The 288,358-nt window shown below is 48.2% G+C and overlaps 1 pseudogene; it reads right to left on the bottom strand.

Annotated features, from left to right (window-relative positions):
* Positions 1-81,527: 81,527 nt before the first annotated feature.
* Positions 81,528-85,740, bottom strand: LOC146178031 (uncharacterized; annotated as a pseudogene).
* Between the last annotated feature and the right edge of the window lie 202,618 nt (positions 85,741-288,358).

Genomic DNA, 288,358 nt, shown 5'->3' with positions numbered 1-288,358 from the left:
CGTATGCAACGTCACACATTATTCTTCAGCCACCTGCGCCAGTTCTCCCTCCCTGGAAATTTATACAGTTAGGAGACAACAAGCCAACTGACATCCGCAGACCGACGTCTGCCAGCTCTGCATCATTGCTGCGCCAGAGATTTGAAGAGCAAGATACTAACCTGCCTCAAGATTGCATAGTAGTGTACGTAGATGGAAGCCTGCAAGGCTGTGAAGCCAAAACGGCAACCTACTGTCCACGGAGACCTAGCCTGAATCAGACAACTACGTTTCAGCTTTCGGAACTACTTACATCTTTCTGCGCTGAGCTTGTGGCAGTTCAGGAGGCACTCTGCTCCGTGACTTCTATAACCATGCTCCCTACCGCCCACGCTGTCATCCGCACTGACGCACTACAAGCAGTACGTCTGCTCCGACGTGTCAGCCGCTGCCCTAAAATTTGCCAGGACATCCACCAACTTGCGGCGCGCATCCCACAATCAATACGCATTGAGTGGGTCCCACAGGATCTGCTGCCTTCCCAAATTCAAGCTGATTTTGCAACCCGCCTCGTGAACCAAGACGATCAATCCCACGGCTTCTCGAAGTCGACGACGCTACCCTCCTTTTGTCAAGAAAGGAGCACCTCCGGCGCCGCACACGTGCACTTATCCCTCCGTGTGCGATATCCCTTCCCCGCGGTCTCACCCATGCAGAGGAGGTTGCGCTTAGGAGGATCCGGGTCGGTGTTGCCCTTACACCAGCTGTAACTAGGACGTGGTCATACTTCCAACACTTATATCCTCGCCCAGGATGCCCGATCTGTAACAACGAAGATGTCGAGGCCGACATCCACCACTTGCTGTGGGACTGCCCAGCACTCAAGCCAACACTAATCCGGCACCTGAGCATAGCTGGCCTTTCTGCAACCAATCCTGCCTCATACGTCACTTGAACGTAGGGACCACATCATCGCTCAGTTCTGGACTTCATAAAATCAGCCAACCTTTTTCCATTCATTTAATCATTTATTCATCCTTCAACTGATAACCTACTGATGCCCTGAGGCAATAAATATCGACTAAAAACCGCATGAGCTAAGAGCCTGCACAAAACCATGAGTCGGCTACAGGATGTCATCTACGTCGACGCAGCAGAGGACGCGGAAGACCCTAACAAATATTCGATATGTGGAGTCACAAAGCCCAACACTAACCCCAACACTAACGAAGTTGAGAGAATCGACGCCATAATCAGAGTGGCTTACAAAACAGCAATGGGCCTGGTTTGCTCGACGCCCAACGAAGAGCTTCTCAAACTCGGGGTCCCCAATACCTACGAGGAACTCAAAGATGCACGCTCGCCGGTAGGACAATACTTCCAAGATTAGGTAGTGAGGGCGAACCCCTACAAGCCCTCCCTCAAACTAGTCCACGCGATATCCGAAAGAGCATCACCATCAAACCTCTTCCTCGGAACATAAGCACCCCGCCCATCAAGGCCGAAGAAAAGCATTAGCTAAGGGGCTGCATAAAACCCTGAGCCGGCTACAGGATGTCATCTACGTTGACGCAGCCGAGGGCGCGGAAGACCCTAACAAATATTCGATATGTGGAGTCACACAGCCCAACACTAACCCGGCGAGACTCGTTATGGCGGAGACTGTTTCCACATATCCAGACCCCTAGTGGTGGAGGAGGCCGCCATCGCTGCGGACATCGATTTACTAATGCAACAACCATAGTAAGCGACTCCAAACTGGCAATCAGTAACTTTGATAGAGGTAGGTTCTTCAAACCCGCCTCACAAATACTCAGTGAAATGAGAGAATCTCCTCTCGAGAGAGATATTGAATTAATATGGACCCCAGCTCATGCGGAGAATCCGGGAAATGAGGTTGCCCACCAATAAGCTCGAGGATTAGCCGGCTGAGCGGTGGCGCAAAATGAAGTACCAGAACCCTTCGGTGAGCCAGCCGTATCATACTACGAACTCACTGCACATTACAAGGCAATGAGAAGAACACTCCTTCCACCCCAAAAACACTGACAAGACAACACGTAATATAAAGACAGCTACAGACGGGGACCCTCCCCAATCCAACCTACACATCAAAATTCATTAATAAGGATATGAATCCCTTCTGCCGTTTTTGCCGGGAGAAAGACAACTTCGAGCATATGATCTGGGCGTGCAAAGCCCATAAGCCTCCCTCAGAACTCTTGCCTGATCCCTCTAAAGAAGCTTGAGACAAGCTAAGAAGGTCCAGCGATGACCCTGTCATTCAGCTCAAGGCCGTTGAATGGGCCGGCGTTGCCAAAAGTCTCCACGGCCTGCGGCATGCTAGCTGACCCCTAATTCCTCCCACTTATTATGAGTAAAGTTTTCCTCTTAAGAGACATCTAAGAGATTATTTAATCTTCTTCAATTCCCACCTCTCTTCCCTTAGGTCGCGGGTCAGGTGTCCACAGATAATAGTGACAGATACATGCGCCGTTCCTTTCCTTCAAAGCAGTTTAACAGCTTATCACCTCGACCTCAGGAAGTTACACCCCCGTTGCAGTTTCAGTGACGACAGGTCGTCGGTACGACTCTGTCACGCATCCTAAAGCTCGACTTGATTAGCAATTTTTGTGCATTAACCTAAAGAACTGCTTAAGACCAAAACCTCGGGGTAGCAGCAATTAGACCATAAGTTTGAACCAAATTGACCCCCCCCCCAAGGCCCAACATTTTTAATTTGTTGTCAGAAAAGGAAAAGCGCAGTATGTCACACTTTTTCTGCGGATTCGATTGATTTACAGGAAGGGAAAGGCGAGGGAACTGTCTCACTTGTTTCTGTGGACACCTCAACCAGGCCGTAAGGGAAGGGAGGAAGGTGGGAGTGAAAGTGGAAAGAGAAAGAGGAGGCATAGTGGAGGGCTATGGAGTAATTTCGACCACCTGGGGATCTTTAACGTGTGCTGACATCGCACAGCACACGGATGCCTCTTCGTTTCGCCTCCGTCGCAACGCAGCCGCCGAGGTCGGGTTCGAACCCGGGCACTCCGGCACAGTAGTCTCGCGTCTTACCACTGCACCACCCTGGCGGGTCATTTTTTCTGATTTATTTATAGGAAGGGAAAGGCGCGGTAACTGTTTTGCTTGTTTTCTGTGCACACCGCAACCGCACCGTAAGGGAAGGGAGGAAGGTGGGAGTGAAAGTGGAAAGAGAGAAAGAGGAGCCGTAGTGGAGGTCTGCGGTGTAATTTCGACTACCTGGGGATCTTTAACGTGCGCTGACATCGCACAGCACACGGACACCTGTTTGTTTCGCCTCCATCGAAACGCAGCTGCCGAGGTCGGGTTCAAACCCGGGTACTCCGGCACAGCAGTCGGGCGTCTTACCACTGCACCACCCCGGCGGGCTTTTTTCTGTGTACCTCAAGCGCGCCGTAGGAGAAGAGAGGAAGGCGGGAATGATAATGGGAAGAGAGAAAAGGGTGCCATAGTGGATGGCTGGCGGTCATTTGTACCACCTGGGGATCTGAGCTGTCTGCCTAAAGAACAATTGTGATGAGCTTTTCCTTTCATGTGCACCAGTCATTGTTGCGAAAGCGCCCCGCAGGGTGGTGCAGTGGTTACTGCGCTCGACTACTGTGCCCAAGGACGCGGGATCGAATCCCGGCCACGGCGGCCGCTTTTCGATGCAGGAGAAAAGCAAGGCTCCCATGTGCTGTGCGATATCAGTGCACGTTAAGGAACCCCAGGTGGTCTAAATTTCCGGAGCCCTACACTACGGCATCTCTCATAGCCTGAGTCGCTTTGGGACGCTAAACTCAAAAACCAAACCATTGTTACGGGAAATATTCAGAGTACGGTAGTTGTCCACTCCACTGAGGATGATCACATCACAGCACAGCACTCGTCTGCGTCTTCTTCTTCTGGGAGTCTGTCGGACTTCTTTTTCATCAGCACGGCCAGCGAATACCGCTCAGTAACACAACCCCCCCCCCCTCAGGAAAAGCACAGTCCCGGTGCGTTCTACATTTGTGAAACAGAACGTGCCTAACAAAATTGGGAGGACGCTTAAGCTTCGCCATGAAGAGTGGAACGCGATAGCGTTATTCATACTCGACACTTCTAAGTGCACTGTACAACTTTTCTCTAATTATGGCATTTTTCTATGGCGGTTGAAGCAGGCGGACACGCGTCACTTTGGTTCCGCAAATTTTGACCGATTCCACCGGACCAACGCTTTTTCGCCACCGGATTTCATTTGGAACTGGAAGACATCAAGAGTCCGTGAGTATCGTTAGCGACCGCCCAGCTCTATAGCCCTTCGCCACCGCTAGAGAAATGGCTACGTCCTCGGCCTCTGCTACTGTGGAGTGTCGGATAGAGGCGCCGGTCACTTCGCGTAGAGACGAATTGACCACCGTGGCTACTGCAATTTTGTTGTGTCCTCCTCTCGAGGACGCGTCTGCATACACAGTCGTGTCTTGAGGAGCGTGTGGTTTTTGAATAAAATCGGCCCTTGCTTCTCTTCTACCTTGGTGGAGGTTAGGGTCCATGTTTCTCGGGATTGGAGCTACCTTAAGGGACTTGCGAAGTTCGTCGGGGATCGTTACCGTCCTCGCTATTTCTCGTATTTTCTCACAGTATCCGAGTCTCTGTAAGAGCGCTCTTCCAGTCATTGTCTGCAGCAGCCTGAGTTTTTGCGACTCAAGCTGCGCCTCGCGTAGTTCTTCGAATGTGTTTTGCAATCCAAGCGCCATGATCTTTTCTGTAGACGTGTTGCGCGGTAATCGGAGCGCCGTCTTATACGTTTTGCGTAGCAGGGCATCCGCTTGTTGTATTTCACTCTTGCTGAGGCACTGGTATGGCAGGCTGTACATAATTCGGCTCACTACCAGCTTTCTAACTAGTTTTAGTGCGTCCTCTTCGCGCATGCCATGCCGCCTGTTGGTGATGCGGGTGATGATGCGTGTCACTTGTAGCGTTGTTGTTTTGAGCATGGTAAAAGTGTGACTACTGCGTTGGTTCGCTTGAACCCACATACCTAATATTATTATTGTTGTTTTTTCAGGGATGGGCATTCCTTCCAGGTAGATGTTGAGCTTCAGGTTCTCACTGGTTGGGACGGTCCGGTTTTGTTTTCCTGTCCACACTCGAAGCAGTTCCGATTTCTCGGTCGAGCATGCGAGTCCTCTTCCTCCGAGATATTTCTGTACACAGGAGGCCGCTTCCTGTTGTTTTTCTTCCTTCTCCCCGAGGGAACCGGTGTTCGTCCAGACTGTTAAGTAGTCTCCATACATGGCGTGCCTGATGCCTTCGATCTTCTCTAGTTTTCGTGCTAGACCTATCATAGCTATATTGAAGAGGATAGGTGAGATGACTGATCCTTGCGGTGTTCCTTTGTTTGGCGCGTGAATTTTGTTCGATCGAAGGTTTTCCATGCCGATGGCGGCAGTTCTATCTGACAGGAAGGCTTCGACGTACCCGTGGATTCTGCGTCCGCAGTCCAGGTCGTCTAGGCCTCTAAGGATCGCTTCGTGACTAACGTTATCAAATGCTCCCTTGATGTCAAGGGCCATTATGACATTTTCACCTGTTCGGGGTACATTGCAGAGCACATCTTCTTGTATTTGAAGCAGCACGTCCTGCGTCGAGAGGTTTGCTCTGAAGCCGAACATGGTATGTGGTACATGTTCATTATCTTCCATGAAATTTTGCAATCTGAGCATCACCACCCGCTCGTAAAGCTTGCCGAGGCACGACATGAGCGAGATGGGCCTGAGATTTTCAATTTGGAGCTGTTTGCCAGGTTTAGATATCCTAATTACTTCGGCGTGCTTCCAGTCTTCGGGAACCGTCGCCGCCTCCCAGTGTTTGTTTAGAAAGCTTACGAGCTCTTGTATGAGGTCGTCAATCAGGTTTCGGATCAGGGCATTGTCGATTCTGTCGGCTCCTGCTGCCGTGTTTCTGGTCGTATTCCTTATGACCGCATAAACTTCTTCCACAGTTATTGGGCGGTCGAGTCTCTCGTTTTCGGCTTCGTGATAGGTTCCTTGGTATCGTGAGGGGTTGCGATCACCGAAACATGTTTTTCGTGCCTTCTCTAAAAGGTCGGTGTCCGAACCCTCGAAGGAGTGGATGAATCTGTGGATGCTTTTATTGTTTTCTGATTTTTGTATTGGGATCGTCACGCGCTCCGTATACTCCTCAAAGCGAGCGACAGAATTAAAAACCACGAAGAAAACAAGACCACACAAAATTATATGGGTACCGGGGCACATGGGGGTGGCAGGGAACCAAGAGGCTGACAGAATAGCTCGAGCATACACTACTTTCCGAGCATCCGACGGGTCCGCGGAACTTTTTCCAGCACCCAAGGCATACTCGGCCATACTCGAAAACTATAGAGGAAGAAGAATGCGATATCCCCCACCGCACAGTTCTCTCACCAGAGAGGAAACTGTCATATGGAGACAATTACCACGGCCGCTCGATGGAAGCGCACTGGGTGCGTCCTGCTGCATCGCGCCGCCGTCAATGGGCAAGCGCGTCTTTGGGGAGTTTACATTTGCGCCCGCTGTTTCTGCTGAGGGCGCCACTGTTCGGGGACACGTCGCCGCCGGGGTCGCCGGCTACGAGCGCGCGGTTTGCTTCCTTTTTGGACGCGTTCGCCTCGCGTCTGCGTGGTAAACGCAAACTATTTTGTGTGCGCGTGTGCAAGCACGTTAACGATGAGACGGGATGCATTTGTTTTTTAAGGCGAAAGCCGTTCTAGGCTCATGGAGCGAAAATCTGTGCGCAGAAGCTGAGCCTGTAATCTGTGCGTCGCATCTGTGCACTGGTGTGTCAGACGTAAAAGCGGACGTGCAAGGAGGGAGATTAAGAATGAAAATGATTGATGGTGATAGGTAATCAATAAAAGTTATAAATAGACATTGATAGAGGTAATGACTAATGATGGTTAATAATGAATAAAATGATTTTTAATGACCAGTACGTCAAACTACGATATGTAATGACCACCATTGATTAGAAATTAGTAAAATTGCTTAGCGATGTGTGGTAATGACTATAGTAGCTAGGCATGACTCATCATTACTGCTATTGACTACGAAATGACCAATATGTGAAACGCCGACATTTAATGACCTCTGCTGATTCTAAATGAGTAACCTGCTTAGTTATCAGTTGTAAGGGCTACAATGACTACGCAGGCAGACTCATCATGACTGGGAAACGACACATATATCAAACGACGACTTGAAATGACGAACTGTGGCAAGCGATGAGAGGCAAAATGATAGAAGAAGGGTAGGCTTTCGCCGTCCCCTGCTTGAGACATCTAAGAGACCCTCTAATTTTATCTGCTGAGCACGCTTCAGGCAAAGGCAGTAGCGAGGAGTGGAAATGCACTCGCTTCCTCTGAAATGAAAGTGGCGCTGAGGTTGAAAAGTCCAAAGGCTGAAGCCTAATGCCTTATCAGCTTCCATTGAATTTGCTACAAGGGACAGCAGAGTGGACTTGTTGGTGATTAATTATAGGTTAACAGTGCAAACAACGTGGCGGGAACACAGGAGAAGAGGACGGCACAACCGCGCTAATTGTGTCGTCCTCTTTTCCTGTGTTCCCGTCACGTTGTTTAACCTATTTAGTTACCAAGGAGCTGGCCAGTGAACTAGGATTTTTAACGATGTGTTGTGAGGCAGATGAACGCGATTAGGTAGCACCAGAAGCTTTTCTCGCAGGTTATGTTGCGAGGACTTATCAGAAAAAAGGTACGAAGGTTTATTTTTTTATATAAGTATACAATTTGTTCTAAATTTTGCCGCGCTAGTCTGAGCGGCCTTGCAATCAGAGTCTGTGCATACAATATTTGTTTATGCTCGTGAGACTGCTTGAGCCGATGCGATGAACTGAAAAGTCACGTTCCACAGAAAATCCGGCGCCCGCTCTGTCGGCGAAAAGTCGGAAAAATACCTCTCTGGTAAAAGGCACTTCAGTTGGTGATATGGCCAGACACCTTTGGCGCAATGAGAACACATGACATGTTCAATGTGGCAGGAGCTGCCAAACTAGAGAGAGTCAATAAGATGTAAGGGTGAAATGGGAATTATTGAAAGTGGGACCCTTAGATCCCAAGTCGGACACACTATACTCCTATAGGGCACGTTCGTACGGTTTCGGTAAATTGGGGCTTTATATAGCTATGTGTAGGGTGCTATTAAATATAATGCGGTGGCTTAAGGCTGCATTCTAATGATATGCGACAGAGGCACCAATTACGGGATACGGTGAATAAGCAGGCAGCAAAGTGCGGGTACTCTAACGAGGCTCCTCAAGGAGACTTAAGAACCCCAAGTTTTGTTTATCACTACCAGGTTGTTGCTTAATTTATGCAATATTTGGTAATGGTTTCAAGGCGACATGTCAGTCGTGCAAGAGTCTGTTGCAGGAAATGACTCAACTGGACCAATTACAGGTTAATGAAAACCAAGGACAATGGAGTTTTGATTTACCCCGCAAAGGAAGTAATCAAGCTTTGTCAGCTTACGAGAACCTTAATTGACAGGATGAGGAAGTCTGAAGAGGTCCGGTGAAGTAGCAAGCTGGGTAAACTTTTGATTTCATCATTGTTTTCTCACTGTACACAGTACCTGCAGCTAATCTATAAAAACAATAATCGTGCCCATGCTGAGGCGCTATGCAAGATATCGTTAAGTTGCTGCACCCACTGATAGTCAGCTGGGCTGGAAATGTCAACTCAACAGTGGAGCGACATTTATGGCTATGGCATAAACCTCTCTCAAGAAATGTTTTCCGTCTGTGATTGGTATTTTTCTTCCTTTTTTGTGTGCCCATTTAATCAGCGCACTCGGCTGCTGGCTGAATCTCGGCTGCAGTTGCGCTCTGAAGCGTGAACATTCTTTTGATCGCAACTAAGAGTTTCACAACAGGAGCACTCGATGCGCGTTCTTACATTGAAAATTGCAAACCAGCGAAATTGTATGGGTTTGCGAGCAGCCAATAAAAATAGTAATAAAACTTGCGGCGCATATAATTCACCTTGAGGCAGACCGGCTCTATGAAGCGCGCATAGTTCATCCGGTCATGCAAAATGCGGGAAGCAATGACGGATAGCGTTCCGGTGTACAAAGTTTAAGGTCTCCAACTGAGTCGAAGATCCCAGGTTATCATCTAGATTTAACCTAATAATCATCTTCATATCTCCACCGATTGGTTACATGTCACATTTTCACAGAGGTTGCTCATAGTAGTACATTTTTTTATTTTATATCGCTGACAGCTTAGAACAGGTTGACATCAGTTTGTGTATAAAAGCTGTATGCAGGAATGAGTAAATGGTATGAAAATGACACATGGAATTAGCGACATAGTTAATTAAGTGGTTATGCATTAGGCTACCACCCCGCCGGGGTGGCGCAGTGGTTACGGCGCTCGACTACTGTTCCCAAGGATGCGGGATCGAATCCCGGCCTCGGCGGCCGCTTTTCGATGGAGGCGAAAAGCAAGGCGTCCGTGTGCTGTGCGATGTCAGTGCACGTTAAAGAACCCCAGGTGGTCTAAATTTCCGGAGTCCTCCACTATGGCGTCTCTCATAGCCTGAGTCGCTTTGGGACGTTAAACCCCACAAACCAACCAACCATTAGGCTACCATGGCAGCTCAACAGCTTCGAATTGTTCTTAGCCGTGTGACATTTTCATGTGACAAACAACTTGATCCGAATGCAACATCACGGTAATGCGAGCTCTCCAATCAAGTGGCCTTGAACCACCGCCACATTAGGTTTTTCAATGTACACTCCAGTATATATTCTTGCCGAGCAAGCGCTAAGTTCTGACATGGTCACACTAGACATGACAGTATATACTAATTCATGTTGCCAAATTGTGTGCAGCGGAGCTCTTGTATCCTTAAAATAAAAGGCTTCTACCACGCCGACGCCTCCCTCAAAGCGCAGCCAGGCGCAGCTCTCCGCGCGCGGCTGTCCCCGAACGGTGGCACCGCGGCGGTGGCGACGGGAAGTAGGCGCCTCCCGCCGGTTTCGGGCGACGTAGCAGGCCGCACCTAGTGCGCTTCCATCGAGCGGCCGTGCAATTACAGACGGGTTCATACCCAAACCTACACATACTAAACAAAATGCACCCTACCATATACGCTGACAGATGTCCGTGGTGCGATGAAAAACCAACACTATATCACATTACATGGGCATGTCAAAACATAGATGTGGTCTCCAAAATTCGAAACCCATGTGCGGAGCAATGGGAGACTCTGCTGTACAGCGACCGCTGCGAAGACCAGCAAGGTCTGGTACAGCGAGCCCAACGGGCGGCAGCAGCCAGCGGAGCGCTGGACTGAGGGCAACCGACCATTGTGAAAAAGTGGACGTAGTCGACGGAGAAGACTCTTGTGGATACAAAAAGCAGACATCTCTGAAGACGTCCAAAAAAAATTGCCGACGATTACGTTACTTCCTAATGCGAAATTTGAGCGCAGCCAATAAGCTGTTTCACCTTTTCGATAGATTGAGGCAAATAAATTGAGCAACACATGTATGCGCTATCACAGAATTTTTTCTTTATTTTTCACACGTATTCCTTTAACAAAGACTCCACTAACAGTTCTTGACAGTCATGAAGGAAGCTTTGTGGTCGGAGGAATAGACTGATATATGTTCGACTCGCCGCTGGGTCTCTGGTCTGGCAGTTCGTTTAGCAGCAGCAGCAGATGGAGGACTTCACCGGTCGTCTCGCTCATGGCTCAGAAAGAACTGGCAGATAATTTCGCAGTGGCGAACGGCAGCGGCAATTTCGGCTCGGGCGGTGCACATATACAGATCCGCCGCCACCGATCTGTCTCTCTGATTGCCACAGCACAGGGGTTGCATTGGAGGAGGAGCGAAGAAAGGAATTAAGTTCGAGCCGGCGCTTTGACAACCGGAGACTCGCAGGAAGAGGGGAGAGGGGGGCGGCGTGTACAACCAGCGGCAAACGATGGGGGTAGAAGCGCGCGCAGCAAGCGGACAATGCGATAAAGGGAGGAGGGAAGAGATAGCAGCGACTGACTGATGCTGCTGACGCCGATAGTGAGTCTACCCAAGCTGCGGAGTTGGTTTCAGGGACAACGCCGCCGATGCCGACGCAAACAATATGATACCCTCGCTTCCGCAGCGCCAAGAACCAGGTCTAGCCGTGGGAAGGTGGTCACGTATTCGTCGACGTGAAATAACCGGCGCGTCGGCAACTGAAGAGCACCCTATCCGCCACACAGAAACAGGGGGGGGACCCTCCCCTCCTCTTTCTGCATGGCGACGACGGTGTTCTATGCAGTCACGTTATCTTGACTCTCTAGCGGCGTCAGCGGCATCCAGTGGTATCAGTCGGTCGCTGCTAGCGCTGGGGGAATGAAAGGGGGGCGGAGCTGGTTACGAGGCCGACGACGACGCTGACGCGAAACCCAGGAACGGAGGCCAAAGAGCTGCGCTCTAAAACAGCCAAATAATATAAGGCTAAATAAAGTTTTCCTCCTCCTCCTCCTCTCTAATAATCACGTCAGAGCCGTCCTACATCAGACGCTGCACCTAGCAATCGCGTTGTGAGCGGAAAGAGGAGCCGCGTCGCCTAAGCACCACTGTTCGAGTGACGCACGCTGGATGTTGGAAGGGGAGAGAGCGAGAAAACTTATTAAACACAAGGGTATTGGGGCATCCTCGCACCGGTACCCGCGCGGCCCGAAGGGGAGAAGCGGGTGAGCGAAGATGGTGATCTAAAGAAAGGAAAGACGCTTGATTCTACAACCCGTGAGCGTGCACGGCGAAACGTCAGGGGCGAGTGGCGCGCCACGTGTCGGGGCAGCGCCGCACATTGCGAGGAGGGGTTCTTCTGTGTTTGCCGCAAGATGGCTCTGCATGTGCGCAGAGCGCAGAAGAAATGTTGGAAAAGACCAAAGTGCCGAGTTCCTGAAGTGTGTCCTCAATGAGTGCAGCTTAGAGGACGTATCAGTCCTGGTGAATGGTGAAAAACGTGTGCATTTCACACATTTTCAAGGTAGTAGTCACGCGCGACTTGACGGAATATATGTGTCGCCAGAGTTTTCGCCTACCTGTGAACAGTATGAAGTGAAGCAAGTGTCATTTAGTGACCATTGCTTAGTTACGGTCACGCTGGGCGGAACGAAGCAGTTTAAATAAAAAATGAACTGGGTCTTATGGAAAATAAACTCGAGGCTTACAGAAGACGAACTATTTTTAAGAAAAGTTAAGGAAAGCATGGATATTTTTTATGAGAGCGAAACAGGCTGTATTGAATCCTGGGAACGATTTAAACAGGAGGTTAAAATGAATGCAATTGAGCGCTCTTCCATTATTAAGTATGAGGAAAATAAAGAAGAAAAGCAACTGCAAGAGCTCTTAAAATATTTAGGGCGTGAAGAAGAACGAACGCCGGGTATGTTCATGCATGATATAAAAGGCATCAAAGTTAGGCTAGAAGCTTTGGATGCCCAGAAGTACACAGGCGCTGCGATAAGAGCGCGCACGGAAAAATAGCTCGGTGGCGAGACGCCAACAAAACGCGCCCTCGCTGATGAAAAGCGATATGCGCGCGCGAACGAGATAACGGTTATTGAATACAAGGAGCAGAGGCATGATGAGCAAGACGGAATTACGAGCGCCTTCGTGGAACATTACCGTGAGTTGTTTTCGAGCAAAGCACCAAGTGAAGAAGGGTTTAGAGATAACTTTTTGCCTCTGATGCCAATATTAGGCAAAGAAGTTACTGAAGAGTTAGAGAACGAAATAAGTGTGGAGGAAATAGAAAAGGCCATTGATGAATTGAATGTCGGAAAGTCCCCGGGTCCAGATGGTTTGAGTTCGGCCTTTTACAACAGCCTTAAAAGTGAGTTAGCTATCTTGCTCTATAGGCTTTTCAAGGAGTGCTTTGATGTGGGGTATCTGCCACCGTCGTTTAGCAACGCACATAGGGTCTTGGTTCCCAAGACTGATAAGCCAGCCATGCTTTTAAAAGTTTCAAGCTATAGACCGATCACGTTAACAAATGTTGATTATAAAATTCTGATGAAGGTGTTAGCTAAGAGATTGCAATACATTATAAAAGATATTTTTGGACCTCATCAAACATGTGGAATAAAGACCAGAAGCATATTTAATAATATTCATGTAGCGCGTAGTGTGTTCGAGTGCTGCGATGCTCTAAACAGGAGAGTGGCCATGATTCAAGTGGATTTCGAAAAAGAATTTGATCGTGTGTCTCATGAAATATTGTACTGTTTGTTGGATCATATTGGTGTTGCTGGCGTTGTATTGAAAGGAGTTAAAATGGCTTATGCATGTTGTTCTACACGCCTTATGATTAACAGTGTTATCTGAAAGAATTGATGTAAGAGCATCTGTGCGGCAGGGATGTCCACTGTCGCCTCTCCTCTTTGCTATATATTTGGAACCATTGTGTAGAATGGTAATTGCTAACGAATACATCCGTGGTTTTAAGCTGGGAGTATGTGAAGTGAAAATATTGGCATACGCTGATGATGTGGCGCTTTTTTGTGAAGATCGTGAAAGCGTTCCGGAAGCTTTGAAAGTAACACAAAGGTATTGCAGGCAGACTGGTAGTGCTGTTAATTTAAAGAAAAATCTCGGAGTCTGGCACGGGGAATGGGAAGAGGAACAGGAAATTTTCTGTGGAGTAAGATGGGCTACAAAGCCCGGAGTTTATTGGGAGTCCCATTGGACAAATACGGGGAAAATACGAATTACTGGAATGAAAAAGCGGAAGAAATACGGGAAAGGACGAAAGGATGGATGGGACGTAACCTCTCTATTTTCGCCCGTGCGACTGTATGCAATACCTTTTTGGTGGCAAGAATATTGTATTTACTTCAAGTATTGTATTGTGCTCGAAGCAATATACAAAGGTTCCATCGTGTATTTGCGGTCTTCATTTGGTCGTCCAACTGGGAACGAATTAGCAGAGATAATCTCTTTCGGCGAGTTAAAGACGGAGGGTTGTCTCTAATGCATCTATATGTGCGCAGATGGTTTTAAGGTTTTGTTTCCTACCTGACCAAAAAGATGCATTCCTGAGTACCTTTATGCAAATCATGCTATCCAATGCAATTCCAGAGTTTATAGTCTCATCATGCTCTGCTCGGGGATACACTGTGTCACGCTTCTCTCGAGAAGTGGTGTGGTCGTTCAAGTTTTTGCGCGTGAGGTACTCTGTAGAGTATTTAGCGACGGTACCACCTAAGCGACTGTACAAGGATCTTATTTCACAATTGTTCCCAGCTCCATTGTACAGAACTTTATACTGTGAAGGCCCAGGGAAAGATGTCCTCAAACGAGTTAAAAACATGACTGTTGCACCGGGCGTAAAAACATTCTTTTTTAAATTGCATACAGGAACCCTCCCAGTCAAAACATGGATGGAAGAAAAGGGCCTTTTTGTACCTTGGCGCTCAAACTGTCTAATATGTAGGAAACCTGAAACAGTTGAGCACGTGTTCCTGGATTGTTGGGATGCGGTGTTTTACTGGGATGTGTTACAAATGACACTTAAAAAAGACCTACCATTGACGCCACGTGGAATTCGGTACTTGACAACTATTAATGATGATTTTCAGTATGACCTCATCATGCTACTGGGACTTCACAGTATTTGGAAGAGCAGGATGGCTTATAGACACTGTGATGTCGATGCACGATCTGTATGTGATTATTTTGTTGAACAAGTGTATAAACTAAAAGAAATTTTGAAGCAGCAAGATGCTGCGTAGGAGGTCTTGAGTCTGATGGGCGAACTTGTGGTAATGAAAGTCCATTACACACGGTTGTCAGCCAAGGGGCATCGCAATCACGATCTTTTACTGATGTATTTGTACCAAGTCACGCAATAAAGAAAAAAAAAACTCGTGGCTGAGTGGTAGCGTCTCCGTCTCACACTCCGGAGACCCTGGATCGATTCCCACCCAGCCCATCTTGGAAGTTGCTTTTTATTTATGAAGTGCATGCCGGGATTTATCGCTCACGGCCAACGGCGCTGACGACACCGGCTTTTCTGCGACACGAGCTCCTTAACGCTACTGCGTTAAAAGGGCTTCAGGCGGGACATATGCACTATTTCAGAGGATGGTGCTCTGGACGAGGATTTCGGAGGCACAGATTCAACTTCATATGTGACGTCGGTCACGGGGCGCAAAACCCGGTAAGGGCCTGTGTAACGGGGCAAAAGTTTGCCCCGTTACTCCGAGGTTATAGTGCTCTGGAATAGAGCACTTTACCGAGGTGCCATCGCCGCTGCGCCAGCTGTGTATTTGAGGGTTGAACCCTACTGAACCGAATGTGGAGCAAAAGCTTTGGCTACAGGCGACCGAGCGTTGCCCGAAACATGTGTCCCCTGAATTTCATTCAGATAAATGAGTAGAAAGCGCCAAAGCCCTGCGCAAGCATTACCAGTCCAAACAAGACACGGTCTGTGATGATGCAGCCGAACATGCGGATCCTAATGCCTTCAGGATTGTGACTATATTATCAGGGCCAACAGCTCAAAGCCGGTTCGGTCACTACCACAGGGTAAGATAAGACAGGAGCGCCGACTCTGGCTCGCTGCAATGCATTCGGCGTAGGGCGATTTTGCTACACGAACGTCGAGCCCGCGTCTGGCGCTCAGCTTTGGATTGTGCTCTCTTCCTCCGCTCCCTTTTCTCGCCGACGCGGCTTATGCCCCCGAGCTCGATCCAGGCGGCCGTGCGAGCGTCGTGTAGAGCAGACGGAGCTACTCGCTGTGCTTGTATAATAGGTGAACGTTAGTGCACACTGCAGCGGCCGGTATCTTTTTAGGAATAAACTTCTAAAATATTCACAGTAGCTTTCAGCGATTGATACTTATTACAGTACTTTTGTCCCGGTGAGTGTTTACACGGACTTGGCTACATGGCCAAAAAACTGCTCTCTTATGCTGCAAGACTTATCTTCAGTCATTTCCAGCCATACCAAGTTGTTCGCTCCTCAGTGAACTATGCTTCTGCCACCGATGGTGCATCTACAACGTTGAGGTGCGGGAAGTGATGTCAACATACAATAAACAGGACTTTATGTGGCCGAAATTAATCAAGAGTCATCCACATAGTCCGCTGTTTCCTTATACTGGTTTGATTGGTTTGTGGGGTTTAACGTTCCAAAGCGACTCAGGCTATTGAGACGCCATAATGGAGGACTCCGAAAATTGCGACCACCTGGGGTTCTTTAACGTGCACAGACACCGCACAGCACGTGAGCGCCTTGCTTTTCGCCTCCATCCCGCGGATGCCATCCCGCGTCCTTGGGAACAGTAGTCGAGCGCCGTAACCGCTGCGCCACCCCGGCGGAACCGCTCCCCTATGTGAACACACTTTGTATACTATGTGAACTTGACATCATGTACCGGTTTTCATATTGTAATCCTAGATCTCCCCTGAATGGGCTGGGGCAGGTAGGTCACCGCCGCTTGTGACGGGACTAGCCTGCCACCGAATTTTTACCTGTTGTAGGCCGTCATTGCACCCGCCACCGCTTCGGTGGTGGACGACGGCGGTTGTTGCGGCGCGCGTCTTTCTTTCCCTCTTCGTTTTTCTTTATTCTCTATTTTCTCTTCTGTCTGCACGAGGCAGCGGTGGTGACCCCGCCGCGTATTTGGGTTTGCTCGGTACGGTGGCTCCGCAAGGGACAAAGTAACAGAAGAGACGAAGAAAACGGGCTGTTCCGACTAGTATCTACCGCCCCCAGGAGCCGAGCAGCCTAGCGATTAGCGGCGCATGCATTTTCAATGGGCGTCACGTTGGACGCGGCACAAGCTTGAGAGAGCCTATATATACACTACTACTACTACTACTGCTACTACTACTACTAAATAATAATAATAATAATAATAATAATAATAATAATAATAATAATAATAATAATAATAATAATAATACACAGTAATATTTCTCTGCTAATTATTATTATTAATACTATTATTATTATCATTAGTAGTAGTAGTAGTAGTAGTATAGAGGAAGACTCGTTTCACGAAGTTGGCACTGAATTGTCTAGTTAACGGCCGAATTAACTGGGTAAATATTGTCTTCACAGTTTTAATTAATAATAATAATAATAATTGGTTCAAAGGTTGGGAAAGGCGCAGTGTCTGTCACACATGTGTCTGTGGACACCTTCATCCCTTGGTGTCCACAGACACAAGTATGACAGATACTGCGCCAATTCCCTTCCTGTGAACCAATTAATATTATCATTAATAATTAAAACAGTGAAGATAATATTTAGCCAGTTAATTTGGCCGTTACCTACAGACAATTCAGTGCCAACTTAGTGAAACGGGTCTTCCTCTATACTACTACTACTACTACTACTACTACTACTACTACTACTAATAATAATAATAATAATAATAATAATAATAATAATAATAATAATAATAGTAGTAGTAGTGATAGTAGTAGCATTAGTAGTATAGGCTTTCTCAAGCTAGTGCCGCGTCCAACATGACGCCCATTGAAAAAGCATGCGCCGCTAATCGCTAGGCTGCTCGGCTCCTGGGGGCGGTAGATGCTATACGGAACAGTCCGTTTTCTTCGTCTCTTCTGTTGCTTTGTCCCTTGCGGAGCCACCGTACCGAGCTAACCGAAATACGCGACCCCGCCGGTGTGGTGCAGTGGTAAGACGCCCGACTACTGTGCCGGAGTACCCGGGCTCGAACCCCACCTTGGCGGCTGCGTTTCGATGGAGGCGAAACGAAGAGGCGTCCGTGTGCTGTGCGATGTCAGCGCACGTTAATGATCCCCAGGTGGTCGAAATTACTCCGTAGCCCTTCACTATGGCTCCTCTTTCTCTCTTTCCACTTTCATTCCCACCTTCCTCTCTTCCCTTATGGCGCGGTTAAAGTGTCCACAGAAAACAAGCGAGGCAGTTACCGCGCCTTTCCCTTCCTATAAAGAAATCAGGCAGCGGAGGTGGCTCAGCTACAGAGGCAGTAGCGGGCGCGTGCATTTTCTTTTCCCCTTCCTAGAACACCAACAACATATCGTATTCCTCGCAGCGCTTTCAACCACAGAACGCCAAAGAAAACAGACATTAAACGCGCGGTTTGAATTGGGATCTACGCGTTTAGGAAGGAGTCAGCGGAACGCGGCAAGTGGACTTTATGAAGCAGTGGAGCGTACTACGGTGGCTAGATGGGTAGGTGTGCCGACCGGCAGGGCACAAAGCGTAGTTCCGCGTGCCTCCGCTTCATGACGACGAAACTGGCGCTGCTGTTCTCCGCCCGGTGCTCACCGGCGGATCGTCTGCTACTTGTCGCAATCGCATCACGCGTTTTGTTAAACTCATTTTTGTTTAAAAACATTACTTATTACTTGCGTTATCAGTCAAAATAGTACCTGAAACTGAGACTTTTGCGGTCTGGCATTGAAATAAACAGACGACACTAGCTACCTGTTTTCTCGTCTGTTTGTTGTCTGTCATCGTCCACATGCAAGCGCCGTAGCGGAGCAGGCACTGCGCTTTTTGTGAGAAGTGATCGGAATGAAGACCAAAAAGGACACAACTTGTTTCGCACCCTTCTGCAAATCCGGCTACAAGTCATCGAGAAAAGGACTGAAAGTCTCGCTGTTTTCGGCGCCGCGGGATCCCGAACTGTTCAAAAGGTGGGAGCTTGCTCTTCATCGTGCCGACAAGAGGTTGCAGCCACACTCCGTTGTGTGTGAGCGGCATTTTGACCAAGAGTGTATCGAACGGGATTACAAATATATGATAGAAGGCAACGTTGTTAGCCTCCCACGTTCTCACCCACGATTGACGAAAGATGCCGTGCCTTCTGCCCTGCCCGATGCTCCTGCTTACCTGTCAAGAAAGGTGACCGCGAAACGAAAGACGAAGAATTCCACAGGCTGCCGCCCAACCAAGGCTGCCAGAAATGACAGCCACGACCTTGAGACAGTGCCGGACGATCCAGTACCTTCAAGCTCCAGTGAAGGTATCTCTACGTCTGTAACCGAAGTGTCACCTCGTCCGGTTGACATACCTGCACGGTATCCCACAGCGGCTGGACACATCACTCTATTGAAGATTCTGGCGCCTCTGCGTTTCGACTTGCAGAAAAAGCGGACAGAGCATCGTTCTGGTGAAAGTAATACTCCGGGAGCACTGTGCGTCAAAACTGCGAGCCACGTGTCCGTGCAAGGCGCCGTAACACAGAAGCTGGATTTGGAAACGCGTGAACAGGTTGGGGACCTTTTGGCTGACGTGGATGCCATGATTCCATGTCAGGGCATAAAATGCAATGACCAACTTGACACCGTCCTCGCGAAATCCAAGAATATAAGAATCCACGGAAACACAGCATTCAGCTCCAAATGCGTCGACATCGCCACAAGTCAAGGAGACTCCTGTTTGCATTGCCGATACGAAAAAAACGTTGCTCCTAAATCAGCTGTCGTACAAAAGAACAAAGGACCAGAGGTCGAGGGAGCGCGAAAAGAAGAGAAAGCTTGTAACCGCAAAGTTCAAGAGACTGAAGCGAAATATGTTTACTCTTGAGACAAAACTGGAAGAGATGAGGAGGAAGAACTCAAAACTAGAAAGCTGCGCGCTCACGTCAAGAATAGAAAATTTGCCAGTAAGACAACAGTCACAAGTCATGTCCTGTTTAAATGCTTCAAAGCGGAAAAGCACGTTGGGTTTTAAGTACCAGCGCGAGTGGCTGCTCGAATGCTTGATAATGCGGATGAGGAGCAAACGGCTTTATGAGCACCTGCGCAAGGAGAAGATCATGCTGCTGCCCGGCAGAACGTGTCTCCAAGGGTACCTGCGCGGATTTCGAAGCGGATTCGGCTTCAACAAACGGGTGTTTGCTGCCTTGAAGGAAAAATGCATATGCATGACGGAACAGCAACGTCATGGCGGCATTATGATGGATGAAATTAAACTTGCCGAGAACCTGACGGTCAGTCACTACAGGAAAATGAACGGTTTGGTGGACCTCGAAGAATTTTCATCTAGCTCCAGCTCAGAATTGGCGGATCACGCCCTAGTTGTTCTCTTCCAACCATTCACGGGAAGGTGCTTGGCGTTTTCGCCTCGAAGGGGAACGTGAAAGCTGATGTGCTAGCAAAAATTACGGTGGAGGGTGTGATAATGGCAGAAAACGCCTCACTTTTTGTGGATTTCATAACAACAGACGCTGCTAGCTGGAATCGTTCCATGTGGCGTATTTTTGGAATTTCTGGGAAAGCAGGACAAGTTGTCTGCAAGTCGCCGCACCCTGTGGACAAGAACCGCTCGTTGCACTTCGTCTCCGATTTTCCCCATTTGGTGAAGAATGTAAGAAAAAGCTTGCTCCAGCACCCTTTAACAACTCCTCAGGGCGTGGCAAACATCAGTCACGTTGATGCCGCATGGCAGCTAGATCAACGTAGCCATGTCGGCTTGAAGGCAATGCCCAGGGTGCACAAAGCTGTTGTAAGGCCCGACACATTCGAGAAGATGCGCGTAAATTATGCGTTTCGCTTGTTCTCTGATGATGTCCGGCGTGGTCTTTTCACGTATAGACAGCAGATTGAGCACAACCACGGTTCAGTTCACGCGACCGATGAACTTTTCAAATTGATGCAGGAGATCATCAGCATCATGACTTCAAGATTTCCAGCTGCCGCCCTCCGCCCGAACTCTGCGAAAGCTCGGCGACTTCGTGACTTCCTCACCTATCTTGATGAGTGGCAACGGTGTGCTCAGAAGGAGGGGTTCTTATCAGGGAGCACTGCAGAAGGCCTCCGAGTCACGCTGTCGAGCACTCTTTCCCTCTTGGATTATCTGTCGTCCAAAATAGGCTACAGGCACTTAATGACCGCCAGACTAAGCCAAGACATCTTGGAGCAACTATTTGGGGTTTTGCGACAAATGACAGGAAGTAACGACCATCCAACCCCCGCTCAGTTCTTGATCTCCATAAACACTCTGGAGTTCATGAACTTGGCCAAGTCACCTGATCATGGGAATGTTTCACCCGGTCTACTAAGCAGCTTGCTTGACACCGATGATGTCATATAGCAAAAGCAGAGACCCAGCAGAGGTATGTGGACGACTTACTGGACATAGGGAATGTGCAGGCGGCACACGAAATGCTCAGCGCTTGCCAGCTTGACAACGACCACAGCAGCCTGGCGGTAGGAAAAAGTGATTCGCGGCTGATTTTCTATTTGGCAGGATACGTGGCGCGAAAGTTTCTTTCAAAGACTAAATGTGCCGATTGTGCCACTGTTTAGCTGGCATCGCCAGAAGCTCTCCTTCCGCCTGTGGCCGCTCTCACAGTCCACGTAAGCATGGGGAACTTAATATTCCCATCTGATGCTTTGAACAGTCTCGTGACATCTCTCGAGGAGACATTCAGTCACTGCTTCACAGTCACTGAACTGAGGCGAGAAAGTCTCGCAGACTTCGCCTCTTTTCTGCAGCTCAAACCTCCGCCTATGATCGGTTGTGAGGAGCATAAGATTGAGATCACTAACAGCATCGTCAAGTTTTACTCTATCATGCGCCTCCACTTGTTGGTCAATAGCAAGAACCTGGCCCGTGAAAACGCGCGAAAAAAAAGAAAACACCTGAAATTGAGACGCGTGCTTTGAACGCATAGGCATGATTTTGGGGTGTGTTACTTCACTGACTCAAAAACACTAATGTGTGCATGTCATTTATTGCACTTTCAAAAGTTCAGCTAGAAGATACCGTTTTGCAATACAAGCTTATGCACTCGTTTTATTTTATTTATTCGCAAGGTCTGCTTACGCCCATGCACACGCATAAATCACAGCTGAGCACTGTGTTAATACATATTCGCGTTGCCTTGTGATGGCGTGGAACATTTAATGAAAAAAAAAATTAAGAACGAGGAAGTGACATAACAGTGTTTGGAGTTGCTTGCCTGAAAAATCGGGAACGCAGCAAACACGCTGTACGTAAAAAAACAGCCTTAAACTCGGCTCCCCTGCCTTTGTAATATGTTTACATCCCTTCCCTATTCCCGTAAGACAGCTTGTTTGCAATAAACTTTTTGCATTTGAAAAAAAAGTGAAGCGAGTCGCTTTCTGTCATGCGTGGCGACGGCCGGAGGAAACGGTCATGAACCGGGCTTTCGCTGGTGGCGCCACTGCGGCGTCATGAAGAAAAGGCACGCGTTACCCCCGCCGGTCGGCACACCTACCCATCTAGACACCGTAAGCGTACTGCGACTGAAAGAGATAGTTGCCAGCTTCATATGAAGCCGGCAACAGACGACACCTCAGTGCAGCTTTGAGATGCAGACAACGCGAGTTCAAGACATTCCCTCAGCGAATCAGGCGATACGCAAGTGCAGCGATAGGAAGCAGATGACTGACGCAGCGGCAGCAGAGGCGGCAACAGAGGCGGCGGCACGCTTTAACAGCGTCGGTAATTTAGTCGCTGAAAAATCCTAGCGCCATCTATTGAATCCGCCACTAAGCTTTCTCCGAAGTAGCAAAATGTGGCCCTGATGGTATCGAACGCCTTGCGTAAATCGACAGCTCCGAGTATGTCAGGACGGCCTTTGCACCATCGGCCATCAAGCCATTGTCGACGCGCTCATCCACACTGGAGTTGGAGCCCGCCTCATCAACTTTGTGAAATCCTTCCTGAGTAAGAGAACCTATGAAATTCAAATCGATACTAATCACACGGCACAACATTTTACAAACCGCACGGGTGTGCCTCAGGGCTCAGTCATTTCCCCCACCTTATTTAACATCGTCATGGCGAAAATCGCATGGCAACTAGACAAAATCGATGGCCTATGGTTCACAATATATGCGGACGACATCACGCTCTGGACCACGTACCGTAATACGGCTCGAGAACAAACGGAGACGCTGCAACTAGCACTAGATACAATCGAGATTGAACTTCATTCTACAGGCATGCGTCCATCCCCAGAAAAACTAAATTTCTGGTCATACATCCACCGCCTGGCGGCGTGGACGTCAACCTTCACTTCGGCGGTCAAAACATCGCACAACCACCGGAAGGTTATCTCCGGATAGTTGGCGTTCCCATCAATCAGCATGGTACTGCTAAGGATTGGATCCAGCAGCTAAAATCTCAATGGAGGCCAACGCTCCACTTAATCAAACGGCTCAGCAGCAAGAGTGGGGGCGCAGGGACGGAGGTAGCGCGTCGCCTCACCGTCGCTATTCTGCTCGCTAAGCTCCGCTACGGTGCGCCTTACTTTGACTTGACCGCAGCCAATTAAAAGACACTTGACTTACTTTAAACTCTGCCTTGAGGGTTATAACTGGTCTACCAGTACACACGCGCATCACGGTGCTCCACAGATTCGCTCAGCTCCCACCAGTGGATGCACGTATTGCTCCGCACCGAGCCAATCATGAAACTCGCCTGCGTCGCACACCCAACGGGCATCGCCTCCTCACTTGAATCTTTGACGAAGCTAACCTACACTTGCCCATATTGGACCACCTTACAGCACCATGGACAGAAACATTGGTAAGAGATCGAAAACCCCTTCCAACCAACACCAAAGGGCCAGGAAGAGATCACCGACAACGCCACATAATTGATACACAATACCAGCACATCGGTCTCCGCATTTATACCGACGCCGCCCTATATCATGACGATGACACCAGCATCACGTTTGCAACCACCGCTTACTACGAAGAGGGTTCACAGCTGCATGCTACTAGCCACAGTGGTCGCAGGTACTGGTCCGCAACTGAACTCGAATTAACAGCCATCGACGAGGCCCTTCAACGCTGCACCAAAGGAACAGATCGTTTCATCCACATCTACACCGACAGTCAAGAGGCTATAAAAACCCTGCAAGCTCGCAAGACCTCAGTACAACACAGCTTCAAAGAGCGCTGCCGATACCTGCGAGAGACCTCACAAGTCTCGGTACGAATTCATTGGATACTTGGACATACGCACAAGTAACTGGGAACAGAATGGCCCACGAGGCCGCTGGCGCGCAGCTAGAGGAAGACCGTCGGCATAGCCTTGATGTGGGCCCGTCCAATTCGGACCACCCTTACTGTTCTCCCGTCTCCTTCATCATACCGGACTCTGTCATCACGCGGCTTAAACATGAGCGGAGGGGTTTGTTGAGGGACCTTGTCCCCGGTATTAATCCTCCGATCCCTTCCGGCCTCTCTCGTCCAGCCCAAGTTCTAACTCACAAGGCGCGAGCCGGTGCAGCGTACACACCGGACATCCTGAGTCAATGGCGCCGAGCCAAGATCAGCTGCCCCAACTGCCCTGCTGACTCCGTTGATCTGCAGCACTTGGTCTGGACCTGTCCTGGCACGGCTGGCCTCCGCGCACGCTACACATCTGCTCACCACATTCAGAGTTACGAAGACTGGACAGCCCCCAATACCAATGCCAAGCGCAAGCTTAGTGCCCTGCTAGACTTCACGTCAGAGTCTGGCGCCCTCAACCTCACCTAACCCACCCCCTTCACCTCTAGGCCTCAGGTCATCCTCATGAATTAGGTTTATGAATGCATGAATGAAATGTGGCCATTCCCAAAACCGGAGTCAGCGCTCCTGTCTATCGTACTCCGTGGTCATTACCAATGGCAACGACCCGGAGGCAGCGGAGGCGGCTGCGACCGCCCTCGCGATAAGCGTTACCTCAGCCCTTCATATAATTAGCGACTCGAAAACCGCAATACAAAATTACAGCAAAGGCAGGATATCCCTATAGCACTCAAAATGCAGCTTGCCTCTCAAACGAATCACCAATAAATATAGCTAATTGGAACACCTGGGATCGTGTGGGTTTGTATCAAGAAATTACCCTACACATCCGTCAAGCATGTACCCTACAATTCCGGGATACGAATCTCTCACAAAGGGAGAGGAGGTCACCTGGCGAAAATTACAGATGCATTCCTTTCAAATCCAGGAACCTACGCCCATGCATACCCTGCATTATACACCCCTTACTGTAACTTGTGCCACCAGAAAGCCAAGGTACACCACATAATATGGGGCCTCAGCGACCGCTTTTCCTTGGCAGCGAAAAGCAAGGCGCCCGTGTGCTGTGTGATGTCAGTCCACGTAAAAGAACCCCAGGTGGTCGAAATTTCCGGAGTATTCCACTATGGCGTCTTGCACAGTCTGAGTCGCTTTAGGCCGTTAAACACAACAAACCAAACCAAAGAAATCTCTCACAAAGGCAGAGTAGCTAACCTTGCGAAAGTTAGACGCATTCCGTTTCAAATGCAGTAGCCTACGCCATTAAATACCATGAATTAGACCCGTTACTGTATACTTATGCCACCAGAAGGCCAAGGTACACCACATAATATTGTAACCCGTGCTAACTGTGTCAGTTCTGGAGGGAGAAGAAGACAAAGTTCTGCGGAGTGCGCGTGGTTCTGGGACGCCGCTGCTTTTACCTGGTCAAGCGCCTGCTCTCTGCCTCCTGTGCCTCAACCCCGTCCTTTGACCCTGTCCTTCTGGACCGCCGTCCGGGTAGCGATAGAACCCGCGACATTCTGGTGGAGGTGCGGGGTAAATGCAGCACAGCCCCTCAAAACCCGCTACTCTGAGTTCGCCCCAAGTCTCAGCCGCCGCCCCTTCGACGAGGAGGCCGAGATACGTGCCAGCCGGCGACTTCAAGGGCTTGCTCCTGAATTTGGTCTGTTGCCGAACTCAGGCTCTTCACGACTTACAATGGCCCGGAGTACCACGACCCAATGTCAACAGACGGACTCGTTTTTTGCACCGTCCGTGGTGTACCTACCGATGGCTCCTAGAGCGGCTGCCACGTTCCATGGAGATGCCTCCGAAGATGTGGAGGATTGGCTGGAGCAGTACGAACGTGTCGCCCGCCACAATGGCTGGAATGCCGAAAACTGTCTTCAGAATTTGTATTTCTGCCTGGACAATACGGCTCGGCACTGGTTCGAAAATCACGAGGCCTCCCTTACATCCTGGGGCACCTGTAAGGAAGAGCTGCGACGGACGTTCGCCAATCAGTATCGGCGACAGCGAGCAGAAGCCCTTCTGCAAACAGGAGTACAACGACCCGACGAAACGGTAACGAGTTTTGTTCAAGACGTCCTACGACTTAGCTCCCGTGCCGACCCCCGTGCCACCGAGGAAAAAAAGGTGCGTGCACTCATGCGGGGCATCAAGAGTGACATTTTCGGAGGGCCTATTCATGATCCGCCGACTACAGTGGCACAATTTATAAATGAGGCGACGGACATCGAGCGAGCCTTGGTTACGCGAGCGGACCATTATCGTCGCCTTGCTGGAGGTCCCAGCGTTTCGAACCTTTCAGCTGCTCGCTTTCCTGTTGGTTCCCTCGACACCGCAAACCTACGCGAGATCATCCGCGAAGTTGTACGCGAGGAAATACGGCAGCTGCTTCCACCTGCTGATGGTACGGCATCCTGCGACCTCAGGGATGCTGTCCGCGAAGAAGTACAACGTGCCCTTTATCCACAGTGCTCCGTTGCTTCTTCACATACTCAGTCCATTGAGACGTACGTGTCCGTTGCTAGTCGCCCGCCGCCGCAGCAGCCACCACCGCCTCCTGCTCGCCATCAGTACTTGCCTGCACAACCCCGTATCCCTGTGTACGATCTTCGTCCCCAGCAGCAATGGATGAGCAATGCTGACGCGTGGACGACAACCGACCAACACCCACTATGCTCCCTGTCACGTCCGACCACATTGCTTCTGGCGAAGTTCTGCTGGAAGGAAGTGCTCAGTTGCTTCTTGAATGGGGTCTTAGTGTTGCTCGAGGTATCGCGCAGCTGGATACTGGCTGCGTACAATGTCCTAGTCACCTACTTTTGTGGCACTCCACAGCGCCTTACGAAAGGTGTGGCTCTTGGTATCATGGAGAGCATTACCGCCTCTATTCAAGTTGTTGCCCTGTCCGAAGGTGCTTTCTCCTCCTTCTCGTTGCAGCAGAACGATGCACCTTTGGGTGTAATCATTGCACCTAATCTCTCTGTGAGCGAGAGGGCCAAATTGATAGCGCTGCTTGCACAGTTCGAAGACTGATTCTCTACTTCTTCCGGAGTTCGCCAGACGACCATTGCCAAACACAGAATAATTACCGATGACGCTGCTCACCCTGTTCGTCAGTCGCCTTACCGTGTTTCTTTCAAAGAACGTTAAGTTATTCAGAACCAAGTGCAAGAAATGCTGGGCGACGATATAATCCAACCCTCGCACAGCCCACGGGCAGCGCCAGTGGTACTAGTAAAGAAAAAGGATAGCACTCCTCGATTCTATGTTGACTATCGCCGTCTCAACAACGTCACCAAGAAGGATGTCTATCCTCTTCCTCGCATTGATGACGCGCTTGATCATCTACGACATGCCCGTTACTTTTCACCCATAGATATGAAATGTGGTTACTGGCAAATCGAAGTTGATGAGCGCGACCGAGAGAAGACTGCTTTTGTCACCCCGGATGGTCTATATGAGTTTAAAGTGATGCCGTTCGGCCTCTGTACCACCCCAGCAACCTTTCAGCGCGTAATGGACACCGTCTTGGCCGAACTGAAGTGGCAAACTTGTCTGGTCTACCTTGACGATGTTGTAATCTTCTCAAGCCCGTTCTCCGATCATCCTCTTCGCCTGAGAGCAGTACTACAAGCTATAAGAAGCGCAGGCCTCACTCTGAAGCCAACAAAGTGCAAGTTTGCCTACGATGAATTAAAATTTCTTGGCCACGTCGTCAGTAGCGCGGGTGTTCGTCCAGATCCCGATAAAACAGCCGCCATCGCCTCCTTTCCTACACCAGTGGACAAGAACGCCGTACGGAGGTTTCTGGGCCTCTGTGCTTACTATAGGCGCTTTGTTCCCAATTTTTCTCATATCGCTGCACCACTTACTCATCTCACGAAGGAGAACGTCGCCTTCCAGTGGTCGGATGAACAGCAGCGTGCATTCGACCGCCTTAAACAAAGCTTACAGACCTCCCCTGTACTCGGGCACTTTCACCAGGACGCCGATACTGAAGTTCATACAGACGCCAGCAACTAAGGCCTCGGAGCCGTGCTCATTCAAAAACAGAACGGGACCGAGCGTGTAATCGCTTGCGCAAGTCGAACATTATCGAAGGCGGAGACTAACTACTCGACCACTGAAAAAGAATGCCTCCCGGTAGTTTGGGCGATTAATAAGTTCAGACCCTACTTGTACGGACGCCCATTTCAGGTGGTTACCAATCGTCACTCTCTATGTTGGCTCAGCGCTCTGAGAAACTCTTCAGGGCGACTTGCATGGTGGGCCCTTCGGTTGCAAGAATTCGATGCTACTATAGTTTATAAGTCCGGTCGCAGGCACACAGATGCTGACTGCCTCTCGAGAGCCCCTATAGAATCAGCATATGACGATGTGAAGAACATGTGATAATTTGATAAAAGACGAAGAAAGAAAACCACGTTTGGAGAAAGAAGAAGAGGAAAACGTGGAGGTTGGCTCGAGGAGCGCGAGGCACGAGCAGGGGAAAACAGGCGAGCAGCGGAGCCGATCGGCTGTCCAAGGAGCTCGGAGCGGTGCGTCTTCTGCCAGGCCTGACCCGGGGATCCAGACCTGGGGCCTGCCGGCCGTTTCCTGTCCTGTTCTCCTGTTGTCCACGAAGCTCAGAACGGTGGTCAGGCACTGGAGTGCCCCAGCACCAGCTCTTCACTGGCACGAGCGTTCGGCGCCGTGCTAAGCTCAGGCACGTCGGGGAGGCCTGACGCAGCGGCCGTGGAAAGGCAACCCGAGGCCTCTTGCCTCTACTGGGCCCAGTTCGGTGGCCTAGCTTTCCGCTGGGCTTACCGAGGCCTTACTGCACCGACCCTGCAAAACGCTGACCACCCGGAGCGTCTGCACTGGCCTCTCCACCCAACGAACTGGTGAATAGACAATTTAGTGTTTAGTCTTCGTCCTACTTCGTCCTAGTGTTTAGTCATCATCTTCGATGCATGTCAGAGGACTGTGCCGAAAGGAAACCTGAGGAACGCTCCATTAGGACGCATGTCCATTAACACAAAAAGCTACGAAGAGCGCCATCCACTGAATGCCCTACAAGCTTCATCCTTCGTAGTTCTTAATAACGTCGAGTCGAAAACTCCGTTGTCAACGTTCAGTGAAGAACCTTGGTCCCAGAGTGGACTGGGGAACCGAGACTCGATACAGAATAGTGAACTGGTGAATCGAGAATGGTTGGTTGGTTTGTGGGATTTAACGTCCCAAAGCAACTCAGGCTATGAGAGACGCCGTAGTGGAGGACTCCGGAAATTTCGACCACCTGGGGTTCTTTAACGTGCACTGAAATCGCACAGCACACGGGCGCCTTGCTTTTCGCCTCCACCGAAAAGCTGCCGCCGAGGCCGGGATTCGATCCCGCGTCCTCGGGAACAGTAGTCGAGCGCCGTAACCACTGCGCCACCCCGGCGGGGAATCGAGAATGATACGGGAGACACTGTTAAAGGGCCACTGTCCAGGGAAGGCCCTTTTAAGCAAAAGAGCCCAGTGTTTCGATCAGGTACCGGAGATAGTCTGTGCAAAATGCTACTGTGACACGCGCGCCGCATAGCATCGAAAATACAATTCAAAGCTATCTCATGCTCTCCTCCGGGAAGCCAGATTCCCCGTTTCCTGCGCTGGCTCGACGGGCCACGATAATGACGTACGTACCGGGAACGACGTCAATTGGTCCGTCTCGCTGACTGACGGGAGAAGGGTGGGTGTCTACCGCTCGCAGCGCGCTTTTCCCTCGCCACGTCCAGGCTGAATCCAGCGGCGCGCGCTCCCTCGACCGTTTCTTTTTTTTGGCGCTCGCGGAGAGCCACGCCCCACCTCCCGCCAAACGCGGAGGAGGAAGGGGAATTTGTATTGCGGAGGCTAGACGGCCTCGGGCAGGAGAGTGAAAAACCTTTGCGAGGAAATGGAAGGAGAGAGGCACGACAGAATCGGGTGATTGCGGTGGCTGTAACTGCGTTATTAGTTACTCTTTTCAAAAACATTTTGCGGCCTTGCGTTCTAGGGGCGAAGTCTCACAGTCACCGGGGAAGAAAATATTTTCGACCGGAGGGTGGACAGTGGGCCTTTAATCTCTGTGCTGTCTTCCAACGCCGTTGGAGATATATCGTCTTAGAGCACATTTCATACAAAGCTTCTGGAGGCGTCGTCGTGCTGTTCATAGTATGTTTCTAGGAGTTTATTTCTTCTGACAAGTGTTGAGTGTTAATGTTACTTGTATTAGTGCAATTTTTTTTATTTTGTGTGCGCGAGTGACTCAGTCTCTCAGAAGACAACAGCAATGGTGTGGCCACTCTGTGGGGTGTGCAGTGATGGGTGCAGCAGTGTTGTGGTGTGCGGTCCTCCGAAAGAGTGCATCAGTGTCATGGCCCCAAGTTTTTTTTTCCGAAAAAAAAACTTCTCAAAGGGGGGGTATATTCTTGAAGAACATGTGATAATTTGATAAAACACGAAGAAAGAAAACCACGTTTGGAGAAAGAAGAGGAGGAAAACGTGGAGGTTGGCTCGAGGAGCGCGAGGCACGAGCAGGGGAGAACAGGTGAGCAGCGGAGCCGACCGGCTGTCCAAGTGAAGAACATGTGATAATTTGATAAAAGACGAAGAAAGAAAACCACGTTTGGAGAAAGAAGAGGAAAACGTGGAGGTTGGCTCGAGGAGCGCGAGGCACGATCAGGGGAGAACAGGCGAGCAGCGGGGCTTTTGTTCGGTCGTCCAAGGAGCTCGGAGCGGTGCGTCTTCTGCCAGGCCTGACCCGGGGATCCAGACCTGCGGCCGCCTACTGCATCCTGTCCTGGCCCTCCTCCTGTCCCGGGTGATCAGACCTGGGAGTGCTGCAGCTGCAGCTCATCGCCGTTGCTGTAACTGCGGCTCATCATCGACACGGGCGTTCGGCGTTGTATTGGGCCCCTGGCACGTCGGGGAAGCCTGAAGCATCGGCCGTGGAAAGGCAACCCGAGGCCTCTTGCCCCTACTGGGCCCCGTCCAGTGGCCTAGCCTTCCGCTGGGCTTACCGAGGCCTTACTGCACCGACCCTGCAAAACTCTGACCACCCGGAGCGTCTGCAACGGCTTCTCCACCCAACGAACTGGTGACTGTAGATGATTTAGTGTTTAGTCTTCTTCCTACTTGCTTGTCCTACTCTCGTCCCGCCCATGTGTATACAAAAAATATTCGTCGTTAGATTGGTCGATCTGGTCATCTATTTAGATTGCTGTCTATGAATAAACCACAGAACAAGGTGGCCAGAAGATTTAAAGAAAATAACCGCACAGTCGGTCAAGACGACGAGTATGAAGATGCTTTTATAGGTACCAAAAGCACGGTCAATATGGCAGCGCGGCAGCGACACGACACTGAACTCCGTGAAGTAATCGCCCATCTGGAAGGTCAAGAAGGCACCATTCCACGCGTCTTGCGCGTTCTACCCGCATTACGTCTTCGCAACAATGTGCTATACAAAAAGAGCTTCGCAGCGAGTGCGAGGTCTTGGCTATTGGTTATTCCGGCTGACCTACGTAATGAAATATGGACGCCTGTCATGACAAGCCAACTTCCGGGCACTTGGGATACAGCCGAACACTCGCACGAATTCGTTCCAAGTATTACTGGCCTCAAATTGCTAAGACTGTTCGTCACTATACCAGGACCTGCCGCGAATGTCAAAGACGTAAGACTCTGCCCATAAAACCGGCAGGACATCTTCACCCCATTCCGCCGCCTATGACTCCGTTCCAGCTGTAGGCATGGACCTGCTCGGACCTTTTCCTACGCCCAACTCGGGACACCGCTGGATTGCTGTTGCTACGGATTACCTCACACGGTATGCTGAATCGCGAGCTTTACCTTCTGCAACAGCGGCTGATGTAGCGAAGTTTTTCGCCAAGTCCATCGTCCTCCATCACAGTGCTCCTGAAGTCTTGATCACAGATCGCGGTGCCGTGTTCGTGTCCCAGCGAATGGCAGAGATCTTGCGTTTAAGCAACATGCACCACCGCAAAACTACCGCATGCCACCCTCAAACGAATGGGCTCACTGAGCGCCTTAAGACTATGGCCGACATGATATCTATGTATGTGGACGTCGAGCACCGTACATGGGACGAGATTCTTCCCTACGTAACTTTCGCTTATAAAATCGCAACTCAGGAAACAACAAGGTTTTCGCCATTCCGCCTGGTGCACGGCCGAGAGGTGATTACCATGCTTCCCCATGAGCCGGAGGCCTACTCTTACGACGATGTCCAACTCGTAACCCAGCACGTAGAAGAAGCCCGACAGTTGGCAGGACTACGCATCCAAGACCGCCAGCACGTCGATGCACGCAGGTACAACCTCCGGCATCGTGAAGTTCATTTTTCACCTGGTGATAAAGTGTGGGTGTGGACTCCCGTTCGCCGTCGTGGTCTCAGCGAGAAGCTGCTAAAATGTTACTTTGGCCCAGACGAGGTCGTTCGCAGCATAAGCGACGTGAATTACGAGGTGATCCCGATTGTTCCGAGCGCATCTCGTCGGCCCCCTCATCTTGAAGTGGTGCATGTGGTTCGCCTCAAAACTTACTGTGAACGCTAGAACCACGTACTCTGACTCTGAGCTCTGCTCGATTTAACGTTTCAGTTACGCTGGAGCGCGCATAGGGACGATGCGCCTTTCAGGGGGAGGAGTAGTGTAACCCGCGCTAACCGTGTCAGTTCTGGAGGGAGAAAAAGAAGAAGTTCTGCGAAGTGCGCGTGGTTCTGGGACGCCGCTGCTTTTGCCTGGTCAAGCGCCTGCTCTCTGCCTCCTGTGCCTCAACCCCATCATTTGACCCTGTCCTTCTGGACTGCCGTCCGGGTAGCGATAGAACCCGTGACAATATATGCATGCCCACAAGACCACCCTCCGCGCGGTCTGCAGCTTTCCCACCTGCGGGCAGTGGGAGGCTGCTATGCTTAGCCCGGACTGGCTAATCCAACTGCGGGCTATCGAGCGCGTAATCGAGGTCGTCAGAGCTCAAGGGCTCCTCGCCACCTAGCGCGGAGGAGCCTACCTTCCTGACTTCCTCAGCTATTATAAAGGTATCGTCCTCCTCCTCCTACATTGAACTCAACCAGCATTCAGTTGAACGCATCAAAGTTTAGCGTAGTTATAGGCAGAGTACTTGGGCTCGAACCTAACCGCCGGCGGCTGCGCTTTGATAGAGGCAAAATGGAGAGGCGTCCGTGTGCTGTGCGATGTCTGCGCACGTTAAAGATCCCCAGGTGGTCGAAATTTCACTGTAGTTCTCCACTATGGTAGGGTGGCTAGAAGGCGAGGTGTGATGAACGCGGCTCGCTTTCCATAGAGAGAGGTGGTCCTCCGAGCGGACAGCCGCTGGGACCAAACGGAGCGCTGCAATCTCGGACGCCGTCAGCATTCCCGAGGAGACTTGAACTTATCCAAGGAGCGCAGCGCGACAAGCGCGACGGTGTTCCGTCCAAACACAACTTCCGGAATAATTGTGACAGATACCGCGCCTTTCTTTTCCTGTAAACCAATTATAATTATATGTAGCACGGGAATGGAATGAACCCCGATAGGTATTAAACAATAGAGGCCACCGCCGGCTCCTCCGCTATAGTACCTACACCTCCACTGCACGGAAGACTTGAGAGGTGCCGCCGCAACAGCGATTGCCGCACCGCACATGCGAAATGACGTCATTGCTCTTCCGATGCTCCGGAACGAGCAGTCAGCCATGGAGAAGTGTAGCCGATCAGAGACTGAGCGCCTTAGGCAAGCAAATCATCGAACTTCGTCGGGTCCAGAAGTTACAGTTGACAAAGGGCACTAGATCGGAGAAAGCAAGACAGGAGAAAAGCCGAGGATCCAGCGGAAACACCGAAACAGTGAGAAGAGCGCTTCCACAATTATACCCGCGGGATGGCATTGGTCAAGCCAAAGCCAATTTTTATTATGATCAATGGTACAGAAAAATGACGGGCGCCTTGTATGGAATCTACATGATACATGTATACTTTTGGGTGATTGATTGAGGATGATTAATAGTGTGAATGATTGTTTAGTAGGCGGTGATTAGTGATGACGGAATGGAACTAGCTCGGTTTAGACCAATAAAATAGTTTCAGTGTAGCCTAGTTTGAACACGTGTCGTGGAACCTGTGACTGGTACTACTGCGGCAACGTTGACTGGAATTGAACCAGATGCCTTTAATAGCATGGGTTTCGTTTTAAAATGAGTATTCTCGTGATTGCACCACTCGATTTTGCAGCAGAATTTCTCTCTCCTACAGCGAATGAGAGTGCGTATACCTTCTATGAGTCCGCTTTTAAGTCACAGGAGATTTCGTGCACGATGAGCGAGCTGAAGAAAGTTGAATTTGGGTCATTTCATTCTAAATTAGCCTGGAGTTGCACAGAAGAGGATAACTAATTCTACCTGAAAGCCGCTCACAGGTCACCGCATTTTCTAAATGCGATAAACTGGATTTTATTGCCGCTCTTGGAGTCTCTGCTTGGCTACAGATATGATGCATGAATATTTAAGGGAGAAACCATTTTTGAGCAGTGTGGTTTTCCTAACAATATGCAAGACATCACTGAGCTAAAAGCAGACCATCTGCACGTTTTCAAGGTATGTGTATATTTTTATTGTTGTTGGGGATGAAGGCTATGCCTTTATTTCCCGCACAAGAAAAAAAGAGACATTGAATTTCCGCCTTCATTCTTCAAAAGGACCACGTCGCTCACAAATATTCCTGGTTCAAGTAATATATTTAGCTTAAAAACATTTTCAAGATTGCCAATTTTTAGTGTTTTGGCTCTTCCTAATCTTCAAACTTAGAAAAACTTATTTTGGATTGGTTGTTTAGATTTTTTTTGCAAATTGAGTTAAACTTTTGATGTACGACATGTGCGCAGCCACAGCAGCCTCAGCTGAATTAGAATATACACAACATCATTCCCATCATTCCTAATGTCTTTAGTGAATAACTATTGCATTGAGGTTGAAGACTTCTTTTTGTGGATGTTTGCTTCAATGATATCCATTGTTTTTCTGTGCTGGTAGAGATAGTTGTTTTGGCTAAGAATCGGCGCAATTACCACTAATATGCATGGGATATAATGAAGTTATCATAATCACAGGCCTAAATATTCCAGGGAATTAAGAGCTGAGACTTTGGAGTATAGCGCATCTTGATCTCAATGCATAAAATTTAACAAACGTTGACTGGTTACTTGAATTAGCGGCATGTGATGAAATAAACTTTGCTGATGGGCTGAAGTAGAATAATTCACTACCTTCCGGTAACTGCAATAATTGCAATAAACATCTTTTAATAACCATGACCTCTAGTAGCCGCTTATTGAGTTCCGACTGGCGCCATCTTGTGTCTACGTCTGTCCATCGCAGGAGCTCCGGCCTTCGGGGTCTGATGACGGAATTCGCTCCCCTATCTGCATGTAGACAATGAGAGAGGTTTGGGATCTGTGATAGCTTTTTAGCCATGAGGAAGAGTGTGATGTTAAATAAAAAAGGGGAAAGGACTGATCCCTGCGGGGTGCCTCTATTACCAAGGGTAAAACTGGGGGTTTTGAGAGGACCGAACCGAATTGTCGCTGTGCTATTGCGGAGAAAGGCTGAAATGCAAGCATGTGTTCTGTTTCCCATATTCAGACTAGGTAATGCATCCAAAGTAGTGGAGTGATAGACAGTGTTAAATGCCTTTTTCAAGTCTAGAGCCAGCAATGCTGCTGTGCGTTTGCATTGTCGGGGATAGAGAATTTCTTCGGATATCTGTAGCATGGCATCTTGGGTGCATAAGTGCCTGTGAAAACCTAGTATTGTGTGAGGAAAAAGGTCGCGGGTTTGCATGTGTGTATGTAGCCGATTCAAGAAAACATGTTCAAAATGTTTACTAAGACATGAAGTTAGCGAAATGGGTCTAAGGGTTGATAGAGTGAGGGGTTTACCGGGTTTAGGAATAAAGGCAACCTGAGCATGTGTCCACTCTGAGGGAAGCGTTTCCTTCTGCAAGGGTTTGTTAAAGAGTTCCTTTATTGCCTGGATTGAGGTTTCATCAAATTTTCTAAGTGTTTTCTTCGTGACCTGATCGGCTCCTGGAGGAGACGTAGTGCGGAGTTTGAGCATGGCTGCTCTGATTTCATACTTTGTGATGTCTTCGTCTAGCTCATGGTTTTGGGCTCCAAGGTACTGTGGTAAGGGTGTCCTTGGTGTGGTGGTGAGGTATGTATCTTTTAACGATTGAATATATTTTGTCGTTGTCCATGTTTATGCCGTGGATAAGACGAGTCACATTTTTTCTGCACATTCTTGGCGTGATCGCGTTCAAGAAGGCATTGTAGCAACCGCCACGCACCTTACGTCCTAGGTTTCCAGCAAGGCGGTCGCATACTTTACCCCATTGCTGGTGGTGGTGGTGGTGAATTACATGAAGGTTGCTCTGGGGTCAGGCTTAGTGCCCTTCCCCTCACAAACACTAGGTGGAGTCACTAGTACGGGACCCCAGCGGCTTCCGCTGCCGCCATTGCTCGTTTGACCAAGTGGTTTGGGCTTTCAGGTCGGAGCAGGCGAGTAGGGTCGCCTCCCAGTCCTCCCGGGTGGTGTTTTGGTTAGGTGCAAAGGCAGGGTTGGAGGGGCAGGCCCACACCATGTGGAAAAAGTCCGAGTATATTTCCCCACAGTGCGGGCACTCCCCGGAGAAGGCACTGCCAAAGTGTTTAAGTGATGTCGGGCACATCATGGTATTCGTAAGGAGGCGAAGAAACACGCGTTCCTCCGCTCTTGTTAACCCTTACACGGATGGGGGTAAATATCGTGTCTGTTTTGGTACAGCTGCGTAATTTCTCTGAAAGTCTAGGCTGATGTGAATTCTTCTGAGCAGGAAGGAGACGAGGTTGTCCGGTTAGAAAGCGCGCGGGCGGCGACATCTTTCTTTCTTTCTTTTCTTTCTTTCTATTACAGAAAGCCGGAGCGAAATCTAAAGGCTACAGAGCCTGACAAAGGCTTTCACTCCGGATGACGTTCAGCGTGCAGTTTGAAAAACGTATACAAAACATACAAAAGAGCACTTCGAATCTTAAACACAACGCGCAAATACAGAAATTTGATTGCGTGAAACTGAGTCACTCCGAATAACTATGGATAGGAAAAAGGAAATACAAAAGATTGGCATTTTATTGCGGATTGCTATGTAATAAACCAACTCCAATTAATGAAACAGATGAAACATACCGCTGTAGAAGATATCAATAAAACCGTTTGTTGAACTTAGTGATACAGTATAGAACACTTGCAAAATAATAAAGAAAAGCACATGTAACCTCTGATACAAAACACACGAGACAAAAAATTAAACTATGCAATTGTGTTGTCATGCTTGAGTAATAGGGCTTTAAGAAACTTTAAGGGCTTTAAGAAACTGCTGCCTCATTTCCTCCTAGCCCAGAATGGGCCGGAGCCTAGACGCGTGATTCTGTTCCCTCAAAGGTAGGGTCCTGTGAGCAGCGTCACTTGGCGACAGATAGCGGAAATATTGTAAAAATAACAATGGCCAGAAGGGCGCACAAGAAGAAGAAGCCGTTCTGAGCGTCAGAGCCTTGCTTGCTGGAAACAGCGCATCGGCCGTTGGCCGAGGCCTTTCGACTCCTCAGGACACTACCGAAACGTACAAAGTTCTCCTTCCACGCCTGCGCACCGGTAATGTTGCCCTTAATACCGTTTTCCTGCATGCCGACCTTAAGGGTCGCCCGTACCGACTTTCACCTGACTTTCGAGACGCACTTGCACAGATTTTGGACCTCCGGGAAATTTTGTGCATTGGTCAATACCAAATGAGCCACGTGTGGATGGTTACCTGCGAGAGTAGTTCTTCAAAGCAGAAGCTAATTAACAAAGCAGAGTTCCCTGTGAAAGGACTTCGGATCATGGTGTTCGACCCGGATACAAAGAATGTCAAGGTTAAGCTCCTTTGGCTTCCCCGCTTTATGGAGCACCAGAGGATTGTGGAAGCTTTCGAGCCTTATGGAACGATTCAATCTGTGGAGCGTGAAAAGTGGCGGTGCCCAGGGATGGAGCACATGGAAATGGCGAAAAGTGAAATCTCCCTCACGCTCAAGGACGGAGTGTCAGCAAGTACAATTCGTCACACTCTTAATGTTTGTGGAGGTGCAGGCATTAGTTCTTATCCCAGGGAGACCTCCACTGTGTCTTCGATGCAGCCGGGTAGGACATGTACGGCGTCAGTGCCGAACGCCTCGATGCAACCCATTGCCGGCGCTTTGTCCATACTGTGGAGAACTGTGTATTAAGTTATGCCGATAGACTGCGTCAAGGCCAGTGGTCACGAGAAGATGACGTGGCGTCCAAACATATCATGGATGTGTCAGAGGTTGTTGATATAACTGGTGAGTTAAGTCGTGAACCTCAAATTGATGGGGACCAGAAGCCTTCTGCACCTCACATCAACACAGAAGAATCTGCAGAGACTGGCAATCAAGAACCAGCGTCTCCAGAGCCAAAACCACCGGACGCGGGCCCGCCTGTGAGTGCCACTCAGAGTGTTGTGCTTGCTGCCCAAGAACCACCTGTCATTGAAGGACGTCTGGATATGCCTCCTGTGGAGCCAATGGAGAAGATACTGCCAGTGAATGCTGGCCTATCTTCCTTCGTCATTGATTCTCCTTCGTCGTTGGAACGTAACAGTGAACCGTCTGTGGCGCCGATCTCTGGTGCGTCCGGTTCTCTGTCGGCTGTCAGTGTGGCAGCGAGCGATGTGCTCTAATCAGGTTCGTGGGCCGAAGCCTTGAGTGTCTCAGAGGATGACATGGCCAACACAGTGCCTTTGAAGCGTCCCGCAGATGATGAGGTTTGTATCGATGGTGCTGGCCAGAAGGCACACTGTGTAGAGGCCACAGGAAGGGTGACTTTAAAGAGGAGGGCGATGTCTGCTCGAAAGGCCGCCAATTTGCAGGCGGACCACCCCATTCCAGGAGATGATGTTTAAAAGGACTAATACCAAAAATGGCTAGCGTCGCAGCATATCAAGTCACTACCCTTACCATCAGGGGTATGCGTAATCGTCGGAGACAGTAGCAGTTAAGACATCTGTTAAAGAAATGGAGTGTGTCTGTAGCAGCAATTCAGGAAACAAAGTTGTCCTCCGATGAAGAGACGGAAGCTGCTCTTGAGCCGTTTTTGCCGGAATATAACATTATTGTTAGCCACGCTAGAGGCTTGTCCGGAGGGTGTATGCTATTCCTGGCCAAAACGCTAGAGATGACAGCCATGTCTTATTGCATAGATGACGAGGGGCGACATATATGCTGTTACCTCACAATCTCAGGTGTGCAGTGGCGAATTATTTGTGTTTACGCCCCTGTAAAACAGCGAGATAGAAGGCATTTTTTTTCTTTCATTAGTTAACCATTTGTGCACAGATCGCAAACTTATATTGTTGGGAGATTTTAATCGTGTTTGTAGGGATGAGGACCGATCAGCATTATGTAAGAGATATGACCCTAGTGCTGCATTACTTAACGATTTGGCTTGTGAATATAACCTTGTGGATGTGGGGTAGCAAAAAGGCGACAGTATTCATTTCACTCGTTTTCAGTTCTCCTCTAATGCCCGCCTTGACAGAATTTATGTTTCTGCAGACACATTAGCAAATGTGTTTGGTTACTGAGTGCGGCCCATCTTCTTCAGTGACCATTGTATGGTGTCTCTTCAGGTAGGGAGGTACAGTCGGCAGATACTCCACCCTCGGTGGGAGCTGTCGAAGATGAATAACTGGACTGCACTCCTTCTTTTAACTTTCTATCTCCTGCATCCCATTCCCCCTTTCTCGACTTATGCCTTGTGGCAAACTCTTCGAAAAAAAAAAAAAAAAAACTGTCTGCTCTCAGATGAAATCTTTAGGCGTGCTGTACCTACTTGTTTGAAAGACATATGACCACGCCATGATCTGTCAGTTTTTCAAAAATGGGACTTGTTTAGACAGGAAACCAAAACCTTGGCGATTGAAGCCTCTGCAGGAATCGCGTTCCTGAAGAGACACCACCTTCGTGAGCTTGGGCGCACTCTAACTGAGCTACATGAGGTAGAGAGGGTTAGCCCGGGTGCCTATGTTGAAGAAATTAATAACGTAAAGGCAGAGCTTCAACAATTTGCGACGGAAAGACAAGGGGGCCCTAATAAAATCTAGGGCTCAAAGGTTTCTTGACGAGCAACCTTCACGTCGGGCCCTTAGTGATGAAAGAGAGAATGCTCTTACGAAGGAAATATTGGAAATTCAGTATGGTGATTGCACATATAGTGTTGCTCCTAGTATTCTTGCTGCTTTCTATGATTATTATCGAAAGCTGTTTAGCAGTTGTAATGATCCAAATCAGGGTTTCGATTATAATTCCTTACTTGAGAACTTTCCTCGACTAGACGATGAGAAGTAACCAGTGAGGAGAAAGAAGTGGCGGGACCCAACCGTTGAGGAGACGGAATTACGCAGCCCAGACTATGAAGCGGCGGGATGGACTCTCCACATACGAACTGTTTTGCAGTAGTCGGTAGGCCAGGTCCGAGCTGTTTTTTAGTAGCCGGTAGGACAGGTACGGGACCCAGCACTGTTGAAAGTTCCTACATGCCCCTCACGAGTCCATTATGCTTGTTTTGGAATCATAGTGTGTTGCTGCCAACGCGATGGCGACCTCCTCGGCGCGTGTTACGCTTTGGGCTTTAAATGTGAGCCCGTTTACCGTTTTGCACTCGTGTTTCACTGCCGCCGTGTATCACCCGCCTTGGTGCGGGCCGGACGCGTCCACATAGTACACTCCGGGTTTCCCTTCATAGTGATGAGCTAAGGCCCCTGCCCTGGCCATGCGCCTACCATCGTGGTCGTCCTTGTACATACTAGCGGGGAGTGGTTTTACGTGCAGGGCGTATCGCCACTCCCTGGAAGCCTTACCCTTTCCTCGGTTACAGTCGTGTGTTGTATGTGTAGACGGGTTAATAGGCGTCGCCTCGACGGTGTCTGCGATAGTCGCGTGCATTGGCTCGTGAGGTGGGCTTCTCTCAGCTCCTCGAACGTGTTCATCATACCCAGACCTTGGAGTTTCAGGTTCGACGTGGTTATAGGGAGGTCGCGGGCCTTCTTCGCTAATTTGCGCGTGATCACCTCGATGGTGTTCTCGTCGTGTTTCTTGAGATGAAGATAGGAGGTCCAGTACAGTATTCTGCTTGTTACAAAGGCATTGGCCACTCGTAGAGCATCTTTGCTTCTCAGTCCCCCTTTCTTGTTTGAGACTCTGCTGACCATTCGGCCCACCTGGTCTCCCACATTTTTTAGCTTGTCGAGCGTGGTCGTCGCTAGCTTACGCTGGTGAATGAAAAGGCCCAGTACTCTAATTTCCTCTCTCTCGGTTATTGGTTCTGATCCAAGTCGCAATTCTATCTAGTCTGTGCATTTTTGGAGATACAATTATGGACGAATTCGGATTTTTTTGGTGAGCACTGAAGGCCGCATTTTTTCGCGTACTCATTCACAGCGGTGGCTGCCTCCTGCAAGCTGGCCTCCATTTTTCCGAGAGAGCCCCGCATGGCCCATATGGAGATGTCGTCCGCGTACAGCGCGTACTGCACACCCGAGACTTTCTCCATGTGGACCGGGAGATTTTTCATTGCCATATTGAAAAACAGTGGGGATAGCACCGCTCCCTGTGGTGTACCTCTCGTGCCTAATATAAAAGGACAGTGGTCTGCGTTCTGGGTCCTCACGTAGGCCTGTCTGTCTGAGAGGAAGCGTTTTATATACTCGAATGCGTTCTTTCCACACCCCGTCTCCGAAAGGTTTGTCAGGATGGCCTCGTGCGTCACATTATTAAAGGCTCCCTTCAGATCTAGGGCCAGCACTACCTTATCCCCGTTCGGATGTTCTATCGGATTTAATATTTCTTTGTTAAGCTGTAGCAGGACGTCCTGAGCCGATTTATTTGGCCTGAAGCCATACATGGAGTCGGCGAAGACTCGCTTATTTTCAAATACTCGGAAAGTCTGTCTCTGACCATTGTTTCCATCAATTTGCCCACGCACGGCGTGAGAGAAATGGGCCTGAGGTTGTCCGTATCTATGGCGTTGCCTGCCTTTGGGATGAAAGTTATGAGTGCCATCTCCCATTCGGTGGGAAGAAGAACTTCGCCCGTCCAGATCGAATTGAAGTGTTCTAGGAGGGATTGGTACGCGTGCTCTGGTAGGTTTGCTAGGAGTTTTACCGTGATCCCATCCCTTCCTGGCGCGGTCCCGCGTTTCATTCTCGCTAGGGCTACCTTGAGCTCGTACAGTTTGAAAGGTTCATCTAACTCAACATTTTCGTCTCCACTGTACCTGTAAGCTTCTCTCCTTGGGTCTTGGGTCGTGCTCAAGTCCTGGTCTCGGAGCTTCAGCGCTAACTGGGCAGTATTTCCTTGAAATGCATGTATTGCTCTCTGCAGGTGTTTCTGCGACTCGGTGCGCGTCTGGTTTGGATCTATGAGAGCTTGGAAGAGACGCCATGTGTTTTTGCAAGACATCTACCTAGCTGCCGCGTTGTACCTCTCTACCCAGTTAGCATCCGCGAGTTGCGCCGCGTATTCTGCCGTCTCATTTGTTATCGCCGCGATCCGGGTTTTTTGCTTGCGGTTATGTTTCTGCCTGCGCCATATTTTAACCATGCTGCGTCTGGCTTCCCAGAGGTGGAGGAGGTGAGTGTCCACATCCGTCACCACCTCAGAGAGCTTTACCCGCGTTTCCGTCGAACGCAGACTAGTCAGCCGCTGTTTAGTGCTGGCTTGGTATCCCTGCTCCTTGATAGCACTAACATTATATTCTTTTCTGAATTTCGCCCAGTCTGGCGTCCTAGTCTGCCCCGTCTGACTCGTAAGTCGTTTAGTGCGGATCGTTATGTTGATCAGACAGTGGTCGCTACCGAATGTTTCCTCCGTATTCGTCCACTGCACTCGCCTCGCGTTTTTTGAAAAAGTTAAGTCCTGACAAGTGTCCCTCTGCGCCGAGTTCCCAATTCGCGTGGGGTACGCCTGGTCGGTGTGAAGGGTTAGGCCTAATGTGGACGCTGCCTCCGCTAGCTTCCGTCCTCGTAGTCCTCTCGGTTATAGCCCCATGAGAGGCTCTGCGCATTGAAATCTCCTAACACTAGTAACGGATCTCGTCCCGCTTCCCTGATAGCCCTACTCAAGAAGGTTGCATTTTTTGCTTTATGTGGGAAGTAAACGTTCAGGATGTGGAGCGGCGGATCATCCTTTTTTATGGGCAGGAGAGTCACCATCACGTATGAAAAGCTGGCTTGTAATTCCAGATCTAGCAAATTGTCTGTGAAAGTTTTGTGCACGAGGATGCATGTTAGGGGTTTGAGTTGGAACGTTTTGTAGTTTGTGAGGCTTCGAGTTCCCGTCTGGCTCCTGTACGGCCACCACTGCTGGGGTATGATCGTACGTGGAAAGGTGCATTCTAAGGTCCGCTCTCTTAGTCTTTGATTTAAAGCCTCGACTATTCCACTGTGTTAAAATTATAGGACTCTCCTTAGTTCGTCCCGCCATGTTGTGCCTGGAGATTGTTATTCTGGGGTGGGGGGAGCTGCTGTAGCTTCTCACCCTCACTGATCACCCACGCATCTTGTGAGTTACGGGATTCGTGGGTCTCCTTAAGTTAGCATACTTGCGAATCGTCATCGCTTTCGCTATCTGTCGTGATGCTATGGAGGGAATTGATTCCTGTATCTTCCTCATCATAGCTTCTAGTTTGTTTTCCATGCTAGGCTCTGCGTCGCTTTCCATCGCCTCCTTTTGCTGAGGCGGCTGAAATTTCGGCAGTGCAGTTTGTAGTTTGCTGGTTAGCAGCTGGTGACAGCTGTGCTGCGTACGTCTCAATTTCTTTTATGAGAGCGGAGATGCGTAGCTTCAGGGTGCAATTGTGTTTGTTTTTAAGCCATCGCTTCTGTAAGCTCGAGAGGGCTTCCCACATATGGAGTAATCGGCTGTCAATCACCTCCGACTTTTGTGTGCATGGCATTTCTGATGTGGCCATGTTCACATCCTTGTTGAGGTTAGCCAGCTAATTTGTAAGGTGGTCAATTTACTTCGGCGCGGCGGTACAAAGATCGCGAAAGTGATCCCAGATGATGATTTTGAATTTCCGCTTTGCACGGGGGTTCTGCAGGCTAGCGAGAAAGAGGTCTCAAGTATATAGTGATCACTACCAAGAGAGGCTTCCGTGTTTATCCAATAGCATTGTGCTATGTTTTCCGTGAGTGTAAGATCGGGGGTGGTGTTGCTCTGTACACTGTTGCACTGTTGCCGATGCGCATGTACTGTTGTGCAACATTGACAAGGGGTATGCCCTCATTTTGGAGAAGTGTCCAGAGTCGGGTGCCTTTAGTGGAGGTCGTTTTGTATCCCCATGCGATATGGCGGGTATTAAACTCTCCTGCAACTATCAACGGTTGGTTACCGCTGTTTTGAAGAGCTTTTTTTCATGGCCGCCATTAGAGGAGCAGATTTTTTCTTTCGGGGGGCTGTATATATTCAGAATTATTGGACTCGTTCTTTTCCGCTCTTTGGGAAGCAGCTCTATCAAATGGAAGTCGATACCTACAACGCCCATGTTGTGATCAGTTGCTGTGTAGTTGCGATGAACCAGTGTCTCCAGTCTGTACGGATGACAGTTAGTTGATGTATGAGAAGTGTAACTGAGCCTTTGCACAGGGGAGTTTGTTTCCTGCAATGCGATTACCGTTGGTGTTTCTTCGGATGGAAGGGATTGAATGTAGAGCTGCAGATTACTAAGCTTGGAAAGAAAGCCTATGCAGTTCAATTGCCAAACCTAAATGTCCTGTCGACATCCTGCCATATTAGGGCTAGGATGCGGGTGGGAATATTTGATATACTGGGGTAGAGAGTAGCTTTTCTAGAGCAGCTTGAATCTGGATCTGTAGCTGCTGCATCTGCTGCTCGAGCACCGCTATCCGTGCATCTACTCCAGCTGCCCATTCGTTCTGGCTGGCGGTCATAGGTTAAAATTTTCCCCCAAGCTTGTCTTCGAGTAAAGCTATGGCGGCGACCAGATCAGGCTTTTGGGAGTCGACCCCTGTAGGAATGTCTTGGTGAGGTGCCTTCCGTTTGGCGGGTGTATGAGTTTTAGCGGTAGATGCTGTGTTGTTGTATGTGAGAGGACAAGGTGGAAGTGGGGTAGGATGACCTGGGAGGGGAGTGTAAGAACTTTCAATTCCCTCTGCAGGGGAGAGCATGTGAATTAGCGCTTGCAGTTGATGAGTGAGCGTTGCAATATGGTCATTGAGTTTTTTGTTTGATCATTCTGTTGCTGAATTTACTTGCCCTGAGTTTCTAGCTTTTCTTTAAGGTGCTTATTTTCTTGGACCATGCAGGAAGATCGTTGGCCCCAGCTCACCTTATTTTCCGGCGGAGGCTGGTCAGTCAGGGGCGGGAAGGACGGCGAGCGGTTCTTGGGGTTGGTCGAAGTGGCGGACGCGGTGCACCTGGAGCGGACGCGGTTAATGGGACTCGTCGGGTGCTTGCGCTGGGATTTCCGGGTTGTTTGCTCGAAGTCGGCACTAGCTCTCGAGGTTGTCATTCTCTTGTCGGCTGGTCTTTTGAATTGCTCCGAGCATTCGCGGGAGCCTGTAAAATGGGAGCCGCCGCATAGAATGCACTGGGGTGGACACGTTGGAGGGCCGGTCGGTAAATGGGTATCTCCACGTCTTTGGCATAAGTCCTGTTTGGGTGCTGTGCACACGTCGCTGCGATGTCGCGGACGACGGCGAGGAATAGATGGCAATGGTAGACCGCTCCACAGAAGCGCAGCTGTTTAGCTACCGATTTGGTATTCATGAAGTTGGACAGAACAGATTTGGTGCATCCGAGTTGGCGTGCATCGGTGATGAGATAAGAGGAGCTTTGGTTGAACGTTTGTAACTGCGTAAAAATTTCTTCAGATGTCGGGTCGATGATAGTATTATAAATGATGCCTCGAATGATTTTGTCCAGAGGAGCGATATATGGGTTCATTGGGTAGACTTGGTCGATTATCTTTATATATTCTCCCAGGTAGCACAAAATGGGCTATAACGTGGGGGCCCACGTTGGGCCCGTGGGGGCAGCCCATACGGGCTCGATGCGGGATTTGCAATACGTACCTAGAGGGGGCCCGCGTGGGCTGCCCAATTTTGCCACAATTGGTCCCAATCTGCACCCGTGTGGACAGCCCAAATAGGGCTGCCCGCATTCAGCCCAGATAGCTGAATATGGGCAGCATACAAGAATAGTTAATGGCGCCTACGTTTATGAAGGCAGTGCTGCTCCATTGATCAAAGTTTTCAATTTAATGTCGATTAATCCCTCCAATACCTCAATTGTTCTAGCGCGGGCTTTAAGGAGGCCATTCCGTTTCGGGATCGCCCCCGTGCTTCACTCATGTGTTGAATCTTGTATTTTCGGGGCTGCCCAAGTTCCATTAATCATTAAGTGTGAAACATTGAGCGCTATTTATTTATCTTGTATTCGACACTCAGTAACATAACAGAAATTTATTACCAATTCACTACAATTATGTCGGCTCGCCAACATCACCCCCCAAAGGTTGGTCTGAATATTTATCTCGGTGGTGTATGTAGAATAATAATGGCGCAGGAAACATTTGAGGTAGTTCAGTACATACTCGTAAAGCGGAACAGTTACTGCTGCATATTTGCTGCCAATACTGCAAACTTAACGTAGTTTTTAGAGTAACATTAGATCGCTTTTATTCATGGCACGGATATGTGAAAAATCCAGAAGATGCAATTAGCGGCAGGTAAAAGATGAATTTCATAAATGAAATGGTGCCTGAAATATAGGGTGAAAATGTTTCACAGCGGTAAGCCCGCCTACGGCAAATTTGGGGCCCACTGCGGCCTTTCATGGGCAGCCTCAATTCGGCTGATCTTTTTCTTTACTGCATGGAGTACGAAAATGTATTGCATTTGCCTGCAATTAACCCAAGAAATACCCATGTGGGCGGCGTGGAGGCATGCCCGATTTTCAGCCCGGATACAAACCATGCGGGACCTATTCAGTTTTTAAGTGGGCACCCCATTTGGGCTAGTTCATCTACTATTCCCTTTAGGCCCATATTTTCACCATATGTGCCTAAAGTGTTCCACAAGAGACCGATGCGGGCAGAAGCAGGAAGGAACACTTTCCTGCCCGCTACAGGCCATGCGGATATTATCTAGGTTTTTGATGGACAGGCCCATTTGGGACAGCCCAGGAATTTTCTGCATGAAGCCTACATTCCTGTTTGATGTTCCCCCCAGAACCCCTCAAGGTTCCCGTATAGGAAATGCGTGGGCATACCCGTATTTAGCCCCGCCGCGTCCTATGCGGGACCTGTTGCACTTTTGAGCGGGTAGCCCCAATTAGATTAGCCAAGGCTTTTCCACACAAAGCCCAAATTTTCTTTGCATCGGCCCTAAAATTCTCCTAGCGGGACTCTTGAGGGCCAGATGGGGGAAAATGTACTCAGCCCTTTCCACGCCTATATGATGCCCAGATAGAAAAAAGCAGGGGCAAGTCCAAATTGGACTTGCCCACTTGATCCTTAAAGGGGGCCCTCATGGGTGTTATCGTGGTTGGCAAAGCCCAACTTGCCCATACGGGCCCCAGGTGGGCCACGTAATGTGTGCTACTTGGGCTAGTTGTACATATCGGCGGGCACGGCTTTCGGCTGGCGTGCTGATGGTGAATGAATTGTGCCTGGGGTTGATTCAGATGGCGTCCTGTGTTAGCACAGCGTCTATCGGTCGCTGCAGTGCGTAGGTGTCTAAACACAGTATATATTCCCCATTGTGTTTAATTAGGTCGCGGCCTCCGCGAATTTAATGGCTCGTGTCGGGTGCTTGGGTAAAGGTGGCGGATGCTTTAGAACAGTTGAAGATGACTTGCCTTGCATAGGTTGCGTCGGTGTGGATGTGCCGTTCGGGGGCTCAGGAGTCAAACTCGTGGTGGCTTGCTGGGCAGAGAGGACGTCGTGGGAGCTATGCGTCGAGCCTCCATGGCCTGGTCCCATCTCGATAGAGTATCAGTAGTCCCATCTTCAGTACCCACCATGCCGCCATTGGTGGGCCGTGAAGTCGAGGGAGTGATGGTTAGGCCTAGGCCTAATGTGGCGGTGGCCGGCTCCCAGATCAATTTCAAAATTTCTCCGCAAAATCGGGAAGACGGACCCGAAGAGAGGGTGGTTAGATGCTTAGCACATTTATGCGTCAGTTTCGACAGTCAAGAATTCCGCACTCACGATCGCAAATTTTGTAAGGTCTACAGAGGTTGGCGTGTCTACTGGAATCACTGTTGCGGGTCTGCCTCTCGCATAGGCTTCTCAGAGTCTACAATACAGAGCTCTTCGAGGTAGGCTGAGTATCTGTGTTGTTCACAGTCTTTCTTGATTAGCTCAGGGCCACTGAATACTTTCATCATCCTCTGTTGATGGCTTCTACGGGCGATGTATGAGGTAATCCTCGCTACACCCTATAAGATTCTCCTTGAAAGTCTTGTACCTCCCCAAGCCGACAAAGTACATTCCTTTGAATGATCGCTCCCTAGGTCTCTTATCAGGCGCTCGCTGGCAGTCTTCTATATTTGGCGGTTCGACAACAAGCGTCCTTGTAAACTGCTCAGAATCCTTCATCCGCTTATTGATACATGTAATTGACTACATGTTTTCTTTACTCTGGGATGCCGCTACCTGTATCGGTCCTTTGTTTCAATGTGCTTCTGCCAAAGGTGTTTCCACAATACGGCAGCGACACTCCCCGCTGACTGGCGGCATCACTCTGGTCCTACTTAAATTTATTACTCTTATTCATGACTCTGAGCGGTATCTCATTGTAGTCAGGTCCTTCCGATGATATCTTAGAAGCCACTCGGGAAAATTGATGTGATGCACCGATGCCACCGTGGTAGAACTTTGGACTTGCTTTTCTTTAAGCTCAGTTACAGAGTAAATGGTTCAGTCGAAAGATGATTTGGCGAAAATCTCTGGTAAATCTGCTTTCTTCGTAGAACAATGGCTGTCGGCAGAATGAGCCTGAAGGGTATTGATGTAGAAGCAAAGAAGCATGATTGTCTGCACAGCCCGTTTGTGATACTCTAGGGCAGATACGGCCTTTTCTGCACAAATGTCACCTTTAATTCTCGTTTAGCATGCATAGGCAGTCTTTGTACGTTTTCAGCGTTGCGTGAATATGCTTTAACGTAAGAATATCTTCTCCTTCGGAATTCGAAAGTTCACTTGCCTCATGAAACAGCCGGGTCAGAAAACCGCGTTTAATAACTCGCTTCTTTTCGGTGCAGTCCGTGGTGTCTCGATGAAGCCCTCTTCTCTCTCCGGTCGGGTTCACTGGCAGAGCTCCCGGTATATTCCTGGAGGGTCGTCGGCATTCTCTTGCAACCTCCAGGACTGATCTATGGAATAGTCCACATTGCCTTCCTGGGTATCGGCATCAAACATTACAGAAGGAAGGTGAAAACCAGGACGCCCATGAGTGCGTTTAAGTATTCACCCGAATTATACTGCGCCTTCCTTACTGCACAACACATGAAGAGGCATCCGTGTCCTGTGCGATGCCAGCGCACGTTAAAGATCCTCAGGCGGTCTAAGTTTTACGTAGCCCATCATTATGGCACCTCTTTCTGCTTTCACTGCCGCTTTACTCCCTTCCCTTACGGAGTGGCCCAGGAGTTTGTGAAGCGAAAAGCTTCCCTACGAGGGTCGGAAGCTTCGCGTATGCCGTATGCTGCGTGTCGTGTGCCGTGACGCCACAGCCAAGAGGCCAGCTGCGCAGCCCTCTCGCCAAATTCTGCTGGTGTTGCCTAGCAGCGCTTAAGAGATATGCGCCTCCTATCCATATAAAAAGAAATCAGTCTCCATCGGGGAATCGAACAATCATACCTTGGATCCCAGACCGAGCGCTTCAGCCATGGCCAGCTGCGCAGCATCCTCGCCATATTCTACTGGCGTTGCCTAGCAATCTCCATTCAGAATCAAACCTCCATCCCTTGGATCCCCAGCCGAGCGCTTTACCGCTCTGCCCCAAGGTCTTCATCATCATCATCATCATTTATTAACCCTTAAAGGTCCCGTTCGGGACATTAAATAAGGGAGGGGGTGGTGGAACAGGGTTGTTCAGCAGTCATAAATGATCATAAATATAAAAGTAATATTGAAGTGTAGAAAAAATAAATATAGAAAATAACAAGATAAGATAAAAACACAAAACAGAAACAGCGGGTAAAATAAGGTGAAAAAGACAAGAGTAACAAATTCAGATTAGTCATGGCAGAGTGGCAAAAATATAAAACAACTTCAAATAACAGCTATAGAAGTATAACCGGCTGGTCAGTTTGTAGGGCTTGATTTAAACTGATTAATTTATAGAAAGGGAAAGGCGCGGTAACTGTCTCACTTGTTTTCTGTGGACACCGCAACCGCGTCGTAAGGGAAGGGAGGAAGATGGGAGTGAAAGTGGAAAGAGAGAAAGAGGAGCCGTAGTGGAGGGCTGCTTTGTAGCTGACGTAAGGTAGAGGAGAGAGAGAGAAATAAGATTTATTGCACCCGTCAAAAGGTTGCTGAGGATAGATTATTTTTCATTGAGATAGTCGATTAGGACTTCCCATAATTCCGCTTGTCTACGTGAGAATGATAGCGGGATTCCGCGAGTGACAGATACTGCGATTGGCGCGCAATATGAAAGTACAAAAGACTAAAACAGTTAAGTCAATCAATTAGGCTGACCTCAAGGATATGACGTCACCCATCTGCTGCCAGCTGAGTTCCAAGCGGGAACGAGTGCGCTACAACGACGCCGGGCGGCGCTTTTTGCCTTCCGCGAGTGACGGATGCTCAATTGCGCAATTTGTAAGTACTAAAGACTAAAATAGTTAAGCGAATCAATTAGGGTGATGTCAAGTAGGTGATGCCACCCATCTGCCGTCAGTTATGAGGACTTATCGGGAACGAGTGCGTTGCAACGCCGAAGGGCGGCGCTTTTTGCCTTCCGCGAGTGACGAATGCTCAACTGCGCAATTTGTAAGTACTAAAGACTAAAATAGTTAAGGGACTCAATTAGGGTGATGTCAAGTAGGTGATGCCACCCATCTGCCGTCAGTTATGAGGACTGAGCGGGAACGAGTGCGCTGCAACGCCGAAGGGCGGCGCTTCTTGCCTTCCGCGAGTGACGGATGCTCAGTTGCGCAATTTGTAAGTACTAAAGACTAAAATAGTTAAGCGAATCAATTAGGGTGATGTCAAGTAGGTGATGCCACCCATCTGCCGTCAGTTACGAGGACTAAGCGGGAACGAGTGCGCTTCAACTCCGAAGGGCGGCGCTTTTTGCCTTCCGTGAGTGACAGATGCTGCGCCTTTCCTTTCCTGTAAACGAAATATAGAACGCCAGTGAGCTTAGACGAGCTCGACATAAAAGCCAAGGTGAGTTTATTTGCAGGCGAATGGTGCAGATGACTGGAGAAATTAACTTCTTATTCCAAGGTAGTAACTGCTTTTCGCTGCGTATATCCACGCATAGCAGAGCAAAGAAATATCGATAAAAAAAACAAATCTTTCATTTTTCCTTTCCTTCCTTCTCTATTTTCTTTGCTGTCCGCACGAGGCAGCTGAGATGGGACCGCTACAGAGCCAGTAGCAAGCTCGTGCGTTTTCTTTTTTCTTCTGCCTACAGGCGCCAAACCAAGAAAATGCTCTGTATTGGTCACACTTTCTCCTGCAAACGTGTTTGGACGGTACACCGTCGCTTCTGTCACGTGGTGGTCCTTTGCCCGCGTTAAAATGTGGGATTGCAGATGCCAGCCAGGCTAGAAAAGAACACATCTAGCAGAATCTCGTGAAAAAGTCTCGCGCACGCAAGATTATGACAATGAGCCAATAGACTTTCGCCTTAAAATGTGACAGATACTGTGCCTTTGCTTTCCGATAAACCAACACACTAAGTCACCACGGGACTGTTGCTATGCGGTGCATGTGTCCACAGAAATTCACAGGGAAGGAAATGCGTGCTATTTGTCCCACTTATTTTGCGGTCATCTGAATGGCGCCAGAAGCGCACACCGCCAGAGCAGCAAGCAGCCCATAGCAGTAAAACATTTATTTTAGGAATCAGGGTACTTTACAAGGATTGAGGTGGTTCCTGATCACAGCTGGTACCGTGCCTGGCAGCGACAGCTTCAGCCCAGTCAACCAGCATATTTCGTGCTGCCGGGTACGAGCTGGAGACCGCGATCTTCCGACCCTCTTAGTCCGTGAGGTCCCATTGAAGCGGTGGCTTGAAATCTTTGCATAAAAACATTATGTGATCGAAAGTGCCTCTAGGAGTTGTACCATCCAGGATATGCCAAGGTCAGCCAAGCTGGGGAGGGAAGAGGTTTGGCTTGTAGCTGTCTGCAGATTATTTGATGGAGTTTCGAGAGTGAGGTATGTGGTGGAGCATATAAGAGTCGTTGTCCTCGGTAGTGAAGTGTTATGTCATGATAGATGAGAAGTATGTTCTGCGTGCTTCTCGAGTCTTCGGTATGCGCCGCTCGGTGGACGTGCGCTCGAGCAGTTGAGTGGGCTGCCTCGTCACCAGGGTTGACTGCACGGCCTAGTACCCAAATGATGTGAATTGCTCGGGGAGCTGTGGAGCCAGAGGTTAAAATTTGATGGGCGACTGGGTGTATTTTTCTGTTGCGAAATTTTGAATGGCAGGTTTAGAATAGCTGAAAACGAGTTTGGGAGTGGAAGAGGAGATGGCTAGCGCTATGGCTGCCTCTTCGGCTTCTATCGACGTTTTTGCTTTGACAGAGGCAGAAGAAACTATTGACGTTACAAGGAATCGCACTGATGACATATGCTGTGGGGTGACTGTATTCTGCCGCGTCTACATAGGCTGCTCGTGTCAGTCGCGTGGGCTTTGTGTAACGCCTTGGCTCTAGCTTCTCGTCGTGCCTTCTTGTGAGTAGGGTGCATATTTTTAGGTAGGCGTTGTAGGGGGTGTGGTTTAGGATAAGGTTATCCCTGGTGTGTTGGGGGACCACGTGAATGTTTTCAGTGGGTAGACCAATTGGTTGGAGCTTTAGCACGGCGAGAATGAACCTGCTCGTCTCTGTGGAGGAAACTCTAGATTTGCGCAGTACTGTGAGCTTCCATTAGTTGTTAGATTGTATTGTGCACTCCGATATTCAGGAGCCGCGTGATATAAGTATGCTTCGGGAGGTGGAGTGCTGTTTTGTATGCCTGAAGAATGATTGCGTCCACTTTCTCCGTTTCTGCCTTTGTAAGATAGAGGTACGGGAGTGAATAAACCGTTCGGCTGATGACGAATGCCAGTACAAGGCGCCGGAGATCGTGCTCTTGCATGCCTCTGTCTCTGTACGCTATTCGTTTGATGAGTGTTATAGTTTGGTGGGTGGTGACAGTCAGTTTCAGGATTGTTTCTACCTTGAGTCCATTGTTTTGCAGGAGCATGCCCAGACCTCGAATTGTGCTCACCTCGGGTACTCCATCTATGGTGATGTGTATGGAGGCTAGTGATTGATTGGTAAGGCGGCGGTTTGGGTGGAGCAACAGGAGTTCGGATTTGGTGGGGGAGCACGCTAATCCGATGGGTATTTCTTGCGTTTCCACTACATCCGCTCCTCCTTGAAGAGTGTCCTGTATGTTGCCTACATTTCCCATGGTTGTCCACAGTTTAATGTAATCCGCAAGAGGGTGTGGGAGAGGTTTGGGAGTTGTGTTTGTGGGCAATTGGGATGAGGGTGATGATGATAGTAGGGGGAGATGACTGATCCCTGGAGTGTTCCGCGATTGCCTAAAGAAAAGGTGGGGGATTCTATAGGACCGAGTTTGAGTTCCGCGGTGCGGTCGCGGAGGAAGGCTGCGATATATGAGTGGGTGCGTTCTCCTACCCCCTGGCTGGAGAGGGTGTCAAGGATTGAGTGATGTTGTATATTATGAAATGCTTTGATGAGGACCAGAGCCAGCAAGGCTCTCGTGCGGTTTCGATGCAGCAGATGTGGAATGTCTTCGGAAATTTGAAGCCGCGGAGCTGGTTACGAGAGACAACGGTGATGTGGCAAAATGGAGGAACGCGCTACACAGTGCTGCGTTGTAGACCTTTGAGAACGCTGCATAAAAGCGACGCCTAAACTTTGCTGGTGCACACGGTGCATCACATTTGCTCACATCATCAACTAAATCCACCGCGATTTTTAGTGCTAGTGTCATCCTTGTCATTATCACTAATTGCAGCGTCATTGACATCGCTATCATCCTTACAGTAGACAAGAATTGTGATGTACGTTTCACAATCTCGACCATTGCGCAGTTGGTTAAAGCGCTAGGCTAGGGATACAAGTAATGTAGGTTCAATTCCTGGTGAAGATAGGAAGACAGGCGACACTGCGAATCGTAGAAACAGGCACCAAGGAGCTGCGAGAGTATTTTATTTTCCATAATAATCTACGAAACCGAAGAGTATTTTTCTGGGACACTTATTGATCTAACAAGCGCTGAATCACGCACATACACGCAATATACATCCTACAGGCGCTTTGCTTGTAATAATAACGCTTATGTGTATCGTTGCTCTTTAGAACCATACATCATGACTTTGAGACATTCAAAAACACTTGCCTAGCTTCCTAGTACGGAAGGATAGGCGTGGTCAGTCTACCGTTCACAATAAGGAACCCTGCTTAAAATCGTTGGAGCAATGCTTCGTCTCTCTGTGTGGTTAATTCCTTATTCAAGTGTGTCTAAACCAATGTTCTTAGTTTGTACAGCATTCGAAACATGGCTTCTTGCAGGCTTCCCAGCAAAACAGCCAGACCCCTCCGCTTCCAAAGTATATACATGGTTAAGCACATAACCAGCTCCGTGAAAATATCTCTGGAACGACTCTGCCACTGCATTCAGGCATGAAACATGCTCGTACTAGGCACCAGAACGTTCGCGCCACACAACAGCTGTACAAGACATAATTTAGAGTCTCTCGTAAGAGACTTTTACTTTCCATAATAATTTAAAACGTCAAGTGCATTTCTCTGGGACACATATAGGCCTGACAACCACTCATTCATGTACATAAGCACAATATACATGTCGTACAGAATTTTTGCTATAATAACACTTGTGTAGTCTTACTCTTTGCAAATTAGACACCAATTGCCTACCTGCCAATTGGCTAACTTCCTACTATGGAAGGATTGGAGCAGTCACCTGCTCTGTAGCCATCCCAGAGGTTCAACTTTCACGGCGTGGTATTCATTGCGAACGTGTAGTGCAGCTCGCCTACGCCCCCATCAGTGATATCTCCAAATGATCTAAACAACTACAAACGATGTCCAATCCCTAACTTGTCCCCTACCAGACTACTCCCCAAGCAACACGGTTGACTCCCGTCTCCTACATGTATGAAAGGCTAAAGGCGGCCTAGAACGACGCTGGAAGTGGCGTCGCAACCGGACACATAGACGCCGCCTCGCCTATCTTAACAGAGGGATAGAGACGCACGCAGCGACTACTCTTTCACGCTAGTGGTAGAAAAGTGTGCAGCAGTCACATTTACGGAAAAATATGTCAGCCGCTACCCGATTGCTCCTCATGGAGTTGTAATACCTAACGTCTCCAGGAACATATTCTTGGGAGTAATTACAGAAGTCCGACCATCTTGGTCGAAAAATATTAATATCGTAAAGAAAAGACTAAACAATATTTGCCATGTACTTCGTTTAATAGCTGGAATCAAATGGGGTCCAACCGAGCGCTACTTGATACGGCTTTACGAGACTGTGTGTTGGCTACGTACATCCGGTACAGTCTCCCAGTACTCTCTAATATGAGCATTTCCTGCTGGCTGACTTTAGAGAGCGTGCAAGTGCAGGTACTGAATATATGCCTTGGACTGTCCGGATGCACCTCTAACAAAGGCACAATTGAACAGTCACATGCTCGCCCAGTATGCATATGCTTGTCACACGAACCACTTCGTGTATATTTACGAGCACTTACAAGACCCCGTTTTCACCCACTCAGCAAGATTCTGGATAATCGGCCGGACTGCAGTTTTACAAGTGCACTCCGCTGCCATCAGTCGCAAGTACCGACAGGATATGCCCTCCCGCATCGACCCGCCCAACCATCATGGGTGATGGATACGCCTTACCTTCGGTGCACCTTTTTGTTCCCTGATTGCTAAAAAAATCAACGGTGCTACGTAGTGGTCTCAAACAACTTACTCTGGCGCTCATCTTGCCAGAATATTCTAAATATAGATTTCAAGAAGCGGAGCTTGTTGGACCAGTTGGTGCATAGTTGAAGGTGAAAACCAGCGAAAAGAGGGCGCGTTAACAAGGAAGGAATGCACAAGCGTCGTTCTTGTACACTCCTTCCTTGTTAACGCGTCCTCTTTTCGCTGGTTTCCACCATCCTAATTATATTCACGTATACAGCGACCGATCTGTGGCAGCACTGCTATCCGCTGCAGCTGTGGTCATACCAGCTCAGAAAATGACTCTACATTTCCCTTCGTCACCCTCTCTACATGTACATTTCGCATGCATCACCCGCTGCTGCCCTTGTAGCCATTCGGGAATCCATTCTCTACACATGTGGGGAACCACCTCAAAAATGGTGTATACTCACGGACTAAAAGTAAGCAGTGCAAAATTTTTAAAACTTCTTACGCCACTCGGCCTACCAGTCCCTGGTACTAAACATTATTGAGCTCCTCACATCTGCCGAACTGCAAGGCCACATGAAAATGTTTCAGTGAATTCCTGCCCACTGCGGGCTGTATGGAAATGAGAAATATATTTGTAGAAGCGAAAAGCGCTCTCAGCAATGGCTTCCAAACAGCTGTACCTTTTTCAAGAGTGGATATGGCGTGACTTCGTACGAGCTGTATGAAGAATGCTACGACAACTTACTGGGCCCAGCCAGACGCGCGACACATTCGCCTAAAAATGCTCAATGGAACATTGAAATTGTATTTTCCTCGTGATTATCGGTGACATCATGCATTCGTGGTACATAGATTTCATTTAAATGTGGCTTTCCTGACCAGGTACGTACATTTAAATGAACAAGTTGACTCCCCGGAATGTTCAACTTGTGGCATCCCCGAGATTGTTGACCATATATTATTAGCATGCCCAGTGTATGCGTGTAAAAGAAATATGTTAGCCGCTTTCTTGAAGCGTTTGAACAAGAGGCCTCTGTCAGAGGAACTGCTGTTGGGGCTTGGCAGGTTAAGGTGAAGAGTGTCCAGGCACAGCGGGCTCTTTGCCGCTGTTTGTGCGCCACCGGACTCGATTCACCCTTGTAATGCAAGCTGCGGTGCCTGTATATATTGTTTCGTCGCGTAGCGGCTTACTGAGAAGCAGCAGAAGCAGAAGGTGACGAAGAAGGAGAGGAAGCGAGGCGCGCGCAGACTGATCCGGGTTTTTGAGCCGTGTGCGTCCGTCCTTCATTCGACGTTCACCTGTATTAAAACCATTGCATCCGTTACCTTTGGTGGAGGGGCTGGGTGCGACAGAAGCCTAGATGTCCAGCGTTAATGTCATCGTGCATGACATGCAAAACGTGTGCACGGAGTTATTTTGGACGACCAAAAAGAGGGCAGCACCGTCAACTGAGTAGTTATTCTTGAACAAAACACCGTCTTCGATAGTAAACTGCGTTGACTCTGCTCTTCCTTCTGCCTCTTATATAAGAGGTTGTAGTGACCGGTCGTTGCGTTGTTCTCGCCTAAAGGTCGCTATACTAGGAAACGTCGATGGGATTGAGGCTGAACACCCGTCGAAGCTGTCTTCATCGTTAACGGAAGTCTGCAATGGGTGCCGTGACAAGCAGTCTGAGTCTGTGATGTCTTCCACCCTTGTACGCGGCACCAAAGTTGTATTCTTGTAGGCGTAATGTCCAGCGCGCCAGACTACCATATGGATCGCGAAGTCCGATGAGCCACCATAGCGAATGGTGGTCAGTAACTATGGCGAAGTAGCGTCCACATAGGTGTGGTCGGAACTTGTGCACAGCGAACACAGCTGCGAGGCACTCCAATTCGGTAACTGTGTAGTTCCGTTCAAATTTTGCTAACGTGCGGCTGGCATATGCAACAACGTGTTCAGCCCCACTATGCAGCTGCACAAGCACCGCCCCAAGACCGACGCCACTGGCGTCAGTGTGAACCTCCGTCACAGCAGAAGGGTTAAAATGGCGATGGCGTAGCAGTGGTGCTGAAGTTAGAGAAGACTTGAGCAGATTGAAAGAGAATTCGCACTCTGGGATCCACACAAATTGCGAATCCTAGTGCAGCAGAGAACTAAGGGGGTGGGAAAGTTACGCAAAACCAGCAATGAAGCGACGAAAATAAGAAGAGAGTCCAAGAAAGCTCCGAAGACTTTTCAGGGTACGTGGAGTTTCGAAGTCGCGTATTGCAGCAATCTTCTGCGGATCCGGCCTGATACCATCCTCGTTGACGAGGAAGCCAAGAACTAAAGTTTGCGGGACTCCAAAATGGCACTTCTTCGAATTCAAAATGAGGCCAGCTTTGCCAATGCACTCAAGAACATTGTGGAGGTCTCATTGCGCTCTTGGAAGGTCTTCCAAAAATGATAACATCATCAAGGTTACACATGCATATTTCCCATTTGAGGCCACGGTCCATAAATCGCTTGAACGTCGCGGGAGTGTTGCTTAATCCAAAGGGCTATCTGTTGTACCCTGCACCGAATTCACCAGCGTTTTTATTGGCCAAGACAACCAAGGAGTACTTCGCGATATGTGAACAATGCCAACAACTTAAGGCACGCACAGCCACGCTGCCCGGGCCTTTACAACCCGTCAAGCCACCTACCTCACCTTTTGAAAATATTGGAACTGACCTGCTTGGTCCTTTTCCAAAGACTGTAGAGGGCTGCCGCTGGGTTATCGTCTGCGCTGACTATCTTACCAGATACGCGGAGAGCGCTGCTGTCGCTACCGCAAGGCTGCTGATGTTTCGTCGTTTCTTTTGCATTCTGTTATTATTTGCCATGGCGCACACGGTGTTATTATAAGTGATCGTCGTCGGAAATTCACTGATGATGTCATGGAAGAAATGCTCCGACTTTGTGGTTCACACTACTGACACTCGACACCGTACCATCTGCAGACGAACGGTCTCACCGAGCGCCCCAACCGCACCTTGACAACCATGCTGTCCATGTAGTACGTCTAGTCAGACCATCACAATTTGGATGCAGTGCTACCGTGTGTGACATACGCTCATAACGCTGCAAATCATGAAGTTACTGGCTATTCTTTCTATTTACTCTATGCAAACACTTCCAACGTTTTCTTAGACACCATCTTCCCATTTTCCCCAACGACGATGCGTCTGTTTCCCAGATACTATGCCGTGCCGCAGAACCCCGTCGTATAGCCCGCTTACGCACACTGGCTTCTCAAAGCCGCTCGAAAGAACACTACGATCTGCATCATCGTGCAGTTGCTTACTCCCCTGGAGACTACGTCTGGCTTTGGACGCCTATTCGCAAGCCAGGATTATATGACAAGTTTCTCTGCAAGTTCGGTGGGCCCTTCGTCGTGTTGGACCGACTCAATGATGTGAATTACGTCATCACCAAAGTCACGACGGATAACCGCCGATCGCGCAAGACACAAGTTGTTCACGTGGCTCGCCTGAAGCGCTGCCATCTTCGATCTGCCGAATTTGCTCGAGGACGAGAATCGTTTGCCCGGAGGAATCGCTACGCCACGTAGCGGCTTACTGAGAAGCAGCAGAAGCAGAGGAAGCGATGCGCGCGCAGACTGATCCGGGTTTTTCTGAGCCGTGTGCGTCCGTCCTTCATTGAATGTTCACCTGTATTAAAACCATTTCATTCGTATAATATATTTCAAATGCCTTCACCTACATCGTCAGCTGTCATGATCTTCTTTCTTGTTCCCCTTCTCATTTCCCAGTGCTAAGTAGAAAGCCAGATTAAAATTATTCTGGCCAACCTCTCTGCCTTTCCTTTCAATAAACCCATCAGTCTACTCTTTCACGACAGAATTTAAAATCGTTAGGCAACAAGTTAGATAAATATATGTGTCTGTCTCAGACCTAGAACATCTTTAGGCAATTAATAGACTCTACTAAGACTACCCAAAAAAAAGCTCACTGGACTAGTACATACGTGCGATTTCAGCTCCGCCGGAACCCTTCAAAGAACTACGGGATCAATACTTCCCCATGTACCCTTCTGCAACTCAACCCAATTATTCAGGATCACTTGACTTCATCGACCAACCCATCACAGTATCAGAGGTGAAAAGGCTGAGTTTTAGAGGCTTAACACATGATCAGGCCCCGGTCCAGGTGGTGTATATAATAAGACACTCCGGAATCTCGATGTGCAAACTATTTCCGCCCTTACCAAATACTTTAACGAGTGCTGGCAAAGGTGCCAGGCCGGAATAGAGAGAGGCCAATGTTTATTTTTATAAAAAAAACCTGAGAACCCCCTGCAAACTTCAAAGCTCGGGCTTATTTCTCTCACCTCTTCGGTCGGCGAACCAATGGAGCGTGTACTCCACGCTAGAATATGTCTATATCTACAAGGGAAGAATATCATGCCCACCTGCATGTTTGGATTTCGCTCTGGCCTTTCTACACAGGATGTCTTCTTATGGCAAAAACATCACATTCTCGACTGTTAAACCTATGACACCAAAGCTATTCTAAGTGTAAATCTTACTAAGGCATTCAATAATGTTAGATTCAGCAACCCTTCAGAACCTTACAACCCTTGGAGTCGGCGCCAAGTTGTGTAATTACATCCGAGCCTTCCTCAGCCAGTGCACAACCACTCTTACTTTTGGCGACCACTGCCTTTTAGGAATCACCCTAGGTGCACGAGGTATGCCCCAGAGAGACGTCCTCTCATCTATATACTATTCAACATAGCACATCTTCACTCACGCAGAAAATTAGCTCGAATTTCCAACATTCATTTCAGCCTCTACGCCGATGACATCACTGTCTGGGCTAACTACGGCAGTGATGCTGAAATAGAGAAACAGATGCAATTGCTCTAACCAACGTCAACGCATATGTGTGGTACGTGGCCTAAGTAGTTCCGCTTCAAAACCAGAACTCCTTCTTTACCGTCCCAAGCAATACGATTCAGACAGTCCTCCTTTTTCCGCTAGATACCAATTCGATCCCAATATTATTCAAAATCCGCAGTGCTGGGTGTATTTCTTCACTCCCACGACGCACATGATGTCTAACTGCTGTCCAATCACAAAACCAACACACCACCCGACTGATTCGCCGCATATCTAATCGCCGAGCTGGCTTACAGGAGCGAAACACACTTTGCCTAACCTAAACTTGCATCATAAGCCGCGCCATATATGTCATCCCGTAACGCCCCTAGAAAAGGATAAAGACAGGGTGAACGCGCGTCTACGAAGTTGCACAGAAACGGCTCTACGACTTCCCTCAGCACATCTAACATCCGACGTCTCAAACTCGGTATACACAACACTTTCAGGGAACTTAGAGAGGCTAAATTAACGGCAGAAATATCCTGTCTATCCAACTAGGGAACATCATCCTATTTATGATGTTCCCTTTCCTCTAACTCACCTCACCTCACCTCACCTCATCTTACCTCCAATCCCTAAAAACATGGATCTTGAGCAAGACCCGGGGCACAGAAAAGCTAGGGATCACGCTCTTCACAGAAACTATGTATCGAAGACCATGACTTGGTCTACGTGGACGTCGGTCCCCTGTCGGGCTGTAGCAGACAATATGCAAAGGTGCTTACTTGCAGATCGATAGTCACCAATTCCGCCACAGAGGTGCCCATTGTGCTTGCTCTCATCTCAACATCTTTCACAAAATGTATCTCAGAATCTGATAACGCAGTTATAAAGTGCGCCAACGGATATATATCCCACACTGCTGCATGCTTTTTAGGCTTCTAGCAGCCCCGGCGCTACATGGGCCTCATCTAGACGCCAGCAAATGCCGGCCTCATTGGCAACTAGGAGGTTAATTCCCCAGCCTGACGACTTCATTTCCGGATTAGATGAATGGGGCCCTCTCTGCAGGCCGGGGAGCGGCTGCTCTGCTTCTGGGATATTCTTTCGTACTACCGGGCCAAGCAAAGGGAATAAATGCCCCCAGCACCATCTCTCACCATAGCGCAGGCGAAGCTTACCAACTTGAACTGGTCTATACCCTACACTTCATCATACGAGATTACCAGACCAGGTTGCGTCATCACGCAGACTTTGTGGCAAACCATGACACTTCCTACACATCCTTTTTACATGTCTAACTTTTCCTCATCCCTCATCACCGAACATGGTGGAATGTTACTGGCAGTATCTTATGAAGAGCACTTCAAACTAAGACCAGCGCAGGATCATCTCCAGTGCTATTAGGATTGCTCCTCAAGGAGTTTATTTTGCCTCGTAAGGGTGTCTCCCGTGCTATAAGGGAGAACCCAAGTGCCATACAGGTGGATTCGCACCCACTATTTGTACATGTGGCAATGAAATAGGTTTCTAACATCACCGGTCGCTATGCCGTTCACAACAAATTTAGGCCTCGTACAAAATCGTCGGAATTCCTCCTCTCAGATCAACTAAGGGCTAAGCTTCTACTGAAGATGTTTTTACCACCACAGGTCACTCTGCCGTTCAAAACAAGAATAAAACTTAGAAAATATTCGGAGATCTTCATCGTTTTAGGAGACTTATTTTTCATAATATTCTACAAAACTAAACCACTTTTTTCTGAGACACTTATTGGTCTGACAAGCACTCAGTCATGTATATACACTGAATATATTCGCCACTCATTCGGATTGCGGTACCGATATCGGGGCGAGAAACCGGCGGTGGGTAAGGCAGCTGCAATTACTGGAGGGGCAGGTCCTGAATTCACGGTGTCAGTGCGGCAGGTAGAAGGAAGACTCATATTGGTAACTTCTTGGCGAACAACAGCCTGAATGAGTGATATTGTAGCCAAGGTATTGTCGGGGGTATGCGAGAGTGAAGCTGCAGGAGTCATTGCCTTGAGCTCTTGGCGGACGATGCGGGTCAAAGTAGTGTCATTAGTTGGCGGTCGAGGAGACGGAAGAACGACACAGGAAGAGCTTGCAGCCGCGTTCGGTAGACGGTCGAAACGATGAGATATGCGCCTCTGTTTCGCTTGTTCGAAACTTCGGCACACTTGTGGTACAGAGTCCACGGTAGAACAATCCATGCATAAAAGAAGGTTGAAAGCATCGTCGGCAATGCCTTTTACTATGTGGCCGACTTTATCCTCCTCAGGCATGGCGTGGTCGACTTTGCGGCACAGGGATAGGACGTCCTGTATATAGGTGATGTAAGACTCTGTAGACGTTTGCGCGCGCGAAGCGAGCGCCTTTTTGGCGGCAAGGTGACGCCCATGGGCTTTCCGAAGAGGTCGTGGAGCTTTTGCTTACATATATCCCAAGATATGAGGTCCTCTTCATGGGTCTCAAACCACACCCGCGCTGTCCCAGTCAAGTAAAAGATGATATTAGCAAGCATAAGTGTGGGATCCCACCTGTTGTGCTTGCTGACTCATTCGCATAGGGCCAGCCAGTCGTCGACATCAACGTCGTCGGTCCCACAGAAGGTTCCGGGGTGATGGGGATGGGCCATTCTGACAGCAGGTGCGGCGGCATTAGATGTAGCGTCGTCAGTAGTCATAGTGGTGGTAATGATGCGTCGGCCACTGCGGAGATCCAGCTTGGGACGGGGATCGAAAGATTCACCTCCACCAAGAGATGTTACGGGAAATATTCACAGTACGGCAGTTGTCCACACCACTGAGGATGATCACAGCACAGCACTCGCACAGCAAAAGCACTCGTCTGCGTCTTCTTCTGGGAGCCTGTCGCACTTCTTTTTCGTCAGCACGGCCAGCGAATACCGCTCAGTAGCAATATATCTCATACAGGTTCTTTGCAACAATAACAGTTGTGTAGCCTTCTTGCCTAATGGATTCGGACATAATTAAAGTAAAAAACACTTCCCTCCGTTATTAGTACGGAACAATAGGCTTGGTTACTGCCGTTTAGACAAGGATACACCTTGTAGAAACGTCCCAGTGCTGCCAGTCCTGCGTTTAAATGTGTGGAGCATTGTTCTTATCCTATACAGCATTGGAAAACTAGCTTTTTGCGGACGTCCCCGCAAAACAGCCAGGCCCCTCCTCTTTCAAAGCACTTACATGCATATGCACATATTAAGCTTTATAACGCTGTCACTGTGACGGCTCTGCCAATACATTCTAGCATGCAACATACGAGGCACTAGGTGCAAGAACGTGTGTGCTACACAAAAGTCGTGCGAAACATGATTCAAAATGTGGTCGAAATTGCCGGAGTCCTCCACTACGGCGTCTCTCATAGCCTCAGGTGCTTCTGGACGTTAAACCCAACAAACGAAACAACCCAAACCAAGCAAACCAATCATATTAGACCACACAGCGGGCATGCATCGGATGATGCTACGCCCTACGACGACACAAGGCGGTCGGCCGCTGGTAGAGCCTGCCGGCTTTTAACCAAATAAAAACGCAGGCATCAGCGGCGAGAGAGGCAGTAATTATCGGCTTCCGTTTTCTATTATAAGCCTTTCTGCGCTAATCGTTGCTCAAACAATTAATTTCTACGCATTCACATATGTCTGTGGGGGTCATTTCCTTATAAGCTCAAAGTTTGATAATGTTTTTGCAGTATATACGGCGATTTCATAAGGTATTTGTTTATTTATTGATACTGGAATCCCAGTGTTAGGATTTTAGCAGGGTGGGAATGTAAACTAAGCAGTTTAACAAAACAGGCAAAAATAAACAATAATTACAGTGCAAGTTGAAGCTCTTCTGCACAATTAGGAATAAAACCAAACATATACAACACTACAGTGAAATAACAAAAGCAATAAAAAGAAACTACGTGATATGTTGCGGGAACAACATCAGTGATGGCTGCAGTACTTCATTGTTAGTGAGGTTATTCCAATCGGAAATAGTTCGTGGAAAGAATGAGTATTTAAAGCAGTTATTTCGAACGCGAAAAGGAGTTAAAGTTAGCTGGTGGCGTTGTCGGGTTGCGTATCCGGACGGAAAAACAAGCAAATCGGTGAGTTCTGATCTGTAGTGTCTTTGAATTAATTGGTACAGAATTTTAAGTCGTGCACAACGATTTCGATCAGTTATTGTCGGAAGGCCAGCTTGAATTAAAAGGTGTGTTACTGATGTACGCCGGTAATTGTTATATATGTATCGTGCTGCCCTTTTTTGAACTTTCTCTAATTTATTCATGTTAGTTTGCGTGAACGGGTCCCATATGATTGAAGCATAATCTAAGGTAAGCAGAACAATAGATTTGTAAGCAAGCAGGCGTGCAGATGGGGTAGACAACCGCAATGCCCGTCTCAAGAAAAGAGTTTACGGAAAGCGCTACACGTTATGAGATCAACATGTTTATTCCAACTAAGATTGTTACTGACCCAGAGCACTAGATATTTATATTCTGTCAACTTCAGTTAGTGTCATGCTGTTAATACAATAATCGAAGGGTAAGACTTTATTGTTGTGAGTGATTCTCATTTGTACACTTTTTTCAAAGTTATGTACATTTGCCATGCTTCATACCATGCGAAAACTGTTTGTAATGCACTATTAAGTAGTTGTTGATCAGATACATTTCTCACTTTTGTATAAATAACACAGTCATTATCGTAAAGTCTAAATTTTACAGGAATGTTAACGACAATATCATTAGTATATATTAAAAACAGCAGAGGACCAAGAACAGAGCCCTGAGGGACGCCAGAGTAAACTGTAAGCCTGTCAGAAGAATTGTGGGTAAAGACAATGAATTGTTCTCTATTTGAAAGGTAGGCTGAAATCCATTTTACTAATTGTTTGTTATGAAGTATTGTATCCAGTTTATAAATTAACTTTTCGTGAGAAACCTTATCAAAAGCTTTCGAGAAGTCCACAAATACGGCATCAATCTGCGTTCCATTGTTAATTGACGAGGCGAAATCATGTATAGTTACTGCTAACTGTGTACAAGTTGAGTAACCCCTACTGAATCCATGCTGATATTTAGTAAAAAAATTATTAGCTTCGAGAAAATTTGATATGTGATTGTGAATTATGTGTTCAAGTAGTTTACAAGCAGTTGCTGTGAGTGAAATAGGGCGGTAGTTCTTGATTAATTGCTTGTCTCCACGTTTATGAAGCGGTTTCACTCTAGCAGTCCCCCACTCTCTCGACACTTGGCCCTCATGTAAGGACCGTGTAAATATAACAAATAAGTACTGAGATGTCCATTGTGCGTATCTTTTCAAAAAGGCGTTATGTTGTCTGGTCCAGGTGATTTGTTTATGTCAAGGTTAAGTAACATGTTTAAAATGCCATGCCCACTAACTACAACGTCATCCAGAGGCGGGAGGGAAGCTTCAAATTTCGGAAAAATGTTATTTTCATCATTAAACACGGACTTAAAATGTTCATTGAATTCATTAGATACTGTTTGTGCACCACTGACCAAAACACCTTTGATTTCAAACTCATTTTTACCCTTTGATGTTGGGGAGACCAAACACCAGAATTTCCCGGGAGACTCAGAGATAAATTTGGGTAACGATTTTTCGAAGTAATGCTGTTTGTCGGTGATAGTGTTCTGTTTGAGCTGAGAACTAAGGAAACTGATCTTTTGTTCTAATTCCGGAGAATTACTAGTTGCTTTTTTCTTTTTCATCCGTTTCAGTTTTCTTTTTAACTGCAGTGTCGCCCGAGAAATCGATGGGTTTTTTGTTATCTTTTTAACAATAACAGATGTAAAACATTGGTGGTCTCTCAGTTGCCGGGCCCGTGCATGCCGCCATTCTAAACAAACGGCGAGAGGACCCCATGAGATACTCCGTAAGTGCTTTGCCACGGTAAACTACATCAGCGATGATGCGCCAGGTGGCTTTTAGGGCCGGCGCGCGGCACACAATTTTAAAGTCTCGGGTACTGAAAGCGACTATTTTTGTTGGTAAGCGGACAAGAGCCCTCGAAACTCCCAGTCTTCTCGTTCCAAAGATACGAACCAGAAGCAGTAGTTAACCGCTGCCTAACTGTGCCGGGAGGACTGGCCACTTTGAGTAAGTAAAAAAATTCAAGATGGCTTAGCTCTGCTATGCCTAGATATACAGCGAAAAGCAGTGACTACCTCGGGATCTAAAGAATTTAATTTCTCCAGTGTTCTGCGCCGTTAGCCAGCAGCTAAACTCTTCTTGATTTTCATGTCGAGCGCGTTTAAGCTCACCAGCGTCTTAAATTCGCTTCAAAGCTAAACATTTCGACTGGTTTCCCTGTTTTGTTGTGTTGATAACTAAGTGAACCTTGAAATTTCACCAACCATACTTTTTTGTTGTACAAAACCCTACGTTTCGAAGCCGGCTCGGCACCTTCTTCAAGGGTGCATGACGCAGGGCTTCTTGCAGCTATAAGTAATTGGATCGTCGAGGGGGAGAAGGGGAAGGGAGGAGAAGGGGGAGGGGGTGAGATGGGTATGAAAGAAATGAGAAAAGGTGGGGGCGGGGTTAGGTGGTGGTGGTAGAAACATTTTATTGCCATTGGAACAAATAGTGGGGGGAAGGCCCCTGGATGGCACTTGAATGCTCCCTTACTACGTGGGAGACACCCTTTTAACGCAAAAGAAAGTCCTTGAAGAGTAATCCTCCTCATAGCACTGGAAATGATCTTCCATTGGTCTTGACGTGAGGTGCCCTTCATGAGAGACTCCCAGCAGGACTCTGCGACGTTAGGCGATGGGGGATGAGGGAAGGTGGGGCATGTAAGAAGGATGTGTAGGAAGTGTCCTGGTTTGCCGCAGTCTGCATGATGAGGAAAACTGGTCTGGGTATCGGGCATGTAGTATCATAGGGTATGAAGCAGTAAGAGTCTGCAAGCTTCGCCAGTGTAAGATCTGCGCTATGATGAGAGAGGGGGCTGAAGGTCTATATTCCCTTCGTTTGTCCCAGTAGTACAAGAGAATATCACAGAAGGAGAGAAAGCGCTCCTCTGCCTGTAGAGGGGGCTCCATTCCTTTAGCCCGGAAAGTAAGACCTCGGGCTAGGGAATTTCCCTCATTGTTGCCCGGGAGGCCGGCATGTGCTGGCGTTCAGATGAAGCTTATGGGGTGTCGGAGCTCCAGAAGCATCATATGCGAGCAGCGGTGCGGGATATATAGCCGTTGGCATAATTTAGAATCGCATATTTGGAGTCAGTGATAATTTTTGTGGCATATGTATAGATGAGAGCAAGCGCAGTGGCTGCCTCCTCTACTTCTGTGGTGGAAGTGGTGATTACAAAGCTGGAAGTAAGCAACTTTGCTGGACTATTGGCTACAGTCAGGACATACGGGAGCATGACGTATATTCCGCTGCGTCCTCGTGGTCCACCTCTTGGTCCTCGTTATATATTGTCCGTGAAGGGCGTGAGCCCTGGCTATTCTGCTGCTCTGGTCTCGCTCAGGGTGCACGCTTTTAGGTATGGGAGGTATGATGAGGTCAGAGCGGAGGTTAGGAGAAATGTGGACATTGTGAATGGGGTGTGTAACTGGGTTAATGTTTAAGTGAGATAATAAAATGTGGCCAGCCGCCGAGTTGCATGGGTGGGATAATTGTGCCGTTAATAAGCCTCTCTCAGCTCCTTAAAAGTGGTGTGTACACCGAGTTTAAGGAGTCGGGAATTAGATGTGGGGGTGGGCGGTGCAAGTCGTACGACTTGCCCCCCCTACGAAGTAGGAGCGCGTTCACCCGGTCTCTCTCCTTTTGTTTGCGGGGGAGGTATGGGAGGGCATATGTGGCGTGGCTTATAATGTAAGCCTGGGTGAGGCGAATTGTGTTTCGCTCGCGCAAGTCTGCCCGGCGGATGGTTATGCGGCGAATCAGCCGAGTGGTCTGTTGACATTGTGTATTGACAGTTGTTATGACTTCTTCGTGTTCACCATGGAAGTGAAGAACTGGACCCAGCACACGGATTTTGGGTACTAGTGGGATCGAATGGGTATCTAGCTGGAGGGAAATTGGCAGACTGCCTGTATCGTATTGCGTGGGGCGGTAGAGAAAGAGTTCTGATTTTGAAGGGGAACACGTTAGGCCACATTTCCTTACTTAAGTGTCGATGGGGTTCAGTGCCAGTTGTAAGTATCGTTCTATTTCTACATCGCTGCCGCGGTTAGCCCAGATAGTGATGTCGTTGGCGTAGAGGCTGCAATGAATGCCGGGGATTGGAGCCAATTTTTTTTATAGGTGAAGAAGTAATATGGTGAATAGTACAGGGGAGAGGATGGTGCCCTGGGCCGTACCTCGTGCACATAGTGTGATCTCTGGAAGGCAGTGCTCGCCAAAGGTAAGTGTATCTGTGCGCTTGGTGAGGACATATCGGCCCTAATTATACAACCTGGCTCCGACTCCCAGGGTTGTAAGATTCTGAAGGATTGCTGAATGTGTAACATTATCAAATGCTTTTGTCAGATCCACACCTAGGATGGCTTTGCTGTCATAGGTTTGACTGTCAAGAATGTGATGTTTGAGCTGTTAGACATCCTGTGTAGAAAGGACAGGACGAAATCCAGACATGCAGGTGCGCAAGAGATTTTTGCCTTCTAAATATTGACACATTCTGGTATGGAGTATATGCTCCATTAGTTTGCGCACAGGAGAGGAGAGAGAGGTGGCCCTAAGGTTTGGAATTAGCGGAGGTTTCCCAGGTTTCGGTACAAGCACACCTTTGGCCTCTTTTCATTGCGGTGGGAGACTTCCCCATTGCGAGCACTCGTTAAAGCATTCGGTAAGGGCGGAAATAGGTTGGGAATCGAGATTCCGGATGCCTCATTATGTACTCCATCTGGACCGGGGGCTGACGGTGTGTTAAGGTTCTGTAGCTCAACCTGCACCTCTGGTACTGTGATGGGGTTGTCGAAGAAGTTGTTAGGAGGCCCTGAATAGTCGGGATGTGGTATAAAAGGGTACTTGGGGAAGTAGTGATCTCGTAGTTCTTGGAGAAGGTCCGGTGGAGGTGTATCGCAAGTATGCATTAGTCTAATGAGGTTGTCTCGTTGGGTAGTCCTAGTCCTACTTGAGTATATTAGGCGCCCAAAAAGGTTCCAAGTCTACGACACACTCAGGTATGTATGTATAACTTTATTATGTAGCCGGACAACGACGGGTTAAAGCGTCGTGGCGCTGGCCAAGCGTCGACACGGGGTTATGAAACACCCATATTTCCATCTAACGTGTTGCATAGGGATTCCAAATTCTGTCGTGAAAGAGCCACTGCATGCGCCTCTATCTTTTTGTTAAGACGGATTAGGTGGCGTCTAATGCCCGGTTTCAACGCTGCCGTTTCCAGCGTCGTTCTAGACCGCCTTTAGCCTCCCATAAATGTAGGAGGTGGGAATCAACTGTGCCGCTGGGGCAGTCATCTGGTAGGAGACAAGATACTGATTGTACAATGTTTTGGAGTTGTTTGGACCATTCAGTAATGTCGTTAACAGGGGCGTAGGCGCAGACTGCTCTACATGTTTGTAAAGAATCCCACTTCGCAAAGCTGAACCTTTGGGAGGCCTAAAGGGCAGCTGAATGTTTAAAAGAATTTCTAGGGTGAAATGATCACTTCCTAAATTCTCTTGAGTATTGCGCCAATACGCGTGAGGGAGATGTGCGAAAGTAATGTCTTGTATAGTCTCTCTACAGACACTGGTTCTCGTGCGGGTAGGAAATGTAGAGTCGGTGAGAAGGGAGAGACCAGTTTGTTGCATGTCTAACCTCACGCGACATCCTTTCGGTGGTCATGCGGATAACCCCAGGCTGTATGTGGAGCGTTAAAATCTCCAAGAATGAGTATGGGACACTTGTTAGTTGCGCGCTTCGCAAGCGTAAATAGCCGTTCATAGTTTTCATGGCACTTAAGATGACTGTATACATTTGAAATAAAAACACCTTTCGCTCGAGTGAGTTGTGGCACAAGTTCGATTAAAAGGTTATCAATGTCTGGAATCGCTAGGGGATGTGTAGTGGGGGTGAGAGAGCGACTAACTAAAAAGGCTACTCGAGAGGGAACAGGAGTTCGGCAAAATGGGTGGGTAGCCGGGGAGGGTGAATGGGTTGGAGGGTTCCTGTAGAGCAAGGATGTCAACGCAGGGCAGCAGGTGGTGGACTACATGACGCTTCTGGCCAAAGCCTCGGCAGTTCCACTGACAAACAGTAAGATTATGGTTTCGGTATGCCATCATAAGAACATATCGGAGGGGTAGACGAAACGGAGGGATGGGATTCATGAACTATAGCAGGCAGAGGAGTTTCCTGTCCTCCCCTCCTGCTCTTTTGGGTTTTTTGCGCTTTAGAAGGCGGGTTGCGTAAGTATTAGCCCAGCCTAAACAACTATATAGAAATCAGAATTCTTGCGTTAGGGCATTCAATCTGTGATTAAGAATAGCGTTGTCTTGCGTTATGGGGATTACGGCAGCTTTGAGTGTTGCACATTCCTGATTGATGTGCCTCAAATCGAGCAGCAAAGGACTCAAATAGGGTTGGCAAGCTGTCTAGTGTGTTGGGGGTGTAGGGTGGGATCATTATACATACACGCAGTAGTGTTTTTAATAGTTCCGTGTCAGCTTCCATTCGTAGTAAACAAGGAGTGGAACTAGCGTTTGAGATGTCGACAAGGTATCGGCGGTGGGTAAGTTAGATGGGGAAGGCTGAGATGCAGCAGTTGTGGGGGAAACATTTTAGGGCCAGTGGCAATGGCACTTATATGGGCTTCCCGCCTGGGGATGTGATGACGAAGAGAGGCGGCTTCTGTTCGCGCTGCTGAATATTCCGCTTTTGCCGCCGCTGCCTCCTCCTGCGATTGCGCAAAGGCGTGCTGGTTGTAGAATGGTATTCGCTGTCGTGGATGTTTGCCCTTGTAAAGAGCCAGAAGCGTCCCAGGCTCGTTTTACCGCCTGTCCGCGTATGCCTTCCGTCCTTGTCCAAGTCGCGCTGTTCTTCAGAATGGCATACTAACTCGCCCAAGCATCAGTTGTAACTTCTTTTAGCGGCAATGTCCATACCTGGTTATGCTGGTGGGGCTGGCTGTGTTCGCACAACTGGGGAAAATGGTCCTTGGGTGCATCCGATTCTTGTAGCTGCGTTTGTTGCTGGCTTGATTGCTTGCGTGGCTGGTGAAGCCTGCGTACTTTACACGATTCCGTCAGGACCCTCTCAGAGAATGCACTTGGGCGTACAAGGATAGTCTTGTGGATGCTGCGTTCCACAGTGGTGACATAGATTGTTCTTCGGGCTTGGGAATACGTCATGACGGTGACCCGGCTGTCTACAGTTGGTGCAGGCGTCCGGGCAGCCGCGGTATGGGGTGCAGCGGTGCATTGCTCTCATGTATTTGATGGAACCCGGCACTGTGGTAGCGTCAAAGGTGATTAGAATAGAATGAATCTTGCACATACGCCGGGCGGCTAGTATGGTGTGCTCTGGATTCCTCCGGACCAGACCTTGATATAGTTGCATTGGGCTATCGTCGTCATTTTGTGATGACACCTCTGGTAGCCCGCGGTGGGGGTGCCACGTAGGCCGCGCATGGGTAGGCTCGCCCTCCAATGCTGAGCGAGGTCAACGTCTTGAGCGTCTCGACTGTTGGGATGTGTGTCGTTGCCACGGTGAACGTATTGTTGGTCGTGTGAATGAGCACGCAAAAGTCCTCTGGCAGTGTGATTTTGAGCTCGGTCTGCACTGCTTTCAAGAGTCGAGGTGTTGGAATATCTCGAAGTCGCAGTCCACCGCGCGGTCAAACGACTACTCGAACAGCATTGGGCGGGAGTGGTGGCAGCTGTTTGCTGCGCTGCACTGCGATACGGGCCTCCATGGTCGCAGGCGGAAGGCGGGCCCGCGTCTTGCTGCCTGTTGTGGTTTCACCTCCACGGTACGCTTGCCGAGCATTCAGGTTATATGCTTCTCTGGTAGCGTTGCCGGAGCGGTGAGATAGGCTTGATGACGTGGCTGGTCTTGAGGCATAGGCTTTGTATATAACTGGTTTCCAGTCACCAGACTCAAGCTCTGCTGCGATTACGGTGCGACCTTCAACCGTTACTGCCATTGTGACGGCTAATGTTGCCGTCACTGTCGGCGATGGGTTAGGTTTAGCTCAGCGGCTGAGCGTCTGAGTCCAATATTCGCTTAGAGCGCCGAATGTCGCCCAGAATGGGCGGCTTCCTTGTCTTCCTTGGGCGCTTATGTCTCTTGCCGAGCAGATAAGCGGCCGTAGGAAATGAAGGGTAGGAACAGCCTGTACCGTTAGCAGGAGCTGTCGATGCAGGTATCTGCTCACGATGGGCCCTTAGTGGCAAAATCGGCGGTAGGTTAAGATATAGTGCCTAAAAGTTAAGAGAAGTCACGGTGCCGCAGGTGCAGGAGTGCTGGCTGACGTCTTTTTTCTTTTCTTCTGTGAAGTAGCCAGGACGGAGCGAATACATTGCAACTATACAGCAGAAGGTTGCCTATTGTACAAACAATAGGCAACCTTGATACTGTATACTTGAAAGGTCTTCGCTACCTCCTGACCACTTCAGAGAAGAAAATAAAAAAATGGCGACGATTACGGTACCTCCTAATGCGAAAGTTGAGCGCAGTAAATCAGCTGTTTCAGCTTTTCGGTAGATTGAGGCAAATAATTCGAGCAAGGCATGTATATGCAATTACAGACCACTGGTTACTAGAGAAAACGGCGATAGCGACGACGACGCGAAACCCAGGAACGGGCGCCAAAGAGCTTATTTCTGAAACAATGCCATTCGAGACATTTTTTGAAAAGCGGTATTTTTTTTACCGTGGTGAAGAAGGTGTATATACGCAATCTACATCAAAATATGATGTGTTTCTCTGTGAAAGTGTGAGTTCTCGGTTACTGCACATGGTAAACTGCAGTTCAGTGTGGGCGCTCGCATTATTGATGAATAATATTTGCAGTGTGTATCATGTGTGGTCACGTCAAAGGTTTAGGAATGGTGCGGTGTAACATATGCGGCTAGTGATGTAAGCCTGCATTAGTTTCAGGAGACTTCGTTCCTTATGGCCCTGACCCTTGAGTGCGATTCTCAACAGACCCGTGACTTGCGTGACGTACGCGTTCGGTTTCTTTACCGTTGTATCATTGTACCCATCTGCTTGTAGAAACAGCCCCAGAATCCTAATTTGTTCGAATTTTGGCATTGCTTGGCCGTCTACTGTTACGCTGATGTTTATCTGGCGCTTGCACCTGAGCGCCTTCGGGTTGTAGATAAACAGATTCGATTTTTGTGGAGAGCACGAGAGGCCCCTTTCGGCAGCGTAGGACACCACGCTGTCCGTCACTGCTTGCAAGCGCTCCTCGACGCTCGCGTCACACCCCTGGGTGGCCCACAGATTGACGTCGTCCGCACACATGCTGATTTTCAAGTTTTCCGTTTTTCTGAGTTCTGCCGGGAGGTTTCGCATGGCAACATATAAAGAGGAACGGGGACAGGACCGAACCCTGTGGCGTACCCCTGCTTCCTAGTTTGACGGTGAGGGATTCATTGTCCTGAAACTTTATCGTTCTACCCGACAGGAAGTCTTTTACGTAGTCGTACGTTTTCTTTCCGACCCCCAAATTCTTTGTCAGGTCTAGACCTAGTAGTATCCTCGCGTCCCTGGTTTCGCTTTCTATGATGTCGTGTCTCAAGCGGAGCATTACGTCCTGTGTGCACAGGCCGGGCCGGAACCCAACCATTTCGTGCGGCCACAGGTCGTTAAGCTCCATGAAACGCGTTAGTCGCGTTTGGACTACACGCTCCATCAATGTCCCTATACAGGATGTTAGAGAGATTGGTCGTAAGTTCTCTAGTTTAGGGGGTTTGCCTGACTTCGGTATTAAATATATGTTTGCCGTCTTCCACTGTTGTGGGAGGCGGCCTGTGTCACAAACGATTCTCATGTATTTGGTGAGCGTGCGGATGGAATTATCGTCCAAATTTCGGAGCAAGGACGTCAAGACGCTTCGCTTCTAAAAGCCTAAAATCACCGATTGGGAGAGGTTTAGGCAAATCAGAGAAAACAGTGAATCGGGAGATGAAATTCAAAACATACAGCAGTGGGCAGAGACGCTTAAGAAACAAGTAGGGAAAGCAACCACGACCTTATGGGAGGACGATGCGTCGGTGACGGTTGACAGCAAACTCCTTCATATGTGGTTAGCGAAATGCGGCATGGAGAGGTGTCTCCGGTCGCAAAGATGGAACAGGAACCTTAGGAGAAGGATAGCAAGATAGAACAAAGAGATTGGATTACGCAGTAAAACTTTGCGAACAAAACTGGTGTTGTAGGCGTGACAGCATGGAAGGGAACATGAGGCTTGCTAGTACATGGAGCCTACTCAGACACCTACTTGATCCTGACAATTCGAAAACTCAGTCGGGCATAAGACTGACGAAAGCCAGACACGCGTTCGAGGGAACGGACGGGGAACTCATGGCCAAACTAATTAACATGTACGTAGACGGCACACAAACCTTACCCCTGCCGAATTACGAAGGACCCTTAAACGAGGGCCTAGATGCGCCAATCTCGGAGGCGGAGGTTCGCGCCGAGATATTAGGCCTAAACCAAAATCGGCTCCGGGCCACACTGAATCAGAAGCAAGCTGCGCAGCTGGGCTTGGATGTGACGTCTCGGCCTACGGCATACCCGAAGCTCGGCTCCGACCCTCAAAATTATTGATTGATTCATTCACAGGAAAGGAAAGGCGAAGTAATTGTCTGACTTGTTTACTATGGGCACCTCAACCGCGCCGTAAGGGAAGCAAGGAAGGGAAATGGAAGTGAAAGTGGAAAGAGAGAAAGAGGAGCCGTAGTGGAGGGCTGCAGAGTAATTTTGACCACCTGGGGATCTTACCGTGCGCTGACATCGCACAGCACACGGACGCCCCTTCGTTTCGCCTCCATCGAAACGCAGCCGCCGAGGTCGAGTTGGAACCCTCAAAGTGAAGCTTTTCGCTTTGAAAGGTTAAACGATGGCGAGGAGGCGAGCAGGCCGTAGTAGCTGCGGAGCACATGCGCAGTAGCGCGCGGCTGGGGCGAAAGATCAGGCTACGCAGTCGGCGGCGGCGACGGCGGCCACCTGCGCTGCACGTGACGTTACTTGATTTCCCGCATGTGCAGAATATGGCTTTTGCAGCATAGGGCCGATGCGAGGCTTGACTCGGACCTTTGTTGTGAAGCTTTCCCCTTCAAAAAGGGCTCGCAACAATACTGGTCTCGATTAGGTATGCCCGCTCAGAAAAAGGTGAAATGTCTTGGCTGGCTCGATACGTTTCTCTGCTTTGTGTTTTATATCGTTCCAAGTGGTACGAGCTACTTCGCCAGACATGAAAAACCATGCAGTTCTCTGACTTCATCTTTGTGCTCTCACAGACACGGTAAAAATGCTCATGGGAAACACATTACAGGCTTTCATAAGGGCATCATCCACCACAAGAATACAACACACTGCCTGAACACACTACACACAAAAGCTAGTACCCTCGAAAGGCAATCCTACATAGATACCACACCTTCCAAGAGCCTAAAGTCACAAAAAATGAAATAGCAAGAGATAACAAGGATTTCACAGTGACGATGACGTTGTCAGTGCATACTAGGAACCGTCAAAGAGTGCTTCATGCGCCAATCTTCACCTCGAAGTTCCTAGACGCACTCCTCCTGCGTTGCAGTTCACGGCCGACATGACGGTGTCTGTCAAGTATCGCAGGGAATCCAGCGGCCACTCTGGAACCCGGCGATGGATGCCAAATCAAGCACAAGTTTACAGAGGCAGCATCTCTGCTACTCATCAAGCTGTTTTCCTCGAGTGAGCTCGACATGCGGGGAGGTCCACCTGCTGCATGTCATCCATCGCCGGCATGCGCCAAGCCGGTCGTCCGCACCAAAGCGGGACGCTAGCCTGCCCTTGTTGCTGCAGTGTGCGCACGTTGGCCAGGGTACCGAAACGATGCCTCGCGTTTTCTGATGCGGTACCTGGCCCTTCAATGTGTGCTAAACAGGTCAATATAGAGGGGCCTTCCACAGGTGGCACAGACATGGATGCCTCGGTTTTTGGCATGCGCTATCTGGCTGTGTTGCCCCGCCGGGGTGGTGCAGTGGTAAGACGCCCGACTACTGTGCCGGAGTTCCCGGGTTCGAACCCGACCGCGGCGGCTGCGTTTCGATGGAGGCGAAACGGAGAGGCGTCGTGTGCTGTGCGATGTCAGCGCACGTTAAAGATCCCCAGGTGGTCGAAATTACTCCGTAGCCCCCCACTACGGCTCCTCTTTCTCTCTTTCCACTTTCATTCCCACCTTCCTCCCTTCCCTTACGGCGCGGTACGGGTGTCCACAGAGCAAGTGTGACAGTTACTGCGCCTTTCCCTTCCTGTGAACCAATTTAATTTAACTATCTGGCTGTGACATCATAAAGAGAATTTATTGGGTATGTACATACATAGATACAAAAACGCACATTACTCACAAACCAAAGCTTTACTGTACAGAACACTATAAGTTACATATACATAATGAACTAAAAAAATATGGTTCCTCAGAGAGGGGAAACAGTATAAACGGGGGGGGGGGGGGGGTCAGGTAAAGGACGACAGGCATCTCAAATCTGCTACCCCGTACGACATAGAAGCGCTTGTGCAAGCGCTGCAGAAACCGCGTCTCGCCGTTCGTTTCTAATTGTTACTTCTAGATGACGAGGCGCGGCCTCTGCTAGGCTGGGCACATTGCTCAGGCGGGAGTGCGCCACGCCCTAGCGAGGCACCTGCGACGCTATAACACAAACAGAACCACAGTGAACGCAAGGTGTTCAAAAGGGTTGCGCCGGCGCCTCACGCCGGGGTTCATGCGGACGTTAAAGATCCTATATGTGAGCCGCCACATAGTTCTTGCAACTACATATTCGAAAAAAAAACATGCGCCAGACTCTCGATAGCACCACAATTGGCACACTGGTCATTGGGTGCAATACCCCATCTAACAAGGCGCTGTCTCGTGCGGAGAACGCCCAGCACCTGTCAGCCAAAATCTCGCACTTCATTTGGCAGCCGACAAGCTGCCCACGCTCGCCATTTGGGTACAGCGGTCTCTCGTTGCTCAACAGCTGATGCGAACGGCTACTAATGCGCTGATGCGTATGGCTGGTAGGTCGCCTACACTAACATCTGACAGGTGTGCATCGAGAGTTGACTTTACCTCGGCAACCTCGCGGTAAAAATGTCGAGGTCTGTCCGCCTGTGGACCAAGGTAATTTCGGGTGTAAGCACACGGCGCGCCGTGCTCATCCAGTACAGGATGAGCGAGCGACCAGGGTAAAACTCGTCAGCCAATAGCCTCTCCACCAGCCTTAACGCGAGCACTCGAGCCACTGTCGGGATGCACGGCAGGACAAGGCCTCCCTTGTTCCTCGGAAGGAGTAGGATGTGACGGGCGACTAGCGCTGTCCTGCCATCACAAACGAAAGTCCCTGTAAGGGACACGAGTCTGTTCACCATACGGCGCGATACGCGCCACATAAAGGGTGAAAGCGCACGCTCGTGTCTTGACGACACTAACTTTAGCATTAAGCGTGAGGTTGAAACGCGCTGCGTCAGAAAGGGCGTGCGTGGCTAGCGAGCGAACTACGTCTCATGACCCCGCTTGGCTCAAACAGACCGCCAAGTACGCCCTGCGTCCACAAACGGTACGGCGGCGGCTAAAGGGCCCCTGAACTGACCAAAGCGGAGTGCGTTACTTTTCTTCGTGTTGAGCTGCGCACAAGATACAGCTGCGTATTTTGAAAAGATGTTTAAAAACAATGAAGCTGTCATTGTCACCCACGAAGAGTGAAATGTTATCCACGTATGCAGATACAACGACAGTCTCCTGTCCTACTGATGGAGCACCTCGAATACACCTGTTCGCGGCGATCCTACGCAGCAGCGGGTCGAGCAAAAGTATGAAGAATATCGGCGAGAGCGGGCAACCCTGATGCACTCCCCGCGTAATCGGAAAGCTGCCCCCAATTTGTCCATCCAGTACTAGTTCATTGCTAAGATCTGTGTAGAGGCCGCGTAGGAGCTGAACCAATTCGTCAGGAAAACTAAATGACGGAGCACGGCGAACAAGTAACCATTTGCCTGGTCCAAGGAAACAAAAGCTCCAGTGATCCATTTGGCACAGGCGTATTAGAAGACTTCTCTCGTCAGTGTCAGCGAAGCGAACACCGATCATCCAGGTACCGAAAAGGACAGGTATGGGCTAACCAAATCCTGTAGGTAGATTCGCTCCCTTTGGACCAGAAATGTGGCTACAAGTTTATAGTCGGTGTTAGGGAGGGTAATCAGTCACCACGATGAGGAACTTGACGGCATGATGCCTTCCTTTGTAATTAGAACGATACGGCCAATACTGAAGCAGGGTGGTTTGGCGCAGTTTGCGAGGAAACAATTTACGAGCCTGAGTAAACATGAACCAAGGATGTCAAAGAAAGTGGAATAAAAATCGGTTTCAAGTCCGTCAGGACCGGGAGCGGTCGACTGGTTTATGGCGCCTAAAGCACAGCGCACCTCCTCCAAAGTTGCCGGCTCCTTAAGTGCCGAATATGCGTCTTCTGGAAGTTGTGGAAGAGGCCTACTGAAGGAGCCGACAGCTTCTTGCAAATGCTCCTCCTAGGCGAGGCCTTGCGACAAAAAGAAGGCCGCCAAATTCTCGGTAAACGAATTGCGGACGTCCGCGGTTTCCGAAGACGTCGTACCGTCCACAAGCGTGACGCTCTCCACGCAAGTTCGTCAGTTACTGCGCTGGCCAACGGCTCGAGTGTGTCCGATGACCACGGCGTCTTCAAGCGGTAAATTTGATGTTCCAGCGGAGAGTGATGCACGTGAACGACGTGGACGGTCTTCGAGGATGCGGTGATAACTCTCGCGCAGCGTCTCGAGATATTCGCGCATCACGAACGTAAGGGTTTCGCCGCCACGTACGATGCGCAAACGCCGCAGAACGCCATTCAGCACGGTCGTAATGCGGACACGTCGCGCCTTCCCCGCACGCACAAGGACATCGCGCCAGCGTGCTTTGAGCGCGTCCCAGGTAGCAGGTATTATGTCACTAACTGTGGCCAAAGACATGCACAACTCTCCGCGTATATAAGTGAGGCACTTTTTATCGCGTAGTACTGTTGCATCCATGTGCCACGTCAAGGGGCTGTTTTCATGGCTCGGGGCTGACCGCAGAGTACCCGTGACCGGGAAATAAAAGGCCTGGTGGGAAAGGCAATACCTCACACTGTAGCAAGTCAGGTACGATGGCGGAGAGGATGTAATTACACTCGATCTATTCAGCTCGAGCTCTGGCCCCAGACTCGTGTTGCCTCGAAATGGTCGTGAAGAGTGGCCCTCGCGTCCTCTAGGCGTAATGATTCCAGTAGCTTTCCAAGTTCTTTCGCGTGGTAATTGGAGGCGCGCTCACCAGGCCCACCGATGTCGCGCTTTGTGTCTAAAACACAATTGAAATCTCCGAGAAGAAAGAAGGGTGCGTCGTCGAGAAAGTATGTCGGGATAGACGAAAGGAACAAGTTTGTCAAACTACGCGTGACTGGCGCGTACACGTTTGCAAAACGAGTCCTGCGGCCATCCAGAAAACGTCAACGACAATCACGCGCCCATCTATGCCTAATGTACAATGAGCACATATCCTGTATGCTGGTGAAAGGCAGATCGCGCCTACGCCACAACACCGTGAGTCCGTTAACGAAAAAAAGGCCTCAACATCAAAACGAGAACGAAAGGAAAGGACATCGGCGAGGTGCAGAAGAAAAACAAAACATCCACTCGATGCAAACACGCACAATGAGGCACCTCCCTTTGATTGTCAAAGTGGCGAAAGCCTTGCGCGTTAAAGAATTCAAAAGGAAAAAGAGCCATCATAAAAAGTAGGGGGAACAAAGATGACTATACATATCACAGAAACAAAGGAACAGAGAAGAACATAACAGACTTACGGAAAAGTTCGACGGGCAATGTCTGTAAACTTGTCAATAGCACTTGAGAGGCGCTCGGGGAGTTGATGCTCCGTGTTGAAGCCTCAGCTGATAGCTCTGCAGAGGATGCCAGGATGCGACGAAGTGCTCATTGCTACGGGCCCGGGCGGCCACATGGTCCGTGTGGCGCGCGCGTCTGTGCAATTAAAGCCATAGTCTAACACACACACACACACACTGCACGGAACGCACGCAGTTCACCGTTGGGAGGCCGGGAGCGAGAAGCGGTGGCTGCTGGTCGGCGCCGACTGTGCTTCGTCGAAGCCACCGCCAGACAGGCGAAGAGGAGGAGGTGGGGCAGCCGCGGCCGCAGCGGCTGTTGAGCCTGAGAGGCGGCGCCACGGTGGTTACGACTTGGCGTCCGAGAAGTCCATCTCGGAGCCCTGTGGTGTCTTCCGCAGCTTCTTATGTGGCGCTGATGCATTCGAAGAAGATGCACAGCTCTCTGTGCCGGAAAAGTGACGCCTGCCGTCACTTCCGCCAAAGGCACTTTCATAGCGCGGCCCGCACTCAGGCGCTGCGGCCTCGCGGAGCCAGATCATCTTGCCACCGTAACGCCAGACAGGATAACCTCCTTACTCGGGAGGACATGGGCGGAAGCCACCGAGTGCAGGAGGCGCGGGGCGTGCAGCAGAGACTCTAGATTGGCCGACTTCACATGTGGAGCGGGATTGGTCTGCAGCTTGTCGCGTGCGTGTGCTTGCCCGCCACAGGTTGCGACTCCAATGCTCGGGACTCAAAGCCCAGTACCTCTGTGAAAGTCTCGGAGTCGCTCTGAGAGGTTCTCACCTCCATCACAGGCTCGCTATAGGGGGAGGGCTCCGTGGTTGCCCCGTAAGAGAGGGCCTCAGTCGTGGTCGTCAAGGCCTCGTCGTCGTCCTTCTCTGCGTCCCCGCTTGGCTCCTGGGTGCCGGCGGACAGCTCCAGGTTCGCGGCCTTTTCGGGTTGCACGCCAGGCACCGAGGACGACTTGGCAGCCGCTGCATAAGAGCGCGGTGCAACACATTCCACCGTTTGATGTTCGCCGCCACAGCGCTTGCAAGCGGAGCGGCAGCTCGCACTATCATGGCCGTAAGCGCTGCAACGACCGCAGTACACCGCCTAACAGGCAGCGCCAATGGGGCACTCAACGCCGCACCTAGAACACACGCGTTTCATTCCTCGATACTCCAGCATCACGCGGGTCCCAGTTACCGTCAGGAAGTTGGATGGGGTGACCGCGTCATCTCCAACTTGACCAGCCGCGTCCCGTTGCGGACGTGGATCCTAGACTGAAACGCTACTTATGAGACTGATGACCTTTCCGTACGGGGAAAGCGCCACAGCGAGAGCCTTGTCGCTGACGCACGAGAGAAGACAGTACACCGTCACATAAACCACCGGAGCTCCCATCTGCCTTAGAGGCAATTCTTTTCCGGACAGGCGGCCAGGAAACGAAGACCTTCAAGGTGCTGCAGGTACTGCAGCCCCTACTCCGACAACCTCCTCCATAGTGTCGATGAGGCTGTCCGCCGAAACAGGTTCCAGCACCGTAAATGTGAAGCACTGCGCCTTGGACGGGCGCAGTGCCGGGGTAGGTCGTTCCATGACTTGATCCAGGCCCCGGGCAGCCGCGACAGGAACGCAGCGCCGGACAGGTGGATCCTCCGGGGGGAGTGCAGGAACAATTCGGTGCGCAGCAGCGTCTGCCCAGAGATAGTCTCACGCAACAGAAGCGGTTTCAGTGACAAGCGTGTCACATACGAGGGGTAGTCATAGGCATCGAGCCCCCCATACTTCCCTTGTCAGATGGAAGAAAGGATGCACTAGGTGCGATCCTCCTGTGAGGCTACAGACCTCAACCTGTGCTACCCCAGGCAAGGCCTGTCGCACCATAAGGTTTGGGGGTTTTTGTCTCGGGGAGTGGGCTTTTCCCAGCCAAGGGGCTCATGGAATCCGCCCTGTTCCCACCGGGCCGGTGTAGCAGTGCATATGCACCACGTCCGCCCCCCCCCCCCCCCCCCGGGGTGGGTCGAAGCCTGACGTGAGCAAGTCTTCTAATCTCTCACTTCTAATCTTCCATTTTCTTGTTTGAAGATCACCATGGGGTGTCCCCATTCTTCAAAAAACTCGGGCAGCGGCGGCGGCCAATGGCGTCCCGGCATAGGGTCTGCCCTCCGCTCCACAAGGAACGCACCTCCCTTCCCAGATCATATTGTAACAGTACAGAAGATGAAGCTTACAACACAAGTGAAGGAGAAAGATGGAAAAAGACTCTCGTGCCGGAGGCGCTGCCGTTGATCAGCTGAGCTCCCTGCCCTAATGTCTTGTTTTTCAGCGCTCCGACGTCTTACCCCCGTCGTAACAAATTGGTGGTCAGGTTTTGGGTACGACTACCCTCAAGACGCATCCTCAACCGCCGGAGCTTCATCGGAGCCGTCGCCTCGCTGTTCTCCCACCCTTTCCAACAAGAGTGCAGCAGACTACCGAGCAGCCCCAAACATCAACACGGGACCCTCTACCACCGTCTCGCGATGTGCTGCCGACCACCACGAGTGCGATGCTACCGTTTCGCGAGCCTAGTTTCTTTTCCGGCCAAGCAGGGGAAGATGTTGATGACTGGCTCACTCATTATGAACGTGTGAGTCGCTATAACCGCTGGGATTCAGTGGCTAAAGAAGCCAATGTCTTTTTTTGTGCAAACCGCCTTGATGTGGTATAGAACCACGAGGACTCCCTGACAACTTGGGAAAGTTTTGTCGAAACAATCAAGGAATGTTTCGGTGACCTAGCTGCAAAAAAGAAAAAGGCCGAGCAGACGCTTGCTCAGATGGCCCAGGCAGCCGGAGAAACTTGCCCCACCTACACAGAGGCCGTACTCAAGTCGTGCAAGACCGTCGACAGCAGGATGACTGAAGACGATAAAGTAGGCCATCTGCTCAAGGGCATTGCGGAAGATGTCTACCACTTCCTCATTGCCAAGGAAAACTTGAGTTCGGTCTCTAACGTTATCCGGCACTGCCGAACATTAGAGGCCCTAAAGACTCGCCGCATTACACCTAAATTTGGACGGCTCGCAAATGTGACTACAGTGGCTAGTATTAAAGAATCGCCATCTCAAAGCCTCCTGTGCGCCATCCGTGAAATTGTTCGAGATGGGATGTCACGACGTGAGCAGCTTGCCCGGCACAGCAAAAGTGAAGTTGGTAGCGAGCACAATTGCTGTTTTTTTGTGCTCCAAGTTTACAATATCAGTATCACTGTATTCATGTTGACTTACCTTCCTATGGGTGTGTTAGCTGGCCCAGGGTCTGCCAGAGGCGTCATTAGGAAGGGATGGCAGGCATAACCAGCATCCCCCAGCAGCACTCCTGGCACACGCCGCTCTTAAAACAGCACCCGCACACGGGAGTTGTCAAAGATGCGGCTGTCGTGCACCGACCCGGGCCAGCTGGCTACAATGTCGTAAAACTGCAGCTGTGGCCCGGTGACCGCCTGCATCAAATGGGCAAATGGTAGTCAGCACAACTCGCGGTACCTGTGCATTTCCTAGGCTCGTAAACTAGCGCCTGTAGTAGGGTTTTTTTTTCTACGTCAGTTAGCGCCGATATAACAGTTTAGCTACGGAAACACCTGTGAAATATGTATTGAATTGCAAGAACCTAAACGCATGCAGATGTAAACTTGTCCAAAGCTGCGCTGCAAAGGAGCCCTAAAGAAGCGCTGCGCTATTCTTTAACTTTATATTTTATCCCCCACTGTAGCGCTCGAGACAAGCGGACGTGCGTTCTAAAAGAAAATGCGTGTATGCGCAGCTGTACGGAGGGCATCACTGCTTACCTGCACTTTGATCGAGAAGTAGCCCTTTCGGCTCCGGAATACTTCCGCGTTTGGACCACCGGGGCTCTTGATGCGTTCGTGAGTGCAGTCGATGGACCCCGAGACGCCGGGGAACTCGCCTACACTGTAGAAGTCCCTTATCACCTGCCGAAACTGCGACACATGAGGGAAGCTAACAAGCAAGGGGCGCAGATGCTTTCCAATCAGGAATGTCATTTTCCCGACGGCACGGCACACAGTAGACTGCGGGATTCGGACGAGATCCCCAGTCACGGTCTGAAATGTTCCCGCGCCGTAAAATCTCAGTGCCAACAGCAGCTGGAGCATAGGAGGCACTGGCTGGCCCCTGTTGTTGGCGCTTTCCCGCACTGGTAGCATAGCGAGCAGCCTTCGCACCGTCGTCTTCGTGAAGCGGTACCGTGCAAGAAACTCCTGGTCGTCCTAAAGCTTTATCGGGTTTCCCCGGTTACGAATAGGTGGCCGAGGTATCGCAGGCATACGATATGCCTCCTAGAACGCGACATCCATGAAATGACACGCGAACTCGAAGGCAGGAATGCGGCGAGCGACGTCTCTTCGGGTGGCAGACATGTTGAAAAAACGAACGAAGTCAGCTTCAAGACAGCACTGGGGCCGACTTGAAAAATGGCTCGTCTTCGCTAAGGTGGGTCTTGACTTCGTGCAAGTCAAGTCTAGTGCAAGTTGCCGTTGAAGTCAAGTTCGGTTTATAGCACGCGTTGCGGCTGACTTGAGACCACCGTAAGTCAAGTCGAAGTCAAGTTAGATCTCTGCATTCGGGGGTGAGTGCGGCTTTGGCGACCTCTCCGAAAGCGTGGTTTAGCCCAGAAAATGTTGGCGCATTACGCTGGCCTTTACGTTGTGCTTGAGCATGTCAGCGAAGTCAACTACCTAATAGCACGTATGACAGCAAGTAGTCGTCGCTCAGTCAGAACCGAGGTTACCCATGTCGCCCGGATGAAGCCGTGTCACTCTCGTGGAAACGAATAACTACCTCGCCCGGGGGCTTCGTCTGCCCAGGGGGAAAGTGTAACAGTAAAGAAGAAGACGAAGCTTACAACACAAGTGCAGGAGAAAGATGTTGGAAAACGACTCTCGTGTCGGACGCGCTGCCGTTTACCAGATGAGCTCCCTGCCCTAACGTCTTGTTTTTCAGCGCTCCGATGTCTTACCCCCATAGTAACAATATCATCGTAAATGTTTTCTCCTCCTCTCTCTCTAGGTGGAACCATAGTTATTTTCTGATTTTGGCCTTGACTTCATAGAGGCTCGGAGTCTTGTTCGAGTAGGCCGCTTTGCAGCAGGCCAACCACACCTGATAGTTGACCTCTGCCAGTGTCAAGACAAACTGCTCGCGCCCTCCCTTTGGAAGAGGGTTGAAATAGCGCACAGTGGGGTATGGGATCCCCGGGAGGCCGAAAATATCTCTAGGAGTGCTGTGGGAATTAGGCAGTCGAGAAAGATTGGGCCAAGCAGAAAGGACACAGGTCAATAGTTCCCGACGTCGCAGGGACGAAGGCACGCCTTGTGATTGGGGAGATGCCTCTTGCGAACCTCCACATCAGGGAGGCTCGGCGTGCATCGAGGAAGTGGGCGGTTATGTACTGCCAACTGGGTCTTTCTGCACGTAGCATGTAGCTTGGTTGGTTGTTTTGGCCTGTGGGGCTTAACGTCCAAAAGCAACTCAGGCTATGAGAGATGCCGTAATGGAGGACTCCTGAAATTTCGACCTGGGGTTCTTTAACGTGCACTGACATCGCACAGCACACGGGCGCCTTGCTTTTCGCCTCCATCAAAAAGCGGCCGCCGAGGCCGGGATTCCATCTCGCTTTCTTGGCAACAGTAGTCGAGCACCATAACCACTGCGCCACCCCGGCGGGGCGCATGTAGCTTGATAGGCGGGCAGGGAGCGGAGGAGGGATCATATTGATAATATCATTGAGGTGCATGTTTCGTGGGTCAACAGCAGACGAGTTTTCCTTCAGGGACTCTATAAGTCCGTGGCTGCGGTTCGATAAAATGATGGGGGTGACTCAGCATGCGGGGTGTTGTGGTGTAGGACCTTTTCAGTGAATGTTCGCAGCCATGTCGACAGATAGCACGAAGCCATCGTTTTTGTTAGCAGCCTGTCGCATTCGACGGCTCTGAGTCTCCATATGATGTGCAGGGAGATGTGCAGAGCCCTTGCGAGGATATCCAGAACGGGCAGCCCTAGGCCACCTTTGAATCGGGGCAGGCAGTCAATAGCTCGCTTTGTCTTATCGGGGGCTCCCGGCCACAAAATGCGGTATATATGTTTCTGGAGCTGAGGTTTCTTGTCTGGGGGATGTCAAGAATGCTGGCCACAAAGCTGAGGGTAGAAAGCCGCATTGTCTGGATGATGATGGCCTGCGCAGTCAGGGGACATTTTAGAGCACCAAGATTGTGGGTTTTGATGCTTAGTTGGTCTTCAGCTGTATTCCGAGTTTTAGGCGGAATCGAAGAAATACCCGAGGATTCGTGTCTCGCGAGTAACAGAGATTGATTGGATAGCGGTGGGAGAGGGGGTCATGCTCAAGGCCTTAACAGTGGACGTCTTGTGATTGAGGCGAGCCCCACTCGCTTGGCAGTACTCTGTAGTTAGTTCAAGTAGTCTGTTCACTGGTGTTGTGTCTGGCACCACCAAAGAAATGTCATCCGCGTAGGCGAATACTGGAGGGCTGGGAGGGCCCACTGGCAATGGTGTTTTGTGGATTCTGACATCTTTAACAACATTTTGTGGGAGGGGTTCAATCGCTGTGACAGAGCAACGGGGAGAGGGGGCCACCTTGTCGAACATCCCTTTCTACGGGAAAGGCCATTGAGATGCGCCCCTGTGCAATCACTGCTGCTTGCGGTGCCGGTGGTGGTTAAAACATTTATAAATAAAAACTAAATGTTTACAGAGAGGTGTTTGGGTTGGAGACGTATCGGTCTCCTCCCTTCAGAATACTAGGTGGAGCCCATATTCCGGGGCCCCATTGGCAAGCAACGCCGCCCGCGTCCGTTGAACCAAGGCCTTTTGAGCCTTGAGGTCTTTATAGCCGAGCAGGGCCGCCTCCCAGTTCTCTCTACTTCGATTGGGGTTGGGGGGAATGGATGGGTTTGAGTGGCACGTCCAAACCATGTGGAAGGCGTCAGCCACCTCCCCACAGTACTGGCACGCACCATCAAAGGAAGGAATGAAATGTTTAAGCACCGCCGGGCACAGTACAGCATTGGTAAAAGTTTTGATGAGGAGGCGCTCGTCAGCGCGATCCAGTCCCTTACAAAGGGTCGGGTAGCGCCTGTAGTAATCGGTGATGTCTTTGAATGTAAGGGCCAGATTGTCTAATGGGGAGTAGGCTTCCAAGGACAGGGAGATAGCCCGGGGAGAGAGTGCGCGGGCATCCTGATCAGCCTGTTCGTTTCCTTTGAGTGCCTGGTGACCGGGTGCCCAAATGAGGTTATGCATTGCTGGGTCTATGTATTGGCAGCTAGATTTCAGTATACGCCGGGCAAGCGGGGGAGCCCATCCCAGCTTATAATTCCGACAGGCCCCTCGCGAGTCGGTAATGTGTTTCGAATTGGGAATATTGAGAGCCAGAGCGATAGCAATCTCCTCCGCGTGAGTTGTGCTGTAGGCTTTGAAAGTCAGCCCGTTAACCGTGTTTGTGTGGTGCACGACTGCAGCCGTATACCACCCCCCCCCGTGGTAAGGGCCGGCAACCTCCACATAATACACGTGTTGCTGGTGACCATAGGAGAGCTCAAACGCTTCCGCGCGCGCCTGGCGACGACTGTTGTGGTCTTCTTTGGACGTGTTGCGGGGAAGGGGTCTGACCCGGAGGGCGCGTCTCCAGAGTTCTAGCACTCTCCCGCTTTCCTCAATGTGGTAATCGTGTTTGATGTGTAGCCGGTCCAAGAGGCGGCGACCGGACGTGGTCTGCGTAAGACGTCTGCAGTGGCTTAGTTAGTGGGCTTCTTTTAGCTCCCGGAAGGTGTTCACCACGCCCCGATCCAGAAGTCTCTGGTTGGATGTGCTGACCGGAAGGTCGAGAGCCCGCTTGATGACTTTCCGGTGAATGACCTCCAATCGATCCTGATCGTGTTTATGCAGGTACAAGTAGGGTATCGAATAGAGGGTTCTGCTCGTTACAAAAGCATGAGCAAGCCGCAGTGCATCCTTGCTTCGTAATCCGCCCCGCTTGTTGGAGACCCGGTGGACCATACGGCCCACCTGGTCTCCCACCATGAGAAGTTTGGCCAGAGTGGTGTCAACTTTGCGTTGATGGCGTATGAAGAGGAAAAGGACGCGGATCCCTTTGGCTACCCGGATCGGTCCCGAGGGGAGACTGATGCGAAGCTGAGTTGTATCTCGAGGGGAGGGACGTACGTGCAAAAATTCAGATTTCGCTGGGGCGCACTGGAGCCCGCAGTAGGTCGCGTAGTCGTCGACTACGGTCGCAGGACTCCATGTGGCCCAGGTTGCCTTGCGTGGCCCAAATTGTGATATCATCTGGGTAAAGTGCGTGATGTATCACGCGAAGAAAAGCCGATTTGGAGGGAAGATGAAGCAAGGCTAAATTGAAGAGGAGAGAAGACAAGATAGACCCTTGAGGTGTTCCCCTCGAGCCGAGTGTGTATGGCCCGTGTTCCGCATCTTGTATGCGTATGTAGGCTTGGCGGTCTGTAAGGAATCGTTTATGTAATTGAATGTTTTGTTACCACAGTTGGTGAGAATTCGGTGATCGAGGATTTCTTCGTGCTTCACATTGTCAAATGCGCCTTTAAGGTTGGAGGCCAGGACCACCTTCTCATTATGGGGACATTCGACAGGATCTAAGGTGTCGTGGTGGAGCTGATGGAATATGTCCTGCTGATTTTTTGAGGGCGGAAACCGAACATGGTGTCCGCGAAAATGTGCTGTGTTTTGAGAAATTCGGAGAGTCGCGCAACATTGTCTCCATCAGCTTGCCGACACAATACGTGCGAGAGATGGGGCGAACGTTCTTCACATCAATAGGTTTGTCGGTTTTGGGGATAAAGGTGATGAGAGCCGACTTCCAATCGAGAGGGAGAGCAGTGTCTCCGTCCCAAATACTATTGATGTATTTGAGAAGCACGATATATGCTGCATCGGGAAGGTTGGCCAAAAGCTTGACTGTAACCTTGTCGCGCGCGGGTGCAGTGCCGCGTTTCATCTTGCTTAAGACCGCCCGGAGGTTGTGGAGCTGGAACGTAGTGTCCAGCTCCGTGTTCGCTTTGCCTGCATACGAGTAGGCAACCGCCCGGAGGTCCTTGGTGGTGCACAGGTATCGTTCCCTGAGTGTGTGCGCTAGCTGTGTTGTCGTTCCTCTAAAGTTGTGCATTACTTTATGTAAGTGGCATTAGGTTTCCGTGCGTGTTTCTGTTGGATCGATGAGCGCGAGGAATAGGGGCCACTTATTACGACCAGACATCTGGCGCGCAGCCGTGTTGCACCTGTCTACCCAGTTAGTGTCGGCTAGCTGAGCAGCATATTCCGCAGCTTTATGTGTGAGTTTGAGGATGCATTTTTTTAGGCGTTTGTTATGTTTCTGGTTTGCACATCTTTTGGTGAGGCGGCGGCGGGCCTCCCAAAGATGTAGGAAGTGGTTGCGTACGTCCGTTTGGGTTTCCGTGAGCAGTATCTGCCTTTCGTGTTGTTTCAGTGCAGACGTGAGTGATTTGTACCAGGTGTCATATCCCGACTACGATAAACGGAATTGTGCGGAATTTTGTCTAGTCCGGGACACAAGCTTGTGTTTGTGAGCGTTTCAGTGGCGGCGTGTAGACGGTTGTGTAGATTATACAGTGATCGCTACCAACAGTTTCCTCTGTGTTCAGCCAGTCGGCATGGTGTAGGTTGCGTGTAAATGTGAGGTGCGGGCAAGTGTCGCATTGAATCTAATTTCCTACACGTGTTGGGTTGGTGGGGTCGGTGTGGAGGGTGAGTACGAGTGTAGAGAGAAGTTGCGCAAGCTTCCTCCCACGTGCTTTCTCCCGGGGATGCCCCCAGAGCCTGCTCTGGGCATTAAAATTACCGACAATCAGAAGTAGGTCCTTTCCCGCTACTTGCATAGCTTGAGTGAAAATGTCGCTTAACGTAACATTCTTAAGTTTCGGGGGACAATAATGTTTAGAATGTGTACAGGTGGGTCAGACCGCCCTCGGGGCAGTACCGATGCCATCATGTGCGCGAGCGGTGGTGTTGTGAGGAGTGTGACTTCCTGTGCAGTATATTGCATGTGAACAAGTATACATGTCTGCGAGTTGTGTTGAAATGTAGTGTAGTTTGTGAGCTTGACGCCTGCTCCGGTTTCCTGAAGGGCAACCGCGGCAACGAGGAATTCAGAGGTCTCAAGGTAGAGGCGGAGTTCATCCCGCTTCTTGCTGTTGTTGAGACCTCTGCAATTCCACTGCGTTAGTGTATGCGGCTGAGTTCTGGTTCTCGACTTAGGGCTGGGGGCCATGGTCGGATACGGAGGGCGGGATTACGTTAAGACCTCGCAGTCCACTAGTGCCCGGCGCAGACATGCAGGATTCTTCAGAAAGGTCAGACTCATTAGAAATGGATCTGTTAAATTTTGAAGGGCGGTTAACGTTCCTCATTGCACCCATGTGTTTAAGAATGCGAGGATTTGCCTGTATTCATTTTTGGATAATGTGAGTTACAGCTTGTGTCACCTGTGCGATGCAACTGTCCATCTGACGCGCGATTGTGTCATGGATGATTTTGGGAAGATCAGCCAACTGCGTTTCAGTCGCGGTGACCCGGGTCTCCTGGGTTCCGAAGCGACTCTCCATATTATTAGGAATCTCCCCGTCTGTTAAGTTTTCTTCCTCGTCGCTAGAGGAGGGTGGCATAGTGATTTTGTTTTTCAGCCAGTTAAGCTCACTGGCTAGTTTCTCGTTTTGAGCTTGCAAAAGGGCGAGCTCGAGTTTAAGTTCCTGCGTCTTGGCGGTGCTGGTGAGGGGGGACAGGAAGAAGACGAGAAGGCGACCCTCGCCCTGCTGCCTACCTTGGATTGTTTGCAGGCGGCGCCGCCAGGAGGAGGCTTTAGAGCTGGGAACCGTTACAACGGGACTAGCTAACACTATCATCATCATCATCATCAACTCCGCAACCGGGTGGTGGCATTGATCCCGCTGTCTTGCCATTTGGTGGTATTCCGCCGTGGTTGTGTGTCTCCTGTTGGCGTTTCTGTTTTGCTGGGGACCCAATGTCCTGGGCCTTGGCTGTTGAGGCCTGATGAATTTCCCCGTGCATTCACGGGAGCTGGTGAGGTGCGTTCCCCCGCAGATTATACACACCGGATTGCATTCGTTAGGGGCCATCCCCTCAGTACCAGCACCCACGTTTTAGCCACAAAGTCCGCATGTTTCATTCACTGAAGTGGGACAATTGTCCGTCCGGTGACCCAGGGTGCCACAACGGTAGCACGCTGGCACTGTCTTCTTGTAACCCCCTTACGGGAGTCAGTTCTGCGTTGTAGTGTACGTGCCGCAGAACGTTACGTCCCGCGAAAGTGAGTACAGCTACGTTGGAGTTCCCCAGCTTGCGCACATGGACGAGTTCTCCACCACGTCACTGCACACTATGTTTCAAAGAGTCACAGGTTTCTAGGTAGTGCACAGTAATCACTCCGCGACACACATCACCGGTGAGCTTGAGGTGCCCGGGAAGCGGGAGCGGTCCTTTGCTGGTGTTAACTTTGAAGTCCGTGAGCAGCCTCTGAACTACCTCGGCGTTCTGCGTGCCACAGACCATGTTGTTTTGTTCCCGATTGAGAGAAATTGTGATGGCGTTCATGTGCTGCCTACCGATGTATTGAGAAATTGCAGCGCCGAGCTCACCCTGTTGAAACGCTGTCCTGAGGTGGACCGTTGTACTTGGCTTGATCACGATCCGCATAAAGCACCTCGCACCTATTTATGTATTGTACGGGAATGCCGCGAGCTCAAGTGTTCTAAACAGGTACTCGTGACGCAGGCGGTCGAGTGCCTTCTCTTGGTTCAGGGAGCAAAGAAAGCCATTGAGGCTGCGCGATTTCACTCATATCAAAATGTCTCTCAGAGCTATGCCATGGAGTACTGTACCGAGCGGCCTGGGACACAGCAAGCCTGGTTCGGGCCTACTATTGACAATAGAGAAGGCATCAGGCGCAAGGAGACATTTTGCAATTGCCTTGTAGTCCGTATTTAGAAGGGTTATTGGCCTCCAAGCCTTAAGGTCGCTGCTCCTGGAGGTGTCCTTGCACAGGAATGTGATGAGGCCTTCGTTCATACTTGGAGTTTGTTCCCCTCCCTCTAGGGCGTCGTTTTCTAAGTTGGTGAAAGCGGTCTTTAGCGCCGGCCAAACCTTTATGTAAAAAGCTGGCGGGAGTCCGTTAATACCCGGCCTCCTGTTTGGCTTCATCTGTTTAAGGCTGTGTAGAGCTCTTCAGACAACAGCTATGTGTCGTCCAGGTTAGGTGCGTCAGTTGCTGCCTGCAGCTGGAACGATGTGGGGGTGCAAGGCTCAGCAGCACAAAATTTCGATGTAGAGATCGCGTGCTAAACATAATAGCTGCTCAGAGTTCGTAGCAATATGGCCGTTGAGTGGATCGTCGACTGCAGAGAGAGTTTCGTTCTTTCTGGCAAGGCGACGGCGTAGCAGATGACGGGAACACCCTGCCTCTGTTTCCCATTGTTCAGTGCGTGCTGTTGCACGAAGTCTGTCCCAGCGCCGATTAAGAAGACGGTGGGGCTCCTTACGCAGGGTGGCCAATGCCGCGGGAATGCTCGCTCCCTGAGAAAATGGGGCCGATATCGCGATGATGGCATCCGAGACTATTCGGATTTCTTCTCTCTCTTCCTGCGCCATCTTCTTCCTCCACTCTTGGAGGCAAATCTTGATGGAGGTTTTCATATTATTACAGCTTGTTGCATTCATGTTAACGGAGATGTAACGCTTTATAACTCTGACGACTTCCTGCTGGACACGCTCGTCATTCAGAAGTCGCGTGTTTAATTTCCAGCAACCCTCTTCTCGTGGAGTAATATCAGCCGCACACAAGCGCGTGATAAGCAGCCTGTGATCACTTAGGGCATTGGGGAATACCCACACATAGTGCAGGGAACCAGCTACGCTAGCAGAGACATAGACGCGGTCAATATGGCTTTCGAGACGACGGCGAGACCAGGTCATGCCGGCGCGACCAGGTTGAGTGCGCGCCAAGCATCGGTTAAGTCTAACTCGTCCACAAGATCACGCAAGGCATGTGCGCCGTTGTGGTCTCGTCCAAGCCGTCGCGGTGTACCCCGAAGATAGCGGCGGTCTTCCTTGAAGAGGACACAGTTAAGATCGTTCAATAACACTATTGTAGCTGGGCCAATCTTTCTTCTAGGCCCTCGAAAACGTTTCGCTGTCCAAAACGGCATGGGGCATATACATTAATGATGCGCATGCCATTGTTAAGGCCAATCGAGACAAAACGTCCTGCGTTGTCCCGATCATGGCGTAGGACTGACAGGCCGGTATCTGTTAGGAAGATGAGCGGAACTCCCCCTTAAAAAAAATTAAATCCGCGCTACAAACGTTCTTGCCTAGTATTAAAATTGTTGTATGATTATTTGCTTATCTTCAATGTATACTGTTATCCTTATTCTATTTTTATAATTTGTTATTTTTTTGCTACTATGCCATCTTCCTAAATTACCCATGTGCCTCGTTCTTTTTTTATGCACTTTGTTTTTCAGAGATTTGTACACCTATTGTATTAACCTTCTGTTTTATACATCACTCCGTGCAAGAGTTGAGTTTGGCCATTCGGTGGATTATTTTCTCTTTTATCGGAATTTCACCGTCCAGATGGAAGAGCTAACTGGGCGTAACTCTCAGACCTAGCGTCGCATACTCTACCCCACGTCAACAGACGCCAGCCCCTGTGGCGGCCATTAGACTGCCACTATGAAAAGCGTTGTGGACGGAGATGATATTGACCCCACAGAATTCGAGAATGGTGAGTGGGAGACCGTTCTCAGCATGCACGACCGCATGATGAAGAAAGACGCGAAACCCGCGTCGAGCTCCGTGAACGCCGGCGAGCACGGCGCCGGCGTGAAGAAATCTGCCATTCAGGAAAGCAGGCAAGATCCCAAAATCCGCAAGAGGGCACCAATGCCGAAGCTCCCGAAGAGCGACTATAAAATAATCTTCAGGCAAAGAGGCTGGAATTTAAATGACTATGTGCCACGTCGCCTACTACAGGCCATGTGCGCGTCTACCCTACCCTATGTAAACGTCCTGGACGAAGATATTTCAAGGATAAACTCCGGGAAAAACACGTACACAATCAGCACGCCCAATCGTCAATGAGCGAGCACTTATGTGAACATCAAATCCATAGCTATAGACCATAAGACGCTCGACATGGCGCCCTACATCGCGGCATCCAACGACGCTATTAAGGGCGTCATATACAACGCCTACGACAACGGAACTCCGGAGCACGGAAGTCCGCCAAGTCTTTATCAAGCGCAACCCGAACATCGCCGTACTCAACGCAAGGAGAATCGGAAAGTCAAGATCTATCCTGATCACCTTTGGAGAGGAAAGGCTCCCAAGACAAGTTTTCCACTGGGGATCAGTGTTCAGTGTCTACCCGTACCGAGAGCGGGTAGAGACATGTTACAACTGTAGGAAGACGGGGCACAGGACGGATGTGTGCTCCAAGCCACGGCTAGAGCGTTGCCGCAGATGCGGCGAAAACCACCCGGAGTAAACGGATGGAGAACTACCGACGTGGAAACCCGAATGCATTGTATGCGGGGGGATGCACAACACCGGCAGTAGGAATTGAAAGTACAGGCTGCTCAAGACACAGCCCCACAAACCCAAGAACGACCTAGGGCAACATGCCTCTGCACACCAGCCACGATCGCGGGTCAACGACAACTACAAAGGCTGCCGGGGGAGAAGTAGGCCGAAATCCTTTCCACCACTGCCGGGGACAGGAGCCGGAGTCGTCGGCTCAGGACCTGACCAAGTCAAAGGAAGGAGTCCAAGCAAGAATGGAGACACAAGCAAAAAGGTGAGCTGGCCAGTTAAGACCTCCCCTTGGGAAACGGCTCGAGAGAAGGAACTGGTAGAATAACTCGCTAATAGGGACCGAGAGCTTGAAACCATAAAGGAGGAATTGGCAGAAATGAGGAAACTTATTATTGATAACATGAAAATGCAGAGGGTACTCGACAAGTCACCTATTCAAAATTCACAAAGCACTAGTCAGTCGTCTTCATGCAATACTAACGAAATGGTACATAACAAAAAATCAATGGAGACGGACACCCGTGTTCCCGCAAAAAGAAGTCTACCCAGAGGGGAAAACACAGAAGACAGCAAGCCCAAAAAGGTGGTAGAAAATTGGAAAGATGAAGCATCGACCCCGACTTAAGCAAGCTTAGGTTGGACATGAATGTACTCATGAAGCGGGCAGGAGCTCAAGATGCCAGGATAGATGTAGTTTCGGCTAGAGTTGACAAACTAACCGAGCAGGTAGATAATCTTACGGCAGAATTCGTCATGATCAGAGAACAAACAATGCCTTGTTTATTCTCAAATTATGGAACGACTAAAGACCATAGAAGCAAGGCTTCTCCCGGTTGCCGGCAACGCCCTCCCTCAGCTGCCACCGAAGCAACAGTCATAGAACATCATGGCCCCTCACCACCAAATTAAAATCTGGGAGTGGAACTGCAGAGGTTTCCCCTCTAAGAGGCACCTGCAGGCACACATTCAAAAAATTGAAAGACACCCGATGTAACAACGCTACAAGAGGCAAGAGGCACAGAAAAGTAACTGGCTACGCCACGTATACCCCGCTAGAATTTTAAAGGGGCCATAAACCTATGCTGTTCACGGCTACGTTAGTGCAGAGAAATTTGACAGCAATACAACACTAACTCGAAAACACAAGTGAAGACTATGTAATGATTGAACTAATCCCAAAAACGAAGGAAGACAGTTTCTTTATTCTGAATACATACAACTCGCCCAAAAACCGAGGGGCAGGGCTTGCAGATCTTTTACGGAAAGCCATAAGACTAGCTGACAAGAAAGGGCTAATAATCACTGGGGACATCAATGCCCCGCATCCGGCTTTGGGATATAGGATGGCCTCCCCCAAAGGAAACAAACTATGAATGGAAATTCAACACTTAAGACTAACAATACTAACAACCCACAAGACCCCACAAGGATAAGCAACAGCATCAGTGTAGACACGTCCCCAGACTTGCTGCTGGGCAGACCTTGAGGGCGAGAAGTGGTCAAACTCAGGGCACACTTTAGGCAGTGATCACTATATTATACAGATTGAAATACGTACCAGACCGCTGAAGGGGAGGCTGCACAAAAAGAAGCTGACAGATTGGGATACTTTTATGAAAGTCAGGGACAGAACCGCTCCGAGGGAGATCGTGAATCTAAGTCAATGGGTTAAACGACTCCAAAGTGATGTAAACACACACACTAAAGAAATCCCAACCGCCAGAAATGTTATTACAGATTCGAGGTTGGCTCACATGTGGGAAGCCCACGAGAGCCTTACGAAAAGATAGAAAAAGCAGAGGCGCAATAGAAGGCTAAAGAAGAGAATATCTACACTTCAACGACAGATACGCAAACGAACTTGAGAGTCAAAACTGGGGGCAGATTTGCGATGAATTGAATGGGAAACTTTGGTGTAAAAACACATGGCAACTTCTTAGATCTAGGACAAACTAAGACCGCCGCTCAAGGACAGCTGAAAAGATTGGTTCATAAATACCAGGGCTAGGCTGATGATCTCATAGAGGAATTGAAGAGCAGATACCTTAATACGTGCAAAGAGGGTTCATCTGCACCATATCGAGGACCAGAGAACCCAGAGCTAGATAGAGACATATCAGGAGGTATGGAAGGCAATAATTCAGCTAAGAACCACATCAGCAGCGGGATCAGATGGGGTCAGCAATAAAATGCTGAGAAACCTAGATTCAGTATCAGTCACAGCACTCACAGACTTTCTTAATGGGGTATGGAAACCGTTAGAATGCCTTCAGAGTGGAAACATGCTAAAGTGGTCTTCATTCCAAAGCCTGGGAAGAAACTTGAAGTAGGCAACCTCAGGCGATATCGCTAACATCGTGCCTAGGGAAGCTGATGGAGCATGCAATACTAAACCGAGTTCAGGAGAATGCAGAAGAAAGGGAGGTATTTTCCGAAACAATGCAAGGTTTCAGGAGCACGCTGTCCACGCAGGATGTAATGACTCATCTGAAAGCAGACATAATTGACGCGCCCAATAAAGGGGGCACAAAAACTGTACTTGGGCTTGATCTACAGAAAGCCTTTGATAATGTCAAGCACGAAGCCATATTAAATAATCTGGAGGAAATTGCCCCAGGCAAGAGGATTTACGATTACGTTAAGGATTTTCTAACCAAAAGAACAGCAGAAATAAGCCTTGGAGACATCATGTCTGAAACAATTCAGCTAGGAGACAAAGGCACCCCACAGGGCTCAATTCTTTCCCCTTTCTTCTTCAACCTAGCGTTAAAGAACCTCCCACCATTACTGAAAACTGTGAAAGGGGTGAAACATACGCTAGATGCTGATGATGTCACGTTATGGACATGCACAGGCAATTATGGGGAAATAGAAGGAAATCTTCAACAGGAAATCGACATTGTTGAAGAATATGCGGAAAGGGCAGAGCTAAATGCTCGCCAAGCAAATCGCAACTTCTAGTAATCCGAGGAACAAAGAAAACGCAATATTAACGCTGAAGACATTTTGGTGGAATTAAATGGCACACCGATAACCAGAGTGGATAAAATCTGGGTCTTGGGACTGATAATACAAGACAATGGCAAGAGCACAGAAATAATAAATTGACTTAAGTCAACAATTAACATGACAACCAGGTTGATAAGGCGAATAGCCAACAAAAGAAGCGGGGTCAAAGAGAAAGATTTGTGCCGAATTGTTTAGGCTTTTGTGATAAGCAGATTAGTGTACACCATCCCTTACCTCAAGCCAGGGGTGGCAGAAAAGAACAAAATTGAAATGATCATAAGGCAGGCATATAAAGCAGCACCGGGGCTACCCCACTGCACCCCTACGGAAAGACTTCTCAAACTGGGGGTCTACAATAACACCATGGAACTAAGCGGGGCTCATATAATAACACAGCTAAAGAGGCTCGCCACCACATCCGCGGGATGGAAAAGCATGGGTAAATTAGGACTGCAAGATCGAATCCCGGAAAGAAATGCACAAGTAAAACTGCCGACTGAAGTAAGGAAAGCACTTACTATTAAATCGCTACCAAAACACATGCACCCTGCTTTTCTTGAAGGCAGGAGAAAAGCAAGAGCAAAGGCCCTTTAGGCCAAGTTAGAAGGCTCTAAATACAGTGTTTAAGTAGACGAGGCGGAATACAAAGGAGGCAAGTCTTTTGCTATCGTGGGCGTGAACGACTCGGGTAAAACATTAATGGCAGGGTCTATAAAAACAAACTACACAGTGACAGCGGAGGAGGCGGACAAAGAGACAGAGCGAATTTTAAGATATAAAGACTGGAACCAAAGAGAGGTGGAATTAATATGGGTGCCGGCACACTCCCCCAGTATAGCTCGATGTTATGTCAGCCGAGCTGTGAGCCAGGTTGATTCCCCAAATTTCTTGAGAGATGCACTAATCTCATTTCATGACTACGCTTATCACTTTAAACTAGAAAGACGGTTATATCCTTTCCCTGACAAGAAACTAGACAAAATGCAAGAAGTAACCTGGCGTCGGCTCCAGACGCGTGCCTTCTTCAGCCCTTCTAAATTAGCGCACATGTACCCAGCACAATACAATCTAAATTGTAAGCACTGCAGCGAAAAAGCAGGATATGATCACATATTATGGAGCTGCAAAAAAGCGCCGCCATCAGCGGACCTACTACCAGTCCCTTCTTTTGAGCGGGGGGAGCTCAGACCTGTTAATGCAAGTTCGGGCTACCGAGTGGCCTCAAAAGGTCGCCGAGAGCAACGGTCTTGAGGTCATCTAAGTGTAGCGCCCACAAATCGCTCATTGCTGACAATAAATGTTTTCCAATCCAATATATATATATATATATATATATATATATATATATATATCCTGTATGCACCCCTCCCCTCTGTAAAGTACATCTGTGCCCTGAGGGTATTTTAAATAAATAAATAAATAAACCCTTCCTTCCGAAACTCCAATCGGATTTTGTACTGAAACGGAGGTCAAAAGTTTCAATTTGTTCTTGTAGGTGAATATAATAAGTTTCTTGAAGTGCGAGGATGTCGATTTTTTTTGGCGGGAGCTTTGTCTATTGTTTCAGCTTCTTTCGCAGCTTTAGTAAAGCCGCGAATGTTTAGCGTTGCGAGAACGAAGGAAAAGGCCAGGATGTAGCTAAAGGAAGGAAGGGAGGGAAGGCACGACCATATCATGAGGAGGAAGTGGTGTCATGGGCAGTGGGAGAAGCGAAATGTGACTCCGCTGTGGAATCGCCGCCGTAGATGTCCGAGATGTCCGAGTAGCAATCCCAATTCGTTGTGTTGCAAATGTGACAGGGAGGTTGGCTCGGCATTTCTGTTTCGGTGTCAGAGCTGCTCCCGCTTATAGGTGGAGGGTTTTTCAGTTACGCACGCTTGGTCAACGGCTCGTCGGTGGAAGATTCCGATGTTGTTGATGGCGCTGATTTTTTCTTTTTCTTGTTTTGGGACTGCGCTTGCGTTTGGGGCGCGCTGTGGTCGTATCCATGTCCCTCTCGATCTTCTTCAGCTTCAACTGAGCCGATTTTTTTTGCGGCAGCGACACCGGCTGCACACTCTTGTTTCTATACCATGGCGGCCACTGCAGGCACTTGGCAGTGTCCAGTTTCAGTTTTCTTTTCGGGATTCTGTTCGAGCGCTGTAGAGGATGCGGCAATGTCCATAACCGCCTTCTCGGCAGCGGACGTTGGGGGCACCTTGTGGTTTTCATAGACAACTTCTGCTTTCTTGTCCTCTAATTCGTCAAATGTGCGGCCGTGGCCTCCTTACTATCTTCCTCGGTGATTGCGTTTGTAGACGCGTCACCCTGCGTCTCGGTTTCTTTCGGGTTGTCAGGGGTTGCCAGCGTGATTGTGGGCGCGAGCTGCTCGCAATAATCGACTGGCTGTTCATTCACGTCTTCATTCTGTAACACAGACGCAAATGTTCTCTTACATGCCTTTACAGCGTTGTCCTCACCACACGTAGGGCACACAGCATCACACATTTTATGTCCATACGCGCCGTAACGCTCGCACTGTGGCGTGTTGCAACTCGCGCCCATGTAGCCTTCGCATCCGCACTTGCGACATACCCTCTTGACTCCTTCATACTCGCACTGGATGGTTGTATCAATCACATCCAGGAAGTTCGAAATCTCTGACTTCATCTCTATCTTAATCCGTCGGATCCCCGTGGTGACGAATGGGAAATCAGGGACGGTCTCGCAAGCTACACTGACAATTTTTCCATAGGGCTGCAGTGCACTTGCCAACTCGATGTCATGGTGTTTCGTTGAGTAGCCAAAGACGCGCACCAGCTTCGCTCGCGTGCCCCGATACTCAGGAGTCACCGCAGTTCCCTTATCATCTATGACGGGATCCTTCAGGAATCTCTCAATAGCAGCCCGAGTCTTCAGAAAAATCTGGAACTTCCTGCCTGTGAAATCTTGAACGCCACCAAGCTTCATTTTCGAAAAACGTTTCAGTAGGATCTTCGTCAGTTCTAGCGTTGTGGTGCCTTACGGCACACGGCCGAACAACGTAAAAGGCTTCAGCAGCTAAGCTCCTGGCATTGCGAGAACGCGCCGGCAAGAGCCGGACGCGCAAGTGTCCTCTCACCGACGCGAGCCAAGAATGGCGGCGTGGACGCACAATAATCAAATCCCAGGGCCAGCTGGCCAACTCACCCTTTTAACATATTCGTCATTGCATCGCCTTCCTTATCGCGTAACATGAGCGTTTCTTGCCTGGAACATCGGAGTCACAGAACTTCCCAAGTGGCACAAATCTGCACAGCTCGGCGTCTCGTGTACTTTCACAGACAGGACCCGCAACCAACTACCATATTCCTTGTTTGAAGACTACTGCTACAGCAGATCACGTCACCCCTCTTTGTTTTAAGGTCATGTTAGAAAATGCTCCTACGCGAATCAAATTAGTTTTGGGCCTAACTTAGGCCGCCTAGCTGCATCAAAAATGACTCCATCCGCTGTTTTTCTTTCAAATTCATTTCTCACTGAAAGCATGACTATTTTGCTTCCGTCTTTCTTTTAGCAGATATGTTCAAGTATTCTAGATCCCGCGGGGGTTGAATTTGCCGGCCAGAAGGGGATTATGGGCAAGGAAATATATAAATAAATAATTTGTTCACAGGAAAGAAAGGCGCAGTGTCTGTCACATTTGTTTTGTGGATACCTGAGACGCGCCATAGGGAAGGGAGGAAGATGCGAGTGAAAGTGGATAGAGAAAAAGAGGGGTCGTAGTGGGGGGCAGCGAAGTACCTTCGACCACCCACCTGGGTATCTAATGTGCACTGACATAGGTGTTTCGTTGGTTCACAGGACGGTGTAATAATAATAATAATAATTATTGGTTCGCAGGAAGGGAAAGGCGCAGTATCTGTCACACGTGTTTTTGTGGACACCTGAACGGTTCCGCAAGGGAAGGGAGGAAGACTGGATGTAAAGTGGAAAGTGAGAAAGAGGAGCCGTTGTGGAGGGCTACGGAGTAAATTCGGCCACCTGGGGATCTTTAACGTGCGCTGACATCGCACAGCACACGGACACCTCTTCGTTTCGCCTCCATCGAAATGCAACCGCCGAGGTCGGGTTCGAGCCCGGGTACTCCGGCACAGTAGTCGGGCGCCTTACCACTGCACCACCCCGCCGGGGCTCACAGGACGGTAAAGGAGCAGTATCTGTCACAAATGCTCTGTGGACACCTAAACCGCACCGTAGTATACTGATTATATTGATTTATTTATAGGAAGGGAAAGGCGCGGTAACTGTCACTTGTTTTCTGTGGACACAGCAACCGCGCCGTAAGGGAAGGGAGGAAGGTGGGAGTGAAAGTGGAAAGAGAGAAAGAGGAGCCGTAGTGGAGGGCTACAGAGTAATTTCGACCACCTGGGGATCTTTACCGTGCGCTGACATCGCACAGCACACGGACGCCTCTTCGTTTCGCCTCCATCGAAACACAGCCGCCGAGGTCGGGTTCGAACCCGGGTACTCCGGCACAGTAGTCGGGCGTCTTACCACTGCACCACCCCGGCGGGGCGCACCGTAAGTAAAAGGAGGAAGGTTGGAGTGAAAGTGGAAAGAGAGAAAGGGGAGTCGTAGTAGAAGGCTGCAGAGTAATTTCTACCACCTAGGGATCATTACCATGCACTGACATGGGAGGGGGAGGTGTTTAAAGGTGCTGATCCTGGCCCTGATGGGTCTGGGACAGGTAGGTCACCGCCGCTTGTGGCGGGGGCTAGCCTGCCAACGTACTTTATCTGTTGTCCGCCGTCATTGCATCCGCCACTGCTTCGGTGGTGGATGACGGCTGTTGTTGCGGCGCGCGTCTTTCTCTACCCACTTCTTTTTCTTTGTTCTCTATTTTCTCTCCTGGTGGTGGTGGTGGTACAAACTTTATTCATTGAAGGCCAAAAAATTAAAAAAAAAGTAAAATTATGTTGCCTGTTCGCCCCGCCTGGTTGGTGCAGTGGTAAGACGCCCGACTACTGTGCTGGAGTACCCGCGTTCGAACGCGACCTCTGCGGCTGCGTCTCGATGGAGATGAAACGAAGAGGCATCCGTGTGCTGTGCGACGTCAGCGCATGCTGACGATCCCCAGGTGGTCGTAATTATTCCCTAGCCCTCCACTACGGCTCCTCTTTCCCTCTTTGTGCTTTCACTCCCACCTTCCTCTCTTCCTCTACGGCGCGGTTGAGGTGTCCACCGAAAACAAGTGAGGCAGTTACCGCTTCTTTTCCTTCCTATAAATCAATCAATCAATCTCTTCTTCCTTCTTCCAATAGCCACAACAACAACAACGCTGACATCGCACAGCACATGGACGCCACTTTGTTTCACCTCCATCGAAACGCAGTCGCCGACGGTCGGGATCGAACCCGGGCGCTCTGCCACAGTAGTCAGGGCGGGACAGGGGGTAGCTGTTCCCGGCCCTACGGGGCTGGGACTGGTAAGGACTAGGAGGAAAACTTTATTTAGCCCTATATTATTTGGCGGTTTTTGGACGTCTTCAGAGATGTCTGCTTGTTGTATCCACAAGAGTCTTCTCCGTCGACTTCGTCCACTTTTTCACAATGGTCGGTTGCCCTCAGTCCAGGGCTCCGCTGGCTGCTGCCGCCCGTTGGGCTCGCTGTACCAGACCTTGCTGGTCTTCGCAGCGGTCGCTGGACAGCAGAGTCTCCCATTGCTCCGCACTCGGGTTTCGTGTACAGCCCGCCAAGACAAAGAAAAGCCAAATTCTTCGAACTCTTCCACGGAGCGCACAAGCTGGCCAAAGAAAATGCACTCATTATCGTGGGAGATTTGAACGCCATGGACACGAGTTGGAGATACCGGAAACAAGATATCAAGGGAAGAACATTAGCGGACGTAGCCGAATATTTTGTCTGTAAGCTAATCACAGATCCCGCGACCCCCACGAGAATCGGTAATAGTGTGAGCACGGACACTTGCCCGGACCTCACGTTCGTAAGGAAGAGCAAGGAGTCACAGTGGGAAAACATGATGGAAAACCTAGGTAGCGATCACTTTATCCTCCGCATCTGACGCGTCTTGGTCATGTTTACGTGTTAGTGCTGTTGCCTCGTTCGACAGCGAACGCCGTTAATGCTGGACGGTTGTACGCTCTTTCCCTAATGTTTTCGTTATGTCTTTGTTTTCGAAAGCACTTTTGATTTCTGAGATCTGCCCCTGAAATTGTGCTTGCATCTGTTGCATTTGAGATTGGATTTGCCGCATAAGTCAACGTCGCTTGGGGCGGGGGCTAGCCTGCCACCAAATATTTATCTTTTGTAGCAGGTATTGCACCCGCCACCGCTTCGATGGTGGACGACGGCTGTTGCGGCGTGCGTCTTTCTACCCCTCTCCTTTTCTTTCTTCTGTATTGTCTCTTCTGTTGCACGAGTTACCGAAGGTGGCTCAGCTACAGAGCGGGTAGCAGGCCCGTGCCTTTTCATTCTTCTTACAGCCACAACAACAGAGTAGTCAGGCTTCTTAAGCACTGCAGTGCCTCGGTGGGGAGGCAGACAAGATAAATTCCTCCATTTCGGCACAGATGGGGTTTTTAAACTGGGGTATAGACTGCAGGATTTTCCCCTTTTGCTCCCTGGGGTTCAGCATGGCAAGCTGCAGCCTGCCTGATGCTCTGAACGCCAACCTGTAGTTTGCCACAGGTAATGGCACCTACTGCCGCAAGCATTGCGTGGCCATGCTCGTGTGCTGACGTTACTTGCAACGCCGGTAGATGGCGATTTAACACCTGGCAACACAAATGCACACTGGAAATCTACAATCTTCCCTCCTCCTGGACACATATACGTGTTTCATCCCCAAACCCGGCAAACCTATTACCCTGGAATACCTCCGCCTCATCTCTCTTACCTCCTGTCTCGGCAAGCTGTTCAAGCATTTCATCCTGTCCCGGCTCTAAACCTACCTGGGTGAGCATGAGCACCGCCATTATGGACGCTCTCTCATCTCTCCATGCTGAAGCCCGTGTCCTTTGTTACATCACAGCTTTCCATGTCCACTCCCAACACAAAATCCCATACCACCCACTTGCTTCCCCGTCTTTCTACCTTGGTAACATTGTACCCCTCAATGTTCTGTTTTTTACTTTGGTCTTTTCAACATCACACTCTACCGAACATGCTCTGGGCAGTATCCCATCCCAGTCACTAGCATTCTACGCCGAAGATATCTCCCTCTGGGTGACCACAGCACATCTTGGTGATATGGAGGAAACTCTACAGGCGGGTGTAGATGCCGTGAAGAGTGATGCACGGGATATCAGATTAGTGTGCTGCCCGGTCATATCAGTGCTCTTGCTTTTTCTGCCTCGAGACGAGGCCCGCCTATCGCCTTCGCCCGTCGCTGTCTACCTTAACGACACACGATTTCCTTTCGAGTCCACCCTCCACATTCTTGGACTCTTCACTCCAATGGCAAGTCCACTGCCCTCATGACTCCACTCGATAACATTGTACACTAAACCAAATACCTCATACGCCGTATTGCAAATCGCCACAACGTCATGTGCAAACAAGACCCTTGCCGCCTCTTACAGGCCCTTTGTTGTGCTAAAGATATTACTCCAGGTGTAGCTTCGTGACGCCAGGTGTCGCTTTGTATTACTCCAGGTGTCGCACCAAACAACTGTAATGCACTCTTGCTAGGTTATAGAATAGTTACGCTCAGCTGCAGTAAGCGTACGACTGTCGTATGCGACGACTTGCTATTCACACACTGCGTTGCGTTGCAAGAGAACCGCGCCAATACAGTGGCCACTGGCGTCTGTGTGAAGTTTGGTGGGCGCGTCATCAAAATGGCGAAGCACAGAAGTGGGAGTGAGTGCCTGCTTGAGAGCTTTTAAGACATCTTCAGATTCAGCGGACCAGGTGTAAAGCACTTGGGAAGACACGAGCTTGTGTAGCGGGATTGCAAAGTTCTGAATAAAACGGCGGAAGCAGGAGGGTAAGGCTAGGAAACTGCGAAGATCTTTCTGATGTTGGGGCCGAGAAAAATTAACGACAGCCGCAGTTTTTTCGGGATCAGACTGGATTCCTGCCTTACTGACGACATGGCCGAGTACTTTGATGGTCTTACTGGCAAAGCGGCATTTCTTGAAATTCAGCTGAAGCCCCGCCTGGGCAAGGGACGTGAGGACTTCAGTGCGATGCTGTAAGTGCTGAGCGAAGTTTGACGAGAAGACAATGATGTCGTCGAGATAACATAGGCATGTTTTCCATTTCATGCCGCGAAGCACGGTATCAATCATGCGCTCTAAGGTGGCCGGCGCATTGCAGAGTCTGAAAGGCATCACGTTAATTCGTAGAGACCGTCGGGGGTGGAAAAGGCAGTCTTGTCCTTGTCTTCATCGTGCGTAGGGATTTGCCAGTATCCAGAGCAAAGGCCGAGACTGCAGAAATACTCAGTGCCTTAGAGAAAGTCTAATGCGTCATCAATACGAGGCAAAGGGTAAACATCCTTGGGCGTGATCTTGTTAAGTGCTGGGTAATCTACGCAGAAGCGGACTGAGCCATCTTTTTTTGGAACGAGAACCACAGGTGAGGACCAAGAGCTCGTGGATGGCCGGATAACATTTCGAGCAAGTATGTCAGCAACTTGCTCCTCAATGACTTTGCGTTCTGATGCCGAAACGCGATACGGCCGTCGTCGAACAGTAGCAGAGCCGTCCGTCTCTATGCGATGAGAGGTGACGGATGTCTTCGCTAACGCTAAGGCGTACACATCAAAAGATTCTCGGTGCCGCAAGAGGACGCATATCAGAGCTGTGGACTACTCGGATGTGAGGTCAGGGCTGATGGCGGCTGCGAGCGCAGAGGTTGTCGGAAATAGAGGCTTGGCAGCAGGCGGTGGTGCACTGGAAAGCGTGTTGAGGGGAAGGGAATCGCCGTCAAAAGTAAACCCAGCTTTGGCGCCTCTGGGCAGTAAGAACGGCTGGAGAGTTGTATTCAGGGCTGCAACCACATCGCAACCACGGATGAAGGAGGTGAGGTCCAAGGCAAGAGCTAGGCCGTCGGAGGTCCACTGAGAAGCGGGCATAACGAAGGCCTCAACATCGAGAGGGTAGTCCGATGCCACGATGATCAGCTGCTCGCATCCTGAGGGCAGAACGAAATCAGCAAATGCGAACACGTGTGGTGTGAACAATCAGAAGTTGGTAATATATCGGGGTCCTCAAGATGAATAAGGCGCTCACGGCAAGAGATGAGGGCGGATAAGAAATCCTACCGACGATAAGAAATCCTACCTAAAGATCATGAGATGAAAGAACGTGGAGAGCACAATAAATTCGATATAATGCCGCTGGTTATTGATAAGGACACGTGCTGTGCATTGGTTGTTTAATAATACTTATAAAGAGATTTGGTTGATCTGCAGAGTCGCCTGGCTGGATGTGGTGCGCCTCCGTGCGGGTCTGTGCTTCGTCTCGTCTCGGCTCCGAATGCTTTCTCCCCGAGGCGTCGAGTCGCCGTGGTTCTTCTCTGAAGTGAAGTTCGATGGGAGAGCATAACTCACGCGGAGTTAGAAAAGCGCGAAGTTTCCGCGCGGTCGTAATGGAGGTGGAGGCAACAGACAGACCGAAGGAATGTGCTCTTCGCGTGATTCCAGTGCCGTAAGCACGCTTTCTCGGGCCGCCGCGGCTACGGGAGAGCTGGGTCGTCTCGAGTGATATGTGTGCTGCTGACACTGCCATTCATGTAATTTCGACAGGCTGCTTGAAAGTCCGTGAGTATCGTTGTCCGTGAGTATCGTTAGCGACCGCCCGGTTCTATAGCCCTCCGCCAACGATAGAGCTGCAGATACTTCCCCGGCCTCTGCTACCGAGCAGTGTCGCATAGAGGCGCTGGTCACTTTGCTTAAAGACCGCCATAGCCACTGCAATTTTGTTGTGTCCTCCTCTCTAGGACGCGTCTGCATACATGGTCGCGCCTTGAGGAGCGTATGTTTTGCTGAATGAAGTCGGCCCTTGCTTCTCTTCTGCCTCGATGGAGGTTGGGGTCCATGTTTTTTGGGATTGGAGCTACCTTGAGGGACTTGCGTAGTTCGTCGGGGATCGCTTCCGTCCTCGCTATTTCTCGCATCTGCTCGCGGTATCCGAGTCTCTGTAAGAGCACGCTTCCAGTCGTATGCAGCAGCCTGAAATTTTATGACTCAAGCTGCACCTCGCGAAGCTCTTCGAAGGTGCTTTGCAATCCAAATGCCATGAGGTTTTCTGTCTCCGTGTTGCGCGGTAGTCGGAGCGCTGTCTTATACGCTTTGCGTAGCAGGGCATCCGTTTGTTGTATTTCGCTCTTGTTGATGCACTGGTGTGGTAGGCTTAACATAGTTGGCCCCACTACCAGGTTTCTGAGTATTTTTAGTTTGTCCTCTTATTGCATGGCTGTTGGTGATGCTGCGGCTGATCATCCGTGTTTTTTGTAGCGTTGTTGCTTTTGAACTGGGTGAAAGGTCGAGAACTGCGTTCGTTGGATTGAACCCACATACCTAATATTCTTATTGTTGTCTTTTCTGGGATGGGCATTCCTTCCAGGTAGATGTTGAGTTTCAGGTCCTCACTGGTTGGGACGGTCCGGTTTTGTTTGCCTCCTCACACTCCAAGCATTTCCAATTGCTCGGTGATATTTCTCGGAGATATTTCTCTCACAGGAGGCCGCTTCCTGTTATTTTCCTTATCTGACAGGAAGGCTTTGCCGTACCTGTGGATTCTGCGTCCGCAGTCCAGGTAGTCTAGGCCTGTAAGGATCGCGTCGTGACTGACATTATCAAATGCTCCCTTGATGTCGACTGCCAATATGACTTTTTCACCCGTTCGGGGTGTGTTGCGGAGCACGTCTTGTATTTGAAGCAGCCCATCCTGAGTCGAGAGTTTTGCACTGAAGCCGAACGTGGTATGGGGTATACGGTCATTATCTTCTATATAATTTTGCAGTCTGAGCAGCACCACCCGCTCGTAAATCTTGCCAAGGCACGACGTGAGCAAAATGGCCTGAGATTTTCAATTTGGAGCTTTTGGCCAGGTTTAGGGATCATAATTGCTTCGGTGCGTTTCGTCTTCGGGAACCGTCTTCACCTCCCAGTGAATGTTTAGAAAGCTTACGAGCTCTTGTATGAAGTCGTCAGTCAGGTTGCGGATCAGAGCGTTGTCGATTCTGTCCACTCCTGCTGCCGTGTTTCTGGTCGTATTTATTATGGTCGCGTAGCCTTCTTGTACAGCTATTGGGCGCTTTTGGCTCCGCGATAGGTTCCTTGGTATTGTGAGGGGTGTGATCATCGAAACATGTTTTTCGTGCCTTCTCCAAAATCTCGGTGTCCGAACCGTCGAAGGAGTGGATGAATCTGTGGATGCTTTTATTGTTTTCGGATTTGATTTTGGTCTGATCGATTAGTGCTCATAGGAGATTGCAGGTTCTGGCAGTTCTCAAGTTTTCCTTAAGCGAGTCGCTGAATTGTCCCAATTTTGTCTCGCGGGTATGCTGTGTATTCTTCAGCTTTTGCCTTAACTTCTGCCATCTTTAGTTTTAGTTTCCTGCTGTGGTTTTCCTTCCGCCATCTTTTGATGAGACTGCGTCCGGCTTCCCGTAGTCGCAGAAGATGCCCGTCTACATCGGGTGATGTTGTTGTTCGCCTTACATTTTCGTGCATTTGTCTCGCGTTTCTGTCATTATGCTGCGCCATACTTCCAGTGCTTGGATGCCGCCTTCAGATTTTTTGTAATCCCCGTGATACTCATTCCTGTCTGTGAGTTTTGCTAGTAGCATTGGGTGTCTTATCTTGTTCGATGCTATTTGCGTCCGGAGGATAAAGTGACCGCTGCCTAGGTGTTATATCATATTTTCTCAACGTAACTCTGCTTTTCTTTACGAACGTGAGGCCCGGGCATGTGTCCGTGATCGCACTATTACTAATTCTCATGGGGGTCGCGGAATCTGTGTTTAGACTACAGCAAAAATATTTGGCTACCTCTGCTACTGTTCTTCTCTTGATATCTTGTTTACGGTTTCCCCACTTCGTGTCCACGACGTTGAAATCGCCTACGAATATGAGTTAATTTTTTGTGGCCAGCTTGTGCGCTCCGTGGAAGAGTTCGAAGAATTTTTCTTTTCTTTGTCTTGGCGGGCTGTACACGTTTAGAACGAATGTGCTCCCGCCCTTTCGCTTTTTCGGAATGCAAACATGGAATGCAAACAATGATTTCGACAAGCGAGTGGTCGCTGTGTGTGTCGGCGACGGTATCGTGCCTGATGGCGGTGATGGCTTTGCTGACTAGAACGGCTGCTTTACCTCCGTTTTGACTCTCGTAAACATTGTACCCCTGTAAGGAGGGCTTCGTTCCAGTCTCTTGGAGCGCAATAACATCGGAGGCTGTAAGCGCTGTGTTTATATTATGCTTAATGACGCCCTAGTTTTTGCGGTAGCCTGTGCAGTTCCACTGCGAAATTTATAAGCATTCTTGTTCTTGCTGACGCGCCTTGGTCATGTTTACGTGTTACTGCTGTTTCCTTGTTCGACAGTGAATGCTGTTAAAGCTGGACGGTTGCACAATTTTTTCTAATGTTTTCGTTATGTTTTGCTTTCGAAAAGCACTTTTGATTTAGGAGACCTGCCCCGGAAATTGTGCTTGCATCTGTTACATATGAGATTGGATTTGCTGCATCATATCCTGCATCATCTGCTGCATCATCTGTTGCACTCCTGTTTCCAGTTCTCTATTGTTGGATGCTTGTGGCTGTGCTTCTGTGCTAAGCTGGGCGTGGTAAAGGACAAACGAGGCAAGGATCTCACTGAAGCCTCAGAGATAAAGAAGAGGTGGCAGGGATACACAGAGGAACTGTACAAGAAGGACCCGAATGTGCAAATCCAACATAAGACGGTTGTGATTACTGATCTCGAGATGGGCATCCTGAAGAGTGAAGTTGAATGGGCCTTAGCCAGCCTTGCTAAGAACAAAGCTAGCGGAATTGATGGCATTCCAGCTGGGTTGCTTCAAAACCTCAACCATGACGCTGTTAACATTCTGCATACATTATGTGAGAAGATTTGTACAATCCTGCAGTGGCCACTGGATTGGAGGAGGTCAGTTTCCATCCCCGTTCCAAAGAAAGGCAGTGCCAAAGATTGTTCCAACTACCGCACGATCGCGTTTATATCGCATGCTAGCAAGGTGATGTTTAAAATCCTCCAAGGTAGGCTGCAGCAGTATGTGGATCGGGAGCTTCCGGACGTGCAAACTGCGTTTCGCAAGGGCAGAGGAACTAGAGACGAAATTGCCAACCTTCGCTGGATCATGGAAAAAGCAAGAGAGTTCCAGAAACTCATCTACTTCTGCTTTATTGATTATGCGAAAGCGTTTGACTGCGTAGATCACAGCAGATTGTGGCAAGCTCTACAAGAGATGGGAGTTCCAATTCACCTCATCTGTCTCATCAGGAACCTGTATGAAGGGCAAGTGGCCACAGTCAGAACTGGGCATGGTCTTACTTATTGGTTTCCGATCGAGAAAGCAGTGATGCAAGACTGCATACTGTCGCCCTGCCTATTTAACCTATATGCAGAGTGCATCATGAGGAAGGCCGATCTGGACGAGTCTTCAGCTGGAGTGAAGATTGCTGGAAAACGTATCAACAACCTTATATATGCGGATGATACCACTTTAATGGAAGAAAGTGAAGTGGAACTCAAGGAACTTCTGATGCGCGTACAAGAAGAGAGTGAGAAGTTCGGGCTTAAACTGAACATTAAAAGGCAAAGATCATGGCCTCTTGACCTATCAAGTCCTGGAACATCAATGGACAAGAAGTGGAAGCTGTGACAGATTGTCTGTTCTTGGGCTCCAAGATTACCTCGGAGGGAGACTGCAGCCATGAAATTAGGAGACGCCTGCTTCTGGGAAAGAGAGCAATGGTTAGCCTTGACCGCCTAGTAAAGAGCAGAGACATTAGTCTGCCAACCAAGATCCGTATAACTCGTGCTATGATCTTTCCAGTTGTGAAGTATGGATGCGAGAGTAGGACTGTGAAAAAGGCTGACTGCCGAAGAATTGACGCGTTTGAATTGTGGTGCTGGCGAAGACTCTTGAGAGTTCCTTGGACTGTCAGAAGGTCAAATCAGTCGTTATTGTTGACCATAAACCGTGACTGCTCATTGGAGGGTCAAATTCTAAAGTTAAAGCTCAGCTACTTTGGTCATCTGATGAGAAGAGAGGGGTCGCTGGAGAAAGATTCGATGTTGGGAAAGGTTGAGGGTCGTCTGCGAAGGGGTAGGCAGCGAACGCGATGGTTAGATGGCATCCTCGAGGCACTGCAGATGAAGTTATGTGATGTTAGGAAGATAGTGAGAGACCGGAAAGCGTGGCGTGACATGGTCCATAGGGTCACGAAGAGTCGGACATGACTGAACGACTGAACTGAACTGAATTGTGGCTGTTTTGGAAGGGCTCTAGTGATGTCGAGCTCCCGCTGTGTTGCCAGTAGTGTTTTGTTAGTTACTCGACCTTGCGTTCGATCTCATTTTGTTTGAGTCATTCCAGCTCGCGTCTGACGTATCGCTGCTCGCGTCTTCACCTTTTTTGACACGCAAATTGTTGTTGTTTGTGTTGCTTGTATTGTTTGTCTTACTACTGTTTTCTACCGAGCTTACCTTGTTGCCACCTTTCTGGGGACGCATCTTTTTCTTCTTTTTTTTGTTTGTTGCCGTCCTGTGAACCAACCGGCGACAGACATGGGAAGGAATCGGACTTTGATCGGTCATCAAAGTTCTGCCCTCTGAGCTGAACCAACGCTTGCGTGGGCGCCCGCATTGGTCACTGCGCCGTCTTTCTTTCCCCGCTGGACTTTGGCCTTGCTGCTTTCAGTCTGTCCTGGCACTCTCTGGATCCGGTGCGATGTGCTTCACCGCATATCTGGCATTTGAGCGCACACACGTGGTCTTTGCTCGAATTTTGAGCTCCACACCACAATATCCGGTGTGGGGCAGACGTGGTAGTGGCATTGTTGCTGGAAGTAGATGTAGCACACTTACCTCATGGGGAGGCGCTGGTAGAATGGTAGTTCACCTCCATAGTATATTACAAATTTTGGCAACATCGGACCATCGAACGTTATTAAGCCATCTTGGATTTTCCAAGCATAGAAAGAGAGCCCGGACGCTGTTTAGCGGCGCAGAAGAGCAGAGAAGGTAAACTCATCCCACCTCGAGGTGGTTTCCTGGCTAGTGACTGTTATTATAGAGGGAATGAGAATAACACTGTTTGACCCCAAGCAAATTATAAACGTAGCTATGCCGGTGTTGCTTCCGCGACTCAACTAGGTTTAACCGGAGCTAAACCACTGTAATTTTTTTGTTTCGAGTTCGCACTGCAGACAAGCCTAAGAAAGAATTGGAAGGTGATGGGCTATTCGCGCATGAACGAGGTCGCCGGGGTGGCGCAGTGGTTAGGGCGCTCGATTACTGTTCCCAAGAGTGCGGGATCGAATTTCGGCCTCGGCGGCAGCTTTTCGATCGAGGCGGATAGGCATCCATGTGCTGTGAAATATCAGTGCAAGTTAAAAATTCCCAGGTGTGCGGAACTCGCCGGAATAGTGCAGTGGTTGAGATGACCGACTATTGTGCCGGAGTGCCGAGTTTGACCCCGAGTGCCGGTGGCTTCATTTCGATGGAGGAGAAACGGATAGGCGTCCATGTGCTTTGCAATATCAGTCGAAGTTAAAAATTCTCAGGTGGGCGAACCCCGCCGGGGTGGCGCAGTAGTTGAGATGACCGACTACTGTGCCGGAGTGCCGAGTTTGATCCCGAGTGTGGGTGGCTGCATTTCGATGGAGGAGAAACGGATACTCGTCCATGTGCTGTGCAATATCAGTGCAAGTTAAAAATTCTCAGGTGGGCGAACGCCGCCGGGGTGGCGCAGTAGTTGAGATGACCGATTTCTGTGCCGGAGTGCCGAGTTTGATCCCGAGTGCCGGTGGCTGCATTTCGATATAGGAGAAACGGATAGGCGTCTATGTGCTGTGCAATATCAGTGCAAGTTAAAAATTCTCAGGTAGGCGAACCCCGCCGGGTGGCGCAGTGGTTGAGATGACCAACTACTGTGCCGGAGTGCCGAATTTGATCCCGAGTGCCGGTGGCTGCATTTCGATGGAGGAGAAACAGATATGCGTCCATGTGCTGTGAAATATCAGTGCAAGTTAAAAATTCCCAGGTGTGCGAACCCCGCCGGGGTGGCGGAGTGGTTGAGATGACCGACTACTGTGCCGGAGTGCCGAGTTTGATCCCGAGTGCCAGTGGCTGCATTTCGATGGAGGAGTAACGTATAGGCGTCCAAGTGGTGTATATATCAGTGCAAGTTAAAAATTCCAAGGTGTGCGAACCTCGCCGGGATAGTGCAGTGGTTGATATGACCGACTACTGTTCCGGAGTGCCGAGTTTGATCCCGAGTGCCGGTGGCTGCATTTCGATGGAGGAGAAACGGATAGGCGTCCATGTGTTGTGAAATATCAGTGCAAGTTAAAAATTCCCAGGTGTGAGGAACTTGCCGGGATAGTGCAGTGATTGAGATGACCGACTACTGTGCCGGAATGCCGAGTTTGATCCCGAGTGCCGGTGGCTGCATTTCGATGGAGGAGTACCGGATAGGCGTCCATGTGCTGTGAAATATCAGTGCAAGTTAAAAATTCCCAGGTGTGCGAACCTCGCCGGGATAGTGCAGTGGTTGAGATGACCGACTACTGTTCGGGAGTGCCGAGTTTGGTCCCGGGTGCCGGTGGCTGCATTTCGATGGAGGAGTAACGGATAGGCGTGCATGTGCTGTGAAATATCAGTGCAAGTTAAAAATTCCCAGGTGTGCGAACCTCGCCGGGATAGTGCAGTGGATGAAATGACCGGCTGCTGTGCCGGAGTGCCGAGTTTGAACCCGAGTGCCGGTGGCTGCATTTCGATGGAGGAGAAACGGATATGCGTCCATGTGCTGTGCAATATCAGTGGAAGTTAAAAATTCTCAGGTAGGCGAACCCCGCTGGGGTGGCGCAGTGGTTGAGATGATCGACTACTGTGCCGGAGTGCCGAGTTTGATCCCGAGTGCCGGTGGCTGCATTTCGATGGAGGAGAAACGGATATGCGTCCATGTGCTGTGAAATATCAGTGCAAGTTAAAAATTCACAGGTGTGCGAACCCCGCCGGGGTGGCGGAGTGGTTGAGATGACCGACTACTGTGCCGGAGTGCCGAGTTTCATGCCGAGTGCCGGTGGCTGCATCTCGATGGAGGAGTAACGGATAGGCGTCCATGTGCTGTGAAATATCAGTGCAAGTTAAAAATTCGCAGGTGTGCGGAACTCGCCGGGATAGTGCAGTGGTTGAGATGACCGACTACTGTGCCGGAGTGCCGAGTTTCATGCCGAGTGCCGGTGGCTGCATCTCGATGGAGGAGTAACGGATAGGCGTCCATGTGCTGTGAAATATCAGTGCAAGTTAAAAATTCGCAGGTGTGCGGAACTCGCCGGGATAGTGCAGTGGTTGAGATGACCGACTACTGTGCCGGAGTGCCGAGTTTGATCCCGAGTGCCGGTGGCTGCATTTTGATGGAGGAGTAACGGATAGGCGTCCATGTGCTGTGAAATATCAGTGCAAGTTAAAAATTCCCAGGTGTGCGAACCTCGCCGGGATAGTGCAGTGGTTGAGATGACCGACTACTGTTCGGGAGTGCCGAGTTTGATCCCGAGTGCCGGTGGCTGCATTTTGATGGAGGAGTAACGGATAGGCGTCCATGTGCTGTGAAATATCAGTGCAAGTTAAAAATTCCCAGGTGTGCGGAACTCGCCGGGATAGTGCACTGGTTGAGATGACCGACTACTGTGCCGGAGTGCCGAGTTTGATCCCGAGTGCCGGTGGCTGCATTTTGATGGAGGAGTAACGGATAGGCGTCCATGTGCTGTGAAATATCAGTGCAAGTTAAAAATTCCCAGGTGTGCGAACCTCGCCGGGATAGTGCAGTGGTTGAGATGACCGACTACTGTTCGGGAGTGCCGAGTTTGATCCCGAGAGCCGGTGGCTGCATTTTGATGGAGGAGTAACGGATAGGCGTCACTGTGCTGTGAAATATCAGTGCAAGTTAAAAATTCCCAGGTGTGCGAAACTCGCCGAGATAGTGCAGTGGTTGAGATGACTGACTACTGTGCCGGAGTGCCGAGTTTGATCCCGAGTGCCAGTGGCTGCATTTCGATGGAGGAGTAACGAATAGGCGTCCATGTGCTGTGAAATATCAGTGCAAGTTAAAAATTCCCAGGTGTGCGAACCTCGCCGGGATAGTGCAGTGGTTGAGATGACCGACTACTGTGCTGGAGTACCCGGGTACCCAGCCGCGGTGGCTGGGTTCGAACCCGTGTGCTCCGACACAGTAGTCGAGCGTCTGGCTGCTGTGTGCTGTACAATGTCTGCGTTGTTGTTGTTGTTTTGGCTGTGGGAAGAAGGAAGCGAAAATGCACGGGCCTGCTACTGGCTCTGTTGCTGAGCCACCTCCGTTGCCTAACGGCTACGCACCACCACCTGGAGTTAAAACTCGCTAAGGCAGCAGTCGTTCTGCTCTAAATATATACAGCCCGCCCAAACGCCCTGCAGCCCCTCTATTATCAGCCCTCCGAAAGGCCCTTTCTACTAGTGGCAGACACTCTTTAATTGTGCTCGGCGACAGTGCGGTTACAAGAACTGTAAAAAGGGCACTGCACTTTGCACATTCATCCAGAATAAGGGCTTTCCCCTAATCAATTATCTAGACCACCCAAAAAGAATAGGCAACAGTGTCCAAACTAACACCAGTCCAGACCTCCCTTTGACTACGAGAATACCACACAGTCGCTGGACCAACGCATGCAAACACTTCGGGAGTGACCGTTACTTCGCAAACACATAAATTCAGCTGAGTTCACTGGCTCGAGATACTCGGCAGCCCATATCAATATTAAACTGGGATAAATTCCGCCAGATTCAAAATTCAGCTCCCAAAACCATTGACGATCTCGATAAATGGACTCATTGCCTCTCCCAGGATGTGGTATTAGCCACCTCCACCATCCCACGCACTCTACATATCCACATTGCAGAGAGCCGAGTCCTTCGCATGTGGGAGGCCCACGCCAGCTTGCAAAAACAATAGTTAGCGAACAAACATAGCAGAACACTCAGGATTCGCATCGCAACACTAGCAAAAGAAATTGAAGCCTATGTAGGACAGTTGGCACGTAAGCAGTGGGGTCAGCTATGCGACCGCTTGAGCGGAAATCTAGGTTTGAAGTATACGTGGACATCCAGATCCAGATTACACCAAGAATAACCAGCAGAAAAATGTTTGCCGAGTCCTCCAAAAACTATCACTACAAGATGACGCTGTTCTCGAAACCTTAAAAGAACAATACCTAACTACCACTACTCGCACACTACTACCTAACTACCACGGCAACCCGAACCCTAAATTGGACGAAGCACATTTCGCCATGGGAAGTACGGGCAGCCATGCACAAGCTCAGAATGACATCAGCACCTGGGGCCGACAAAATCACTAACAAAATGCTGGGGAACCTTCATAACTCCATACATGCCATTACCTTTCTTTTCAACAAGTACTGGCAAAATAGAATTCTCCCAGTGCAATGGACACAAGCGAAAATCTCTTTCATCCCTAAAACAGGAAAACCTTTGGATCTCATAAATCTCCGATCCATATCTTTAACATCTTGTTTAGGAAAAGTTCTTGAACATGTGGTTCTGGCCTGCTTGCAGGAACACATGCAATACCTATTCCTCTACTCTATGATTGGATTCTGTAGCCATCTCTCCACCCAAGACGTTATGTTACAGCTCTCAGAAGAGATTCTACACCCCAGGAACGCTAAACGCACCAGGCCCATCTTGGCCTTGGACCTCAACAATGCGTTTGACAATGTTTACTATTCGGCCATAATGGACTCTCTCTCGAATATCTCAGTAGGAGGAAGGACGCACTCCTACGTAGCGGCCTTCCTTCGCAACCGAACGGCAGAACTAACATTCGGTTCGCTCTCTTCACCAACCTTACAACTAGGTAGCAGAGGTATACCTCAGGGCTCAGTCCTCTGTCCACTTCTTTTCAAGATTACGCTCATTTCTAATGCAAAAACCCTGACAGTTATCCCTCACCTCTCCCACTAATACTACGCGGATGACATTATTCGTTCGACATCAATGGGTAATGTCGGTCAAATGGAGGAAAGTCTCCGGGCTGGGCACACATCGTCGCTGCGCATGCTACGGTGGTGGGCCTCGCCTGCTTGCCTAGTAAATCCGAAATGTTGCTCTTGCACCCTTCAAGGTGCCGCAGAGACATGGGTCAACCTCTCAATATTCGAGTCAACATTGATGACCAAAAAGGTCCCGAGGTTGATAAGGTGCATATAGTAGGCATCATTTATCAGAACAACGGCAAGAATACTGCCACTATTACTAGGCTCACAAACACAGTCCACAAGATCATGAGACTGATTAGACGAATTGCGAACCGTCACCGGGGAATGCGGGAGCGCGACCTCCGCCATCTTATACAAGCGTTCGTGGTGAGTCGAGTGGTGTGCTGCCTTCCATACTTGTTTATTCCCAAGGTGCAGGAAGAAAAAGTAAGCTCACTAATCAGTCAAGTCAATACAACGGCCATAATTCTCCCCAGACACACGTCGAATGTCCGTCTGCTCCTTATGGGGGTTTACAATACCCTAGATGAGCTTAGCGAAGCCACTCGCACAGCACAAGTTGAACGCATATCATCCACCACAACGGGGAGGCATATTCTCTCGTCCCTAGGCCTCAACTCTTTAAGCTCCCTCAGGGCTATGGACTCACCCCAGGAGATATTAAATCTCTTTTAACAATCCTTACACTCTCAAAAAACGTCCAGCCGGTCGATCACCTAGCTCGGCGAGAAGCCAGAGCCGCGGCGCTGCGCAAACAGTACCACGCAGATATGCTACTCATCAAGCCTATGCCTTGAGCGTGGTTTCCAACACACTTCACCCTGTACTTTCTGGTTTGAATAAAGCTGTATCCTTGTTAGGGGCAGAAGAAGCTGTAATTGCCTTGGCAATCTCCTCAACCACTGCCACACTAATCTTTAGTGACTCAAAAACTGCAATCCGCAATTTCGCACTGGGCAGGGTTCACACACCTGCTTTCAATATTCTCGATTTCACTCATCCACTGACCAGATCAGTTGAACTCCTACAGATACCTGCTCATGCGGCAACCGTGGGAATGAAGCTGCCCACAACACAACACGAGCCCACGTCAACAGAGCATTGCTAGCTACAGACCCAGGCAGTGCACGTGAACGCCTGATACATATAACGACATTACTCCCCACTACAGGAAGCAACGACTCCAGTATCCGCCCCCACACCAATCACTATGTAAACTCTAGTAGGTGACCTGGCACCAGCTCCAGGCCCGTACCTTCATATCTCCAGCACACCTTGCCCATATCCACCCCGGCTTTTTCTTTCCTATATGCACCCTCTGCGGGGCACCCAAAAGACGTTCATCATATCCTCTACATGTGCTCTGATCTCGAGCCACCCCGCAATTGGCGACTAACAGACATAGAGCGATAGGAGAACGCGGAGTCCACCTCGGACCTAGCTGAACAAAAGGAGCTGGTGGGGTGGGCTCTAAGTGTCACTGAGCGCCACAAGCTCCCGGCCATCCTACGCGATATCGAGCCGACCCATCACTACTGATAAAAAATTAAAGAGCACTGCAGATTCTGCATTGGAGTACAATGCAAAAGCACGGAGGCTGCTTTTGGTTCCTTCTGGTTCCTTCTAGATGCTTATTTCACTTCTTGTTTACTGATTTTAGTCTTTGCTAATTTTAAATTGTGCGCCAATCCCTTCCCATGCCCTTTTTTGGCTCTACTTCCGGTTGCAGGACGTCACATTCTCTACATCACATATTTTCACTTCTTGTTTATTCATTCTAGTCTTTGGTACTTTAAAATTGTGCACCAATTTCTTCCTATGCCCCTTTTTAGGCTCTACTACCGGTTGCGTGATGCCACATCCTTGACGTCAGCCTGATTCACTTCTTGTTTACTCATTTTAGACTTCGGCGCTTTCAAATTGCGCGCCAATGCCTTTAAATGCTGTTTTTTTTTCTCTGCTTCCGGTTACGTGATTTCACATCCTTGACTTACCCTAATTTACTGCCTTAATTACCTACGTTTTAGTCTTTGGTATTTTCACATGTCGCCCCAATCCCTTCCTATTTTCTTTTTCGGCTCTACTTCCGGTTGTGAGAGGTCACATCCTTGGCCTCGCCCTAATTGACTTATTTAATTAACATTTAGTTTTTGATACATTCAAATGTGGCGCCAAGCCGTTCTTTAATGAGACCACTTTCGCCTTTAGTTTTTCAATTTTTGCCTCTAAAATATTACCTAATAACCTATTGGCCTAATTATTTTTTCGCACACATTACATCACCCTGTATCGATTGGCAGCACTCATTAACCTCTACGACTTCTAAATAATTCAAAACTGCTGCAGACACAATTTTGCTTATGTTGCCTCGAAATAATTACTTAATCACCTTATTGGCCTAATGAAAATTTCGGACACGCTATTACGTCACCCTCTATCGACTGACACCACTCACGAACCTCTACCACATCTCAATGACTTACAACTGCTGCGGACATTCACATTTTTTTGCCTGTAATTAAATGCATAATTTACTTATTGCCCTAATTATTTTTTCTGCATAAACGTTACGTCAGCATCAACAGACGGACGTCACTCATTAACCTCTACCGCTGCTCAATTACCCGCAACTGCTGCGGACATGATTTTGGGGACGCGGTCTGCGGAGAGAAATCTCTGAACATAGCGAAGTAACCCTTTCGCAATAAGGCTCAACAGTCAATAAACGTTTTCACCACTACCACCGCTGCCTCATGCGGGCGGAATAGAAAAACTGATTGATTGATTTCTAGAAGGGAAAGCCGCGGTAACTGTCTACTTGTCTTTTTTTGTGAACAACTCAACCGCGGCGCCTTAGGGGAAGAGAGGAAAAAGTAGAGAAGAAAGCGAGAAAAGGGAGAGGAAGAGCGCACCGTAACAGTCGTCGTCCACCACCTAGCGGTAACGGGTGCAATGACGCCTACAACAGATAAAATTCGGTGGCTGGCTAGCCCCCGCCGCAAGCAGAATTGACCTATTGTCCCAATCCCATAAGGCCAGGAATAGGCACCCTTCCACACCATGTCTGTTGTTGTGGCTGTAGGAAGAAGGAATAGAAAATGCACGGGCCTGCTACTGTAGATGAACCAGCTCCGCTGCCTCGTGCGGACAGACGAGAAAATAGAGAAGGAAGAAAAAGAAGAGAGAGTGAGAAAGACGCGCGCAGCAACAACAGCCGTCGTCCACCACCGAAGCAGACGCGGGTGCAATGACGGCCTACAACAGATAAAAATTCGGCGGTTGGCTGGCCCCGCCGCTTGCTGCGCTGACCTACCATCCCAGCCCCGTAGGGCAAGGAACAGCCGCCCTCGCCCAGCTCCCCTGTGTCCGCGCACGATTCCGCCGGGGTGGTGCAGTGGTAAGACGCCCGACTACTGTAGAGGAGTACCCGGGTTCGAACCCGACCTCGGCGGCTGCGTTTCAATGGAGGCGAAACTGGGCGAAACGAAGAGGCGTCCGTGTGCTGTGCGATGTCAGCGCAGGTTAAAGACCCCAGGTAGTCGAAATTACTCCGTAGCCCTTCACTATGGCTCCTCTTTCACTCTTTCCACTTTCACTCCAACCTTAAGCCCTTCCCTTACGGCGCGGTTGAGGTGTCCACAGAAAACAAGTGAGACAGTACCATGCTTTTCTCTTCCTATAAAATCAATCACTCATTCTAGGTGGTCGAAATTACTCCACAGCCCTCCACTACGGCTCTTCTTTCTCTCCACGTTTACTCCCACCTTCCTCTCAATAATTTCGGCGCAGTTTAGGTGTTCATAAAAACAAGTGTGACAAATACTGCGCCTTTTCCTTCCTGTGAACCAATTAATATTATTCACTTCCTTGCTTCCGCTTTAGCACCTTATTTTCTATGTACTTTGACTTCCATCTCCCTCCCTTCCTTTAGAGAGCATGCTGTTCAGGTGACCACAATACGTGACAAATAGGGCGCCCCGCCGGGGTGGTGCAGTGGTTAGACGCCCGACTACTGTGCCGGAGCACCCGGGCTCGAACCCCACCTTGGCGGCTGCGTTTCGATGGAGGCGAAACGAAGAGGCGTCCGTGTGCTGTGCGATGTCAGCGCACGTTAATGATCCCCAGGTGGTCGAAATTACTCCGTAGCCCTTCACTATGGCTCCTCTTTCTCTCTTTCCACTTTCATTCCCACCTTCCTCTCTTCCCTTATGGCGCGGTTAAAGTGTCCACAGAAAACAAGCGAGGCAGTTACCGCGCCTTTCCCTTTCTATAAATTAGTCAATCAATCAAACAGTTATAGCACCTTTCCTTTCCTGTGACGCAATTATTGGCATATTTACCTGCCCATCCTCCGCTTTTGGGAGCCAGACCCTACTCCATGGTGGCTAGATACCTATTTCGAGAAATTCTGGGAAAACAATTATACTTGGCGTAAGAAATACATTTGATTTGAAAATAGCAGATGGCGTTGTTATTGACGCAGCTCGACAAAGTAAGTTAAATCTCAAAATAATTTGATAAGGTTTTAAGAGTTTTCTAACATGATATTGAAGCAAATAGAAGGAATGTTAGGTTTTGTACACGCAATTGAATGATCCTTACTTTGTTTTCGTTCAGTTTTCTTCCGTTCAGCTGCGTCGTAGGTTTTGGAGCCTATGCTCCTGCATGATTTTATTTGCGTACTAGACAGACTCAACACGTGACATTCGCGGAGCAAGGCAGGGTACGTCCTGCTATAATGCGAAGGAGTTTCGGAACCTTGCACGACGCTCCAGCTATCCGATGCGTGGGTCGCTCTAAACGGGGGCGCTTTCGTGAGCACAAGGGCACGAAGCCGGAGCGGGAGTCGCATTGACCGCGTGTATCTCGACTCCCACGCTAGTATTCTGCGAAGTGGTTACTCCACTTGTTGGTGTCGGGCACCTCAGCGACCACCGCTTGGTGGTTGTGTCGTTGAGGAGTGCGTCGCTTCGTTCGGACTCGTTTGGAACTTGGCGCACGGATCTTTCCATCCTCCACGATTTCGTCAGTGTCCGCGACATCTGCCTAGACTTGATCAGCTCAGCTGGTAAGATTGTAGATTTCAGTCTGGAGGTGTGAGATTCGTAGAAGCTTGAATGGCGCGATATTTTGGTTCGCGCAGGTAAGCAAAGGCGGGCCCGCAACAGCATTGAACGACGTGCTGCTCCGCATGAGAATCGTTGGAAACGCTGACGAGTTGACGTTCGCGATGCGTGAGTACCTGGAAAGTCTTCACATGCGGTATTAGATTCCAGAAGGGGGATCGCGAGCCTCGCGGATCGCTGTGGACATGCGTCTGCATGCTTACGATCAGTCAGTTCAGTCGTTCAGTCGTGTTCGACTCTTCGTGACCCTATGGACCATATCACGCCACGCATTCCCGTCTCTCACTATCTTCTTAACATCACATAACTTCATCGGCAGCTCCTCGAGGATGCCATCTAACCATCGCGTTCGCTGCTTACCCCTTCTCCGGTGACCCTCAACCTTTCCCAACATCAAATCTCTCCAGCGACTCCTCTATTCTCATCAGATGACCAAAGTAGCTGAGCTTTAACTTTAGAATTTGACCCTACAATGAGCAGGCAGGATTTATGGTCGACATTATCAACCAATTTGATCTTCTGGCCGTCTAAGGAACTCTCAATATTCTCCGCCAGCACCACAATTCAAATGCGTCTATTCTTCGGCGGTCAGCCTTCTTCACAGTCCAACTCTCGCATCCATACATCAAAACTGGAAAGATCATAGCACGAATTATACGGATCTTGGCTGGCAGTGTTGTCTCTGCTCTTTACTCGGCGGTCAATTCTAGCCATGGCTCTCTTTCCCAGAAGCAGGCGTCTCCTAACTTCGTGGCTGCAGTCTCTTTCCGGGGTAAACATGGAGCCCAAGAGAAATTTGTCACAGCATCCACTTGTCATTTGATGCTCCAGGACTTCATGGGGCAAGACGTCATGATCTTTGTCTTTTTAATGCTTACGATACGGACGACTGAATGTAGGCGCGCAGCTGTCGGCACAAAAATGACAGACCTGCTCGCATCGAGGAAGTGTGCATGCAAGACGGGACAACGTTCATGGAACCTGCAGATATTGAACGCGGTTTTCGAGGCTACTTCAAAGCGATCTTCGCGTCAGAAGGCCTCTGCGAGCGCGAAGGATTTCATAGAGTGACTGCAGACTTCTGCGCAACATTACCCCACCCACCGGATGAGTTGATTGAGACGCTGTGTGCCCCTGCAACGGGTGAGGAAATTGTAAGCGCGTTGCGAAGTATGCGCCAAGCTTCGCCGCCCGGACCAGATGGATTGGTTACGGGGTTCTAGTGCACTTTCTTTGATGTCATTGGAAGATATCTAACGCGCCTTGTGAACATTTTCCTCGAAGAAGGTAAAAAGCCAGCATCCTTTTCTTCAAGCCGGATCGTACTAGTGCCGAAGCACGCTGCGACTTATCGGAAGCGGAGGCGTGGCGGCCGATTACGCTACTTAACACAGATTACAGGTTGGTCGCCTCCCTTTTAGTCAAATGCCTACGCCCCGTCCTACCATTTCTTGTCAGCGAGTATCAATCAATTGCAGTTCCAGGTCGTTCCGTCTTTGCGTCACTCACGCTGACACGAGACGTGTTCGCTTATGCAAAAGAGAAGGCAGTAGACGGGATCCTTAGATCAGTCGAAGGCATTTGACAGAATCGAGCACGGCTACTTGTTTGCTGTCATCCGCTGCTTCGGCCTGCCTCCGGTATTTATCGACAGGATACGAGTTTTGTATAGCAATCTAAGTAGTGCACTTGTTCTGAACGGGTCAGTAGCTCCTCCTTTCGCCGTAACAAGGGCAGTTCGCCAGGGTTGCCCCTTGTCGCCTGCACGTTTTGTCCTGTCATCGGATTCGTTCTTAAAGAGAGTTGCCTGTGATCGGCACATCCGGGGCTTTCCGGTGACGGGGCAAGAAACGGTCGTGGCATCAACTTACACTGACGATCTGTCCTTTTTCTTACGCGTTTGCCCCAGTTTCGGCGCCTTTCTTGATATTTTTGACACATATTCCAATCTGTCTGGAGCGCAGTTGAACGCGCGGGCCCTCTCCTAGTTTGTTTTCCATTTGTCGACGCGGTCCGTGTGCTGGGCGTCTTTTCCGAAGCGATCCGGCGTATCAAAGCGGTCGTGACAGGATGTGGTTGCGCGTTCCACACGTGCGATGTCGGAGGGCGCCCACTTTGCACTTTCCGTACAGACAAAAGTAGGGGTCGTAAAGACTAAAGGTCTATTCACACTTGCGACTAGATGAGGTCGCGCGACTACCAGTCGCGCGACTAGAGGAGAGGAGCTATGTTCACACTTGCGACTGTCGCCTTCACGAAAAACGAGTTGGGAGTAGGAAAGCTGCAGGGCGCTGACAGCGAACGTCGGTAGCAGCCGCTTGCCAGACACTTCAGCTTTTTCAGGCGAGAACGCCGACGATGAATAGACGGTGTCGATATAAAATGTTGCGCCTGCGTGAAAAACCCATTTCTCAAAAGTTCATAGTACCGGATAGTCCGAATATCTCTCCAATCTCCTCCCAGGCCATATCCTTCTCCCTGCCTTTGAATTCCGGATGCCGTTTGTTGAAAAGGAAGGGGTATTCTTTAATTGCATCGAGAAGGTGCTCGATCGAGTACTCCGGGACCTCGCTGATTGGTGAAATGGTTTGCGGCTAGTAGTCGCGCGACTAGAAATTCGAGCAGTGCCCGATCGGCCCGCGGCAGTCGCTTTTCGACCGATGCGACCATTTGCGACTGTCGCTTTTCGACCAAAACGGTCGCGCGACCACTGCTAGTCGCAAGTGTGAACGGGCCTTAAGGCGTACGCCGACGCGCTCTACGTCTCACGCGTTGCGGTGATTCCGCGTCGAACGGCAGGCCGCCTCGCCTCCCTGGCTGGGGTGTTTGTCTGGGATGGCGGGACAGCGCTTGTCGCGCGCCATTTCCTTCACCTACCGCAAGAAAGGGGCGGCATCGAGCTGCCATGCGCCAACACGGTGGGCCGAGTGCTCGAGTCGAAACTGGTCGCCACGCTGCTCAATGATCCGCTGTACCCGGGGCGCTCCCTGTTACAGTACTGGCTGAGCACAGCTCGCCAGGCCTTTACTGCAAACCGGCACCTGGGCCCACAGGCCGAAAGGCCTCACAGGCTCTACCAAACGGTAGCAGTCTTTAAGACAGCGGTCGACAGCGACCTGCCTGACCTCAAAGGTGCCCGCAAGGCAAGTCAGTGAAATGGTTGCCTCATCGCGTCCAAACCACGACGACCAGCTCCGTAACGGCCGTCGACAAGTTGCGTCGGTGGGCGGTGAGCCGTGTGCCTTCCGAGGTCCGCGATTTCGAGTGGCGCCAGCGATTGGGCGTGTTACCCACTCGAGAACGCCTGGCCATGTGGCATGTCGTGCCGAATTACCAATGCCCAAACTGCGGCAGCACGGAAGACATGAGGCACGCGTTCTTTGAATGCCCAGTTGCGCTGGTCATGTGGCGCTTAGTGAGAAGGATGTTCTCCATGCATGGTGGCCCTGGCACCAGGCCACCACGCGGATGTTTTGCGCGACTAGTAGTCGCCTGTGTATATTTTGTGTTGTGGAAGAGGCGTTGCCTTGCTGAAGTCCGTAGACAACCAGCCAGAAAGCCATGTTCCCAGCGCTGCAGCGACTGCGTCTTCTATTGCAGAAGTATCTCTCTGATCAACTGGACAGAGATGGAGAGGCGCGGTTTCTGGAGCGCTGGCACACCCGTTTCTTCATTGTTCCGAACGGCAGTCTTGTTATGGCAGCTTTGCCATTGTAACCCCTCCCCCCCTTTGTTGCGTACCTCGAACCATGAGGAAGTGTATTGCTATATAAGATTTAATCATCTGTCATTACGTTTCTCATTTTAACTCCTTTTGAGCTTGTGTTCTCTAGGTATTGATAAACACGGAATAACTATCAATGTGTGATTGTTGCTAGTATCGCACCTTTCGTTGTTGTGCCCATGTACGTACTACAGTGCGTGTGCGTGTATATACAAGTACCTATGTGTGTGGAAGACAATAAATTCCCTCTACTTCTCCAAAGCAACTCTATCAGCTTCGTTGTTCCAGGCGTTGAATGTTGTCATGCGTTCGAACTGGTCAAGGCAGTCTTCCACATCTTCTGTGGGCTGTCCTTGTAAGATTGGGGGCTGCCGGGGCTGCAAGACAAACGGTACTGGAAACTCAGTCATTGTCAACGTTGAGGCTTCATTCCGGAGTCGGACTACAGACCGTGTTCGGGTTGGAGCCCTTGAAGTCGGCGGCTGATTCGGTCACCTAGTGGCTGGCCCTCCCCGGCGGCAGGAATAGGGCTGTGGTCGCTTGAAGGGGGGACTGGAACACGAAGGCAGCACCTCTATCAGATGTAACGTAGTGGTGACAATGTCATAGACGCCAAAAGAGGAGACAGGCGTAATATCGCTGGAATCAACTCTTTATATGGCCGACTTGCGCCCGCAAAAGGACTAAGCAATTCACGGCGGCGATAACAGCAAATGGTATTTTTAACAGCCAATAGAGTTTTAGTCTCATGAGCGTATTGCAGAATAATAGTTTGCAGCGGCTAGATGCACCCCCATGTTTATGGCGAAGAAAACCAAGTTTACGCAAGGCTGAGGATTTACCGGGTCTGTATGGTCATTCCAGCTTAGGTGCGAGTTTACTACGCTCCTAGAGAAACTAACGTATTTCCTATCCTATCCTATCCTACAATGCCAAGATTCCTATACCTTGGCAGTTTTTTAACTCAACCCCATTAATACAATAGTTTAGAAAAACGGATTTTTTTACTTTTATCCATAAGAACACAATTGTCTTAGTATTTACTGCTGGAATACTGCTGTGCCCGGCAGTTTGAAACACTTTCTCCTGCCTTTATAGAAAAATGACATTACTCGAGGAGAAATCTTTCGACGGCTTGCACATAGTCTGGACATGGCAATAATTCCAGAACCTTCCCCCAAAAGCCAAACTACCCCGTGTAGACTATGAGAAGCTCTACTGGGCTGCGTTGACCTGGCGAGCTCGCAGACCGTGGTAGACCGGGCCCGAGCCATGGTGTTCGTCAATGGTTTCCTGAATTGAGATGCTTCCCTATTGAATGTGAGAGTTGCATCAGCTATTAAAGCGCGGACTAAACGTTTTCCTACTTTTTAAATATACACTGATTTATGGACTGATGACACGTCTCACATCGGTTCCGAACAAGGACATTGATTTTCGCTAATCGCCTTCACAATGGCACCATGCGTGGCCCTACAACGTCGGAAGCTGAACACCACACTTCTGTCGATGTCTAGCTCGCTTATGGCTTGTTTGAATGCCCACGAACTTTTCTTAACTGCGTCGCGAAGCGTTATAAAGGCCGCAGCTCCGTCCGCAGCTCCAGAGTGGAAGTACGAGTGCAAGAAGAGATTCTAGAGCCCCATGATTACAACCCAAGAAACTGCACCCACAATCGCAGAGTGCTGCTCGCTCCCTGACCTCCTTTCGGCATGCCGAAGCGGAAAACATAGAAAAATGAAATGCACAGCAAAATGAAATGCAGAATCAATTAAGGCACTCAACTTCGTATATGAAATTGGCGCGAAATTATTCCTCGGAATGGCGCGCAGCCACTTCTCGGAAATTTCTTTGTACTTTGAAAATAAAAACACTTGAACTTTTTCCTGACCACTATAGCTGCTGGAGCAACCCGGCAAGCAGCACTTGTTCGGCACCGAACTTGTTCGGACTCATGAATAAACTCCCACAAGCGTTAATGACAAGCGATTTGGGCAAGCGCATAACGCTGGTCACGTTGCATCTGGCTGCGAAGCAGCGTCCACGCATCGTCGGCGAAGGCAGCGAAGCGCGCGCCGGCGCTTCAATCAAACTGACCAATCCCGAGGCAGTGCTTGACGGTGGCCCGAGAGGTCAAATCAGCGATCGCGCTGATCAATCGCTACAAATCTTAGTGGTACGAAGGCGACTCGACACTAAAGAACCGGCGCCGGGCTAATGGGATTTTGAGGGCCCCTTTCAACTTGAATCTCGTCAATGGTTTCTGTCAGAGTGGCGCTGTCTTGCGGAGTAGCAGCGGGGCTTGTGAAGGGGTGTTAGCAGGAAAAGCTTGACTTTCGGTTGAGCGGAACAACGGCTTCTTGCCCGGGTACAATCTAGACCGTCGGCTGCTGCATTTTGATGGAGGCGAAACGAAAAGTCATCAGTGTCCTGTGCGGTTTCAGTGCGCGTTAAAGATGATCAGGTGGTCGAAATTGCTCGTAGCCCTCTACTACGGTGCATCTACACCTCTTTCCGCTGTCACTCCTACCTTCCTATCTACCTTTACGGCGCGGTTCGCGTGTCCACAAAAAAGACCTGTGAAATACCTGTGTGTGTGTGCGCCTTCCCTGTCCTGTAAAGCAACTGTTCTTTATTTTTGTCTCTAGCGCGCACAGAGAGCAAAGATCACATGTTGATAAAAGCTTTCATAGCCTTCCTGCGGATTTTTAATCTTGAATTGCGCATAGCTAGAAATATAATACGAGAAGAGATGGGGAAATTTAGGTATTACGATGAGAAGGGATGGGCCGTAGGAGAAAACTAGAGGAGTGAAAAATTTTTGAATGCAGAAGAAAAGAACATTTTCTCCGTAACATTTGACACTCCTCGAATATGGTGTTGCTCTGCTAAACATTTACGACTTATCTTGGTTACGAATAGTGGATGCTTGCGGAAAAGGATGGTAGCTTTCAGAAAAATGATAACTTTTTCGAATATAATCATGCGTGCAACAAGAAGCGAAATGCCCCAAAAGATAACAAATTACAGCAGGCTAGGCTTGCCTAGTAATTTTGAGCATAATCTGAATATAGAGACGTACATAGACGCCAGTTTTTTAAAGTAACGAGTATCACTGTGGATGAATCTCAAGGTTCTTACGTGTTCTGTGTACGAAGAAGTTAAACGCAACTGCATCGTTGTGGCAAGGTTGTAGCTATGAGGCGAACAGCCTGTTGATTCTAGAGGTGGAGACTTGATTAGTGGCGGGCGTCTGTGCGTGTTTCACGTTCGGGGCATCCCGTGGCTTTGTCACCGTGGCGCCTTCAGCGCCGTAGAACCCTTCGAAGACTCAGGGCTTCGACATAGGCGTCCCTGCGGGTGCCAGTTCCAAGACGATCGTCGAAGCGGCAACGTCAATAGTGCGTTTACCCGAAGGTTAGTGCGTCGAGAATATGGGCGCCCAGTCTATTCAAGTTACAGTGAAGAGCATGGCATCCATGTCTCTAATCGTTGACACCGGCTGCCTCGTCATCGGCAGTGAACGTATACCAATCGTGCCTGTTGGACCTCAAGTTACCACCGTGGCCTGCCTTTTCCTACCGTATTACGATTCAACCAAAACGCCTATACAGGCCCTGAGCTAGCATGGCAAAGCCAGGTCCGTCACTGCGTGCCAGATGGGCTCCCGTAAGGGTGCTCTCACTGGGACGCGGTATGTACGGATGGAGATGTCTGCGTCATCACCAGTACCTAAATACCTACACGTTGCTGGGCATCGCATAACCTTTGAGCACAAAGGTATGCAGCGTGTTTGCCGGTGATGTGGCTCCTCGGAGAACGTTCGGGTGCAGTGTTCAGCGCCTTTTTGTGGATGCTGTGGTATCCACGGTCACCAAGGCGAAGGCTGCGCCCTGCCCTGCCGACGCTGCAGTGATGACCACCCGACGGTGGCGTGCCCGGTGCGCCGTTCCTACTCAGCCGCAGCGGCAAGTGCGTTTCCTCCGCTTACACCCATGAAGCCTATAGTGCAGCGGCCCTATCTGCCAAGCGAGTGAGTAGTCTAAAGGCAAGGAGGAAGTACAAATAAACTCTGTAGAGGGCACGACATCAAAAACGTTGCCGAATTCGACTACCCGTACACTGGCGGAAGGAACGGCCAGCAGCGTGCCCGGTGCGCCGTTCCTACTCAGACGCAGCGGCAAGTGCGTTTCCTCCGCTTACACCCATGAAGCCTATAGTGCAGCGGCCCTATCTGCCAAGCGAGTGAGTAGTCTAAAGGCAAGGAGGAAGTACAAATAAACTCTGTAGAGGGCACGACATCAAAAACGTTGCCGAATTCGACTACTTGTACACTGGCGGAAGGAACGGCCAGCAGTGATGACGTGCCGTTGGACATGTATGCGACTGGTCCATCCCAGCCTGAGATTGCTAGCGCGATCGCGGCTGACACCGCGGTGGTCCCCGAATCATCGTGTGCTCCTGCCACATCGTTAATGGAACCTCATTGCACGTCTAAAGTTTGCGGCGTCCAGGCCAAGCATGGAGTTCGCGGAAAGAAGGTGGAAATGACATCTAAGGCTTTGGCTCCACCGAAAACCGGCGGTGCTCTCGGAACGCAGGCTGGTCGTACTATGAAGCTGGCGGCGACGCCGGCCACTGCTGGAATTTCTAAGATTCGCGGAGCCTTGGAGGAGCAAATGGGGCGCGTGAAAAAACCACCGGCATTACGAAAAGACTTAAAGGATTCATCTGAGTTTGTGAGCCAAAAACAGGATGTGGACGATTCCCAGCAGCTCTTTCAGCCTTGGTGTCGGACACTCCCCGTCGCTTTCAACGCTCAGTGTGTGTGAAATGGACATTGAGCTACAGCGAGAAGGGAATAAGCGCTGTGTTTCGTCGCCGACCTCAGGATCGGATGCGGCACAAGGTCGCCCTTAGGCGTATTTGGGTTTGCTCGGTACGGTGGCTCCGCAAGAGAGAAAACGACAGAAGAGATAGAGAAAGTGGGCTAATATTATTTTTATTATAATATTGTCACGTCTCGGTAGAACACCAAGGAGGACCTAGCGATAGATGGTTTGAATGGTAGACCAGAACAAGTCTTGCGTTCAAGCTTCTTTCACTTCCAGGCTCGCGCTTGTCGTCCCAGATGCCATCTTTTGCGTCGTCTTCTATATGCGTCATTTGCCCCCCCTCCTCAGGAAGCATCGTCTCGATGAGGTCAGTCCGAGTTGTACGGCTTCATACGCACAACGTGGACGACGTCTGCTTGTTGCTGGCGTCGCTTTGATGTCGACACCTTGTCTGGCACCACCTCATAAGTGACGTCGGTTAAACGTCGCTGGACAACATAGGGCCCGAAGTATCGCCGCAATAATTTTTCGGAGAGTCCACGGCGGCGAATAGGAGTCCAGACCCACACTTTGTCGCCAGGTTCGTACATGACATGTCGGTGTCTCTGATTGTAGCGTCGTGCATCATGCTCTTGCTGATTTTTGATTCGCACACGCGCTAGTTGTCGAGCTGCCTCTGCACGTTGAGCGAATTCCTCGGCGTCCTGATCGAGATCATCGGTGTCAGCATTTGGGAGCAACATTGCATCCAGCATAGTTGTTACTGGTCGCCCGTGAAGGAGGCTGAATGGTGTCATACGAGTGGTGTCTTGGCGTGCCGTATTGTAGGCGAACGTGACGTAGGGAAGAATTTCGTCCCAATTTTTGTGGTTCACGTCGACGTACATGCAAAGCATGTCTGCGATGGTCTTATTGAGACGTTCCGTCAACCCATTGGTTTGGGGGTGATAGGCTGTAGTTTTACGATGACTGGTGCCACTGAGGCGGAGAACGGTCTCCAAAAGTTCGGCCGTAAATGCAGTTCCTCGGTCTGTTATAATGAGTGCCGGGGCGCCATGCCTCAGGACAATGTTCTCAACGAAGAACCGAGCTGCTTCAGCGGCGGTACCCTTTGGCAGAGCCTTGGTCTCCGCGTAGCGGGTTAGATAATCGGTGGCGACAATTATCCATTTATTCCCGGCTGTGGACGTCGGAAATGGTCCCAGGAGGTCCATGCCGATTTGTTTAAAAGGTGTCGTTGGCACTTGAAGAGGGTGGAGTAGGCCAGCTGGTTTTACAGGAGGTGATTTACGGCGCTGGCAGTCTATGCACGTACGTACATAGTGTTTCACTGTCGCCGGCAGTTTTGGCCAGTAGTATCCATGCTGTACTCTAGCCAAAGTGCGGGTGTAGCCTAGGTGACCGGCGGTTGGCTCGTCGTGACACGCTTGCAAAACTTCACTGCGGAGAGCTGATGGGACGACGAGTAAATGACTGTTTCCCCCTGGGCGGAAGTTCTTCTTGTAAAGTACGTTGTTGCGAATAAAGAACGAAGGCATTACTCGGGCGAAAGTCTTAGGCACAACCGTAGTTCGCTTTTCCAAGAAATCAATAAGAGGGAGCAATTGCTGGTCCTCCCGCTGCTGTTGGGAAAGCGTTGCGTCATCTATTACACCTAAAAACGCAGTGCCTTCATCGGTCATAGTGGAAGGCTCGACCGGCGCTCGTGAAAGGCAATCAGCATCCGTGTGCTTCCTTCCAGATTTGTAAATAATGGCCATGTCAAATTCTTGTAATCGAAGGCTCCAACGCGCGAGTCTCCCTGAAGGGTCCTTTAGGTTCGTCAGCCAACAGAGAGAGTGATGGTCGCTAACGACTTCAAAGGGGCGAGCGTACAAATAAGGGCGGAACTTCATAACCGCCCATACCACTGCCAGGCATTCTTTTTCGGTTGTCGAGTAGTTCGCTTCCGCTTTAGATAGGGTCCTGCTGGCGTAAGCAATTACTTTTTCCACACCATCCTGGCGCTGCACCAGCACAGCACCTAAGCCCACGTTGCTGGCATCCGTATGAAGCAGTGTAGGGGCGTCGTCATCAAAGTGTGCCAGAACAGGTGGTGTCTGTAAACGCCTCCGCAGCTCATTAAAAGCTTGTTGCTGTTCTTCACCCCAGCTAAAGACAGCGTTGTCACGCGTCAACGAAGTTAATGGCCAGGCAATTCGTGAGAAGCCAGCAATAAACCGACGATAATAGGCGCAAAGGCCCAGGAAGCGCCGTAATGTCTTTTTGTCCGTAGGTGTTGGGAACTTGGCGACTGCGGATAGCTTTTCAGGATCAGGCCGCACACCTTCTTGGCTAACGACGTGGCCTAAGAACTGCAGCTCCTCGTAACCGAAGTGGCACTTCTCGGGCTTTAGGGTGAGGCCTGCAGATCGTATGGCCTGAAACACAGCTAGCAAACGGTGTAGATGCTCTTCAAATGTGGCCGAAAACACAATCACGTCGTCAAGATACACCAGGCATGTTTGCCACTTAAGTCCCGAGAGCACAGTGTCCATCAGCCTCTGAAATGTTGCTGGTGCAGAGCACAAACCGAACGGAAGCACCTTGAACTCATACAATCCGTCGGGAGTGACGAATGCTGTCTTCTCCCGATCCCTCTCATCTACTTCTATCTGCCAATATCCACTTTTCAAGTCCATTGATGAGAAGTAACGTGCATTTCGTAGGCGATCAAGGGAATCGTCGATGCGAGGAAGAGGGTACACGTCTTTTTTAGTCACTTGGTTGAGCTTGCGGTAGTCTATGCAAAATCGTAAGCTGCCGTCCTTCTTTTTAACAAGCACCACGGGGGAAGCCCAGGGGCTCTGTGACGGCTGGATAACGTCATCTCTAAGCATTTCGGCCACCTGGCGCTGAATGGCTTCGCGTTCTTTCGGAGCCACACGGTAAGGATTTTGTCGAATTGGGCGAATCGAGTCGTCCGTAATGATTCGATGTTTTGTCAAGGGCGTTTGGCCGACCCGTGATTCGGAAGCAAAGCAGTCTCGAAATTGATCTATGAGATCCAAAAGGCGGTCCCGTTCTGAAGAAGACAAATTTGGACTCACATCGACGATGGTTACGGGCGTCTTGCACATTGGCTCTTCCTGTTGCAGTGAGAAGCAGTGCTGCGCATTTAGGATGCTGTCGAAAAAGGCCACAGTTGTGCCTTTCGGAATTTGCTGACGCTCGTCGCTGAAGTTTGTCAGCAGCACTTCGGTCTGTCCATCGGTCAAGTTGACTAGCCCCCGAGCTATAGAAACACCTCGGCTTAGTACCAGGGTGACTGCCCTTTCGGCGATTCCATCGCCGGTGTGCGCCACGTCGCACTTCACTTGAACAAGAGAGCATGATCGCGGAGGTAATGTCACCGTCTCCTTGGCGACGCGTAAGGGCATCAGTGGTACTTCCGCATAACCAAGGTCTCCATGATTCTTGGTGAAGGCAACGACGCTATCTCGAATGCTGATTACAGCCCCATGAAGGCGCAGAAAGTCCATGCCCAAGATGAGGTCTTTGCAACAGTCAGGGAGAATAACGAAACTGCCGACAAACACCGCGTTTCCTATTGCTATCCGGGCAGTGCACTTCCCTGTCGGTGCCAGTAGCTGACCCCCAGCACTTCTAATTACTGGCCCAGTCCATTCAGTTCTTACTTTACGCAGCGTATCAGCCAGTTTCTGGCTAATAATTGAAAAATCCGCTCCGGTATCCACTAGAGCATGTACCTCCAGCCCGTCAATAGAAACGGCGAGGTCAGCACTAACAATTTCATCCAGGTTGTTCGTCTTTTTCGGCATTTGCGGCGGAAGTGCAGCAAGGTCGGCGCTGTCAGCTTCGTCGTCGGGGCTGCTCATCTGGTGCGGCATTTTCGGCGGTAATGTAGGCGGCATTTTCGGCGGTAGTGCGGCGATGTCAATGTTAATGTTAACAGCGGCGTCAGAAGTACAGGTTGTCGGCGGTTGCGGCGGTGGTGAGGGGTTTGGCATTTTTCGACTGGTTGCAACCTCCCCTCGCGAGGTTGCGGCTGTTAGTTTCCCCGGTGAGGGCTCGGGGACCGCTGTCCGCTAGCGTCAGCAATGCTACGGCGCATTGGCGAAGGATAACGCTGTGGTGATGGGGAGGAGCGGCGGCGGAAGCCCCGGGACTTGTTTTCCCTGCTGACCGGAGGGTCGTCCTCGATTTGGGCAGTGTCGGCATTGAAGTGTTGGCGAGCAGAAGCAGGCGGAAAGGCTTGCCCCTCTTCGCGGTAGCGGCAGTACCGATACACGTGGCCAGGTTGTCCGCAGTAGAAACAGAGTGGCCGGTTATCATAACTGCGCCACCTGTCAGTTCGGCGTGGTTGAAAGCGCCTGGAAGGCGCCCACTGAGGTCCATGGAAGAGTCGCGTCTCCTGACGGCTCGATGAGCTCGATGGGGCGTAGTCTGGAGGCGGGCGACGAAGGACTGCGGCATAGCTCTCATGTTGCTGCTCCTGGTAAGGTGCAGGAACGTCGGCCGTGAAGCTGACCGGTTGTGGAGCGTGGTATGGCTCCGAAATAGCTGCCGCGTTGTCGACGGGGTGAGACTGGTTACATGGTGCAGACGGTGATAAGGCATACCGAATTTCATTCCTGACGGTTTCCACGAGGGCCTGTGATGACTGAGCCTTCGTAGCCGTAATTCGCTGGATTTCCTCAAGGACAATTTCTCTAATGAGGTCTCGAAGAGCGGTCCTATCGGTTGCATTCAGCGCCGCCGCAGTCGTCGAAGCACAGTTAACGGGTCGGTTGTACTGGCGGCACCGGTCTTGTAGGGCTCGCTCTATAGCAGTAGCGTCCTTAACGAACTCTCTCACCGTTTTAGGTGGGTTGCGTACCAAGCCGGCAAACACCTGTTCTTTTACACCATGCATGAGATGCCGTAGCTTCCTTGGCTCACTCATATCAGGGTCGGCACGGCGAAAAAGGCGAGCCATGTCTTCCGCAAACATAGCCACGCTCTCATTTGGCTTCTGGATGCGCACTTCAAGCAGGCGCAGCGCATTGTCCCGTCGGTCAGTTCTCGCGAAAGTGTCGACCAGCTGGCAGCGGAAGTCATCCCATGTGGATAAGCTGGCCTCGTGGTTTTCAAACCACGTTCTAGCATTATCCTGAAGGGCAAAATAAACATTACAAAGCTTCTGGTCTGCGCTCCACTGGTTTATCTTGGCCACTCGCTCAAACTGGTCGAGCCAGTCCTCCACATCTTCAAACGCTTCCCCGCGAAAGCACTCTGGCACCTTGGTGTTCTGTAGAGTCACCGGCGTAGGGTTGGTATGTGCCATGGCTTGGGAGGTCTGAGGAACTTGGGCGTTTGAGGAGTCGTTCGGTAGATGACTGTACTCCGGCGCTAGGCCTAGAAGGCGGCGGCTAGCACGATGGACAGGCGTGTCGACGTTTGGGATCCGCTGTGGACTGCCGGAAGGAGTCCTATGCATACCCCAGCGCGTTCCACCAGTGTCACGTCTCGGTAGAACACCAAGGAGGACCTAGCGATAGATGGTTTGAATGGTAGACCAGAACAAGTCTTGCGTTCAAGCTTCTTTCACTTCCAGGCTCGCGCTTGTCGTCCCAGATGCCATCTTTTGCGTCGTCTTCTATATGCGTCAATATTATTAGTATTTAATAATTTTAATATTATTACCATTATTGTTCCTAATTGGTTCACAGGAAGGGAAAGGTGCAGTATCTGTCACATTTGTTTCTCTGGACACCTGAACCGCTTGCGCTGCCTCTGGGGGCGGTAGATGCTATTCGGAACAACCCGCTCTCTGCGCCTCTTCTGTCGTTTTCTCTTTTTCTGAGCCACCATACCGAGCAAACCCAAATGCCCAACCGCGCACGCTTGCTTCTGGAAGGTGGTAGTTGGAAGATGGCACGGCCGTGCACTGATTGGCCAGCAGATTGTGCACCTGACGCTTTCGCATGCCAAGGCACAAGTGGCGCAGCTACCTAATCGGACAGCTCTCTTATGCGTAAATCGACCCTACCAGCACCCTTAGAATCCCGAGTCTACTTCTTGGCACGACAGTAAAAAACCTTTTACATCCCTCGTCCCCAGCTCCCAGAATGCGGACATTTCTGAACCGCAAGTAAAAGTTTGAAATACTCTATGGTGAGGATTGAGTATATTGATATAATACGTGGTCCAATAAAACCCTGTGAATCGGACAGTGTGACTTTATTGCTAAAACAACAAGCGCTCATTGCGATCATTTATATAAAACTGGGCATAAATACATGGTTGTTTAGGCCTTGCAACACATTGTCTCTTCATGTGAGACGAAAACAAACCGGCCCTAGCCTTTGTCTGATGCAGCAAGGCGTCACTTCAAGTGAAATCGGTGACGTGTTATGAAATAATATGGCTCAATAGTTTGTTTAAAAGAGCCGAAAGTCAAAGCCAAACTTCTGCAATTCGGTCCCGTCCCGCTAAAAGGTGGGAGCAAGGTAACGGAATGGCTTCGTTTCAAACTGGAAACCAGATTTTTAACGATTAGAAGCGAGCACTGACACTTATCCGATCACGTATGCATACACGTGAGTGTGCGAGTGTTACTTGTGCAACAGCTAGAAAAATTAGAAACCACACTGTTGGGCTCATCAATACGAATTGGCAAAGTGTAGATAATCACTGCCAGTCGAGGAGGGTATGTGCCGACTATCTTAGGAGAAACGTTGCAAATAATTTAACGCGGCAGCTTTGCAGAATCCGACAGCCAAAAGCTCCGGCGTCAGCGTAAGTGAGCGAAAAATTAGATGGTTTCTTAGATCTCTTAAGAGGAGAATGCCAAATGTCCACCCTTCCTCTCATTTCCTTGCCTCTTATTGTTTGCCTATCACCGGCGTCCTTGCTCTGCTAAATTTAATGATAATTGTTTTACAGGAAAGGAAAGGCTGTCACACTTTCTCCGGCAAGTGTGTTTGGACGGTATGCTATCGCGCCTGTCGCTTGGCGTTCGTTGATGGGGCTGGAACAGGTACGTCACCGCCGCTTGCGGCGGGGGCTCGCCTGCCACCGAATGTTTATTGCACCCGCCACCGCTTCGGTGGTGGACGACGGCGGTTGTTGCGGCGCGTGTTTCTCTCCATTCTTCTTTTCTTTCTTCTATATTTTATCTACTACTGTACCGGAGTACCCGGGTTTAAACCCGACCTCGGCGGCACTCCCCTGAAGGGGTTAGGACAGGTAGGTCACTGCCACTTGCGGCGGGGGCTAGCCTGTTCGAATGTTTACCTGTTGTAGGCCGTCATTGCACCCGCCACATCGGTGGTGGACGACGGCTGTTGTTGCGGTGCGCGTCTTTATCTCTCTCTTCCTTTTCTTTCTTCTCTATTTTCTCTTCTGTCTGCATGAGGCAGCGGAGGTGGCTCGGCTACAGAACCAGTAGCAGGCTCGTGCATTTTCTTTTCTTTCTTCCTATACAGCCACAACAACAACGACCTCAGCGGCTGGGTTGCGATGAAGGCGAAACGAAGAGGCGTCCGTGTGCTGTGCGATGTCAGCGCCCGTTAAAGATCCCAAGGAGGTCAAAATTACTCCGTAGCCCTCGACTACGGCTCCTCTTTCTCTCTTTCCCCTTTCACTCCCACCTTCCTCCCTTTCTCTACGGCGCGGTTGAGGTGTCCACAAAAAACAAGTGAGACAGTTTTCGCGCCTTTCCCTTACTATAAATCAATCTTCTGCTTGCACGAGGCAGCGGAGGTGGCTCAGTTATAGAGCCAGTAGCAGGCCCGTGCATTTTCTATTCGGCGGCTGCTTTTCGATGGAGGCGAAACGAAGTGGCGTCCGTGTGCTGTGCGATGTCAGCGCACGGTAAAGTTCCCCAGGTGGTCGAAATTACTCCGCAGCCCTCCACTACGGCTCCCCTTTCTCGCTTTCCACTTTCACTCCCACCCTCCTCCCTTCCCTTACGGCGCGGTTTAGGTGTCCACAGAATACCAGTGAGGCAGTTACAGCGCCTTTCCCTTTCTATAAATTAGTCAATCAATCAAACAGATATAGCGCCTTGCCTTTCCTGTGACGCAATTTTTGGCATATTTACCTGCCCATCCTCCCCTTTTGGGAGCCAGACCGACCTCCATGGTGTCTAGATACTTATTTCGAGAAATTCTAGGAAAACAATCATACTTGGCGCAAGAAATACATTTGATTCGAAAATAGCAGGTGGCGTTGTAATTGATGCAGCTAGACAGTTTAAGTTAAATCTCAAAATAATTTGACATGATACTGAAGCAAATAGAAGGAATGTTCGACTTTACATGCAATCCAGTGATCCTCTCTTTGTTGCTGAGTTTTTCGTTCAGTTTTCTTCCGTTCAGCTGCGTCGCTAGTTTTGGAGCCTGTGATTTTATTTGCGTACTGGACTCACACCTGACATCCGCGGATCAAGGCAGGGTACGCCCTGCTATAATGCGAAGGAGTTGGGGAACCTTGTACGACCGCTCCAGCTATCCGACGCGTGGGTCGCTCTACACGGCGACGCTTTCGTGAACACAAGGGCACGAAGCCGGAGCGGGAGTCGCATTAACAGCGTGTATCGGCCTCCCACGCTAGTATTCTGCGAAGTGGTTACTCCACCTGTTGGTGTCGGGCACCTCAGCGACAACCGCTCGGTGGTTGTGTCGTTGAGGTGTGCGCCGCTTCGTCCGGACTCGTCTGGAACTTGGCGCACGGATCTTTCCGTCCTCCACGATTTCGTCAGTGTCCGCGATATCTGCCGAGACTTGATCAGTTCAGTTGGTATGATTGTAGATCTCAGTCTGAAGGTGTGAGATTCGTAGAAGATTGAATGGCGCGACATTTTGGTCCGCGCAGGTAAGCAAAGGCGGGCCCGCAACAGCATTTAACGATGTGCTACGCCGCATGATAATCGTTGGAAACGCTGACGAGTTGACGTTTGCGATGCGTTAGTATCTGGAAAGTCTTCACATGCGGTATTAGATTCCAGAAGGGGGATCGCGAGCATCGCGGATCGCTGCGGACATGCGTCTGCATGCTTACGATCAGTTCAGTTCAGTCGTTCAGTCGTGTTCGACTCTTAGTGACCCTATGGACCATATCACGCCACGCTTTCCGGTCTCTCACTATCTTCTTCACATCCCATAACTTCATCTGCAGCGCCTCGAGGATGCCATCTAACCATCGCGTTCGCTGCTTACCCCCTTCTCCGGTGACACTCAACCTTTCCCAACATCAAATCTCTCAGGCGACTCCTCTATTCTCATCAGATGACCAAAGTAGCTGAGCTTTAACTTTAGAAGTTGACCCTACAATGAGCAGGCAGGGTTTATGGTCGGCATTAACAACTACTTTGATCTTCTGGCCGTCCAAGGAACTCTCAGGATTCTCCGCCAGCACCACAATTCAAATGCGTCTATTCTTCGGCGGTCAGCCTTCTTCACAGTCCAACTCTCGCATCCATACATCAAAACTGGAAAGATCATAGCACGAGTTATACGGATCTTGGTTGGCAGTGTTGTCTCTGCTCTTTAATCGGCGGTCAATTCTAGCCATGGCTCTCTTTCCCAGAAGCAGGCGGCTCCTAATTTCATGGCTGCAGTCTCCTTCCGGGGTAAACTTGGACCCCAAGAGAAAATCTGTCACAGCTTCCACTTGTCATTTGATGCTCCAGGACTTGATGGGGCAAGACGTCATGATCTTTGTCATTTTAATGCTTACAATACGGCCGACTTAATGTAGGCGCGCAGCTGTCGGCACAAAAATGACAGACCTGCTCGCATCGAGGAAGTGTGCATGCAAGACGGGACAACGTCCATGGAGCCTGCAGATATTGAACGCGTTTTTCGAGGCTACTTCAAAGCGATCTTCGCGTCATAAGGCCTCTGCGAGCGCGAAGGATTTGAGAGAGTGACTGCAGACTTCTGCGGAACATTAATTACCCCACTCACCAGATGAGATGATTGAGACGCTGTGCGCCCCTGCAACGGATGAGGAAATTGTAAGCGTGTTTTGAAGTATGCGCCAAGCTTCGCCACCCGGACCAGATGGATTGGTTACGGGGTTCTAGTGCACTTTCTTTGAAGTCATTGGAAGACATCTGACGCGGCTTGTGAACATTTTCCTCGAAGAAGGTAAAAAGCCAGCATCCTTTTCTTCAAGCCGGATCGTACTAGTACCGAAGCACGCTGCGACGTTATCGGAAGCGGAGGCGTGGCGGCCGATTACTTTACTTAACACAGATTACAAGTTGGTCGCCTCCCTTTTAGTCAGATGCCTACGCCCCGTCCTACCATTTCTTGTCAGCGAGTATCAATCAATTGCAGTTCCAGGTCGTTCCATCTTTGCGTCACTCACGCTGACACGAGACGTGTTCGCTTATGCAAAAGAGAAGGCAGTAGACGGGATCCTTAGATCAGTCGAAGGCATTTGACAGAATCGAGCACGGCTACTTGTTTGCTGTCATCCGCTGCTTTGGCCTGCCTCCGGTATTTATCGACAGGATACGAGTTTTGTACAGCAATCTAAGTAGTGCACTTGTTCTGAACGGGTCAGTAGCTCCTCCTTTCGCCGTAACAAGGGCAGTTCGCCAGGGTTGCCCCTTGTCGCCTGCACGTTTTGTCCTGTCATCGGATTCGCTCTTAAAGAGAGTTGCCTGTGATCGGCACATCCGGGGCTTTCCGGTGACGGGGCAAGAAACGGTCGTGGCATCAACTTACGCTGACGATCTGTCCCTTTTCTTACGCGATTGCCCCAGCTTCGGCGCCTTTCTTGATGTTTTTGACACATATTCCAATCTGTCTGGAGCGCAGTTGAACGCGCGGGCCCTCTCCTAGTTTGTTTTCCATTTGTCGACGCGGTCCGTGTGCTGGGCGTCTTTTCCGAAGCGATCCGGCGTATCAAAGCGGTCGTGACAGGATGTGGTTGCGCGTTCCACACGTGCGATGTCGGAGGGCGCCCACTTTGCACTTTCCGTACAGACAAAAGTAGGGGTCGTAAAGACTAAGGCGTACGCCGACGCGCTCTACGTCTCACGCGTTGCGGTGATTCCGCGTCGAACGGCAGGCCACCTCGCCTCCCTGGCTGGGGTGTTTGTCTGGGATGGTGGGACAGCGCTTGTCGCGCGCCGTTTCCTTCACCTACCGCAAGAAAGGGGCGGCATCGAGCTGCCGTGCGCCAACACGGTGGGCCGAGTGCTCGCGTCGAAACTGGTCGCCACGCTGCTCAATCATCCGCTGTACCCGGGGCGGTCCCTGTTACAGTACTGGCTGAGCACAGCTCGCCAGGCCTTTACTGCAAACCGGCACCTGGGCCCACAGGCCGAAAGGCCTCACAGGCTCTACCAAACGGTAGCAGTCTTAAAGACAGCGGTCGACAGCGACCTGCCTGACCTCAAAGGTGCCCGCAAGGCAAGTCAGTGAAATGGTTGCCTCATCGCGTCCAAACCACGACGACCAGCTCCGTAACGGCCGTCGACAAGTGGCGTCGGTGGGCGGTGAGCCGTGTGCCTTCCGAGGTCCGCGATTTCGAGGGGCGCCAGCGATTGGGCGTGTTACCCACGCGAGAACGCCTGGCCATGTGGCATGTCGTGCCGAATTACCAATGCCCAAACTGCGGCAGCACGGAAAACATGAGGCACGCGTTCTTTGAATGCCCAGTTGCGCTGGTCATGTGGCGCTTAGTGAGAAGGATGTTCTCCATGCATGGTGGCCCTGGCGCCAGGCCACCACGCGGATGTTTTGCGCGACTAGTAGTCGCCTGTGTATATTTTGTGTTGTGGAAAAGGCGTTGCCTTGCTGAAGTCCGTAGACAACCAGCCAGAGCCATGTTCCCAGAGCTGCAGCGACTGCGTCTTCTATTGCAGAAGTATCTCTCTGATCAACTGGACAGAGATGGAGAGGCGCGGTTTCTGGAGCGCTGGCACACCCGTTTCTTCATTGTTCCGAACGGCAGTCTTGTTATGGCAGCTTTGCAATTGTAACCCCTCCCCCCCTTTGTTGCGTACCTCGAACCATGAGGAAGTGTATTGCCATATAAGATTGATTCATCTGTCATTACGTTTCTCATTTTAACTCCTTTTGAGCTTGTGTTCTCTAGGTATTGATAAACACGGAATAACTATCAATGTGTGATTGTTGCTAGTATCGCACCTTTCGTTGTCGTGCCCATGTACGTACTACAGTGCGTGTGTGTGTATATACAAGTTCCTATGTGTGTGGAAGACAATAAATTATCTCTACTTCTCCAAAGCAACTCTATCAGCTTCATTTATGTAAATCAAGAATTGTCAAACAAATCATTGACTACTGCGTGCGTCCCTGCGTGCTTCACGGTAGGAGCATCTCGTGATTTCGTCCCCATGGCGGCTTTAGATCCCAACCAGAAATAAAGCTTTTGGTATGCCTAAGTTGAATGCGAAACTAATTTGATGAGCTTTCGATAGTTTTGAGAGGTAAATAAAGCCATAGACGACCTCAACCCTGGAAAGTCTCCAGGGCCAGGCGGGATTGCAGCCGCCCTTTATAAGGCATTCAAAGATGATTTCGCCCAAGTTTTGACTCCATCATTTAGTGAGGTGTATGACAAGGATATGCTTCCCCCGTCTTTTCTAACAACGCATGCTGTTAGCATGCGCTGTAATACCAAAAAAATGTTGACGACTCTAAGCTTCAACAAGTTTCCGCTTACCGACCATTATCCTTGACGAACCCAGTTTATAACATCTGACGAAAAATCTAGCTAAAAGACTTCAAACTGTATTGGAAGAATTAGTAGGACCGCATCAGACCTGCAGACTTAAAGGCTGAGCCATATAGACTAATATCCACAAGGCACGGTCTATGCTGGAGTGTTGCGACGCCTTGCATGATAGCGTTGCCATGCTCCAGATTAACCTACAGACAGCCCTCGATAAGGGGCCGCATGATGTCTTGTCAGTTTTAGAGCTTGCAAATGTGGGCTCAGTTATTTGCAAGGAAGCCGCAATGGCATACAGAGGGAGCACTACGTACCTGATAGTAAATAAGAGGATGAGTGAGCGCATCCAAGTGCAGCGCTCTGTACGTTAAGGCTGCCCCCTATCGCCATTGCTTTTCTGCTTGTATGTTGAACCATTTTGTCTGAGCATTATCGAGAGCAGCAGTGCCCGAGGTTTTCGTTTGCATGCAGCACAGGTCTGTATAATCGCGTATGCCAATGACATTGCCGTCTTCTGTACCGACAACGAAAGCAATCGCAGTGTTGTCAAATTGGTGAACGACTTTTGTTTTACGAGTGGTAGTGCTGTGAACTGGTATAAGTGTCAGGGTTTCTGGCATTGAGAGTTACCCACAACCCCTACGAGTTTCGTGAAAATTCCTTGGGTAGCAACACCAGGGAAGTATTTAGGAGTGCCATTGGAAAACTGCTGAGACAGTGAGTCATATTGGAACCAGCAGGTTTAAGAAGTACGTGAAAAGGCCGAGAGACTAAAAGGATTCGGATGGTCTGTTTGCACCTGCCAAGATTTGTAATTTATTTCTCGTTACCAAGATATGGTGCGTGTTACAAGTACTGAATTGTTCTCGTGTGAATGTGCAGATATTCCACCATGTATTCGCCGTTTTTCTGTCGGAAAACACATTAGCGCACCCGCCGAACCAGCGTGTTTCATCGCGTCCGCTTTGGAGGAGTAGGTTTAGCACATTTGTATTTGCGCCAAGCGGTTAGCCGTTTTATGTTCTTTCGTGATACGAAATATCCATTGTTAAGAACTGTGTGTCAGGTTAGGTTGAACAAAGCGCTACGAAATTTAGTGTTAAGTTCGGTGAGCATGCAAGGGAGGATTTTCGGAATCCTTAAGAAGCGTGTTTGTCATGTCGTGTATTGCAAATCCGTTGTTTGTTTGATGGTTTGGTTTAGTTTTGAGGATTTAACGTCCTAAAGCAACTCAGGCTATGAGAGATGCCGTAGTGGAGGACTCTGGAAATTTGGACCACCTGGGGTTCTTTTGTTCAAATATATATCAACTGTGACGCGAAAGAATCTTTACCAGGACTTGTGCGATGTCTTTCTCCCGATCCCATTGTACAGATAGTTGTAATGTGCAGGTCCATGTAAGTCAGTCCTTAAACGAGCAATAAATATGGCTCTATCACGGGGAGCAAAAACGTTTTTTTTTTCGAGCTCCATAGCAATACACTATAAGTTAAGACTTATTTAGAAATAAAGTTTTTTTTTTTTTTGTACCTTGGAGAAATCACTGTTTCATATGCCGCAGACCGCAAACTATTAAACACGTTTCCTTAAACTGTTGGGATGCGTTTTTCTTCAAAGACATTCTACAAAGAACAATTAAAAAGACCTACCCTTGGATGCACTCGGAATTCAATTTTTACTAATTGAAGATGATGATGGGCTACCGCTGGACATGATCATGTTATTGGGCCTGCAGAGTATCTGGCGATCCAGAATTGCTTTTAGGCATGCAGACGTTGATGCGAGGAAAATACGGCAGTATTTTTACGAAGTCATTGGGAGTGTTATTGAAGTTTTCAAGACACAAGGTGAAGTGCGTGAGTGGATTTCGAGAATGGAAGTGTTGCTGCTAATGGGGGGCCTGATTTGTAATGGATCACGCAGACAAATGTCGTTGTTTCAACCCATGTTCTGTGTTTGTGGAGTAATGTTCTTTGTGTGTAAAACCTGATAATAAATTTGGCAATAAAGAAAAAAAATCGGCGTGGCCGAGTGATTAGCGTAAAAAGCTTACGGAGTAAGAGGTAGCAAGTTCAAAGAGCGCTAGTGGTGCAGTTTGTTTTCCCTAGTTTTGATTTGTTTTTATTCTTGTAATGTTTTTTAACGTAGCTGAGATGCTTCGTTAGTTTTTAGCTTTTACTTTTTATCTGAGGCGAATTTTTTTTTTCTCCGGGCGACTACTGCCACCAGTGCGGCGCGTGCCAATATGCCGCGTCCGAGTACACCCAGTCTCCAGCGTCATACTGGGCCCATTATCAGGTATGGCACTGGGGCGCTGGGACCCAGCGGAACTGGGATTTGCAATATAGATACTTTCCCCTACGGGGGCTAGGGGACCTTTCTCGCGCACTGTCCTATAGTTGCGATTTGGCGACGCAAAGCGGGCCCTGTACATCGACAGGGACCTGAACCGACGGCTTGATGGTCCAACATCTCTGCTGGGTAGACATGTCTTGGTTTCTTGAGACGTTTACCGAGGTGGCGCCATGAGGCGTCGACGGGCAGCGGCGAAGGACGTGGCCGGCTTCGCCAAAATGGAAACCGCCCGGGCGGTTATGATATGTCCTCCAGGCGTCGCATTTCCTGGGGCTTGAGGGTCGTACGTAGGCCTGGCGGGCTGCGCCTAAGGCGCGTCTTTCAGGAGCACCTTGTTCTTGTTGAAGGAGCTTGGAGCATCCCGCCAGAAAGCAGGTCGTCATAACACAGCAACATAGTTAATTGCTGCTTGTCCTTGTGTCAGAGATGTCGAAGCCGTCGCATGAGGAAGCCCTGGTGCCTGATGGACTTCTCCGCGGACAACGCCTGCGAGCGAATCCACTTCAGGTTTCATAGGCGATGGTAGGAGTCGGAGCAGTCTTCATGGACGACATCCCGGATGAGTTTTCGAAGGCTACCTTCGCTTGTAGGTGCAGCGTCAAAATGGCTTAAGTAATCGTGTGAAGTGACCGGTTTGCACTGGCGCATTCTGGTGTGCAACGTCTTTTCAGTTGTTGCTGCTTCCTGGCAGTACATCGCCGTAGTCTTTGGGCTGGCATAGAAGACCTGAAAATAGTTCTTTCACACCGCGCACGAGCAGGTAAAATTTGGTGTCTTCGTTCATGTTGGGACCGGCGCGATGGAAGTGACGCTCCATTTCTTCAACGTAAGCCAGAACCGATTCATTAGGGAGCTGAATTGTATTACGTAAGCAATGTTATGCGAGGTTTCAGCCCGTCGCTTAAACCGGGCCGGTAGCCACGTTCGACCTTTAGAGCGACCACAGATGGGGCCCCTCTTTGCACTGTCGGGTAAACTCGGTCGGTAGCCACGCCACGCCGCAGAAGAAAGAGAAGCTACGTCGGCTCTGCTTACGCATCCTACCGGGTTTAACTAAAGCTAAACCCCAGCTAATTCTATTTGATTGAAGTAGGAAATTGGCTCTTTCTTTTCTCAGTGTACTCGTGAAAGCCTTCAAAAATTTCCGTCTTGAATATGTTTTAATCTTTCAAATACGAATTATGATTCTCAAACTATATTTGGGCAGATCCCAGGAGTTCAAAATAGACTTGCCTTAGTCTGGCTTTGTTTTCCAGGGGTTGAACGTCGTCATGCGTTCGAACTGGTCAAGGCAGTCTTGCACATCTTCTGTGGGCTGTCCTTGTAAGAGTGGGGATCCCGGGGCTGCAAGACAAACGGTACTGAAACCTCGGTCATTGTCAACGTTGAGGCTTTATTCCGGAGTCGGACTGGGTATGGTAACAGACCGTGTTCGGGTTGGAGCCCTTGAAGTCGGCGGCTGATTCGGTCACCTAGTGGCTGGCCCGCTACGGCGGCAGGAATAGGGCTGTGGTCGATTGAAGGGGGGACTGGAACACGAAGGCACCACCTCTATCAGATGTAACGTAGTGGTGACAAGGTCATAGACACCAAAAGAGGAGAGTGACGTAATATCGCTGGAATCAACTCTTTATATGGCTGACTTACGCCCGCAAAAGAACTTAGCAATTCAGCGGCGGCGATAACAGCAAATGGTATTTTTAACACCCAATACAGTTTTAGTCTTATGAGCGTATTGTAGGCTAATAGTTTGCAGCGGCTAGATGCACCCCTATGTTTATGGCGAAGAAAACCAAGTTTACGCAAAGCTGAGGATTTACGGGGTCTATATGGTCATTCCATCTTAGGTGCGAGTTTACTACAAAGCCAAGGTTCTTATATCTTGGCACTTTTTTAACTCAACCCCATTAGTACAATAGTTTAGGAAAAACGGATTTTTTTACTGTTATCCCTAAGAACACAATTGTCTTAGTATTTACTGCTGGAATACTGCTGTGCCCGGTAGTTTAAAACACTTTCTCCTGCCTTTATAGAAAAATGACACTGCGGCGAGGAGAAATCTTTCGACGGCTTGCACATAGTCTGGACATGGCAATATTTCGAGAACCTTCCCCCAAACCCAAACTACCCCGTGAGGACTATGAGAAGCTCTGCTGAGCTGCGCTGACCTTGCGAGCTCGCAGACCGTGGTAGACCGGGCCCGAGACATGGTGGTCGTCAATGGTTTCCTGAATTTAGATGCTTCCCTATTGATTGTGAGAGTTGGTCCCAGCCGCCGCAAACTTCCTCGGTGAAGTATTCTTTTAATGCTTTTCAGAGAGACAGACACTGATGCATCAGCTATTAAAGCGCAGACTAAGCGTTTTCCTACTTTTTTAAATATAAACTGATTTATGGACTGATGACACCTCTCACATCGGTTCCGAACAAGGACATTGATTTTCGCTAATCTCCGGCACAATGGCACCATGTGTGGCTCTAAAACGTCGGAAGCTGAACACCACACTTCAGTCGATGTCTAGTTCGCCTATGGCTTGTTTGAACGCCCACGAACTTTCCTAAACTGCGTCGCCAGCTCTAATCCTCGCTGCGCAAAGCGCTATACCTACTAAGGCGGTGGCGTCAGCCCGCAGCTCCAGAGTAGCAGTGCGAGTTCAAGAAGAGATTCTAGAGTCCCATGATTACAACTGAAGGGACTGGACCCACAATCCCAGAGTGCTGCTCGCTCCCTGACCTTCTTTGGGCATGCCGAAGCAGAAAATATTGAAAAATAAAATGCAGAATCAATTAAGGCACTCTTACCTTCGTATACGAAGTTGGCGCGAAATTATTCCTCGGAATGGCGCGCAGTCACTTCTCGGAAGTTTCTTTGTACTTTGGAAAAGAAAACACTTGAACTTTCTCCTGACCACTATAGCTGCTGGAGCAACCCGGCAAGCAGCACTTGTTCGCCACCGAATTTGTTCGGAATCATGAATAAACTCAAGAAAGCAGTAATCACAAGCGATTTTGGCAAGCGCACAACGCTGGTCACGTTGCATGTGGCTGCGAAGCAGCCTCCACGCACCGTCGGCGAAGGCAGCGAAGCGCACGCCGGCGCTTCAGCAAACTGACCAATCCCGAGGCAGCACGTCACGGTGGCCCGAGAGGTCAAATCAGCGATCGCGCTGAACCATCGCTTCAAATCTGTAGTGGTACGAAGGCGACTCGACACTAAGGGACTGGCGCCGGGCTAGTGGGAATTTGTGGGCCCCTTTCAACTTGTATCTCGTCAATAATTTCCTTCAGTGCGGCGCTGTCTTGCGGAGTAGCAGCGCGGCTTGTGAAGGGGTGTTAGTAGGAAAAGCTTGACGTTCGGTTGAGCGGAACCCTGGCTTCTTGCCCGGGTACAATCCAGACCGTCGGCTGCTGCATTTTGATGGAGGAGAAACGAAAAGTCATCAGTGTCCTGTGCGGTTTCAGTGCGCGTTAAAGATGATCAGGTGGTCGAAATTTCTCGTAGCCTTCTACTACGGTGCATCTACACCTCTTTCCGCTGTCACTCCTACCTTCCTATCTACCTTTACGGTGCGATTCGCGTGTCCACAAGAAAGACCTGAGAAATACCTGTGTGTGTGTGTGCGCGCCTTCCCTGTCCTGTAAAGCAACTGTTCTTTATTTTTGTCTCTAGCGCGCACAGAGAGCAAAGATCACATGCTGATAAAAACTTGCATAGCCTTACTGCGGGTTTTTAATATTGCATTGCGCATAGCTAGAAATATAATACGAGAAAGGATGGGGAAATTTAGGTGTTACGAGGAGAAGGGATGGGCCGTAAGAGAAAACTAGAGGACTGAAAAAATTTTGAATACAGAAAAAAAGAACATTTTCTCCGTAACATTTGACACTCCTCGAATATGGTGTTGCTCTGGTAAACATTTACGATTTATCTTGTTTGCGAATAGTGGATGCTTGCGGAAAAGGATGGTAGCTTTCAGAAAAATAACTTTTTCGAAAATAATCATGCGTGCAATGAGAAGCGAAATGCCTCAAAGATAACAAATTACAGTAGGCTAGGCTTGCCTGGAAATTTTGAGCATAATCTGAATATAGAGGCATACATATACGCCAGTTTTTTTTAAAGTAACAAGTATCTTTTAGCATGAACCGTTTTATACGCGATCTGTGTATGAAGAAGTTGAATGCAACCTGCTTCTTGCCTCGTTGTGGCAAGGTTGTAGATATGAGGCGAACAGCCGGTTGATTCTAGTAGTGGAGACTTGATTAGTGGCGGGCTTCTTGCCTGCGTGCTTCACGTTAGGGGCATCCCGTGGTTCTGTCACCGTGGGGCCTTCAGCGCCGTAGAACCCTTCGGAGACTCCGGTCTTCGACATAGAAGTCCCTGCGGGTACCAGTCACGAGACAGTCGTCGAAGCGACGGTGTCAATAGTGTGTTTAAGAGCATGGCATCTGTCTCTAATCGTTGACGCCGGCTGCGTCATCATCGGCAGCGAGCGCATACCAATCGTCCTTGTTGGGCCTCAAGTTGCCACCGTGGACTGCCTTTTTCTACCGTATTACGTTTCAGCCGAATAGCTTATACATGCCCTGAGCCAGCATGGCAAAGTCCTGTCTGTCACTGCGGGCCAGATGGGCTCCCGTAAGGGTGCTCTCACGGGACGCGGTATGTTCGGATGGAGATGTCTGCGTCATCACCAATACCCAAATACCTTCGCGTCGCTGGGCATCGCGTAGCCTTTGACTACAAAGGTATGCAGCGTGTTTGACGGTGATGTGGCTCCTCGGAGCACTTTCGGGTGCAGTGTTCAGCGCCTTTTTGTGGAAGCTGTGGTATCCACAGTCACCAAGGCGAAGGCTGCGCCCTGCCCTGCCGACGCTGCAGTGATGACCACCCGACGGTGACGTGCCCGGTGCGCCGTTCCTACTCGGCCGCAGCGACAAGTGCGTTTCCTCCGCTTACACCCATGAAGCCTACAGTGTCGGCCCCATCTGCCAAGTGTCGGCTAAAGGCAACGAGGAAGTACAAATAGACTCTGTGGAGGACATGTATACGACTTGTCCACCCCAGCCTGAGATTGCTTGCGCGAACGCGGCTAACACCGCGGTGGTTCCCCAATCATCTTGTTTTCCTGCCATATCGTCAGTGGATCCTCATTGCACGTCTAGTTTGCGGCGTCCAGGCCAAGCATGGAGTTCGCGGAAAGGAGATGGAGGTGGGATTAAGGCTTTGGCTCCACCGAAAACCCGCGGTGCTCGCGGAACGCAGGCTGGTCGTACTATGAAGCTGGCGGCGACGCCGGCCACTGCTGGAATTTCTAAGATTCGCGGAGCCTTGGAGGAGCAAATGGGGCGCGTGAAAAAACCACCGGCATTACGAAAAGACAAAGGATTCATCTGAGGTTGTGAGCCAAAAACAGGATGTGGACGATTCCCAGCAGCTCTTTCAGCCTTGGTGTCGGACACTCCCCGTCGCTTTCAACGCTCAGTGAGTGTGATATGGACATTGAGCTACAGCGAGAAGAGAATAAGTGCTGTGTTTCGTCACCGACCTCAGGATCGGATGCGGCACAAGGTCGCCCGGAGGCGTGTTTTGGTTTGCTCGGTACGGTGGCTCCGCAAGAAAGAAAATGACAGAAGAGATGGAGAAAGCGGGCTAATATTATTATTATTATGTTCATAAAATTATTTATTAAATATAATAGTATTACCATTATTGTTCTTAATTGGTTCACAGGAAGAGAAAGGTGCAGTATCTGTCACATTTGTTTCTCTGGACACCTGAACCGCTTGCGCTGCCTCTGGGGGCGGTAGATGCTAGTCGGAACAACCCGTTTTCTGCGTCTCTTCTGTCGTTTTCTCTCTTTCGGGGCCACCATACTGAGCAAACCCAAATGCCCAACCGTGCACGCTTGCTTCTGGAAGGTGGTAGTTGGAAGATGGCACGGCAGTGCACTGATTGGACAGCAGATCGTGCACGTGACGTTTACGCATGCAAAGGCACAAGTGGCGCAGCTAGCTAATCGGACAGCTCTCTTAATGCGTAAATCGACCCCACTAGCACCCTTAGAATCCCGAGTCTACTTCTTGGCAAGACAGTAAAAAAAACCTTGCACTTCCCTTGTTCACAGCTCCCAGAATGCGGATATTTCTGAACCGCAAGTAAAAGTTTGAAATACTTTATGGTGAGGATTGAGTATATTGATATTGTTACGGGGTAGTTCAGCTTGTAGCAGAGAGCGGACACCGAAGACAAGGCTTTTAAACAGACGTTCTCTGTAGGTAGCAGCCGACGCTGTTGAACGTCGTCTTCTCTCCAAAAACTCACGTGAGGCTTCTTCTTCTTTCCTTATGCGTTGCACCGCCTAATGTGACAATATATTACGTGGTCCAATAAAACCCTGTGAATCGAACAGTGTGACTTTATTGCTAAAACAACAAACGCTCAATGGGAGCATTGATATAAAACTGGGCATAAATACATGATTGTCTGGGCATTGCAACACGTTGTCCTTTCATGTGAGGCGAAAACAAACCGGCCCTAACCTTTGTCTGATGCAGCAAGGCGTCACTTTAAGTGAAATCGGTGACGTGTCATGAAATAATATGGCTGAAGAGTTTGCGCTCTAATTTTAGAAGAACCAAAAGTCAAAGCCAAACTTCTGCAATTTGGTCCCGCTCCGCTAATAGGTGGTCTGACTGTAACGGAATGGCTTCGTTTCAAACTGGAAACCACATTTTTAACGATGAGAAGCGAGCACTGACACGTATGCATGCACGTGAGTATCCTTGTGTTAATTGTGCAACAGCTAGAAAAATTAGAAACCACACTGTTGGGCTCATCAATACGAATTCGCAAAGTGTCGATAATCACGGCCAGTCGAGGAGGGTATGTGCCGACTATCTTACGAGAAACGTTGGAAATAAATTAACAGGGCAGCTTTACAGAATCCGACAGCCAAAAGCTCCGGCGTCAGCGTAAGTGAGCAAAAAATTAGATGATTTCTTAGATGTCCCTTAAGAGGAGAATGCCAAAAGTCTACCCTTCCTCTCCTTTCCTTGCCTCTCATTGTTTGCCTATTACCGACTTCGTTGCTGTGCTAAATTTAATGATAATTGTTTTACAGGAAAGGAAAGGTTGTTACACTTTCTCCGGCAAGTGTGTTTGGACGGTATGCCATCGCGCATGTCGCTTGGCGTTCGTTGATGGGGCTGGGACAAGTATGTCACTGCCGCTTGCGGCGGGGGTTTGCCTGCCACCGAATGTTTATCTGTTGTAGGCCGTCATTGAACCCGCCACCGCTTCGGTTGTGGACGACGGCTGTTGTCAACGCCTATAGGAGGCGTTGCTGTTGTTGCGGCGCGGGTCTTTCTCTCCCTCTTCTTTTCGTACTTCTATATTTTCTTCTTTCCACTTTAACTCCCATCTTCCTCCCTTCCCTTACGGCGCGATTCAGGTGTCTCTACTACTATCTCTACTACTGTACCGGAGTACCCGGGTTTGAACCCGACCTCGGCGGCACTCCCCTGGTGGGGTTAGGACAGGTAGGTCAATGCCACTCGCGGCGGGGGCTAGCCTGTTAGAAGTTTTACCTGTTGTAGGCCGTCATTGCACCCGCCACATCTTCGGTGGTGGACGACGGCTGTTGTTGCGGCGCGCGTCTTTATCTCCCTCTTCCTTTCTTTCTTCTCTATTTTCTCTTCTGTCTGCACGAGGCAGCGGAGGTGGCTCGGCTACAGAACCAGTAGCAGGCCCGTGCATTTTCTTTTCTTTCTTCCTATGCTGCCACAACAACAACACAACCTCGGCGGCTGGGTTTCGATGAAGGCGAAACGAAGATGCGTCCGTGTGCTGTGCGATGTCAGTGCCCGTTAAACATCCCCAGGTGGTCGAAATTACTCCGTAGCCCTCAACTACGGCTCCTCTTTCTCTCTTTCCCCTTTCACTCCCACCTTCCTTCCTTTCTCTACGGCACGGTTTAGGTGTCCACAGAAAACAAGTGATAGAGTTACCGCGCCTTTCCCTTACTATTAAATCAATCTTCTGTCTGCACGAGGCAGCGGAGGTGGCTCAGTTACAGAGCCAGTAGCAGGCCCGTGCATTTTCTTTTGTCTTCTTACAGCCACAACAACAACAACGTTCGTTAGCACGTGTTCAAGTGTGGCATTATAGATGACAGAAACGCTAGACAATAACTAACCTCGTGGAATCTCGCGGAATAGGACAGACCTCGGACACAAATCTCGGGCGCAACTCTCGGGCTGTCTGTGGCGATGTGGGAGCTCCCCTCTACACCTGGCGCCTAGCCGAGTGTCCTCCAGGACCCCTACTGTGGGAAATCAAAGTACTCCCCAGATGGGGCTGGGACAGGTGGGTCACCGCCGCTTGCGGCGGGTGCCAGCCTGCCACAGAATTTTTATCTGTTGTAGGCCGTCATTGCACCCGCCACCGTTTCGGTGGTGGACGACGGCTGTTTTTGCAGCGTGCGTCTTTCTGTCCCTCTTCCTTTTCTTTCTTCTCTATTTTGTCTTCTGTCTGCACGAGGCAGCGGAGGTGGCTCAGCTACAGAGCCAGTAGCAGGTGCGTGCATTTGCTTTTCCTTCTTCCTACAGCCACAACAACAACAACAACAACAACAGTTTTACCAAACCAAAAACTTGCATGGTATTTTGTTCTTTGAGCATCGAAAAGCTTTCGCTTAAAACATTGTGGGGCGTGGCCCTTGCAGTGGTTATTTTTGGTTAGGAATTGCGGGTATTCGTTGGCAGTCATGCGAATACAATGTCGTGAAACTATGAAGTTTTCTGTGAAAAAAATCAGGCTCTTCATTTTGCAGGTTTTCTCTCATCAGTGTGTTTTCTATGTTGTTTTTTGCGCCGTTGCACCTCGTCGAGAAAACTTAATAAACGAAAGGCTATTGAGGCATCCTCGCACCGGTACCCGCGTGGCCCGAAGGGGAGAAGCGGGTGAGTGAAGATAGTGATCTAAAGAAAGTAAAGACGCTTGATTCTACAACCCATGAGGGTGCACGGCGAAACGTCAGGGGCGAGTGGCGCGCCACGTGTCTGGGCAGCGCCGCACATTGCGAGGAGAGTTTCTTCTATGTTTGCCGCAAGATGGTTCTGCACGTGCGCAGAGCGCAGAAGAAATGTAGCGGAAACGTACTTCGCTACTCGTGTAATTGCGACTTCTGTAAGTAACATGCTCATAATTACCGATATACACCGCAGTATAACGTTCTACGGCACGTTTCTAAGGCAACACCGCATTCACTAGAAGCGCTTTTGTACCGCTTTCAAGCGTCGAACTCGTGGCTGAGTGGGGGGATTCCACTTCCGGCGGCCACAGCGTACGGACGTGTAATGACGGGCTCCGCAGGAGCGGCTTCAGCGGCCATGTCTGGCCGCGGTAACAGGCTATGGAACAGGGTAATGACTACCAGGTTGTTCTGCCAAGTCTTCCAACAGAGCGTTTTGTGTTAAACACAGTTTTGTTGCACGCGGATATCAGGGCCCGCCCGTACCGGGTGGAAGATTTCCGAGACGCGTTGGCTCAGCGTTCGCTGCTCTATGACGTTATCGCTATGGGGGCGTATCGCATGAGCCACGTCTGGGCCATCACTATGAAAGACGTGGATGCTGTGAAGAAGATTGCTGGAGTGGGTGAGTTGTGTGTGAAGCAACGTCGCTGCCTCGTTATTGATCCGGCCAAGCAGGATGTGATGCTGAAGCTCCGCTAGTTGCTTCACAACGTTCCGGGTGAAGATGTGCGTGTGGCCTTCGCGCCGTATAGAAAGGTTTCCGAAGTGGCCAGGTAGCGCTGGCGCGTGCATGGCATATCGGATAAGGGTTCAACTACCAGGATTGTCACCTTGAAGATGAAAGTGGAGGTCAAACTGGACGACTTGCCGCACCAGCTGAACGTCGGTGGTGAGTTGGCGCTCGTCGTAGTGCCTGGAAGGCCTCCGTTATGTCTCCGGTGTCGAAGTGCCGGCCACATTCGCCGAGAATGTAAGGTTCCGCGTTGTGGTGCATGCCGTCGTTTTGGCCACGAAGAAGGGCAGCGTTCTCGCGGCTACGCGAGCATCGCTGGTCCTGGGAACAGCGAAGATTCTTCCGAACATCTGATGGATGAGGCGGACGCGGAAGAGGCAGCCAAAACAACCGGGCAACCGGCAAGGAATGATGGGCCGATGTTGACCCCTTTGACAATGAGGAGGACGTCCACGGCCGTTGCGACAGCGGATTCTGCACCAGTGGATAATGGTTCCCAACTGGACGCAAGTAACAGCGTAGCGGACGCCAGAGAACATGTGCTCGAAAGCCAAGGCAGCGCGGAGTCTCCCAACTCCGACGTTATGGACTTCAACGCAGGAGTAAGCGGCCTACCCGATGGGAAGCGGCCCCATGATAAGAGCGCCGGTGAGGATCTGCAGCCTGGTGGTGGCAGTGACGAGCCGCCATCGAAAGCACCGGGGGTTCGACGTACGACGTTGAGGCCTCCGCTGAACGTTTCGTCCGAGACGCAGCAGGCGGGGAAAACGCCTCCGTAGTTTGGACGTGACCTAATGCATGTGAGTGCAGAGGGCGCGTCAGCCGTCATAGGCTGTTTTCGGCTGTGGCTCTTTGACTGTGTTTATGGAAGGTGGCAAGTGCGGTGGTCAGGCACGCCTCAGTACGCATTCAGACAGCCCTTTGGGAGGCCGGATATGAGCGCGTACGCTTCGCAACCTCGGACAAGCAGAGCCACATGGACGATTGAGGTAGGCATCACATGGATCGGGCGCCTTTTTCTCTAGACGCATGGCAATTTAGCTAGATGTCCCATTACGTGTAGCAACCTTGAATGTTAGAGGGCTTGGAGCCCGAAGGCGGCAATGCCAGTTGAATCGACTAATTAGCCATTCAAGAGTCGAAGATAGAAACTCAGGGCCATGCAGACCGCATGGTGTCTGATCCCATGCAAACTTTGATGTGTGTGTTTGTCACTCTGGGGGGGGGGGGCATCAGGCGGGTGCCTTCTTTTCATTCGCAATACGGGTATAAGCGTACACTGCGTATTTGCATGCGAAAGTGGCCGAGTCTTGGTTGTTGACTTTTTGTTCTCAAATTTATTTTGGCGTGCTGTCTGTATGTACGCCCCCAATGTTGAAAGTGATCGTCAAAACTTCTTTTATTCAGTCTAGCCGTACTTGAAATGTGACAAAACTTTTATTGTATTGGGAGATTTTAACTGTGTGTGTGCTGCTACTGATCGAGTGAAGATTAGATCAGTGAAAGACAAGAGCGCTGAACTGTTGAATGTATTTGTGCATGACTATTGCTTGGAAGACATTGGAAATGTGTTTTCTTCCGGAACCCGTCCGGAATACACGCACTTTCAACGCGATAGTCATGCGAGCCTAAACAGGCTGTATGTATCTATTGATCTGTATCTATTGAGTAACAAGGCGAAATAGGTTTTACATTATAGTCGGTACATATTGATGTACCGACTATAATGTAAAACCTATTTTGCCTTGTTAGTGCGACTTTTGGAATGAAGGTTAAGAAATCTTTTTTTAACTGGCATCTATGGAAACTGAACGAGAAAATTTTGGAGGATGAAGAGTTTGTTAAGGCAATCACGAACGATTTGGAATGTTTGCTTAAGGTGCATGAAGAAAGCCATGCAGATAAATGGGAAAGATTTAGAGCAGGTGAAGATAAAAGCAATAGAAAAGAGCAGTGTTATTCGGTACAAACAAAAAGAAACAGAAAAGGAACTTCATGGACAAATTGAGTGCCTGTTCATGGAAAGCAGTGCGCCAGGAAAGTTCACTAAGCAAATAAGAGATGTGAAATCACATTTAGAAAGAATCGATGCTGAGAAGTACAGAGCCGCGGTTATACGTGCAAGAAGCGATAAACTGTGGGCTGGCGAGGCGTCGACAAAGCGAGCGCTATCAGATGAAAAAAGGTATGCTTGCCAGAAGGAAATCAGGCAAATAAGACATGAAGGGCAGATTACAAACGATGCTAAAGATATAAAGTGCGCGATTCTGAAACATTTTGCTGAGCTTCTGAGTAATACGCGCGAACATAGAAGGGTTTCCAATAGAAGATTTACGGCCAAAGATGGTGTGAAAGAGACCCTTGAAATGCCTATTACAATGCAAGAGATAGAAAAGGCCATAGCTGACCTCCCATGTGGGAAAGCCCCTGGACCAGATGGGCTGAGCGCCTCCTTTTACAAAGCATTTAAAAACCATCTTTCCAGCCTTATGTTGACAGTGATAAGAGAAGCCTACGAACTCAAACAAGTGCCATTATCATTTACTACATCACACATCGTACTTATTCCAAAAAGTGATGATCCAGAGAAACGCCTGTTGGTGAAGTACTATAGGCCAATAAGCCTGACAAATGTTGATTGCAAAATCTTCATGAAGGTTTTAGCGAAGAGATTGCAGAGTGTAATAGCCAAATTAGTCGGACCGAACCAAACGTGCCGAATAAGAGGTCGTAGCATCGCCACAAATATACATGTGGCACGAACCGTACTGGAATGTGTAGACACGCTTGGAAGTCAGGTTGCCATGATTCAGCTGGATTTGGAAAAAGCGTTCGATCGCGTATCACACGACATCCTTTTCTCCATTCTAGAGCATCGTAACTTGTGCTCAGTAATCGTGGAGGGAGAATGGCGTACGCAAACTGCTCGACGCGTATTATAGTGAATGGCGATCTCACTGACAGTCTCGCAGTGCGTTCTTCGGTGAGGCAAGGATGCCCACTCTCTCCTCTGCTTTTTGCAGCCTATCTCGAGCCATTATGCTTGGCCATTCACAATAATGAATACATCTCGGGTTTCAAGCTTCAGTCGGCGCATGTGACGCTACTTGCATACGCGGACGACATTGCAGTAGTTTGTAAAAACAGAGAGAGCATTTGTGAAGTGGTTAACGTTGTTGAAAAGTTTTGTGACCAGACTGGATGTCGGGTTGACTGGGAAAAAAGCTCCGGATTTTGGCCCGGCTTATGGGATGCTGAACCGGCTTCTTTCTCCCGATTGCAATGGTCTTCCTTGCCAATGCAGTATCTGGGTGTGCCCCTACAATGTTATCGCGATCCTAGCTTACACTGGAAGGAAGAAACAGAGTGCGAGAGAAAGCGGAAGCATGGCAGGGAAGGCAAATGTCAATCTTTTCACGCGCGTTCATCTGCAATGTGTTTTTGATTTCAAAGATATGGTATGTAATGAATGTTCTATGCGCGTCACGAACTGCCATTCAAAAAATTCATCGTGTGTTTGCGGTTTTTGTTCGGACTTCGACCTGGGAAAAGACGAGGCGAACGAATTTATTTCTTTCTTTAAAAAGCGGAGGAGTCGGTTTGATTCATTTGTTTCTGCGCCAAGTGGTATCGCGCTTTTTTTTTCTTCGCGACCAAAATGACACCTTTTTAAGAACAGTCATGCAGGTGCGGCTGCAAAGGCTGTAACCCGGATTTGTTGTCTCCTCAAGTGAAAACATGCGTGGTTGTCACAGGATATTTGCGCGAGGTAGTTCTCTCTTCCAAGTTGTTAGAAGTGCGTTTTTCCCTTGAATATTTGTACAGTGTTGGCAAGAAAAAGCGGTATAAGGACCTAGTGGAAATCATGCTGCCGGCACCTTTGTATCGGGAGCCTTACTGTGGAGGCCCAGGGCAGGATATTTTAAAACGAGTGAAGAGGATGCCAGTTTGACCGGCTGCCAAAAAGTTCTTTTTTCAGTTGCACTCGAACACTCTACCTGTCAAAACCTGGCTTCACGAGAAAGGAATCTATGTCCCTTGGACGACAAACTGCCAGCTTTGCAAGAAGCCAGAGACAATCGAACACATATTCTTAGACTGCTGGGATGCAGTATTTCATTGGGACGTGCTACAAAGAACAATTAAAAAAGAGCTGCCACTAAACCCTTATGGCATCCAGTTTTTACCGGTGGAGAACGAAGACGTACCATATGATTTAATAATGCTTCTAGGCCTCCACAGCTTGTGGAAAACACGAATGCAAGTAAAGCATGAAGATATTAACATTCGCAGTGTACGTGAAAATTTTGTTGAAAGTGCTGTTTATCTACGGGAATGTATCTGCGCGCTGCCTGACCCACCACAGTGGTCAGAAGTTCTGGATGACCTGGTAAAATTGCAGAAATTTAACCTCACACGCGTCAGCTCAAGGGCAGCTGAAGTGTTTTATTAAGTGTGACCATTTGTTGTTCATGTATACTTCGGAAATAAAGAAAAAAAATGCCCACGATTATGTTACTTCCTAATTCGAAATTTGAGCGCAGCTCATCAGCTGTTTCATCTTTTCGATAAATTGAGGCAAAACGAAGAGGCGTCCGTGTGCTGTGCGATGTCAGGGCACGTTAAATATCCCCAGGGGGTCGAAAATACTCCGTAGCCCTCCACTACGGCTTCCCTTTCTGTCTTTCCACTTTCACTCCCACCTTCCTGCCTTCCCTTACGGCGCGGTTCAGGTGTCCACAGAGCAAATGTGACAAATACTGCGCCTTTCCTTTCCCGTGAACCAATAGAGAAAAAAAAGAAGCAAGGATTTCGAGCAAGGCACATAAGCACAATTACATACTTCTTTTTTTAATTTTTCACTCGTATTCCTTCAAGAAACACTCCACTAACAGTTCTTGGCTGTCATGAAAGAAGCTTTGTGGTCCGAGAAATGAAGAGAGCAATTGAGTTATCAGGAGGTTGCGGGAGGCAGCGCGTGGGTCCATAGGAACATTGCGCAACGAACAGATAGCAGCGACTCGCTGACCCCGCTAGCGAGTGAAGCGAGCCTGGAAGCGAGTGAGAACGGGATGCACGCACCGTGATCCGCCGCTGTACGGTTTCTTTCTGCGGATGAAGGATGCGAGCGCTATTGTATCAACCTCCGGACCGGTCGTCTCGGTGCGCCCGCATACTTGCGGAGCGGGTCGGCGTTTCCGCAACCGGAGAGCACCCTCGCCTCCACTCAGGAAGAGGGGGGGTCTCTTCTTTCTGCATGGCGGCGACGGTGTTCTACGCAGCACGTTGTGTTGACTAGCTAGCGACGTCAGTCAGTCGCTGCTAGCGCTGCCTCCGGCGACCCCCTTTTTTTTAGAGCGCAGCTCTTTGGCGTCCGTTCCTGGGTTTCGCGTCGGCGTCGGCGTTGTCGTCGGCCTCGTAACCAGCTCCGCCCCCCTTTCATCCCCCCAGCGCTAGCAGCGACCGACTGATACCGCTGGATGCCGCTGACGCCGCTAGAGTCAAGATAACGTGACTGCATAGAACACCGTCGCCGCCATGCAGAAAGAGGAGGGGAGGGTCCCCCCCCCCCTGTTCCTGTGTGGCGGATAGGGTGCTCTTCAGTTGCCGACGCGCCGGTTATTTCACGTAGGCCCCGGCACGTCGACGAATACGTGACCACCTGCCCACGGCTAGACCTGGTTCTTGGCGCTGCGGAAGCGAGGGTATCATATTGTTTGCGTCGGCATTGTCGGCGTTGTCCCTGAAACCAACTCCGCAGCTGGGGTTGACTCACTATCGGTGTCAGCAGCATCAGTCAGTCGCTGCTATCTCTTCCCTCCTCCCTTTATCGCATTGTCCGCTTGCTGCGCGCGCTTCTGCCCCCATCGTTTGCCGCTGGGTGTACACGCCGCCCCCCTCCCCCCTCTTCCTGCGAGTCTCCGGTTGTCAAAGCGCTGGCTCGAACTTAATTCCTTTCTTCGCGCGCTCTAAAAAATTCTGTGATAGCGCGTACATGTGTTGCTCGATTTCTTTGCCTCAATCTATCGAAAAGGTGAAACAGCTTATTTGCTGCGCTCAAATTTCGCACTAGGAAGTAACGTAACCGTCGATAAATTTTCCTGGTGTGCTCCGGTAGCTGCGCGCGCTCCTGCCCCCATCATTCGCCACTGAGTGTACCCCCCCCCTCCTCCTGCGAGGCTCCGGTGGCCAAAGCGCCGGCTCGAACGGAGGGGGCTGAAAGGGGGGCGGAACTGATTACGAGGCCGACGCCGACGCCGCCGCGAAACCCAGGAACGGCCGCCAAAGAGCTGCGCCCTAAAAACTCGTGGCTTAGTGGTAGCGTCACCGTCTCACACTCCGGAAACCCTGGTTCGATTTCCACCCAACCCATTTTGGAAGTTGCTTTTTATTTATGAAGTGCATGCCGGGATTTATCGCTCACGGCCAACGCCGACGACACCGGCTTTTCTGCGACACGAGCTCCTTAACGCTACCACGTTAAAATTCGGTGGCTGGCTAACCCCCACCGCAAGCAGCGTTGACCTATCGTCCCAACCCCATAGGGCCAGGAATAGGCACCCTTCCACGCCATGTCTGTTGTTGTGGCTGTAGGAAAAAGGAAAAGAATAAAATTTGGAGGACGCTTAAGCTTTGCCTTCAAGAGTGGAACGCGATAGCGTTATTGCACCTCGTCGAGAAAACTTACTATACGCAAGGGTATTGGGGCATCCTCGCACCGGTACCCGCGCGGCCCGAAGGGGAGAAGCGGGTGAGCGAAGATATTGATCTAAAGAAAGGAAAGACGCTTGATTCTACAACCTGTGAGGGTGCACGGCGAAACGTCAGGGGCGAGTGGCGCGCCACGTGTCGGGGCAGCGCCGCACATTGCGAGCAGGGGTTCTGTGTTTGCCGCAAGATGGCTCTGCATGTGCGCAGAGCGCAGAAGAAATGTAGCGGAAACGTACTTTGCTACTCGTGTAACGCCCCGCCGGGGTGGTGCAGTGGTAAGACGCCCGACTACTGTGCCGGAGTTCCCGGGATCGAATCCCGGCCTCGGCGGCTGCGTTTCGATGGAGGGGAAACGAAGTGGCGTCCGTGTGCTGTGCGATGTCAGCGCACGTTAAAGATCCCCAGGTGGTCGAAATTACTCCGTAGCCCTCCACTACGGCTCCCCTTTCTCTCTATCCACTTTCACTCCCACCTCCATCCCTTCCCTTACGGCGCGGTACAGGTGTCCACAGAGCAAGTGTGACAGATACTGCGCCTTTCCCTTCCTATGAACCAACCAACCAACCAACCAACTCGTGTAACTGCGACTTCTGTAACATGCTCATAATTACCGATATACACTGCAGTATAACGTTCTACGGCATGTTTCTAAGGCAACACCGCATTCACTAGAAGCGCTTTTGTACCGCTTTAAAGCATCGAACTCGTGGCTGAGTGGTAGCGTCTACGTCTCACACTACGGAGACCCTGGTTCGATTCCCACCCAGCCCATCTTGGAACTTGCTTTTTATTTATGAAGTGCATGTTTATATATGAAGCGCATGCCGGGATTTATCGCTCACTGGACGCCGATGACACCGGCTTTTCTGCGACACGAGCTCCTTAACGCTACCGCGTTAAAATGCGCGGGCCTGCTACTGGCTCTGTAGCTGAGCCACCTCTGCTGATTTATTTAAGCTGATTTATTTATAGGAAAGGAAAGGCACGGTAATCTCACTTGTTTTTGTGGACACCGCAACCGCGCCGTAAGGGAAGGGAGGAAGATGGGAGTGAAAGTTGAAAGAGAGAAAGAGGAGCTGTAGTGGAGGGCTACAGAGTAATTTCGACCACCTGGGGATCTTTAACGTGCGCTGACATCGCACAGCACACGGACGCCTCTTCGTTTCGCCTCCATCGAAACGCAGCCGCCGAGGTCGGGTTCGAACCCGGGTACTCCGGCACAGTAGTCGGGCGTCTTACCACTGCACCACCCCTGCGGGGCAGCCACCTCCGCTGCCTCGTGCGGACAGAAGAGAAAATAGAGAAGGGAGAAAAAGGAGAGAAAAAGACGCGCGCAGCAACAACAGCCGTCGTCCACCACCGAAGCAGTGGCGGGTGCAATGACGGCCTGCAACAGATAAATTATTCGGTGGTTGGCTAGCTCCCGCCGCAAGCTGCGCTGACCTTGGTAAACTTTTTGAACAAGTTGTCTTGAATCGGCTACATACACACGTGCAAACCCGCGACCTTTTTCCTCACACAATGCTGGGTTTCCGCAGCCACCTACGCACCCAAGATGTCATGCTACAGATATCAGAAGAAATTCTCCATCCCCGACACTGCAAACGCACAAGAGCATTGCTGGCTCTAGACTTGCAAAAGGCATTTGACAATGTCTATCACTCCTCTATAGTGGATGCACTATCCACTCTGAATGTGGGAAACCGAACACATGCTTACATTTCAGCCTTTCTCCGGGATCGCACAGCAAAAATTCGGTTCGGTCACCTAAAATCCCCCACTTTTGCCCTCGGTAATAGAGGCACCCCGCAGGGATCAGTCCTTTCCCCTTTTTTATTTAACATCACACTCATCCTCATGGCTAAAAAGCTGTCACAGATCCCAAACCTCTCCCATTCTCTATATGCAGATGATATCACCCTGTGGGCAACCACTGGGAATGTAGGTAGCATGGAAGAAAGCCTTCAGGAGGGGGCAGACATGGTGTCAAGATGCGCAGCTTCAATAGGCCTTGCATGTTCCTCCACCAAATCCGAGCTCCTGATACTCCACCCAAGCCCGCGGAAACACCGCCAACCCCCTATGCTCATCACCGTAGATGGTCAGCCATTACCACAAGTTCACAAACTTCGAATACTAGGTATGTTCATACAAGACAACGGCCTTAACACGGATACACTCTCCAGACTGACTAACACAACACATCAGATCACCAGCCTAATCAAACGTATAGCCAACAAGCACTGTGGAATGCGGGAGCATGACCTCAGACGCTTAGTACAGGCATTTATTATAAGCCGTATTCTTTACTCGATTCCGTATTTATATCTAACAAAAACAGACAGACAAGGTGGATGCTCTCATCCGACACGCTTATAAGGCAGCTCTCGGCTTACCTAAGCGCACCCCAACCTATCGACTCTTAGGCATGGGAGTTCATAATACCCTCAGCGAGCTGGTGGAAGCCCACCGCATCGCCCAACTAGGACGGCTCTCCACTACCCCAACTGGTCGCCACATTCTTTCCTTTCTCCAACTTAGACCGTTAGGTCCCCCTCCAGTAGAAACTTATGCAGTTCCAAAGACAGTCCGCGATCACCTCACTGTCCACCCACTTCCGAAAAACATGCATCCCCTTCATAACCAGGCCAGACGAAACGCGAGAGCACGTGCCCTACACAGAGCACATGCGAACGAACTCGACGCGGTCTACGTGGACGCCGCAGAATATCCACACCGCTCAGCTTATGCGATATGCGCGGCATCCAGCCGCTTCGAACGCATCACATCAGCCTCTATCATTACCCGAACATCCGTAGAAGCGGAAGAATCCGCTATAGCCATCGCGATAGTCTCTTCCACTGCCACCCTTATCCTCAGCGATTCTAAAACTGCCATACAAAATTTCGCCCGAGGCCAGCTACATGCTGCCTCTCACAAAATCTTACCTACCAACGTTCAAACACCCGGACCCATAGACCTTGTCTGGGTACCAGCCCATTTGGGCAACCCCGGTAACGAAGCGGCCAATTCTGCTGCTCGAGCATACGTCGACCGAGCAACAGATACCGAGGACCTAGGCAGTGCCAGAGATCGGCTGATCACCTACAACGACATTACACTACACTACCGGTATGAAAGACTTCACTACCCTTCCCCACACCCCTCCTTAACTAAACCACAACAAATAACATGGAGGCACCTTCAAACCCGCACCTTTCCCTCCCCAGCACTGCTGGCACTGTTCTCCCCCTCTACTCATCAGTCCGAATGTTCCCTCTGCGAGGCCCCGAGAGCTACATTCGAACATATTATGTTCAGATGCCCGGAGTTTCAACCACCGGCCGAATGGCGCCTTACGGACAACGAGGCTTGGGAGATCGCGGTCTCCAGCTCAGAACCGGCTCCACGAAGGAGACTGGTCGACTGAGCTGAAGCGATCGCCGTCAGGCACTGCCTGCTGGCCACCACCCGTGATCAGGAGCCGGCCCAGCCCTTGTAACGAGTATTTCGCGGCTCCACTAAATAAAGTTTTTCACCACCACCACTGCGCTGACCTACCGTCCCAGGTGGCTCTGCCCAGCCCCGTAGGGCCAGGAACAGCCACCCTCGCCCAGCTCCCCTGTGTCCGCACACGATCTCAAGGTGGTCGAAATTACTCCACAGCCCTCCACTACGGCTCCTCTTTCTCTCCACTTTTACTCCCACCTTCCTCTCATTTATTTCGGCGCAGGTTAGGTGTCCACAGAAACAAGTTTGACAAATACAGCGCCTTTTCCTTCCTGTGAACTAATTATTGTTATTATTCACTTCCTTGCTTCCGGTTTAGCACCTTTTTCTCTATGTACTTTGACTTCCATCGCCCTCCCTTTCTTTATAGAGCGGTTCAGGTGTCCACAAGACTTATGTTGACAAATAGGGCGCCCCGCCGGGGTGGTGCAGTGGTTAGACGCCCGACTACTCTGCCGGAGCATCCGGGTTCGAACCCGACCTCAGCGGCTGCGTTTCGATGGAGGCGTTAACGAAGAGGCGTCCGTGTGCTGTGCGATGTCAGCGCACGTTAAAGATCCCCAGGTAGTCGAAATTGCTCCGCAGCTCTCCACTAGGGATCCTCTTTCTCGCTTTCCACTTTCACTCCCACCTTCCTCCCTTCCCCTTATGGTGCGGTTTAGGTGTCCAGAGAAAACCAGTGAGACGTTTACCACACTTTTCCCTTCCTATATCAGTCAATCAATCAAACTGGCGCCTTTCCTTTCCTGTTACGCAATTATTGGTATATTTACCTGCCCATCCTCCCCTTTTGGGAGCGAGACCCACCCCCATGGTGTCTAGATACCTATTTTGAGAAAATCTAGGAAAAAATTATACTTGGCGTAAAAAATACATTTGAATCGAAAATAGCAGACGGCGTTGGAATTGATGCAGCTAGACAATGTAAGTTAAATACCCAAATACTTTGATGATGTTTTGAGAGTTTTCTAAGATAAAACTGAAGCAAATAAAAGGAATGTTCGATTTTGTACACGCAATCCAATTGTCCCTCCCGTTGTGCTGTAGAGTTTTTCGTTCAGTTTTCTTCCGTTCAGCTGCGTCGCACGTTTTGGAGCCTGTGCTCCTTGGTCATTTTATGTAGGGTACGTCCGGCTATAATGCGAAGGAGTTGGGGAACCTTGTACGACCACTCCAGCTATCCGACGCGTGGGTCGCTCTACACTGCGACGCTTTCGTGGCCACAAGGGCACGAAGCCGGAGCGGGAGTCGCATTGACCGCGTGTATCTGCCTCCCACTCTAGTATCCTGCGTAATGGTTACTCCACCTGTTGGTGTCGGGCACCTCAGCGACCACCGTTCGGCGGTTGTGTCGTTGAGTGCGTCGCTTCGTTCGGACTCGTCTGGAACTTGTCGCATGGAGGTTTCTGTCCTCTACGATCTCGTCAGTGTCCGCGACATCCGCCGAGACTTGATCGGCTCAGTTGGTAAGATTGTAGATTTCAGTTTGGAGGTGTGGGATTCGTAGAAACTTGAATGGCGCGACATTTTGGTCCGCGCAGGTAAGCAAAGGCGGGCCCGCAACAGCAATGAACGACGTGCTGCGCCGCATGATAATCGTTGGAAACGCTGACGAGTTGACGTTCGCGATGCGTGAGTATCTGGAAAGTCTTCACATGCGGTATCAGATTCCAGATGGGGGATCGCGAGCCTCGCGGATTGCTGCGGACATGCGTCTGCATGCTTACGATTAGTCAGTTCAGTTCAGTCGTTCAGTCGTGTTCGACTCTTCGTGACCCTATGGACCATAGCACGCCACGCTTTCCGGTCTCTCACAATCTTCTTAACATCACATAACTTCATCTGCAGCGCCTCGAGGATGCCATCTAACCATCGCGTTCACTGCCTACCACTTTTCCGGTGACCCTCAACCTTTCCCAACATCAAATCTTTCTCCGGCGACTCCTGTATTCTCATGAGATGACCAAAGTAGCTGTGGTTTAACTTTAGAATTTGACCCTCCAATGAGCCGTGAGGTTTTATGGTCGACAATATTGACTGATTTGATCTTCTGGCAGTCCAAGGAACTCTCAAGATTCTCCGCCAGCACCACAATTCAAACGCGTCTTTTCTTCGGCGGTCAGCCTTCTTCACAGTCCAACTCTCGCATCCATACATCACATCTGGAAAGACCATAGCACGAGTTATACTGATCTTGGTTGGCAGTGTAATGTCTCTGATCTTTACTCGGCGGTCAATTCTAGCCATGGCTCTCTTTCCCAGAAGCAGGCGTCTCCTAATTTCATGGCTGCAGTCTCCTTTCGGGGTAAACTTGGAGCCCAAGAGAAAATCTGTTACAGCTTCCACTTGTCATTTGATGCTCCAGGACTTCATGGGGCAAGACGTCATGATCTTTGTCTTTTTAATGCTTACGATACGGACGACTGAATGTAGGCGCGCAGCTGTCGGCACAAAAATGACAGACCTGCTCGCATCGAGGAAGTGTGTATGCAAGACGGGACAACGTCCATGGAGCCTGCAGATATTGAACGCGTTTTTCGAGACTACTTCGAAGCGATCTTCGCGTAAGAAGGCCTCTGCGAGCGCGAAGGTTTTGAGAGAGTGACTGAACACTTCTGCGGAACTTACCGCCCTCACCGGATGAGATGATTGAGATGCTGTGCGCCCCTGCAACGGCTGAGGAAATTGTAAGCGTGTTGCGAAGTATGCGCCAATCTTCGGCACCCGGACCAGAGGGATTGGTTACGGGGTTCTAGTGCACTTTCTTTGATGTCATTGGAAGACATCTGACGCGCCTTGTGAACATTTTCACGAAGAAGGTAAAAAGCCAGCATCCTTTTCTACAAGCCGGATCGTACTAGTGCCGAAGCACGCTGCTACGTTATCGGAAGCGGAGGCGTGGCGGCCGATTACTTTACTTAACACAGATTACAAGTTGGTCGCCTCCCTTTTAGTCAGATGCCTACGCCCCGTCCTACCATTTCCTGTCAGCGAGTATCAATCAATTGCAGTTCCAGGTCGTTCCGTCTTTGCGTCACTCACGCTGACACGAGACGTGTTCGCTTATGCAAAAGAGAAGGCAGTAGACGGGATGCTTAGATCAGTCGAAGGCATTTGACAGAATCGAGCACGGCTACTTGTTTGCTGTCATCCGCTGCTTCGGCCTGCCTCTGGTATTTATCGACAGGATACGAGTTTTGTACAGCAATCTAAGTAGTGCACTTGTTCTGAACGGGTCAGTAGCTCCTCCTTTCGCCGTAACAAGGGCAGTTCGCCAGGGTTGCCCCTTGTCGCCTGCACGTTTTGTCCTGTCATCGGATTCGCTCTTAAAGAGAGTTGCCTGTGATCGGCACATCCGGGGCTTTCCGGTGACGGGGCAAGAAACGGTCGTGGCATCAGCTTACGCTGACGTTCTGTCCCTTTTCTTACGCGATTGTCGCAGCTTCGGCGCCTTTCATGATGTTTTTTAACACATATTCCAATTTGTCTGGAGTGCAGTTGAACGCGCGGACCCTCTCCTAGTTTGTTTTCCATTCGTCGACGCGGTCCGTGTACTGGGCGTTTTTTCCGAAGCGATCCGGCATATCAACGCGGACGTGACAGGATGTGGTTGCGCGTGCCACACGTGCGATGTCGGAGGGCGCCCACTTTGCACTTTTGCGTACAGTGAAAAGTCGGGGTCGTAAGGACTAAGGCGTATGCCTACGCGCTCTCTACGTCTCACGCGTTGCGGTGATTCCGCATCGAACGGCAGGCCGCCTCGCCTCCATGCCTGGGGTGTTTGTGTGGGATGGCGGGACAGCTCTTGTCGCGCGCCGTTTCTTTCACCTACAGCAAGAAAGGGGCGGCATCGAGCTGCCATGCGTCAACACGGTGGGCCGAGTGCTCGCGTCGAATCTGGTTGCCAAGCTGCTCAATGATCCGCTGTACCCGGGGCGCTCCCTGTTACAGTACTGGCTGAGCACAGCTCGCCAGGCCTTTACTGCAAACCGGCACCTGGGCCCACAGGCCAAAATGCCTCATAGGTTCTACCAAACGGTAGCAGTCTTTAAGACAGCGGTCAACAGCGACCTGCCTGAACTCAATATTTTTGAGATTCCCGCAATGCAAGTCAGCGAAATGGTCGCCTCATCGCGTCCAAAACACGACGACCAGCTCCGCACGGCCGTCGACAAGTGGCGTCGGTGGGCGGTGAGCCGTGTGCCTTCCAGGTCCGCGATTTCGAGTGGCTTCAGTTATTGGGCGTGTTACCCACGCGAGAACGCCTCGCCATGTGGCATGTCGTGCCGAATGACCAATGCCCAAATTGCGGCAGCAGGGAAAACTTGAGGCACGCGTTCTTTGAATGCCCAGTTGCGCTGGTCATGTGGCGCTTAGTGAGAAGGATGTTCTCCGTGCACGGTGGCCCTGGCGCCAGGCCACCACGCGGATGTTTTGCGCGGCTAGTAGTCGCCGGTGTATATTTTGTGTTGTGGAAGAGGCGTTGCCTTGCTGAAGTCCGTAGACAACCAGCCAGAGCCATGTTCCCAGCGCTGCAGCGACTGCGTCTTCTATTGTAGAAGTATCTGTGTGATCAACTGGACAGAGATGGAGAGGCGCGGTTTCTGCAGCGCTGGCACACGCGTTTCTTCATCGTTCATAATGGCAGTCTTGTTATGGCAGCTTTGCCATTGTAAACCCTCCCCCCCTCTTTGTTACGTACCTCGAATCATGAGGAAGGGTATTGCCATATAAGATTTAATCATCTGTCAATACGTTTCTCATTTTACTACTTTTGAGCTTGTGTTCTGTAGGTATTGATAAACACGGAATAACTATCAATATGTGATTGTTGCTAGTATCGCACCTTTCGTTGTTGTGCCCATCTACGTACCACTGTGCGTGTGTGTGTATATACAAGTACATATGTGTGTGGAGGACAATAAATTCCCTCTACTTTTCTAAAGCAACTCTATCAGCTTGAAATGTGTCAATCAGGAATTGTCAAAAAATCATTGACTAATGCGGGCGTCCCTGCGTGCTTCATCTTAGGGGCATCTCGTGATTTCGTCACCAGAAATAAAGGTTTTGGTATGCCTAAGTTTAATCTGAAACTAATTTGATGAGCTTTCGATAGTTTTGAGAAGTAAATAAAGCCATAGACGACCTTAACCCTGGAAAGTCTCCAGGGCCAGGCGGGATTGCAGCCGCCCTTTATAAGGCATTCAAAGCAGTTTCGCCCACGTTTTGACTCGATTATTTATGAGGTGTATGACAAGAATATGCTTCCCCCGTTTTTTCTAACAGCCCATGCAATTGTAATACCAAAAAATGTTGAAGAATCTAAGCTTCAACAAGTTTCCACTTACCGACCATTATCCTTGACGAACCGAGATTATAACATCTGATGAAAAATCTAGCTAAAAGGCTTGAAACTGTATAGGAAGAATTAGTAGGACCGGATCGGACCTGCAGACTTAAAGGCTGAACCATATAGACTAATATCCACAAGGCACGGTCTGTGCTGGAAGTGTTGCGACGCCTTGCATGATAGCGTTGCCATGCTCCTGATTAACCTACAGACAGGCATCGATGAGGGGCCGCATGATGTCTTGTCAGTTTTAGAGCTTGCAAATGTGGGCTCAGTTATTTGCAAGGGAGTCGCAATGGCATACAGAGGGTGCACTACGCACCTGATAGTAAATAAGAGGATGGGTGAGCGCATCCAAGTGCAGCGCTCTGTACGTCAAGGCTTCCCCCTATCGCCATTGTTTTTCTGCTTGTATGTTGAACCATTTGGCTGAGCATTATCGAGAGCACCAGTGTCCGAGGTTTTCGTTTGCATGCAGCACATGTCCGTATACTCGCGTATGCCAATGACATTGCCGTCTTCTGTACCGACTACGAAAGCATTCGCAGTATTGTCAAATTGGTGAACGACTTTTGTTTTACGAGTGGTAGTGCTGTGAACTGGTATAAGTGGCTGGGTTTCTGGCATTGAGAGTGGCCCACAGCTCCTGCGAATTTCGTGAAAATTCTTTGGGTAACAACTCCAGGGAAGTATTTAGGAGTGCCATTGGAAAACTGCTGAGACAGGGAGTCATATTGGAACCAGCAGGTATTAGAAGTACGTGAAAAGGCCGAGAGACTAAAAGAATTCGGATGGTCTATGTTTGCACCAGCTAACATTAGTAATCTATTTCTCGTTACCAAGATATGGTACGTGTTACAAGTACTGAATTGTTCTCGTGTGAATGTGCAGAGATTACACCGTGTATTCGCCGCTTTTCTGTGGGAAAATACTTGAGAGCGCCACCGCCGAACCAGCCTGTTTCATCGCGTCCGCTTTGGAGGAGTTGGTTTGGCACATTTGTATTTGCGCCAAGCCGTTTTATTTTCTTTCGTGATACAAAAGATCCATTGTTACGAACTGTGTGTCAGGTTAGGTTGAACAAAATGCTACCAAATTTAGTTGTAAGTTCGGCGAGCATGCAAGGGAGGATTTTCGGAATCCTTAAGAAGCGTATATGTCATGTCGTGTATTGCAAGTCCGTTGTTTGTTTGATGGTTTGGTTTAGTTTTGGGGGTTTAACGTCCAAGGCTATGAGAGATGCCGTAGTGGAGGACTCTGGAAATTTTGACCACTTGGGGTTCTTTTGTTCAAATATATATCAACTGTGACGCGAAAGAATCTTTACAAGGACTTGTGCGATGTCTTTCTCCCGATCCCATTGTACAGATAGTTGTAATGTGCAGGTCCATGGACGCCAGTCCTTAAACGAGCAAGAATAATCACTCTATCACGGGGAGCAAAAACGTTTTTTTTCAAGCTCCATAGCAGTACACTATAAGTTAGGACTTATATAGAAATAAAGTTTTTTTTGTACCTTGAGGAAATCACTGTTTCATATGCCGCAGACCGGAAACTATCGAACACGTTTCCTTAAACTGTTGGGAAACGGTTTTCTTCTGGGACATTCTACAAAGAACAATTAAAAAGACCTACCCTTGGATGCACTCGGAATTCAATTTTTACTAATTGAAGATGATGATGGCCTACCGCTGGACATGATCATGTTATTGGGCCTGCAGAGTATCTGGCGATCCAGAATTGCTTTTAGGCATGCAGACGTTGATGCGAGGAAAATACGGCAGTATTCTTGCGAAGTCATTGGAAGTGTTATTGAAGTTTTCAGGAAACAAGGCGAAGTGCGTGAGTGGATTTCGAGAATGGAAATGTTGCTGCAAATGGGGGGCCTAATTTGTAATGGATAACGCAGACAAATGTTGTTTAAACCCATCTTGTGTGTTTGTGGAATAATGTTCTTTGTGTGTAAAGCCAAGGTAATAAATTTGGCAATAAAGAAAAAAAAAATCGGCGTGGCCGCGATTAGCATAAAAAGCTTACGGAGTAAGAGGAACCAAGTTCGAAGAGCGTTAGTGGTGCAGTTTGTTTTCCCTAGTTTTAATTTTTTTACTTTTTTAATGTTTTTAATGTAGCTGAGATGCTTCGTTAGTTTTTAGCTTTTCCTTTTATCTGAGGCGATTTTTTTTTCTCCGGGCGACTAGTGCCACCAGTGCGGCGCGTGCCAGTATGCCGCGTCCGAGTACGCCCAGTCTTCAGCGCCATACTGGGCCCATAATCAGGTATGGCACTGGGGCGCTGGGACCTAGCGGAACTGGGTTTCGCAATAGGGATAGCTTCCCCTACGGGGGCTAGGGGACCTTTCTCGCGCATTGTCGTCATAGTTGCGATTTGGCGACGCAAAGTTGGCCCTGTACAGCGACAAGGACCTGAACCGACGGCTTGATGGTCCAAAATCTCTGCTGGGTAGACATGTCTCGGTTTCTTGAGACGTTTACCGGGGTGGCGTCATGAGGCGTCGACGGGCAGCGGCGAAGGACGTGGTCGGCTCGCCAAAGTGGAAACAGACCGGGTGGTTATGATATGTCCTCCAGGCGTCGCATTTCTTGGGGCTTCAGGGTCATACGTAGGCTTGGCGGCCGGGGCCTAATGCGCGTCTTTTAGGAGCACCTTGTTCTTCTTGAAGGGGCTTGGAGCATTCCGCCAGAGAGCAGGTCGTCATAACAGAGCAACATAGTTAATTGCTGCTTGTCCTTGGGTCAGAGATGTCGAAGCCGTTGCATGAGGAAGCCCTGGTGCCTGATGGACTTCTCCGCGGACAACGCCTGCGAGCGAATCCACTTCAGGTTTCATAGGCGATGGTAGGAGTCGGAGCAGTCTTCATGGACGACATCCCGGATGAGTTTTCGAAGGCTATCTTCGCTAGTAGGTGCAGCGTCAAAATGGCTTAGAGTAATCGTGTAAAGTGACCGGTTTGCACTGGCGCATTATGGTGTCCAACGTCTTTTCAGTTGTTGCTGCTTCCTGGCAGTACACCGCCGTAGTCTTTGGGCTGGCATAGAAGAAATCAAAATAGTTCTTTCACATCGCGCACGAGCAGGTAAAATTTGGTGTCGTCGTTCATGTTGGGACCGGCGCGGTGGAAGTGACGCTCCATATCTTAAACGTAAGCCAGAATCGATTCATTAGGGAGCTGAATTGTATTACGTAAGCAAAGCTATGCGAGGTTTCAGCCCGTCACTTAAACCGGGCCGGTAGTCATGTTTGACCTTTAGAGCGACCACAGATGGGGCCACTCTTCAAGCTGTCGGGTAAACTCGGTCGGTAGCCACGCCACGCCGCAGAAAAAAGATAAGCAACGTCGGCTCTGCTTACGCATCCTACCGGGTTTAACTAAAGCTAAACCCCAGCTAATTTTATTTTATTGAAGTAGGAAATTGGCTCTTTCTTTTCTCATTGTACTCGTGAAAGCCTTCAAAATTTCCGTCTTGAATATATTTTAATCTTTCAAATACGAATTATGATTCTCAAACTATATTTGGGCAGATCCCTGGAGTGCAAAATAGACTTGCCTTAGTCTGGCTTTGTTGTTCCAGGCGTTGAACATTGTCATGCGTTCGAACTAGTCAAGACAGTCTTCCACATCTTTGTGGGCTGTGCTTGTAATATGGGGGGCTCCCGGGGCTACAAGACAAACGGTACTGAAAACTCGGTCATTGTCAACGTTGAGGCGTTATTCCGGAGTCGGACTGGGTATGGTAACAGACCATGTTCGGGTTGGAGCCCTTCGGCTGATTCGGTCACCTAGTGGCTGGCCCTCCACGGCGGCAGGAATAGGGCTGTGGTCGCTTGAAGGGGGGACTAGAACACGAAGGCAGCACCTCTATAAGATGTAACGTAGTGGTGACAAGGTCATAGAAACCACAAGAGGAGATAGGCGTAATATCACTGGAATCAACTCTTTATATGGCTGACTTGCGCCCGCAAAAGAACTGAGCAGTTCAGCGGCGGCGATAACAGCAAATGGTATTTTTAACAGCCAATACAGTTTTAGTCTTCTGAGCGTATTGTAGGCTAATAGTTTGCAGCGGCTAGATGCGCCCCTATGTTTATGGAGACAAAAACCAAGTTTACGCAAAGCTGAGGATTTACGGGGTCTATATGGTCATTCCATCTTAGGTGCGAATTTATTACAATGTCAAGGTTCTTATATCTTGGCAGTTTTTTAACTCAACCCCATTAGTACAATAGTTTAAAAAAACGGGGTTTTTTAATCTTATCCCTAAGAACACAATTGTCTTAGTATTTACTGCTGGAATACTGCTGTGCCCGGTGGTTTGAAACACTTTCTACTGCCTTTATAGAAAAATGACACTGCTGCGAGGAGAAATCTTTCGACGGCTTGCACATAGTTTGGACATGGCAATATTTCCAGAACCTTCCCCCAAGCCCAAACTACCCCGTGAGGACTATGAGAAGCTCTACTGGGCTGCTCTGACCTGGCGAGCTTGCAGACCGTGGTAGACCGGGTCCGAGACATGGTGGTCGTCAATGGTTTCCTGAATAGAGGGTTTACAAAAGTACGTCTGGCAACTGTGAGCGGCACCCTGATCCCGCGCTGGCAGCCATATTTTGTTCGCTCCATTCGTTCGCTTCGTGCACGCCCGTCAGCGCTCGCCGTTCTGTTCACGCTTTTCACGTTTTAACCTAGTGTGCGGTGCTTGGACCTCTGTTCGGACCCTGGCGGTTTATGTTAGAGACGCCTAGAAGCGTATTTTGACAGCCGAGACGTGGCGGGGCCCACCGGCTGCGCTGCCGAGCGCAGTTACAAATTGCTCTACGAGTCGTGCATGCCCCCTCCCCCCCGCCCCTCGGCAATCCGCAGCGTCATCCCTATCCAGGTACAGTATCTAGAGTTCTGTAATGTGGATTTCTTTTTGTCTGTGCGCCTTTGCTGTTTACTTAAATGCCTATGAGAGATCATCGCGAGTTTGTGTGCTTGGTTTGCGCAATCACCGTCGCTCATCCCACTGGAAGATACTTGGTTTGTGAAATGAGCGAGGATGCATTTTTTTTTATGATAAAAGGATCATGCGTAATTTGGCGTAAGTTGGACTGGCGCTTAGCACTTTCCTTCCCATGCCGTCGACGCAGCAGTTGGCATTAGTCTCGGAAATAATCGGGGGCTGCGTAAAAAAAAAAAGTGGCATGGTAATTTGTGCTTAAAGTGATTGAATATTGATTAGTGTGCGATAGGCGATGACGAGTTAATAGAGTCTTTGTAATTAATTGATCAATTGATGAAATAAAGAAACGAAAAAAAGAAAAAATTGGAAAGTAAGGGTTTGAAGGTATCAGAATGAAAAACCAGTGCTTGGTGATGCTAAGGAAGAAAATTTAGAATGCGTAATTGATTAATTGAAATAATTGAAGAATGTGTTCAAAAGTGTCAAATTGCTCAGAATGGAAAGCCGATTGTTGCTGACGCATGCGTATCGGTGTATAAAAATATAAAACGTCAAATAAAATAAAAATAAATAAAGAAATGATAGAAATATAACATAGCATACATAACATAGAAATATAACATACATAACAACATATAACATACTACACTTGTGTGTAGTATGTTACTTTTGATGAATTCATATTTCACTACATTGTATTCTTTTCGCCCCTCCTGCTAGGGCCTGCAGTATTTGGTAAATAAAATAAATAAATAAATTAAAGAGCTAAAATATAGCACGCGAAGGAAAAAACATCGTGCGTGTGTGTGTATGAGAGAGAGACACTATCGCGTTATACCTTTAACGGCGGAGCTTAAGTGACACCCTAATTTTTCTATAATGATATGATATAATATAAATCTGATTTTATGAACACAGCCAGTTGCACTAAGCATAAACACTTCGCAGTAATGTGAGTTGACTTTTCAAATTTCTTTTCGTTTCAGCCGAGTTCTTCCTCCCCCGAGTTCCTCGAAGATTCCAATGTCAGCGCTTTCATATGAGATTACGGCTTCAAATGTTTACTTTCTGACAGAGGGAATAAACAAGAAATCGACATATTTAAAAATTCCAGTGAATTTTAGGTAGCTATGAATTAGCGAGCCATCGGGTGACTCGAAAAAACACAAAAGTGAAGCGCACGCTTAGTTATTTTATCGGCCGCGCTGGCAGGTATAAAACCTGAGCTGCGCGCTCTGGACGTGGACCGGTCGAAACGGGCAGTACGCGAGCATGTTACAACACACTAGTGGGATGTCATCTTTTCCTGCTTTTCTAGACGCCGCGGGTTTGGCAGCTGCTTGCTTTTGCAGCGTGAAACACGCACCTCGGGCGCACTATACAACCGTATTGCTCTCTGCATCAAGCACTACCATTTCGTACGACTGTAAAAAGTAGTTTCGGTAATCATGCCCGTGTCTTAAATCAAATACACAATGGTAAATATAACCTACGTACAAAATGTTTCAGAGAACGTATTTGCACAATAGCATTCGTTACACATGCATTGCTCCTTCTCCCGTGTCCTCCATCGCAGCATAAGTTTATCCTTAAGGTCACAAGGCTCCATAGCGCGCAAAACAATTAACCTTGCTGTTTTAGGCGGTAGCACATTCTGTGAGCTAGCTCCCAGTCAGAGGGACGTGCAGTAATGCTTTACATGATGCAAGTGACCCTTGTAAAGCCGATCAGGACTGCAAACGAACGGTCGCATACACGCGTATACCTTGATTCCGTGCGCGTCTATGACGGTGCGCTGGCTGCAGAAGGGCACGCAACAACATGCTGGCATCATTCCGAATAGAGCTTGGAGCTAACAGCGACTGCTGTGATGTTAAAAAATGAGACAATCGCTTGTGAGCATTTCAGTGCACCTTTCGGTGCATGCAGGGGTTCTACGAAGGCGCACGTTGACAGCGTATACTCGATGGGAGGCGCGGACGGACTGAGCAAAACATGGCCGCCGCGCACAGTTTCTGTTTCTTTCACTAGATAGTGCTAACTTTTGTAAAGCCTCTTACAGGGTGCTATTGTGCTGCTAGCTGAGAGTCTGGAAGAATTGCAAACTCTAGTTAAGTATTGCGGAGACGAAGGGGACGCTCTAGGCTTCAGTTTCAGCGCAGTTAAGTCCGGTCTGATGATTTTCAACGGCTGAACTGATCAGGGTCTTAAAATTCAAGGCCTTGAAATACCTAGAGTAGCAGAATATAAATATTTGGGGGTATGGGTAAACGAAGGATTGGCATACATTGGAAAGCATGAGCAATCACTTAAGGCCAAAGGGCGAAGGAATGCCGGGATAATGAAGCGTAAGGCATTGTGGGGATACATTAGGTATGAGGTATTGAGGGGTATTTGGAAAGGAATTATGGTGCCCGGACTTACTTTCGGAAATGCGGTTTTGTGCCTAAAATCAGAGGTACAGTCGACATTCGAAACAAATCAGAGATCCGTTGGACGATTAGCACTAGGTGCCCACGGCAAAACTACAAATGAGGCGGTACAGGGAGATGTGGGCTTGGCATCTTTCGAAGTACGGGAAGCTCAGAGTAAAATATTATATGAGGAACGCCTGAGGAAATTGGACAGTAACAGATGGGCAGCTAAGGTATTTAAATACCTGTACCTAAAAAGCGTTGACTCACAATGGAGGAAAAGAACTAGGAAACTAACTAGTAAGTATGCTAGTAACAAGGACGGAGAAATAAAGAGCGTTAAGCAACAGGTGAAAAACACAGAAGGTAAAAATTGGATAAATTCGATGGAAAAGAAACAGAGTGTGGAATTATACCGAAAGTGAAAAATGCAGATCAGGAAGGAAGATTTCTTTGATAACTCAAGAGGCAGTGCCCTACTTTTCGAAGCTAGATCAGGGTGCCTTAGAACACGCAGCTACAAAAAGAAATTTAACAATGGAGATGACGCATGTGCTGTATGTGGAAACTCCAGTGAAACGATTGACCACATTATAATCGAATGCAATGGTATCCATCCGGAAGTTGATGCAGGCGCAATCACTGTTCCTGAAGCTCTGGGGTTTAGAGATAACAGCGGCCGGGTGAATAAACCGGCGGTGGAAACTAGCAAAAAACGGCTGGAAGATTGGTGGCTTAAATGCATAGAAGTGACATAATGTCAGTAATGTAGGAGCAAAATTTAATAAATAGAATGATGGTTTAGTTAACCATTCTAAATCAATAATTATGATATATGGAGAAAAATGAGCATGATAGCTACTGCTACCACCCCGTTTCAAAGGGGACGCTCCTAGATTCCATCAATCCATCCATCCTCTATTGAGATGCTTCCTTATTGATTGTGAGAGTTGGCCCCAGTCGCCGCAAACTTCCTCGGTGAATTATTCTTTTAATGCTTTTCAGAGAGACAGACACTGTTGCATCAGCTATTAAAGCGCAGACTAAGCGATTTCCTACTTTTTCAAATATAAACTAATTTATGAACTGATGACACCTCTCACATCGGTTCCGAACAAGGACATTTATATAAACTGATTATGGACTGATGACACCTCTCACATCGGTTCCGAACAAGGACATTTATATAAACTGATTATGGACTGATGACACCTCTCACATCGGTTCCGAACAAGGACATTGATTTTCGCTAATTGCCTTCATAATGGCACCATGTATGGCCCTACAACGTCGGAAGCTGAACACCACACTTCTGTCGATGTCTAGCTCGCCTATGGCTTGTCTGAACGCCCACGAACTTTTCTTAACTGCGTCGCCAGCCCTAATCCTCGCTACAAGAAGCGCTATACCTACTAAGGCGGTGGCGTCAGTCCGCAGCTCCAGAGTGGAAGTGCGAGTGCAACAAGAGATTCTAGAGTCCCATGGTTACAACCGAAGGGACTGGACCCACAATCGCAGAGTGATGCTTGCTCCCTGGCCTCCTTTGGGCATGCCGAAGCAGAAAACATTGAAAAATGAAATGCACAAAAAAATGAAATGCACAATCAATTAGGGCACTCTTACCTTCGTATATGAAGTTGGCGCGAAATTATTCGTCGGAATGGCGCGCAGTCACTTCTCGGAAGTTTCTCTGTACTTTGGGAAAAAAAACACTTGAACTTTGTCCTGACCACTATAGTTGCTGAAGCAACCCGGCAAGCAGCACTTGTTCGCCACCGAACTTGTTCGGAATCACGAATAAACTCCCGAAAGCAGTAATCACAAGCGATTTTGGCAAGCGCACAACGCTGGTCACGTTGCATCTGGCTGCGAAGGAGCCTCCACGCACCGTCGGCGAAGGCAGCGAAGCGCACGCCGGCGCTTCAATAAACTGACCAATCCCGAGGCAGCACGTGACGTCGGCCCGAGATGTCAAATCAGCGATCGCGCTGAACAATAGCTTCAAATCTGAAGTGGTACGATGGCGACTCGACACAAAGGGACTGGCGCCGGGCTAATGGGAATTTGTGGGCCCCTTTCAACTTGTATCTCGTCAATAATTTCCTTCAGTGCGGCGCTGTCTTGCGGTGTAGAAGCGGTGCTTGTGAAGGGTTGTTAGCAGGAAAATCTTGACTTTCGGTTGAGCGGAACCCTGGCTTCTTGCCCGGGTACAATCCAGACCGTCGGCTGCTGCATTTTGATGAAGGCGAAACGAAGTCATCAGTGTCCTGTGCACTTTCAGTGCGCGTTAAAGATGATCAGGTGGTCGAAATTGCTCGTAGCCCTCTACTGCAGCGCATCTACACCTCTCTCCGCTGTCACTCCTACCTTCCTGTCTACCTTTACGGCGCGGTTCGCGTGTCCACAAAAAGACCTGTGAAATACCTGTGTGTGTGCGCGCTTCTTCCCTGTCCTGTAAAGCAACTGTTCTTTATTTTTGTCTCTAACGCGCACAGAGCAAAGATCACATGCTGATAAAAACTTGCATAGCCTTCCTGCGGATTTTTAATCTTGCATTGCGCATAGCTAGAAATATAATACGAGAAAAGATGGGAAAATTTAGGTATTACGAGGAGAAGGGATGGGCCGTAAGAGAAAACTAGAGGAGTGAAAAAGTTTTTAATGCAGAAAAAGAACATTTTCTCCGTAACACTTGACACTCCTCGAATATGGTGTTGCTCTGCTAAACATTTACGATTTATCTTGGTTGCGAATAGTGGATGCTTGCGGAAAAGGATGGTAGCTTTCAGAAATATAACTTTTTCGAAAATAATCATGCGTGAAATGAGAAGCGAAATGCCTCAAAAGATAACAAATTGCAGCAGGCTAGGCTTGCCTGGAAATTTTGAGCATAATCTGAAAATAGAGGCGTACATATACGCCAGTTTTTTAAAGTAACAAGTATCATTTAGCATTAACCGTTTCATACGAGATCTGTGTATGAAGAAGTTAAATGAAACTACCTGCTTCTTGCCTCGTTGTGGCAAGGTTTTAGCTATGAGGCGAACAGCCGGTTGATTCTAATGGTGGAGACTTGATTAGTGGCGGGCGTCCCTGCGTGCTTCATGTTAGGGGCATCCCGTGAACCCTTCGAAGACTCCGGTCTTCGACATAGAAGTCCCTGCGGGTACCAGTCCCGAGACAGTCGTCGAAGCGGCGGCGAGGTCGATAGTGTGTTTAAGAGCATGGCATCTGTTTCTAATCGTTGACGCCGGCTGCCTCATCATCAGCAGCGAGCGCATACCAATCGTCCTTGTTGGGCCTCAAGTTACCACCGTGGACTGCCTTTTCCTACCGTATTATGTTTCAACCGAAACGCTTATACATGCCCTGAGCCAGCATGGCAAAGTCCTGTCCATCACTGCGGGCCAGATGGGCTCCCGTAAGGGTGCTCTCACTGGGACGCGGTATGTTCGGATGGAGATGTCTGCGTCATCACCAATACCCAAATACATTCGCGTCGCTGGACATCGCGTAGCCTTTGACTACAAAGGTATGCAGCCTGTTTGCCGGTGATGTGGCTCCTCGGAGCACTTTCGGGTGCAGTTTTCAGCGCCTTTTTTGTGGAAGCTGTGGTATCCACGGTCACCAAGGCGAACGAAGGCTGCGCCCTGACCTGCCGACGCTGCAGTGATGACCACCCGACGGTGACGTGCCCGGTGCGCCGTTCCTACTCGTTCGCAGCGACAAGTGCGTTTCCTCCGCTTACACCCATGAAGCCTACAGTGTCGGCCCCATCTACCAAGCCAGCTGAGTCGGCTAAAGGCAACGAAGAAGTACAAATAGATTCTGTGGAGGGCACGACCTCGAAAACATTGCCGAATTCGACTACTGGTACACCGGCGGAAGCAGCGGCCAGCACTGATGACTTGCCGTTTGACATGTGTGCGACTGGTCCACCGCAGTCTGAGATTGCTTGCGCGAACGCGGCTGACACCGCGGTGGTTCCCCAATCATCTTGTTTTCCTGCCACATCGTCAATGGAACCTTATTGCACGTCTAGTTTGCGGCGTCCAGGCCAATTTTGGAGTTCGCGGAAAGAAGATGGAGGTGGCATCTAAGGCTTTGGCTCCACCAAAAACCCGCGGTGCTCTCGGAACGCAGGCTGGTCGTACTATGAAGCTGGCGGCGACGCCGGCCACTGCTGGTATTTCTAAGATTCGCGGAGCATTGGAGGAGCAAATGGATGTGGACGATTCCCAGCAGGTGTTTCAGCCTTGGTGTCGGACACTCCCCGTCGCTTTCTACACTCAGTGAGTGTGATATGGACATTGAGATACAGCGAGAAGAGAATGAGCGCTGTGTTTCGTCGCCGACCTCAGGATCGGATGCGGCACGAGGTCGCCCGGAGGCGTGTTTGGGTTTGCTCGGTACGGTGGCTCCGCAAGAAAGAAAATGACAGAAGAGATGGAGAAAGCGGGCTAATATTATTATAATTATTATTATTATTATGTTCATAAAAGTATTTAATAAATATAATAGTATTACCATTATTGTTCTTATTTGGTTCACAGGAAGAGAAAGGTCCAGTATCTGTCACATTTGTTTCTCTGGACACCTGAACCGCTTGCGCTGCCTCTGGGGGCGGTAGATGCTAGTCGGAACAACCCGTTTTCTGCGTCTCTTCTGTCGTTTTCTCTCTATCGGGACCACCATACTGATCAAACCCAAATGCCCAACCGTGCACGCTTGCTTCTGGAAGGTGGTAGTTGGAAGATGGCACGGCCGTGCACTGATTGGCCAGCAGAATGTGCACGTGACGCTTACGCATGCAAAGGCACAATTGACGCACCTACCAAATCGAACAGCTCTCTTAATGCGTAAATCGACCCCACCAGCACCCTTAGAATCCAGAGTCTACTTCTTGGCAAGACAGTAAAAAAGCCTTGCACTTCCCTTGTCCCCAGCTCCCAGAATGCGGAAATTTCTGAACCGCAAGTAAAAGTTTGAAATACTTTATGGTGAGGATTGAGTATATTGATATATTACGTGGTCCAATAAAACCCTGTGAATCGAACAGTGCGACTTTATTGCTAAAAGAACAAACGCTCATTGAGAGCATTTATATAAGACTAGGCATAAATACATGGTTGTTTAGGCATTGCAACACGTTGTCTTTTCATGTGAGGCGAAAACAAACCGGCCCTAACCTTTGTCTGATGCAGCAAGGCGTCCCTTCAAGTGAAATCGGTGACGTGGCATGAAATAATATGGCTGAAGAGTTTGCGCTACTGATTTTAAAAGAGCCGAAAGTCAAAGCCAAACTTCTGCAATTCGGTCCCGCTCCGCTAATAGGTGGTCTGACTGTAACGGAATGGCTTCGTTTCAAACTGGAAACCAGATTTTTAACGATAAGAAGCGAGCACTGACACGTATGCATACAAATGAGTATGCGTGTGTTACTTGTGCAACTTGGAAATCACACTGTTGGGCTCATCAATACGAATTCGCAAGGTGTCGATAATCACGGCCAGTCGAGGAGGGTATGTGCCGACTATCTTACGAGAAACGTTGGAAATAATTTAACACGGCAGCTTTACAGAATCCGACAGCCAAAAGCTCCGGCGTCAGCGTAAGTGAGCGAAAAATTAGATGATTTCTTAGATGTCCCTTAAGAGGAGAATGCCAAAAGTCTACCCTTCCTCTCCTTTCCTTGCCTCTCATTGTTTGCCTATTACCGACGTCGTTGCTGTGCTAAATTTAATGATAATTGTTTTACAGGAAAGGAAAGGCTGTCACACTTTCTCCGGCAAGTGTGTTTGGATGGTATGCCATCACGCCTGTCGCTTGGAGTTCGTTGATGGGGCTGGGACAGGTATGTCACCGCCGCTTGCCGCGGGGGCTTGCCTGCCACCGAATGTTTATCTGTTGTAAGCCGTCATTGCACCCGCCACCGCTTCGGTGGTGGACGACGGCTGTTGTTGCGGCGCACGTCTTTCTCTCCCTCTTCTTTTCGTTCTTCTATTTCGAACCCGACCTCGGCGGCTGCGTTTCGATGGAGGCGAAACGAAGAGGCGTCCGTGTGCTGTGCGATGTCAGCGCACGTTAAAGATCCCCAGGTGGTCGAAATTACTCCGTAGCCGTACACTACGGCTCCTCTTTCGCTCTTTCCACTTTCACTCCCACCTTAGTCCCTTCCCTTATGGCGCGGTTGTGGTGTCCACAGAAAACAAGTGAGACAGTTACCGCGCCTTTCCCTTCCTATAAATAAATAAATAAATAAATCTCTACTACTGTACCGGAGTACCCGGGTTTGAACCCGACCTCGGCGGCACTCCCCTGATGGGGTTAGGACCGGTAGGTCATTGCCACTTGCGGCGGGGCTAGCCTGTTCAAATATTTACTTGCTGTAGGCCGTCATTGCACCCGCCACATCTTCGGTGGTGAAAAAATTGGTTCACAGGAAGGGAAAGGCGCAGTAACGGTCACTCTTGCTCTGTGGACACCCGAACCGCGCCGTAAGGAAGGGAGGAAGGTGGGAATGAAAGTGGAAAGAGAGAAAGAGGAGCCGTAGTGGAGGGCTGCGGAGTAATTTCGACCACCTGGGGAACTTTACCGTGCGCTGACATCGCACAGCACACGGACGCCACTTCGTTTCGCCTTTATCGAAAAGCAGCCGCCGAATAGAAAATGCACGGGCCTGCTACTGGCTCTATAACTGAGCCACCTCCGCTGCCTCGTGCAAGCAGAAGATTGATTTATAGTAAGGGAAAGGCGCGAAAACTGTCTCACTTGTTTTTTGTGGACACCTCAACCGCGCCGTAGAGAAAGGGAGGAAGGCGGGAGTGAAAGGGGAAAGAGAGAAAGAGGAGCCGTAGTCGAGGGCTACGGAGTAATTTCGACCACCTGGGGATCTTTAACGTGCGCTGACATCACACAGCACACGACGCCTCTTCGTTTCGCCTCCATCGAAACGCAGCCGCCGCGGTCGGGTTCGAACCCGGGAACTCTGGCACAGTAGTCGGGCGTCTTAGCACCACCCCGGCGGGGCAACTCTTCGGTGGTGGACGACGGCTGTTGTGGCGCGCGTCTTTATCTCCCTCTTCCTTTTCTTTCTTCTGTATTTTCTCTTCCGTCTGCACGAGGCAGCGAAGGTGGCTCGGCTACAGCACCGGTAGCAGGCCCGTGCATGTCCTTTTCTTTCTTCCTATGCAGCCACAACAAAAACAACAACCTCGGCGGCTGGGTTTCGATGAAGGCGAAATGAAAAGGCGAACGTGTGCTGTGCGATGTCAGCGCACGTTAAAGATGCCCAGGTGGTCAAATTACTCCGGAGCCCTCCACTACGGCACCCCTTTCTCTCTACCTAATCTCACTCTAACCTTCCTCCCTCCCCTCACGGCTCGGTTCAGGTGTCCACAGAAACAAGTATGACAGATACTGCGCCTTTCCCTGCCTGAGAACCAATTATTATTATTATTAGTTAGACACAATACGCGCTAAACCGTCTGTTGTTGTTCTTGTAGTAGTTGGCGTTGTCAATTCTCGACGGTAACCAAAAGATGACGGCGAATGGGACGGTCGCGATGCAGAAATATATCAATAGCATAAATTACCGGGTATCGCTTCAGCTTGTGTTATAGAATTTACGTTTGAAAACGACTCAGGCTATGGGAGACGCCACACTGTGCGCTCAAGAATATGTCACCAAATGGGGTTATCTAACGCACACTAACATCACAACACACGGGCGCCTTGCTTTTCGCTTCCATTGTAAAGCGGCAGCCAGGCCGGGATACGATCCCGCATCCTTGGGTACAGCAGTCGAGTGCCTATAGCCACTGCTCCACCGTGGTGCGGTTTAACTGATCTGCATTGAGCTTTGGAACTGTTGTTGTTGTTGTGGCTGTAGGAAGAAGGAAAAGAAAATGCACGGGCCTGCTACTGGCTCTGTAGCTGAGCCAGTAGCGCTCAAGCGCTTTCAGGCCATGAAGGGTAGTTGGTTCAGGCGTGTTAAATGAACACCCAGTGAATGCCAGTGGTACGTATGGCTTACTAATGAGTATTGTAAAACATAATCACCGAAGCCAACCGGAAATCAAGGTGGCTGCGCCTGAGCAGTGATTGGGAACGGCAGTGCCCGATACGTCAAGCATTGCGCAAAATACACGCAGATGATGCCTTGAATGCATTTCGATGATGCGTCTTGTTTCCAGCCATGCCAAGTCGGAAACTACGCTCGGTTTTACTGACGGGGTCGTAATATCGCTGATGTGATGCAGTGTGAGAAAAACGCGAATAAATTACAGAAAAAGTATAACGAATTTGGAAACATTGGCAGGGAAACCTGGGACTGCCCTCCTAAAAAACAGAACAAAATGCATTCCCACGCGTGAGTTCTTTAAGTTTCCGAAATAAATTCCTCAATCCTGCGCCTAATTCCACCACCATTCCTGATTGGGCAATGAGTCTGCAAAAATAGAAGGAGCCTGTGTAAAAGCAGACACACAAAAAAGAAAATAAAATTCTAGAGAGCACTTTGGATTACGATGATGCCACTGTGGATGAGGCGAAAACTATCATAGCGAGGGGGATCACAGACCTCCACTGGGCACCTTTACCTCCCTCTCTTCTTTCACTCCTTCCTTCCCCCCTTCCTTCACGGCGGGTTACATGTGTCCATGAAGGATTGTGAGAGATACTGCGCCTTATCTTTCCTGTAAATCAATTCCAAACGCCGCTGAAGCCTGCTGTACTAACGCCTCCTAGACATTTGGGTCTGCTTCTGTTTGCAGTGTAGTGCTGCTTTCGAGGATCCGGCAAATGAAAGGCGCCGCACGGACGCCTAGATCGGACGCCCGACGGGGTCAGCTTATGTTGTTGTGGCTGTAGGCAGAAGGAAAAGGAAATGCACGGGCCTGCTACTGGCTCCGTAGCTGAGCCACCTCCGCTGCCTCGTGCAGACAGAAGAGAAAATAGAGAAGAAAGAAAAAGAAGAGGGAGAGAAAAACGCGCGCTGGCAACAGACGTAGTCCTCCACCTAAGCTGTGGCGGGTGCAATGACGGCCTACAACAGATAAAAATTCAGTGGTAGGCTAGTCCCGCCACAAGCGGCGTTGACCTACCAGTCCCAGCCCCGTAGGGCCGAGAACAGCCACCCTTCATCTCTTCCAGCCGGCCTCGTATATGCATGAATCCCTTGGTAAAGTCATGACCAGTGGTGACAGTACATCGCACTCCCCTTGTCGAGTACAGCCAGCATTTTACTGAACGTATCAAAGTTCATCGGCATTCTATAATTCGTTTACTCGAAAGGAAAGGCGCAGTATCTGTTACTCGCGGAATCCGCTACCATTCGCATGGTGGAGAAGGGGAATTATGGAGGGGGTTTTACGATCCGGGGTGTGGCGCAGTTGGTAAAGCGCTGGGCTTAAGATCCAAGAGATGGAGGCTCGATTCCCGGTGGAGACAAGGTTTTAGCTCTCACTCTTCTTAGCGTGACACCTTTATTAATGCTAAGAATTACTTCACTATGTTCACAGATTTCTGTCCGCAGACTGTGTCCGCAGGGCATGTCTGCAAAATGGTTTCTGCAGCAGTTGTAATTGAGAAGTGGCAGATGTTAGTGAGTAGTGCCAATCGATACAATGTGACGTAATGTTGTGGCGGAAAAATAATTAAACTAATACGATAATTTAAGTAATTAGAATAACTGGTTCACATGAAAGGAGGTGCAGTATCTGACACACTTGTTCTGTGGTCACCTTTTTAATTTATCATTTATAGGAGGGGAAAGAGGCGGAAACTCTCTCACTTGTTTTCTGTGGACACCACAACCGCGCCATAAGGGAAGGGAGGAAGATTGAAGTGAAAGTGAAAAGAGACAAAGAGGAGCCGTAGTGGAGGGCTACGGAGTAATTTCGACCACCTGGGGATCTTTAACGTGCGCTGACATCGCACAGCACACGGACGCCTCTTCGTTTCGCCTCCATCGAAACGCAGCCGCCGAGGTCGGGTTCGAACCCGAAGCATGGGACTTTCATGCTCCCCAGAGAAGTCCGAGCTCCTCATCCTCTGCCCCACCACCGTAACCCTCCCAGCGCCCCCAAAACCGTTGCTTTGGATGATCGCCCCATTACGGAGGTGGACATTCTCCGGGTCCTGGGGCTTCATATCCAAAGCAACGGTACAAACAGCCTCACAATAAAGGAACTCAAGCGGGTGACAGGTGCGATCTTGCACCTCATCCGCAGAGTTTCGGGCCAACATAGGGGCATGAGGGAGCACGATCTATGTCGTCTCATTCATGCCTTTATCCTCAGCCGATTTTTATACACGCTCCCTTACCTCAGACTTAGAGGTGAAGAGATCTTCACCTTGGACGCGATGCTTCGTACCGCATTCAAAACCGCCCTCCACCTACCCCTGAACACTTCAACAGAGAAATTACTTCAGCGGGTGTCCACAATACTGTTGGGGAGCTTGTGGAGGCCCACAGACAGACCCAGTATATCCGATTGACACAGACTTGGCACCGGACGTCACATCCTCAAAACTCTCGATGTTCACATCCCAGCTAACGACCCCACACTCCTCTCCATCCCACGCCCTATCCACTCCAACCTTCTTGTCAAACCTCCTCCCCGAAACTCCCATCCACAACACCACGAGCCCCGCCACCGAGCCCGGGCAAAGGCGCTCCAAATATTACGGTTCCGAGACGGATGCCGTATGGGTGGACGTCGCATGCTGGGGCGATGAGGCGGCGGCAGCCGCGGTGAATACAGTTCAGTCCATTGCAACTCTCCCCCTCCCCTCTGTTACCTCCTCAGAAGTGGCCGAGGAGGCAGCGATCGCCCTTGCAATTGCCCACACGGAAGCTAAATATATACTCACAGACTCAAAAACTGCACTACTAAATTTCGCACGTGGGAGAGTTCATGTTTCTGTTTTTTGCATACTGACCTCACCCACTGCCAACCCGCCCGCCACGTGGAGCTTATCTGGGTGTCTGCGCACTCGGGCAACCCTGGCAACGAGGCCGCCAACAGCTTATCCCGAGGTCTAATACGCCGGGCACAGGCGGTCCCCACGTCGGAGTTCTCCCGGGAGCGCATGCACACGTTTAAAGAGATGACTCAGGCCTACCGGGTCGAGAGACAGATCTACCCCCCACCTCACTCCTCCCTCAGCAATCTCCACCAAACACTATGGCGCCGCCTCCAGACGCGAACCCTCCCATCCCCTTACATTAGGTCCCGTTACCACCCCACTCTCACCGACCCCTCCTGCACCCTTTGCAATCACCCCACTGCCACCCTCGCCCACATTCTATTCCAATGCCGGGCGGATCCTCCCCCGCGGGGTCTGGGGCACTTTTCCACCTGGGAGGAATGGGAGACCCTGCTACGCTCTAAGGACCCGGTCCGGCAAAAGACCTCCGCAGACCGAGCTGCCGACGTCATGAACCGTAGGAACATGAACGTTTGAGTGTAGTGGGGCCGTGCGGGGGCCCAGGGGCTGCGCGCCCCGAACACCTCTGTTAAAATAAATGTTTATTACTACTACTACTACTACCCGGGTACTCCGGCACAGTAATCGGGCATCTCACCCCTGCGCCACCCCTGCGGGGCCGTGGACACCTGCCGTAAGGAAAGTGAGGATGGTGAGAGTGAAAGCGGAAAGAGAGAAGGGGGTGCCGGTAGTGGATATGACGTCACGCAATCGGAAGTAGAGCCGAAAAAAAAGACATATGAAGGGATTGGCACGCAATTTGAAAGTGCCAAAGACTAAAATGGGCAATGGTGGCGAAACGAAGTGGCGCCTCAAATTACTCCGTAGCCCTTCACAACAACTCCCCTTTAACTCTTTCCACTTTTACTCTCACCTTCATTCCTTCCCTTACGGCGCATTTCAGGTGTCCACAGAGCAAATGGGACAGATGCTGCGCCTTTCTCTTCCTGTGAACCAATTGTCAATTGTCAAGAAGAGAATTAAGCATCTAAAAGCAACTAATAGCAGCATCCGTGCTTCCGCATTACTCCAATGCAGATTCTGCAGTGCTCTTAAAATTTTTTTACTTTCTCTCGACAACCTTTTGTAGACAACAATGAGGCATTCAAGGCCTTCGCCTTAATATCTTGGTGATATCCGCTACGGACGGACCTGACGTCAGAAAATTGCAATGCAGAAACTTAGATGCCACCCCGAAGTAGCCTCACGCAAATAGAACAAAACGACTTCCAAAACACGGAATAAGTTGCTGGTGACATCAAACACGTTTGGTGATTATCTTGTATTATAAATAATTTAACTAAGAATACTTACGGAGAGAGGCTTGATAAATCTCGGTGTGTAGCGCTGAAAAAAGCAAATTGCTGTAAAAATTCTTTTGCAAAAGGAACTTCTACTTGGTGAGGTGCATTCTAAGCAATATTATATCACATATAGGTTAAAGAAAACACGTGAACCCACCTGTCTAACGATGTGGACGCGGCCCCATCATATGGGGAAAACAGAACTGCTGTGAAGTCGTTGGTGTATTTTTTATCTCCCACAAGAGTTGAAGAGAGAGCTGAAAACGTGCAGATTTCCTAACAAGATCTAAACGCCTTTTTGGTTGGATAAAAAGAGGGAAAAGCTCGTTAAGAAATCATTCGTACAATTCTTGCAACGCAAAGAGCCCACTGTAGAGGAATAGAGCGGCTCACTCTCTTCAGAGGAACATGAGCGGCAAATACAACCACATATGTGCGCGGTAAAGTCCCATAGGAGGCCTTGTGGTCACACTTAGGGCAGCGGCTATAAAAATGATTTGATATATGTGCGTGGTAAAGTCCCATAGGCAGCCTTGTGGTCACACTTAGTGCAGCGGCGATAACAAAGATTTCACTCAAACGCATAGAGTGGTAAGGTAAATAGAAATACCTAACAAGCACTCCGAGACAATACTCTGGCACAGCGTCATATGTTACCGCATGTTTTCTTTGTTATTTGCAGCCGGATATGAAGGTGCCAGCAGCAATCCACGCGTTACTGAGAAAGAAGCCCTGCTTTGATAGCTGCTGCAATAAATGCATTTTATGACTTGTAGAAAAGTCTACGCGGGCTTTTGATATAGCACGAGCGAGAGGGGACGTCCATATTTTGCAATTACGTGCAGTTGGAGGGAACTGTGGGTGTTTTATCCCATGATGCGGACAGGGCCAGAGGCACCAGACTGAATAAACCAAAGAAAGCTGCAACAAGGTTTCGCCCCATATGCCCGTGAGCGACTGTACTTATTTCTTGCTATGTCGCCAGTCTTCTTTTAGTGCGCAAAAGTTGCTCACAGCCCCACACGCCCACGAGTGTTCTACGCTTGTAATCACCACCAATGTCCAAGACTGTCCCTGAAACAGGCTGGCCATATGCTGGACATCTTATGGCATCGTAATACAGAAAAGCTTCTGAAACAGAAAAAAGGCCGCAAATTTATGACTAAGCGCTGTCGACTATCTAGACACATGCTTACTGGCATTTTCCAGGGAAGCCCAGCGCATGCCTGTAAGACTTGCAACGCTTTAGTGAGCGTTCAGTGTGCCGGCACCTTTTCCTGTACTGCTTTCAACCGGTTCCATAGTTTTTGAGTTTAGAAAAGCATTAAGATATGCCGTGCCAGTTTAGTTCCTGATATCATTGTCGTGCCGATTTTCCCAAACCAGATTCATGTCTTTCAAGGGAAATGACCTTTGTACGGAATATGTCAACTGCAACAAAGCTTATCTAAGCCGAGTGCGCTATCGCAATGTGGCGCCATTTCTGTAGCGCTTAGGCAGTAGGGCATATTGTTCCTTTTCAAAGGTAGTAATATCTGCTGGATGGCGTCATAAAGGCACAATTTCTTTTTCTTTCCAGTCACTGAAAGATGACCTCTGATATGGTGTAAATGCTATCTTAAGGAGTCTGGGGATCAGGACAGCTTGGAATTACATCTGACAAGAACTCTGAACGAACTCACCCATAGTAGCATTCTTCCTATTGCTCTTCGTGGATCTGCGTGCTAGCAGAGCAAGCCTTGCGTTGTGTTGTGCTGTCTTTTTTTTGCCTCACAGAACTGCAGGTAGGCGTTGTACACGCCATTAGAAAATAGGGCAATGAACTTCAACATTAAATAAATAAAATGTAAAATCCCATGACGATATGTACTGGTTAGCTGACAGCACGCATTACAAACAACATGAAGCCGAGCAAAAAAGAAAACAGAAGTGACAAATTGACCGGTCTGTTGATGGTACGAGCCCAAATATTGGTGATGGATACCTGTGATATCCAGGAATGGAAGTCGTTGACCTACGCACTTTACGCACACCTCTGTTAATAAGATCATTACCTAGTTAGATATAAAAAGAGGCTATAAGCGATTGGTTTTAACAATTGCCCCTTTCCTACAATATCGAAATTTTAATTTGAAAAAGGAGACCGCATTTACACCATGTACTTCACGAAAATATTTCTAAAGAAGATGATGCAATCGGGGCTGACAAAATGGGCTGCGTCAATCTGACACTGGAAGGAATTGCATCGATATGAGTAAGCTTGTTTAAAGCGCAAGATTTGGGGTCGATGGACCAAGGCAAAAAACGTCGCTTCGGCATTGTACTCGCCCTCAATATGAGTGAAATATCATCACCATGGGTCTGGAAGCTGGTCGCTGGCAAATTATATGACGGGCGCTGATTAATAGAGTTGCGTGAACCCTCTAACCACATCATATGAGTGAGGCGGGCAGAGCTTCAAGCAGGTCGAGGGAGGAATCGAACACGGAATCTTTGAGTGGCAAGGCAGTCATGTTGCTTTTGGGTCACGTAAAGCGATTCGGGCGTGCCTCAGGTAAAAAGGCCCTATTTCCATATCGGGTGGTATGTCACAAACTTACGAGAGTGCATGATAACAAGCGTGTGTGAATAACGGAAGGATATTTTAAGGGGCAGAGGAATAAGATTGGGATGGAGCGAATTTGGCAAGTACTCGCAGATTATGACTAGCAGCTTGCCGGTATCGCTCAAGAGGAAAGTATACAACAGTTGCATCTTGCCTGTACTCACCTATGGGGCTGAAACATGGAGGCTAACCAAGAGAGTTCTACTTAAGTTGAGGACAACCCAGAGGGCTATGGAACGAAAAATGGTAGGGGTAACATTAAGAGATAGAAAGCGTGCAGAGTGGGTCAGAGAAATAACTCAAGTTACCGACATTCTAGTAGAAATTAAGAAGAAATGGACATGGGCAGGACTTATAGTGCGAAGAGAGGATAACCGATGGTCGCTGAGGGTAACAAATTGGATTCCAAGGGAAGGAAAGCGTAGCAGGGGGCGGCAGAAAGTTAGGTGGGCGGATGAGATTAAGAAGTTCGCAGGGGTCAAGTGGATGCAGCTAGCACAGAACTGGGTTAAGTGGAGACATATGGGAGAGGCCTTCGCCCTGCAGTGGGTATAATCAGGCTGATGATGATGATGATGATGATGATGATTTTAAGGGGTTTGTGAATATTCGATTAGCAATATACATGTGAGCTAACGAATATTAGCAAAGATATTCGCATTAAGGCCGTCGCGCCCTTAATGACGAAGCAAAAGTGGCCCTCAAATTTAATGCCTCTGACGTCTGTCCTACGGAAAGAATGAGTAATTAAGACAAGTAAAAACCAATGGGCTGGTGCTTGCGCAGCAAAACTTGAAGGAATGCTGATGCACAATGTGGGCATATACTGATTGGTTATTGATCGTTATTGTGTAGTCCACCAAGATATAAAAATATGTATTCAGAAATTTGTACATTTCCGCTTATGTGCTTGTATGCGGAAAGTGAATGTGGTCAGGTGTTTTAGCTTTTTCTCACGAGTCGAGTGCAGTCGCATTAGTCAGCTGCAATGTAAGCCTTTTTTGACGGATATCATATCAGATGCCATACTTCTGTGACCCGATGTAGACCAGAAAGTTAACATTCATGTATGCCGTAAATGTGATTGCGTCCAAGCAGACCAGAAGTTTTCTGAGGCATTCTTCGGTCTGATTACTTGGTTCTGGTCAAATTCATACCTTTTATTTCATTGAAAACATTAATTCAAAAGTGAAGGGTCACTGCTCCCCCAGAGAGTGCGTCGTTTAGTAACAGCATATTAGTTGACTGCTTGTTGCGCCCTTACGTTTATTACGTAGGTGCGGACAACATGAAGGAGCGCGGGTGAGATCCCTGCGAACGACTGTATGGCCGGAAGCCAAGGTTATGATTCTCAATGGCAATTTAAGGCGAACTCTTTTTTGCAAAAGGTTTTTACAAAAACTGTAAAAGTAAAACTTCCACCCATGTAAAAACGTTAGGCATAGAATAATTTTCTACACCGCTTTGCAGTGAATTATTTTTCGCACCTTTTGATCTCAAAGATTATCATGAAGCAATTACAATAGCCAAAACAATGTTAAAGCGCCTGCCCGATCACGAGCCTAGCATTCTGATATTTAATAATAGGCAGGTAAGGAAGCATGCTTAATGCGACGATCTTCAGAAATTGAAGTCAGTTGTGCATTTCCTTCAAACTCGCGAAGGTACATCAGCGTTACAGTAGATGTTTTGTGTCCTGACAAACCTGGATCAAGGCAGTTTACGTTCGATTGCATGCAACGTAGAAGAATAAACACATGTACTATTGCTCACCTGTGATGTGCGAAGATTACACAAATGTATCGGCTGGCTCCGGTGACAAGAGCGACTCAATTTAATGCGCATTTATTTCGCGTTTGTTCGAAAGTACAACGCATGCAGGTGCTAGGAAATAAAAAGTTGTTTCTTTCTTATCGTTTCTGAAGCATTCATGTTTGCAAAGGCAAGTCTTTCGGTACGTAATTGCATATTGAGAAGGAAGAAGGATGTCGGCCATGTTGACACAGCCTCTATGTATGCCGCTTCAACGTGGCAGTGAAACGCATTTTAGCCAAGAATATCCTGTTTGCTGCTTTTGATACATCTGCGCCATTGATGCCTTATCAAGATGGATACGTGTAGAACCAGATGGATTGGCGATCCGTGTGTGTTTCCACCGCCTTTGTGCGTTGCCAACGGTGGCACAACCCACCGCACTGCCACTTCTATCATTTTTGAAACAGTGAATTGGTCAAGCAAAGAATGTTTGTTGAGTTATTTCTTGTCCTAACACTTCTTTACCCGTCCGCCAAAGATGCTAAGGATTGTGACTCCGACCCAAGAGATGGTCTGTACCCTCGTACAAATGCTACTCGTCCGCGCATCGCTTAATTGTACTTTATTCTTCCGGCTAAATCTTTCAATTAACTTGTGAGGCTTCACGGAACCGTATACTGGCATCTTCGTTCGTTTCCCATGGGCGGGTTTGATTAAAGCCTTAAAAGAAGTGCCAAAGCTGCCACGTAGGCGTAGGAAGGAGAAAACTAAAGTGTTATAATTTTCACTTGGAACAACTACACCGCCAGTAACATATGCTTTTGTTCGTCTCGGCTGGCACAGCTGTATGCGAGTCAAAGAACGATATTTTAGGGGAGCACAGCCTAATCTTCACAGCAAGACAATTTCGGCGCGTACCTTTGAGTCGCTTTAACTCCTTTTTCCGCTACACTCTTGTCATCTTCGCATGGAGAACTTCTAGCTCTCTTGAAGGAGGTTGTGCTGGAAAGTGGTTATGTAGTTCATAATATGATATCCTAAACTCTTCAAAGGACTTTGCGTCGCACGGAAGAGAGATCAGCGGTGGCATCTTGAAACAGCAATATGTTTCTGCTCATCCTGTTCTCACTCCTTAAGATTTTATTTGACGAAATTCCCGGAAGCAGGTCCTAGAAGGACCACTGAAGTGCAACTTGCGGCACGAAATTCATTGAGGTGGTCGTTTTGAGTTTTCGAGTGAAGTCATGAAGTTTAGGGTGGGGGGGCTATAGCTTACAAATAATTGAAACAATGCTCCTGGCAACCCTTCCCAACGAATTCGGGCGACACATTCCAGCACGCAAACCTCCCCACTGTCGTGAATGGGGCTGCTGGGCGCGCCCGTTCATTGGACGCTCCCAAGTTACGCGGGTGGGATGGGGCGTGGAGGGGCAACGCCAGGACTTTTCTTATTAGTTTTTCTTGAGCGCCAGCGTATTTATAGCTAAGAGGGCATAGGAGTAGCATCATTTTGATCGCCCATATGTTCGGTGCTGATCAAGCTAGCTTAAACATTGTCACGTTGCAGGGAAGATTTATGGGATGCGTATTGCTGGTGCACGCTCTATAATTTATGTAATTAACTTTTCATGGGCCCTTTAATGCAGTATCTCTCTTTATTATAGTGGGCTGTAGGTGCTCTTACCTCCTATTAAGGCGCAGATCAGGGCTATGAATGCATTTACTTCGATACGTGTAGTTTCTACTCATCGAGTTCAAAACTGAACGTTACTGAGATTCGAGCCATGACCCTCTGGCTCGTGAGGCGGATGCCTGCCTCCACGCCAACAATGTAGCATGAAATGCATTGCCATAGAGAAGCAGGGCATTGTGGGACGACATTTATATCATGAAAGCTGGACGTCAAAGCATCCGGTTGGCAAAGGTTTTCCTCTCCTTTCCCGCTTCTATTTCTCGAGTCGGACAGCGCTCATTGTATTTTCGTTATGTGCGTCAATTGGCCCCTCTCGTCGGCTTGAGGCTTGCATCTAGTCACGCTAGGTACCTATTAACTTTCATGCGTGGCTGCTTAAAGGTGTCATTGGCGACATTGTCTAAGTTTTCTGCGTATTGTTGCGTTCGCAGGATTTTATTGAACTGAATTTTGTAGTGTTACTGCAAAGCCATTGAATAAATATAATTGTAAGAAAAGGAGTGTATAGCAACCGTCTGAAATCTTGGTGGGCGTCTCAATCCAGCCGTGAAGGAGAGGCATAGAAGGGTTTGAAAGGTGAAAGATGGAAGGGCTTCGAGTACGTTCGAGCATCTGATATATGCACTAATTTCGCAGAAAATGCAGGTGGCTCTTGCATTTTACTTAATATAAAACGAAAACGCAGAGATCGCGACCACTGCTTTCCAGTTATAAAAGCTAAAAACCACATAGTGACGGTGGCGTATAGAAGAGAAAACAAGAAACGCGAGAATATAAAATTGTAACGTTTTACATAGCAGATATAGCCCTTGCAGTATTCTAGGCGTTCTCATAACATTCTGAACCAGTTGCAACGCAGTCGACGTGGTGATTCTGCCGTCTTTACTAAGTACAATAAGAAGTAAAGAGCGAGATGTTTTTCGGCGTCATGAAATATATAGAGCGAGTTGTGCAATTACGTGCGTCCCCTAGAATGCATCTCCCAGCTCAAACACTGAATCCTTGCCACTCAACTTTGTTACAGAAATGACATTTGGTAGTGTTTTTATAACAAGTTTGTTCGGAGTACTTGCGTGATTCTATCGGTCGGATGTTGGCACATCGTCGGTCGCAGCGACGGAGCATAACAAGCCGCTGTCCAAGAGAAGGCACAGGGGGTGCCACATTGCTTAGCGTTCCGAGATCGAAACGATTTATAGTGACATAGAAACAAAACTTTTAAGTTTTACTGCTGGTTTGGTCGAATGGTGATTGTAATCCATAAAGCAATTGATAAAGTTTTTCTAACCTGCCGCGAAACAAATCCACCCGTCTACCTTCATTCTCCCAATCTATGACAATGTTGCTAGAAAGAAAATGAGATGACGCAATCAGTGGCATCGCTTGAACAGGGGCTTTTTTTTGTTGCTGCTATAGACGATGCGAACTTCCCACTTTTATGATTGTACCAGGCAAGTACCCCATTTTAACTATAAGCATATCATCAAGCACCCTTCCTGTGGGAAAGTGGAGGTACAAGAATTAAATGGTTACCTGGCAGAAGCATATTAAACAGTGCACGTGTCGTTGCGCAACACACTTTTGTCAGCTATTTTGCTAGTGGCCTGATTTTGTTCATTTTTCAGCGATTATTTATGCAACGCAGCTCGCTGCCAGTGTCAAACACTTCAGAAAGACATGCATCATTGAACTGCGATGCATCAAGAGCCGAAAATACAACTTGTTGGTCGAGGTAAGAGGACTGGATAATAATTGCCTAAGCGCGACATGACATGGTTCGCTTAAAAACAATGAGTGTTCAGCGCTATCTCGTAATTTGTATTTGCATTTCTTTAGGTCTGCAGGCGACATCGTTTTAGTGTATGCTGGGCAACTTAAGTTTTACCACCGCAGTCTTCAAAATTGATTCCGTATAATGGTTTACAACGGGTATCCGGCATGCCTGTTATTTTTGTTCTGTGGAGGTCAGCTAGAGAGAATAATGCTAGAGAAAATTCAGAGGAAATAGAGACAAAGGATGTAATTAGTAACCACAAGCAAAGCAAAATGCTCTCCGCAAATGCATTCTGCAAGCAAAAACAGACGTATGCCTAAATTTTGCGGATTTCAGGCCCTGGAGCTCGAACGCTGCTCCCGCTTCAGCACTCCGATAATGTGAAACGCTTCAAATTTAGAGTTTGCATGCTGGATTGAAAAATATCATTTGTGGGTATGCCAGTGCAGAGAAACGTGCATTTTTCACTTCAATGTCATTTTCAGAAATATCGGTTCGCAGTAAAAAGAGTAGCTGAGGTACCACTTAGCTTAAACGGCTAAAATGAGTGAACGAACTTTGGTAGGGATTTTGCTTAGCGGTTAAGTGCAGGCACACTGGCATAGAGTTCCACAAAGAGATAAGTATTTTTATTTTACAACATGGTGATGGGGGCATATAAGCACTGGATCGAATCTGTCTTGAAGATACCTATATATATACTATCCGATGAATTCCAACTGGAAACCGAAGCGGTGTGACATCACCAGGGATACCGCACTAAATAGAAATGCGTAACAATTTCCGTTGTACCAAAGATGACCTAAAGGCTGTAAGAGGGGAGTGAGGAGGCTTCTAAAGGGGTATTAATAGTGCATTCTGCCGTCGCAGCCGCCGCTTCGGTGGCTTCACAATGATTGGCATCAAATGTGGTATGTCGAGCAGTTCGGTTCTGCTTTTACACTTTATGACAGAAGAAAATTCGAGGAATCTGCAGAAACGGAATTGGGTAATATGAAAGTATCAAGCCAAACGTGGTTAGTTGGTATGTTTTTGACGTTTAACGCTCCAAAACGAAGACCTATGACGTATTGGAAAGTGACGTTCAATATGATTGGCTTGCAGAATATTATTCATATGCTTTTGGACTCTGTAAAGACCTGTGCGTGTGTCGAACAAATAATAATCAAAATCTCTTTATTACTTTCTCACCTGCAGAATCTAGGCACTATCTGTAAAATTATATCCCTGTGTGCGCAGAGATTGAGGACGGACGATGTGGCGGTAAGAATCTTAGGCTCTTCGCTAGATTTTATTGTTTGATGTATCGTCTTCTGGGGTGACTAGGGCAGCTTGTCCTCGACTAAGAGTATAGTTTACGTTGTAGTGTGAATTTGTATGCACAGGTGTTTGAGTGCCACCATTCTATTTATTGATTTCCATTTCGTACAGGCAACTTCACTAGAGCTTTGAGGGTCACTGATCACTCTCTGTACCAAGACTTGTTCTTCACCGGCGATTAGTAATAAAAACAATAATGGTGCATTAGCACCCACAGAAACTGTGCAGTGTGGACACAAAAGAAAGCAGTACATACTTCATAGGAAGAAAAATGTCTAATGTCGGCTGGTCAAACCCTAGACCACTGCCTTTCTCTGGAGGACGTGCTGCTGGTTTAGGTAACCGGGAAGGCTAGCAGACAAAATATTAAGATATGTAGATATGCAGATAACACAACAAAGAAGTTCAACTCGAAATGGTTAATGCCCCTTTATCCACAAAATCCGATGCTTTATGCGAAATGTTCCGGAAATGCTTCTAGCAAGCGGCGACAATCAACACACATTTCCTGGTGTTGATTGTCGAGTTGTGGGACGTCACAAGAAAAACATTACCGGCCCGTCTTGACTGAAGCTGCCAGCTCGGGCTACTCGTATGAGATCGGAACTATGAGATCGAGCCATTCGTATAAGATCCGAAATTATTAGATCCCCAGTCAGGCGGGTCACTCGTAATCAACATATGCACGCTAATTTGGCTTTATTAAAGAGTGGCTTTATATCTGTGGCATGTCTCCCTTCATATAAAGTGGTAGTTTGCGAGTTTAACTCAGATAATGTGATGATATATTGGAGTTGAAACGAAGATATTTGTTTTCACGCGGATAGCATGCGGTGGGACCTTGAATGTGCGAGTATCGCAAGCTTAGCCTTGATGATCACTTTATCGAGAACATTCGCGAATTTAGGCGAGACCAGTCTATGCCCCTTCTTTTTCTTCCATATCCTGCTCCCTTTGTCACTATGGATAATGGCATGCATCTCGAATAAAAGCGTCTAGCAAAGTAGATGCACAGGAGCGAGGATGAGAAAGGATAGCCGTCATATGGGAGTTATTAACGCTGTGTAAGAGATTGTCGTGAAGGCGCAGCTTGTGTGGTCCCGTAATTACTTTGAGCTACCCTTTTTCTGTGAAAGCTGCATAGGCTTTCTTTGAACGCGCATAGCTGAGATTAGCCGTATGCTGATGACTAATTACTAGCTTGTTTCAAATCTACTCCGCCTTAAGGAACTCTCAAAATAATGCAAACAGCATACTTATAGAGATACGTCGTCCGTGCTAGGTGTAACCACCAGATATAGCCACTTTCTCATACCCTTCCTATGTTCTCGCCTAGTCTATAAACAACAGGTTTGAGGCTCCCATCCAATGCTCACCAGAGGTACAGCATACACAGAAAAGCGTCTCGTACTATTAGGAACATTAACATTAGGATGGCGCGGGTGTGACTGTTTTGCGCATCTGGACGTAAATATGTACAAGGAAATGGTGATGAGGCGGCCGCTGCATGAGCATAAGTAGCAGCTGCTCCAGCACATAGAAATGAACATATTTATATTAGCAAACGAAGCTCTTTATCCGACGTGCTTCGGCATCGTAGACATCGAACAAGAAGGTTCGCACCCCGCCGTGGTGGCGCAGTGATTAAGGTGGTCGGGTACTGTTCCGAAGGATGCGGGATCGAATTCCGGCCTCGGCGGTGGCTTTTCCATGGAGGCCAGTAGCAAGGCGCCGGTGTGCTGTGCTATGTCACTGGACGTAAAGAACACCAGGTGGTCGAAATTTCAGCAGTCTTCTACTATGGCGTCCCTCACAGCCTGATTCGCTTTGGGACGTTAAACCCCACAAATCAAACCAAACCAGAAGATTCGCCTTAACAACGATATGGTTCAACAAGTGGCAATACATTATTTGTTCAGGGATTCAAACGCACACATGATTGTATTCATAATTGCCACAAGCGCTCTACCCCAAAGAATACGAAGCTAACTGTGCTGACAACCTGATCACGCAAGCCTATACTAAGTGGTATTGGCCTAACAAAAGAACCCAACAACTGATAATTAACAGTTGACGCTGTCCAGCGAGGATCTACACGTGCAGATGGCGCTCACCGATGGGGACAGGGCTGCAGGTCAGTCCTATGGGCTTCTGAATAACTGAGTTCACTCACCTATGCCTCATTTTTACCTCAGCAAAATGTGTTCATCGTCATTATTTACCGATGTTTGCACGACGCATTGTGGCGCCACCTTCACTTCTTTGCCAAGTAGGCGGTTCTGATTATGTCGAATTGTTAGCATCAGGAATATGGAAACAAGCCAAACTCGATTCATACCGAGGAAAAATGGCTAATGGCTGAGACTTCAGAATACTTCAGTGCAGCTACTAGTGTCATTGGGATGTCCTTGAATGAGAGGGGAACAGTTGATGCTAGGAATTGATGTTTAGACCTCACATGGCTGACGAGACTGACTGTCAGTTTTCGAACTTGCAGCGGACAACCTTTCTCGCGAACTTGGCGGAAAACTGGAGACGTTCGCGCATTGCAGTTGTTAACAAAAAGCAAAATGATGTGCTAAATTATTGTCTCTACAGTGCACAAGACTAGAAATTCTCTTCAGTGAATTTCTAAAGCATGTATATTTCGGGCATTTTAATGTCTGCATGAAGCATTGGTGTACATGTAAGCCCATATCTTTTTCCTCAGCGACCGTGCCATGTAGATAGCGTTTCAAAATTTCGAGTAGTTGCATCAATAAATTCTTCCATTTGGTAATAAATAGATAATATGCTCCCTTGACCGTCAAGCGCGAAAAGCTTTTTTTCAATCGCACAAGTCATTACCATATATTTACACTTGAAGACAATAGAACCTCTCTTGCGTCCTCGCGCCATATTGTTCGGAGCAAATAAAGCGAAATTTGGAAGCATACACTAGCTCTCAGGGGTAAAAGCTTCCATGGAGAAGAAGCAAATAGACCTCTGAAGAACAAAGGCGCAAGGTCGGGGTCATTTACAAACCACGCCTCAGCAGATCGCTCGAGCTCTGCAAACAAATGTGATAGACGGCATGTTTACTGAAATACTCTTAGAATTGCAGTATATAAAAGCAAGCTATTAAGAGGGGCACCTCTGGAATGTATGCGACTCTTTGAAGTTTGCGCTTGAAATGCCCGTTTTTTTACTGTAGGCGATAAAAAGGTGCGTCGTTCCAGAACTCTTGGATTTCTATGTAAGTTTTCATTTCACCTCTTCATTGCACTTTCTCTTGACGTCGGCCTGTTTAGGCCAATATTGCTGTCCTGGTATAAAGGACCGTGCACATTTCGATGGTTGCATCCAAATTCTTTCTGTACCAGTTCTAAAGTTTGGCCTGGGTTACCGAAAATTTATCAAAGTAGACGACAGTGATTCATATCCTCGGGTTACCGCTGTAACCGTGTACCACACATATTTTTTTCTGGGATGCATTTGAAGACTGTACAACAAACACTGCCAGTGTCTAAATATGTTTGCTTCTAAATAAAGCGTTTTCTTGCTTTTGTTGCACAAGCTCCTATGGCAGAGGAGAGAGGAAATATTTCCTGAGCTCTCGTTTATCTGCAGTCAAAGCCTCCAATAGGAGCTCCAGCTTTTTGTAGCATGAGCATTTCAAATCATGTTCAATATACTACACACGATTTCAATTTAGAATGTTTAGGCTCTATGTGGAATGTGAGGCGATGAGTGTTCTCTCGCTGGCATTTGCATCAGAGAAGGTACGGTACAATGATCCCATGCTTGCTCATCCCTGATCGCTGTGTAGCGCACGGACAACTGTGTTGAGAATTCTGGTTTCGTGTATTTACTAAGGTACGGAGTCCACATTCTCCATTGGACGGATGTTTTTTTTTTCAGGCTGTTACAGTGGTGACCATAGAATGGCGCTTTATTCATGATTCTCATTGACAATGTGGGCAACTTTGTCGTCGTACCTTAATAAGTTCCCTTGCATTCCTTAAAGGCATGATCAGGATCATTGGATATACCATGAAAAGACGAAATATTAGCTTTTTACGAAAACACAAGCTGGAGATTTCACTGAAAGAGAGAGTTTGTGTGTTTTATATCAGGAAATGAAAAAGAGTCAACACTGGTCATATTTTCAAACTACGTCGACACCAAACCCGTTTTGGATGCGGATCCATCTGTGCATAGCCTACACCGCCACTCAGTATCAAATGGTGAATACCGACAGTTTTTTTCTCAGCGCAACGAGTTTATGCAATTTCGTCGATCCCCTTTCTTTCTAAAGAAATATTAGAAACGTTATGAAATGTCTTTAAAGTATTGGAAACACTTTTCCAGAACTGAAAAGGAAGGCGACCCTGCTGAATGCCCTTTTACTTACCGACAGCCGTCACCCCACCATCCCATACGTACTTACCGCCATCGCCAGTGGAATTTAGTTTTTTTGCGGGTGCAAGCTCGTGCAGTGGTAGCGATATGTAGAAATTTTAATTTTCAGCTTCCCCATTGGGTTTAGAGAAATTCTGCAAAGAATTTTTTTTTTCAGCAAAAATCGGGAGTATTTCGAGGGGAAGAAATCGCCTGCCTCAGACGCACAATTGTGAGCTCCCGTTGCTTTTCATTCAATACTTGCCATTTCTGAAATATATATTTTGCTTTTCAACTATGTTAGAGCAACAGTGTGGTGTGCTTCACACTTACTTTTCCTGCTGGATTATTTGACTTTAGGCGATTTGCATTTTAATGTTACGTATTTCCGCTCTCAAAAACCCCTATATATAGTAAGCTCACGCTCGCCTTGTGGAATTCCGGCCAGTTTATGAACTCCCGCTTAAAATCCCTGGACCCTGACGTGAAGCTCCGGCTCCCACGCGCCCTACCGCGACATGAAGCAACTTTGCTATGTCACCTGTTGGTTGGCGTAGCGTTCACAAACTCTTATTCGTTTGTGATAGGTATGGCTACTAGCCCTGCATGTGCAACTTGCGGATGGGTCGAGAATATAGGCCACCTTTATTGTTTTCTGTGTGTGCCCCATATACAGGCCGGAAAGGTAGTGTCTCGGCCGAGCGCTGGAGCTTCTATATGGACAGCCACTGACTGAAATCAAGACTAAGTCACTGGCCGCGGCAATCGTCGGTGGTGAAGGCCTCCCAGGCACTGCTCAGCTTCGTGAAAAGCACGAGTCTGATTGATAGGCTGAGATTTGGCTTTTATGCGACATGAATGGCTGTGACATGACGGGATGGGAATTGACACGGCTGTGATGTGGCTATACTGATTTCACCGATCCCTCTCTAACCCATCACTTTTATATAAACTCCACCCTTTCCCGCCGTGCAGGGTAGCAAAAAGGTTTCTTGAACTGGTTAATATATCTGCCTATCCTCCTCCTCATATATACACTCTATATATACTCCCTATATATACACTCAAGGAAAAAAGTTCGTATGCCATGACCTAAATTCGGGAGTTGGAGAAAATCAATGTATCTGAAACAAAAACGTCATTTCTCGGTATTCGTAAATTCCTGACTATGTGCAGGCATTTCTTGAAACCTTTAGGTGCAACACAGTATTAGCTTAAGGCAGCAGAGAACTACTTTGCTTCAAGAGCTCAGCAAGAACGTCGCTATGTGCTTCTGAAACAACTTGTGTCAAGGTCACAGAAAGCTCTCTCTATTTCGAGCTGTTGACATTTATGCTGCTTTCAAGTAATTTATCCCAACAACTTTTAAACATTTTTTGAAGCAACATTTACTTACGTCCCAATAAAATGATTAAAGTGCCTTATTTGTTCTCATGGCTCTGCAGGCCTGTGCTCTCGAAGAAATCCCAAGCGTTGCTGTTGCGAAGCTTTTGATATCGTACAGCAGAAGACTCTTCGGTTAACAGCATCATAACTCTTTATTTTTCAAACGGTCTCAGCAAATAAATGATTGTAAATGAGTTTAGAGCTGTTCTTATTTATATATGACGACATAACGGTCGTAATAAATTGACACATGTGCATATATGGAAAGTGATCAGCCCTTCCTTAATGGGCAGGTTACAAAATTGCTTATTTTTCCCCTCCTCTGTTTTACCTGTGCTAGAGAAATACGGTAGAGAGTGGTGGCGCTACAAACCTTTCGCAAATGTCCAGAAGCGGAAAACGATTTTAGAACTAGCAAACATTGGCCAGATGCTCTCAAATCTCCTCCAAAATTATTTCATTCAGATCGCCCATCAAAATCTTCTTCAAGATTTTTTCTTTATTAAGTTATTCGTTTCATCAGTTGTACGCTTGCCTTGCATGATCGCATGTCTCTACGAATAGTGTGATCAAGATTGAAAGGCTGTAACAGCTGCTACTAATTCTTTGTGTTCAACTAAATGTGATAATCCGATAATCAAGGTGACGTCCGTGCAGTGGCATCATTGACATTCCTTCAATTTTCTTCTTGAAGCAGCCCAAAGTAAGCGAATTAAGTAGTTATCATCATCATCATCAACATCATCATCATCATCATCATCAGCCTGACTATACCTACTGCAGGGCGAAGGCCTCTTCCATATTTCTCCTATTAACCCGGTTCTGTGCTAGCTGCATCCACTTGACCCCTGCGAACTTCTTAATCTCATCCGCCCACCTAACTTTCTGCCACCCCCTGCTACGCTTTCCTTCTCTTGGAATCCAGTTTGTTACCCTCAGCCACCATCGGTTATCCCCTATTCGCACTACCTGTCCTGCCCATGTCCATTTTTTCTTCTTAATGTCTGCTATAATGTCGGTAACTTGAATTATTTCTCTGACCCACTCTGCACGCTTTCTATCTCTTAATGTTACCCCTACCATTTTTCGTTCCATAGCCCTCTGGCTTGTCCTCAACTTAAGTAGAACTCTCTTGGTTAGCCTCCCGTTTCCGTCCCATAGGTGAGTACAGGTAAGATGCAACTGTTGTATACTTTCCTCTTGATCGATACCGGTAAGCTGCTAGTCATAATCTGCGAGTGCTTACCAGATGCGCTCCATCCCAACCTTATTCTTCTTGTTATTTCCTTTTCATGGTCCGGATCAGCGGTTACTACCTGTCCCAAGTAGACATATCCGCCTACTACTTCCAGTACTTCGCTATCTAATGTAAACTTAGTATTAGAATTGAGTAGTATTCATTCTTAATTGTACCTGCGTCCTTGAATATATATGTGAAAATAGTGTTCGCGAAGGGTTAGTTTAAGAGTAACGCACACTACGTCTAAGGGAGCTTGTGCCCATTCATAGGAGCGCTACCACAAGCATGCGCAGATGCCGGAATCGCGTTACGGTCAATACGGAAGATACACAACACGCGACAGTCTTCAAAACCAAATTCACTGAGCGAAGCAAAGCCCCGCCGGGGTGGCGCAGTGGTAAGACGCCCGACTACTGTGCCGGAGTTCCCGGGCTCGAACCCGACCTCGGCGGCTGCGCTTCGATGCAGGCGAAACGAAGAGGCGTCCGTGTGCTGTGCGATGTCAGCGCACGTTAAAGATCCCCAGGTGGTCGAAATTACTCCGTAGCCCTGCACTACGGCTCCCCTTTCTCTCTTTCCACCTTTACTCCCACCTTCCTCCCTTCCCTTTCGGCGCGGTTCAGGTGTCCACAGAGCAAGCGTGACAGATACTGCGCCTTTCCCTTGCTGTGAACCAACCAACTAAGAGAGAAGCAGACAGCCATGTGGAACTATCTGTTGCGAACAGCTTCTTTCCTACCAGACGTACCAAGTCTTACTACGAAATGTCTCATGAGCACTTAAATATGGATGATATTGGAAAAAAGTGCAAGAGGGTGATGCAGGATTGCGAGAAGGGGGGAGTTTGAGTGCAAACAAAAATATCTTCCGTCAACACCATCGTAACATTATTTACAATAACCTTCTTGCCGTGGATTTTGAGAGCGCAGAGACGCTCTCTCTAGAATTGTTGAAAGCGAGAAACAGTAATGGTAGAGGTTGCTTGCCTTTTGTCCTCCAGAGATAAGTTTGTGCTCATATTAAAATAATCTCATATTAAAATAATCTAGTTCAAGTGTGCCACCCACAAGGCGCAAGATCACGTATGCTTGCTTTATTTTGCACGCCATAATGGGGCGGCGTAAACACCGCCTGAGTGAGGGATGCCAGCAGCACCTGTAGAATTTGCTGCCATAGTGTAGTGAGATGTCTCTGACTGTAAGCTACTGGCAGCGTGGAAACCTCAATCGTTTCGGCATGTTTTCATTTCATGACCTGATGTGATTGCGATGTGCTTCGAGCCGACGGCCTGTCTTTGTGAGGAAGCGGCCGTTGCTCTAGCGGCAGCGGAGGGCTATCGATCTAAACGGTGTCTAACAATCCTTACAGACTCACAAACAGCATGCCGCAACTATCTTCCCGGCAGAATTGGGCACAGAGCGCTCCGCATACTCCGCTCTGGCGGCCACATAACACTACAACCAAACGAAAAAAAAAACAAACAATCAAGCATACGATAGTATGGACGCCGGCATACGCGGGAGTAACAGGGAACCAATAGGCGGACAGGATAGCTCGAGGGTACACTTATTACCGAGCATCAAACGTAGGCGACCTCGAGGGGAACGAACCTGTACCCCAAGATTATTCGGCGATACTAAACTATTACAAGGGCCGCGGAAAGCGGTACCCACCACCACACAACTCCCTTAGCAGAGAGGACTCAGTCGCGTGGAGGCAGATACAAACAGGCTCGTACCCGAACCTACACGCACTCAATAAAATGTATCCCACACAGTACACTGACAAATGCCCTTGGTGCCAAGAACCACCCACGCTGTACCACATAACGTGGTCATGCCAGAGGATAAGCGTGGTACCCGTTATAACAAACCCGAGAGCGGAGCAATGGGAGGGAGTGCTCTCCAGCGATCGCCGAGTCGACCAAGAAGGTCTGATTCGGCGAGCACAACTGGCAGCAGCATCCAGCGGAGCCCTGGACTAAGGGCAACCGACATTTGTCATAGAAGATGGACGAAGCCATCTGAAAACCGCAGAAGACAAGCCAATCTAGAGCTAAATAAAGTTTTTCACTCACTCACACTCGTCATAGCTTAGAACACAGAAGCAGGCCATGTTGCTCTGTTTTGAATCGAAAATCTTTACTACCAGGGTGAAAGACGGGGTCGGAGCCTAGCTTCGCCTATGCCGTATGTGACTGAGTGACGTCACAGCAAAGGCGAGCTGCGCCGACCCCTCGCTTATGATGTGTGCGACTCCTCCTCACTAAAAAAAAAAGAACATTGTCTTCCCCCAAGGAATCGAAACTCTATCCCTTGGATCCCCAGCCAAGTGCTTCATCACTGCGCCACGCACCGGATCGTGAAACGCGCTTCATAGTTGCCCTTGTCAACAGTGAGAATTATAGCGGGATTCCGCGGGTGACAAATACTGCGCCTTTCCTCTCCTGTTGACGAATGATAGAATTAGGGTGACGTCAAGGATGTCACGTAACGCAACCGGAAGTGAAGCCGAAAAAAGAGATAGAAAGTGATTGGCGCGCAATTTGAAAGTACCAAAGACTAAAATGGATAAACAAGAAGTGAATTATTGTGACATAGATGATATGTTGTTGTTGAAAACCTTTATTTCCACCGAGAAGAAGCTCCCTTTCGGACTCCCCGGCACGCAGGCCTGATGGAGCCTTACTCAGGAGCCTCGCAAACTAAGGTCTGGTGAATATGTATTGTTGCTTCACGGCCTCAGCCGCCAGGCGGATGGCTTGCTGCTGCTGAGCGAAGTCCTCACTTCGCAGTAGGGTCTCCCAGGCGTATCTATATTTTCTTTAGCTCCTAGGCTGCTGTTACATTCCCAAATAATATGATCTAGAGTGCCCCATCTCCCACATGTTATGCAATGTAGATCCTTTTCATCTTTTGAAATTGTTGCATATACCCAAAAGGGACTAATATGATTGCCCCCTTGTAGTCTCCTCCCTGTAATTGCCTCCCCGTTTCCGAGGGAACGGTCTGCGGCGGATAGACCCTTCTGCTTAGTTTATAGTGCTCTGTAACCTCTTTATACTAGATTAGGCTATCTTTTATATCCATGCAAGAGGGCTGCTCAGCAGCCGCCCGGTGATAGAGAGCTCGGGCAAACTCGTGAGCAGCCTCATTCCCTGCGATGGATTCATGTGCTGGTATCCATATAATTTCCACGTTGCGCTCAAGCGGCCTCGATTCGAGGACTCGTTTAGCTTCTTCTGATATTCTTCCCTTCCCAAAATTTCTGACCGCATATTTGCTATCTCATAGCATGAATTTAGCCTTGAGCGTAGATGATGTGACGTCACGCAACAGGACGTAGAACCGAAATAGGGCATAGGAAGGAATTGGCTCGCAATTTCAAAGTACCAAAGGCTAAAATGGGTAAACATCTGTCGCGTTTAGTGGAACCGTGGCTAGGGTGTTCGCGACGTGTACGGGATCTGTAGTGCGACAAAAAGCTCCTCTCTTTAGTGTTACCGATCCGTATCGCTATGCACCCATGCCTCCCGGTTTACCAGTGTTAAACGATGAGGCGGGACGTTTGATTTCACCTCGCTTTTCGCTACGTATACCCAGGCTTAACCTTAGGTAAGCCAAAGCCAATGCTTTGTTCGTGGCTTAGAAAAAACAAGCCTTCCGCTTACTGTGGCGCACATCATAATATAATCCTTTCTTCACAGCTCTCACTTACAGCTTTCCAGGCCACTTTAAATATCGCTGTTTCGTTTGAGAAGATTATGTTACTGTGCTGCTTCGTTGTAGAGCTAATTGCGGGGGGATTCGACCCGCTCTCAAGTTTTTCTTGGTATATTCCTTTAAAATCATCTTATTTTGGCGACGAATAGGAATTGTTCCATCGCGTCGCATGTAGCATCCGTCTTGTGTTTGGGGCTCAGAGTACTATTCTTCCTTTCCTCGGGCGCCATTTTTCCACGTTTTCAGAAAACTCCGTTGTTGACATTGTTGACAAAAATTATGGGGGACACTTAATGTCCCCCTTTAAGAAAATTTAATACAGCCTCACGAACGTGAGGCTGTATTATATTTTTATATTCTGATTCCGGCTGATTCTTATATCATCCTCCCGGAATATGAAAGAGGAGAATCGTGTTGACAGCTTCTGCCGAACGTAATGGCGGACAACCCCATTTCCAATCAGTGCACGGTGATATCAGCCATCCAATCGCGCCTGCCAGCGCAATGTTTGTGCGTTTTCGATAAAAACGCCAGCGCCAGGACCGGAGAAACAAAAATACCGTAGCACTGGCAGGCAGTTGCAGGTACATATATAAAGATGACTTTCCCTCACAGTTGTTATACATAGGATTTCAACTTGTTACATTTGGCAAGACCTGCCAACTGGGGCTTCTACTTTCATGTGGAAAAGTGATATCAAAACAGCAGCGCTACTCCTAGGCCGCGCAGACACGTGTATGCGGTTTGGTTGAAGCGGAGCTTTATGTGTGGACTGGTAGTTTATGTTGTTTCTGTAAGAAGTCCTCAATTATTGAAATGCTATTAAGCGACTCCTTTCTTCTCACAGGGAAATCATTCTAGAAGAATGAACAAATGCGTTTCGGCGACTGCAGAGCGCGTTAAAGAATTATACACACTTCCCGTTTTGTAGCTTAAGGGGGCAGGTTTCGAGCCCTTCAGGACTTTAGACTCATTACGCGTGTCTGAATTTCGATTATTTCTTAAGGCGTGCATGGAGACACAGCCACAAATATCCGCGGAATGGGAAGCGGAAACTTTAAGGCATTTCTGCATGCAATGGTACTCTCCCCTTTTATGTCCATTGCTCCACAAAGTTGCGGTCGAGACACAGAAACGGCAAACGTTTCATAGCACCGACCGCGCTTTCAGTTTTGGCAAAATAGAGCGTTTAGCTAAGGTCATGTGAGCTTCAGGAAATGGACGCAGGCCCTTAGTGTGCCCCAGTTTTTGGCTAAATTAATCTGCACACACACGGAGTCTAGCCCAAGAGCTTAAGCTTAAGGATATTAACTGGAAAAACGTATGGGCGACGGTAAACCTCCGCACTCAGATCTGCGACCTGACACCGTTAATTGCTCTCGTCGATGCTCCTCTAGCAGATTTTTCTTCGCATACGTGCGCCCTACATCTCGCATAGCCACTAGACCTTCTTTTTCTGACTATTTTATCTGTCACACACATTAGAAGAGCAGGCTTAGGCTACTAGGTCATCTGAAAAAAGGCAGAGACACAAATACAAAGCTTCTCTAGAATGAAGCTCTACGGAAGTGTCCGCGCGATCTGGGATACTGTGTCTCTGTATCCAATGGTTCCAGAGACTTGGGAACCTATCTCGTCTTTTGATTAGTCATTGTGCGGAGCTACTGCTAACTCGGCCATCCCATGTGGTCTGATGACGTCTGCTATCTGTTTTACTACTCAATCATACTAATGTGGTAAAACACATGTTACGGGTGTGTAAAAGCTCGAAAAACTAAGGAAAATACATTTTCCCCAGTTATACAGCAAACAGATACGATTCCATCATTCACTTGTCCTAGTGCGAATGCAATTGTTGATATTTCTTGTGTATTTATTTGTTTATGAAACTGTTCCTAAACAAGCTATAATAGCCTAAAATATTTAAATTACCCTGCAGAAAGGCAAATTACACCTTGTGTGTGCCCTAAGATAGCCTTGGTCGCTGAGGCGGCATAACGACCAACACAACATAAGCGCGCATTGATTCCTCGTTCAGATAGATACCGACCTGCCTATGGAGCAGCGTTTAGAGAAGAAGTGTTTAAAGGAGCCTCTAACGGCCTTAATGTTAAGAGAGACTTCGCAGGAAGATATTGTGGGGATTATATTAATTTTACTTGCCACCTTTATGCCCCGTGCAGCTCAGAGAAACGAATAAGGTATTTACGTTCAAACAAGATGTTCCAAGTCAGGATCGGTGTTACGTTGGCACCATCGACATTAAGACTGCCCTCGTATCGCAAGAAAATAGTCATGTATCCATATTACCAGGTGAAGTATTACCTGGAATTTTTGCAGGCCTTTTTCAAATTGCGCAAGTGCCTAATTATGGTAAGTGGTGTTACGAGGACCAACAGTTCAATTTCTTCGCGTATTGTTCTCAATATTTCTTCACGGAAGCCTTCTAGAAAAGCAACATTTTTCAAAAAGCAAAACTTTCGCAAACATTGAGTTGTTTGCACGAATATATCTCGTATTGAATGACTTAGGCAGAATCATAACACACCACTCTGAACGATATGGCATCGTCGTGCATTATTATCGGATGCACATACCAAGAAATTGTGGTCCGGAGCATTTTCATTGAGACGTTTTGCATGTCTTGCAATTCGAATACGACAATTATTTATACGCAGTTCAACCTCGGGGGAAACATATGGTTTCACTAAAAAGGTTGTTGTTAGCATCAAATACGTTTTATGCCTGTATTATATTGTCACGCACTTCCTGCGGTCCTGTAATGGAGGAAGATCAGGTATGGAGGTAGAAGCATTAAGTGTCTTTTCACTGGACGAATCAAGGTCCGTCCAGACGTTTAATTCCTGTAATAACAGTATTATGCAATATTCTGCATTCGCTTCACAATTGAAATGAGTATGAAATGCTATTTAGAGAAAAAAAAAGGGACTTCTGTTTTCATACCTGTGTTAAGGCTATCTCCCGATAATATTTCCATGTCCAGTACCTCACGTCCTCTTCAGCATGGACGCATAAGGAATAAAGTATGTGAAAAACGAAACGCTATAAATATAAAATTCCGGTTAACTAAGCCTTATGATTTGCTTGCGTGGCCTAAGGGCTGCATATGATCCAAGGTACATAAGAGTTCGATTCTGATCTCACCTTCCTACGTCAGATTAGTTGCTCGCACTTTTTCTACAATTTGTGACCGCATGTTCTCATAAAATCATGCATCTCTACAATCGAGCAGTGCACGGCCATGCTACATGTCAACGAAACCTTGCAGATGCATGCTCGGGATCTTCCGAACAAAAACCCAAAACCCATGGCGGAGTTTTTGGACCGCAGAGGCATTTATTGGTTTCGCTTGAAAATAATCAGTGCTCAAATGGGAACAAAATTTAGTAGTACTATTGGATCATACATATTTTGCAAAGGACAGCCCTTATTTAACTCGGCTGGTTCAGCTGGTGGTGCGAGAACTAATGCCTCGGCCTTTTCATTGCAAACAAAGAGGACGCTTCACCACTTCCGAACACATTTACGTTAGGGTTTGGAGGGGGCCACGAAAGCAGGAAGGAGAGCTACACATTCGATGGGCGTAGGTCATGAAAATAACGACATTCTGTGAACTGTGCCACCGCCCCGCGCACCCCCGCAGTTCTCTCACCCTGCCATCGGCGCTTTTCTCAACGGTGATTGGCTCCGCGGGCCATCGCCGGTAAAAGCGCGCGAAAAGTTCACTTTTTCTCTGTTTTCATTTTCAGTCGGCGCCATTTTTTAGGCAGCCGCCGTTGCTAAGACCGAGCTCCCTAACATTCCGCGCTTGCGCTTCGCGCTATTCGCGCTCTTTTAGTGCAATGCTATGCCGACTTGCAGCGCATTTCAGGGCACAAGCCGGCGTGAAAAAGGCTTCGCTGTTTTCACAATTCAGAGTGGAAAGACGGACATCATTAAAAAAACGTGGTTCAACAACATCGGCCGCAAGAACTACACCCCGAAGAAGACTGTCACCTCTGCGACTTACAAAGCGCTTCTTCCAAGCGACTTGAAACTTCTTTCAAGCGCATCACAAAGCTGACAATCTATGTTAATTTACTGACCATTTTGCGCCGTTATGTGCATTATTGTTTTCACTTCATGGTTCCGCTCAACGTGCTATAATTGTGACTGCTGATGGATACAATGCGCATATGATAGCCGCTTCAATTTCTGAACCTAGGTCTCTTTTTTCAACGATAACGCGTGCAATGAGGGAGATTATTAACTCATTAATAGGCTTATGTCGCAGGAGAGTGTAGAACACTCGTCCGCAGAACGTGCCCACGAGAGTATATATCCGCACATCTAAATTCTGTCTCTTTAGGCCTTCTAAATTTGACCTCGTTCTAATCTGGCGAAATCTGGTGTCCAACCTAATTTGAATATGGCGAATGCAGTAGTTATGTCTAAGTTTCATTGGGCCTCCCTCAGAATGTAGCCCCAGGAACATCCTAAATTTGACCTCATCCGAATGTTGCCAAAATTGGTGTCCAACCTAATGTGCCTATGTCTATTTCGGTGGTGACCTCCAAACCTAGGTGGGCCATTGCCAAATATTTAGTCCTCTGGTTTTGACCTCGTCGCAATGCGACCAAAATTGGTGTCCAATCTAATTTGCGTATGGCGAATTAAGTGGTGATCTCCAAACCTAGGTGGGCCATTCCCAAAATTTAGCCCTGTGGAGCCCAAAATTTGATCTCTTCCGATTTGACCAAAATTGGTGTCCGACCTATTTGAGCATATGGAATTCAGTGGTCGCCTTCAAATATAGGAAGGCCACCCCCGAAATTTGGCTCTCTGAAACCCCAAAGTTTTCAGTGGTCCGAATCTGACCTAAATTTGTGTGTATAACCTAATTTGAGTATGGCCAACTCAGTGGTGACTTCCAATTTCAGGTGGGCCTGCTTAAACATATGGCTAGTTAACGGGCGCCATATCTTTTTTCGTAGTGTAGAGCAGCCGTCGGCCGTGCACCCAAGAGGTCTAGTGTGTGCAGAGAAAATAATGCTGTTTTGTCTTGGGTTGATGTAGGAGTATTTTGTACGTGCGCCCGCTTTCGTAGTTATCAACATACCACCTGTACATTTTGCATATTTTGTCACTAAAATAGCAGAAAGTGTTCTGGGTCACGTTTCTTTAGTCCAATCAAAGCAAAAGAAAAAAAAAGCATTGGCAATACTAAAGATAGGGTTGACACCAATTTGGATGAAATTTGGACAAGGTCCAGTGTCCGTCGTCGGGAAGGCCAGATTGCTGGGGGCAGACTGCACTTCCCTCGGGTGACAGGAAATCGGTGCAGTGACCTTGGCTCTAGGTATCGGCTCGCCGTCACTTCCAGGCCGCCGACAGCGAGAGCTAAAGTCGTTTCATGCTTAACAGAAAAAAGTTGATATTCCTTTTCAAGCAGCCGTGACCATTCTTAACTACGAAGAGAATTAAGCCCCTGCATATGCACTGCGCCGTGTGAAACGTAGACTCAGCCTTATTGAAAAAAAATTAGAACGGCCATCAAAGCAAATGTTACGGCCTGTTGCTAGCATCCATCGCATTTCTGAAACTCCGCTCGTTGACGACTTCAAAAACTTTACTTCCACTAAAGTTACTTTGATGTGAATCTACGTTTAACTAAGCAACGGTATGCTGAAGATATTCAGGAATGCTCAAATATATAGTATGTATTATGCTGAATGTATTATGCCGTGTTGAGACATACGGTATTGAAAAGTCAAATGGAATGTGAGGTGTATGGAGCAAGCAGCTTTTGTTCATAAGGCAAACGCTCGTAATTTGCACTTTTATTGCGCGTACGAGACGCTAATTTATGTGGCTTGCGGTACAATCGAGCGTGTCGCATATCTTACTCGTGATTTTATTCGATAACAGAGCGTGGAAAAAGCGCGAACTGATGATTGGCGCGCGTGTTACGCCCATTTCCCGGACGGCGAACGAGCACTGCCCCGAAAAGCGTGCCGTGTGCAGCGCATGGGGCCGGAGGGTGAGGATATTCGAGGAGGAAAACGCCGGAAAGGAGGAGGGTATCGCTACTTTCAACTTATAGCAATGGTTTAATCCTGAATCATAACTAGCGACCTCTAGCTTCAAGATAACGGATTGATGCGTCTACCGCTTTAGAAAATTTGCTGAGCCGTGTTGTGTTGTTAAACTGGAACGTTGCCGCTGCGTCTGCAGGCACAAAAATGTACTCGAAGAAAGCTTCTAAGTTACTAGTGTCCGATGACAGATGTCACTGCGAATTTACCTCGAAACATTTCTGCTGATTTACATCATAAGAATTCTTCCCCCCGCGTCTCTGTAATACGCGCAAGGATGCGGAAATCGGTGTTTCGCTGGACGTTAGACGAGCCAAGAACAGCTTTGGCTTCTCCGTTATTTTTTTCTCGGAATATTTTCAGCTGCTTGTGAGAAGACAGTACCCATGATGACGTTTTTCGCCCATGCCTCTTTTTTAAATGATCCACGCACCTGTGTACACGGCTAGGCGAAAAGCCTTCTTTCTCTCTGGACGAGCAGCTTTTAGTTTGATCTTCATTTGTCATTCATGGAGTATCGCTTTTGGCAAACCGTGCTCAGAGCTCGCTTATATCTGTTTTTATATAGCGAGAAGCACCGGTGACATTTTTGCCTCGATCATTCAGCAAGCCTGTCCTTTGGGCGAAACATGTTTCGTGAAATATATATCGTCGCAATTGTTTCTCATTTCGGAGCTGGAGAACTAAAAGACTGTGAACCTGATCCGAGAGATGGTGCGTACTGCCACTTAATTGTTGCCGCTAATAGCACATTAGCGCCTTTTTAAGCATGTGACCTTGATTTTGTTTGCTTTAGTTTAGAGCGGATGACGTTACAAAGTCACTAAGGCTATAAAAATTGGAGGACGCTTGAGCCTCGCATATAGGAGTTCCATGCAATAGCGTTTAAACGACCTTAATGAATGGATGAATGAGAGTTTGAATCGGGCCACGGTTTGCGCATCTGCTGTGTCTGCCCAATATGCTGGAAAGAATGTTCCAGTGAGCGCCACATCGCAGGTAAGAAAAGTGAAAATATTATTTGCTATTCGCTTTACTATCAGCTCCATAATTAGCCTCTGAAATGATTCGCCTAAATAATAGCTGACAGTCATCAGTCAATGTATACATTAGGTCCACCTTTACCCGGAGAGAAGAATTCGGTTCTGTGGCGGAGTGTTTAAATGCCCATCTCGCACTGCGAAGAAACCGTTTTCGACTTCGCTGGTTTGCGCAAAAGTATTACTGTTTGTTTACTTTCTTCTGATTTTCACGTTACAGGCACAACACTGACACAGGCTTTTCTCCGACACGGGGCCCTTTACGTAAAAGAAGCCGTAGTCGAGGCTCCGGAAATGTGGACAACCTCGAGTTTTTTAACGTGCCCTGATATCACACACTACACGGGTGCGCTGAAAAGCTGCCGCCGCGGCCGAGATTCGATCTCGCTTCCCTGGGTGACAAAGCTACTTAGACGAGTTAGTAGTAGCCCGGAAATCTGCCAGAACATACACAGTCTAGCGGCTCGCATACCAAATCCAATTCGTATTGAATGGACTCCGCGTGACCTTTTAAGTGCTCAAAGCCAAGTGGATTCTGAGACCCGCCTTTCAAACTCAACCTCGACATCGCCAAACCTCATAAAATTGGACAATGCCACCTTGCTTTTAACAAGAAAGGAGCACCTCCGGCGCCGTACACGTGCTCTTATACCTCCGTGTACGGTAAGCCTCCCCCGCGGTCTAACCCGTGCAGAGGAGGTGGCGCTTCGGAGGATTAGAGTTGGGGTGGTCCTAACACCAGCAGTGATCCGAAAGTGGCCACAATTTCGGTATTTATATCCACACCCTGGGTGCCCCATCTGCAAGTCAAGAAATATAGAAGCTGACATCCATCGCCTACTGTGGGATTGTCCAGCGTTGAAGCCAACGCGGATCTGGCACCTGGTGGCAGCTGGCCTCTACCCCCATAATCCGCAGTCATATGCTGTTTGGACACTGGGACCGCATCATCGTTCACTCCTCGATTTCATTGCATCAGCCAACCTTTTTTCATTTATTTGACCACACCCTTCATACATCATAACATTCCTTTTATGCCCTGAGGCAATAAACTTCGCAAAAAAAATAGAACAGAATGCCATGGATATGTCATCCTGCAGTCTGATAGCCAGGTCGCGGGATTATCATTGTTAAACTGATAGCATATTGGAATTGGCGCTAGCGTCCAGTGGAGGACAAAGGGCGTCTAAGGAAGCTCCTTGCTTCTGCTGAATAAACTGTCAGGGCTTGACGTATGCTGCCTTCGCCGGCGGAGACAACGTTAGGCCAACGTATGCATAGGTAAATTAAGGACAGTGTTTAGCGGTGTCTTGTAGACGGCTACGATTGTCTCGGCTAATCACATTGACGTTTTCGTTCAGAACATAACTCTGCCGTATAACTGGGACTGTCGCTATGCTATACGCATTGTGCTTCACTGACATGCTTCCTAGGCGTTAGAAAGCCGAGATCGTCACCACGCGGAAAGTCATGCGTGACGTTAAGGACGCGTTGAGAAGCGTCTCTGGCCGAAGCAACTGCTGGATCCTTTCATCCACTGCTCGACTTTGTTAGAGAGGAAGCCATCAACTATTTTGATGCCGGCTTTGAGCTCTGCGAAGAGCCCACAAAGTTCGCACTGTGCTGTAAATACCAGAATGGCTCATCGTTTTGTTTCTTCATATATGTTTTAGTTCCCATAGTTCTAAATTTATTTAGTTTCCTAGGTCAATTTTTTTTATTTCTTCGGTCCCTTGCATGGGGCGTATGTCAGGGAATATAGTTTCGATGTCCTACACCTGGTGTACTGATTCAAGACTCTTACTATTGTTGCCTGTTTGGACAGCCTGGACCCATAGTGCCCGTACGCAACCCTCTCTTTTTCATGACACCCTAAATTGATACCATGAGTAAGCGGGTGATAGCCAGTCATTACACGAAAGCTCATCCGTAAGCGCAGAGGGTAAGGGCACGCCCTTGCTCAGCTGTTGAATCGACAGCGGTTCTTGCAGTTGAAAAGTCGCAAGTGGAAGGTCATTAGGAACATTCTCATGGCGTTGAGAAGAAGTCGACAGTACAGTGGGAATTGAGGAGCTCACTTGGTAAACTCTTCTCGCGCAGTAATGTTATCACCGCTCCGGTGTCCACAATTTCGTCGACTACCTTGGCTTGGCAGGTAGGTTCCCCATCTGACTTTCGTGTGTGGCTTCCAACTCATTCCCTAAGTCAAGCTGCAGCAGCCTGTTACTAAGGCTTGCACCTCCTGCGTGATGTGAATATGAAGAAGAAATTACGCTGTGTAATGCTTCGAACTCCGGTATAGGAACCATTGTCATTTCTGTTCGTATTTAGGGCCGCAGAGAGGCCCGCCTTCAATTGAACACAGCAAATAGTGACGTTTTAGCTTTTCACGCTTCTGCATAGAAATGAACGCAGCTATGCAGATAGATGCCAATTGTTCCCGACATATTCGAGTTGTTTGTTGCGGCGAAACTTGGTCTGCGATATTCGGCAGTCCACAGTCCAACTTGGTCTACTATGAGAGTCTGGTCGTAATCACAATGCTGGTGCGGGTAGGATAGACACAGATGTCAGCTACGCGCTCCATATTATAGAGGACACGATTTGGACTTAACCTCATTTGGTAGTTTTAATCTTTTCAGTGAGCTCTCAGTTGACAAGGGCCAAAACGGCAATAATGTCTCAGTTTAGCAGAACCGGCGCAGACTTCCGCGTCGCCCAAGTCGTCATGCGAGACAACTAATGCTTAAGTAGAATAGCACGTCGTCGTTCTTGAGGATATATGAGGTTATGTTTGTCCCTCTCGGGCAGTGATATGTTTACTATAACTCCGCTCTTTCTCCTCCACTTGTCCCTTTCTCTTTGCTTATAGTGTAACTGAAATCTTTCTGAGACTTGAGGGATTCTCACTTTCGCTAGCGTGTGACTGATTCATGTTACGGTGAGGGGTTATGGCGGTTACCCAGTTTTCATAACAAAGGTCGGCTCAAACCTACATGCACTCTTCGGAAGGTGCGAAAAAGGAGACTAGCACATGACCTGCTGTGTCAACCTTGCCATCATTCTCCTATGTCGATGTCCTCCGTCTTCGACCCGGTGGTAGTCAGTGCTTTGGTTCTGAGGAAACGACCGCCACTGGCAAGGAGCCAACCTCAGACTGGGCGGGATGCTCTTCGCGGTAATTTACTTACTGCTAGTTCACTGCCACCTCGGATCTCTTAGATTCTTGTCCGGTCAGAGTGCGCCAGTGAACATGAGTTTTGCCGCTGCCTTCTTCTTCGGACTTACGGGTTTATAGATAACTTAAGGGTGAGCAAATGAGGGCTATAATTAGAAAATATGTACGAAATATTTAACAAAGATTTGCAGTGCACAAACTTTCTGGACATTGCTGGGACCCTCTTCGCGGTAAACTGGGCGTGTGTGACTTTTTTGATTCCCTTCTTTAATTGATTTCCTTTTTTAACACTGGGAGTGTTCGTTTCCACAGAAAAATCTGTCATCTGCGCCGCCTGTGGAAGCGAATGTTCCCAGCGTTGGAGACGGAAAACAAAGAAGTCACAAGCGGTAGGCCGCATCTCCGGGCTCTCAATTATATTCATAGTCTGGAAGATATTGCAAGAGTCCTCAGGAAAGGGCCGAATAATTTTTGAGCCACAAGTTACGCAACATGAGCTCCTATCATCGGTTAGCGCCACGTCCTGCCCTTGTGTGTTGTGCTGTCTTTGTCCGCCTATATAAATATACGAGCATGAATCAGCTAGCCACGCAATGCATATTACTATAATTCAACCATATGCAGCATTTTGATTTTTATCTTTTTTTAATTCAGATGTCAAAACCCTACAAATAATCGAGTTAACGAAAAGGCATAACGGGCTGCACTGTAATGAAGACTGTGGACCATATACTATTGGTGTGCCCAGTATATGCGGGCGAAAGAAATGTGCTAGCCGCTTCCTTGAAACCTTTGGACAAGAGGCCTTCCTTTGTCGGAGGAACAGCTGCTGGGCGTTTGGCAGGACAAGGGGAAGGGTGTGCAGGCAGTGCGTGCTCTTTGCCGTTTTTTGTGCGCCAGCGGGCTTGATTCGCGCTTGTGAGGCAAGCTACTGTGCCTGTATATATATTTCATATGCCTTCTCCCACATCGTCACCCATCATGATCTTCTTTCTCCTCCCCTTCCTCTTCCCCAGTGCAGAGTAGCAGGCCAGATTTGAATCATTCCGGCCAACCTCTCTGTTTTTCCTTTCAATAAATCAACCTATCTATTGACATCTTTCCGACAATTTATCATAATGCAATATGAACACTCTCTGAAAGATTCTCAATGTTACAAATATTTGTTTATTTCGAGCTCTCAATTTTATGCAAGGGAACAAGGTGTGACGTAGCATGGCTTTTATTTCTCAATATTTGGCAGGATTTGGCATAAAGTGGTACATGCCATTGCCTAATCTCTGTTCTCCTGTATCCTTTTCAGCCATTATTTATGCAAAGGATCTGGGCGCTGCTATTACTTACGTCACCAAGGAATGCCAGCATCCACTTGAGTGCTTCGCCAGTCAGCCATCCCTAAACGTCTTGCACCAGGTAAAAAATAGAGACCAAAAAAATTCAAGAATGATCAGTAACCTTTTGGGAAGGTCTTCGGGTATTTTGATTTTCTGGTATTCAGAGGTTAAGAATCTGCGAGAAACATTCGTGTATGTGCGCATGTGAAGCCTAGTGTTTATTTTCCCACGCACAACCATTCTTCACCTGATTATCATTTCTTAGTTTTTGATTGGTATAATTTAGGAGCTAGCATTACACATACCGGCAGAGGAACGTGCGGCGTTAACTTTGTGTTGAGTGATACGGGGGGCCTTTTTCTTCGGCGTGATGTTGCACAGAGTCGTCTTGCGCATCAGCAGGCATAAACTGAGCACGTTCGTTCTTTTGCCCTTTAAAATTGAGATCGATCCCGCTTCCTTCCGCGTCCTTATTATTCTTCAGTCGCCTCTATTCCCTTTCTCTCTTCTCTCATTGTCGCTTTCCTGTTTTGACATAGCGTTCTGATTTCAAGGTAATCACCTTTGAGCTTCTCCAAGCACCAGTTCTCGAGTTTGCATTATTCGACACTCATAATACCCTCCTTCATGCGCGGCAGCCCAACTCATCCCCATAGCGCCAAACCTCTCTTTTCCGTTCTTGCCATATGTCCCAATCCTCTGAAACACTCCCTGTCTCTGAACCGGATAACCTTTCATTCTCCTCTAAAGGCGGAAAGCGGTTTTCATGTTTGCCCTCTTCCACCTGCTGCTTCCAATCTTTTTTTGCAGCTACTTGTAAACGAATGTAGCTGGCCGGTTACACTACGGCAACAAATCTAAATACAAGGGCCAATGACGTGCGTTGCAACAACAAACGCAGTGGAGAAGATGGCCGTGACTCTCTTGTCAAAGAGGGAATAGTCAAAACCTGATTCACTTGCCCTGTTAGCTTCTTGGCGCATCAATATTCAGACATTCCCAATGCCTATGTTTCTCATTCTCGCCCTTTGTTCTGCACTATTTGGCCCTCCATAACTTTTTCCTGTCACATAGCCGACCTCATGGTTCTTCCAATAGCAAGCCCTTGCGGCTGTACATTCCTGTACTTTCATATAATAACCACGCCAGCTAACTTATTCTTTTCCCTGTACACTGTGCCCCTCTTCCTTGTGCACTAAACGAGTAAATGTGATTAACGCCTCATATAGGCCGCCTGTCAGTAGTGGCATGTACTGATTCAATCTGCCAATACCTACCACGGCTGGTAGGTTGATGGTTATGAAGTCTATACCGAATGCATCAATATCGCGGCGATCATGTGCAATCCAATTAAGGGCTCAGTGTCGTCTCTGAACTGACTCACGACATACTGAAAATGAGAAACTTAGATTACTTGACATGGTCTTAAAAATGAAGAAGGACAGTTTGAGCTGGAGGTATGCACCTCGCTTACAGAAAGGTTTTGTATCTAATCAGTGCTCACCTTGTTGTCCGCCTGGTATTGCTGCCACCGCTACAAAAAAGTGCTTATGAGATAGTGTCCCTAGAAAGTCAAAATAGCCTTGATACCATGCTACACTGACTGGAGTAGGGTGCGTTTCGCAATCACCTTTCATGCAGCCTTTATCAGAAGCCCTCTGAATAAATTCGAGGAAGTGTGGCTACCAAGAAAAAGGAAAAGGAAGTAAAGGAACTGACAATTGTAATTCTTTATTTGACGACACATGCCCGAAGATCAAGAAGACTGGTGCCAGGGCAGGTGTTCGTGTGATATTTTTGGCGTCGCAGAGTTGAAAAAAGGGGGGATCAGTTAAAAACAATTGCACAAAAGGTTCCGACGCGTTTTGAATATCGCCAGATTGTTGTATTTGACACGAAGCTTTCTTTTGGCCTTTCGTACATCGGACAAACAGGCCGGAATACCGGCATATTATTTATCGACTAAGGAAGCATGCTACTTCTACGTGTCCACCATCTTCCAAGGGCAGCAAACAAACACATCCTGATTTTCTAAAGTAGTAATGAAAGGAGGCAAGCCCTGAGTGCAAAAATTGCGGTCATTCAGAGTCATCGGCTTAGAGAGAGCGCTGAATCATTGCGGACGCAAGCCACTAAAGATACCTGTACCCTGCGCTTCAGAGACTGCCAGGAGGGAATGTGCAAAATCAATCTTTATAGTTCAAGGTATTCAACAAAAAAAAAATTAGCTGCGGGTTCGCTCTTGTTAACCCTAAATTATTTGCGAATGCAACGGCAGAAGCTTCCTTTGCCAGCTACATTATTCCCCTATCACGCCCTATCCGTGTAAGGTGCAATATTATTTGGGACACTTAAGTTCATCCTTTAAGAGCAGGACACGAGAGCGTACACTACCAGTCCACATATAAATTTACGCTTCAACTAAGCCGTATGGACAGGCCTGTATATTGCAGGGGTAACGAGAATGCAAACGGTTCTGGTAAGCTGATTCTGATATCACCCTCCCATATGAAAAGAGCGACCCGAGTTGGCAGCTCCTGCCCGTGGCATAGGGGTAACATGAATTCAAATGTCATGGCAGGCAGAATTTTTTATGAGGAAACCGTAGCTACGCCTCTTCATGGCGTAGCTACTGCCACTCGAGGTCTTGCTTTTGCTTTCTTAGTGTTGACTTCCCAGCAGAAACGGTTATAACGTCACGCTCGAGATCACGGAAGCTTTTTGATAGGTAAGCGAAGTGGCGACTGCGGAAGCGCTCTTTCAGTGACAGCCAGAAATCGAGAGAACGTTTTATTGAGACGAGCGGACGAAGGAGCTCCCGCTTCCTTCGCTTGGGAAGGGTGGCGGGGGGCCTCGCCTTAGACGCAGGCCGACAGACGATGTTGACTGACGGCTTCCCAGACCAGCTGCACGGCGGCTAGCTGGAGCCGAGGGTTCGAGCAACGGAGCATTGTGTCTCAGAGTGGTCGCTTCAGAATTACGTCAAACCTGGGTCAAAAGGGGGCTCTCCAAGAATATGTGTTTGATGGTGCCTCTCGAGTAACAGTATATACAAAATTTTGACCTTTCTCCTGGGAGCATTTGGCTCACCAGGAGCGGGCTTGGTAGTGCCCCAGTCTGGAGGCAGTACCCGATAATGGTCTGCCTGCAGTTTATAGTAGGGTTAGCGCAGAAGCCACCTGCCTACTCAGTCGATGGTGCTCTAGAATTTTGCTCTAAGATTTGGCACACTGTGCATTCCCCGCATATAGCCCCCTCATTGGCGCCGGCTCGGTGTTAGAGCCTTCGAGACAGGGCATAGGCGGATTCATTGCCGGAAGTGTCAGTTCATGAGATTTCTGATTGGTTAAATTTTCTATTCGCCTCGGGGCAATCGCTGCCTACGAAGAAGGCAGAGTAGGGGCCGCCGCCACTATCCTAACTAATTCGCCTGCAGAAGCGGAAGGAGCCGCCATCGCACTCGCGCTTGCCCATTCAGCCATTGACAAAGACATTACCGAAATTTGTACAGATTCTCAGGCTGCATACCGCCACTACCTAAACGGCGTGGCGACACCGGCTGCGCATCGTATTCTTGCCACCGCCACCTCTCTCGACCGAACGGTTAATCGAACGTGGATCCCAGGGCATGCTTCGATCCCCGGTAATGAGCGCGTTCATGCGCTGGCTCGAGAACTCTCTACCCGAGCACCGGATGATCAGGCACCCAACTCCGCGCAGGAGGCCGCATCGGTCCTTTCTACATACCACCAAATCATCACATTCTACAAACACAACCGCATGACACTGCCACCACCCCACATCACCTTGTCACCCTTATCCAGTGCTACATGGCGACAATTGCAGACGGATTGTTTCATTTCCCCCTGGAGTCTCTCATGCCTTCACCTTGGTTTGCCCCCTCACTGCGACACCTGTGGCGAGCCCAAATCCTCACGTTTCCACTACCTGTGGGAATGTCCTTCCACCCAGGCAGTGCCCCCCATCCCACCTTTTCTTCCTGAGAGGCTGCTTTGCAGACAGCTCAACCCGCCGGTCAGAAATGGCTGGTAGATCGGGCTCTATATGAAGCAAAAGCCCGTGGACTCCTGGACTAGTAGGGAACCACCCTGGAAGACTTTTTTTTTATTAAAGAAAGTTGTTTCCATCCATCCATCCCCTACTGTTATTTCGTTTGGCAGTTAATCTGTCGGATACCACGAAATGCGTCTTCTTCTGGGCGTATGTTAAAGATACAGCAAATTCTTCAGCTATCTCTGGTAATCCAGTTTCTAGGGTAACCTCAGTCTTAAGTCTACCTTATCCACTCGTTACCGCCCGATGCACCCACAAAGGGGCATGTCCCGCAGGCAGCAAAAACGAAGGCTACTTCATTGGCCGCAGGCGGGCAAATTTTCTAGTGAACATTTGAGCTCACTTCATTCGTGCGGCTTGTGGTGTTCATGTTGAATTTTGTTTCATAGCGGAGTATCCATAACCTGTCCTGTACAACCTTCGGAAATGGATATAAAAAGATTGCTTATCCGGAGATATGAAATTTTATTCGTCATTGCGTGTGTGCACCTGATGTAGTTCGTTTCTGGTGACATTGAGGAGGCGTGTGGTTGGTTGAAGGGCTTTAGTTTCCATGTGTATTATTCCGCGTGCAATAAAATGTTTGTCGTAGTGGCGCCTATGTTGCGTGTCGTTTACTGTCCTGTTCTGTGAGTGAATTTATGTAACGGTGATCAGATCCAGGATTGGATGTTTAAGAACTGCGCTCTAGAGGAAAAGAACGATTGCAATATAATGCTTTTGTGCTAATTATGTGTCCAATATGTTTTTAATTGAGACGAATATATATGCAATTGCATAGCTTAGCAAGGAAGGCAGGAAGGATTGGAAGGAAAAGCAGGCATCTTATCCAGCATAAAAAACGCTTTATATTCGTACTGTAAAGAGTGATAAGTTATAAAATAGAAGATGTACGTGAGAGGGGATTGGAGACCAAGCTATCAGTGTTCGCAAAGTAACTGCCCATTCGTGGAAGCCCGATATTTTCAACAGGCGGGTCTATGGCCGAAACAACTTTACCGCTTGTGCGTTATGGAGGCAATTTCGGCCCAGTGTCACAATTATGGTCCGAGTACCAAGACGCCGAGTCCACAATATGAGGCGATCGAAATGTGAATTTATACACTATTTTCTGTCATGGCAAAAGACACAGCAATATCGGCACGGGAGCCGAGATCTACTTGCTACTCGCGACTATCTTCGCACAGCGACGGCCAGGAATACTCCGCTATATCGACTCCAGGCCAGTAGCACAGCACGCAATGACGCTCACGACGGTCTCTCCAGGCAAGCGACAGCTCCTTGTTTTATAGACCCCGAACGTAATTGGTATTTTTAGTGTCAACTTCGACGCAGTAGTTGGCGGCGGGCCAAGAAGCTCAATAGCGTGCGCACTGGTCTCCCGTCGCGGATCTGTCGCGGCATGGACGGAGAGGAGGCCTCGCTTTAATGGCGCCAGCGGTATTTGAGGCGCCATGGAGTCTGGCCAACGTGTCCAAACAAGCCCGATGCCTGGCTTCTCCTTTGTGCGCCAATGCCATGTGGCGAGCACCCTGGATTTTAAGGGGCATCAGGCGGTCACCGGCGCGGCTCGGCTCCAGTCGTCGACCGCTACAGGGGCCGCGAGAACCACGGGAGAGGTCTCGACAGAGGTCAAACCTCGATGACCCCCGAATAGGTCGTATTAGCTGGGCTGGTTTTCGGTCCTATCCAGAAGGGAGATGTCTGCGGACCGATAGTCTTAAGTAGAATACCAGTGATGAGGTCTGCATAGTATCCCCGGCCTTGCAAGGTAAGAGCACCACCTTTTCCTGAGCTATGCCAGGGAACTAAACAAAAGCCCTAAACTCTGTTACAATAATGGCGAAGACATTTTCTCCTGAACAATTCTGCCATCTCGCAAAAGAACTACCATGACTGGTGGAGCAGAGGTGACATGTTTCTCCTTTACTATTTTGAAGTGCTTACTTTTAAGCGCTCATTTTGTAGTCGCACCCTGCCTCTTCGTGCTTCTCTTACCCAACAACGCGGGTAGTTCCGTTGCTGGCTTGTAAGTTGCTCACGCGGGCTCGTTTCGCTCAACGTTCTTTCTCGCCTTTTCTTCATTGGAAGGACGCCTCTGAAGTCAGAGAGAGTCATCGTTTGCCTGTTCAGTCGCTATCGCATCCTCGCCTACACTTGTCCACTAGAGGAAGCCGGCAGATTGGTTTGACGAGAGAGATAGGCAGGGCAAATGTGTCGCATTCTCGAAACGGGTATCTCAGCGTCTAGAGCGTTTTTTTAACAGGGAGCATGCTCTTCAGCTTCACATGAACTTGCTGACTGGTCAGCGATTTCTTCATTCGACAGGGCAGAAAGCGTAGCGTTCTCAAAAGCTGCTGTCGCTGCGTCTACGTCAGCATTTCTTTCGCATCGAGCAGCACGTTACTCAGTTTGAAATGAATGTTCCGTCTCCTCCGCGTTTTCTTCACTCGGAGGGGAAGCAGGTATCTCATTTTCGAAAGCAGCTGTCGCAGCATCTATGCGAGAATTCCTTTTCGAAGGGAGCATGTCCCTCAGATTCAACTGGTATTTTGGTCTGGTCCGCTATTTCGCGGGCTTCTGAATGCTTTAGCCCGTTTACAGAGCGGTCTCCGTAGATTAGTTAGTTTTTTTTTCAGCTCAGCCTCTGAACAGTTAGAAAAGAGTTAAGACAACTGCTATGATAATGCGACCGACACAGCCGCCTCTGTATGCAGTAATCCAATCTAACCCTCAATTCCGACACACGCGACCTGCAGAGAAAGGCTGTTCCTCCGCTCCACCTGCCTGATTCGCAAGCAATCGTCGGCGAAATCCGGAGGTTAAACAAGTGCAGAGTGAACGACATCCACCACTGCGGCTGTCTCCTGACACCGCTTCTCATTCGAGGTTAGTTCGCTTGTGTATGGTTCCAGAAAGCTCATGTTTTCGGCTTCGAATGTGGCGACAAAAAACACCCTTTCCATTGGACAGCCTCTCGCGATATGCCAATGTTCGTTACTGCGGAAACTAACTGCCAGTTTTCTCTTCTCAAATGTTTTAGCACGTTCATTCTCCCTTCATTCTTTTTCAACGTCGTTCGCTATTTTCAACGTGCGCTATTTTTCCTGTCCTCCTCGCTTGTTTCTTTCTTCCTACATGGAGCCGGTACGCATTTCTTATTGCACGATGAGCAGTTCAGAAAATGTTTGTGGGGCTCCGCGGCAGCCCGAAACCTTTCTCTACCTGCATCGCGTCTGACCTGGAACTCAGCGGTGCGCTTCAATCTTTTCTTTTCCGACCTGTCTGGCATACACACCCGTGTTTCCTCATCCAGACAAGTAACAATACAAGTTTCTTCAACAACTTTATTCCAGTCGTCAGAGATCGTAGTGGCATTCAGCCATTCGATAAAATTTGTTTTCACTTTGTAAACAAACTCCGCAGAAAACTCAAATGAACTGTTCCCTGGTTACCTGAACAGTCGATGAAAGACGTTGGGAGAGTGTCGGTGCTTCTTAACCAAAGTTCTCATACTCGTCTGCCTTCTCTTTACAAAGCTGAGAAAGCACGTGGGCCACTGCGCAATGTAAAACTGTCAAGAGGGGAGGGGGGTGGAACCAAGAATCGCGTGTTTCACAAATAGGCTCCAAATTGAACAGAAACAGCCCGACATCCTACCCCATTGTGAAAGCTGACAATAGGTATTTCAGTTTAGCCGGTTTCCATGTATGAGGGCTCGCGATAGCGGCTCCTTTCGCATTCGCCAATTCGGCCGGTGCTTTCGATAGCCGCACTTCAAATCACTTGGTTTCTAGTTGTTCGTCGATTATTTCTTTTCTCCCGGGACAGAGATGCTTCGTTCATAGCGCTTGCTGTTTTATTTGTGTGGCTTTGAATACAAAAACATTCATAATCTCACTACCATCGGCCAAAAAACCTTGCACTTTATTGTTTGTGTCATCGCTCTTATTGGCTAAGCTGTTTAGAGTGATCATAGCACGTGACCTAGATCGGTGAAACAAAACTAAATCTGTATAGTGGCTCCGACGGGTGAATTACATCTATGTCTTTTAAGTCCATCTGCCGACAGATAGAGTGATAAGGCCTATGACTGACGTTGACATGTGGAAACACTTTTTCACTAAAAACACCACAGCGAACTGCAACCTATCTGCTTCAAACACTTCTGCTCTAAGGAGGTAGCCTTCCCCGCGGACCCACTGTTAAATCAAGTTATAAGTTAATCGAGCATTTGACGAGGCGGCTACGAGATTGCGTCACACGTAGGATAAGCATGATTTAGTAGGGATAAGCAAGAATTTCAAGGTAACGGATATCAGCAGGGAAGTATGCAGAACAGGTCCTGGAAAGGGATTTGAGCGAGATGGAACCCATTTGAGGGAAAGGGGAGCCCTGACATTAGCTGCCGGCTGGCAGATCGTACGGCAGCTTCTTTAAGATGTCCGCAAGAATTCCAAGCGTAGGGTGGCGCAGTGAAGCAGAAAACATCAAGTTGGCCAACAACTCCAAACAACCGACCAAACAAAAGCTTAGGAAGAAAGCTAAGAAAAATAAATTTAACTTCCCTATCCGTTACACAAAATTCCAAGGGGGCAAAAAGAGAACGGAGTTTTAAGAAATACAACAGCAGTTTAGAAAGGGTGAAATAAGCGTATATGCAATGTGCGAGACACACCTGAGCGACCTGGAATAACTACCGGCTCCCGAAGGGGATGTTTGGGAAATGCGCAATGGAATTAGAAACGAGAAGAGTAGTGTTAGTATGCTAATCCGTCAACGGGTCACTTGGCAAATGGTGAAACCAGCTTGTAAAGAACATGTCTGCGTTTTAGGATCAGTAGAAGGTAAAAAACTATTGGTAGGGATGGTCTATTATGTAGAAGGTACAAATGTAAACTAGAAAAATGGGATGTAGTTAAAGTCTCCGTAAAGGTACTAAACAGTTTGGAGATTGGGCCGATATATTCTTATTGGGCGATATGAAAGAACACATTTATGATCTGGATAGATACGCCTACAGCAACGGGTAGTTGATGCTGTATTGTGAGTAGTTAAGTCTAGGTAATGGGAATAGAGAAAGGAAATGTGGAGACCAGATCATGTGGGAATTACTGAAAATGACAAAAATCATTAATTACAGCTTGATGTCATCAGGAAATTGCAATAGGCTGAGGAGAATGAAAATAGTTCCGGAAAACGCGAACAGCCTGGGAGTGACCATAAGCGTACAATCCTGCAGATGGGAAAATTGGTTGAAAGGAAAAATCTGGAGAAAGAAAACCGCAGATTTAACCGGCAAACAACTAGAGCTAATAGAGAAATGCCCCATGGTGGAGTAGGCTTATAACAAGGGAGCACAACTCATACATACAAAAATTTGAGAAATAAGCTTTCAAATTGGTGCAAAGGTAGGAGAACTCCGTGAAAATGGCGGAGTAGTAGAATTAAACAGGCAGTCGAATTGAGACGGATTATTTCCTGAGAACACAATGAAGCGAGAAAAGCACAGCTATTTCAAATGGAAACATACAGGAAATGGGAATCTTCTCGCAAAAAAGAAACTTGAAGTGCAGTACTGGTGCAGAAAATTTGAGGACACTTTGGCGACTTTAAGTGATGAAAGGCGAAAGCCTGAGTGCTGCATTCTGCTACGCGACAGTTGCGCATGTAGCGATGAATGCTGCTACGAGTAAAGCGAGCAACTACTCTTTCACATTATGCGAGTGCATTTATTCAGTAAATTCTGCTTGGCAGCGACGCGATCGTGCTAATTGTGTCTTCGCAGTTGTTCTACGTTTCCTGCTGTTTGGTTCAATTTACCGGGTCCGCGTGATTATTAGTCATGAAATATTTAATTACCAACTGTTACGAATGAGTAAATATTAACTAAATAGGCATAAATAGTATAGTATTCAGTTAGTAGTTAGTAACTAATTTGTCATTATTCAGTATTTTGCAATTATTTATAATATAATTATTAGTCTGAAATAAGTCATTGATCCTTTATTGGCATATGTCCATATAAGGCACGCATTCGCGCATACTGTGGTGGTGCTCTGTGATTGGTCGAGACCTCCATGACGTCATCCCGTCTCGACCAATCAAAGTCGCCGCAAAAGCCTGACACTTTTGCTGACGACAACGATGAGGCAATAAAAGGTTTTCGCCGGACTAAAATGAAACTGCACACTGATCGCTGGATGACCGAAATGCGCGACTCAACTAAAGAGGCGGGAAAGAAATTCTGGAGCCGTGTAAGCTGCATATGTAATGAATCATAGCGAGCAGGAACAGATTTATTACGCCGTGGGAAATGTCTAGAGGAGGGTGATGTTAAAGTATGTATTACATCGGTTATTGCCAAGTCATATAGGCGAGATGATAGGATAATCACCCCGAATGAAGAAACAATCTCAGACAACATGAAGAAAAGGAGATTACAAATAATAAATCTGAACCGAATAGAGGCGGAAAATTATTCCTGTGTGTGTGAAAATTCCTGTGTGAAAATTATTCCTGAGGATAGATGAAATTTCGATCAAGCTAATTGATGGCATTGGCTCAAGACGCACAAGACTTATTGTTAAAGAAGTTCAAACAGTCATTACAAATAAAGAAATTCTGAACAGCTGGCAACTCTGTAAGATGAATTTAATCTATAAAAGAAAAGAAGATGGAAACAGCATTAAATCAGTTAGACCGATCGTGATAAGGTAAGTTACGTAGAGGCTGGCAATGTAGGCAGGGATAGAAAGTGGTAATGTACTGGATGAACTTCAGAAGGAGCTCAGAATTGATATGCGCTTCGATAATAGCATTTTGTAATAACCAAATGAACAGATAGTCAGGACAGTAAACAGACAGCTGTATTTATCTTTTCTGGATATTAGCTGTGTCTAGACCAGCGTAAATGGGGAACTTCTGTGGATCGTACTCGAATCTGAAGGCATCGATAAAACAGGAACTAAATTATTACAGGAAATATATTGAGATAATGAAGTTTAGATTGCATGGGAGTGGTAACAATTACGACTACTGTCTAGGTGCGCAACGAACTAAGGCAAGGATGTGCGCTATCTACGCTGTTCATAGATAGATAGATAGATAGATAGATAGATAGATAGATAGATAGATAGATAGATAGATAGATAGATAGATAGATAGATAGATAGATAGATAGATAGATAGATAGATAGATAGATAGATAGATAGATAGATAGATAGATAGATAGATAGATAGATAGATAGATAGATAGATAGATAGATAGATAGATAGATAGATAGATAGATAGATAGATAGATAGATAGATAGATAGATAGATAGATAGATAGATAGATAGATAGATAGATAGATAGATAGATAGATAGATAGATAGATAGATAGATAGATAGATAGATAGATAGATAGATAGATAGATAGATAGATAGATAGATAGATAGATAGATAGATAGATAGATAGATAGATAGATAGATAGATAGATAGATAGATAGATAGATAGATAGATAGATAGATAGATAGATAGATAGATAGATAGATAGATAGATAGATAGATAGATAGATAGATAGATAGATAGATAGATAGATAGATAGATAGATAGATAGATAGATAGATAGATAGATAGATAGATAGATAGATAGATAGATAGATAGATAGATAGATAGATGTATTTATTAAAAGGAAAAGGCAGAGAGGTTGGCCGGAATAATTCAAATCTGGCCTGCTACTCTGCACTGGGGAAGGGGAAGGAGAGAAGAAAGAAGGTCATGATGGGTGTTCATGATTTATATGAAGAATATGGAAAAGAATCTGCAAGAAAGCAACCTTGGTGTAATGATAAGCTAGATTGAAGGAACGTAGAACAAACGATTCCATTAAATTCTTCTATTACTAAATTCTTCTAAATTCTTCTATTAGCCAATTGACAGCAATATTGGCAGAAAATTGGCAAGACTGGCAGAATATCACTTAGTGGCGACAATGACGTAGGCAACAAATGAGGAGGTTTGAACTTCATTTGAATAAACTCTACATTGGGCTGACTGGCGTCCGCAAAATATCTAAGCAAACGGCGGCGGCGACGATAGCAAGAATCGTGCTCGGCGGTCGTCGAACAAAAGATGCCCGTTTCACTTGTCAGCGCTCGATTTAATGGCGGCGGAGCAAGATCGCGAAAAAACAGCCGACGGTGACTTGCTCATCCTAAAACTTTGCAGAAACACGCACATGGCTAAAATCTTTCGAGGTACATCTTGAAGCATTTTCTGCAACATAGAAAATGATAAACCCGCGTCTCGCGACAATGAGCATAAATAAACAAGGAGTGCATAATCGATCCGTGCTCTACAACCACAATGACAAGGTTAAAAAAGCAACAAACAAATTTGAAAGGATCGCGGCGATATAAACATATTGGGGTAGGGCTATACTTAGAAAAAATGAAAAGGACGCCACGGCGAAGGGAAGAAGGAATGCTGTGAAAATGAAGCACTGGGAATTACTGGAGCGGAATAAATATCAAGTATATAAAGGTATTTGGAAAGTAATATTGGAACCAGGGCTTATCTTCGAGAACGCGGTTTCGCGCTTAAAAAACAGAACTCCAAGCGGGATTAAAAATAAATCTCAGATGTGAGGGAATGCTAGCACATGGAGCGCACGGGGAAACGACAAACTACCCAAGTAGCACAAAGTGGGCTATGACGTGGGGGCCCGCGTTGGGCCCGTGAGGGCAGCCCATACGGGCCCCATGCAGGATTTGCAACACGTACCCAGAGGGGCCCCGCGTGTGCTGCCCAATTTCGCCGCGATCGGTCCCAAACTGTATCCGTGTGGACAGCCCAAATGGGGCTGCCCGCATTCAGCCCAAATAGGGCTGCCCGCATTCAGCCCAGGTAGACGAATGTGGGCAGCACACCAGAACCATTAATTTGTCCCACGTTTGTGCAGGCAGCGACATCCCATTGATCAAGGTTTTAATTTTTAAGTCGATTAATCCCTCCAATACCTGAATTGCATAGGCGCGGGATTTGCGAAAGTCAGTCCGTTTCGGGCTGACCCACGTGCTGCCCTCATGGGCTGAATCGCACATTTTCAGGGCTGCCAAGTTCTAATAATCAAGTGTGAAACATTAAGCACTATCTTTTTTTTTGCTTGTCTGCTACACTCAGTAACATGAGACAAATTTATTCTCAACACTACAGTAATGTGGGCGGGCCCACATCACCCCAATATGTTGGTCTGAATATTTATTTCGGTGCTGCGTGCAGAATAGTTATGCCGTAGGAAACATTTGGAGGTCGTTCAGTACATACTCATAAAGCGGAACAGTTACTGTTGCATATTTTCTGTCGATACTGCATAATTAACGTAGTTTGTAGAGTAAGCATAGATAGTCTTTATTCATTGCATTGATATGCTCAGGACAGTTATGTGAAACCTCCAGAAGAGGCAATTGGTGGCCGGTATAACATGATTTACATAAATAAAATGGTGCCTTAAAGATAAGGTGGAGACGTTTCAGAGCGTGATGCCCACCTACGGCCAATCTGTGGCCCACTGCGGCCTTTCATGGGCCGCCCTAATTGGGCTGACCCTATTTTTACCGTATGGACTACGAATATATGTTGCATTTTCCTGCAAGTACCCCAAGAATTACCCGTGTGGGCAGCGTGGTGGTGTGCTCGCTTTTCAGCCCGGCCGCAAACCATGTGGGACCTATTCGGTTTTTGCGTGGGCAGCCCCAATCGGACTAGCCCGTCATCTATTTGCTTTAGGCCCACATTTGCATCGCATCTGCCCTAAATTGCCCCGCAAGAGACCGATGCGGGCAGAAGCGGGAAGGAGTACTTGCCTGCCCCGCTAACGGCCATGCGGAAATTATCTAGGTTTTTGGTGGGCAGCCCTATTTGGGGCAGCCCAGGAATTTTCTGCATGAATTCCAGATTTTCGTCTGACCTTCCCTTAAGTACCCCTCAAGGGTCCCATGTAGGCAATGTGCGGGCATACCCGTATTTACCCCCGCCACGGCCCATGCGGGACCTATTCAGCTTTTGAGTGGGCAGCCCCAATTAGCCCAGGCTTTCCTACACAGAGCCCAAATTTTCTTTGCATCGGCCCTAAAATTTCCCAAGCGGGACCCTTGAGGGCCAGATGTGGGAATATGTGCTCATTTAGCCCTTTCCGCGGCTATATGCTGCCCAGATGAAAAAAGCAGGGGCAAGCCCAATTTGGGCTTGCCCGCTTGATCTCAAAAGGGGGCCCTCATGGGTGTTATTGTGGTTACCCAAGCCAAACTTGCCCATACGGGCCCCAGGTGGGCGACGTAATGTGGGCTACTTGGGTAAGCATTACAGTAAGACATGAGCTGGGCGCCTTTCGAAGCACGAGATGCTCAAAATAAAATATTGTGCGAATAATGCCTCATGAAAATTAACGACAAGGGGCAGCTAAACTATTTAGATACTTATACCGACAGGGGATTGACTCACAGTGACGGAAACAAATCGGAAATTTGACCAGTAAATATTTCAAAAGGCAAGACGGAGATATAAACAATGTTAAAGGCAGGTAAATAACACACAGGGTAGAGATTGGAATAATTCAGTGGAAAAAGAAGCCGACCCAAAACATATAAAGGAAATGGAAAACTCGGATGAAACAAGAAACCGTCAATGACAACTAAAGGGAAAGCGACATTCCCTTTGAAGCTAGATCAGGATGTCTTAGAACCCGAAGCTTTAATCAAACTTGTGGCATGTGCGATTGATATCTCGAAGCAATAGAGCATGGTATACTGGAGTGTGGTAGTATACAACCAGATGTCGAAGCGTACATAGTCACTCTAGCCGAGGTCCTGGAGTATAGAGTTAACAATGTAATCCTGAATGAATGGACGGTAGATATTAGCAAGATACGTTTGGAAGATTGGTGGATAAATAGCAAGGATGGGATGAATGGGAGCTAAATTGAAATAGAACAAAACTATTTAAATGCATTCCGTGTGTAAATGTTAATTCTTTAAGGTTAAAGGATTATCAAAGTTAAAAAAAACAAAAAGAAAGTTTGAGCATGGTGATGACTATCACCACATCATTTCAAAGGGGACGCTCATAACATCAATCCAGTCATCCAGCGCGGGGCCTCCGAGAGTATGCTCGGCGCTGTATCACGGATGATTGCAGTGGCCACAAATACTCCTTCCTCACTTTATGTGGCGGCTCCCCTATGGCGTCATACATATACATATAAAGTTGCAGCAGACCAGCATCATAGCCACATATAATTTGTAATAGGTAATTATTCCTCAAAACATAACATTTGCAACAAGTTTAAATTGGAAGAAAAAAGCCGCTGCTTTTGCACTGTAAACGTTTCAACTGAGTAGCCCCTGGCAATTTTTTGCTGGCAACGAATTCCTGAAGCTGTAGATGTAGCTTTATTGGTATGCACTGCTCTCAGCATCTCGAGAATAGATCTATTAGGTCCTAAAAGTGCAGTCAGCCTATCACCGTCTTGTTTAGAAGATCACACGCCCTAGTCCGGTAGTTGATCTCGTGCCATGCCATTGTGGCATTATAGCTATTGGCAGACTCTATCGCGTCCTTTATCGGCTGTAGAGATAACTGATGGATGTTTGTGACCAGTTCATTATCATCATTATTTATTGACCCTTCAGGGGGACATTACATAATGGGCATATCACGAAGTAAAGTTCATGGTCATAGATTTATACAATGAAAAACCAAAAAGGCATGGTAACGTTGCATATTTCTAGGAGACCTTAACGAGTGAACAAGAAAAAAAGCAAAACGCACAAGACCACCAATGCGTCCCAATCGATATATGCTTGCGCAATATTTAAAATCGAATATTAGGCACGCAAAAATGAGTATGCAAACAAAGAAATAGCTGGTAGTATGTTAGTGAATTAAAAGAGCGGTTAAAAAATGAAAATTCAGATTAAGGCTTGCGCGAAGTAGTAAAAAAAAAATAACTGACAAAACATATGCGGATTATTTTAATATGAAGAAATGAGCTGTTAATAACTGTCTAAATATCGAAGTGGCACGTCGTAGACGACAGTTTCGGGAACTGAATTCCATTCAACATTAGCCAGTGACAAGAATGATCTACTGAAAGCGTTCGAGGAGCGATTAAAACTAAGGGAATTGAAAAAGTGACTTGATGATTATGTGGGGTGTACTAGAAGGGTGTCTCGAAGGTCAGGGCGGTTATATTACTGTTTATAAAACAAGCCAAACCGCGATTTCTTTATGCAATGAGCTAAAGAGTCGAGATGAATTGACGATTTTATGGCACTACTGCTAACCGGAGTGTCATACATTGAGCAAATGAAGAAACCCGCCCAATTTTGGATGCTTTCAAGTGCATCAAATAGTTAATGCTGATCAGGCCTCTATATTGTGCGGCCACATTCAAGAATATCTCTAATGTATGCCTCATAGGCGAGTTTTCGGATGCAACTCGGAGATAAGGAAAGAAATTCTTAGGAATCCAAGTGTTTTGATGAGTCAGCCACAAGGTTTGGCATATATTCAGACAAGTTCAGTGCGTTCGTGATAACAACACCTAGATTTCGGTATGATTGAATATATGAACTGCCATAGATTTTAATGAGTACGAATAATTAAGGGTGGAATTCTTTCTGGACACCCGCATACTCTCGCAGTTGGACACATTCAGTTTCATCAGCCAGGTGGCGCACCAGGTTTCTGTTACATTTAAATCTTTCTGCAGGAGTGCTTGGTCAGAAGCAGACGCAATTCGGTAGCATACAGCGCAAACATCAGCCAAGAGGGCAATTATGGATGAAATGCCTGTAGGGATATATGAGAGGTTTTGGATAATAGTGTTACGTGGTGACAAACAAAGAGGACAGCACAGCATGGCGATAGAGTGAAGGATGATTTAATGGTTGGTCTAACGCGAGAGCTCCTCTCGAACCACTGCCGATCTGCTTCTTCGTAACACTTCCCGGGGCCACTGAGCGATCGTCCCGATCGGTTCGCTTGAAGTTGATGGTGACGTGACGGTTAGAATGTTCAAGGAAAGACACGTGTGAGTGACTTGCTTGCAACCACGATATCTGATGCGTGGATAATCCGCCTCCCCTGGAGCATTTCAACCATCCGCCACCAAAGCATCCATGGGACAGATGCATCGAGGTCACTTCGGGCGGCTTGGGCGGGGGTTTCGTGTTCGTGTCCATCGGTTCCTTCGGGTCATTCGGGTCTTTGGTCTGGTCTCGTTCCTCTGTGCGCCTTGTCTTCAGATCCGGACTGGGAGCTGGGCGGGAATAGTGGCGGTTGGTCGGTTCTGTGCAGGAAGGGCTGCGGCGAAGCTGCGCAGCAACATTCCAAGGCTCTCGGTCGATGGTCCCGACGTACGGATGTCGTCCATGCTCCAAAGCGAGGACGGGGATGATGTACGGCGCACCTCCAACCAAAATGTTACGTGGTGACAAGCAAACAGCACAACATGGCGATAGGGTGAAGGATGATTTAATGGTTGGCCTAGCGCGAGGGCTTCTCTCGCGCGAATGCCGATCTTCTTCTTCGTAACAATATGAGAGGTTTTGGAACGATGGTTGCCAATAACAATAAACTCAGTACAATCTGAGAGGAAGAAATCCATGACAGTAATAAGGGGTCTAGGGGTAGAGACGTGAGTCTAGCCATTTGCGTTGGTATAGGACATGGTCGAATGCTTCTAAGAAATCTAGATAAAGTATGTCTGTTTGGAAATAATCCTGGTTGAGGTGTAGGCCCGTAGGAAATTCACACAGCTGTATATCACATCAAACTCCAGAACTGAAGCCGTGCTGTTTAGCAAAAAAAATAACATCTTGTCTAAGTGAGAGGCGATTTGTGAGTATATATGTTTGAGTATTTTGCAAGCAATACACATTAAAAATTGGGCTATAGTTTGATAGATCAGACCGATCGTCCGTCTTAAAAACCATAACGGCCCTGCTTAATTTCTAGTTATTGGTATTGAACTGCTTGAGATTGATTGGCTAAAGTTATTCGCAATACTTTCTTTTAGGGCCTTTAAGAAACTTGGCAGGTATCTCTTCGTGCCAGGGAGCACTAGAAGATTTCAGCTCAGGTTATTACGGTACGTGGAGCCAAAGAGGCCCGGCAAACGTAGCAAAATGAAAGTGCTTCATGTTAGCATTAGTACTGAGCGATGTAGGAACATTGCGCTATTCAGGTAATGTCTTGGAATTCAACAACACAGAAATAGAGATTCTGTGGTGTGATGGAAGAACCTTTTTATGCTGGTTACGGCTTGCTCATGTGTGAGATAAGCATGAGCTAAATTGTATTTCTAATAGGCAGATAACTGTACAGAAGATGTACAGGCAGACAAATCATATGAGAACATCTTTGTTAGGTGGATTTAGAATCCATTTGCCATGAAGTTACGCTAGCAGTGCTATAGGAGTTAGGATGAAATGCAGAGAATTTATTAGAGGAAGTGATGTGGTCAGGGTGCCACATCGATGTTGGCGTGTGGTAATGTTTAGCGCAAAATGAGTGCGATGATGTGCCATTATGCCTTATAATTTAGTGCTGCTAAGCATAATTGAGGACGTTGAGGATCTGAAGTGCAATTCGTGCTGCTGGAATTTGCGCACATGTTCCCATGGTCCCAACTCCTAACATCACTGAGAGGTCTTGGCTCTCAGCTTAATCATGGATTTTTCACACGTTAAGCTGTAGACGCCGGGGAGCGTGGTGCCTGATCAGACTCGCCTGTTATAGCACGACTTCAATAATGATATCCATTCCACGCCTGAACAAATAGTTCTAAGCGCCGCGTCTCACCGGGCAATCATTAGTCAGAGCGGCAGGTGAATGAAAATGACTAGTAGCAGGAAATATAACGTCCTCATACTGGGGCAGCCACTTTCCTAGTGGATGACCTACAACGTGAGCGCTGTCTAGGCACTTGAATGGGGTTTTTCCGTGCGTTATGTTCGAGCACCGCCAACCCTTAGATGGAGTCACAATTTAGAAGAACATTAGTGGTAGGAGAGTTGAGGTAATTCACGGAAGTTGCATGTGAGGACTTTCCGGGTTAGAAAATAACGGCGGTAGTGCGTTGAAGAGCATCTAAGCTTCCCAAACGATGGTGTACCTTGAGGATAGACTTGAAGAACTTTGACTTGTGGACATGCGGACCTTACATTGTGCAAGTGTTATTGGCAGTTTCTTCAGTAAATATAGCTAGGTTGGAGCAACAGATGGCCATGCATTCTTTGCAGACCAAGCGGGCCTCTGTGCCTTTGTTCCGTAAAACAAAACATTGCAGTGGCTTAGCACTCCTTTTCCTGGATATACGTAGCGTTATGAATGCGCAGTATCGCCGCGCTACTGTCGTAAACACTGCTCCGGCTAAAGCGAAGAGCGCGCACAGGATTTGGCTTTGGCGAGGGTACATATATATCACGACACACATATATATCATGACACATGACACATAAGATGGACGATTGCCCTTCTTAACAACATTCTTAACGAAGTTTATTTACACAGATGTTAGGATGCGCTGTAGATTAGCACACCACAGCGGACAAACCCAGCTTCGTCGTCCTCTTATGCTTATTCCACCACGTTGATAGAAGGGCTTCATGCGCGCCACGTGGGCTACTTGAGTCTTCCGAGAACGACGCCCTTGGGTGGTCAGGCGAGAGAATACAAAATTTACTGCGCTGAGGCGTTCCAGTACAACGAAAGAACCAGCATAATGGTGCAACAGTTTCTGGGACAAGTCACGCTTACGCAACGGCGTCCAAAACCACACCAAGTCACCAGGGGAATAATTAACATCTTGATAAGGCTTGTTTTAGCGTTGCTTGTAGCATTCCTAAGAGAATAGAGTGCGAAGTCTAGCGAGTCGACGAGCTTCTTCCGCCAAAGAGAGAGTACGCGCTAGTGAAGTTTCAGCAGGGAGTGAGAAAGGCAGAAACGATTCCAAAGTGATCGTGGAGCTCGTGCATAAAGAACAAAAAACGGGCTGTAGCCTGTCGTTTCGTGCTTAGCAGTGTTAAATGCGTATGTTATAAACGGAAGGACTTCATCCCAGTTTTTGTGGCGGGAGTCGACATACATTTCAAGCATATTGCTAAGCGTTCTATTGGTGCGTTCGGTAAGACTGTTTGTGGGTGGTAAGGTGTTGAATGGCGAAAATGGGATGAGCAGAGGCGAAGAAGTTCTACAACTTCTGCCGTAAACTGTCGGCCATGATCGCTTATTAAGACAGGGGGGGCCTATGTCGAAGAATGATGGACCGTAGGGGGAACGCCGAGACATCAGAAGCATTGGCTGATGGTATAGCAGCAGTTTCACAGTACCGCGTAAGGTATTCTACGGACACTATGACCCAGCGGTTTCCGTTGGAAGAATGGGGAAATGGTCCTAGAAGGTCAATTCCCGCTAGTTCGAATGGGGTTCGAGGTGGCGTTATAAGCTGAAGATGACCCGGTGGTGAGCAGATTCGGTGCTTGAAACGCTGGCACTGGAGGCAGCTGGCCACGTACAGTTGAGTAGTTTGACTCATCTTCGGCCAATAAAAACGTTCGTTAGTCCAGTGCAATGTCCTCGCGAAACCCAAGTGTCCAGCTGGGGCATCGTCGTGCATTACCCTAAGAACTTGACACCTAACACTTGTAGGAACTACCAGAAGAAGCAGCGCACCTACTGACGAGTAGTTCTTCCTGTATAGTACATCGTCACGAATGCAGAATGAGGTCGTAGGGTTCCGGGAACTTGCTGCATCAAAAAGCGGTGTCAAATCGTTGTCGCTCCGCTGCGCAATCTTGAATTCACCAACATCGGGAAAACTTGTAGAGATAGCAGCTATATATTCATCCAAGACCTCATCGTCGCAATCAGTAGTTTCAAGTGGCAACCGTGACACGCAGTCAGCATCACCGTGCTTACGACCACTCTTAAAAGACACAGTAAAATTTAATTCTTGAAGGCGCAAAACCCACCGCGCAAGGCGTCCACAGGGGTCACGAAGGTTAACAAGCCAACATAAGGAATGGTTGGTTTGTTGGTTTGTGGGGTTTATGGTCCGTCACAATTTTAAATGCACATCCATAAAGATATGACCTAAACCGTCGCACACCGAATGCGACAGCTAAGCATTCCTGTTCAGTTACTGTGTAATTACGCTCAGCCTCCCAGTCGAAAAAACTACAGAACTGTGTCAAAAATACGATGAAATATCCTGTAGTTCTGTCGTAACCATCAGATTTTTTTGTAGTTCTGTAGTACTTTTCTGTAGTTGTGTAGTTTTTCTGTAGTATATTTCTGTTGTCTGTAGTTCTGTAGCACTTTTCTGTTGTAATCACAGACATTGCTGACGATACTACAGAATGTTCTGTTGTCACAACAGGTTTCCCGTCAAAAACCGTACAGAAATTCTGTCGTAACATCAGAAAATTTTCTGTAGTTTTTTCCGACTGGGCTTGCTCAAAGAATGGCTTGCATATGCAAGGACATGTTCATTGCCATTGTGGCGCTGTATGAGCACAGCACCAACTCCAACTGCACTGGCGTCAGTGAGAAGTTCTGTTGGAGCTGATGGACAGAAGTGACGTAGTACTGGTCCTGATGTCAAAATAAATTTTAATTGACGAATGGCGGAGTCACAATCGGCTGTCCGCTTAAAAGGCACATCCTTTTGCAGAAGACGAGAAAGGGGATATGCTAGGTCAGCAAACTTCGGAACAAAACGCCGAAAATGGGAGCAAAGCCCTAAAAAACTCCTGAGCTGTTTTAACGATTTCGGCGGTTTAAAATAAGTGACAGCTTATATCTTTTTCCGATCAGGCCTGATTCCATTCTTGGCTCTGAGATGTCCAAATACCACAATCTGGCGTTCTCCAAAACGACATTTCTTGGAATTGATTATCAGACCAGCTTTCTCAATACACTCAAGACAATCTCTTATCGAATGTTGTGTTCACGAAAAGTAGTCCCCAGTATCACTACATCGTCCAAATAACACATACAAATGTGCCACTTCAGTCCGCGCAAAACTGTATCCATGAATCTTTCGAACATGGCTGGTGCGTTACATAATCCAAACGGCATCGCATTAAATTCATACAGCCCGTCTGGGGAGATGAATGTTGTCTTTTCTTTATCTTCAGGGTGCATGGGGATTTGCCAATAGCCTGATCGCAGGTCAACTGAGGAAAAATACGAGGCGGAATATAAGCAATCAATGGCGTCATCAATACGGGGCAGGGGATACACGTTCTTCTTGGTAACAGTATTCATCCTTCGATAATCAGCACAAAATCGCCATGTGCCATCTTTCTTTTTAACTGGAGTCACAGGGGCAGCCCGCGGACTACACGATTACTGAATGATGCCCTTATGCAGCATATCACGAACTTGTTCTTCGATTGTTTGGCGCTCTGATGAGGATACACGATAAGGCTTCTGACGGATTGGATCACCAGTCCCAGTATAGATTCGGTGCTGAGTACGGGCAATGGGAATTCGTGGTGGCGAGTCCCGAGAGAAATCGAAAGCCGCAGTATGTTTCGTCAGAACGTCCACTACACTGTGACGGTCACTTGCGGGAAGATATGTTAATCATGGGAAGAAATTTTGTCTCATTTACGTCTGAGCATGCGGTAGGCTCGGAATGGTCTGTGCTTAGCACGGCCACTGATTTAAAAGTATCTTTGTCAAAGTTAACAAGTTTTAGACCACCCGGTAATACAACAGGTTCGTTAAAGCAGTTAATCGTCCACAAAGAAGAATTGCCATTAATTTCTGAGATGATGCAGCGGGTAATCAGAATACTCTTCTTCACGCAGTTGAGGGTGAGTGGTTCAAACACAGCGTCGAACGCATCACTGCCACAGCTTGAACTAACAACTTGTATAAACTCTGCTGACATTGCAGGAATGACTATGTCGTCCGAAACCGAAAGCGTGCTAGAATTGGTCCACAAATTTTCCCTCAAAGCAGATTCAATTCGAGTGGTCGCAGAAATGTCTCCGTTGCGAAAGTCTAGAGTGACCCCACATTGTTGCAGGAAATCGAGTCCAAGAATTACGTCATGCGTTGATCGAGCACGTAAAGCGAATTCAGTTCGGAATGTGCGGCCGGCGATAACAAGATTCACGGAACAGACTCCAAGTGGGTTAAGCGGTTCACCACCAACACCACACAGTGTTGTCGCACTATCCCAAGCAAACATAATTTTACGACCAAGGCCGTTTTTAAGAGCGAGGCTTATAATTGAAATGGTTGCACCTGTGTCCAACAATTCCATAGCCCGTACACCGTCCACAAACACTTCAATTCGGTTTTTTAACATCGAAACGGGCAGAGGCATGGGTAAGCTAGAATCATTTGCGACCTCACCTCCATCGGTCGCACTCACTAGTTTCCCGGAGGTGGCGACCGTCGTCGGGGAGAAGGGGAGCGTCGTAGGCGTCAGGATGGTGGTGTCAGGTTATGGTCAGAGGCCGGTGATTCGTTTTGGTTCAGCGCCATTCTGCGTTCTTGTCGGCTAGATGTTGCTCTGCACTCATTCCGGCCAAGTGGTCTTCTATATGAATCATCATTGTCAGCAGGAAACCTTGTATTGGAGTTCACCCACTGTCGGCGATACTGCTGGTACGGACGACGATTGCGGCAAAAACGAGAAATGTGGCCGACGACTTCACAGGCATAACACAGTGGCGGCTCACGTCCATTCGATGAATAAGGTTCATCGGTGCTTGCATTAAACGCTTCATGCTCTGGATGTAGTCGACGAGGAGGACGAGAGTGCTCGCTGGTGGAGGCGTTGATGGTGCGAGGCTGGATGTTCGGGCGATGAGCAGCAGAGCGTCGGGTGTCCGAAGAAGACGTAACAGAGGGAGCATAAAAGTTAAAGGATGGGCTATTGTCTGACGAAGAGGTGCCACTTTAGACGGGTCTTACATGGCCCCCAATATCTTGATGCCTCCGAAGCTCTTCGCGGACGATAAGTCAGATTGTATCTGCCATTCTTGTCTTCTTCTTCTTAACCCTCGTTGTAATGGCGCATGTTTCGTTTCAGACACATCCACACAGACCCAGCTTCCTCGTCCTCTTCTGCTTATTCCACCAAACCTCAATATATATATTGTAGTGAACTCTGCGAAGATATTATATAGACGAGGACGAACTAGGCGAGGATATCACAAAGACGAGGAGAAGAACGACGAAGTGCCGCTGCGCTGCTCGAGCTCGCTTGTGGAGGCCTAGACTGGCTGTGTTGTTGTGTGGTTCTCTGTGCAACTTGGAGAGGGCAATTATCCCTGTTAAAAGGCAGTAAACACCCCCTTTCACTTGGTGGAGTGAGGATTCCCTGCCGTCCTGGAGCTTCGAAGCCGCACACTCCCAAACAGTCATGACCGACGCTAGCACCCATAGTCCAACCGGGCCCTCGTCCGCCGTCTTCTGCGCTGGAGCTTTGCGCCAGCGGAATCCTCCTATATTCAGCGGAACCGGCGACCATGACGTGGAAGACTGGCTGGCTTCATATGAGTACTCACAATCAATGGGACGACGCCCGAAAATTCAATAACGTAACATTATACCTAACGGACGTGGCCAACCTGTGGTTCCGCAACCACGAGGCCGACATCACTTCGTGGTCTGCATTCAACACCAGTTTTGCCGATATCTTCGGTCGACCTTCCGTGCGCAAGCTGCGTGCTGAGCAACGCCTGCGCGGCCGTTCACAGCTTCCTGGCGAAAATTTTATCAGTTATATTGAAGATCTTGTAGGCCTTTCCTAGCGCGTGGACGCTTGAATGCCAGACCATGCCAAGATTGGTCACATTATGCAACGGATTGAAGATGACGCGTTCCAAATGCTTCTGGCCAGAAATCCAGCAACCGTCGTCAATGTTATCAATGCATGACAAAACTTTGATGAATTACGCAAGCCCCGCAACATCACTCGGTCTTCGCTCACACCAGGAACCTCTTGCAGCTTTAACACCTGACACAGACTAGCCGTCTTTGCTGCCACAAATAAAACAGTTTGTTCGAGAAGTTTCCCGTCAACTACCACTCGTTCACCAACGTCCTGACGCTCCATCTCCTTTGGTGCCGAAGTTGCGACAAGTCATCCGCGAACAAGTCACAAAAGCACTTCTCACGCTTCCTGAAGCTCCTTCTGTTGCTGCTTTGACATACGTCGGAGCACCAGTCCAGTATAGTCAACCTGCTGTTCCAGCCCCTTTGACCTACGCGGCTGTGGCTGCGCGGCCACCGCCTGAGCCGTCACTACCCATGCAGCCTGTCATGCGCCATGCACCGCTTCCTCAAACGGCTCCGCTTCGTCCATTCACTCCGCGCTATTACAACCCTTGGCGTACTTCGGACAATCGCCCAATTTTCTACTACTGTGGTTTCGCTGGACATGTGGCTCGTCGGTTTTGTCGTCGCATGGCCGCGACTCCCGAGCCTGCGTCTTCTGATTACTCCCCACTGCTGCTTCATTCTGCCCACTCTCCGCCTGCGTACGCCACAGAACAGCGTTCGTATACAACCCGTCGTTCTCCTTCTCCGCGGCGCCGGTCAATGTCACCAATGCGCCGGCGACCACCACCTCCTGACGAGGGAAACTAAGCTTCGCGGTTCCTGAGGCAAGAACTGCGTGCTCTGCGGAAAGCTCAAAGCCTCTAATTTTGCCCACGAACGTTATAGTGATCTCTATCAATGGTCTGTCCATATATGCGCTGGTCGATACGGGTGCTGCAGTGTCAGTGATTCATGAGCGACTCTGCCGACGATTACACAAAGTTACGATGGTTTGTCACCCCGCACTGCCAGTGAAGAGAGGATTGCACCTTCCGCAGCATGTACAGCACGTGTCATCATTGAAGGTGTTTTGTACAGTGTTGGGTTCGTAGTTTTGTCGTCTTGCTCCCACGACGTGATCCTCGGATGGGACTTCTTGTCTAAAAATAACGCCGTGATCGATTGCGCCCAAGATGAAGTGGAAATTTCTGCACTGTGCGACGCAGTGCCCGACGACAACAGTTCAGTGTGTCCTCAAAAGTTTACCATCGCTGAAGATGTAGACGTAGCACCAGAGGCTTGTGTCTTTATTGTGTCCTGCCGTGTCAGCCGTTAGTGTTTTATTTATGCCGTCTCCTTCATCCATCGCAAGCACCTGCCGCTGCCGTCTGCTGTTCTCGATGTTTACAGTGCCTTCACGATGCTACTCATCTACAATCCGTCTCCGCGCCCGATTACTCTGCTACGTGGGGAATCTCCCGGTTCTGTTCAACCAGCCAACTTTCTCTCTAACCTAGACGCCTCCGAGACCTATACAGTAGTAACTACATCGATGCTCTGCAGTCCGATTCGGCGCCTGATTCGTGGCCAGATGACTTCTTCCGAAATGCCATAGATGACGCTCTTCCTTCCACCTGCCGAAGGCAGCTTGTGGCCCTTTTACAGACGTTTCGCTCTGCTTTCGACGCCGCCCAAACACCTCTCGGCCGCACTTACACAGTCGCGCATCACATTCAGACCGGCTCTAACTCGCCTTTTCGACAGCGACCCTATCATGTGTCAGCGGCAGAGCGTTGCGTCATAAGTGAGCAAGTTGAGGACATGCTACAACGTGGTATAATCCGCCCGTCTCAAAGCCCTTGGTCTTCACCAGTGGTGCTAGTAAAGAAGAAAGATGGCTCAGTTCGCTTCTGTGTCGATTACCGGTGCCTGAAAAAAATTACCCACAAGGACAATTACCCCCTGCCGCGTATAGACGACGCTCTTGATTGCCTCCAAGGTGCCGAATACTTTTCGTCTCTTCATTTACGTTCCGGTTACGGGCAAGTACCAATGGCCTCCTGTGACAGAGAGAAGACCGCATTTGTGACCCCAGGTAGCCTCTATGAATTTAATGTAATGCCCTTCGGTTCGTGCAACGCGCCCGCCACATTCGAGAGGATGATGGATAACATCTTGCGGAAGCTCAAGTGGCATATCTGCCTCTGCTACCTGGGTGACATTGTTGTCTTTTCCAATGACTTCGGCACGAACCTAGAGCGCTTGTGGCAAGTTTTGGTTTGTCTTACTGACGCCGGCCTACAACTTAATCTCAAGAAGTGTCACTTCGGTGCCCGGGAGTTGACCATTTTGGGGCAAATCGTCTCTAAGGAAGGTGCTCGCCCTGATCCGGTCAAGTTGCGCGCAGTGGCGGAGTTTCCTAAGCCGGTCTCGCTCAAGCAACTTCGAAGCTTCATTGGTCTATGCTCCTATTTTCGGCGCTTCGTGCGGAATTTCGCTTCTATAATTGCATCCCTTACGAAGCTACTCGGGGCAAACAGTGACCTAACTGCGTGGTCGGTCGAGTGCGATGAAGCGTTCACCGCATTGCGCCGTCTTTTGACTTCGCCACCAATCCTTCTCCACTACGACCCCACAGCACCTACCAAGGTCCATACTGATGCGAGTGGCGTGGGCCTCGGAGCGGTTTTGGCTCAACGGAAAAATGGCTTTCAAGAATACGTCGTGGCGTACGCGAGTCGCGTCCTCTCCAAAGCTGAATGCAACTACTCAGTTACGGAAAAGGATGTTTGGCCATTGTGTGGGCACTAAAGAAATTCCGACCCTACCTGTACGGTCGCCAGTTTGACGTCGTCACGGACCACCAGGCGTTATGTTGGCTGTCCTTTCTTAAAGACTCGTTCGGCCGCCTCGCACGATGGGCTCTCCGCCTTCAGGAATTTGACATCCGCGTTATATATCGCTCTGGCCGTAAACACATGGACGCCGACGCTCTGTCTCGTTCTCCCCTATCCATCGAACCTGTTTGCTCCTCGGCGGCTGATCCCGTCCTCTCGTCTCTAACAATCGCTGATATGCCTGCGGAGCAGCGGAAAGACCCGTGGCTCGCATCTCTTATCGACATCGTGTCCACTTCTCCAAACGCTGCGCCATCTAGGACTTTACGCCGTCAAGCACCATACTTCGCCCTACGAGACGGTCTTCTCTACTGTCGCAATTATATGCCTGATGGCTGACGATGGCTTCTCGTCATTCCCCGCCATTTACGACAAGACATTCACGCCTCTTTCCATGCCGACCCTCAGTGTGCCCATCCTGATGTAGTCAAGACGTTTCAGAGAATTTCTCAACGCTACAATTGGCGCGGCATGTACGGCTATATTCGCAAATACGTCCGCTCCTGCATCGCCTGTCAGCGCCGCAAGTCACCCACACCTCGTGCTTCTGGCCCCTTACAAACACTTCCATGCCCGGCCCGACCTTTTGACCGCTTTGGCGTTGACCTTTACGGCCACTTCCCTGCACGGTCTTTGGAAACCGGTGGATTATCGTCGGCATCGACCACCTCACCCGGTATGCCGAGACCGTCGCTTTACCCGCCGCTACTGCCCGTGAAGTTTCCCTGTTCTTGCTACATCATTTTGTTCTTCGCCACGGCGCGCCGCGAGAGCTGCTGAGTGACCGAAGATGCGTCTTCCTCTCCAACGTCGTTGAAGCTCTACTGGCCGAATGACGCATCATACATCGGACCACAACAGCCTGCCACCCTCAAACTACCAGGCTGACTGAGCGCTTCAATCGTACTCTTGGAAATAGGCTTACAATGTACGTTGCCGCTGATCAGACCAACTGGGACGCTGTTCTTCCTTGCGTGACGTACGCATACAATACCGCCACGCAGTCAATCACTGGATTTAGCCCTTTCTTCCTGCTTTATGGGCATGAGCATGGGCATGAACACTATTTTACCATATCGTCCCGACTCCTCCGAGTGGACTCTCCTTTCAGACGTTGCCAAACATGCGGAAGAATGCCGCCAGCTAGCCCGCAGTTTAACATCGGAATCGCAAGGCAGCCAAAAGTATCGTCACCACAAAGATCAGACGCCACACGTTTTCCCTTGTTTGGCTCTGGGTTCCTGGCACCCCACCGGGATTGTCATCAAAATTTCGAACCGAGTACCATGGCCCCTACCGCATTGTCCGCCAAACCTCCCCTGTGAATTACATCGTGGAGCCACTCACTCCCTCTTGTGACATGCGTCATCGCGGCCGCGAAACTGTGCGCGTGAGCCGCCTCAAAACGTACTACTATCCGCTCCTCTTGCCCTCACCATAAGTCGCCAGGATGGCTCCTCTTCGCTCCGGGGGAAATTGTAGTGAACTCTGCGAAGATATTATGAATACGAGGATGAACTAGCCGAGGATATCACAAAGACGAGGAGAAGAACGACGAAGTGCCGCTGCACTGCTCGAGCTCGCTTGTGGAGCCCTAGACTGGCTGTGTTCTTGTGTGGTTCGCTGTCCAACTTGGAGAGGGCTATTATCGCTGTTAAAAGACAGTAAACACCCCTTCCAATATATATATATATATATATATATATATATATATATATATATATATATATATATATATGTATATATATGTATATATATATATATATATATATATATATATATATATATATATATATATATATATATATATATATATATATATATATATATATATATATATATACCAGCGCGGCCATTATAATTTTAGCATGTGTGCCATCTATCCCCGCGAAGTTTGGCTCTCTTTACATCCATCCACCTATTCACCAGTGTGACAGCAGCCAACGCAGGAATATTACCTCTCGCAGTGACCTCCATTCCACGTTTCCTTAAAATTATTCCCACCAACACTACAATAATATACCCTGAACACTTTGTGACACCTCCTAAAACTTTCAACTTTCACGTTGCTACATTTTAGGCTTCGCTTCCAAGTTTTGCTTTCATTGTGTAACCTTAAACGATGTGACATCCCGTTGAAGCTTCGAACTTGTGTCGGTTGGATGCTCCAGTGCGGTGCCATCTCTGAAGCCGTAAAACTGCGCGAAAAAGACGTGACGTAAGAAACACACAGGCACAAACAGGGCGCCTTGTTTGTGCCTGTGTGTTTCTTACGACCCGTCGTTTTCGCGCAGTTTTGCTGGTTCAATTAATATGAACCAACTAGCCCTTCAGAGTGTATTATCTCTGAAGTATCAGATGTACTTTTGAGCAGAGCTGTTGCTCTAATAGCTGCATTGTGCTGCATAGTACTGATCTTCTTCCGCGTTGCTTGTTGCATTTCTCAGTGGTTTTGCGACAATAGGAATTAAATAACCTGAAATCCCACAGCCCAGAACAAACTTCAGTTCACTGTGTGTAGAAACATGACTTGCCACATTCGCGCAGTGAGATATATGGCGCTAAGAAGGCTCACTATATGTTTGCAGTGCGTTAACTCCCGAACTGTTGCGACTTTGAATATGCGACTACTAAGATCGGGCTTTCCTTCATATTCGGTATGTGTTGGTGTACATTTTTTCATATGGTGCTAAAATGCGAGCAGTTAAGTTTATCGCCGTCAAGGGTAACCAACTGCAATCTAAGGGAAGGAAACCATAGCAGGGGGTGTCTGAAAGGTAGGCGGGCGGATGAGGCTAAGAAGTTCGCCAAGAGTCACATGAATACAGCTAGCACACCGCCTGCTGAGTTCAAGTAATATGGGAGAGGCGGTCTTGATGATGATCATGGTTGCATCAGTATTAGAAAAGATTTTGGGATCTTGAAAAACTAGAGGAACGCTAGCGTACAGACGCTTTTGGAGATGTAGGAGGTTCTTTGCACATATGTGCTGCTGCGGCACAGAATTTTAGCACGCATTCGCCTGCGTTCTTTTTAGCGGAAAATAGCTCTGCGACGTTTCGTCTGTTGCTTTACGACGAGCACTGAGTCTCGAGTAACAGGTGGCAAATTTAAAACGTATTTTTCCTCCTGCAGCTTCTGGGTGCATTGTGCGATGTGATTATAGACTGCACACGGAGATTGAATACGGAAGATTTATCGGTAGGTGTTATATCAAAAAGCTTCAATTGTTTTGTTGTACTCTGCATTATCCTGATTGCCTTTTTTTCACAATCCTTGTAGGAATGCTTGGATCCTCACGTGTTTCATATAGGACGGTAAACACTACAAAAGGTGTTCATGTTACTTTTCCTCGCAAAAAAAGACATGTTACCATTACCCGTAGTTAACCTAAGCGTTTACGATCCTTAGTAGAAAAGTGACATGAATAGTGGAGCACAAATACTTATTTGTGATATTTTTAGATCCGAATGTTAATGTATTGCTCACGTTAATACAGTAGCTCGAAGGGCTTCCAGGATGTTAACCATTATGCAGCGAATCTGAAACATCTGCCTCTTTGCAATCAACAGCCTCTTTAATATAGGTTTGACCACTGCTAGAACATAGTTCAGCTCTATAGGATGAATGGCAAAACACTCAGTAATAAAAGCGAAATGGAAAAAAAAAATTCAAAACAGAGCGACAAGGTTTGTCCTTTGTCGGCCCAGGAGAGAAAACGGATTTATAAGCACCAATATGAAACATGAAATATGATTCGATAATATTTCCTCTGGGCGAAGAAAACAACTTTCTTATATCGTCGGTTCTATGGGCAATGGCGAACCGAATTCTCAGAATATATTTCGCATGCGAACGCAGGCCCAAACCATTTCCAATCGCCGTCGCCTCGCAGATACTGCTCTCATGGGCGCCAGGAGCTACCTCAAAGTTCCTGTAAAGGAAAGCAGCTTCAGGAGGAGTGGTGTTCAAGTACCAGGAATGCAAGATCCTCCACAGACTCACGACAGTTCTTCGCTGCCTATTGCAATGCATAGTGTACGGACACCAATTGAAAAGGCGCCCTAACAACAACCCACTGTTCCTCAACGTAACCCCGACGCTGACCTACGATGCATCCTTCCTTCAGAGCACAGAAGCCGAGACTGGACGCATCGAAGCTGTCGCCGCCCGATGCAACGAAGTGCCGATCTACAGATTTTCGTCGATTGCCCCGACGTCACTGCTGTAGTCGACATTGGCGCCGATTATTTAGTTCTGAGTGGACAGTTCGCAGCTGCTCAGAGAAACGTCACTACAGCAGGGAATGGCCCGCAATGACACACTGCTGGATGAAATTTATTTATGCCTACTGAATTGTGCACGCTGAAGATTACTGTACCAGGCACAACCTTTCTGGCGACCTTCATCGTGTTGGCCCACTCTTCCCGTAACGTCATCCTCGTTATGGACTTTCTAATTGAAAACGGCGCAATTATTATTTTGCAGAATCAGTTGGTAATATTTTCAATTGAGAATGCCATCGAAACCAGTAGCATGCTCCCCGCTGCACTTCACATTATTGATGACCATGTGAGTGTGCCGCAACGTCCGAGCGTAATGGCATTCGTGGGTTCCTTTACAATGCCAGACACTGAAGGTGTCGTCGAGAGTAAACAGACACGGCTTATATAAACAGGCATATCAGTTACCAAGGCAGATGTTTTCTTCTGAAAATGGCAAAGTTTATGTTCACCTCACGAACTTCAGCAACGAGCATCAAAATGTGGACAGAGGGGTAACTGTGGCATATATCGACGCCATTACTGACACTAGTTGTGCACACAATTTAATCAGCGCTTCAGCAACAGAAATCCTACTGAACCGCTGCACGACGTAAAGTAAACATTGCCTCCAAAGTATAAAGGAAAACTATGAAACTGCGTAAACGGTTGCTTAGGGCTCGCGTAAATGAGGACCCCTGCAGTTGAGTTCAAAGCGAGGCTTAGTATCCAGTCACAGGGTTTAGGCTCAGTCTTGGATGATGATGATGATGATGATGACCTCAGACAAAATGATACATGCCCACGGTGGAGATTGGCCAGGGTACACTGTAAATATATATGTTCAAAGACTGGGGTATTCAGATAAATGTGAAAGTTTAACTAGAAATTGGGAAAAATAAAAAGGAAAAGAAAAAGCAACGAATTCATACCGAGCATAGGAATCTACCTATGTTAGCGCACTTCTTTCTTCCCTACCGCTGGGCATCTTCGTCTTCAGCGCAGACAACAATATACTTCCCTAAGCCACACTACGCCTCTGCACGCGCATATAATTTCTTTACATGCGGTATACCATGTAGGAACAATGTGCGCGCCGTTTTATTTTATGTTCGTTCCATCAGCGAATTGAATTGCTCTTGTCGCCATTACGTGTGCTCTACGTTGTCCAATCAATCCCCCCCCCCCTCTTTTTTAGCACGCTTCGGTTATGCGGGAAGTTTCTGGGTAAATAAAAAAAGGAAATAAAGCGACGCTTGGTACATTACCTAAGAAGTATTTGGCCATCGTGGTGTACAAAATTTCAATGTTTTCTTTTAATACTATGAAAGCAGTGTTGTATTTTCCAATTTAAAAAATGTATTCTCAAGTTGCGAAGGAGGAGACTGAGGCAATGCGTTTTTCCCTAATGCTAAGACATTGCATCCGGATTCTAGAACGTATGTCCTCGGAACAATAATGACGACTGGTACGGCATACTGATTAGGAAAAGGAAAAAAATTACAAAGCACCCATTTATTCTTCTTCGTCCCTATAGAAACAATGAAGATCAGATGTGTTTGTGCACTGTTACATTCGAAATTTTATATCTCGTGTCCATGAAAGAATTTTTAACCACAATAAGAGGGCAACTGCAGCCAGATGTCGCTCTGTCACAGCCCTGCAGCGATAGCAGTACGGAAGCCCCGTTCAATGAAGCAGTAGTTAGAGTAGTATGCAATTTTCGGTGAAGTTACGAATTACTATACTGTCTCAAAGCAGCAGAAAATTAAAACGTGTACTCTTCATCGCCTTCATATTTGAGAAGCGCTTTTTTTCGTTTGTTTCATTTGAATCAGAATTCTCTTCTCGAGTGTTGAGTATATTTCATTGTCAAGCTGTTTATTTTCCGGGGTGATTGTAGGTTTATCACAATTTCAGAGTATTACGCAACATGGATGTATTTTAATTTCACGATAGGAGGTACCTGTATGAACCTTAAAGAGCCAATGTGTAGAATCACTAAAAAAATTGTACCTTTATGAGGGGCCTATCGAGGGCTTCGGAAAAGATATTTCAAAATAACTCTGCTTTTCAGTAACATTGGTTTCATCAGTTTTGCTGTTTAAAGGATCACCTTTCCCTGTCTGAAAAATGAGCTTTTCTCCTTGTGAAATATTGAATGTAAACAACTTTCCTCTAGTTGAGTCATGGCTGGGACATCCCCACAGAAAAGAACGTTTCCCTACCGATTAATGTGAACGGGAGGGTAGAATACTGGCTCGTACTTGCGCGAAAACATTTCAGGCAATTCATAAGTTTTACTTGGTTGATCACCTGGTTATGGCAGCACGCGTATTATGTCCTTAACCGTTTTGTGGTAAGTATGTATTGGGAAGCTGCTACGACTCGCTTTGCAAAGAATAGCGCAACCGAAACCTACTGCTGCCAATATATCCAACTAGATGCAAAACGGCCACTTTTTTAGTGTGTAGCACTACTAGCCGCAATCACGGGTTTCGCCAATGTCTGTCCGAAGCCGTGGGTTTACTGTCGGGGGGAGATTCCGAAGGGGCGGTCAAGTTTATTTATGACGGTCGCGCAGGCGGCCGTACTTCGGAAGTGATATAGGACCACATGGAAACGGGCGACGCCATCGGTTTGGCCCGTTCCGATTCTCGGAAAAGTCGCACTTCGACCACGCCGCAAAGGAGGCAAGCCAGAGCAGTTTAAAAGCACAGTGTAAGCTCAGTGGTTGTGGTTTCGGCGCTAACTGCTCTGTCTCTAGGTTTGAGGTGTAAGAGCGCGGAGGCCATAAATTGCGGTGAAACACGGGCTGGGAAGAATGCGCGACAAAGGGAGCTGCTGTTGGTGTCTTCTCAGGAAGACGCATGGAGATACGTCCCTTTGAAACCACCACCCGCGGGCAACCCACCAAGGGCAGCGATGGGAGCGTTTGGACCTTAGGTTTGTGTGTTGTTTGTTCTGGAAGCGCAACCGTCGGCGCTGTTTGTCTTAGTGACTTCTGTCCACCACTTGCGTGAGCTGAGGGCAGATATTGGAGAGAGTGTAAATCGAAGATGTATGTGGGAATGCATGAAAGGTATAACGGTGTTAAGCGGCCCTACGCACCTACTTCGTGCTTGATTAACTATTCAAATCGGCCATAATTTTTAGGTCCCGGTGTAAGGAGCTAACCCCCATATGGCGTCTGTATTTCTCCACACAAGGTGACCGGTAGGAAGAAGACGCCTAAACAGTTAGACGTGGGCGAGGAACACAGACACACGTGGACGAGCGAACGACTGAGCAGCATTGCTGGAAGATGGGTGGCCACAGAAGTTGTGATGATAGCGTTCCACCAGGCCTACGACCCGGTTTACCAGATCTAGGAGTGGCCGACGTCTTTCTTGCTCCTGAACAGAAGCACATAGCCATCACGTGCGTTCTAGGCCGTGCTGATTGTGCTGGATAAGGCGCACCTAGAAGACTGGCGTCTCTACCGTTTTACAGCAATCTGAGACCTCTCAAGCTACGTGTTCTTCTGCTGGCCTGAACACAGGAGCCTATGGACACTTGGCGCTTTTTGCAGCCTGAGCCCACGCGATCAGGAGCGTCTGCATCGAGTGCTCCCTCTTTGAAAGTTTTTTTCTAAGAGAAGAAACTGAACCCAAAGAGCCAGGCACAAGGTGTTCTCGACGATCAGTGCACAGAACGCCACAGCACATCGCGCCCATTACACACCCTGCGACGGTCACCAGTGTCGAGAGTGTCCAACTGGAGGCCTGAACAAATACAGAGTACACCCAGAATGCTTATAAACTCCACATCATTTGCAAATAGTGTTTCCAAAACACGGAGGTCATACAAACATGGAACACAGAAATAGAAACAATAAAGGAAAGCTGAAGATGCCAACTGCAGCAGACGCACGCTTCAGTTCAGTTCAGTCGTTCAGTCATTTCCGACTTTTCGTGACCCTATAGACCATATCACACCTCGCTTTCCGGTCTCTCACTATTTTCTTAACATCACATAACTTCATCTGCAGCGAATCGAGGATGCCATCTAACCATCACGTTCGCTGCCTACCCCTTCTCCGGTGACCTTCGACCTTTCCCAACATCAAATCTTTCTCCAGCGACTCCTCTCTTCTCATCAGCTGACCAAAGGAGCTGAGCTTTAACTTTAGAATTTGGCCCTCCAATGAGCAATCAGGGTTTATTGTCGACAATATCGACTGATTTGATCTTCTGGCCGCCCAAGGAACTCTCAAGAGTCTCCGCCAGCACCACAATTCAAACGCGTCAATTCTTCGGCGGTTAGCCTTCTTCACAGTCCAACTCTCGCATCCATACATCACAACTGGAAAGACCATAGCACGAGTTATACGGATCTTGGTTGGCAGTGTAATGTCTCTGCTCTTTACTAGGCGGCCAAGACTAGCCATGGCTCTCTTACCAGAAGCAGGCGTCTCCTAATTTCATGGCTGCAGCCTCCTTAGGGGGTAATCTCGAAGCCCATGAAGAGAAAATCTGTCACAGCTTCCACTTGTTCTCCCTTTATGCTCCAGGATTTGGAGGGGCAAGACGCCAAGATCTTTGTCTTTTTAAAGTTCAGTTTAAGCCCAAACTTCTCACTCTCTTCTTGTACGCGCATCAGAAGTCTCTTGAGTTCCAATTCATTTTCTGCAATTAAAGTGGTATCATCCGCATATCTATGGTTGTTGATACGTTTCGCAGCAATCTTCACTCCAGCTGAATACTCGTCCAGACCGGCCTTCCTCATGATGCAATCAGCATATAAGTTAAATAGGCAGGGCGACAGTATGCAGCCTTGTCTCACTCCTTTCTCAATTGGAAACGCACGCTTACGATCTGCTTAAATAGTCAGCGCCAACATAAGATGAGCCTTTATTTTCTAACAGAACGTTGTTCACTTTTTCCTTAGGCACTGTACTCTGCCATGCATCACACGACTTGGCGAATCGTTTCATGTTCGTTTGAACTCCGGGTGAGCAAGAATTAAGAGAGCACTCAGGTTTTGGTTTACCGCATCCCCTGATGATCTCAGAGGGCACGTTTCTGCGAACGAATGAGCACTTGAGTGCGCAATCGTTTTGGGGCCAGTGATTCTTCAAGTATTCGCCCGGTATACACTTGGTATGACTTGAAAAGGACCCCATCATTTTGCTTAAAAGCCTGGGGTCCCTGCCTTTTGCCAAGGCAAGATTTCACTAGCTTTCTCTCACACCTATAAGGTGGTATCCTTTTCTTGATGAAACATCGTTCGTGACACATTGTGGGCGAAACCTTGCGACCGTCCGAAACGCTCGCCACTACAGAAGTCAAGAGAACATTAACTAATCCTATCGAGGCAGGGGACGTCGCCTGCACCGTAGGATCTCATGAATCAATTTAAATAGAGCTTTGGCACCAGGAACATTAGAAATTCTGACATCTTAGAGGAGAGTGGATAGACATCATGTTATGATCTTGCCTGAGACGTATTTTACGAGATCGTCACCTCACCCTCTGGAAATTTTAATGCTAGTTCTATGCGCCAAGAGCAACATAGCATTTTTCACTTTAAGCACATCTGTATATAACAGCTTGGCGAACAACAATGCTATTGCGACCGGGGTCACGAAACACTAAAGCTGGCCGTCTGAACACCTCGCCGGACATTTACCACCTTTTCTACCTAGCTTTCTGGGTACTTTGCCCCTGGAGTTGCGTTGGGGGAAGAACACCGACGAGTCCGAAGAAAGGCAGACACCTCACGGTCCCCTGAAATCTTATGCCTGCATGACTGTGCATCATGCCCTGTCCTACAGCAGAATGTGCAGTAAGGTTGCGCGTTGTCTTCATTCGACAACCGATAGGTAGCACAAAGTGGGCTCTGAAGGGTGGGCCCCGGTGGGTCCGATGTAGGCAATGCAGGACAGCCACGGTCGGCTCAATAAGGGTGCTGCAAGACGGGCCGACGTAGGCCTGAAGAGACCTGTCGACAAAGCCCCGATGGGCCCCACTAGGGACTGATGCAGGCAGCCCTTGAGGGGCTACCCACATTTTTCCCACTTTGTCAAAAGGGCACATCCTGCCAACTTCCCCGTTGGTCTTACTTTGGACAGACTTGGGCAGCCGCTCTGGATGAACATTTTTTTTTTATTTTGGTTAACCCCTCAGACAATGACATAGGACCGATGGGTTCTATAGCGCAAGCCGCACTTGGGCTTGTCCACATTATTCTCATAGGAGTTCGACGTAGGAAATCGATGGAAAGCCCTAGTCCAAGCTTTACCAATCAATATTTATGCACAGAATTTGGTAATTATTTTATACATGTCAGCACTTTCTAAAAAGCTACAACGTTAAATTTTGCAATAATTCATAGCATTATTCTAGCCTAAATGACTTCATGTACATCTTGTTCAAGCAAAAATGTGTGTTCTGAACAGTAATATGTTGTTGTTGTGGCTGTAGGAAGAAGGAAAAGAAAATGCACGGGCTTGCTACTGGCTCTGTACCTGAGCCACCTCCACTGCCTCGTGCAGACAAAAGAGAGATTAGAGAAGAAAAAAAAGGATGACGTGTGCCGCAAGAACAGCCGTCGTCCACCACCGAAGCGGTGGCGGGTGCAATGACGGCTTACAACAGATAAAAATTCGGTGGCAGGCTAGCCCCCGCCGCAAGCGGCGGTGACCTACCTGACCCAGTGCCGTCAGGGGAGTATTATGCTGAGAGTTGCAGGCTGTCCACAGCAACCACATAAAGAGCAACAGTTAGCAATCAGTATGTTTTAGTATTTTTAGCGCAATTTTCCTGAGCGCGAGAACTAAAGCCAGTAATATTTCTGACTAAACATGGCAACACCTGGTATACAAATCATCTATAATAGTAATCTAGGGCAACATCCAATACAAATAAATGTTGAAAACATTGATTACGCAATTGCACGCACGTATTCTAGCTCCATTACGGCCGATGCGGGACCTACAGCGGTTTTGTGTGAGCAGCCCCAATTGGGCTCAGTGTTGTTTTTGAACCTAAAGTCCACTTGCTGTTGCACGTGCCGTCAAATTCCAAACAGTTAAGGGACCGATTTTGATACCATGCGGGCCCTCCCGCCTTCCACCCCCATTGGGACCTAAAGCGGTTTAGCTAAAGCTGCCGAATTTGGGCTTCACGGGGGCTTGCCCACATTGAGCCCTTATTCATATTTCACCTGCCCTTTAGTAGCCTACAGGGGTCGACTGGGGCAGCATGTGGGTATGTCCGTTTTCTTGCCCCACTACCGCCGATGTTGGTCCCACAAAGATTTATTGGGGGAGGCCTCATTTCAGATCTATGAGGACTTTCCCATAAAAAGCCCGCATTTAGGTTGGATTACGAAATGTGCTCTGCATTAGCCCGAGCAATACCGCTGTGGGACCCATGCAGGAGGAACAGGGGCAAGCCCAAATGGGGCTTTCCCACTTTTGCCCTATCGGGGACCGATGCAGGTTTTATGAAGGTTACCCCAGCCCCACTTGCCTACATCGCACCTACTGCGGTCCCACATTCTGTGCTACCTGGGGAGGCTCTCTGCCCAGTTACCTCGAAAAGGAAGCACCGAATCTGGAAGTGTGAGCGAGGAGCATAGTTTTTACGTCTCAATCCATTCTGTTCTAACCTATATTTTATGACCAATTGGTTACTGTGCCAATGTGCCTCGAGGAAATTATCGACCGCCTCCGTCAGTTTGTGCGCCATCTTACACTCCCGTTCACGTAAAAGCACAGCAAGATGAGAGTGACAATTCTTCCGTGATCGCTCGGGCACCACCATGTAACAAACATTATCAAATGTGTGACATGTTCTCGACGTTTGATCCACCAGAGGAAGAAGCTTAACAGGTTAGTGGTTTATTAGGAGGCTGCTTCGCTAACCTGGGGTTTGTTTTGGCGCACTTTCTTGCGGTAGCCCTCAGCAGTAAACCGCATTCTTTGCAGTAAAACGAGCTTAGCCTTTTCATATTAGGGTGAAAGATTTTAAGCCCTCATACTAGTAGTGACTGTCGTTCGTTACATCCAAAGGGTGCAACAGTGCCAGCTGTGACCCTCCTGCGCAGCGGTGCACACCCTCCTCGCTCCTCGGCGACAAGTTGCGGCGCCGAAGCGCATGCGCAGCTGAGCATAGCAACAGTGATGTCACCTGCATCGGCAGTTGGAATGAGGACTAGCTGCTACGATGCTCCTTCGCCAGACATCTCGTTGCAGTCGAGTGAACGAGTCGGATGTTTCCCAAGCGGCCCATTGATTCCACACCAAGCTGTTCGGATAAGCGCAGGAAGGCGGATTCCCTCAACACCAAACAGCGGAATATCAATGATCGAATGCGTCAACTAACGCTCCAGGTTTCATCTGGTACTAAGGAGAGAGATGCAGAACGAAAGGGTTTTCAACGGCGTAATGCTTCCCGAGGAACGAAAGCATGGTCATGTTGGCGGTCATTGGCAGCCGAAGTTTCACGGCAAAGGCTTCAGCCTAGTGCCGTCATAGTCTTTCAACTGAATCATCAAGCTAGAGGGGACCAAAAACTTTTAGGGATTCCCCACCGATGCATAAGCTCCAGTATGTGGCCCGCTTTTCGTTTGGCCGAACCTGTCCAGCGGCCACACATTCATAATGCTTTAAATAGGCATATATCTAGATTTTCATTGAATAGCGGAATAAGCCTATAGGGTTTATGGGGGACGCAATGACACTGCATTACACTAGAGAGATGAGAAGAATGTGCGCCACCATCCCTGAACCATGAGCAAATGCAAAGTGCTTCTAACTCCAGTTTCACCTTCGTAGGTTCGCGCTCACCGATTCCTCTTCTCACAACTACCAAAGCTCTTCTTGCTCCAACAATCTCATGCGCTCGTCTAAGGCGATGAAGTCCCAAGCGCGCAAATTGTTTCCAAAACGTATTTCCTTATGAAGCCCAGACAAAGGCCTTGCCCTGCCATGGAAGCCAAAATTTTGAGGATGGTCTTTAAAACCCACCAATTGAAGAGCTGATTCGGTGGAAGCAAACAAAATCACGACGCGAACGCCCAAACTAGCAACATCTATTATGTGCATAAACATTATACTAGACGAGCAAGCTTAATAAATAAGACGAAGACCAACATACACTATAAATCTGCCACTCCCGGGTCTGGCAACCAGGTCGTAGGCCATGTGGGAAGCCATGAGCAGGAACTCCACGGCCATCCATTGTCCAGCAATGCTGCTGAGCCGTTTTCTCTTCAACATATGTCAACTCCCACACGTCCCTACTTGCGGCGTCTTCTTCCTCCCGTTCACCCCCGTGCCGGGAGTTACAGACGCCGTGTGGGGCCAGCTCCTTACATCCAGCGCCGTCAGGGCTAATAAATGTTCAGAAAGGTAGAGACTAAGGGCTTTATGAGCATCTCCTTGAACTTGATATTGTGGCCAAATAGCTTCTTTATCATAGTCAAGAGCCGACGAAAGGCAGTCTTCGCGCCTGCCAGGTCGAGATTTGGGCGGCTGTACATGGAGAGCTGAGAAAGTCAGATATGCGCCAACTTGCAACTTCAATGTAATTCTGCTAATGTGCTGAATATATGCAAGAGAACACGCCTTTAGCTTTCTCAAGTTTGGTTCCTTTCTGTGCCGTGTTACTTTTTGTAGATTTGACGCTGAAAGTTGGCACTTGTACATGTTGTCCTCTTCTTCCCTACATATGTTTGGGTCACAAAAAAGGTAGCTGTCTTATGAAAGGTCTATGTTCGCCAATGGTAGCCATTTGAGGTTATACTACGGCAGCCCATCAGTGCTTGCTGACGTCTACTTGTCGACAGTGGCTGGCTATTTGCAGCATTGAGTTTTCTCTGTTTTGTGAGAGCCGTTCGTGTCATTCTTTCTGGGAAGGCTAGAAAGCTAAGATACTGTATACAAGCTCACTTTGCGATTTGATATGAGCCACATATGGTGCGAGTATTATAAATCTTACTGCGATAGTATTCATATTACGGCATGAAAGCTCTATAACAAAAATAAAACGGCATCGTCCCGAAAACACTCCCAGCAAAGCTTATATATTCGCCAGCTGTATGGAACATATTCGCCAGCCGTACGGAAACCCATCCTCACCAAGACACTTAGCCCCGTATAGCTGTTGTCTGCCTGTCTGTTTCGCTCTCTACCAAACCGAGATCTTGCTTTCCTTGAATCATGATTGTCTCATAAATTCTCACAGCAACCTAATGCATATATTGCCATTTTTTACACCTGCATAGCCGATACCTATACAAGTGTACTGTATATATGTTCAGCGGCAGCGTTTAATTTCGTGCTTTAAGTTCTGTGCTTCGTGTGCGGTTAGCATCTGCTGACACCCTAAAGCTAATTTATAAGACTGTGCATCGCGTCACTTCATTGTTCAAAATTACTCGATGATAGAGTGTAGCGCGCATTTATGGTAGCATCCTTCTCTCCGTTATGTTATTTCTTTCATTTTCAACACCTCTTTCATTCCGCTTTTCTCTACCCGATTCCCTTCCCTAAGCAGAGTAGCATGTCATCGAATACTAAAAGCCGGCTAAATTGTCTGATCTTCGATTAAGAGTTTTATAACTATCTGTCTTGTCTGTAAGCAGCGGGCAGCATCTCCTGTATCGACCTCGTTTTTGTCCTGCTACGCAACGGAGTCAGTTTCGGCACTATTATAAAGGCGGAACCAGACATGATGTCGAATACGGCATTAGAGTTGATCCCAAGTGTTTCATGCACAGAATGCTCCACATGCAGGACGGCAGAAAAAGCAGTATCGAAGAAATATTTTAAGGGGCTGCTTTTGAATGGTCAATGTACTGCTGCAAATCCTGTTTGTTATCTATATGTACGAACGATTGTTCGATAGGCTAAATCCAGAATGATACAGTTTTTGTACTACTGCAACTGCGCAGTGATCGGCTGCATTCTGTTTTTCTTTTGCATCGTAGACGCGCACAAGATGCTCTTTTTCCGGTCTGTTGGACATTAACGTGAGTATTACTTCAACTTCATTCCTTTCTCTTTTAACCAGAAATGGAGGGATTGCGATTCAACTTGCCCTGATTAGTAGAAACAATTTAATGCCAAACTAACAAATGTGTTTAAAACGCATAATGACTAACTTCATTTATTGCATTAAGCAGCAGTGAAAAGATGCGTTTTCTTTATTTTCAATGTAATGGTCATGCACACTAACTCGTAACATGCACTCCTAATTTTTCAACCGTTAGACAACTTTTTTCTTCCTTCGCATGTGCAAGCAGTTCGTTTCCTCTTTCGGCAATATTGCGCAACTTTTACAGGCGTTGCATACTCTTTTAAGTTAATTTACTTCATTTTTCAGAGCTTTGGCGCCGTGTTTATTTAAAGTTTTTGCGTTGAATTAAAAATCTCACTATCACTTTTCGCATTATGCTTGTTTAAAGTTCGCTCAACCAGTCTCCTTCAGAAGCTACCTCCACTGGACATTTCCCCTTTCTAGGCTCTAAAGTTACAGTATTTCCCTAAAAAACATAAGTGATTGTAACTCGCTTCCCACGGCACCCGTCAACTCTCACTTAATTATTTTTCGACCGCGTTGAAACTAGTTAGTCTACTCTATGAATGAGTGTCTGCTTGTTTTGTTTTCCGCGTGCGTGCGGTACGTTCTTGTTTATGTTTTTGTTTTTATAGATTGATGGTGTCTTTTACTGATTACACTTTTTGGGTCATCTCCTGCTATAGCTCTAAAAAAAGGGGACGTTCTCTGTATGATAATAAATAAATGCTACAAAACGTACAATCTTTAAAGGAAAAAGATATACTATACCCTTGAGCTAAACCTCCTGTCACCACGCCCGAGAGTACCTTTTGTAATATTTGGAGCTGAAAGCAGTTATTTACCCCAAGCAATGTATTAACAGGTGTAATAAATCGTAATGATTGCGTGATTCCATTGCCCGGTTTTAGAATCGAACAGGAATGGTTTCAAACGAAGAAATAAAGTGCTTGGAACGGACGATTGTAAGTATAAATTCTGTTCTCTAAGGAGACTAATGACGCCGCTTCTCGCATAGATTGCCAGCTAGCAAAGCAAATGTTGCTCTACGGGAACTGCGTTATAGCGGAAAACTGCTCTGCGGCTAGAGGGTACCCACCGGTAAAAATGGGTACAAGCGTCCCCCGGCGTGGCGCCCGGTTCTCACAGGGGTGTGCGCTTGGAAGAGGCTCCGCAAACCCCGCTGCGCTCCTTCTGGGGCAAAATAGTGTCGAACACTTCAGCCTGCAAAGGTGGTTCGAGTTACCGTGTTTCACGGGGTTCAAAACGGGGTATGAGACATGGTTTGGACAGCAAAAAGTACATGTATTCGTTCGGTTTCTCATCTTGGACGCACCCATTGTGACCACAAGCCGCGTTTGCGTCATACCCTCTACGCGGTTATGTAGTATCGCCTAATTATTCCGCGATTTTGAATTGAGAGGAGGCTTTGCAGAAGTCACTGCAACCTTTAGACGGCAAATGCAGTTCTGAACAGTTCAAAAAGCAAAGGTGGGCCATGCTATCGCGTACAAACTGGATTACAAGGTCCAGCTCGCACGCTCCAACCAGCCGTCTAAAGAAACGCACTTGCTGTAAAGGATCTTTCATAAGAAGTCTAATCCAAAGTGTCAAAGCTATTCTCGAAGCGCTGATTTCACCTCGACTTGCCTGACTTTGCGAGACGAAATGGAGCAAAGGCTTCTAAAAACGTCTGAGCGTATTACGAAGAATACATGTTCAAACATTTGCACTAGCGAATCGTGACCGTGGAGCAAGATTTTTCGTTCAAAATTCAGCAGCAGCTAACAGCGTGTCCACGCGCCATCCTGTTCATTTACCAAACATCATGCTCTCGGAAAAAATGTGCTCAGTGTAGTACATGCGCAAGGAATGGTTACTCCGGCCCTTGTTTCTCTAAGTGAAGGGATAGGCACCAAGAATGTTAGATGCCAAGGAGGTGCAACTTTCACACCTGTTTTGGAGACAAAAGAGAAGGAGCCACTTGGCTACTGTACCCCACGGATGATGAGGTTGAGATGCAAAAGGAAGAGAAGTCGTATCGCGTGTTGAACTTTAACATTTACAGCTCGTTGTAAAACAAGTGTTGTTGTTACGGTCTTGAAGTGTGATGTTTGTGCATGATCGAACGATCGTATGGATAAAGACCAGTTTAAAAATCGTATGGAGCAATCTGGGCTCAACAACCATAGATCACAGGTTATTTTATAACAACTACTTGAAGAGCAGTGCGCTTCTGTATAAAAATTTGTGCCTGCACGCTCATAAGTGTAAAAGGCTATTATTCCTGGCAACAGCTCTGTTCGTAAAACTAGATAAAAAATACCGTCTATTTATCTTGCGTGCTCCAGTCTATAGTACTCTCGCAAGTAGGCCAGGGCAGGCAATCTGTCTGAGCTGTTTCGAAACTTAGAAGCGGCAATGAATTTTGTCAACTCACAGGTATTGCGGTCATGTTATGTAAACAATTCCTTCTACGCCACGTATAAGAGAAGAAACGTTTTCGCAATAATAATTTGTAGAATTACTGGGCACATTGCGAACCTGTAAAGCTAAGTGTACTTATAGTTCCAAAAGGTCTTGTTAAACCTTTTGTGGACCGATGATTGATTGGCTGTATCGCTGTATGTGACGCGTTTGTTTCGAACATTATCGGGATGTCAGAAATGTTATTCAGTAAATTTTACGCATCCTAAGAAGCTACACTATCTGGAATGAAAACAGAAACTTTCAACTCTTAACTTTACGCTCGCTGAGGCCCTCACCGAGGCCGCCCGTCTCCCGTTGAAAGATTAAATTTGATCTACGTGACGCTGTTTACGTTTTGAACAGTTCAAGTATTCTAATGGCTCTATGTGGGCCGTCTGCCCAGCACTCGCTTTAATGGCAATGCTTATTGTCATAATTGCGTTCAAGTATTATTGTTGGCTCTAATTATATTCAGTAGTTTTGATTACATCTGTTTTGACCCTGTGACCAGGTCTGCTCCAATAAGAGAATTACAAACCTTGCAGTCTGGAAGCTTGTGATATCGTATGTCAGGAAACTGATGGGCTGAAATGAAGTAAGCTTGTGGCTCCTAAGAGGTAATCTCTTTCGATATAATGTATTAATAAATCATCTCTGTGTCATCATAGGCAACATTTTTAAATGGTTCTAAACAGTGCTTACGTACACCTTTTACAGGCGTTCTGCTACTGCTCACCCAGCATTAAACGCTACCCTTCATTTTCTCGTCAGGTATTTGTGAGCTATTAAACAAGAATAAATAACTTTCATTGCATGTGATAATTAGCGCCCAATGTATTCAATGGTTTTAACTGGCAAGCTGTGTTTGAATGTCGGAAACACCTAGACTGTTTTCAAATTGTGGCACGAATGTTTATGGTTTCGTTTGCAGCTGCCATTTATATCAGTGCAGTGATAAAAAGAACCATTTGTAGGGAAGTTCGTGCTTTTCGAAAATAAAGAACTGTTTATAAGTCGAAACTTGAATAAGAGACTTTTATTTTCGCAGTTACCTGTGCGACAGTATCAATACTACCTGTCTCTGATGGTGTGGAGACTTCGGAGGACTGAAAGAATACAAATTAACGACTATTTCGTCGTTAGTAAATATTCCTCATCCTATGCGAATGCTATTAACAGAAGGTTTGTGGAAGCTTATTTATTGTGTAGCATTGTTACGCCGCAAATTAATCACAACAATAATAGTAATTTACCGAAGAAGTCAGAACTATAGGTAGGTTTTCTTGTCAATAAGTATATAGCAGGTAATATAGATGAAGTTTAGAGCATTAATGACAGGGTGTCAGGCCTCGCAATTGAGCTTAATAAGCGGTATAAACTAAAGGCTGTACAGGCCTACGTACCTACATGTAGTTATAAGGACCAGGCAGTCGAAAACTTCTTTGAAGATGTAGAATTGGCAATGCGGAAAGGATAGACGCAGTATACTGTATCAATGGGTGATTTAAATGCCAAGGTAGAGAAAAAGCAGGCAGGAGATCAGGCAGTGGATGATTATGGCATTGGCTCTAGGAATAGCAGGGGGGAGTTAAGAGTTGAGTTTGCAGAGCGCAATAACTTAATAATCATGAACACCTTCAGCAAACGGAAGAACCGTAAGTGGACATGGAAAAGCCCTAACGGAGAGACTGAAAATGAAATTGGCTTCATAACGTGTTTTATAACCCCGCTATTGTGTAGGACGTAGAATTATTCGGGAAGGTGCAATGTAGTGACTACAGAATGGTAAGGTATCGATTTAGTCTAAATCTGAAAAGGGAACGAATTACATTAGTAAGAAAGAAGTTAATCACGATTTTGCGGTGAGTGGGAGGGCAGAAGAGTTTTTTTATTATTATTGTTTTTTGGTGCGCTACAGAAAAATAGGCAGACACTGCTTGGACCCATAGCCAGCGGCTAGTAAAGGGTCCAATGGAAAAAGTTCATAGGTTGCAGGCACCCAATCGTCAAAGTTAGAGACATCAGAAGTAGTAACTTTACAATAAACATAACAAAGTTAGTTATCGCTTATACATTCGTAAAACTACCAATGAAGAGAAGAAAATATAAACTAAAACCTCACAAATCAAACAAATCAATCAATCAAACAGTTCAGGATCTCGCTACAGAATAGATATTTAGCTCTAACCGAGGATGGCGATATTAGCCTAGAAGCAATGAACAATTATTTCAGATATATGATTACTGAGTGCGCTGTAGATATAGGCGGTAGGATAGTTAGAGGCGGTACCGGTAAGCTTTCAGTGGGTTTCGCCATCTTAGTGAAAGGATTGGGAAAAAAGCGCCCACTACCATAGGGCCCAGTGGCCTAATTTATTGCACGCTAAGCCATCGAGCTTGAAAAAACATCTGCTTTCGGCTTAAGGCGCGCAGTTTGAATTCCGGTATCAGCTGTGCCCTAGAACGCAGTTTAAAAGTCAGCAAGAGCTTCCCTCTTGCAATGCCTCTTTGGCGCTTTAATTGTGTTCTGTGCGTTATGTTACGTTTTCGATTTATTTGCAAAAATAAAATCCGGTTGCAGTTTCTGCTGACTGGCCATTAATGGAACGGCGTCACGGATTTTGTCAAGCAGCAGTACCGCAGATAGAACGTCCAGTGCTTTGTAAAATGAAAATTTATTTTGTTTCGCGTAAAAGCAAAATAGATATATTTCTTATCCTATTTGCTTCATAAAAACAACTCTGAATAAAGACAAAAAGTAGGAGAATTCAGCCAATGATTACATTACATGAAAGTGATAAAAATATTGACAAGGTTGGCAAGAAACAATACATATGTAGCCGAATGTAGTATGACAGATTTATGTATTGCAAGTGATGCGTGAGAAAGTGAACATTATACAGTAGAATGCTTACAATAAACTCGCGGCTTCTTCACATAAAGTACCGAGTGGTTTACTTTAAGCTGCAAGTCATCATTGGTACGTTTCTCCAGGGGACAACAATGGTTTGAGCTTAAATGCACACCCTCTCCTCGCACAGTAACTTGCATTTGGGTACGGCGTCTACGTCAAGGTTTCAGCAAACGATCATGTGTCACCCATAGCATAACCTTCGTCAGACACTTTGAAGTTTCTGAACACAGATATGCTGTAAGCTCGAAGAAAGCTGTAAAACATTCCGAGTCATGTTAAAAACTGCCTTGCATTCCTTCCGTGATAAAATTAAATAGCGCTCGTTAAAAAATTCATATGGTTTTTCTCTGATGCGCATCCTTATAGCCAGAGTCTCTTTGGCACGTTAAGTCATATAAACCAAGCAAATGTGGCCAGCCATGCAATCACATGGTCAATTTTTTGTAATGTGAAAATATGCGCTGATATGAGCACGTGCATTAGAGGTATAGCGAATACTCATTTTCAACAGCACAAGAGGCGCCTGTACACATGGACTTCACCGGACGGTCTGTACAGGAATCAGATCGATTATATTCTTTGCCGGCAGAGATGGAGAAGCGCTATACAGGCAGTAAAAACAAGGCATGGGGCCGATTGTGGCACCGATCATCAGCTTCTTGTTGCCAAAATTAAGCTTCGATTGAGGAAAACTCAGAAAACTAGGCCTTTCAGGTATGATCTGGATCAAATTCCATTAGAATATGCTGTGGAAGTGAGCAATCGATTTCAAGAATTAGATCTAGAAGACAGAGAGCCCGAAGAGATGTGGAGTGATGTTCGTGATATAATACAAGAAGTTGCTAAGGTAGTTCCAAAGCAAAAGAAATGCAAGAAAGCAAACTGGTTATCTGAAGAGGCTTTGCAAATAGCTGAGGAAAGGAGGATGGCAAAAGTTATGGGGGAAAGAGAAAGATACAAGGTTCTCAATGCGGATTTTCAGAAAATAGCAAGGAGAGCTAAGAATGCCTTCCTGAACATACAGTGCCAAGCAGTTGAGGACAACAGCCAATTAAGGAACACAAGAGCTCTGTATAAGACAATCAAAGATATCAAAGGAAGCTTCTGTGATAAGCTGGGCGTGATAAAGGACGAACGAGGCAAGGATCTCACTGAAGCCTCAGAGATAATGAAGAGGTGGCAGGAATACACAGAAGAACTGTACAAGAAGGACCCGAATGTGCAAACCCAACATAAGACGGTTGTGATTACTGATCTCGAGCCGGGCATCCTGAAGAGTGAAGTTGAATGGGCCTTAGCCAGTCTTGCTAAGAAGAGTGCCAGTGGAAATGATGGCATTCCAGCTGAGTTGCTTCAAAACCTCAACCATGACGCTGTTAGCATTCTGCATACATTATGTAGGAAGATTTGGACAACCCTGCAGTGGCCACAGGATTGGAGGAGGTCAGTTTACATCCCCATTCCAAAGAAAGGCAGTGCCAAAGATTGTTCCAACTACCGCACGATTGCACTTATTTCGCATGCTAGCAAGGTGATGTTGAAAATCATCCAAGGTAGGCTGCAGCGGTATGTGGATCGGGAGCTTCCGAACGTGCAAGCTGGGTTTCGCAAGGGCAGAGGAACTAGAGACCAAATTGCCAACCTCCGCTGGATCGTGGAAAAAGCAAGAGAGTTCCAGAAACCCATCTACTTCTGTTTATTGATTATGCGAAAGCGTTTGACTGCGTAGATCACAGCAGATTGTGGCAAGCTCTCCAAGAGATGGGAGTTCCAGTTCACCTCATCTGTCCCCTCAGGAACCTGTATGAAGGACAAGAGGCCACAGTCAGAACTGGGCATGGTCTTACCGATTGGTTTCCGATTGAGAAAGGAGTGAGGCAAGGCTGCATACTGTCGCCCTGCCTATTTAACCTATATGCAGAGTGCATCATGAGGAAGGCCGGTCTGGACGAGTCTTCATATGGAGTGAAGATTGCTGGAAAACGTATCAACAACCTTAGATATGCGGATGATACCACTTTAATGGCAGAAAGTGAAGTGGAACTCAAGAGACTTTTGATGCGCGTACAAAAAGAGAGTGAGAAGTTTGGGCTTAAACTGAACATTAAAAAGACAAAGATCATGGCGTCTTGCCCTATCAAGTCCTGGAGCATCAATGGACAAGTGGAAGTTGTGACAGATTTTCTCCTCTTGGGCTCCAAGATTACCTCGGAAGGAGACTGCAGCCATGAAATTAGGAGACGCCTGCTTATGGGAAAGAGAGCAATGGTTAGCCTTGACCGCCTAGTAAAGAGCAGAGACATTAGTCTGCCAACCAAGATCCGTATATCTCGTGCTATGGTCTTTCCAGTTGTGATGTATGGATGCGAGAGTTGGACTGTGGAAAAGGATGACCGCCGAAGAATTGACGGGTTTGAATTGTGGTGCTGGCGAAGACTCTTGAGAGTTCCTTGGACTGCCAGAAGATCAAATCAGTCGATATTGTCGACCATAAACCCTGACTGCTCATTGGAGGGTCAAATTCTAAAGTTAAAACTCAGCTACTTTGGTCATCTGATGAGAAGAGAGGAGTCGCTGGAGAAAGATTTGATGTTGGGAAAGGTTGACGGTCGCCGGAGAATGGGTAGGCAGCGAACGCGATGGTTAGATGGCATCCTCGAGGCACTGCAGATGAAGTTATTGGATGTTAGGAAGATAGTGAGAGACCGGAAAGCGTGGCGTGAAATGGTTCATAGGGTCACGAAGAGTCGGACACGACTGAAGGACTGAACTGAATTGAATTAGAGGTACGAGAAGGAGCGCAATCGGAAGACGTAGACGTAGACGACGATCTAGAGTCATAACGGTCGTATGTTACAGGCCTCTGACGAGCCGACAGGTGAGCTTCGATTTCGATTGGTCATTCGCCGTTTCGTGGGCAAGGGTCTTCTGGCGCGAACCCACGCAGGCCCAATCGGCGATATGGGCAGGCCCTGTAAAGGTGACACGCCTCACCACAGTGGTAGCAGAGGAACTGGCGATCTGGTGCACGCCACACTTTACATTTCTGTGGCCGCTGAGTGCTGGTCGAGCAGGCACACGAGGAAAAGTAGACTGCTGCACTGCATGAGTCGTCATATTGACGTCGTAGACAGGTGCTGGCGCCCGGCAGAGGACAGATGCATATGTATGTCATACCTCAGTTTGGCTAGAACCCTCAGGTAGTTGTGGCTGCGCTGCTAGGCGCACCTCGTTCCGGACGACTTCCGACAGCGAAGTAAGAGAAGGAGCGCTGGAAGGCAGCTTGAGGGCTTGTAGTTCCTCTCTGACGATCGACCTGATTAAAAAACGTAAAATGGCTGCATCGCTCCCTAGCGACATCGAAGAAACAGCGTGCGCAAGCGTGCTCGCATGCCGATTGTATTGCCCGGCTCGTTTGCAGGAGCGTGTTATTCATGGTGGTCGCCTCAGTGAGGAATTCGGCAACAGTGCGCGGTGGACTGCGCACAAGACCGGCAATAAGCTCCTGCTTGATCCCACGCATGAGATGTCGAAGCTTCTCCTCCGACATGGAGGGGTCAGCACGCCCGAAGAGGCGCGTCATGTGCTCCGGATACATGCGGACGCTTGCGTTGGTGCGCTAGTTGCGGGAGTTAAGCGCAGCTTCCGCTTTCTCCCGGCGGTCTGCGCTTGGGGGATGTAGCTAGGAGATTTAGCGAAATGTCTTCTAGGTGGACAGATTGTTCTCGTGGTTCTCAAACCATTTGCTAGCGGAGTCCTCAAGCGCAAAAAAACACATTATGGAGCGTACGGTCATCGCTCCAGCCGCTGTAGAGGGCGACCCATTGAAAGGTGTCCAGCCAGTCTTCCGCATCTTTGTACATTTCGCCATGAAAACATGGCCATGTTCGCGGCGTGTGGTAGAGGATGGGTGCCGGAGACCTGCTATCTGTGGCCATTTCCGGTGACACCATCGGTCGAGGCTGCGTTTCCTCGTAAAGGTGGCAAGAGGCCCGAATTCAGGTGACTGGTCAAGGAGGCGGTGGCTTGGACGCTGATATACCGATTTGAGTACCGTGATTTGCCTCGTACAGACGTACGCACATCGGGAAGCGTTGGGAACGTCGTCTCCTCGGCGTTACCGTTCCCCATGCACTTGACAAGACCCCAGCTATTATGAGCGGTGTTCTCCCAGTACACGTAGGGACAACTAATTCCAGCGGTTTCCGGAGCAAAGGCTGCAGCTGTCGGGAAAACATGAGATCCTCCGCTGCCGATTTCTCACAGGGCAGGGTGGCGATAGCATCCGACGCGCTACCTCTGATTTTTGTGTGACAATTGACGGTGCAAACACCATTGCTTAACTTTATGCTGGTGCAGATTATTCGGTGATGAGCCGTGCCCTCGTCCAGGACTCGAGCAAAATTTTAACGCCATGTTTGTGCCCTAGCATTCGCACTGCTGGAGGTCACCTCATTAGCCCGGTAGGAAGGTGCACAGCCCGGATCGGCATCCGCGATTCCGTCTACGGCTACGTCTTTCGATTGCGTTTCCTCTTCTTCTACCTCTAATGCACGTGTCAATGTTATCGTCTGTCAGGAAACATTAACGATATTTATTACATGCCAGGTTGAATAACAGTTATGCGGCTGGTGAAATACATTATCTGTATATTAAGTCAGGAGAAATGGGTATCCAAAAGGGAACGGTCAATAAATCTATGCACTCGTTGGATGCGGCATATTTATCAGACCCTATTGCACGTATGATGCTATTGTTTCACTAGGGCACGCAGCACAGAGCGCCGGTCCCTGGCATCAGATGGGAAATTTGCCGAAGAAATATTTGCCATTGTGATGTAGCTTTCAACGAAATTCTGTAAACAGGCGAAACGTCAGAAAATAGTAAAAAATGAAATTAAGAACACGCTCAATATGTGTTTCCATACCTCGCGAGTTGAACGTTCTTGCACACTTAAAATAGACATAAAAATACACGCCAAAAATTTCTACCAATACTTTCCATGCATTGTTTCATTTGTTAAAGATAATCTGGTTTTATAAGCTCTAGTGACTGCCGGCCACGCATTACATTCCATAAAAACATTTCATTCACTGCTTAGCCCCAACTATCTGCTGGAAATACAGTTTCCGCACATACACGGGTGGCACCAACACATGGGCTACCAGACAGATGTTCATAATTTGTGTTAGGGACACATAAAAGTAATGAGCAGGTGTAATTCGGAGCCCCACTTCTTGGGTATCAAGCGTTTAGGAAGATCAAAGCGTTTAACTTTTTATGCCTATTTTAATGCGCATTCAAGTGCTGTCGCTCAACGCCATCTGGACTGACTCCGTATGTGCAGTGCAGGTTTTCGTCGCAGATGACAGAGTCTTGTTCACACAAGTGTCTGAATTCCTAGATTTTTGAGCGTTACCCTTTTCCGTTCGTGTTATGAATAATGGCCCCATATGCTCTTCGCTAGAACGCTCTTCTTTAGCACGTTATCTTATTTCTTCTGTGTTTAAATTTCTCTTGGACAACCAGAACATTTGTGAATTGGTGAGGACCATAAAATACCCCGTGTAAATCTCTACGGGAACCCGCGAAAGCTACCCGCTAAGCAAAACAAGCAAAGAGAGTCAGGCGTTGGTTGCCTCTTACCTACTGGCTCCACAACTGGCGAGCATTGAGCACATGGGCCTTCCCTTCACAACCACGCTAGTCAGGGTGACAAGCTGAAGTGCTTGAAATGCTGCGCAGTTGGCAAGAATAAAACGTCTTTACCCTGCTCTTGCTGAAAGCTGCCAACCTGTCACAAAATGTCGGAGAACAGCCGATTGGTCCATTACTTACGCGCCGGCGCATGTTCACGTGCTGCCCAATTCAAGCAACCGGCAGGCGCGGTCAGTCTAAACTGACTGAAATGCGGCATTGTTCTGCAAAAACGATACTATTTCTGCCGTCCTGAAAAACTGCAGTATTTCCGTTTCGAAAACCAAGAGAGCCGTAAACATTTTCAGTCTGTCTCCAAGAACAAGAATGCCACCCGCTTGCACGGCCATGTCCTTCCACAATTTGATTTGTCTGCGCCGGCGGCCCCCGTGGGCTTGCAAACGGTTATGGTACGATCTATCTCAAGAATCTGGACTAACATTATCTGTCATGCATCATTTCCTTGCGCAAGATTTCGCCGAGTGTCCTCTCTTTACTCATTGATATCTCTTTGTATTGAGCCAGCAGCATTTGCCACTTATGTGCCGAATGAGCCGAAATCCGCAAAGCACTTCCGTCTTGCGGGATGAAAATACGACTCAGAGAATTTGGGGTTGAAATTATTCCTATCACTGCGGGACATCTTTCTACCTTCTTACACTGCTTCTATCCATTGTTACACAACGTCTGTGAGTAGTACACTGAGAAGTAAAACCGCTGGGGCCTAAGGTTTGCTGAAGTGGAATGTTTATTCGTGCCCTTCGGATACATTTGAACGTAGGAGAGGCGGTGCAAATGGCGAGTCATGTGAGCTGCACGAGAGGCTACATATGCATAAGTACTCTGCACGAGAGGCAAGGACGATGACCGATAGCCTATCCGTATTCTCTAGTACCCGGTAACCACTATTTATCTATCTACTATGATAAGGTAAAGAAAATTATTTCTTGATCTAGAAATCATATACTACAAGTTTGCAGATTTACTGCCAATTTTCTGTTCTATTTCACACCTAAAATCTCGTAGACCTGGAAACCTTTCCTTGCATCCTGCTGTCGGCTGATTTGGGGTTCACGCATCATGCTTGATGAGAGAAAATTGGAAACTTCATCGCTAAAGAAACTAGTCCTTTTGTTTTAATTCCCTTTGGCTGAGAGGGTGGAAGAGGAAGAAATGAAAAACCTCATTCCTCCAAGCGGGATTCCAAGCCGCAGTGTCGTGAACACGGCAGCCTCGCTGGACGGTGCATTCCACCTCTAGGCTATCGCCACAATAATTTCTCTTTGGTGAATAGGGATCTTGCCTACGTTCGTACGTGTTAAACTGCCAGCCGCTCGTACAGTGCTTGGATGTTGTATTTTATTTGTCAGCTTTTGTCGAGAGGCCGCGGGCACATATAGGTGCGAGCCCTTCCTTTCTTGCGTAGTAGGCTTGGCGGCGGCAATAAAAGCAAACGTATGGTGGGGTAGTGTGTCATGCTTAAAACAAGTCTCGTACATAACGCGCGAAACTGCAATTGAGAACATTTATGCTCACTGTAGGCACTGATGTAAGTTTAAAACGTTATTTTAACACATTACTATTTAAATGGGGTAGCAAGATAACTTTTTACGCGGTATTATTTCAAAGGCAAGTATATATAAACGTTTTGCAAAATTCGACATCACATTAGTCGCCTTGCCTGTGGTTCCTTAACGTACCCTCACGTTGCATGTCGCACAGTGCATCGGTGCCTTCTGTTTCCTTCACGGGAGAACGCCGCAGCAGCCTGGATCGACCTCCTTTGTCGGATTAATTAGTCGAGAGCTTTGACAGATGTGGCGACTTGCTGCAAGCAAAAAGAATTCAGTGCTTAAAGTTATTTTAGGTGAATGCACCACGTTGATGCGTACATATTCAGTCAGCTAAGGTTTATTTGTAGATCATCTAGGGAGAATAGCCTGAAATACTTGTTGATTTGTTCGAAATGGCGAGAATTAAAAAAGGAGACGTTATAAAAGTTTAGGAATGCTTGCTGTAAAGAATATACACTGAACATTTTCACGTTGCGCGGGTTTTAACCTTCCGAAGAGAATCGTATTTTCAGGAACGCCGCAGTTCAGGGCTCTGGAAACTTCGACAATTTGTAGTCCTTTACAGTGCGCTGACATTGCACAGCAGACGGGCCCTTTGTATTTAGCACTTTTTATAATGCGTCGCCACAGCTGGAATGGAGGCCACATCATCGGTGTGAATAGTGTAGTGTACTTGTCACTGTGCCACTGTGCATTCCTAATATACAATAAAACTAGATATATATCAGGGATAAATTACGTACTCACTACAACGATGAATTTTTGTTACCTCTGCGAGTCAACAAACTTAGTCAACATTCGGTTCAAATAATCCGGCATTTAAACTGCCGATGCATCACGCCACGCTCTTTAACTTTGCAAAAGAAGTTAAAGGCACAGCAGACCGGTAAGGCCTTTATCACGAAATGAAAAAAAAAATCTCTACCTGTATTAGTCCCTCTAGAAGCGATCTGCATCATTTACTCTAGCTGCGCGATATTTTGAACAAGGTAACTAACAAAAATTTCAACGTTACATATATATCTATAGCCTTGGAAGCTGAAAAAAAAAAAAGCGGAGTGTTGTTGTTGTTATTCTCCTCTAAATTGATGGCACATACCCACACAAGGGGATCGGAAAAACACATAGGTAAGAATTAGCGCTTGCGCAGTCGTTTTATTCGTTCCGTGTGCGGTTTTCAGGGCGCTTGTTTTTCCCCTTCGAACGTTGAACAAGGCTGAAGGTTTAAAAAGCGGCTAATACAGAGGAAATTAGTCTGTAATAACATCATGCAAAAGGTAACTGGTGCATATTTTAAATATCATATTTAGACGTCTGAAAGTGATGATTGGAAGCAAAAATGTAAACTACTATTTCTGCCCAGTAATAAGATAAATAAGCTCAAAAACCTCAAGATCACAATTAGGCGGAGATTCCTGCTCACGAATACTTTTGTTTGCCTCGAATATATCACGTGAAGACGGCCCTACATTTAGGCAGCAAAGTAGAGTCGTAAAAGGCACGCAATTATTTTTCACTTTTGCTACAATGTAGAAAAGCTTTAAATGAAACACTCTACAAGAAATAAAACTATACAAGTCATCAAAAGCAAACGGTCAACTCAGTAACCGTTCAGCTTATGTGCGTAGGCTTTTAGGCATGGCCTGGAAATATATATTGAACTGTTCATAATGAAATCTGGAAAACCATGTAGTGCTTGTAGTGCACGAGCACAAACTTTCACAATGAAAGTTCTAGTTTACGTACGCGATGGATCCAGTTGGTTAGCATTTTATGTAAGTAGAAACAGCGCCTCAAAAAGAAACCTAGGCGATTATGCGGTAGGTATAAATGACTGTCATTGGTGTCTGTTCTTACCTCAGCATTCATCTATGTGAGCAGGACTCTTCGCACTCGAAATAATTGTTTTTGTGCTTGGAGACCATTCTTACAAAACAGCTTCGATCACTAGAACGTTTCGCCCTCCTTTAGCAGAGTGGGATGTTCAGCTTTGAAATCCGTAGAAGAAGCCTTTTCCATGAGTTTTCAAATGCTTCAGAACACTTTAGCTCATGTCGGGGTACACCGGAAAGTGAGTCCAAGCGTGATGAGATATACACTCCCCGACGATCACCATCTCTCTCCGTTGGCTCCAGCTGGGGTGACAACTCGCTTCCATTGGCAGCGGCTTGCACGACGGTTTTCTCTCGCATTGGCTGCATCTGGCTCGAAGCGCCGTTCTCTGCAAACTCTGGCTACATCCGCTGACCTGAGGGTGTGCCATCTCCGGTCGCCTAGGCGTCCTTACTGAGCGATGAAAAGCGTAGAGTGTGCTGATAGTGAGAGGAGGATCAAGCTTCTTCATAGTTTTGATAGTTTTTAAAGTACCGACAACTTCCTCCTTTGCGGCACTTTACTCCTCGTTTCTCCTCGGCCGCCCACCGCCCGTGCTGCACACGGCACTGCTTTTCAGCGTAGCAACCACTGGACAGCCGCAGATTTGAACACTGGTTGGCTTTTTTTAGGCCAGTTTACAGCCTCTGTGCTAAAAAGAAATCTCATAAACGGTTACCAAAGCGATGAGACCATTGAGAAGACGTTTACTGTAGTTTTTGTTCCTTCTTAAAGCGCCTATTTGGAAAATCTTCCCAAAAAACAGGTATTTCTGGAGTTTCATTGTAGAAAAAATTGCCTATGAAAGGGTTTATGATGTTTTGAGGCTCGTAATCAACTGCACACTGCTACAGGTATATGTTGATGTTTGTTAAGGTTATTAGCGCAACACACCTAACGTGTCGCAAGAGTTTACCGCGACGTACAATTATTTATTTATATATGCATTGCTAGATGATGTGTTTAGTTTCCTCATGCAAACGTAGTTTCACTGCAGTGAGACGCTCAGTGCAGAAGTGATCGACGTAAAAAACGCATAAAAGGGACAGATCAAAACAAAACAGAAAGGAGCGAGCACAAGTGTACGAAGGCAATATCACTCTACTTTGAGCGTGGCTCAAAGATGGCAGAAACAGTCTCATTTATGAGCAGCTAACGCGTTTCAAGTGGAGACTGATGTAATGAAGCCGATGCTTGACCGTGAAAGGCCTAGCACATTATATTGAGCCGACGTTCTGAACTAAAGGAAGTTCAGCGCACAAAACGCAGTTTTTCTAAGTTTATTCTCTCTCCAGAAACGCATATGAACTTTCCGATGCTTAATATGTTTTCTTGCTGCACTTGCTCATTGCGCGCCTTCAATTTTATGGTATACAGTCAATTGAAAGCGCTTTAATATACTTAAATCTAAATCCTGATAGATATTAAAGGCACAGTGGCTGTAAAAGTTTGCAATCTATCCATTGCTGCGGCTTTCCGCTTATGTAAGACATCTGTTTAAAAATGGTCACATAAATGTCCTTTACTTTGAAAGTAATGAGGCGTCAACAACTCCTTTAGGTTTGAACGAGCGAAATAAAAAGCCTCGAGATGAGGCAACAATTGACACCGCACGCGCTTAGTAGCTTTTGGGCACTTCGTGGCAGCTCATCGACGTGAAGCTTATTCACAGTACATGAAAAATGGAGTGTCAATTTAAGTCGATATTGTGAGACTGGTAGTGAGAATAACGATAGTCGTGAACCGTTCCAGTTCCTACTCATGCTAACTTTAAATATAGCCGCGAAGCATTCAAACTCTGTTCGTGGTTTTTTAACAGCCCCTGGTACGTGGCCTTATCATTGGGATTATAGCGCTGAGATTGATTATGTACTCGGTTCATGCCCGTTTTCGTGAGAACCGGCTGTATCATTTTCTTCGTCGTGGGAGATACGCCGCGATGTATCTAGAAGGATTCCAGATGCGTGCATGTCTTTCTACAATATGCTAGGTTATGAAAGTCACAGTTGTTGGTTTTATCTAGCTGTTTCTTGGCCGCCTTTTATTGAGCGTTGACGGGTGAACGGGCATTCGTTTTCCGACGATCACCAAGCGCTATTTCTGCTATCGATGTCGTCGTGCTTCTTAGTTCTTTTGCAGGCGCAAGTCAGCCCAATAATGAGATGATTCCATTTCTAAACCGCTCGGTTCGTTTGTCGTCTACGGCATTGTCACAGCCCCGCGAAAATATTATTCAGTTAGTTATAAAACCTACTCAGAAATGCCCCGGCCACATTGGCAGCAGGTTTGAGAATATTGAAAAGAACGCGATCATTGTTATAGCCCACTTGACCACTGGGCAGTTGATGCAACTGTTATGATTAGTGCGGATGAATCTGCACCGTCTGTCCTAATTACATATTTTCGAATCACGATGTCGTGATTGGTTTGTTTGGATAAGTGTAGTGTGGTTATATTATGTAAATATGTTTATTCCATTCGTGCTGTAAAACGCTCCTGGAAGAACAATTTCGCAAGTTTTCTTCGACGTACGTGACAACAGCGCTTGTATTCTAATTCCATTTGTTATATTAGTAGTTTTCGCCTCACTGGTAAACTTTCGTTTAACTTTCAAAATTAGCGTTATGGCATTTCTGAGTCCGGAATCTGATCCTGAAAACTATAAAGGTGCTGTACAAATGCATTGCAAGCTTACGAATATTTCTCACTTTCGGGCAAAAAGGTGTTTTTAAAGCCACAGAATTTGTAACCGATTGCGGGCAATTGCCATTCATTATTACTACATATGGAAACTGTGATGGCAGCTATCTGTGCTGTATCGCAGTGCATGTCCTAGCTCATTTGCGCTGTTTTCAACTCGCACTCTTTTCTCCGTTGGCTTCTATAAAGATGCAATTGTAGTTATGTGAAATCATAAATGATTGAAAAAACGGCAGATTTATAAATCAGACAATAAGTAATGGGAGTAGAAACGATGAAAACATTTTCCGCTGCAGTGCAAAATGCATTAAAATAATTGTACAACAATATTCTATTGATTTTTTATAGGCCCACATTCCCCTTGGCTCTAGTTTTATTAATTTTGTACGTTTTCATGCCTTTGTCATCTGCATTTATGTACCATACTTCAGTCGCATATTCTTGCGTTCGTGGTTTAATCTAAAATAAATACCGTGTCATGAACGACTCTTTTTTTTGTATAGACCGCGCAGTTCCCTAGTTTTAGCTGTCTCTTTAGTTCTACGCGGATGTTTTTCATAACTTCGCTTTTATTATGGGTGAGGTCTTGCTTACTGCCCGTAAGTTGCCTGTAATTTTGAATTCCTCCTAAAATATATTGGTTACTTTACTTTTTCACGCGCTGATTTATCATAATTTTGACAACTGCCATATGTGAAATAAAGTGTCTAAGAGCACTCTTTTATTTCTTTCTTCAACTGCTCTTTCCACGAATGCGTCAGCATGCAAAGCGTGCGAATTACACGGGTATTCTTAAGCGCAAGGCAGAATTCACGGGTAAAGACGTTCGAATAAAAAAGCATGTGTGAGTAGATGAATTTCTACAACGCGCAAAGAAAATTTAATGCCTTTCCATGGCATCCTAACCACATTCTATATTACTACGCTGCTTACAGCAGTAATCCTGTATGCATTCCCCTTTTATCACGTTATTATGAGCCATGCCTCTAAAGAACTACGATAATCCGGCACGAACTGCCATGCGATTTGATATAAAAGGAGTAGCTAATGGTATTTAAGCAGTAAAATGTTCAAAATAGGGCCGTACTATTCTCGCCAAATAACGCTCTGTGATGAATAATTATATACAAATTACGACTACGGAGACGGCTTGCCAAGCTGTCTTCTCATGTAAATGCCCAGAACGAAAGAGACGTAGAGAGAAGCGTAATGAACAAACAAAACACGACGGGGGCTACAAATACCTGTAGCAGCCATCTTGTCTTGTTTATTCCTTAGGCTTGTGAATACGTCTGTTGTGCTCTGCGAATTTTTCACCATAGATCGCAACCAACTGTGCCAAACCACCGCTCTTCTGCCTGCTCCATGCGCCGCACTCCTCTTTCACACAGAATCCTCTAGTGGCTTTCATCGCTGAAACGACACGCATTCCACCTGGAGACTCCTCATTTCCTAGTATTCTAGCACACTCTACCAGACAATTAACCCGCACATCAGGGCTTCTTCGCAAGTGGAAGTTCATAGCTTATTTTGTACTTTGACGTCACAATCGAACAGCGTCATGAAGCAGTTGGATCGGAAGTTCTGCTTTTCAAACACATGACGGATGGATGGATGAAATGGATGGAATATAGGAGCGTCCCCTTTCGAACGGGGTGGTAGCAGCAGCTCTCATGATATCATAACGCTAACTGGTAGTGGCGCCACCTCGAGAGAATCTTGAACGACGCTCGTGCCTACTGCTGCTTCGAGGATTCACTGAAAACTTAGCAGCTTTTAGCACGGTGTCACTAATGCGCCACTTGCAGAGCAGCGGCTATGTCCGCCTGAAGACTCGTAACAGCAATGGTTGCTATACTCGTGCACCATGTAAGTGTGTCTGTTGTGAGTGTATTTTTAGCATTCCGATTACCTCTTCATAGCACAGTGCAAGACCGCGCATGCAACTTTTGTGTCTTAAAATTTGATCATTTTACTCTAAAGCGCTGGCGGTGAACGCCCATGAAATAGAGGCAATAGAGACGCAACTCGCTAAGGAGCCGCATGTAAGGGCTGCCGCTGGCTCCGTCACAAAAAAACGCAAACATTTCACAGACCGCATACTGATAACGGTACTCGTGCTTTTCCTTCCTACGACTGTTCTTCTATTTACATAAGAAACAGCACGTAAATTTTAAAAATTTCTTGTTGGAGCCCATAACTCCCTTTCTCCATTGTTGCAATCCTTTCGGCTCGAGCTAACAAAACCCCACAGATATTTAAAGCAATACCGTTACCTGTTGTAAATCTGCACCTCAAGTGTAGCAAAAAGCTGGACAGAGAAATGTAGAGGTTTAACGCGGGACCTTTAAATGCCCTGCTAACCGAAATGCGACGTCACCGACGGTGCCGTCATTGCAATTGCTAGCGCTGATTATTGCGCTAATAGCGGTAGCTGGAAGCTGACATGGTCGCGCACTGAATGCGTGTAGGATTGTCGTTACGTTTGGCAGGAGATGTAAACTAAGGCCACTGCTATCTTATGGTGAGGGTGAGATAAAAATTGGCCTGCCAGAACCATAGCATTCATGCTACCCCTGGGCCATGTAAGCGTATACATAGCGCTCGGGTAAAGCGCGGCTTTATATGGGAGAGGTTAGCCTACTTTATCACGCCATACCCTTAATAGCGAAGCTTAAGAGTCTCATAATTTTATTTATTTTCATAGCAAGGTTTCAGGACTACCCTATGACCGCAAGTTCTTTTTCAGGAAAATAAGTACACCAGCTGGTGGGCGCACCTTACTTGGCTAACTAAATTTGTCATTTTGGAGCAGCTTTTAGATAAAATATTTGGCGCTTGGAGTTCGCATAACTTAGACTCTGGAGGGATGAATGAAAGTAAAAAATTAAGACGATGCGAGGTAATACTATAAAAAGAAAATGTAACATTGTTATAATGCCGACTATAGCAGTAATATCTAACAGTGACCATGAAGTACGTAGACCATTGAGGTTAAAGTAGTTGGTACATTTTAGGGGGTAATGATAGCACAATTTCTAGTGTACATGATAAATAATGTCTTAGCCGACATCACTGGATGCAGCGATAATTCAAAGAAAATTTCTTTCGCTCTTTCACGCTTGTTCAACCAACACACAAGTTTCGTAGTTGCGCTAAAATCACCTACAACTCAGGGTAAAATCGTATTTATAGCTGCTTCATCTCTGAATACCAAACACAAGAAGTTGTTTCAGAAACGTTGCGAAATACATGTACTGTGAGGCACACAGTAAACAATGCAGTATCCTTCCGCGCGAACTGTGACATTTCTGAACAAGGCAATCAGTTAAAAAACTTTATTAGCGATAGCCCCGTAGCGACCATGCATGAAGGGAACAGTAGCCGCATATCGTACCGTTTCTATGAAGACTACTATGAGACATACTTTGAGATCAGCGGTTTAGAGTTATCAGCGGTTTAGAGTTATCAATAAACCTATGTC

The sequence above is a fragment of the Amblyomma maculatum genome, chromosome 10 (genome assembly GCF_055883805.1).
Source record: "Amblyomma maculatum isolate TAMU_Amacu chromosome 10, ASM5588380v1, whole genome shotgun sequence".
NCBI lineage: Eukaryota > Metazoa > Arthropoda > Arachnida > Ixodida > Ixodidae > Amblyomma > Amblyomma maculatum.
This window is presented reverse-complemented; position numbering and strand designations above follow the sequence as displayed.